This window comes from Gymnodraco acuticeps, unplaced genomic scaffold (assembly GCF_902827175.1).
Source record: "Gymnodraco acuticeps unplaced genomic scaffold, fGymAcu1.1, whole genome shotgun sequence".
Taxonomy (NCBI): domain Eukaryota; kingdom Metazoa; phylum Chordata; class Actinopteri; order Perciformes; family Bathydraconidae; genus Gymnodraco; species Gymnodraco acuticeps.
This window is the reverse complement of record NW_022989755.1, coordinates 126,327-349,017: the sequence shown is the minus strand read 5'-3', so window position 1 is coordinate 349,017 and position 222,691 is coordinate 126,327. Positions and strand designations below refer to the sequence as shown.

Genomic DNA, 222,691 nt, shown 5'->3' with positions numbered 1-222,691 from the left:
CAGACTGGTAGGGAATGGTGGAGTCAAACTGGTTGCAACATAGCCTGAGGAAGAACCCTCTTTTCATTTTTTTTCACCGGGAGACCGCCCATATGTGCGTTTAATCCACATTTACAAGTAACTCCTATCTTCCTCCTATTCCACCATCACTGTCCTGCTCACAAACTGGCTTTTTCCTCCTCACATGCTTTTCTCTGCAGTCGTCCGCCGGCTTCCTCCTGCCTCCCTCTCTCTTTTTCTCTCTCTCTCCCCCCCCTTCTTCTTTTTTTTCCTCCTATTTATGAAAACGTCACTTCAAGTCCCTCCCTGTTTGAATCTCATTAGTTTCTTGTGTGTTTCTCCCTGTCAATAATCCTGAATCCAGACTCTCTCTATTTCCATCCCTCTCTATCTGTCAATCAGAGCCGCCTTTGAACTGAAAACCACTCCGACCAACTTCAACTCACTCAAACCGAGCGGCTCGGCTCCTTCTCCGGCTTCCTTTTTCTGCCAAGACTCCCTTCTTTTTTAGTTTTCTACCAACCGCCAGAGCTTTGGAAAACGCCAATACAGAACCAAAACTTAAACTCGGACTTTCCTGATCACCGAGATCAAGGGTTTAAAACTTCGTGTTTTGCCCTCCAAAATATTTTTGCACGGGAAAAAATGCCGCAACTCAACGGCGGTGGAGGGGACGATCTGGGTGCAAACGATGAAATGATTTCCTTCAAAGACGAAGGAGAACAGGATGAGAAAATCTCGGAGAACCTCTCGGCAGAAAGGGATTTAGCCGATGTCAAATCTTCTCTTGTAAACGAGTCGGAAAACGAATCAAAACAGCTCTTCGGATTCAGAGGTAAGTTGCAGCATTAAACGCGGGGCTCGCTGTTCCCCGGCTCTGTGAAACTGCTGCCTTCATAATTCTCACATTGTCACGCTGAGACACTTAAAAAAGAAAGTTAACTATCACCCTCGTCGGCCGTTGTGTTAACTTTAACGCAATCCCTGTGTTTCATTGCATTTCAAGGCGGAAAGACGGCCTCCGCCTAGATCTGAAACTTTCAGAGACAAAACAAGAGAAAGTTTAGAAGAGGGTGAGTTTCTGCTTTATTGTTCCTCTCTTGGCTGTTTTTGCACCATGACATTATATGTGCCTGACGGAGGACATCTCCTCCGCTTTATTCCTCAAATGCATTTTGTGGGAAAAAAGTTTTCAAGGCCGCTTTTATTAAAAAAAAGTTTTCTTCTTTCCCCCCCCGCCATGTTAGCTGCGAAAAGGCAAGATGGAGGGCTGTTCAAGAGCCCACCGTACCCGGGCTATCCATTTATAATGATCCCCGATCTCTCAAGCCCCTACCTTCCCAATGGATCACTTTCGCCAACAGCACGCACAGTAAGTTCATTTATTTACAACCGTATGTGCACACACAATCCTCACATACTACACACACTCACACGGGGTCTGGGCAGACACTGTCTGCCGGACACAGAGTGTTGTCACCCGCAAGTGCAGCCGATAAAAGCGTAGAGCCAAGTTTTGCAGCTCGTGAAGTGTACAGTACAGTGGCATGCATGTCCGCCTGCAGGCAGCTCGTGCGTGTTTGTCGTGGGCAGCAGCTAGCATGCTAACAGTGCTAAGCGCTAGGACCCAAAACAATGAAAATGGTCATTCTGGTTATATGGCAGGTCCTGTGCACTTGCCTTTTTGTTTTCTTAAATGCTGTCTGAAATTTTACTTGAACAACTTTTTAATTAAATGCATATCAAATGGCGAAAATATTATTCTATTATGTTATTATTGTCCTGTATTCCAGGCTACAAGTGCATGTTTTTAACCCACTGAATAATGCAATTGGCTTGTGTTTGCACAGCCTCATCAAACATGCCCTTTTTTCTATCACAAGCTGCATGAGCATTTGAGACCTTTACACTGGCTTTCTGACACGCTGCAAGCAGTGTAAAGCAATGTAAAAGCACACAAATAAAATCAATATGCAAATGAGCTTTGCAAAGTGATTTGCATGTGTCAAAACCTGTAAAGACATTATTTGAAAGGTGCATACATTAACATTTTAGAGTTGTCTTTCTTCTAAATCGTTTAATAATTACTTATTTTTGATATATATTATTTAAAATTATTTATTGAATGGGAATGATTGTGCAACACTATGCTGTGCTCTGCATGTGCGCCATATGCTTCTAATAAGGAATACACTGCCTTTAAAAAAAGAAAAGAAGCATGTGCTATGTTAACCCATATTTATAAATAAATTCATGTTATTTAGACACAATCAGCTATGCTATAATTATGCACACTTACTCATTTGCTCAGCACCTCGCAGGTCCCACTGGGCAATAGCAATCCTTAAGCGGCATAATTTTCTCAACCATGGGTGTTTTTTAGCCCCCCTATTTTAAACGGTTGCAATTACAAGTCTGCGCTTTAGGACCTGTCATCTCATTTTACAAGGTTAAGGCAAAGACCAGGCATTAGGAAATATGACCCCCCCCCACCCCCCCACCAGCTCAGCCTTTGCCTAACGAAACTGATATTTGTTACCTCCATTTTTTTGTTTTGTGCGCTGTGCACACCTTGAAATATAAATGCACATCTGATACATAATGCCTTCTTTTGTGTTTGACACAATTTCTGTTTTCTTGTTCAACGTGATCGCCCAGGGTTTCAAATAATTTGTGATGCTTACACAATCCTTTCTACGCATGTGTGTGTTTTATGGTTTTTAAAAGATTTTTATTATTCCCAGCATATGAGAACATTGTGCCATTCTTTCCCTCTTAGTCAGCCAGCCTTGTTAACGCTACTGGCTGGTATGTGGAATTAGTCACTCATTATTCTCATCAGTACTGACACAAACACACATTCACAACAACACACATGGTTTAAACTGAGGCACTTCCTTGTGTCAGTGGCAGAGGTTTGTAGTTTTCTTTGTGCGTAGTGCTAGTCCGAGGAGCGCTCATTTCATTGTGCTTATGCAGCAGTAAGAAATGTAGTGAATTGTGCAGCATGGCTGGAAGATGCTGCGGCAAGACAGTGTTGACCTTTGCTCCCTTAATTCCACCCCTGAAATACTATTTTCAGAAAGAGAAGGATCTTTTATTATTATTATTATACTTAAATATATACATCCCTTTATCTGTTACCTGTTGTGTAGTTTCCTCTCTGTGCCACTGTATTTATTTACAATATTACAAAATCTCTAAAAAGCCACTGCTGATTTTTGAGGAGGTGTTTATTGGCATATTAAGAGACAACATTTTCCACAGCTGAATTCCCAGATCTACCTGAACAGTGCAGATGATGAACATGGTTTTTCGGCTTGCGGTGATCTTCCTTCTGTAGAGCCTCGGCCCCCACTGTCTGCAGCGCCCTGTGTGTCCAGCCATTAGAGCTTTGAAGTCGGCGGTCGCTGTAATATAAATGTATTAGACTTAAAGCTGGCATAAATAATTCACCTGGACATTGATTAGCTGTCTTGCTCCCTAACATGTCATGTGAGCCACTGAATATGACTGCTGGTATTATTGCAATGAGACTTTCTCTGTCTTGTCATGAAAGGCTTTGATTCTAGCTGCTTTTCCCTTCATTTTCATTCTTCTGCTCCTCTTGGTTAGGCGATGCTGTACAATTATTTTCAGGATGTAGAAGGCCTTTAAAGCTGCGTTGTTGGATTTAATTATAATGTTTTAAATGTAAATATGATTCCTATATTTGAAAAAATGCAGGTAATTCTCAGTGCAAAATTCTGATACAAATAGATTTTTTTTCTGTCAGTTAACCCTGATCTGTTTTGACATTTCCCCCTATTTCTGTGATTTTTGTTTTTGCATGTCCAAAGTGGGCGAAAAAAAAGTGTGGCGGTTACCATAATTTGTCTGACCTCTGGGAGCCATAATCAGTGCAAATTTGTTTTTCCTACCACCTAAGTCCAAGGAGACTCACAATTTAGTATCATTTAGCAATTTGACATGACGTGGTGCCTGGGCTTTAAAAGCCTTCCTGTCCTCGTCTCCTCCTCTCCTCACCCTGCCGTCTCCCTCCTCCCCAAACCTCACACAAAGGCCTGCTGGATCACTGGGTGCAGGTTGAATTGGACAAGTGGCCTGCCCAGTTCACCCCGGTTCTCTATCTCCTTTTGCTCTCTCTATCTCCCTTCCTCTCTCTGTCTACCTTTTTGTTTCCTGCCGATGCTAACACAGGGCTTGTGAAAAAAGGCGACGGGTTAACTGCGGTTCTGTGGGCTAACATCACACCTCAACAGGTCTGGAGACGCAGAGGCTCAGGGAGGGAGAGCGGGATCTGGACGGCCAGCTCTCCTGCACCAGGGCTGCAGGGCCGTAAATCCACTGGCTTTATTTACTGCCTCTCGGACTTATGAATGTTAAGATATTTGACGCCACCCCTGGCCCCATAATTCTCCAAGCCTGGAGACTTTTGGCGGAGGTTTTGAGTTTCGACCTATAATTACGAGTAGTTTAAAAAAGAACAAGAAAGTGGAGGGGGGATGAAAACGCAACACCAAGCATCCTACGTTGTGTTTAGAGTGAAAAAAGACGCTCCCAGAACCCGTGGCGATTCTACTACAAGACGCTGCAAAGGCTTTGTGTTGAAACAATAGCTTTTCTCCCCTTTTCCCTCTTTGTTTCCGCTGTGTTGTCGAGCCAGGATCGCTCCTGTAGTCGCAGATTCACCTTCTTTAAAAAAAAAAAAATCCGCTCCCATACAGGCTGACTTCTTCCTTTCTCTTCTTATTTTGGGAAGACATAATAATGGAGGATTTTCTGGTCGGATTATTGTAATGAACATGCAGAAGTGAATGCAGCACCACCTCCTTTGTGCTCACGTGCACACATTGCTGTGGCCTTATCTGTTATAATTGACACAGACAGACAGTATCTTTCCTAAATGTGGCAGCAGCATAAGCATAACAATGGTATATCATATGGATTATGTGTGTTCGCCTGCTGTAAATGGGTTTTTGGCAGTGACAAGAGGAAAGATAGTTTAATGCGGATTTAAGGGAGAGGGCCCACACCTTATCAAATTGGCTTTACATGTTAATAGGGCCTAATTGGTGTCCGCGGGGGGTTTGGTGGCACGACGCGGCCGTATTTTGAGCCTCCAGCCGCAAAATGCACTCTGAATTTAGTTGGAAGGTTGCGCTCCTTTTGTCTTGCAAATCACTTTTGTTTACAAAGTATGGCGGAAGCGGCTCCCGCTCTCTCTCTCCCTCCCACTACTCCTTTTTGTGCTCCATCTCTTCCTCTCTCTCTCTGCTGTTTCTCTCATCCTATGCGAGGAGAGGGGAAAGAAAAGGTCCTTATTTTTCTTCGATTCAATAAACAGTCATAAAAAGCACAATCTGCTTTGGATTTGAGGAGTTAAGTTAGTGGAGGGGGGGGGTTGGGTGTGCTGGGAAGCAAAGTTTGGCACCATTAAATTAAAATTGGGGCCTGCTAGACATTAGTGGTGCACAGCACATTCTCTGAGCTTAATTAGTCCGAACTGTAATTGTTCATGGTCTGCCAATAGGAGTAATGCTCAGGAAAAGTGGAGTTGCACTAAATCGGCCCAGGGTTTTTAAAACAATAAATCACTTGCATATTTGTGCCGTGATTCAGATGGAGGCTCGACCTCTCCCATCTCGACATGTGGTAAATTGTAAAGTCAATGAATCGCAGATGTAGGGGTAGGGAGGTGGTGGTGGTGGAGGGGGGGACTCAGAAAGAGAGGTTTTGTTAGTGCCTGGTGAATGAATGTAAAAGATTTGTGCAGTAAATATTTACTGAGAAGATATATATTTTTCTCTCAGCTAGCGGGGCTTAATTGCCTAATGCTGATGATGTTGGCAGGCTGAGCCCCGTGAGAGCTTATGCGCTCGTCGATCTGTCACTCTGCTAAAAACAAAAAACACAGGCAAAAAAAAAAATCAGTTTGAGTGTGTTTCTAATCAGATTGTTAACTAGTGCAAAGGGAGTGGTGGTTCCCTGGTGGCAGTGAGAGCTGGGTTTGGGTGTAGCTAACGTTCAGCTGCAGTCAAGTCTGGTTTGGGGCTGAACCTTTTTTTTAATTAAATCATTGACTTCATTGTTTTTAATGTAATAACAGCTAATCTGATGCCTAATTTTGACTTCAATGTAACAGATTATGCCTGTTACTCATTAAGTCACAGAACAGCCTGGGTATTTTTTTTTCTTTTTCTTTTGGTAAAACAAATTATGCTCAGAATGGATAAATTCATTTTCACCTCCTGTATCCTTCCTTGTTTCTGTCAGTGAGCCACCACACTCTGCTTCTCTGTGCCTGAGCGAAGAAAAAAAGGCATTAGTTTAGCAGCTGTGCACTGGTGCCCCCCCTCCAGCCCCCAGTGTAAACCCCCTCCTCTTCCAGCCGCACCCCCCTCTCGCTCCCTCTTTCTCCCATGCATTTCTATAGAGCTCAACACAAAGATAGTACTGTACATCTGGAATGCAACTTTTGTCATCTGTTAAATATAGGCTAGCTGTGCTCCTGGCCCACAGGGCTTGGGGCTCCCTTAAAACATGGAAATGTAATTATTGTGCGTGCGTGTTGGCCACCAGTTACATTTGTATTTATATACAGACCATGTTGCTTTATTTCTATTTAGGTTTTTTTTCCTTGGCAGACACCACATTTTGTATTCCCTTGAATTCCTTTTTCATTTAAAACCTTTTCTGAATTTTGGAATCCTTAAAACGCAAATTCACACCAAACTTTGAGTCAATACATTTCCCCCTTTTGCATTTTCAAATTCATGATTGATAACGAATATCAGATTCATTCATCCCTGTTAACTGTCCCCCAGTATAAGTACATATGTTGTTTTGTAGAATGTGGAGCTTATTCTCACTTTCCAGCCAATAAAGTGAACTTACATGCAGCTGTTACAAATAAAGGCTTATTGAATACACATAGATTATAAATGATGAGATTTTATTGGCAGTGGTTCTGCGCTGCATTCAGCTGAAAGATAAGGTTAAAATGACTATTGATTGTATCTTTTAGATATGAAGGTTAGGATAAGTTCGTTTCAAGAGATTATTACCTAGAATTGGTGTTTTTCACGAAGTGTCATAATTACAAAACCTTTAGAATAGCCTTTTTCTAGAAAGGCTGATGAGTGTTTAAGATTTTCTCAAAAGTATTTTATTCTGTTGAGCTGTAATTTAAAATGTTGTTGTTGTGGGTATGACATCCAAAGGGTGTTACATGAAGAATAGTTTGAGCTCAGGTATCACTCTAGAAATGCTTCTGGAATGTGCATTTCTTTTTTTCTTCTTCGTCTTTTCCCTGCCTTGAATTTCTCTCAGTTCATTCATAATGGGAGCAGAGTGCTCCAGTAGCCAAATGAGTTCAGCAGTAGCGGAGTGGGAGGGAAAGCATGGGGCAGGAGGAGGGGGCAGAGAAAAGCGGGAAATGTGTGTTTGGGCCCTGAGTGTGTGTGTGAGTGTGTGAGCGGAGGGGGACGTTGGGGCGACGGCAGGGGGGCTGGGGGTCGGACGCACAAAAGCCGTCTGAATAGAGCGCATAATTGCTGTTAATGCCAGGGCAATGAGAGCAGCGACAGTTCCTGGTTAGATGTCCAAACAATAGCGCCCCTAGGCTTCACATTTATCTTCCTGTGGAAGGAAAAAAAGAGAGGAACACAGATTGGAGCATGCACGTTTCAGTTTTCAGCCACGCTTGACGAGCAGGCATGTGTTCATGTGTGCGGTTTCTGCCCCCCCCCTCCACGTTGCTCTCCGTGTTTCCCACACTCATCGTCATCAGAAAATGTTTCCTTAAAAGATCTTGGTAATAGAGCCGCTGTGACGCTGGAGGAATTCTGGTGGTGCCGGCCTTCTGTTTGGATTGCGGAGTGTGTTTGGGAAGGGTCAAAGTGCACCGGCGCTGACATGCTTTTTCGTTGAGAAAGGAGCTTCCCCTCTCACCCCTTTTTACAACAACTGATAGGGACTGCTTGAGTCTCCACTGGAGGTTTTTTTAGTGTGTGTCTGTGTCTGTGTGTGCTTTGAGGGAGGAGGTGCCATCACAGCTCTTAATGATCATGTCGGGCTAGATAATGACTAGCCATGCCAGTGTGCAGAGAACACCTGTGGTACACCAGCCTTTTATAGATGTGGTAGAATGCTCTGGAACGTACCACAGAAGAAGAATCTCATTCATGCTAATGTGTTAAATAGTTTGTATTTATCTCCTTTCATTTATGCTTTTCCTTTTTTCTCTTGTACATGAATAATCAGAGGAAAGTGGTAGAAAATAGAGGAATCTTCCTCATCAGTCAATTATATTTTCAACATAAAATAGAAACACGATCTTTAATAGTTTGAGCTCCTATATTCTGCAATATTTAAATTCGAACTACAACATATACAACGTAAACATATGAAACTATAGGCAATATCTAAATTAGTTTCCACCACATTCAGTATAAAATGCCGATGGTGTCTTGTTTTTGTACCCTGGTTGTATCTCTATTCTTAAAATTGTCAAGGGAATTTGTTTATGCAGATAATCTGCTCAGATGGGAAGGAGGCATTCCTCCATTATGTGCTAAACACATAATGGAGGGATTTTAGGTGATAAATCTCCAGTCAATGTATTTTTGATCTACTAATTAAACTTTTAATTGTAGCAGGATAAGCTCCGAGGAGTGTGTGTTTGTGTGATTATGTGCGTGTGAGGGAAGCGGAGTGAGTCGGCTAATGAGGTGATCGTCTGCTTGTTTGTCGTAAAAAGGTGCTGGATTCATAACTGCCCGCGAAAGGTGAGGGAGGTTTCAGAGTGCAAGCAGAAATAAATGAATCTGCGGATTACTGTAGGATTTGTCAGGAGGAAAGAAATGTTGCCGAGATTACTTTTATAATGCACAATGCTAATACAATGTAACCCCTTTACACTGGCGTGCCGTGTGGAACAGCATTGTTTTGTTTTTTCTAGTTGATGAACCAATTCCAGTGGAAAACAGATTAGGAGTAAATTCCCATGTTAGCTCTTTAACCAGCTGTTAGAAACCTATTTACACAAAATAATAATACGCCTCTTTTAAAGAGACAGCTGTCAACTTGTGTACAGCACTAGATAACATTTCATGTGAACAGCTTGTTACATCAACACATGGCCTAAGCCTTGCACGTGAGCAGTGAATTGCCAACCATTGTGCAGGTAACGTGTACAAAAAATTGGCAGAAAAATGCAGCATGAAGCAATATGATTGGTAGTGTAATCATAAAAACATTACAATGTATTTGCAAATGGTCTAAAAACAGTGCTTTCATTTTTAATAATTACATATAAGATGGACTTTCAAATATGTATTGTTCTCTTAACCCTAAATTGTGTCTACGCAAGTTAAACTGTACTACTAAGATGTGTAGCAGTAAACTGAAAACATATGTATGGAATTGTTTTAGCATGTTTTAAATGCTTTAAATCCTCCCGGTTGCTAATATTCATTCCACACTAGTGAGAGGCCGGTGTGTCAGCCGTGGTTCGGGGTCAATTCCAAAAGTGAACAAATTGACTCACTTCTTTGAGTGAATTGTCAATTGGCTTCCTCCCTGCAGGGGTCAGAGTGAATAGAGTGTCTTGTTTGGACAATGTCCCGAGGTGAGATGAGTGGCCTTGACCAACAGCCAGATGGAGAGCTGACGGACAGACAGAGGAGCTAATGAACTGGCTGACAAACAGATAGGCAAGAGGGAACGTGGCACTCCTGTGGTGAAAAACAATGCAGTGTAGACACCCTGAAATAAATATTTGATTGAAATAATGACCATTGGTGTGTCCACTGCTAAGGCATTGACTAAAGGAGGATGTCATGATTGTATTTCCTTTAGTCAAACCCTGAATGACAGATGCTTCTTTTTTTTTTTAAAGCTCTGTGTTAAGTATTACATTCAGATTAGTGCTGCACATGTTTTACGGTTCTACGAGTTTACATACTTTGGCACAGGAATCATTTAAGGATGATTATTCTGCATTCTGGTTTCTGTAATGATGGGTCTTACCCACAATGGGACAAAAGTCTTTTTCCAGTAGGTTTCCATGTGGCAATTAATTTGTTTTTAAACTGTTACGAGTGAGAGCTCTCTTATTTGGTTTGGAAGTTACTTAAGTGGAACAACCCCTGTTAAGGTCCAGAATTAACACCACACCATTCCAAAGTTTGTCTTTGGTGGATAAATAAAAAAATGTCACTTTTGGGATGTCTTGGTTATATAGTCTTTAATTCTTGTGTCCCTACATTTCTGTAAAAGTGAAAATGTTGAAGTGGACTATACTGTATCCAGTTGTTTTACTTTACTATCCCTCAGAATGGCATAGCAAGGTGAATTTCTGATTTAAGGTGTCCTTCTTAAACCTGTACAGTCATATCGGAAGTTGAGATAAGAGACTGGCATCACTGAGCGGGAATGGCCTTTGTGTCATGTGATGCCACGTCACAGTGCCCTTTAGAACCAGGAGGCTCTTTATCTCCTCTTTATTGCCTTCTGTATCTTTATGGCTGCCACACTTTGCATATTTGAAATATCAATAAAGATAAATGTCCAGCTTCGTCATTACAGGTGGCGTCAAGCGGTTAAGATTTCACGATGGACCCTTTAGCGACGTGATGAATTTACTTCTTTCAATGGCTAATCTCTGTTCTGTGGGAGGTCCGTGAACTCTGGCCGTTAGTATTTAAGAAGCCAGCATAGGGCTCTGGAGCATTTCAACTACACAAGTCCAGTTTTGCATGTCTATAAAAGCCCTTTGTGTGTTGTGGATGACCCTTGCTGTTGTGAGGCCTGTATCTGTCTCTGCTCAGGCAGCCGGGCAGGCCTGCAGTGAGGATGCAGCAGCTGGCCGGGGCCCAGGCACAGGAATGCTGTGTGTGCTGTTTAAACAGTGGCTCGTCTCAGTGCAGGCCTGGAGGAGCTGAGGGAAGGAAGTTGCTGCATGTTTACATAGCTGAATTGTCCTTTGGGCCCCCCCAGTGTCTAATGCACTTCTGTTCAAACATTCACAAGTGTGGAGATGACCCCCACTGATGCTGGTGTTCACAGCTCTGCCTTCACCCTGCCTCTGCTCTCCGTCTGAATGTGTGTTTGTGAACAGTGAAGACTCATGGCCTCTACTTTCTTCCCTACTGTGGGTGTTTGCTGCTTTAACCTGGTGGCTTGGATGATAGATAGAAAGCATTTACAGGGCTCAATTTATCACGCTGAGACATAAGGGAAGGGCAACGTAAGAGATGTACAGACAGATGAAGAGATAGGAGGCAGCTCATTGCTCCAACCAAGGTCCTGTCCAACAAGGAGCTAGACATTGACATACGGCGGGAGTCGTCAAACTAATTGTTGTTTGAATTACCTGTTATGATCCGATGACAAATCTCTCACACTCTTGCCACCAGAGCGGAAAATGTATCCGGGGATTGGCATGATCTTCGCGAGTGTGTAAACCTGGCTTCAACAAGATGGATAAATGCAATTATTGGGCAGACCTGGGGAGAAGAAAATCCATTTAAAGCCCGTAAAGCTAAGCAGGGGCCGTGGTTAATTCATTTGGCCAATTTACGGGTGATGTACGAGTGTCAGGGCACATTAGTCAGACGGGGAAGAGGTGAGTGTGTGTTGGCCGGGTGGATATGGGTGTGTATTTTTTTTTGTCAGGGGGCTATATGTGAAGATGCTCTTTAGTTGCACAGCAGTCTCCTTGAGAACTGGTTTCCAACTTCTCTCCACTCCACCCCCTTTGCCGTCTCAGCGGACAAAACAAATGGACCCTGGACATGGAAATGACAAAAAGATGCACTGAGTGCAGTGAGTGAGAGGGAAGAGGGATTGCTTTGCAAATGAGGTGGGGGAACAGGGATGTGGTCCGCTGGGCGGCAGAGTGAGTACCACAATGCCTTGCCGTACCACAAACTCAATCACATCCTGCAGGTTAAATGACTGCTCTCTCTATATGCAGCAGTTGAAGCAACACTGTGACAGGCCATAGTAATTAAACGCCCCCAAAGAGCAGACCTGTAACCTAATTCCCGGTTCTAGTGTCAAGCTATCAAGTAGTGTGCTAACAAACAGTTTAATTACTATGTAATTGAAAGTTAATACATAGAAGAGAAAGCTTTATGAATTTTTTGTTGACATTCTGTTACACTTCACCCCGAGCCACATTGACTTTTGTAATCTCTCTGAACTCTGGAGTTTCCAATTGAGTTATAATTAGAGTGTGGATGGCGATGTTTACTTTGAGTATGCAAAGCCCTCAGCATGATGACCTAAGCACCTGAGACATATTTCCTTTTGGCTCGCGCATTTTCAGTTTCACTTATGATTGTTTTTATAAAAAGTATTTTCTTTAAGGTGTTTTTGTCCGTTTTCCTTTGAATAGCATGGACAGATTTGTGTTTGTCAACTCTTGCAACACATGGACATTAGATGACTTCGCTCTGCTTAGTCTGCTACACAGCCATTGTCTCGCTAGAGTGAAACCACTCAACGGTTACACAAGCTGAGCGGTATGCAAAAACAGCGGTTAGAGCATAGCCGGGCGGGTAAGAGGTGTTGAGGGAAGCTTTGGTTTACAGCTCCAAGCCACAGCCTGAATCAGGGCAGGGTTTGATATCAGACAGAGAAACATGAGAGGCTAAGACTTCTCTCACTAGGATGCCGATATATTTTAAGTGGTTAAGATCACACTTAAGTGCCTCTTGGTTCAGATTTGGTTTGCTGGTGAGCATACGCGGTCTGTGTCGGAGACGGTGTGTGTTAGCATTTGTCACCTGACTGCCAGGCAGCCGGTTTCAGGAAACCAGAGTCAGTGTGAATGCCGAGGCTTGTCAAAGACAGGTGCCAGTGCTGTCCGCTATGCCTGCCGTACAGCAGCTGGGGTACACAGTCAAGTGTGGGCCATTGGGAGACAGCATCAGCTTGAATTCCCTCCCAGTTGGGGATCAAATGGGCAGTCCTCCCTGCAGTCCTGAGGCTTAAGCCTGAAACATGCTGTATGCGCCTTCTGCAACTACTCTGTATGCCGTACATTCTTCAGTCTTGTCTTTGCACTTCTATAGGGAGAGATGTCAAAATAAGTGCGTTAAATCTTACTTTGATTTAAACAGCTAAAAGATTCTGGTCTTATGCAACAAGTGTTTTAAATATTTTAAAGGTAAGTGGGAAACATTTTGCAAACATGTCACATCCAGCTGATCTGCTGTTTTAGTATGCACTGCACAGGAAATACAATTAACAAGGTGTGTAATTGACAGTATCCACATTGTCTTGAATTGACAGCGATAGTTAACAGACCTGCACACATGCTATGATTACATCATTGGCGACGTGAGACCTGTCATGTGCTAAACAACACGAGGCATGTGATCACCTTCATTGTTGGAAATACTCCACTATGTCACATCTGCTGCCTAATTGTGATTAAGAAATGCCATACAATACTTTCTAAAGATTGTATTCTGGTATGGTTTGATTCTGCATTTTTGCTCTGGGTGTGTGATTATAACATTCAGCCCTGCCTGGTTATAGTTTAAATTACATTCAAAAGTTCCTTTTGATAACCCTACACAGCATTAGAGATGCAGACTAACTAGTAAATCATTATGTAAAAATGCCCCTTTAACTTCTCTCTGGTAAGTTTCAATCTCGCTGATATCCCTGTGAACATTGTGGTATTAAAAAGCCATGCAGCTTCTCTCCCATGCAGAGCAATGTCACAACTGGAAAGTGGAACAGGAAGCCTCCCCCGTCCTCTCAGGATAGTGGGGTTGTAGATGTGCCTGGGAGCCATTACTGTAAGCCCTCTGAGCCTTCGAGGGGAAGTTCCATGGACCCCTCTTCTCATTTTCTACACTCGCCTTTGGGATCACTTTTGAGTCCTGCAATCTGAAAATCCTGTGCAGTAAATATGCAGATCCAGTCATCATCTTCTCCTGATCCGCTCGCTTGCTTCTTCCCAGATGCTTACCCACCCTCATGGGAGAACAACTGCTGGCTGCCGTCTATAGGCCAGTGCAATTCCTCACACTAACTCAGAAAAAGAAAAAAACATGCATGGAAGTTTTCTATATGCTCCCACAGATCATTTTACATCAGTAGACGTGCCTCTCAACACAACTGTTCCCAGTTAGTGGCGAGCAGCCAGCCTTATTACAGTCAGCAGTAGGACAAATGTTTTTCACTGTGTCTGTGTGTAGTTTCATAGGACATGGCTTGGGTGTGAAGTTATTTGAGCCACTCACTTTGGTGCTTTGGTACATTTAGAAGTAACAATTGCCTCAGCTGTACATAACTCAGACAAGTTTTGCTTTACATAGCATACATTTGACTACTTTTAGCATGACAGTAATATGTGGTCTAAAACAATCCATAAGTGTTGGTTCATGGGAAGTAATGTGCCCCAACAAGCAGCCAATCACTTGGACAATTAACAGCCAACACATTTATTTTGGTATGACCAAAATGTTGGTAATTGAGTTCACATTGGTGGTACATTCAGAAATGATATCATTAAAAGCATGTATTTGACATTAATGATGCCAGACAGCTCAGTTAATTTGCTGTTATTCAGCTCTGTGTTAGTGTTAAATCTTAAACAAGCTCAAAGAGGCCTCACTAACAGTTAGTGATTAAATAGCAACATTCAGGTCTGAACTTAAGGAGAATCTGGTTTCTTGGCCGGACAGCTGAACTGTTAGAGCTCCCTGGCCAGAGATTGAGATGCTGTGGTCTGAGACGCTGGGAAAGTCAACCTCTAATTGTTCACAGAAGCCATTGGCAAAAGAAGCTGAGACATTACGAGTGAGGCATCGATAGGGGCGGACGCTGAGATGAGATGAGACCGTTCTGGGGTTGTCGTGCCCATTGGGATGCTCCCGAATGACAAACCGTTTGTCCTGAAGAAAAAACCCCTCCAGAACAACCCAACTCTATTTCTCTTGGCCCACTTTTAAAAAACAGACACGTTCTTTGCGTTTTGAATTGGCCTTGTCATGCGGTTTCCGCAACGCGGCTGCTGGGAGCCGACTGTTTCCACATAGGCTGATGTTCTGCACCAGTTTTGGTTTTGAGAAGAAATAAGGGTCTGTTTTTTCTGGCACTGATCACTGTGGTATTAAACTCCCAGTTTTTTTCCAAAAGCTAACACAGTCATGCGTTTGTATTCTTCACGCCTCTTTGATCGCTGTCACAGTTGCTTGGCAAGAGACACATCAGCTTCTGTATCCTAACACTGCCACGACCCTGTAACACCCCCCCCCCCCTCCCACTTGTCACACAAATCCAGTGTTTTGTGGTGCTTTGCCATGTGCCATGATTTAGCAAATAACATAAGTAATGATTCAATTGGGCATAAAGTAATTGAGAGGCGGCCTGCTTGCCATCTGTCTTGTGAGATTACTACTTTCTGTGTAATTAAACGTGTGACCTTGTGGCCGTGGAGGGAGGTGCCAGTGGGCAGCTACTGCCAAAGAGCCAGGCCGTTATTTGAAGTCAGGAGAGACTGGCTGGGAGGGGGGGCAGAGTTGTTGTGCGGTTTTCACAGTTTAGCCCAGCTGCTAAAGATAGCCCAGGCTGATGTGTGTTGAGCTTAAGTGGCAGTCTCCTTTACATGGATGACTCCTATGTATGTGTGTGCGTGTATACACACACACACTTGAGGTGTGTGTGTTTGTATTAACACACACCAACGAGCCTCTGTCAAAACCCAAGTCACCAACCTTCAGTCAATTTGGCGATATGAGTGGCGCCCAGCCGAAGTCGGAGTGATCCCTGTGTGCACACAGTGTAACCAGGAGAGTGTGTGTGTGTGTCTGTGTGTGTGTTCTAGTGGGGTCACAACGGGCGGAATAGAGGCTGCTGTTTTAACTCTGATTTTATGTGTGGTTTTGTTTTGACTCCTGAGGTTTGGTTTCTCTTGGACAGTGTCCAGAGATTACAAGGCCTGCTTCTCCTCAGCTCTCCTGCGAGGCCGACGCAGGGCCCGTGATTGGATTTCAGTCCTGATCTGGTTGTTTCGCGTTGTAAACAGGACATTAAAGGCAAGGGAGATGGTGCGCTAATGAGTCTGTCTGTCAGTGTGTACATAATAGGGGGGTGGTGTTTTTAGGCTCTATCGCAGTGTCTCACACCCAGTGAAGAAGAGGAACCAAAACCCCCGTAGTACGCTGTCGTTGACATCCAGTTCACACACAAACACAGAATGAGCAGCTGAAAAAGACATCTGTATGGTTTTCTCAGTGTGGGCTGGATGGTGTCTTGCAATACTTCCGCCCAGAGCTTGGAAAAAAAAAAATCCTCTTGTTCCCCAAAACAAAAATAACCATTTAAATTACTATGGTTGTGCTTTGGTGCAGCCACAGCGCGACTGGCAGGGCCCGGCTGAGGTGGCACCGGCCACTGGGGATGGGGACGAGGTCTGGGCTGGCCTCCAGGGAAATTACAGGGTGGAGGAGGAGAGGGGGGGTGGGGGGGAGCTGAAGCCTGCCTCCACTCCCTGCTGTCAGCCCACAGCGCTACTGTTTGCAGCTAACCAGCTCTTCTCTGTTTTATCTTCACCCTCTGGAGATAATTGGAGATGTACTCTGTGTAAACATGTTTTTTCTTTCAAAGTTTCAATTCATTGTTTCAGTCAGAGGATCTGTGTATCTGCCCAGCATGCAGAAAAAGCCTTTTATTCTTTATTTTTTCAATAACAACATTCTCAAGTGCACCCATTTTAGATTTCCTAACATTCGTTTGCTTCTGTTTTTTCTAACCTCTTCAGCCATCTCTTGTCTACTTTTTCTCTTTTTCCACCTCCCTCCCTCAACCCAGCACTTACTCCCCTTGTCCCCCCACCCTCTCTCTCCTCTCTCAGTATGTGCTCTGATTACCTCTCCAAACTGGCAATAAGTTGATTGCTTTACAGAGATGATGTAAGCCTCTGCCCTAGGGTACATCAGGTTGGATTTCTCCCGCTTTATCTTGTAAAGCCTAAATTAACAGCTGGTTTGGTTGGAGTTCTCCTGGATCTGACTAAAGGATTAGGCTTGGTTCTCATGCGAGTCAATCCGGTTTGATTTATTGCAGGTCTATCAAAAAAGATCAATGGGAGTCCTTTTGAAAGTAAATCCTTAATCGCTCTTTGCACTTACGTGTCATCATTGTGATTTTTCCCCCTCCTATCTCTTGCTTTCTCCTTTCTCCATTTCTCACTCCCTAATTCTTATTCTTTCCTTACACCACAGCCTTGTCTGTTTTTCAATTTTTTCTTTTGCCTTCCACACCGCACCCAAGCCAATCTGTGGTAGCGATCTACCTCTGTCGATGGTATCATGGTGAATCGCCAGATAGATGTTTCTCTGCTCTCATTAGGTATCCATCGGGGCAAGGCAGCCCTAAGCACGGTTTTAGCATCCTCTAGTTGGGATCACCGAAATGTTATCCTGCTGCTATTGCTGCTCTCGTTTTGTCTTCACCCAAACTTCCCTTAGCCTAAATCATCCCCTGTCCTTCCTCCATGTTAGGCCTGTCACTCATTTCTGAGGTAAAAAGAAAGTTCAAGAATTCATTTGCTACATATTTCAACTTTCTCTATGTAGACTTTTGAGTTATTATGATATAATCCATGGGATCTTTATGGAACATGGATACATGTATTGGGTTTCAGAACTTAATGTTTGACGCTTTAGATTTCTTGGCTCCTTAAATACATGGAACACTTTGGTTTTATGAGAATGAGTTGTTAAAGACTTGTTGAACTCTGAGATATTATCGGTATCAGTTTTAAATATCTGCTTTCTGTTCCCGTGCTGATCACATCTTTCTGGCATCTTCATTCCCATCGGACAAAGATGCCTTCACAAGTCATCTCAAATATTGGAATACTGAACCTTTATTTTCTTGCACATCCAAGTGCACATACTTCCCTGTCGACAAAATGATATAACACTCAAACGACACCGTGCTGCATATTTTCCTCCAGACATTTCGTAAAGTGACCTGGCAGCTGTTGAGAAGTTAAGAAGGGGGGGGGGGATTCAGATCTCCCTATGTTTATATTCTTCCTTCTACTCCAGTTTTTCTCCACTCATTTGGTCTCAATTTCTGTCATTCCTCTATAACAGGGCTCATTAATTATTATCTTCAGCACCTTATTTTCCCTACTCTTTCCTCCATATCCCTAAGGTCATGAATTTCAAAACAATCTTTAACTTTAAGAACACAACCAGCTGCACAGTCCAAGGAGTTGGATGGATGTACAATGCGCAATAATAGTATACCAATGACGTGTAGCCTACATGTTGGCATATCCTCCCTATCCAGTATCCACCCAACATTGATATTTAACAGGACTTCCTGTCTCTTTAAATACTCTGGGCTCCATTTTTCTTCCATTTTTGATAATGTGCAAGGGGCGTATAGAGGTGAAAAGGGCTCAGGGTCTATCGATGTCAAACTCAGGTGTGTCCTACTGGCATGCTCAGCGAGAGAAACGGCTGGCAGACCTGGGTTGGCGGTATGGGAGGGGTTGTTGAGAGGTTGGTTATATGTGTGAGGGGTGGGGAGGGGTGGTGGGGGGGGGTGAGATCGACGGGATACGTGGGAAGGAAGGGCTTGCTGTCAGCCAGCTGGACCTCTTAATCCTACAGCCTTGGGGAAAGGGTGTGTATGTGTGTGTCTCTGTGTTTGTGTGTGTGTGGATTGTGTTTGTCTCGTTGATTCGTCAAGTTTAGCACACCTCTGCTCCCCTCTTTGGCCCAGCTGAGCCCACAGTGTGTGTGTGTCTGTGTCTGTGTCTGTGTGTTGTGTATGAGAGTTGGCGCTCCGGTGAGACAACCAGGATTTCATGTGTACTCTGTTTACTGTAGTCCTCGCTTTTAACGGCACACTGTATATTTATGTCGGGAGGACACAGCCTCTCACCCCCTTGATGTTGGCGAGGCGCTGGGGGGTTGGCGTGAGGTGGAAGTAGGGGAGAGGCTGTCCCGCGTTGCTTGTTGAGGGTGGGGGAGGAAGGGGGAGGAAGGGGGGGGGAAGGGGGGGGGAAGTTGTGAGGGCAACAAACACTGCCTCTCCACCCTATCCCATCCCCTTCCTTTATGCCCAGCCCTCTAGTATCACACCCTATTCTCTAAAACTCGTGTGTGCACTTTCTCCCGCTCTACGTCACACTGCAAGTAACTGGCTGATTGCATCATGCCCTTGTCATTCATTAGTCACAAAACATAATATTTAGCCACATTCCATGCAAGTTTCCTCTTTTTTCCCCTGCACCCTCTCTCTGTCTCTCTCTCTGCCCCACTCTCTCTCTTTTGGCGTAGACTTTGCATATATCACGGGCTGGCAGGCTAAGAGCTTGGGACTTCCCCACGCCACACTCCAAGCCTTTGATCCTTTGCTTTGGAGGTAACATCAAAAGGAGAGGCATAGAAAGGCAGCTACTACTGTGAAGTTCAATGTTCAACTTGATGGCTTGGCTGAGGGCTTTTTTTTTCCCTCTCTCCTCTTCTCCCCCCTCTCTCTCACCTCCCTCCCTCCCTCCTCCCGCTGCTCCCTCGATCCCTCCGCTGCATCCCTCAGCTGACAAAAACACAGTTTGTAGCCAAGGTTTTTTTTTTTGTGTGCCTCTGACCTCACCTCCATGGCACAGAACAAGACCTCCTCCCCGTAAAAACTCAGATATACAGATGGTGTACACAAAGATTCAATCATGTGGTAAAAGGGGCAATTCCAGCCCCCGGACCCTCCCTTTCTCACTGTGTGGATAACATGCAGCATCCTATATTGCAAACTGGTTGCATCAATACAATGCCAAACCAGGCCCTGTGCTGCAGTGGTAGTGGATAGGTAAGCAGGGGGAATAAGCACGCCCTCTCCCTGTATGGATCCATCCTTACGCTCAACGTCACTTAGAGAAACACAGAAACATTTCAGCGAAGAAAATAGACTCCTCTGTTGTGTTTTTCAGCTGCTTTGGTTGCTGTGTTGACACAGAGCAGAGAAAGTTTGCAATCACTCATTCACAGGAAAACAAATGATTTTCATAATGAAAGCCTTATGCAGACTCTCTAAATGAAGGCAGTCTCAGAGGAAGCCATGCATTCCAGGTCAAAGCCAGGCTTTTCTGTGGTATATTCAACTGTGCTTAAATGACACCGACTTGATAAGACGATCCAGAAAGCTGAGGTGCTCCACTAAATGCTTTTTCGTCTTTTATGAGCTTCTCTGTCTGACTGTGCCAATTAGCAAAGCCGTGTGGCCTGCTTTTCTTCTCTTTTCCCTGCTCCAACTCTCTTTCTAGATAGACGCTCTCTATCATGCTCCCGCACATACACACACACACAGTCGTACACACACCAAGCACACGTTTGGTGTATCATTAGCTTAGTGTGCGGGGAGGCGTGCGAGCCTGGGCTCTCCCCTGCCTTATCTCCATGTCAATCACAGCGTGTGTGTGAACATCAGTTGTAATGATCTCCATCCAGCCTGTCGGTGCGTGTTAGCGCCTGGCTTCCCTCGCCCCCGGAGCAAGCCGTTCCCTAGCTAATAGATGCAAAATTAAGCTGATCAATAGATGGCCTCAGCTCATTATTGACATGTTATCGCGGCGTGGGATTTTTGTGCGGGGGGTTTTTATACAGTGCTAGCAAGAGATGCAAGCATTGAGGGAAAACAAGTTAGCCATCTTCCCCAAATGGCTCAGGCCACTTCGTTACAACCCCTGCAATGATATTACATTAAGCTAATTTATGCAATCATATGCATGTAATACTTTATATGCTAGAGCCGTTTTCTATTTATATTACTTGTCCTATTGGAAGAGTAATCACCGGCTCAGTGGTAGGAAATGAGATGGAGACTTTGTAAAACGCCATATTAAAGATTCATCAATAATTGGCATGTGTGCTGCTGTTTGTGTTGTGGGGGGCTCTTATGGACGGATCACCACGTGATTGAGCTAAGTGGTAATTAACCATGAGAGAGGTGAGTGTGTGTGTCTTTCTGAGCCTGTGCTTGGAGGTGTGTATGCATGAGGATACTGCCGTGTGTCAGAAAAGGTGGGGATGCAGAGGGTAAGATGGGGGCTGCATCACTGGCAGAGTTGATTTGGAGGTGAGCGCTGAGGCCATGTGGTCAGGTTATGGAGGGACGTGGGGGAGAGCCACCCACACTGGCCCGAGCTACACGGCCGCCCCCCCTGACCCTCCTCAGGTCTTATTGTCATGGAAGCATCTCCCATTTTAATGAGCTCCAATATCCAAGCCCTTATTACTTATTTATTCATTAAGCTACCGTGGCAAAGCAGCAGTACCCCCACTGTGTGAGTGTGCATGTAATTGCTTGTGTGGGATTTTATTTCCCTTCGTTCATGAACGTTATCGTAATAAATACCATGTTGCGTAACAACATCGATACGTAAGCTAATTGAACCTAAAATAGATGGCTTAAAGCTGATGAAAAGCCTACATGGCTGGGTTATGAATCCATAACCTGAAATCACATTTGAGATTTGAGTTGAAACCCTTAAAATCCTGGGCTTTAGGTATGCTGAGGGAGAAGCCTCATGAATATGGAGCCTGAACTGCTTCAAGGTGTATGTGCAAGTGTGAAAGAAACACAAAACAGACTGAAGGTTTGTTGGTTTCGTATGATGCGTGTGTGAAGATTAATTGCCTGTTGGTATGTGTGTGTGATGCTTTCAACATGATGCTTTCTGATTGATAAATATGCGTAGGTGGAATTGTGTGATTCTGTGTAGTGTTTTCACAATATCGGAAGTCTTTGTGAAGCCTGAGAGTGTACACATTCTCTCCCTCTGAGGCATGTTTCATAGCTTCCTTATATCCAGTCTACCGTTTAACTAATTCATACTGAACTCTCGCAGAACAAAACCAGACACCCAACATCAAGGGCAGCGTTCAGCTCTCCTCCAGCACAATACCAAATACAGCATTCCCCAGCAGAACGTGGGCGCTGCAATCAGCTTACTTTCCTTCCTTAGCAGAGCTCAGCTGCTGTTCACCTTTTTAACTCTCCCCTCCACGCCCCAAACCCTGCTTCCTGCAAACAAAGGTAAGCATGTAGTGTGTGCATAAGTTGCCCAACCTCTTCTCCTCTTACCCCCTGGCCAGGCCTTGCATAAGGCGCTCAGACACACCTAGGCTTGTGGATGTGCCTGTTCACTTCCATGTAGCGTGTAAGTAGGTCAGTGTGTACAAGATTCCAACCAGGAAGGTCCAGGACCTGACTTTGGCCTATGTCAGCCTACTTCTACTGAGCTTTGGGTCCTCTACTGACAATTTACAATCCCTATTAAATTATACAGAATGTCAGAATGCCCCAAAACCACAATTTATTATGAAAACCCACACTGAAGCAATTGTTCAGCCACATGTTTACATGGATATCAGTAATCTGACAAGATGATGTTTCAAACTCAAGCTGATGCATGTGTGCTAGACTACAATATAATATGAATACAATACAGTAAAACAGATTATCTAGAAATGCCATGTCAAAGGCAACTGATTTTTTTTTTCTTTTAACCTTGAAGATGCTTCACGGCTTATCCAAGATGCTCATTCGTTTTCAGAATTGATAAGTGACTAAATGTCCTCAGGACAAAACCAGTATTCCCGTTGCCTTTTGAATAAGTAATTTCAGATATCTTTATAGAAAGAAATGCAGAGAGAGTTATTTGTCGTCGATGAATTGATGGTTCACCGAAGTACAAACATTTAGTTGTGCTTTTAGCATATTCCTTAGTTTTTATTGACCAGACTGTATGTGATGTGATGACATATCTTATAGCTTATAGCTTATTGCTTGAGCTACTTTTTTTTTTACCGTTGCAATAAGCATACCTTACATATAACTAGGGCTGCTCGATTATGGCAAAAATCATAATCTCGATTATTTCGGTCAATAATTGATATCACGATTATAAAAAACGATTATCCATTTACTTTGAAAACATCAATTTATTGGAGAAATCTTTTTTGAAAAGTATGTTTTTAACAGTTGATTACCCTGAACTTTAAGTATAATTCAACAAAAAAAAAACTTAATAATAATACAAAAAATAAAATCGTTTTATTTCGATTACGTTGTTTTCGTAATCGTTGCAAGCCATAACCGTAATTGCGATTTTAAAATACGATTAATTGAGCAGCCCTACATATAACCCATTCAGTTGGTCACCCGAGTGGTCATGAATGCCACTGAAGGCAAGTTTTATTTGTGTCCGAGTATTGGAAAAGCAAGAAAGAGTCACTCAGATAGAGGAGTAGCTCTCACCTGAAAGCCGAGGCATTCTGCAGCTGAGCCTGATGCTAAAGGTGCCAGAGCGCCTGTTCATTAGCGGGGCTGACGGAAGACCAGCCAGCTCTTGCTGGCCTTCACCCTCCCTGCCACAATATTTATAGAGCAGCCAAGAGATACTCTTAATGACACAGGGAAAGGGACAGTGGGAAACGGGGGGAGGGGGTGCAAATGCCAGAAATGGAACGGTGTTTACTTTCTGAGGCTTGTTGAGAAGTTGGTGGGTTTTACACTGTATTCATGTCACCCTAACACTTCCTTTAAAATCTTTGCAGACTGTGTATGTCGTTTTTGTTATAGTCTATCATCATCCAATCAATCTAATTAAAGGTAGTGAAGTACATTTTGTAAAAGCTTTTGACTAAAAAACTATTTTGTGTCCTCAAGTTGTAGACAGATTTGTTGTCGGTTTCATGTTGCCCAATCCTTTGAAACTTTCCGGTCAATCAGCTGGTGTTTGAACACCACATTTGTCCACACTTGCTAAGTAAACAGTGTCAGAGCAAAGCCATACTTATCTCATGAACTAGTGTTTAAGAGAGCGAAACTAACTTCCAGAAGAGGCCAGATAAAAGTCAAGTGTTCATTGAAAAAAGTATAATAGAATCCCACCAAACTGGTTAAAATGTAGTGATTATTTCCCTTTTTTTGCCAAAGACTGAAGTTATTTCTGAAATATTAACAACAGGAGTTGTTTCTCCTGGCCCATTTCACCGATGGGTTAGTAAAGTCTGAGTTGGGTGGAGAGGAATTAAAGGTCATTTGCGAATGACATGGAAAAAAAGGCTTATATGAAAAGTGTCAGGTTGAGTTTTTATGCAAGAAGGGGAGTTTGAGGTGGAGGTGGAGATTTTTGGCAAAGGGAGTAGGGGAACAGGAGGGGAGGTTTTGGATCAGGTCGGCGGCCCCAGTGCTGTCAGGGCCAGTGGAACCCCCAAGCGGATCTGGCTTTGGAGTAAATATGGGCCCAGCGGACCCCTTCCTGCCCCAGGGCACACAAACCCCAGGCCTTCCCACATTCCACTTTATTTTCCTGGTTGCAAAATGCCTCTGGCTATCGGAGCAGGTGGGGTATTTTTTTCTTTTTCTTTAATATTAACTCATAAAATGTGCATTAGTAGAACCAAAGCAGCCATGATGGGCCGTCTTGTGTCTGCAACTTTCTTCCAGTTTTGTCAAGGTATTCTTGCGTTACTCTATTTGCTCTACAGTCATTACTGAACACAGAAACCAAAACAACAATGTATATAGCTCAGTGGGCTAGTTATTTCTTTTTTAATTAGGTAGATTTCAAAGTGTCTGTGTTGCATTAGGCTTTCCCTCCCCCTATTACAGAAAATGACTGCCCCTTCCTCAACAAATTACGTGTTTGTATAGGCACGCAATTGCTTTTTCTCTGGCACCTGTGAGTGAGGACAAAGACTGCCGGTAATATCCGCAGCAGATCAAGATAATATGCTCAGCTCTTGTTTTTAAAGGGATATAAAATTGTAGTCAAACTGGATGGACTAATCTTTTAAGCTTGGTGCAGTTTACTTGCAGAGCTTTGAATGGGCTCCCTTTTACTAGCCTTGATCATTTCAGACTTAAATAAAGCTCTTTAGAGTAGAGGTCTGATTGGTGTAATCTGCAAGCTGTCAATCCCATCTCTGAGCGCTCTCCCAGAGGAGCTGCCAGGCCTGTCCACCAGAGTATGTTCAAATGTAGGTGAGCATTGTTGTTTAGGTGTGAATGGTTGAGTAAGCATGTCGGGGGGGGGGGGGGGGGGGTGGTGGGGGGGGTCGCTGTGAATGTACATGTGTCATCTGTAAACGTTGTCAATGACGCCTGTGTAGAGCTATGTCATGTCTGTCATGTTATGAGGCCACAGATGGGCCGAAGATCTGCTGGACTCTACAGCAACACCCAGTATCCATATGCTAACTCTAAACCCAAGCTGCTATCTGTCTCTCTGCCTTTGCCTGCCTCCCCCCCATTCTCACATTGCTCACATGGACGGGATGCCTGCTGGAGCCCCAGTGGTCCTCATCATCTGTCCCCTGGTTCCCTGCTGGAAGTGTTTTGGAGCCACATTGGCACATAATGAGCTCTGTTTGTTTGATTGGTCTGAAGCCCTCTGCTCTTAATCCAAAACAAAACGAACACGCCGTGTGATGGCTGCTGCTCCGATAAACACATCAGACTGGGGCTTGATCAGAAAAAAAAAGCTGCCCAGAAACTGGCATAACAATCCTGCACTTTCCTTGTCTCTCATTCTCAATAAAACATTTATGAGTAAGACCCCCCTCCCCCATTATTTGTCAATAGCACATATTGACGTTTGGTTAATGTTTGATAGGATGTGGAAAAAATGGTTTATATTTTGGTAGGATCAGAGTCCAGCACTGGTACCAAGTTTTAAGCCAAATAGCCTCCGTGCCAGCTTGTTGAATTAGTAACAACAGTGGTGAGAGCCGGTGTGTGTGTGAGGATGATGTGTGAGTGCTCAGGATGCCCCTCGAATTGTCTCCAGCCCACTTCCCCTCTGCCACGAGCTGTGACATCGGGACCAAGGCCCCAGCTTGTTTTCACTGCGATGACAGTCAGTGTGGATCTGGGTTAACACTCTGTAGCTCATAACATGTTAGACCTTGGTATAGCAGCAGTAACTCACATATGGGTGAGTAGTCCAGCATGCAAATAGAAAGCACCTGCTCGAACTTAGTATTGTAAAAAGAAGAATAGAGTTTGAGAAAAATACCAAATTGTATTGGTTTGGTCTTCAATGTAACGATAAATCTGCACTTTGGACAAATTGGACCTGAAGGTCTGCAGGAAAAACTATTGGGACCTTTGGCCCTGGGAACAGGCATTTTCTGACAGATTTGTATAGACGAATGGGTAATTGAAAAAAGAAGATACAAAATAATCAATAAGGAAAATAATCATTAGTCATAGGCATGTAAACAACTCCCACCCCCCACCACCAGCCCCCTTCTTTTGCTTGGGAAAGCAGTATAGGAGAGGAACATCGGAACAGTGAGAGTGAGTTCATCCCTCTGTAAGGATTTAGAGGACTCCCTTGTCTTTCACTTCATCAGAGACAATTGAGTCATTCAGCTCCCATTGTGGGTCTGGCCTGGCGTGGAGGGGCGCTGGGTAAGGGAAAAGAAAGGGGGAGGCTGAAAGGGAGAAGGAGAAGCTGTCTGCTGCACAACCCAAAGCCAGCACAGTCACTGGGTGGCTCTTACAGGGTGGGGGTCTGTCAAGGGGGGCGTTTTAGTGTTTGTGTGTGTGTGTGGGAGGAGGGCAGGAAGAGAGACAGAGGAGAAGAGAGAGTTATCCTGGAACTCCGGAGCAATTTGTCACATTGGAATGGCACTTGAGTTACCCGGGGGGCCCCCTCATAGCGGGAGAGTTTTCAGGTTGCAGAGTGGGGAACAGGGAGGGGTTTGGAGCAGCAGAGAGGGGTCAGAGGTCATGGCCTACTCAAGCCCAGGCGGTGCGTCGGTTAGCGGGGCAGGCGGATGGGGCGGAGGAACAGGAAGGAGGCCAAGAAGGGGGTGGTTGGAAAGCCCGGTGCTTGCTGGGACTCCGTTTTCTTTGGCATGCTTGTAAAACCTACAGGAGAGATTAGTGTGTGAGAACATTTGTAATAGCAGGGCTGAAGTGGAGCCACTTGTCGGGGCATGCGCTGCGGCACCCTCCCTGTCCGTAGTCTTTCAGTGTCTCTCTACCACAGTCGGGTGTCACCTTCACGCTCCGTGCCCACCTTCTCAGAGCGTCCTCTCGCCTGACCTCTTCTCCGGCTGCAGCTGTGCAATGGCAGGACTTTCCCATGACTGTATCTACATCTACCCCCCTTCTCTACCCAACTACCTCGTCTTCTAGCCCCCCCCACCCTCCCCGGCACCAGTGGACACTGTCTTGAATTACCTCATGGATGACAACAGCCCAGTCACTCTCTTCCTCGTCTTTTATTGTTACAACACCACCCCCGTCTTCTCCTCCTCCTCTCCCTCCTTCATGGCAATTAATACCCAGTGTGGGGGGTCCATAAAAACCCACAAGACTACAACTCTGGAGTTTTTTTACAACCTTTTCTTTTTCCACTCTAAGGACATACAAACAAGCATAAACAAACTCAGTTTTTTAGCAATAAAAACCATCTTGGAGTCATAAATGAGTGGTAGCTGTGGAGAAAGACCAGGCAGCAAACCGTTTTCCCCCTCGCATAGGCTGTAACCGAGGACATGGAGTCAATAACTCCCTCCAGCGTCTACCACTGGCAGGCACCCCCCACAGTGAACTCTTCACTAATTACCACTGATTTAGACACAGTCTCAGGAAGGGTCGTGACACACTCACTCTCTGACTAGCTCTGAAACACACACAGCACACAGACACACACCCGGCCTCACATGCATACAAACTCGCTGTCACCATTAGTGGATGGCAGTACAAATAAATGTAATCTAATGTACCTGCATTGGTAAACAACTGCCAAACTGGACTATGATTGAACTGTTTTTTTTATTTATTAAACGGCAATGCCTTACATTTTACTCGCCATGTGCCAAAATGTGATCCTGGGTTCTGAGCCAATAATGATGGTGAGATAATTATGCAATGTAACAGGATTTCATCAACCTTTCTTAGGTCTTGTGTCATAACTGCAAAGAGGCACATGATCTCAATCACTCATAAGTGAAAAGGGTTCAGATAGCATCTTCAAGTAATGTGTAAAGGCAGTCCAAAGTTCAGATGAGTTCCTTAGTATCAGTTAATCTTTCGGACTGTCTTTAGGGGAATACTGTGGTGTAATAGCAGCACATATGAATGAACATTTTCATTTCTTTCTTTGTGTTATCAAGTATCTTTGGCACAAAAGTTACAAAACAGGATTTTTGTATTTATTAGCCAGCACAAAATGTTGTTCCTGGTCTTCCATGTGGTTTCTTGAGACATATACAACATTTAAATGTATGCTTGGCGATGGGAGATGGTTTTTAACTACCGGTTTCCTTGGTGGTTGAGTCAAACAGTTAATTTCAGGCCACTGAGGTTAATATTTGAACGTGAAGGATGTCCTGCTGCCTAAGTAGTTTCCCTTCTTCACATGTTTTAGGTCATTCAACTCTCAGTACGGTACCCATTCCTAAGGCCTCAGAGCTGAAACAGCAGCTGTGACCTTTTTACCTCGAACTAGGTGGCCATGACATTGACATGCAGTCTGGACTACATACTTTAGCAAACACCAGGCAGTCCATGGCTGACATGTCTGAAGAGAATTGGCTGTATAGTCACAGAGTAATTTCACTTTCATATAAATATGCGCAAAGTGTTTTTTTAGTATTGGGTATTTTTGAAGGAATATGTGAAGATGAAGACAATAACCTTGTAGTGCTACGTAAACCATTCAAGGTAGAGTCAGCAAAGCACGTCATCAAATTAGAAGGACTCCACCCAGTTTATAACAGCCAGATGTTTCTCATGACCCTCGTTTCTGCTTATCTGTTTTTCCTGTGTGTGTGTGAGAGAGAAAGAGGGAGAGACTTTTGATAGAGCCCAAGTCAATCATTAATGGGAGCCGTCAGGAGGCTTAAACCCAGAGGAGTGGAGTCAGACGCCACACTTTAACCTTTTTATGTGTTCCAATAAAAGTCTGACAACATTTATGACATTAGGTCATCTCAAAGCCACGAGCTTAGTACAGTACTACCTTTGACCTCTGCTCTCCCCCAACTCCAAATGAGTTACTTAATGCAATCCAAAGTCACTAGTAAGCTACTTTACAAAAGAAAAAAGAACCTTTTGTTCTAAAATTCCTGCTCACTGAGTCTGGCTACCAAAGAACTACCTGTTTTATGCTGTTTTTATTTATGATAATACTACTGTGTGTACCCATACTGGACTCTCATATGCATGCTTGAGGCCGTCCTCACCCCATCCACCTTTTAGATCTTCATTTTGTTTTCCATGTTTTTGAGTTTCCACACCGATGTCAAGAAATGTCTTCCTTTTTTTGTCTTATTTTGTATTTGTTCTTTCTGGTTTTTGCTTTCTGCATTGTTAACATGTTTGCTTTCCATTCTGTTTCCTTTCTACCATTCAGTACCTACAGATGAAATGGCCCCTGCTAGATGTTCAACAAGGAGGTCTTCAAAGTAGACAAGCACTTAAAGATGCCAGGTCCCCATCACCGGCACACATCGTTGTAAGTAGAACTCCGCCCGGTACTTTTCTTCTTTCACCAGCTCTTCTTCCCTTATGCATGACAGACAGACAAACAAACCCTGCTTTTCTTCTCTTACCCATACCTCTTCAGTGTTAAAGCCTCCCCTTGTCCCCATAAGTGGATGTTTTGACTAGAAAATGCACATTTGTTTGCATTTCCCCTTAAATCACAGTCACTAACGCACCCAGACAGTTTTATGTAAACTTGTTATTTTATAAGTGCACATTTTGACATTGAGAAGTGTTGTGAATCCCAGAATAAAAGAGCTTATGTCTGTTAGTGAGTGATCAGGAGGCAAATGTCAATGGGGGTTGCCACTGTGGCAGGTGCAGCAGTTGTTCTTTGGACAGCAACACCACCTTTAATCCCAGAGAGAAATGATAACCCAGCCCAGCCTCTTTCTGAGCTGCAAGATTGTGGAAAACTGGTCTTATGTTGACAACTTTTTCAAGAGAATGGGCTAATGCTGGTCTTTTAACATATCGTATTTGAGGAAAGTGTGGGCCTTCCTTCAACATTGATTACCCTATTCATGGAGTTGGAGGAGTAGTCTGGCAGGAGAGTTGGCTGGACAGCCATAGGGGCACACGCAGCACATGCACAACACAGAGCATCCACCACTGGCATGTCAATATCTGAGAGGCAAGCAGCGCTAGAATGAACAATTGAGTATAAACTTAGTCGTTAGCTAAAGGCGGAACGTTTCTCAAGAGGTCAATGGAAAGGTTGAACGTAGGGAGGTGTACGTACTGTATGTGGTCACAGGGTTAGCACGAAAAAATCAATGAGTGGGGATTGAGCAGAATTAGTGAGGTGATCATGAATGCCCTGGGCCATTATTGGCACAGTTGTTACTTTTGTCTTGGAGTCGGGCATCTTCTGCATATTGTTATGAAAATGAAAATTTGAAAAGCACATAACTATTTGAGATTGAGAAACCTTCCAAGTTTGTTTGCTCATGAATAGAATATCTCCTGTAGTAACCGTCGAGCTGGAGCTAATAATACACGGCTGACCCTTTGTGTTTAAGCACTCTACGAAGCAATGCAGTTAGTAGTGGTCACGGCTGTGGAGCTCACACAGAAGGTAGCAAAGATTTTGTATCCCACAAATTACACTGTCGAGACAGAGTGTCCCTCTGAGTCGCATTTGACATTTGATCAGTTGAGTTACTTTTATGGTCTGTAATAAATACCATCTCGAACAGTTACTCAAAAGTTGGCAAGCCGAGGCCTCCTTGGTATTTTGCCCATTTAAGTTAAGCACGTCTTAAAATAGCAGGAGTCGACAAGGCTGTTTATTTGAAACAGAAACCTTGTCAAAAGTTGTGTTTTTAAGACAAAGAGCTAGCGATGACAGCGTTATACTGAACAAAACAAGCCCAGCTAAGGCCCTCCTTATCTTTCTCTGCGATGCTAGTGTTATTTATATTCCAAAGAGTTCAGGGGCCTCTTCGTACTCTGTTATTTTAGGAGAGGCTGAGAAATGAGTTCCAACTCCTATGAAGTCATTAAACTGGTTGTATGCAACAAAAGCTGCAGGTAAATACTTGAGGTTTTATCCTGCTATGACTCATACGGCTGTAAATACTTACTACCTCACATCCACTTAACTCCTGCTGTACGATTCCCTTTTAAATGAGCTTTGAGAATAACACATTAAGTGTAATCATTGCAGCTTTAACTTGCATTAGTTGCATGATTTAATTTTTGCAGTAATATATATCTATCTACTAGGGATGTACCCGAATATCCGAATATTCGTTCGTTGGAGTACTATTCGGGTTTCAATTTCGTTATTCGGATATTCTTTTTTTATTTATTTTATTTATTGAAATCTCCAATATTAACGTAAGAGCTTGTGCCTCTTCGGGGGGTGCTAACACTTAACCATAAACGTTAGTGTTTACTTTCTCCGTCTTTATATGTAGATATGACTTTTTCTCCATTAATCTCCGTTACGTTGTTTCCATAGCTCTTCTAACTCTCCTTCAAAATAAAAGCATGTCCATACAAAATAGGAAGCCAAGCCAAATTACACTTAAGACATATACGACTGCAACGAAAGTAACACACACAATGCAATATCCTTTTCAATTTCAAAGAACACAAATTGGGTTATATACATTAACAAATAAGTATAAAACAACAATACTGTAGAATAACAAAAAGAATGCTGTGAATAAACCGAAATACACGTGTCGAAGCGGTTCGCTGCTGATTACTGCACACCCCCCACTGATCAATATGAGAGAATATATTGTAATATTTGTGGTCATATTGCCCAGCCCTAGTGTGATCTGTTTGATAGAGTACACAGGCTGGTAAGATCAGAGGCATTGCAGCATCGCTGCCTAGGCGCACATCTCGCTGTTAGCCCCGAGTGATAAAATTGAATGTGAAATGCAGCTTGTATAGTTGCCGCTCCTGCCATCCCGCTCCAGCACACACCTCTGACTGAGAAGGAATTGTGATTGAATGTTTCCCTGGTTTGCATCATACTGGCTGTTGTACATATAGAAAAGACAGATTACGGTAGACAGCATCATGAATGCCAATAATAACTCCACATGGACTCCCACTGGTCTCGCTCAATCAGTCAAGCCATTTTATTTATTTTTTAGTGGAAGATGTAGGCATACATGTTCCAGTCCGTGATGCCCTTATCAATAAATAGGGCTGTAAACGGTAGTTGGTTTTTCGTATACCAATGCAAAGGAACACCTTGATCTCTCTAGCGGGAGTGGAAGTTAGATGCTCCAGCAGTGATAAGAAGACCCAGATTGGCCTACTAGATAACAGCAGTCTGAAGCCTGAGTGACCCTGAGTGAGTTGAAACAACAATAAAAACAGACAGTGAGAGATAGAGGGAGGGATAAAGATGTCTGTAGATAAGGCCTGTTAGAAAGTTGTGGCTGAGGAGAAAGATGGAAGAGAGATGGACAGGGACGGAGGTGCAGACAGGCGGTCTCATTTCTGGCTGGAAGGCTCAGTCGAGGTGGAATGCTGGAGGATCAGCTGAGAAAAAGAGGAAGTGACCTCACGCAGGCCGGTCTTTCGGAGGGCACGCTGTATGCCCCTGTTTACCATGCCCTCAAAGGGGGCCACGCAGGACCCTTTGAAGTGCCTGACCACCCCGCAGGCAGTCTCAAAAGCTGCCGCCGCTGAACTTTTATGCCATTGGCTAAAAGTTATTCAATATTTATCCATCTATTGATGTGTATTTTTTGAGGGAGAGACTCCAAGAAATATTTGTATGCTTCACACAGTCCCTGAAGGAAAGATCATAAACAGTACTTGCTTTGTCAACTTGCCTTTCATTGTGATTTAATTTGACACGTATACTTAGCAGGAAGTTGTTTAAAGCTATGGTCAAATGTTATAAGTGGTGTGTATTCTTTTTGTTATTACCCCACTATTTTCAAGAAAGTGATTATTAGATTAACCGAGTAACAACAACAAAAATACCGCACCAGATTGTTTGGTAAATCTATGACTTGAAGTGTGTTTGTGTGTGTGTGTGGGATAGCATCAACATAAGTGCAGTAAAATATGTTAAGTTATGACGTCATTTGGCTGAAAGGCACAATATATACTATATATGTTAGCATTTAAAATATGAAGTATTTATTACTGAATGAGATTTCTGAAGTTATCGTTCTGGGAATTGGGACAGAAACATGCAAATGATAAACACATACACACAGACAAACTACTTTCCTGACATTCACGTGCATACACACGCACGCACACACGCACACACACACAGCCTTAGAGTCTAGAGCCTAGCCCTGGTCGAACAATGTCTCCATTGTTTTGTAAGCTTTCACTGGCAGCAGGGGACGGCTGGAGTGTTAACCATTTCCCAACTGCGCCTCACTGTGTGTGCGTGTGTGTGTCAGAGGTAGTGAAGCATGGGCACAGGGATGAAGAGAGGGAGGGCACTTGCTCCAAGTGTATGGTAATTAGTGTGGAGGAAGTGATGGAATCTGGCCATTTTTATGGCTTGCAAGACCTCCCACCTGAGCCTTTACAACTACAGAACATGCTTATTTTATCCCCATTCATTCTTATTTCTCTAAAGAATGGGTACTGGCTTTGTGAAAAGAGCTGACGTGTTTTTCATATTATAAGAAAAACAGACAAGAACCCCATCTTAGCCGAGCATTCAAGAAAGACATGCCACAATGACTGTGGATCCCAACAATGGGCCGAAGGACTGTATGAGCATGTGACTGGTACTCTAGTTTGGTGTTAGAAAAGACAGGCCAGGATCACATTCACCTTCCTTGACCGCGTCTCTGTCCATGTTAGAGGAATGGGGATAAAGGGGGCTTCCTGTGGTCTGAATGGGCCATGCACCTGGGCTAGGCAGACAATTTCCCAGAACTCTGGGATGCCTGGCCTCTGCAGCTGTTAATGAGCAACCCCATGGTCAGCAGGCACCACCCACACACTGTCCATAGGCTTTACCTAGACGGCTTTCTCTATCCTGACTTATGCCGACCTTAAACTGCTCTTTCCTTCTGCATTTAAAGCCTTTTTTTCCGACTAACCTCTCCCCCGCTTTTGTCTTCTTTCCGTGCATGAATCCCTCCATTCACCCTTAACCTTTGCTGCAATAGAAATCTCTTATCCCACAAATGTATTTATTGTAATGGCCACTTTTGAAGTAGGATTGACGGATCAGGCATTCCTATTTAAAAATGTAAATATTTGATATATATATATATATTGAAATAATAATCCTAAATTACATAGACATTGTAGATTTTGTCCATTTAATCTAGTTCTTTTAGGCACGTAATCCAGACCTCAGACAGAGGCCATTGTGCCTGTCTCTCACTGTCTTCTCTAGACAAGACGTTTGTTCAAGAGGTCACGCTTACATCATCGACTCTGGCCAAAATCTGAGGCCGTCGAGACATGGCGTCAGGCTCGGGCACAGACAAGAAAATGAGAGCACCTCAGTCATTGTCCAGCAGTCTGGACAGCCACTTGTTCCCACAGACAATCCACTCAATGTTGGCTTAGTCAGGGACAAACCACAACAATGACTAAAGACTCTTATCTAAACTTAACAGAACACTTTAACATTTGAATGTTAAAGGTACCCGATTACATGCCATGAGGTTCCTCTAGGTTAAATAGTTATGCTAGTGAGAATCCAAAATAACACATTTAGCCATACTTCTAACATTAAATGTGTAAAGACTATTGTCTCCCTATTGTAACACTGTAGGAAATGTCAACAGTAGTTTTGTATTGTTTCTGTGTGGGTGTGAATGGCTGTTTGTCTATATTCCTTGCTGTGTTATTGACTGTTAAATAACCTCTGTGAACTTAAGCTACCCCAGGGAATGTGTGACTCTGTTAGACATGCACATTATAGAGGACAATACATATTTGTATCCATGAGTGTATTTGTTTGAGTGTTTGTGTGTGTTTCACCAATAACTACAGCATTCATTGTCTAGCTGTTATGAAGCGTTATCTATCTGGCCCCGGGGTCAAGCACAAGTACATATATAACCCAGTGATCTTGCTGCAGAGAAAGCGACCTGAACAGTAGCTCTTAGGTCCTGGAGCCCTTCAGTAAACTAAAGACCCTGTTGCTTTTCTCGAAATGTTCTAAGACTTCCACTAGCATGTGCTTTCTTCCTCAGAAATCAATACCTCGCTTTCCCTATTTTCTTCCTCTTTCTTCCTTCTCTGTCCTCTTATCATCTCCTGACATCTCTCTGTAAGATGTCAGATCCGAATGTTTGCTCTTAGGAGCAGTAGGTACACATCTGCCAGGTTAAACTCTGAATTCCTCCTCCACTTAAGAAATGTGTATTTGAACAGTGAGTAAGACTAGTAAGTTACATTTTAGTGCGCGCAGTGACGTGATAAAAATACCAGACTTGACTTCTCTAGGGACCCGTAGTCGGTGCACTTTCTTAGGTTATTTATATTTGCTCCTAAACAGCTCTAATAACAAGAAACACATATCTCAGACACTCAGGTGATATTATTTACTCCTCTGTGCCAGATCATGTATTCAGAGCTTTTTGACCACAGTGGAACCCCAGACCAGCTGACTGCTCCTAAGCGTCTGTAAAAGTGTGGATGCTGTGTAGTTAAAATGTTCTACCAAAGTGGATTATTGTTTTAACAACCAGCCCGCCAGTAGCACCAGCCATGTAACCAGTGCAGAGCCAGTGTTCTCCAATTCCATCTGTGTAAGATTAATAATAATGAGGCCGTACATGCACCCAGGAGAAAGCTGAGCCAGCAGAGACAAGGTAGTAGTTTAAATAACTAAAAAGCCAAGGGGATGTATTATTCCTAGGGAGAACATGTATCTTTTGCATAAAACCTGGCCGGCTAGGAGTGTGTGCAGATGTGTATGTGTGAGAGAGTGAACAAGAGATGGAGAGCTGATATAATTGTGTGACTTGGGAACGTCCGTCTTTGCCTTTCAGGGGCCCTTCTGCTGGGAATTCCCCGGACAGTCAGATCTGAGCCTTCACCAATTTCATTTGGTGAGAGAACTTTGAATTCCAAAAATATCTTGTTGGATTTTTTGGCTGATTCTACACGCAAATTAACAACTGATAATTGATGATTTCTAAACAAAAATAATGAATGAATAACCCCTAAATTCTGGTGATGATGATAATCCTGCTGTGTTGTGCTTTGTGCTATAATTCAGTGCTGCTGCTTTGTTGCTGGTGTGCTTTCCCAATGTCTGAAATGTCAATCTAGGTGAAGGGATATTTGTGAAGGAGGGATATCATTTAATTCAATATTTTAAGCACTAAACACAAAATGTATAGCTTTGTAATTTCTTGTTTGGCTTCTTACTCATTTCTGTGTGTTAAGGATTCTGTTTGCCTTCTCTATTTGTCTTATGACTAACCGGTGTCAGTTTCTGTGTCGTTCTGGTTAATGACGACATCTTTTCTAGCTCCAGGAGTCGCTGTGTATTTGGTTTGAATTAGCCTACAGTCCAGGAAAAGGCAGTCTCTCTGTTGTGTTTGTGTGTCTTTGAGAAGCTGTTTTTATTAACAGCATCTGGGCCGAAATATAAGACTGAGAGATAGATGAAGCAATAACACACTGTTTATGTCCACTGGTTGAAGGTCTGGACTTAATTGACCTAACCTTAATGTGACGTAACACTGCATGTCGTCTTATTTAAAACAGGTTAGATTCCTCTGTCATTGTCCTGCAACTTTAAACCCTCTTGAATACGAGCTGTAATTTAAACAGACTGGAACCTAAAGGTAAAGTTAGAAGATTTGACTGTTTGGTTTACTTCCTGTGTGAAGTTGGATCGCTGCTTACATAAATAACCAAATGATAACTTATTAACCTCCTCTACCAGAGCTCTCTGGATTGCCTCCTTGAATTGTTTGACTAATCAATTGCTTGTTGATTTTGCACTCCCTGCCACACTTAAATAACACAAATGTATCAAAAAGAAGGAATGTAAATACTGCTACTACTTTATTGTGCAAATATCCATTAATATGATCGCGCAGTTCAGTAGAATTTAAAAGGAAAAGAAAACAAACTCTGTTCCTCTTGCCATGTCATATCATTGCATGCCTCCCCTCCCTCTCAAGTGCCTTTGCTAGAACTTGTTTGACAAGGTCTGGCAGGATCGCTGTTGGGTGTGTCTGTCTTCTCCGTGTGTTTGTGTCTTACAAACACACCTTTATCTGCACTAGCGTATGTGTAGTATAATTTTGTCCTAGGTGTGACTGGAGTTTTAGGTGACAGCTAAGCAGAGCTAGGTCAGGCCAGGTTACAACATGTGTTTTGCATACAACAACACAAACTCAGTCAACCCAGAGAACCAGTAGAGCATAGAGCAAAAACTAAGAAGGCTTTAAGAGAGATGTAAGCACGATTTGGTTCACAGTTCATTTGCACAAAGAACTAGGATCAAGGTTCAGGAGTGATATTGATAAATCATCTAATTTATGATCCACCGCTCCCAATAGACCGGCAGTTGAGTGCACTCATCTTTTACAAATGTCTCCAGATAGCACGATCCCCAGCTCCGTTCAGCGGCCAGTCCTGTGAGTGACAGCAGACTCGGCAGCTCCCTACGCTACTGTATTAACACTGGAGGCCGTTTCACAGGGAAACTTGTTTTGACAGAACTCCAGGTGTCTCATTGTTGGGGCTGGCATGGTTCAACAGATTTACCAATTAGCACTGGGCTGAGGGCACAGGAAGGGTGGGAGTAAAGAAGAGGGAAGGGAAGAAATTAAACGGGGGAGGAGGAGGAGGAGGGAGAATGGATGAGGCGGATTTGGCCAGAGTGATGGAATGAGGGTTTGAGTGAGAGGTGCTGGTAGGGTAAGGTGTGGAGGGAGGGGAGGGGGGTTGTGACCATGCGGAGGAAGCCTGGAGTAAGTCGATCCGCGACCTCGTTTTTGTTTTCAGCAGCAGCAGCAGTATGGAAGGGGCCGAGGATTGAGCTGAGCCACAGAGAGGAGGGGACGACTTGGAAAAGAAGGAGGGGACAGGAGGGCAGCTGAGGAAATGCAACACTAACACATGATAACTTTCTTTCACAATATACACCTGAATCTTTTTCTATCTTTCTCTTAATTTAGGTGCATACTCAATGAGCCATATTGTAGGTAATTTGTTATAGATAAACTCCTGACACTTGATTCCGTTATTATGCGTTGGTAACACACATCTGTCTGCCGGAGCGTTGGTTTGTTTGTACTGCAGTCCCCCTTGGCTCGCTGTTCTCACCATGGTACGAGGCAGAATTGTGTGGGATTAAACACAATGTTATTACTCGCTCTAACCCTCTTTGTTATTCCTCAGAAATGCCGGCTCCTTTTTCCAGGAAGTTTGGAAGTGAACTTTTGAGAGCGGGGTGAAGTGATTTAGTGAATTACACAGAGGTGGCCTGCAGAATTTAGAGTAGTGTTTGCATCTTGAGTGTTATGACACTGATACAATGCATTCAAATGGACATGTACTGTAGGTTAATACAAATGAGAGTACCACTTTACAATAAGACTACCCTTATAAAGGATTCATTAAGGGTTTATAATTAGGTTATGAATTAGGTTGTAAACACTTTATTAATCATTAAGAACCATTTATAAACCAGTTCTAACAGTTTTCATACATCAACACAGGCTCACTATTTGGCAAGATGACTAAGCCTTACATTGGCTACTTAGCGAGAATCAACTCAGTGAGCAACAGATACCAAGGATGCTGGCTGATGAAGAAGATGAAGTAAGCTAAGTAGCCAATATAAGGCTTAGCAGTACAGATAAATGTGGGCTCACTATTTGGCAAGCAACCGGTCACAGTTGCCCTGTTTATCTCATGTCTTATAAAAGCTTATTAATGATTTATAAAGTGTTCACAACCTAATTAATAAATAAATTACAAGCGATTCGTAAACCCTTTATAAGGGTAGTCTTATTTCTAAACCCAAATGAGTTTGTTCAGTTGAAAAATGGACTTGAAATGCTTTAACTAGTTAGGGAGTGACAGCCTGTCTGAAGTGTAGTAGCCGCTTTGTTAGTGGTAGCAGAGGAACATTTCGGAGGTAGCTGTTTGTCTGATGTCTTCGGTCTATAGGCAGTTTATGGGATGTCTTGCTCGAGTCAGTATTTAATATTAGGGACAAAAGTTATTCTTAAAGCAGCCATTCTTTAGGGAAACCTGTGCCCTGGGTTTATAATAAAATCAAATTGACATCAAATGTTTAAGCTCTGACACCTAAATCCTAAATATTTATGCACTTACCTCGTGCCAAGATAAAAATATGACTTTATTATATAACAATTTAAACTTAAGTCTTCCTCAAAGCAATCAATAATCCAAAGATTTTTTTCAACAAAGCACAAAATACATTGTATATACGTCCAGATTACTGCTGTGCCTCATACATCTCTCAGGTTTAGTTATGACTTACTGTTGAGGGACTCCACAATTGCTATAGCATCTCTTTTATACATATGTACAACAGCTTTTGATTGAGAGTGATGGAGACAGCTTTTTGGACAGGCAGAGGAGATGGGGGACTAGGGTGGATAAAGAAGGGGGGGGGGATATGAAGCTTCACCAAATTCCCCAAAGAACAATTTACAGTTATGGATGAATACACTGTCACAGTCAAATTTGAAATCTGTGGCTGTGTGTGTGTTGAAGACGGTGGAATGCTGAGTGATTCCAGAGAGCACTTAAGCCGCCTTGAATTCACTTTTCTGTTCCCACCCGCGTTCTAACAGGAGAGGGGCTTTTCTTTGGAGTTTACAATGGTAAACACCGGGTATCTGCTTTCTGAGTCATTTAGCATCGTCCTCCGTCACCTTCCTCATATATTCTAAACAGTGTTTTCAGGTTTGTCGGGCCAGCCTGAACGAGACTAACCCCCCAATTTATTTGATTTTGTTCCACTTGGCAGTTCCACTGAAGACCCATCTGAACTTCTCTTGGATTTCTTTGGCTCCGGTTTTGATGTGCGTGTTGTTATTTTATTCTTCTCCGTCTTCGAAGTGTGTGTAGTTGACAACGCCTGAGTGCTAGGCCTGCATGTATTTTCCAAACCAGTCAGTTTCTTTGAGCAACCCCCCCCCCCCCACTCCTGTTTTTTTGTTTGTTTTCCCTTTTTTTCTAATAGTCCTAGAAGTTTGGGACACTTCTTTGAGGCAGGGGATGCTGGGATTTGACTGGTCTCGCATACCTGTACAAGTGTGTACACGTATTTTTATAGAGCCCTTTTTCAATAAAGTTTACTCTAATTGAATTGCCTGTTAAAACGTCACTGAAATCAGTCATGTTATAGCTGGAGGAAAGTGTGATGGGGTGAAAAGGAGACCTGGATTCCATGAGATTAAGGAGGATCATCATGCTAGACGTTTTGGATGAAGGGAGAAATGGCTCAATCCTCACAGTATATGGGGTATTTTTCATGGGAGAGAAGTCTAAACTAATGTGTCAGACCTCTTTTTTCTCATCAGCGAGATGTGCTATAGTATTGGCTAGACATCGCCTGCGAAAGATGCAGAGAATTGCATGCTGGGAAAAGAATAAACAAGCCTGTCACTAAAGTTGGGAAGAATCCTTAGTGCAGCGCTACTGTCAAAAAGCAGCTTCCATTTCATACATTATTAACATTACCTAAACGCATTATTTGTGTATTTATTCATTCATTTGTCTTGTTAACAACCTCCTGGAGTAAGATAAACAGCGCGGACAGACTGCCTGTGTGACAGTTGTGTGTGAGATTTGAATAAAAAGCCCAGCAGCGTGATTGGAGCGAGACAGGAGCAGATTCTATGGACCCCAGACTTCCTCTCCAGGCTCATTAAGGGACAGTAAGGCGATGATGTCGAATCGGCGCGCACTTTACCGGCCTGCCTTATTCTTTGAACAGCGTCGCCCTCTTATCTGCAACATGCTCTGTTCCTCCATAACAAGACGCTCCCACTCCCGTGCACACACCCGCTCTGTCTGTCTCCCTTTCTCGCGCACTCACATTCTGCCTACATACACACTCTGCACACTTATTTAGTTTGTGTAGACAGAAAAACTCTTAAGTATGTGGATTGTCCACAGAATTTTGGCAGCTTTTGTTGTATTTTCTCCTACGCTATCGAAAAAGCCTGGTACTTGTTTGTTTTTTTATTTGTCCTATTTTTCTGCACAGACATCACAAATGGATATTTTAATTGGAACTTTTGGCACTGTCTCCATCTTGTGTTGAGATGGCAGACAAGTGAGTGGCTGGCCGGGCTGATTGGTGTGTAGCGAGGCGTGGCTAAATCAACTGGCAGCATGAATAGCTCGCTTGATTCTCACTGGCATTCACGGGAATCCATTGCAGTTTTTTTTAATACAAGATTCTTTCTTCGGATAAGGTCTGGAATAACCAACAAGGGAGAGAGAATACCTCCTCCTTCCTTGAAGCATGACTTCCTTTTTGTTTTGCCGGTGCAGTTTACTTGACTTTATGCCAACTCACTTTTTGGTGCTTAAGCATTGTCAGAAACAAATGGCTAACCCTTGTTGTTGCTGTACTCCAGCTTTAGATTCATTCACTTTACGTGCAGGTTTTGAAATGCTAATGGAATCGTGATAATGGAAATAATCACATTACCGTAATGAATGATCATTGCACTTTTGATGTTTCCATTTTGCAGTCTACTAACTCAAAGCAAGTGTGGTAAGCCTGTTGGGATTAGTGTAGATAACAAAACTGATGGAATCAGCCCTGACGATCATTTTAAATGTCTGCTTTTTGAAGTGACATTCAGTCTCCAGACTACGTGACAGACTTAGTCATGACTCTGTTATGCACGCTTGGGTTTTGTTTCTTAAGTTGTTGCAATGACTTACCAGGATATGTGTGCACCTTAAGGTTTAAGCATTAGCACTAAAGCAAATGGAATTGAACAGCTGATAAAACCTGCTAACTTGTAATGTGATAGAGGTTGAAACCTGAGTAAATGCTCACTAACTTAATTAAGTGGATTCATTCCTGTACATTTTTAGAATAATTTAGTCAAAATCCAGCTCCTTAATTCAAGGAATTAAAAGCAAGTAGATCCCCAACCCCAATTGACATGTTGAGCCTGACTCAATCTGGCTCCACTGCAGCAACTAATGCAAACCACATGCTTGAGCTGCCTATCTGCATAAGTAAACACCTGTTTAAACTGTGGGCAGTCTTTTCCCTCAAACAGTAAATTCAGGCACACTCACGCCAGAGGCAGAGCAGCTGCGCAGCCGGGTCACGTTGGAGTCATTGTAATCCTCCTTGACATAATGTAGTCCTTGTGTTTGGCGGGGCCCTTGAGTGTGTGTATATGTGTGTGTGTGTGTGTGTGTGTGTGTGTGTGAGGAGGAGGAGAGCAAATGGGAGAAAGATATTGTGAGTGCAGGTGGGGTTGTATGATCTGTATGCTCACATACAAATAAGTGTTTTTGTGTATGTGTGGCAGTGGGCCTTTCTCTCCGGGCTGTATTTGTCAGTGCTGTGTAATTACCTGGCTGTCTGCCACCGAGCCCCACTGGAGCAGAGACAAAAGTGGAGCTGTGTCTTACACAACGCCACGCAGCAGCCCATCTGAACCACTGGCCCACAGTGTGTTCGGGGTCGGGACACAACATGGGAGCTCTTGAGACGCAGGTCAGGGGAGATTTCTAGAGACAAGAACAAAATAAAATCTAAATTCACAGATTTTAACTCTCTGGTTGCTGTGGTCGTGATCAAATTAGTATTATTTATGCCAGAACATTCCATAGTTGAAAGTGCTTCCTCAAAAAAAAAATCACATTGGAGATTGAAAAAAAGTTAATATTTGGCATTATAACCTTATACAATTAATGGATAATTAAAGTTGTTGCTTAACTTTATGTGACTACAGTATATGGAGAAATACATACAAAAGTAAGCACAGGGCCACAGGCCAACGCAGGGCTACAGGCCAGAAAATGTTGTGACACCGCTGCCACAGGGTAGAGAGCTCTTAACTGACAGACACAGACGGAAACCCGGGCCAACCAATCAGAAGCCAGGAGACACCACATGACAGATTTACAGCATTGGCATAAAGAACATCTCTCAACTGGTACGTGACTTCTCATTGCCTCACCATTTTCTGGTCAACTGATATCTGCTCTAATACAGATGTGCCCCCCCTACTTGTGAGGGCCAGGGCGAGCACGCGAGCTGCACGAGAGCATAGTGTCAGTCTGCCTCTCCTGCCATTTTAATTGTTATATCTCCTCAGCCTTGATATGAGCAAAAAGGGAGGCCTCTGCAGAACCTGGCACATCAAAGGCTACCTCCCCTAGTCTTACAAGTTGCCTGTCTCTTTGGAGGAGCCCAGGCTTCGGAGAGCCAGAAAAAGGGGATTGGAGAGGCGGTGTGGATTCCCGGCTGGAATGAGTTTGATGGGCTAATTGTAGCCCCCAGTGGACACAAGCACACATCACAGAGGGCCGTCAGAGACTGGAGCAGAAGCTGTGGGGAGGAGCTGCAGTGGCTGGAAGAAACTCCTGCTAGCTTTCCCCTCCATCTCTGGATTTCTGCACATGGCCTTTGATTTCAGTATCCCATCTTGAGCATATGAATTTCAGAAATATACCCAACATATATCACTCTTTTACTCAGGTGTCTTTTTCTAGTTCTGTACATGTATCTCTTTCTTGGCTCTGTAAATCTGTCCTCTCCATTAAGTAGCCCTTTGTTTTTTTCATCCACAAAGCTGCCGGTTACTTTTTTATTATTTTGTGTTTTTCTGAGATGGAGCTTTAGGCCTAATCTGCTCACTTTCACAATCACCGTCGGAATTGACACTTTCTCCGGGCGCTTGTGTGAATTAATGATGCAAGCACTGGGAAGCTTTGACCAGAGTGCGTGTTGGTCATTACATTTAATAAGCTTTTTGACGGCTGAAACATAACAATGGATTACAAAGCAATGTAAGACACTGACAAACACGCACAATTCTTACGCCTTACTACCAACAACATTATCAACTGGCTCGACTGTACTGGTGATCAAAAAGCTTCCCGGCATCTTTGAACAGTTCTCTTTTCATCCCCATCTGCATCAAAAAGAAATCAATAGCCAAAACTTTTGAGCGCTTGTATCAGTTCTTTCTCCCAATAGCCAGTTGTGAATTGTGCCACAAGAGTAAAACACAGTTAAAAGGAGAAAGGCACAAGGAGATGACACCAGCAAGGAAGCGGCTCGTGTTGGGTAGGGCCCTGGCTGGGAGAAAATCAATGGCAGGGAACACTTCCATACACGGAAATGGCACAATGGGAGGGAGAGGATGGAGTAAAGATTCTTTTTTTTTTTTACTGAAAAATGATGCATTTGTTTTACCCAGGGAGAGAAAAAGCAAAGACGAGGAGAGAGAAAAAAAAACACTCTTCTGAACATCTTTTGAAAAAAGCAAGTTCTTTGGTGAGGTTGAGTTGTGTGGTTAAGGTTTGTTTTATCCAACTGTGCGGAAGCGTGTGTAGCTGTCTTTCAGGTCTCTTTTTAGTTGAGGCGCAGAAAGACTACTCATGGCATGTTCAAGGGCACTCAGTGGACACGGATGCCCTGCAGGAGGCGGATTTATGAATACAACATGAGTAAACAGACACCTACATATACTATTAAAATAGTAAAGCCAATACTCTGCTGGAGAGACGCTTATGTAGCCATTTGAGCTGGTCCGTAGCAGTTCAACCTTACTCTTCTGAGGGTCATTGATAAAGACTTGTGAAAAATCAGCTGTAATTTGCCTGATAGAGGAATGATTTGCACATTGGCAGTAATGTATTCCTGTGTGCATTCCTCCAATACAACCATTTTAGTATTCAGTTTAGTGATAAAGGATTTTTTTACACAGCAGCTGTGAACAAAGAATACAATAGCGCACAAACTCGAAACACAATTCCAAGCCTGAGCCTTGAATGGCATTCAGACTTCACTGTGACTGAGCGAACCCATTCAGAGGGAGTACGCGGCGGTTGGAGAGATGGTATCAAGTTGCCTGCAGATGGAGGTCAGTGTGACTGGCACAGTTGGCACCTTGGCACAGCGGCAGTGTGCTGCAGCACTCAGCCCCGCAAAGGATGCGTCTTCTGAAGGGGGGACTGGGGAGCGAAGCCTTTTTTCTCACTTCTCCATTTTTTTTATTGTCTGCGCTTCCTGTTTTGAAAGCCATTAAGGAGCAAATTTCCTCACAGCGAGAGGGGAGATGAAAAGGCCCGGTCTTTTGAAACATGTCCAAGCGCAAATGTGTAAAAGAGGGGGAATGATAGCTATCTGTAAACATCTCTGTTGAGGGGTCGACGGAAAAGGAATTGTGAGGTAATGATACATTCATTTAGGTTCTTTTATTTTTTTTTGATTTGCTGATGAAAGAGATGCTGCCGTTTTTGTTCCAAGCCAGCTGTATTGCTCTATTCACAACCACACTAATATATGAGGGTAGGCTCACATAACTACACAGCCACCACCCCCAATCCCCCTTCCGAAAATGCTTTGTGACATCTGCATCCACACATGTCTGCATTCACTGTAGCCAGTGAGTATTCATAGACGAGTTGGTTTTGTCATCCATTGATCCCTTCGGGTTCTCTGATCACAAAACTGTTCTTTTAAGTAGCTTTTATGTGGCATCATAAAGGTAATCTCTGTGTATTTGAACTGAGAGCACCCAAGGTTACCTGCGGAACATGACCTGGTTATAGAAACTTGAACAGGCCCTTGGCAAATCTTTCCAACCAAGTCCAACACGGGGGACACCATTTAGTCATTTCGTCTGTCACAGCTGTCATTTCTGTTTAGTAGTTGGCATACAGTATATTTACACCAGTTTACCCTCTATGGTGCTTGCCTCATTTCTCAAGAGTAGCGGTAGCTTGATGCTGCAGACTCTCCTCCTCCCTCTCCTCTTCCTCCTCCCTCCTCTACTCCTCACTGCCCCCGAGCCTGGCCAGTCTGTGCCTCTTAATAAAACTGACAGGCTCTAATTGGGCTTAATTGCACCCTTCGGGCGTCGTCAAAAGGAGTGTTGCTAAACAAACTGCAGGGTCTGCAAGCAGGCCAGCCAGTCTGCAGCAGCACGTTGGCCGCTGAGCATGTATGTGTACAAATGGCCAAAGCTCTCGCATTGATGTACAATATGTGTGTGCGTATTATAGCACAATAGGAATGTGCATGAGTAAGCATCACATTTAATTGTGTGGGTGTATAGGTGCACCGAGGTTGGATGGATGTAGCAAACCATTCATTCCTCACAGTGAGCCAACTAAACAAGAGCTCACAAGTCTGAGAATCTTATGCATTCAAGCAGGCAGCGTCGCCCGACTGTGAACCAACATGAGCTCTCTGCCGCTAAATCGACACCGACAGTAAAGCGAAGTACGTCTGTGTCTTTGAGGATGTGTCTACAACTCTAGGTGTCAGAAAAGCCTTTTATTTTTAAATCCCTGCTATTATGGAAAACCTCACACCAAACATATCCCTGTCTGCTTTTTAGCACTATAAGCAACAATAAAGAGTAGTGCTTTGCATCCCAGTAGCACCACCTCCTGGTAAACGGACAGGGGCGAGCATGATGCTGGCTCTCATTCGATCGTGGTCTAATTCAGAGAGGTGGGGCAGGCACTCGCCACATGGGCCTTTGCCGGGTCACTGAGCACAATCGATGGAGAGCTCCAGATGCGATTGAGTCATTGAATGGCAAAGCCTAACCTGTGTGTGTGTGTTGGTGTGTGTGAGATGGAGAGTATAAGGCGGCAGTGACCCCTAAAGCCGCGAACCGCAAGGAAAAAGGAGATAATCACATTGAGCACAGCACTGTGCTATAATTCTTCTGGCCATTTGTTCCCCTTTTCCACCCTCTGAGCTTTTTACTCATTATGGCCTTTCACAGGCTGTTAGTCCTCCCGAAAAGTTTTTGGGGCTTCCAGTTTGTTTTGAAGCCATACAGCTTGATACAGAAAATGCCACGCACAGGACGATTTCTGTTGTGTGAGGCGTTATATGCAAGGAAAGACACGGGGAACGAGGCATCCACAGTGTTCTTTTTCCAGAGCCTAAAAGTCATGTAATGATGCAGTGGCTGAGCTGAAGGCCCCATAAAGACTGGAAGGGCCTCATTTCAGTGGCCTGCTGCTGCTTCAGTGCCCGGCTAGCAGACTCTGTCGCCCCTTCTTTTAGGAAAAGAGGCAGAGCACATAATTAAGATATACAGCCCAGGGTGGACTGAATATATAGACGGAAAATATAGAGAGGCAGACCAGTCGGCCTCAATCACAGCCTGTGGTTTAGTGTTTGGCTGCAGACGGTGCCCAGACCTGTACGGGTGTGTGTGTGTGTCTTACTGTTGGTGTGTGTGCGTTTGTCTGTCAGCAGTCTGAGCAGCATGCTATAAAAGGCTGGTGAGTCGAGCCATAGCCTCTCTGTGTGTCGGGGTCACAGCGAGCCAAACTGTGAATAAGTACACACACTGTGAGTATTCTATGTGTTTATGTGAGAAGGATGCAAACCCCACTCCCTGACCCAAAGTTTCTTCCCTATAGCGTCTCTCCGTATTCATCCCTGTAGTAATATATAATCCTGCTGTCTGGGGCAATAGTGTGTATCTGAGAGGACATATCCTCCTGATCCATGACTTTACGCTCAGCGCTCTCACACACACACAAACACACATGCAGACTTTACTGCTCACGCCTCAGTTGTTTCAGTGCTTTGTCACTCTCTAATGATAACTATCCATCAATGGTAGGGGCGTTGCTCTTGGAAATGAAGATGGATTGAATTAGTGTTGAGCGCACTGACCGCTGTATTGTGGCGGCAACCCGTAATTACACTGTCAGGTCCATTGAACCCCCCTCAACGAGACACTGAACTTAACACATTTGCACCAGTGTTGATTACAAGGTCTCTTAGTCTGGGCAGATTCACATCATGTAGTTCCTAATGTCTAGTGAAAGGCCCAGTCATTTGTGGAGGATTAGTGTGTCGTGGTGTGTGTACGCAGCGGTTCCCCCACATTGACTTAACAGCAGTAGTAATTGCCCACAAATTGACCCCATATTGTTGGAAAAATTAAAACAATAGCAAAGGCTTAAAGCTGTCCCATTATAACCAAATACACAATTGTGTTTAGAACTTGAATATACACTATAGATAATATATCGTACATATCTTGTTCATATGTTATATATCTTACATTGTGACTTTGCAACTCAATAAAAAAAAGGCTTTTAAATTAAATTGTAATAATTTAGGTATGTTGTGACCTTACACATTTGAAAGTGTATGCTTTTAATAATTAGGAATTGTGCAATTTATATTTGAGTGTAAGATATGCTGCCACAGTAACTTCCAGAAATATGCCCAGCTTCATGGAAATGCAGATTTTTTACAAACAAACCTTAAACAAGTGTTTGGCTGGTAATTAGCTTTCAGATATCTTTTAAAAACCCTGCTGTATTTGCAGTTTTAAGCAACAGGACATTCATGTTAGTTCTGAATGGAATCTGACATTACACCATTGGTCTTTGAAGAAACACAAACACAAGATAGCGTTAACTGTGGGGAGGCGAAGGTGAATTAACCAAGCACAAACAACCAAACTCTCCCCCCTCCATCACCCTATCTCCCCCTCTCTGTGGGAAATGGAAATTGGGCTGAAGTGTTTGTTATTAAATACGTCCGGGGAAACTCCAGGAAATGGACTTCATTTCATATAGAGACACATGACTCGGAGGATCTTAGCGAACCAATTAACCTCACCTCAGCTCATTAAAAACTCCCCTTTCATGGCCAGAAGCAGCGACTCATCCGCTAACACGGGACATGAAAGCACAAATTTGTCCATCCAAAACTCTTAAAAGTAATTGGAAAGGTAGATACGAAGGGCCAGTAATCAAGTGACACAGCCTAAGTCGAGTGAAGTGAAAATAGAGTTGATTATTGAGAACGGGGACGAACACATCGCAGAGATGATCTCATGAAAACACTGAATATATTATCAGTTTTAGAAGGGCAACAGTGTGCCGTATAGTTCTTAAAGTTACCCAGGGGGATTAAGACCATTTCACTCAAGGTCACCACATGGTAGAGGGGCATCCTGTGTGCAACAGCAGCTGGAGAGACTCAAACAATAGAAGTCACCTCGCTTAGTGCCTAAATGAAGGCCAGGGGAGTTGTTTTGCAAATGATTTAGGTAGCAGCAACCTGACATCATCAATTTACTGTAAGTAAAATACGGAGAACAAAATATTGTTTTCCTGCTTTGTTTGCGTTTGTAAGCTTAACTCCACATGACTCATTGTTACCTTTTTAGTTTTCTCTTTCAATCTCATTCATAGTCCATTTGTGTCAGCCAACAAGAACATGAATATACGTCATAACTTAAGGATTAAGGCGCAGTAATTGCATGTGCAGCGTGCTCTGATTATTATTTTTTTCCTGCAGATAAAACACTATTCTCAGGCCTTTGTTGAAACCATCTAATGGGTTAATGGCATTGAGAGGAAACCATTCAGCCCTTTCCACGCCAGCGTGTGTGTCTGCGTGTGCACGTCTTGGCTCACACTGTGCACACCCATCAAGCCGCATGCAAACAACCAATCTCTGTCATCTGCATCAAAATAATTACAGTGAGATAAACACACCATTTGACCATTTTCACAGTGATCTAATCTGAAGCCGGGCTGTGAAAGCGCACGGGGGAGATGATCAAATCCCTGCTTAATGGAACTGATCAGTACTGTGTGTTCAACATTCAGCCGAAAGCCGTTTACAAATGCATCTCCTCGTCTTTCTCTGCTTTTAGCATGCCCGCTTTGTCTCTTCAGTCATGTCTATTTACAACTGAAAATTAGGGTAAAAATTACATTTAGTGTTCATTTAGATTTTGACTTGTGTTCTATTTTTCTTCGCTGTAGATTAGAAATGAGAATAGAGGCAAAGGCCTTTTTGTCTTGAGGTCAGGATTGCGATGAACTGGGAGTGTATTGGTTACATCCCCGTTCCTCCATCCGTTTCCATCTCTTAGCTAGAAGGCAAACGGCATCCGAAATCTGATTAGCCCCCATTATAAAGAGTGATATTTTCATCCCGCCGATTCTCGGCACTGCGTCAGAGCATTTGGTCGCTTTAATGCCGGGAAAAGCCTGCTCCTTTGACAGATAGTAGATACTCCCAACATCACTTGTTTGGACATTTCTGTCTTTTGTGACATGGAATAAAAGACGGGCAAGAAAATAAAAAGCAACTAAATAATGTTAAAAGATCAGAAATCAATGGGCCGGAGAAACGTGATCCGCACGGCTCCGTATGCGACCGGCCCCCCCTTCGCATTACGAGTGTCTATCTACAGCCACTAAAGTTGCTTTTGTTCACCCCCTCGGAGATGTAACTCAAGCATGAGGAAGCCGTCTGACAATGTTTTGATATCGGCAAAAAATAGCCTTTTACTTAAAGGTTACTGGCCAAGGTTTATTGAGTTACATATTCATCAGTGATGGGAGGCAGAACAGTTGAGCCATGAGAGAGCTTCATTAATGTGTAGGTTTAGATTTCACATTTTGATGTAACCGTGATGTGGAGTAGCAGGAAATGATCAATGAGGCTGTGGATAAAATGGTAGTTTAGATGGAAGTTGGGTTTAAAGAGTTTTTTTTTCATCAGAGTAACAAAAAATCTATGCAACAAAATCCATATTTAAATATAGGTTAGAACGAATATATATAATGCACTCATTGTATTAGAGAATTCAGGATTTGTTGGTAATAACCAATATATCAAAACATGTCCCTTACATTTGTTATTAAATTATATATGTTACAGTTTACGAAAAACATTTGATTTATGTAGGTGAATTTCATTTAATTAGCAAACGTTTTTTTTCTCAATATCACTGCAATGCAAACGTTTCTAATAATGAATGATGAAGACTGATAAATACCATATTGGAAAAGTAAAGACCTTTTTTTATTTCTTTAATCTGATAATAGCTCCCCTTGTTGGGTAAAAATAGACACTGCATTTATCAACGTCATCGTAGTATTTCCGTTAAGACTGTGGGTCACTGTCAGGCTACTTTATCGCCTTCTTTTCTTCCGAAATAAATAGTTTGACTCTTTTTTTTAATATGAATTTTCACGGGTTATTCTAGAGGTTACAGAATAGGGTTTCAACTTCTGTGGGAGTTGTGATCTGTTCTAATGAAAAAAAGAAAATGCAGCACCACAATGCTTTGTGTCACCCACTGAGGCTGAGAGATAGACACAGGATTAAAAAAAAAAAGAAAGGGGGAAAAAAACAATTTCTGGACATTTCTAGGAGATAAATTTAATTTCTTTGCTATTTGGAGGTCTTCTTTGAAAATGCAATTGTAATGAACACATTCAAAACTGGAGAATAGATTTACCCTCGGCTTCAAATAAGTCGGCGTTATCGGACTCTGTCATTCGCTCCTTCCCATTTTCGAGCTGCTAATTGATGTTTTTGATGTCGGCGAGAAAATTGAAGAAAATGTCATGTGTGAACCGGCGCGGAAGTTAATAAGATTGACTTCGTTGACTGAATTCACAATGAGGGAAAGAGAGGCGTGTAATGGGGACTGCTGCGAATTCGCCCGTCCATCTGCCGAGGGATGAAATCGACACCTAGCACGAATGGGCCCGTAGAGGTCGATGTGGAGGGATGGAGCATTTGGGATGCCCCCTCCACCTCGTAGGAAAAAAAAGAAATCTGGGTTTTGTTTTCAGACTGATTGGAGTGCATAAGCAGCTGTTTTTTCCAGGGTCTGGGTGAAGCTTTTCGGTGGAGTCGTCTCCCAGAGCGGCCTCCTTCGTCGCTCCAAACAATAGTCGTTCTTTATGCTGTTTTGAGTCTGAAAAGCCACAGTGCTTCACAAAGGTTAGATTAAAATGTGGCTAAAAGATGCACCAATATGAGTTAGGGTCATTGCATATGCTTGGCCAATGTGTAACAGAGCCTGAACTTAAATCCCCTTAAATAAAAGGATAGAAGCACCACCGGGGTCGCTCCATATTGAGCCATTTATCGGGAGCTGGCTGAAAGCCAAACGGAGCCGCTTTACTTCGCACGTTCTGTCTCTTAAAGTGGATTTTATCGAGTTATCAAATTATTTGTCAGAATTTGCTTATTTTTAATAAAGGTATATTGTTAATTTAAAATCATTTATTTGTCGATTCTCATTAACGTTAAGTGTTATAGGTTCTACGTTTTTAATTGGGGAATGGATTAGCTGAGTTTGGTTCAGTGCTTCTGATTATTTTTCCTGGCCTAAAGGGGACTGAGCTAAACCCCTAATACGGCCAGTACCCCTAAGCGCTCTTCTTTTTGAAGACACCAAACAAAACAAAAAGTGCCCTCTGCTTGCGTTCGGCCCTCCGAGGATCGTGGATAAGGGACATTATTCTCAGAATAGGCAATTAATTCCGCTGGCAACGATCGGTTAGAGCTTCTTCCCCACCGCCCCTCCAAACGCCCTCCTCTCCACCCTCCACTCGCCATTTGAAATGCTAACACAATGAAATATTTTTCTATTGGTCCGTGTCCCTCGGCTAAGCCACCGGCGCGGGCAAATAATTTAATCGACTGATGAGACCACAGGCGCGCCCGATAAAAAGGTTAACTGTACGTGACACGCACTCCAAGTAGCCCGCGGTACCTTGAACTCTCAAGTTCTGTAACTTTTATTTGACTTTTTATTGTTTGCGAGGCTGGGCTTGTTTGGCCGCCAAGGCCGAAAACGCAGCAGTTTTTTGTTGCCGTATTACTGAAAAATGAGGATAACGTGACGGATTTCTTTTTTATAAAGCAATTTTCTTCGTTTTGATTGTGCTATTCCTGCGATGGCATTTAGCGAGCGGGTTCTATTGTCCGTTGATATTTGACGGCTTTTTGTCAGAACGATAATCAAATGCAATGCCTTTCAGATGATAACTCAGGACAGATTAATCCATGTAATGCAGTGTTTCAGTACGATTGAGGAATTCATTTGTTTGAAAGGTGAACATATTTCCCATGAACAGAATCAAATTGATTAAAACTATTTTTATATTAAACAAACATAACAATTATAAACATTCTAATTCGGAAACCAAAACCGTTTTCTTTCATAACATTTCTTCTCCATTTTGTATCCATTGTTTTGGGTTTTACAATAGCCTGGCTCTGCTGTGTGAGCTTAAAGAACAATCCAGGCTGGCACATTTCTCCACCTTCAGGGATAGGCAAGGTAGACTGCCAGATAGTGGGAGGAGGATCCCAGGCTGTTTTTAAATTGTTAGTAAAAGATATATGGGCACAGAACAGGTATGGCTGCTGCAGTACCCCCAACCCCATCTTTCATGCACACACACACACACACACACAGTGCTGTGTGAGGACTGAGGCAGGTGGCTCCCCATGGCTGCAGCTTCATGACAACATGCCATTAGAAATAGCAGGCCTGTTGATCAATCCTGCCGACATGACAGCTTCGCCGCGAGGCCTGGCTCTTTGAGTGCCGACGCCGCGGCAGCTCCCTCTCCCGTTTCTCCCCACTAATTGGTGAAGGTTTCTCTTATATATGCTCGTGGCACAGGGCTTTTTTCTCTCCTCCACCTCCTCCTCCTTCTTTTCTTCTTTTTCCTTTTCTCCCTCTCCCTCTTTTTTAGCTTCTCTTTCCCCATCTATACCCCCACCGCTGCCACCCATTTTTTATCTCTCCTTCTCCCTATATATAAAATATTTTTTTTGTTTTTCATTTTAACATTGTCACATTGGAAGTGATAACTTTGGATGAGATATTGCAAGTGGGTTGAGCAAAGGGATGTGTGTGCCGCGGGCACTGTTCGTTCTGTATTTTTTGCGGGACTATTGGAGCTGGGATTTGACATTGACTCTAGGCAATGTGCATCAGCACCAGATACACAATGGGGATCATTTTGAAAAAAAACTGTAATCTTTGTCAGGTGGAATGAAGGAGAAACTAGAACTTTGATACATGGCGTTTTTAATTGCGTGGTTTATTTTGATAATTTAGGCAATGCTGCCATAAATACTATATCCATAATTAAGTGACACTGTCATTTACATTGAGACTCATTTATTTATTTGTTGCTTTTCACAAACAGCTGTGTAGTAGAATCCATATTTGTGTTTATTTGATTTATCACATAATCCCTTTCTTTGTCATCAAAGAGAATTAAGTTGCAAAATGTCAAAACAATTGTCAGAAAATGGCTGTGTGTTGCTTGCCGACTTGTCACAGCACATAGGCTGCGTTCTAATTCCACCAGCGTTTCGCCGTGCATCACTCTTAAACGCCACCCACTCTGAATCTCTCCCAACTAAATAAATGAGGGGGGAGATAAGCACACATTAAATGTTTAACTGTCTCGCATTTGTCATCTGTTTTACCCCTCTTAATTAAACAGACGCAGCTTAGCACCGGCACTCCAAGTGCAGACACAAACACACACACACACCCTGCCTGTGAGCGCTGGAGCCTGAGCGCAAACATGGCCCTTCGATGATTAATTTAGCCGTTAATATTTATTTTACTCAGTCCTGCTAAGTTAGCAGCTCAGTGGAGGGCGAACCTGAGATCTACTTTCTCATTTGTACAGACTGTCTTGTTGCAAAATGAGTCTGGAAAATATTATTTGTTTATTTTGTTTTATCTATTTTTATTGTTAGAAATTCTCCCAAAGTAGTTTCAGCTGGTGGAGAAGATGAATTCTGTGGGCCGGTTGTGTCTGCTTCAGTATATTATAGCGATACGCTGCATGTTGAAAACATTAACTACTACCTCCACCCAGTGGCACAAAATGAAAAAAAGGCAGGTGTGATTGGCAGCACACAGTATTTAATGTAGTGGGAAGACTTGCCTTAAGCAAAGAGGGGGATGTATTCACCACACAATAGTACTGCTATCTCCCGCTCTGCATTGTCTCTCTCATCGCCGACCTTATTACATGCCGTATTTGGCATGAAGAATCCCCTTCTTATCGGCACTGAATTTTAATGCGAATACACTTAGATGGCCGGCTTATTCTGGTAGTTGTTTTTGACATCACATTGCATCTTCTGTGTGAGTGTTGGTTTATTTCTCAGCGAATCAGAAAAGAGATCTGTCTGCACCACTGTTTACCACTGTGCTCTCAACTTGCTGACTGTTCTGTAAAAATGTGGTGAGATTGTACATTGTGTGGCACTGATGCCGGTTGTTGGGCCATCAGCAGACGTGGAAAAGGGAAAGGGAGAGCTCAGGCCCGGGGTGAGTGGGAGAAGAGAGGAGAGTAGAATTGGGGGGTTCCTCTGAAGCCCCCTCTCCAGATCCGAGGAGCGGAGCAGGGATCAAAGTGGCTTGTTTTATGTGGCTGGTGTGAGACTTTGAAGTCTCGGAGTCACCTACAGCACTCACTTCATCAAGTTCACTAGTGTCTTAATAGCAGATCAATAAGTTTCAAAGTCAGAGTTAATTTGATACTAGCGCTGATGTGATCACGCTGGGCCACAGAGCTGGCTGCTCGGCTCCCCCTCGTCTCTCTCTTCCCTTCTCTCCTCCTCACCTAGATTGGACCTGTTTTAGGCTCTCAACTTGAATTAAGCCGCGGTGGGATTCTGTGTTCGGTGCCTGTTTTCATCGAGGGCCCCGTGTGAACGCTTAATCAGTGTCTGTGCTTGTGTCACTACAATTAAAAAATCATTTGTTTAATTAGAATGCAATTTACAGCATTCCTTCGCAGCGCTTTTGAATTTCAAGATCTACATTTTAGACCCATATTCTTAATGTTTTTATTATAAAGGCACAATTTATTATTGTGAATTATTACTGTCATAGCTGCAATGCAGATATGTATTTCTTTGATAATTTGTGTAAAACAATTATTTAATTAGTCTGGCATAATATAATTACTCAAATTAATGTAATAATACAAATTTGATTTATTTTTGATTGAATCTAGTTTTGCTCTATAATTTTATTATATTTATCTTTCTTTGGTGCCGAAATTGGATCAAATTGAATTCATTAGATCACCGCAACATCTTGTAAATAACAGATCTAATTTGAAAAATCAAATAATGTCTTTAATAATGCATATTTAGGTTATATTTTAACATTTATGAAATTATCAAAATAAATTGCTAAGCGATTTCTAAAGTTTTAATTGTGAATAGAGCGCTTAAACAAAAATTACGGCAATGCCGACGGCTTTTGGAGATTGTAAGAATCGGGAAAACGAAGCGCTTTCTTATGCGCGCTATTCATTTCACAGAAAAGGCAGCAGCACCATCTGTATTTGGGTCCGTGACACCGGTGAGTCGGTGAGGCTGGATCAGCACCTCGAGAACAAAAGGCCAATTTAGTATGTTCATCTAAGGGTTGCTAATGGTATTAGGGCGCCTGCAGGGTGGTCGGCGGGGGCCCGGCGCTCCAAGGTGAGCCCGCAGCTTGACCCCCGCACTCACACCAATTCACAGGGCTGTTGGCATTAGTGCCCCACATCTGCCATTTTTTTGTGTGACCCCCACTCTTTATTTTATAGTTGTATTCTTCACAACATAAGTTTTAATTTGACCCATATAAGATTTGGCCGCTCCTCTAACGGAAGTCGTAGAACGGAGAAAATTAATCAGATAATTGTGGAAAAGGATGAACGCTGTTCTAGAAGCTTGACTCTGTGTGGCTCATCATTTAAAATATGTGAGAAAAGAGAAAGCGGTCTGCTTTTGAAAAATCCTTTACATTTTGTTTTTGATACGGAGGGAGAAGGATGGCTTGTCATCTGCTCAGATTTACAAATCAGGTAGGAATGTTTCAGCTTTAAATATATTTTATCAGAGAGCTTTATATTTATAACACCAGTGGATAAAATCATTTTCATGAGAAAAATTGGAATGACATCATTCTGAAGAAAAATATTTCACATTGTGCATTGTGACATATTTGATGAAGGGTTGGGAAATTGTTCAGAGAGCCGTGTTTGACTGAGCCGAGGGTTCCCGGTGTGAGGCTGTTTCTGTGGGGAGCGGGTGGCGGAGCAGGGAGAGGGCTCCAGGATGGAGCTCTGCGGCGGGTGGTGCTGATGGAGCTGCCTGTGTGGCTGCCTGTGTGGTCCTCAGCGCCGGGGCTCCGCCGGGCTCTGCCGGGCTCTGCCGACAGTGCTGGGGGTCCAGCGTTTTAATTAATGTTCATGTTAAATTTAGTGCCAGCGTTGCTCACTTGTACATCTTATTTCTAATAATGTTTCCCACAAAGGTGAGAAAGCAAATCCAGATCTTCTTGTAAAAGAAAATCAAGGAGAATAAATCCGATGTATATCATCAAAAGAAAGGGAAAAAAAGGATGTTCTTTGAATTTAAATTGTGTCTGCCGTCATCAAAATTATTTGTAATTTATGATTTAAGTCCTTAAAAAAATTGTTAAAACTACGAGGTGAAAATATTTCTATATTCCTCCTTCCTTTTTTCTTGAAATTCCCGCTGTTCATGCACCATGAAATGTTCATTAAAAGTGTATTAATCTTGTCTCGTCTCATGGGAGGTACCTTAAGATGATGTTGTGTCTTTTCTTTAAATTGTTGGAAGAAAAAAAAATCTCCAGATTTGGTCCCTGTCAGTCAGAAATAATTGTGTGCTTAATCTTGTCCCTGATGGATGACTTGGAGTTCAGCAATGGGCCAGCTCCAATGACAAATACAATATTAATATTCATTAACTGCTTTGACAATGCTAATTTTGATGCAGTAGTAAAGGGCCTTCCAAAGTTAGCGGCCAAAGCATCAGAGCTGAGCAAGGTGGCAAGATAATTTGTGCTGCTTTACTGAGCTGAAGGCTTTTCAAGTCTTAAGCAGGGGGAAAAAAGGCTAGGTAGCACAAACAAAATAAAAGAGAAAGGGAAAAAGTTCAGACGCATTGGAAACCAGGACTGTGGAAGTAATACGATCAAGAGACGGCTACACAAATCTGACACCTCCAATGCTGCATCTTTTGAGCAAATCTTTTTTTTTATTTTAACAAAAACTTGCAACAGAAAAGGAGCACAACATGGTAAGTCAGCACAATCTTGTGTTTTTGTTTAATCGTTTTGATCTTTTCAATTATCGCCATTTGAAGATCAATAGTCTTTTTTTTCTGTTGTGGTTAAAAGGCTCACAGCGGTGGTATAGTGGATGGTCGGATCACGGCTTTAAGAGTGGGCTTCCTCTCTTCAAGCCACCATTTGGCCGGGTTGAATTTGTCTATTGCCAGCTCTCCTGCAAAACCGTACAGGGCTTGTATCCATTTATTGGTATTTGGTTTTGTTTTAACTGCTGTTGTTGGCTTGTTGTAGGGCGAGTTTGACTTTGCAGTTGGGGTTCCTTTTCCCCTCTCAGATTTCTTAAGAGAGTTCAGGCAGGAGAGTTAAAGATGTAAAAGCTGCACTACGATGACAGGCTCTTTCGGTGAGAAATGTTAGTTTTTTATGTCTTTCGTGCGGCGGATTTTTTTCCGGGGCTTCTTACATCAAAAATTGGGGCTAGCGACGGGCATGACTGAGGGGTAACGTGGACGCTACACCACAGACCCTTTTGCCCCGGATCGTAATGCTTTTTCTAGCCCTTTTTCTCCTGACACTTTTTTCTGCCTAGCGTTTTTGATTTTGTATTTAATTTAGTGTGACTTGCGGTGAATGGAGCGTGGCTAGTTTTGGGGATTAATGACATGACGAGAGACACCCCGCTGCTTGAGTTTAGCCAAGTTAGGGCAACTCCTATAGACGGCACTCCACTACCTTTATGTCTGCCAAGCCGCTGAATGAAAGCCTCTCGCTTTCTCTCCCTCTTTTTGTTGTTCTTTCAACTTATCAAAGAAAGAGAGATGGACACAAAAGAGCTTATTAGGGGGGATATGAAGATGGGCGAGGGGGAAAGAGGGAGTCTCGGTCAGACGCGGGGAAGAGCAGCGGAGCCTGAGTGTGCGTTTGAATGCATGAGGGGGCTGAGAGTGAACATCCAGCTCTGGCCACCACGCTTTTTTCTCCGCTCTGGGACCTAAGAGCTGCCGTCCTAAGTTGCTCCAGCGTACCTTGGCTTTAGCCCGGTTCTCCGGACGCTGTCTTATCGGCTTAACCCATCAGGCTTTAGCGAGGGGCTGCCGTAGATGAGGTGCTGCCCCCCAGTGGATTAGTGGCTGACATGGTTGTGGGAGTCTGCTTGGAGTCTGTGCACTACCACGAGTGCCAGCATGCTTGTTTTAACCAGGAACCGAGCAGCATCCCAAATACAGCTCTTTTAAATGGTAAGACTTTTCAACATTTTAATTACAGCTCTGCTTTATTTTATACTGCTTGTTTGGCTTTATATATAATGTTTTGATTGGATTTATTCATGGTTATTTTTCTGGGTTCCGTTTGGCAATTTATAACACTTATGTTGCTAAGTGACAGATTGACAATTTGGATAATGAAAGGCACTGTTTGATTGCTTTGTCTTGACAACCTGACAGCGGTGTATTATTCTAAGACATCAAGATAAATATGATTATTGTTTATTTTATTGTATACCACAATTATACTGAATGTAATTCTTACCTTTATTTATATTGGAGCAATTTATATTTTGTATTGACATTTAGATATGAGGAATTGTTATCATATCTTTTATTTCTGTGCTTTTGTTAACATTAATAATAGGGGTTGATCAGTCTTTAATGGTAAATGTCTAAAATCTGTCATTTCGAATAAAATCTGATTTTTGCACATTACAATAATTAAAACAGTTAATGCTTAGAGAAGAGAACGAGGGGCCACTTTTATATTAGACACGTTTGTTAAACATATGATCTCTTTGCGGTTTTATCTGCATTGTTTAAATGTATCTAAAGAGTAATGCATTTGTAAAGGTCAGAGGCCGTTCCGTTTCCATGTTTTCCAAAAGTTTTTGTTCTTTTTTTTCCTCTTGGATTGCACACTTTATGGTCTCGTGCGAACATCTCAGACAGTGGAGTGGAATAGAGTATTTTTGTGTCCCCCCTGTGCTCTCTTGTGTTGTGGTCGTTGATGCCATTGTGGCTGGGTGATTGGGAGCTGTCCATCACTTGCTGGTGAACTGGCAGTTTACTTAAGAAAGTGCACGTGGGACAAAAGGAGATGGCAGGAGTGTGGCAGGGCGGCTGAATAGAGGGAGGGCAGGCAATTAGCCACCGCCTTGTCGGGGCTCTTTTACTTGTCAAGCTGGAGCCCCGGCGCTATTGTCCAAGCTGTGTAAAGGACATTCCCAGGGCTTTGTTTTGGCTTTAAGGGCCTCAGGACTGCCTGCTGCAGGCCAGGGAAGAGCCCGGTCCCAACAGCGCCAGAGAGGCTGAGCGAGTGCAGGGGGGGGAAAAGAAAAGAAACAGCGCATTAAGATTAAAGTCTTTGTTAGTTTGTAGTTGTTTCTGTAGCTAACTTTTTCAAATGCCCTAATACAGCTTAAAAAAAAACATGATTATTTCATTTTATTTGCCTTGTGTATAAATATATCTAAATAACCTGTTCATATTTTCTTAATTATTTTCTTCTATAACAACCTTAATCAGGTCATATTATACATGTATTAAGTGTTACTGAGCCTAGATGGAAAACATTTTTTCTATAAATATTTAATTTGTCATGGTCATTAGTTAGATTCAGGTTGTTAGATGTTATAAAAGGTAATAAACGGATGACAAGGCTTGTTAATTATAGAATGTAAAAACGAAAATTATCTTTACATTAAGAAACTGATTATTCTGTTGACAGAATTTTGATTTGTAATCATTTAAATGTACTATAAAAGAAAATGCATTTATCTGATTCTAAAATAGAGTTGGATAATATTTCCCTAATTGTAAATGTTTAATGTGGGAACCAACCTTTTCTCTTAGCCTTTTTGCAATATAAATAAATGATAATATTTTTGAGGCACTCATATTACGTAGTTATTACTCATATTATAACATTATTATTTTAGCCAAATAACAAATCCAAAGTCATGTTTTTGATGTAATTCCCTTTGATGCACCGTGTCTGCGTGCTCTGATGGCCAACACATCTCTTGAATTTCTTTGCGCCTGTTGAAAGAAGGTCTCGACCATGCAAAGCTCATCATTTGACTTAAGTAGTGAGACTAATAATGGATTTGAAGGTGAAATAGTTGCTAAGAACAGAGGATGTGAAGAAGAGGGCACTGAAGAGGGGCTCAAGGCCCTGTTCACAAGAACCTTGAATGGAGCCACAGTTGAGGGAGGGAGTTAAGAGAATAACTGTCCTCCACTCTTAGTTATTGTTTAGAAAAGGGGCAGAGGGGGTTGGAATAAAAAGGATTGTGAGGAAAGGTGCCACGTCCGTGTCAGAGTGAAGACCCCTGGATAGTGGGTATGAAGAAAGGACTGTCAGCATCACACAGATAAAGTGACTGTTGACCACACTTTCCTGAGCCTGCCCTCCCTTTGTGGATGTTGTTGTGTCTTGTTTCTTTTCTCCCTTTCTATTTCTCTCCCCTTTGTCTCCATCTCTCGCCTTGCCCATTTTTACCTTCTGCTACCAGTTGTCTCTGGTTCCTCAGATTTTCTGCATTTGTTGAAAGAAAGCCTCCATCATGGGGAGCTCATCATTTCACCTAAGTATGATGGAATATTGGATTTGAAGGTGAAATAGTTGCAAAGAAATGAAAAGAAGAGGGCACTGAGGAGGGACTCAAGGCCTTGTTCACATGAAACCTTGAATGGGGCCATAGTAAAGGGTGGGAGTTAAGTGAAGAACTCTAAGGTATTATTGAGAAAAGGGCAAAAAAGGATTATGACGAAAGGTGCCACGTTCATGTCAGAGTGAAGACTTTCCCTTCCCCTGTTTCCCCCCTGGATAGTGTGTATGAAAAGGGACTGTCAGCATCACACAGATAAAGTGACTGTTGGCCACACTTTGCTGAGCCTGCCCTCCCTTTGTGGATGTTGTTGTGTCTTGTTCCTTTTCTCCTTTTCTATCTCTCTCCCTCTGCTGCTCTCTCCTCTTTGTCTCCATCTCTCGCCTTGCTCGCTTTACCTTGTAGCCAAAGCTTTTCAAGCTGCCAGTTCGTCTCTGGGCATCCTGGAGGCACAGCAGAGCCCACACACATACACACACATACTCCTAAGAAACACACACACAGACCCAACGTACTGCAGGGATTTGGATAATAACTGCATTTTTTTTCTCCGTTTGAGTATTTTTTTTTCTGGAGTATTGCTAGTGGGGAGACTCCTGCGTTGCTGAGAAGCTGCTCACGGTATTCTTTCCTTCTCTGTCCACATTCTGGTTCTCACGTCTTGTACTTCTGTCACCGGCGTCAAAACTTTCACTGAGAGATTGCGGGCCGCTAAGAGCGAGAGCTTCTCTGGGTAGAAAGGGGGGGGCGGAGGGTTTTTGGTGACTGTGTGTTTATGGGGAAGCAAGGCCTAAGAACCTGAACCTGCTCTCAAGAGATACTCACACACTCTACTTTCAAAACCTGAGGGAACATTGGTCAGCCAGCAAAGAGAGGGGGGACGATAAACACACATGCACACATGCCCAGCAACACACTCGCAAACAGTGAAGAAAGGAGCCAAGGCAGAAACAGACAAAGAAGGAGAAGTGGAGGAGAGAAGCGGCCAAGAGAAGCAATAGAGCTTCTCCCCGGCGTAGAGAGGGAAGGAGGAGCTGGGGGGGCCAGGTGGAAGGAGGAGGAGACGAGGGCGGGGGTGGGACCGAGGGGGTCATGTACCCGCGGGATGGAGCTTCAGCCGGGTCGGAGGAGACGGGGGCCAAGGCAGGAGTCCTGGGCCCCGGGCTCTCTCTCCTCCAGCAGGTGGGCTGCTGGCACCTCAATCTGAACAGCTGGGTGAGTAACGCAGTCCTGCTCCCCTGCTTTTCACTCTTTTACCCGCTGTTATTCTGACAGGTTGTTGTTGTTGTTGCTGTTGTTGTTGTTGTTGTGGTGCAGGTTGGCAGTTAGCAAGTGGTATTGAGGCGAGAAGTTGTTGTCCCCCTGATCTTTTATGTGCTTCTTCCTGGAAAACTTTTGTGTGTGCTTACATCGTGATTTAATGAAATGAAATGCTCAAACCATGGATTCATGCTCCATAGACTTACACACCTTAATGTTACTGATGCTTTTAAATTGAGGCCTAAATGCAACAAATAATTGTCAAGAGTGTTAAGTTGATTAAAAAAAGTGCATTTTCAGAAACACGGTTCTCTCAAGAGGAATATTATTTACTTGACAAAACATTTGATCGAGCTCATGTCTTAACCATGAAATGTAAAATAAGATTTCAATAACCTCACAGATTAACATATTCCTTTGTCAATGTTGCCATCCCATTCAAATTCTTAATTGCCTGGCTTTCAACTGAAATTCTGAGGGGCTGATTGCATTTCAAAAGGCAGGATTCAGTGTGGCTCTTACCACTGTGATACAATATCACCTCTTAGGAAGCCCTTTAACTCAGGTATGGGAGCTCAAGAGGCTGTTTACATTGAAAAGAACGCACGTGTGTCTAAGAGGTGATTTGTCTTCACAGAATACAACTGTTCTAGCAAATACCACTTCATATTTAAGCTATTTGTGCGCAGTTTTATTTGTCTGTGACATATCAGAACATGTCCTTTCTGCGATTCTATTTGAAGTGCCGACTATCAAAGATGGGAAGCAAAAATAAATGGTGACGAACGACTTGAGTGCTAGCGAAGAGAGCAGGAGGAAGGGGAGCAAAGGCTCTGGCCCACATCATATTTTTGTTCAGCGCTCTGATCAAGCAGTCGGCATGTCACTGCAGCAAAGTGAATAGATTAACTTTTAAATATACTGTGGTCTCCGGAGCCCCTTGCCCTCAGAGACGCATCTTCTCTGCACGAGAAAACTGATCAACACCTCCACATCTGCTTTTTAAATCCCTTTGCTCCCCTTCTACAATTCCCAGGTTCTTAATATTGGGAAGTTTTTATTTTTCTCAAGTGATTAACCAAGAAATATAATTTCTGAAATGTAGCAGGGTTTTTTAATCAGCATGTTGTGCTGGGGGATCGGGGCTCTGATAAGCCTTTAATTTGTCGGAGCATTTCAGATTCCATTGCCGTTCGTCTCCAAGTATTCCTTTTAGATTGTCTGCTCGAATCTGAGGACTGAGTGCTAGCAGGGATAGTGTGTGAACGTTGCTCGGTATGATATGTGGTTAGCTAGGAGATGAAGATCTGTTGCCTGGAGGGGGCACTCTATACCTCCCAACGGAAATCACAGCAATCATGTGTGTAAACAGATTTCAACAGGACGACATCGAATGATACCAGATGATACAATAGATATGTGGCAGCACAGTTTGTACTTTTTGTTTTACTCAAATCAAATAGTGCGCACACACTTACAAATGACTCTTCTCTGACACTCTCCCCCAGCACCCCTGTGTTGTGTGTTTGTTTTCTGTGTGGTGTCACTCAATGTGCCTTGGACGTAGGCCATTTGCACGCTCTGGGAGAGGCTCAGGCAGCTTTTTCTGCTTGCTTTGGAATTTGGAGGCCTGAGAGGACCCCAATCCATCACAGCTCTGTCATCCCCTGTCTGTCCTCTCCTCTCGTCCCGGCCTCCCTCTCCTGCACCGGCCTCACTACAGCTCATTAGCGCCCCGCAAGCTGTTGTGACAACTCATCATATCATGACAAAAAGCAGAGAGGCAGAGACTAGCGCGCCCCCCCCCCCGTCCGACCACCCCCTGGGCCCACAAGGTCGCCACCTTCACATTTAGGGCTCAAATTGGCCCTGCGAGGTGCCACCAGGCGGAAATGCAAGGCCAACAGCTTTTTCCTGTCTGGCCTCCACCTCGCTGTCTCCCTCCCTTTGTCTCACTCTGTCCCGCTGTCATATTCTCACCCCCTCTGCCTTCTCCTGTACCCCCCCCCTCTCCCCAGAGGTCCGACTTGAAGCAGCTCATTCATTTGACAACTTCCAAAAGGCTCTTTTCACACAGTGGAGCAACAGCATTAGTCACCATTTAGCTTGGGAAATATTAGACACTTGATATAATATTCTGGTCCTATCTGCAATGCAGCTTTGGAAACACTTGCAGAATTAAAGTTTAAAAATCCTGGCGTTTGTTAGCCGTTAATGTGCAGGTATTGTAGAGAATCACCACTGTAAAACGAGGCTGTTGGAATGACACAAAAACCCAAATATATTCAGGCATATAAGCATCGTTCCCTTTGAGCATTTGAGCCTTGCAGCTGGAAAAAGAAGAATAGAATAAATAGAGCCAAGGCGATATCAATAACATAACCAGAGGCGGCAACTACTGCTTCTGTTTGTGTCTGCTGTACTTAAGTGTGCTGCCTGCACTTCACAGCACTGGCCTTCCTCAGCAGCAGGCGCTGTATGTGTCCTGGACGGGGAAAGAGTCAATGTGCTCATTGATGTTCGTGCTCTTAAATTTTACTGCAGGGTCTTTTTGAATGCCAACTCTCTTTTGAGGCTCGAGAACCTGGTCTTTATGACTACAGAGTAGTGCGTTTTTTGTTTTGTCTTCTGCTATATTTGTTTATTGTAATGACGGAGGTGGTGCGAAAGGATGCAAGTCAGCGGGGGTGTAGGAGCAGGAAGCGTTCTTTCTTTTCCCCTGGCTTCTGTTGAGCAGGGAGAGTAAAGCCTCCCACGTTGCCTGCTTTTGTTTCACTGCGCCCTTTGAGCTCTGTGCGGCTGAAGCACCCAACAGCCTGCCAGACGAGTCCCTGGGCTTGTTTTGTCCCACAGTGGCCACAGGGCAGGTGCTGGGCTTCCGTACCTCAGGGACCACCGGGTGCTGCCTTGGCGTCAGCGGGAGACAAAGTGGATGCTACTGCGTGTGCGATGATCACATGGCATGTAGAGAGTGAGCAGATTGAAGACATCGGACCACAGGAAGTCAGCTGACTGCCCATATGTGTGTTTGGTGATCAATCAACAATGTGGGGGCGAGTTTGACTGATGGCACTAGCAGCTTTCACCCAAGATCTCTAAAGGAATGTTATACGATGGAAATGTAATGCAACGTACTCACTAACAAAACTTTATGTTGCCATGTTCTCGCCTTCACGCCAAGCTCTGGAAGCAGTCGGTCCAGCTCGTTGCTATTTGCCTTGCTCTGGGCTTTTCAGGAAAGAAAATAAAAGCACACTCTTCGACCGCAAGTGACTGATGTAAATCGGCTGGCTTCTAGCTCTCTCTGTCTCTCACACACCCTCTTTAACACCCTCTGTCTAAATGTGGACTCAGTGGATGGGCATTTTGAACTGTCTTCTCAATGGCCGGGGCCCCTGGACAAAAGAACTCATTTAAAATGGCCACTAAAGCTTTTCAGCACCAAGAGATGAAGAATTGACAACATTCTTTCACATCATTACCCGAGGGAGGAGCAGGGAGTCGCGAAGGAGGAGGTTAGGAGGTGAGAGATATGGAAGGGGGGGGGGACGAGAGGAAAAAAGAGGGGGCAAGAGAGAGGGAGACACAGGCCATCTTCTAGCAGCTGTCATAACCCCCATCCTGGGTGTTTCTCTACCAGTTTATTCTTTTTCATCCCACTATTCTAGATGATCAGATCAGGAGCCTGTACGCAGCCCTCGGTTTGTGTTCTTTTTAATGAATCCCATTCCGCCTACCGCCCCTCCCCCCCCCCACGACACACAAACACACACACACAGCCCCCCCTCTCTGCTTCTCTCTTCCATAGCCTTTTCAGCTCAGGGCTGTGAATGAGTCCCAGGAGTCTCTCTGCCTCCCTGGAGTTCTGCTGGGGTTCATTAATCTTTCATTGGGACCATGGCAATAGGGAATGCCCCCCCCCCCCCCCCCTCCTCTCTCCCATTCTCCACTCCCCCACCACTGCCACTACAGAATAGAGGTCTATATGGCCCGGCTTGTACGGACAGCTTTTTACTACCCAGAGAAAATGTAGTACGGGCCTCTGAATGGACTGTTGCTGTATTAAGCTCTCGCACGGGCCCAATATTAACTTCCGCCACACAGATGATTACTTTGCAGCATTAAGTTCTGCCCACATTGGTCTCGCCCTGAGCCCACCGCTTTGCATTTGTATAGTCAATGAGCATGGGGCAACTGAGCATCATTTGTATGTATCTGCCAACATCTAGTCCCATTAATGTTTTTCAAAGTCTTCTGGAAATGTGCCACAGTGGAGCGCTTCTTTTTTTCCCTCTTCTTTCTTGCATGGGTTAAAGTCGCTAATGAGGGTGTGTGGCCTGTGAGAGAACACACACACACACACACACACACACACACACACACACACACACACACACACACACACACACACACACACACACACACACACACACACACACACACACACACACACACACACGGCTTGGTGTCTTACTCCTCTCCCCCCCTGAACATATCATCCATGTTATGATAAGCCTGATTAGTGCTGCTTCTTTGACTGCTGAGGGCAGGATAAGGATGTGTGGGTAAAGAGGCGAGAGCAGCCTCTTACACCAGCCTAATCTACAGCAGAGCTCTAATCTGGTTATCTAGTGGTTTGGGGGGACTGTGTGTGTATTAGTGAATGTCTCGGCCTGGCCTGATGAGAGGGGCTGAGCTCCGGTTAGCGCAGGGGCCCACGGCAGCACACCCCTAAAGCTCCACTGTAATCTTTGGGTAATTGAAAAAAAGGGGGCCTGCGCCACTTAGGAGCACAAAGACAAGATTACATAGCTAAAACTAATTTGGCAAAAATGCAGAAATGGATTTTCAGCCCCACCTCCTCTTTCCTAACCCTTTTATTACAATACACCCCTACCCTCCGTGAACTGAGCCCTGGGGGAATATATGTGGGAAGGGGAGACCAGGGAGGAGAGCAGGGAGGAGGAGAGCGCTGACTGGAGCTGCTAATGACTGTGGATTTACACGTGCTGCCTTGATTTTGTGGTTTACAGATGATCGATTACTTGACTGCAACCATGGTTAAAAGTGCCTCATCACACAGCAGACCCAAATGTGAACTGGCAGCCCCCCAAGCCTCTAAGATTGTGTTACTGAATTCCAGGGTGACACCACAGAAGTGTTTTTAATTACAAACCACACTATTTTCACTGTGGCTTGGTGGTTTGGCGAGAGTACCATGAATTGGATCGCTCTTCTTTCAGGGCCTTCAGACCAAGTTGTAATTCTGTGGCAGGAGCACTGCAATCTCTGACCGCTTACCTAAATATTAACGTTCTGCTTTTTTTTCTCTTTCTCCCCTCCTGTCTATCTCTCTGTTCTTTCTCTCAGTCTAATAAGGTTCCAGTGGTACAGCACCCTCACCATGTGCACCCTCTCACACCTCTGATCACCTACAGCAATGAGCACTTCACACCGGGGAACCCCCCACCTCACCTACAGACAGACGTGGATCCCAAAACAGGTACAGTATTTTTCCCCTGCATGCAGGAATATCTGTTAGCAACATGCTACTTGAATCCTGCTAAAACAGCAGAACAGTGTGTTTTAAAGTTGTCAGGATAACGTTAAAAACATTCAAATAAGTTTCACTTAGTTGTTAAAACCCCAGAAACAGGCATTTCAGCTCTGAGAGAGTGTTTGCACTGACGAGTGTGTTAATGTTTTACTATGCCCTGCCACCATGGTTCACATATACAGACTTTAGTTCATGGCGTCTGTCTGTAGGCAAGTTCTTGTAAAAACAATTTGAGAATGAATTACTTACAATATGTATTCTAATAGTAGACTGTGTAGTTTAAACGTATCTCCTTCTTGATATTGACACAGCAATTATTTAACAACCTCAATAACATTTCTAGGACTGTTTATGAGACTGATAGTTGGACAAAGTCACAGTCATCTTAAATACTCCTTGTTGACAACAGCTGCTCTCATCTGTTACCGATTGATTTAGCTATCACGCTCACATTAACGTGGTTTGACCTCAGTGGAAAGTGGCCTTACATTGGAGATCAAGAACCTGAACAGTGGTTCATAAACTCCCTCGTAAAACACGGAATTTAGCAAACAACCACGATTTAGGACCGCAACTCCTTTTGCCAAGACTCAAAACAAGACAGCCAGTGTAGTTGGAGGTCCTCACATATAAATACCAGAAACCTCAACAGTGTCTGCTCGGAATGATGTCATAAGCTAATCCTTAAAATGCTAGATGTGACCTGAGCTCCTGGATTTAAACAGGTTGTCATAGATTGACTCAGTGCCCAAAAGGAGTGTAGTTATGTCTTTACCGCCTGTTGATCCTGCAGATGGAGAGTCAATGTTAAGCAGTCAGATGCTGCCCACTCACATGCCCCTCCCACAACCATTTAGCATACCCTTTTAGAAAATGTCATTTGTTTCCGTGAGCATCTTGACTCAGCACTTCATTTCGTTAACTGTCATACTGCCCATCCTTTCAGGTTAATGCATTTCCAGTGCGAGGAATAATTTCATGCTATTCAGCGGTCTCTGGTGGACTCAGTCAGCGTTTTAGGTAATAATGTTCCATTATTATGATGGTCCTTACAAAGGGGAAATAATGTGCCAGCTGCTGTTTAATGTAGTGCTTAATAGGGCTGCTTAATTGGGCTCAGTGTTTAATTAATTAATGAGCTGTATTAGGTCGTCGGCGCTGGGTGGCGATTGGATAATGTTCCAGGGCTTTCCTGTTTAATATAATTTGCCTTTGCTATAGCAGTAGTATGTTTTTTTCCCCGCTTAGGCTTAAAATGCTGCACAGCACCATCAGTAACAAAATCCCCCCTTAGTTCCTGGATAACCGGGATCAGCTGCAGTTAGGGTGTAACCACCAACAAGAGCCAAGTTCTGCTCTACGAAGATCGATCTGGCCGTTCTTCGGTTGTGTTGGCCCAGGTATCTGCAAAAACAGCTGCATAGGTAAGCCAGCTGTGTGGAAAAAACGCAGATCAGCCAAAATGAAAGTCCCCTAGTTCCTGGTCTGCCGAGTGCACACACCTCCCTGCTGTGCTTTTACACTTGTCTAGTGTTCCCTGTTTCAAGTTTGCCATGAGACGGAAAGTTATTTTTACACGCGACTATGTACGAGACCTTTTCAAGGCATTCATTCAGGGCAGCTTGTCGATGCAGTTTCTTCGCCTGTCAGCTGCCACAGAAAGCAAAGGCAACACTGCGTGGACGCTGTGATTGCTCGGCGAATCCCTCAACGGGAACTGTCCTTAAATTAGACATCTTTGTCACTGCTCCTAACAATCAGTTAATACATTCATTAACATTAACTGGAGTAGTCAACCGTTAATCCAAAGTACTGTCTAACTGAAAATTCACTTTTTAGCTGCTAATTCATAATATTAGTTTATTCATGTATTTATCAGTTGGAATCCATATCCATCCAGCCAGTGTACATCGTACTGACTCAACCTGGAGCCCTGTATAAGCAGCTCTCTGATCACAGAGAAGGCTTTAATTATATTGTGTTTTGTACACTTCTAAACCTGAGTCATTTAATATAATTAATCTCCTGAATCAGTAGACAAATGTGACAAGAATCGTGTTGGTGTTCTCTCCTCACCTCTCTCCCCTCTGCCTCTTCCAACACATCGTGCCGCCTCAAAGGCCTTTGATCAGGAAGTGTGATTTAGCACTGTGTACATGCGAGCAACAAGCCCTCTTCCTCCGCCTCATCCTCCCATCTGCACTCCAGTGATGTCTGCCCCGTTCAGATGTGAAAATCCCAACAAAGAACGAATTCGGGGCTGACAAAGATTTGGTTCTCTCTCTGTCATCATCTTGTTTGTCCACCTCCTCACTGCTCCTGTCATCCTCTTTTTTTCCCACAGGGATTCCAAGGCCTCCACATCCTCCAGACATATCTCCTTATTACCCACTGTCACCTGGCGCTGTCGGCCAGATCCCACACCCGTTAGGATGGCTAGTACCACAGTAAGCAAACCCTTTTTTTATTTTGACACTTTTGACTGTATTCTCTTGTGTGAAAAGGCTTGCAACACCCACACATTGTCATGAGTAATACACGTTATATCAAGCTAAATCATTAAAGAGAAAAACAGCTAACAATAGTCGGCACACAAAGTCAATTATGTAAGCCGTCTCTGTCTCCAAAATGACTTCGCTCTTGTGTTTAAAACCAAAACAAACCTTAAACACACTCACTGCGGGACCACAGAGGACCATTGGCTCTTTCTCACACCCTCACAAACCTCAACTTGCTACTTTGTGGCAAATACTATTTTACATGTCGCTGTATTGTCCAATTAGAGTAATGAACCGCGATTGCCCGTACTTTACCCACAATTCCACACGGGGGCTCTCCCCTGGTAACTCTTGTCAACACTTGTTAATATGACAAAGGCTACAAATTAAGCTCTGTTAATTTAATGTTTTCTCACCGCGATCTAAATACCGAGAGAGGCCCCGAGCGCAGCCATGGCGCCCTTTGATTTGCTGCACTTTATTTTGGTATAAATTTACATTCATTATTGTTTGTCTTTGGATGTGTAGACCTCAATTAGCGTGATGGCTCCATTAAAGAGACCCGCGCTTCGTCTTTAATTATCACAACAAAACACCTAGTTCCAGCTTGGGGAGGAACAGGGCCCCACTCTGTCGACACCGAGCGAAGGGTTATGAAATTTAATTAGCCATTGCTATCAAGATTTGTGGCATTCAAATTGTTCAGAGTTTTCCTCCCTTTGATCTGCGCTCTGCAATCCCCTAGATTTTTGTCCTGATCAAATGAGAATAAAGAGGCCCGCGGTGGGGAGACGAGAGAAACAGAGGGCTTTAGCTTCTCCTCTTCCATCAACCCTGTTCCTTTACCTTTGCTTCTTTCTTCTTTTCTTCCCCCTTCCCAGGCAAGGTCAACCTGTTTATCCAATCACAACAGGGGGTTTCAGACACCCCTACCCAACTGCGCTCCAAGTCAACGCATCCATGTCAAGGTGAGCTGAGACCTAGAAGCGCGCACACACACACATACACACTCATAGTTGTGCGTGTGTTTGACTGAGGGCAATGCCCAAGCAACATTCACACGCAGAGACGGTGAGCAGCAACTTCTCCCTTAGGGAGAGCTCACACTCCCCATATCTCTGTTCAAAAGGCCAATCCTCCAGTGTGGGGCTCCAGCTAGCATGCTCAAATATTAATTATATTTATAATTTTCTAATGAGGCCCCTGAAGAACATTTACCCCCACTGCATGTCAGGCAGATCTGAAATGAGCTGGGGCATGTCCATGCTGTGAGTTTGAGCAGCCAGACAGATAAACAAACACAGCAACACTTTGAAGGGGACTACATGATATAAGCCGGGGCTCTGACACTTGGCTAGTGCTTTGGTCCAGCCCATTAGGGTCCAGCTCAAGTGCTGCTGTGGACATTAATGCACCCAGGGGGGATATGTGTATGTGTTGCCATCTTGTGTACATGTGTATGTGTTTGTCAGTTGGTGTTAAACGACTTACTGTTCCCTGGAGGAACGCGTGTCCTCTATATTGTGTGGAAAGCCAAATGAATTACATTTAGATGACTAAATGCCCTAAAAAGCAACAACACAGAAAAACAAACAGCCTGCTACTCCACCTCCTCCCTCTCCTCCCTCCTCCCCGCTCCGCCCCTGCAGCATGGGACTATGGAAGGGGCTGGTTTGGAGTCTAGGGATGAGGCCAAGCTTCAGTTTAATTACAGCCTGATTGGAAAAGCAGCTCCTCAGGGCAGCGTGTTTAGACCTCTGTGACATTGATGGATCATGTAGATGCAAGGAGGGAGGAGTTGCAAGGGGGGGTGACTTTTTTTTAAAGCAAAGCCCTGAGAATAAGGGAAAGTTTAGTTTGTTAGCTCAGCCTGACATCGCAGTTTTTCAGATTTGTTGCTGTTAAACTGTCATTTTTATTGATTCCAATAGAAATACATCCTGGCATCAAACCTGAACTTTAAACCCAGTCTGGATCAGAGTCGGGTTTTATAGTGCCAGTCTCAGGTGCAAAGGGTCAGACGGCGGCTCTGTCCAGACATTGGCATCTGGCAGCAGTACCCAGCCAACCTGGGCTTTAAGTGACTGCTAATTTGGTCCCTTAATGACAGCCTCTACATTGTGATCATCTTATTTCCAGGGCAGCTAATTGAATATACGTGCTGGGGTTTGGGGGGGGACTGGCCATGGGGAAGAGCTAATGCCCTGTGATGAGGCCCCTAATTGAATTAGTATAACTGAATAGATGGAGGGCTCTGGGAGCTCTCTGGAGAATGGGAGGGTTTAACACATGTCAACAAAAAAACAACTAAACTCTGGCTTTGACAAGGCAGGGGGAAAAATCAATTTGTTGAGCAAATCTAGTAGAAAAATCAGTCTAATTGTGTCAGCAAAATCTCAGAATCTTTTCTTACATAGCCTTCAGCCAGTTGGTTCTGTTCAAATAATTGACCAGACCTTGTACTCTTGTCCGGAGTCAGTTCTTTGCAGGAGTGCGCTGCTTCAGTATCAGTCCCCTGTGCCGTAACATGGGCTGAATTAGGATGCAAGGAAGGAGTCTGGTACCTCATGGTCCTCCAATGAGCACCTTACACCTAGGTCCTGTTAAAAAATGCATTCTTTTTTGGATGGAATGAAAAAAGAGCCAGTAGTGACAGTAAAGGGAGCAAATGAAAGACATTATTTTGATAATAGGGTTGGACCCAGTGCAGGTCCCTGATATAGTGTGTCTGAATGTACGCGTGACAGGTAGGAGGATGTGATGGCCCCTGTGCCCCTCATGCTTAAGCCTGCCCTTTGATATGTTCCCCCATCATCCCGCTCCCTCTCTTCTCCTTGGGAACGGGAGAAGCACACCGGCCAGATCATTAGACATTAAACAGGCACGGGGGCTACTGCTTCGCGTCGGCAATTAAATGGCACTGGCTTACACTGGGCTTGCTGCGCCGGTGACCCCTCCCCCTCAACCCCCACCCCAACCCCGCCAGCCATTCTTACCTTTTTAGATTGAGACGTAGGAGCCCCAGGGTTGGCGTGGTTTGGGGGTTTCTGCCTCGTCTCCTTCTCTGTGTTGGTTAAATTGGTCCAAGGCGCTGCTTGCTACTGATGAGCCCGAATGATGATGATGGTGGTGATGATGATGATGCCCCCACGCTTCAAAGGGATGGTCGTCATGTTTAAACCATAACCTGGGCCATGCAGTGGCAGCGGGGGGAGGGAGGAGGAGAGGAAGTGTGGAGGTGGTGAGGGGACAGGGAGGAGGAGTAGAGAAGAAGAAGAAGAGGAGCAGAAAAAAATTGATCTTGCAACAGAGGACATTTTAACAAGTGCACAGAGAAAGAAGTAAGGAGGGTGAACAGGGAGAGAGGAAACGGGGAAAATGCAGCAGCCCTAATGATGGGCGATATGCAGCCGCTGCTGCAGAGCTCCCCATCAACGGATGACATGGCACAAACACCAATGTGTCAGTGATGAAGGGAGAAGAGGGGAAAGGAGAAAAAGAGGGAAAGAGTTTGAGGGGGGAGCGCACTGGCACTCCCCTGAGATGGCCTCCAACAGAAAGTAGTTGTTCCTGGCGAGTTTATCCTCATCATTATATTCTGGCTCCGAGCCATGCAGCCAGACACAGCCGGATAATGAGCTGCTTTAAAAAAAAAGAGAGAGAGAATTATTCCTCCTTTCTTTCCTGTTATTTCATCCTCCTCTCCTCTTTTAAATGCGTGTGTGGTCACGTGGAGCCGTGCTGTAAACGTACACATGCAGATAAGACGTGTGCAAATAATGTGACACAAATAATTAGTGTCATACATACACTGGCACATACTGTACAGCAGTGTCTTATGGCTGCTCTGGCCACAGAAGCGATTTCATAAATAAGGGTTTCCGGCCTCGATATGGGGAGCGTGGAGCGATGAAGATAAAAATGACTGACAGTGCTGAACCGGCAGAAAAGATGGGAGGAAGGCAAATAGAGACTCAATACCTGAAGTGATACTAGACTTTGATGGAACATCTAGTTTGAAATATTCCTTGATAAGACATAATGGTTCAAGCTTTACCCCTCCAAAACCTGGCATTTCCATATCAGTGCAAATGCTAAAAATGCAGTTTCCTGAAAAATAACAATGGCTTTCAATGGGCATTTATCATCTACAGATGGCATTTAAATCTTATCTGGAAACCATTTCCTCATCTATCAAAGGTGACAATTGTTAAAGGAGGTACAAGTGCTTGATTAGTCTGTGCAAGAATAAAAGCTATGGATGGCACTGCTGTCAGTCTCTGTGAATACATAGATTTCAAGGAGCAAAAACCCTCAATCTTACCTATTTCATTGGATCTATTACATTAATTGTTGCTTGGTTAGGATGAGGTTGTGATTAAATAAAGGTGAAGAGAAGCACTTGGCTCAAGTATTCAGTGTGTCAGGTTTTTTGGGCTGTTCAAAAAAGCCATCAAGAGATTTACCCTTGTGCAATTGCATTTAATTATTTCCACACAATATAGCGTTCATGCTTTGAATTGTATTTAACTGAAGCTTGTATTTGTAATATCCTGCTTTTATACCTTTGAGTTAAGTGTATAACTGCCTAGGCTGAATTCTGTGACATGTTTAAATAGAATATCTAAGCATACTGACTGTATAATAATAATAATAATAAAGAACTCAGCCTTGGGACATTTTCATGTGGATGTTTCTATGTACATTTATTTTATTGAAATAAAAGACGGAATTGGAATTCAGCTATTTATACATGTATTCCATTTCCTCATTTCACCTGTGTCCATTTACACAGTCTTTTGTCCTCTAGATTCCCCCCACACATGTTGCCCCCCCACCACAGTTTGCACGCCACGGGCATCCCACACCCAGCCATCGTCTCTTCCAACGTCAAGCAGGAATCGTCCCACAGCGACATCTCTCTCAACTCGTGAGTAGAATTTTGTTCATTTTGTTTCATTCACTCGTTTATGAGACGTAGGAGGTTAACCTTTCTTAACTCTGGTCCTCAACAGGAAACAGTCAGAAGCTAAAAAGGAAGAGGAGAAGAAGAAACAAGTCCACATAAAGAAGCCTCTGAATGCCTTCATGCTTTACATGAAGGAGATGAGAGCCAAGGTTGTGGCTGAGTGCACACTGAAGGAAAGTGCTGCCATCAACCAGATCCTGGGGAGAAGGGTAAGTCAACAGACACTAAAATGGTCAAAATGAAGGGTTGAGCACAGTGGTTCCCAATCCCGGGGCTCAGGACCCTCTGCCATGCTAATTTTATTCCAAACATGGATTCATATAGACCTGGGATTCAAGGTGAATGCAGTTAACAGCCAGTAGTGTACATTTAGGTCATCCTCATTACCTGTATTTTCCTATTTATGGTTAAAATATTAATTTTTTCATGAATTATTTTCCATTTTACAGTGGCATGCCCTAACGAGGGAGGAGCAGGCCAAGTACTACGAGCTGGCCAGGAAAGAGCGACAGCTCCACATGCAGCTGTACCCAGGCTGGTCAGCACGAGACAACTATGTAAGTTACGAAGTTTACAAGTCGTAACAGGATGCTCTTTTTCCCTTTCACTAGGTGACATGACGGGGATGAGTTCCCTCTTTGGCTCATTTCTAGCCTGAATTCCAACATTCTTGTAATTTTCTTTGACATGTATACCTGAGACTCAACTAATTAGCTTGACCCAAGCCTGCTTTGTTATGACGTGAAGAAATATTTATAACAAAGTGTTCAGACTTCGTTACAAAGTCTTATCAATTTCATCTAGTTTTGGGATCAAGCTGACCAGATTCCTCCACAAGCAGGCTTTGAGAAATCCTCCTGCCAAAACAAAAGCTTGTCAAGATGTCTAGATGTTCACAGAGCTGAGGAAAATAAGACAAAAGATTACAGAAAAAAAACTGAGAGGATGGATAATTCTTGTCTGGCCTGCAGTGGCTGTTACAAACCGGAGGGCAGAGACAGAAAAAAGCAGAGAATGAATGAATGAATAAGTAAACACAGAGAACAGTCCTATTCTCTGTTTCATGTTTTGGGCATTCTGCAATATAATAACTAAGGTTCCTGTCTGTGTCTATTTTTTCTTTCTATTTTTTTGGCGGCTAACCAACAGGGGAAAAGGAAGAAGAGAAAAAGGGAAAAGCAGCAAGCAGAGAGCAATGGTAAGTGAGCTGCAATTATCTCTGATATTAGAAGAGCCCCATCATGTGTCAGGCAGATGGGACATCTTGCAAGATAAAAGTCATGCTAGTTTTTTTTGTTTTATGTTTTTTGTGTGTGTGTTATTGTGCCTGGCTTTCTTTGTATATAGTTATGCTACCCAATGCAATATTTAAATGCTAGAGTTGCTTGTAATACCCCCCTTTTCCCATTTTGCCCTAGCCCTCCCCAGCTAATAACAACTGAATATGCATGACCCCCCCCCCCCCCCCACACACACTGCTTCTTACCTCCCCTTTTGACACCCCCCCCCCCTCCCCTCCCCACTTTGCCCCTTAGCGTTCTGGTATTGTGATATGTATGTTTTGAGAATGTGAAGTTGAAGTATTGTGAGAGCCATTAACTTTGCTAGTGTTGTGTGCGTGGCCCCGTTTTATAATGCCTGTGCCCTGCAGATGTGTGTGTGTTTGCGTGTGTGTGTGTGCACTCGTTCGGCTGCCCCTTGCTTGCTTTCATGCATGCTTTTATACCAACATAAGAACAATCACTTACATCTTAAAATTAAGGAGGTTTGCTTATTTCATGATTTATCTATTTTTTTTTTTATTCTTATGATTCATATTCTTCTCATCTCGGAGACTTGTTATCATGTATTTGGCGCTCGTTTGGTGACGGATTTCTTCTTGAAGGCCTCTCTATCTGTTCTTTTTTTTCAGAACACAGAGAATATTTTCCAAATCCTTGCCTTTCACTCCCTCCGATTACAGGTGCTAATGTCATTTTGAGTATTAAATCACTAACTTGTTTAATTTCTTCTTCTTTTTAAAAAAAATAATGTTTATCTATGAATAATGTGTAATATTAGGCAGGATTAAGGTTAAATTCTATCTAAATATGCTCTTTTTGCATTCTTTGCTGCTTTCTTTTCTTAAAGTGATGCTCTTGTTTATTTGACTTCAAGCTAGATTATATTGCATTTAGTTGACTTCATCTCGCTATTTAGTTTAAAGCATTTGCAGTATTAATCACTATGCAGAATGCTTAAAGATCTGATTATATAAAGTTAGCTTTGTGGAGTATGACCTGAAGGATGTGATCTCAGGGTAAACCTCCTTAATCTATACGCTTCAGTAGCTGCGCTTTCCTATAGGCTAGCATGAGTTTGGCATACTCCCTCCTTTTAAATCTACTCCGCAAAGACTTGGTCTCAAATATTGAACCACAATATTCTTTGGTCAGTGACGGGCAGCTTTAGCCAGTGTTGATAGGAAACAGCCAACTGTTTGATGCCAGGTCTAATGAGTAGACCCCCTCTCCATCTTTTTTAATCCTTCCCCTGGCTAGGGCTAACACACCGTGCTGATTCAGCAGTCTGCTACTAGTTCTTCCCCCTTTGCCTTGTCTTTTTTAGAACCGTAGTTCAATGATAACCTCTAGCGAGTAAATTAATCCAACCTGCATTTCCTCCGTTTATACCCTCTCGACTAAATCTTATCTTCAGCTTCAACTCCAGTCAGAATGTAGATAACTTAAAGCGTTTGTTTCCTTATTAATGTTATATTTTGCATGCCGTTTGATTTGACTAATGTCTGAAACACACTAATGGTGTTCAGTCCTGTCTTTAAAGGCACTCTTGAGAATGGCTTTACGGGGTGTTGTTTGGGGATGAGGGGATTTCTTGCACAATGAGCCACTGCAAAGCTTCATAGATTCACTGTTACCTGTTTTTTCTCCTCATTTCTCTTCTCCTTTTTGATTTCTGGTTTTGGTTATTTTTCCTCCTCTCTGCTGGCTTCCCCTCCCTGTTGCGGCATCAGACCTGAGCGCTCCTAAGAAGTGTCGAGCGCGCTTTGGGCTCGATCAACAGAATAACTGGTGTGGCCCGTGCAGGTGTGTATGGTGTGTGCTTGCACCGGCCGGGGCCAGGTGAAAGCTGGGTAACTGTGCACTGGGACTTCCTCCTTCGCTTTTTCTGCCGCTGCCTTTACTTCCTCTTCTCCTCCTCCCCTCTGTCGCCCGCCAGGCTATCATGAGCTCTCAGCTTCCTCCAGCCACGCCCTGCCGGTCTATCTCTAGGCTCCCACTATTTTATTTTTTTACCTCCTATTTGGGAAGAAGGGTATTAACAGCATATGCTCGAGTGTTTGTATGAATGGTGTCTGTGAGTGAGGATTGGTGGAGAAACATTACAGGGGTTTCATTGCAGGATGTACAGTACAATGAGTCTGAGATTGATACAATATCCTAAACTGGCAGGTCGGGGCTTGGAGGATCTGGAGCCTGATGGCTTGTTCAATATGGAGGACATCCCAGTGTTACTAGCCTGAACCTAAGCCCTGGCTATATTATTTGTCTGTGCAATGACGTGTCCATTTTGTTTTTTCTTTCTTTTCCTTTTGTTATTTGTCTCTGTGTGTATGTTTGTGTCTACCTGTTTGGCTAACAGATGCAAATACCCCAAAGAAGTGTCGTGCCTTGTTCGGGCTTGACCAGCTGAGTTTATGGTGCAAACCATGCAGGTATTACTGCTGTAGTGCCAATGGGAGGAAGACATCCACAATGAGCCGTTTCTTCTTTTTGATTATTTGCTCAGATTTCCCTCTTAAATGTGTTTCCATCAGTGTGGTAACAGATGGCAAACTCCTCTGCTCTTTTTTCCTAACTGAGGAACTACTTCCTGCTCTAAATTCCCTCACAGCAACTTTTCCTCACTGAACTCAGTTCAAGCCCAGTGGCAGAAAATGGATTTCTTGATAAGATTACTGAATATTTTATCTCAACAAAATAATAGGGATAATTATTTCTTAATGTCAATTTTGGGAAAGAAATTACATACAATTTGAGTTATTAATGTTTGAAATCCATGTTCTCTCCATGCAGGGGATGATTCCCCCACCCCATCTTAACTGTCATGTTTGTTCTAATTGGCGTCCTTTTTGAATAACAATGTTATGCTTACAAATTTAGCCCTGCTTTCTCTGAGGGCCTGCTCAGTGACACTCTTTTCTGTGCCCTCTTCCTCCTCCTTCTCTCCTTCCTCCAAACTCCTCTTCAATAACCCTTACTTAGTCCCTACCTGTTGTCTTTCTGTTCTGACACAAGCAGTCTTTGAATTGGGAATATTTTCATGGTAGGTATTTGTTTCTGCTAAGTAATACCCTTCTCTGTGTCTGGCTCTCACCACCACCCGCCCCACCTCTTTCTTCACACCACTCATCGCAACACATTGTTTCCTGCCACACGTTTCATTTGTGTTGTTTTAAACTTTCGGCTCCAAATTTAGTCAAAGGATTTTTCTATTTAGCTCTAATTTGTTACTTCATTTAGAGGTCAGTTTTTAAATGTTTGTCAAAGGATTTTTTATCTTTCAAAAATACTATGTCCAACTAGAGTTGAACACATTACCTAGACTTTCTTGTAATTAAATATTATTTGAATCAGGCAGGACGATTACTCACCAAACCCTTCACACGGTCAGCCATTGTTGGCCTCTCCACTTGGCTCTCTTATTAACCTCCCAGCTGGAACACATTATCAAACATACTGTATTTTTCTTAAAAAAGAATAGCAGATTATAAGATAAGATGCCTAAAAAGGGCAGCGATTCAGCCCTGTAACAGCTGAGAGGTTAAAAGTTCTCTCTGGGCTCCATTTCCTAAAAGATGCATCTGGTGTAATTTCCCCCGAGACGGAGAAATCAATAACATACACAGGCACGTACTATGAATCGATATGTCTGTTAAAAGATGGATATTAGCTCATTTGTTGCAGCTTGACAGACAGTTATTGAGAGCAAGATGTCTATGTAGTGGCAAATGATACCTTTTTACGGCGGGTCGATATCCCGCACCACCCAGCGCTACAGTATCAGTGCAGAATGCACTAAGAGCCTCATTCCCACTCTTTTCTAGTCCTCTATTCTCGGTGTTGTGTGCCTGTACTATTGAGCTCATCTGTAATGCATGCCTGTCTTTCACCCTAGCATGAGATCAAGGTTTCGTGAGCCTTTTTTATGTGATTTGATGTTCCTTTTCATTATCAGTACTCTGCTCTCTTTTATTGTTTGTATAGACTTCCCCTTCAGAACTACAGGGAAAAGGTTGCATCTGAGAACCTCAATTAAACAAAATGAGCTTAATATCTTTCTAAAGACTCAATCTTCTTTTTTAAAAACACCTTTAGTCTTTTTTGTACCTACTCCCTGTGAGTTTTAAATACGAACACTCCATGGCCTTCAGGCATCCTTGTGCTAGCATGGAGAGCTGAGAGAGGGGTCACTGCCAGGGTCAGGGTAAAGATGAGAGGTGGGCAGAGAATTCCCCCTTAACCAAATCTGCACACAGCCTTTCGCAGCAGAGTCACCGCAGACAAATGCAACATCCCCTACTCTCTTAAATCCCCTCCCCTCCCCGTTCATCGGGTTCCACCGAGCGCAACGGGCCTGGCCTCAGGACTCTGCAAGCGGGGGGGAGGGTCCTGACCCCGGGCAGGAATGCAAACATGATGCCTTGACCCCTCACTCACACACACTTGTGTCTGTGGGGCAGATTCGGAGTAGTGTGGATCTTGTTGACTTTTTTCGCCTCGTATCCAAACTCTGTCCCCTCAGGAGAAGAGAGAGTAGGGCCAGATAGAGTCAGAGACAGGTCCAGTAACCTCGTGTTGCTGGAGAGAGCAGGCTGATCCCCAGCTGAAGCTCTGCCTGTAAGAAAAGGCTAAGTTAACATCCAGAGAGCAACCATTACTCCATCTAATCTTCTCTATATGTGCTTTTCATTTCCCTGCTGCTTCACACGTGACCTTTCCTCCATGTCTGTCCTGTCTTATGGTTTAGAATTGGTATATTGACTGTCATTTCTACCACTTTATCGTCTTAGCACGAGCCATTTAAATGCACCTGTAAAATCTGTGATGCAAAACAAGTTTCAAGTTTTTTGAAATTTGAAAAAAGAAGGTGCATTTCAATGAGCTACAGTGCTAAGAGGCGATGCAGTTTGAAGATGCGTTGTCTAAAACATGCTCTCTTTCTCCCTCCTTGTCCCTCAGGAGAAAAAAAAAGTGCATTCGCTACATCCAAGGTGAAGGCAGCTGTGCCAGTCCTCCCTCTACGGACGGAAGCTTACTAGACTCCCCCCCATCCTCCCCTTCCTCAGTGGTCCCCTCCCCCTCCCCAAAAGAGTCCAATCCTCAGACTGAACAAATGCAACCTCTCTCACTGACTATGAAACCGGCCCACCAGCCACTCCACCATCCGCACCGCCTGGTTGGGCCTCCACCACCATCTTTGGTTCTGCTGGGAAACTCTGCTGCAGCTAGGAAAACGCCCGGCGCCCCCTCCCACAACGGAGCCCTGGAGCGCGGCGACGTCTCGTCCTCGCGGCAGCCGGGCTCCTCCATGGCGTCCTCCATGGCCCGGTCCTCGGCATCGCTGTGTCATTCCCTCTCGCTCCTCCCCTCCTCGAACCCCCAGCCTCTGTCGCTAGTGACCAAGTCTATAGAATAGTCTGCCCTATTCTTCTCCTCTTTTTTCTAGCTCTGCACACACACATACACAAACACACACCTTTCTAGGCCCTCTCTCTGCTCTATTTCACTCTGTCGGTTCATTTCTCTATTCGTTTCTGTGCCACAAGGCGTTTTGAACATTTGAGTTTTTCTTTTATTAAAGTTCATTGGTCAATATTTGACCCATCATTATCAAAAAAAAAAATCTAATTATTATAAAGAAATGATACAATGAGCTGTAGTATAGCTTTGTGAATCTGCCAACATTTTTATGGATTTTGTTTGTCTTTTTTTTGTAGTGTTTAACAGTGCAAACAGAAAAACTATCTAGATCAACTTCAAAATGTTTAAAAGACGGATATAAAAAGGTAGGCTAGATTATTCAGTGAGCCCTTTTCTTGAAAGAGTTGGTTCTCCTTCTTTATTTGTATTAAATACGAGCTTGCGAACCAATCATTTTGACATCTGTTCAAACTCTCGGAGGGCGTGAGGCTAGCAGTGACACCTCTCGGAGGAACAACTTTAATTGTGATGTTACTTGTTCTTGTTTAAATGTACAGAATAATGGGGAGGGGGGGGTTACTGTGTTAAATATGCATTCTTCCACTGCGTTGTCTTTTTTCTTTGTTGTTTACCTTTGGGGTGGAGTCAGGCAAGTTGGGTGGGCTTGAGGGGAGGTCGGGGTGGGGGGGTTAAGGGTTATTAAATTCAAAATGTCACAACGCTAGGACCAGTAGTATTTATTGCTTTAGAGATTGCTTGTTGTATCTTGTATGTGTCTCTTTTGACTTTTTTTTCTTAATACATTGTACAAATATTTTTTCTTAAGGTAAGCGACTTATATATGAATGATCCATTTTTACAAGGAGGTTTTAAAAGGCAAATCTTTTGTTATTGATTTCTTTCCTCGCTGAAAAACCTGGATTCCACTCAGTGTACTGTGTAGATCTCATGAACAGAAGTATGCACAACTTCATTTCAAGAAATGCGTCTATAAGCCATTTTACAAAAAGAAGAAAAGAAAACTTGAACAAGACAGTGGGTACCGTGTCTTCAGTAGATGGAAAAGTGTCTGAAGCCCTTCTTTTTTATTGCACAGTCACATCTCTCAGACTGTAGATTCGTGTACAGATTTTCCGTGCCAAATTTTGTGATAATTTTCTCTGCCCCTCTAACCATGCTGTAGGGATCCATTTTTTGTTTCTCGTCGTTTTTTTGTTTTGTTTTAATTTCGATACCATTCTTTGCTGTGACGTTACATAGATTGCTATGTATGTAGTATAAATGTTGCTATAACAAATGTGTTTGGTAGCAAAATTGTCAAATATTAAAATTTAAACTTAATAAAAAAGCGGACATCATACTGTATAAACCCACAAGGGCCAAATTATGTATATTAGGAGGTTCATAAAAAAACTATTAAATACAAAAAAATACACAAACTGCCACTTTTAAGTACACTACTACATATAGGTAGATAGAAAAAATAGGCATGTTGATGTTGCAAGAGGCTGTAAAAAAAGCTACAAGAGAATCATCCACTCGGTGCCATTGTAGTTGACATGACGCGACTGTAACCTGTCGATTTCTTCTCTGGTTTATTAAGATGCTAATGATAAATAGTTTGAATGTTTCCTTAACGGCTGTGATGTTCCTGTTCTATTTTATGCTCTTATCTTTTTGTTTGTTTGTTTTTCCTGTTATTTTAAATGGTTCCAAAACCATGTTTTTTTGTAATGAATAAATGTTTATGCTGTACAGTCTCTGTAGCATGCAGTTCTGTATTAATAAAAGCAACTTAGTATGTGCACATCTGTGTCTTTCCTTTTATTCGTAAATTCCCTGGCAGAACTAACCTTTTACAGAAAGAAAGGGTTATACAGCGTTCTCTGCCAATACAGTAGATCTTTCTGAGCTTTTCAACAGATAGCCACAATAGAATACAACAGTGATTTAGATTCCTTTAAGTAAAAGTATAATATAGAATCATGTCATTGTAATTAAAAATGGAAAATACTGTATCATGTTTAAGGAAATACAATGATTAAATGGCAAACTTTTGTATGCATACACATTTGATTACAAGGGCATCGATAGTCCCAACTCCAATTGACACATTTGTAATACACAAGAGGAGAGAGAGAAACGTTCAGATCGAAACACCCTCTACAAAATCTAGTTTTTACTTCTTTGTGTTTGCACACATGCAAACTTAACAAGATGCTTATTATCAGTAATATTCTGCCGCTTTAAGCCAATCAAACAACTTCAAATGTAACTTCAAATCACTAACTTTTTAATAAGCCACAGACAACAAAGTTCTGTGTCTTCTCGACTCATGCTGAAAGAAGAGATCAGGTCATCATCCATTTCCAATTTACTGGTGATTATCAAGATAACAATCCTTCACCTTAGTGTGGATGTTTCATTCAAATGATCATAGAGAACTCTGAACTGCATTTACGCACTGATATTTTATCGCAAATGATGTGGATTTTTAAATGCCACATTAGACACGACGACGTATAGTATGACAAAGATATTAGTAGAAACATCCTGAAGTATGTCTAAATTGTCTGAAAAAACGTTGTAGTATTATCAGAAGAAAAAAAATGTGTCAAGTATGTGGATAAATATCTGAAAAATAATATAGAATGTCAAAAAATAAGGCATAGTATAGTATGGCAACAATTGTGGAATAACATAGTATATATAGTATGTCGGAAAAAAGTAATTGTTTAGTTTGTCGTAGTATGGGAAATACCAGAAGAAATGTCATCGTATGTCTAATATTTCTGAAGAAATGTCTTAGAATATTATATGTTGAAAAAAAATATATAGTATTTTGAAAAATATCAGGAAAGATGTCATAGTATAGTTGTCAACAAAATTCATAGTATAGTATGACAAAGATATCAGTTAAAACATTGTAAAGTATGTAGAAAAAGAAAGTCAGAATATGTTTTACAAGTACAATTTGTCAAAGACTATATACAATACTTCTATGTACTTTAAGATCAGAACATCTTATTTTACTTCCAAATTCATACATTTATCAATGTAGCCTATACCTTTTCAGATAAATACCTTCTTTTGTGTTTCATGGGCAAGGGTAGCACAACTTATTCTCCCCTCAGTTTGTACTTCAGAGGAATTGGCAACTTCTGCAAAACAGGAAAAACCCCACGAAGGCCAGCGAGACAGAGAGGAGGATCATGGTCAGTATTTGGTATTGGACTAAATCTATTGGAAGGTATGAAGCATGGGCAAATCTGTGTTGTGCTATATGCGCTCTACTAGTGTTATGGAATTGATTTTAGTTCACACTGAGACACATGCACTCAATACAATTCAAATAGCTTTATTAGCATGACCATAATGACATACAGTACAGTATTGCCTCAGTTTTGTACAATTAAAACATCTATACATACAAATACATTTGGAATGTAGGCCTACTGTTCAGTTTGGAAACATAACATGTTTTCACTCAGTTTAGTATCAAAAAGAGGACAAAGACTTTGCGCATACCTCTGTAGGAAAAGGGGAAGGCATTCATATGTAAAGAAAACTTAAGAACATTTAGGAAACTGGAGGGAAATACAAGAACTATGGCACAAAACAACTTCTGTTCTAAAGCTCTGATCCCTTACACTTACATAAGACAGATCTCTTTTAATCTGCACTGTCTGGCTACATTTGGACGTACCTACTGTATGTGTCATGCAAATGGACTCCGAGCACTAAATTAATAATAAAGTGATACTTGTCGAATCCCTGTAGGGAAATTCTCTATTCCCCAGCTGCCGTCTACGCTGAGGCCAGAGTTCAGGATGAGCTCAGAGCAGCGCCTCTGGAGCTGGTAAATTCTGCGACTTGCTGATGAAAACTTAAACAAGGCTGCACAAAAAGGGGGCTTGTACATCGCTAAGGCATTCAGCACTTTGAAAGCGCTTTTAATACATAGGTTGTATTGTATAAAGTAATGATTTAATTTAGCGTCAGGTTAATTAGTTTGCTTTTTTATTGCATCAATTCCATTTTCTCCAGTGGAGTTTTATCAGTATTTATGTCGGGGAATTTTGTCTACAAATATTTTGTATTTGAAGGAGCACAGGCGTTGCATTCCAGTCAAAGCAGGCTGTGTTGTTTTGTTGGTCTCCTCTTACGTGACGTTCTCAATGGATCAACTACAGCTCTGTGTAGATGCTGGTAAGCAAGTGCAACATTTTATAGATTCACTCTCTACGCTGAGGAGAGAATCATTGATTTCTTATTTATTTGAAGTTTTCTTAAATCTACAAAGTATCGGAGAAAACAACGAAGAAGTATTAAAGTGAAGCTGAAATACAGTGTGCAAGTTGTTGTTGAACATGGCCATAGACGGTTCTCCGGTGAATAACAAGCAAAGAAATACTGAAAACAGGAGGATGGGTTCAGTTGTGATCAAGCAAACGCGGGTCTCTTCTTTGTTCCCTTTGAGTGTGTACAGTATACAATATGCACACTTAATGCATTTGTGTGGGCTATACCCTTGAACTATAAACCGTTAGACAAGCAATGTATAACGCGGGAGCGTCCGTGACGATTCTATTACATTCATTTCAAGAAGCAGGAAAGGCATTGAATACCTGGGTAAAGAAATTACGTTTTTTGATGTCAGTGTTGCATGGAGGAACAATGTAGAAGGCCATTGCTTCAGGCAAGCATACAAATCAGAAAACATTGCAAAACATGTCCCCTAGGTTACAACAAACAAAACACAAAAATATATTGTTTTCGGATGTTTTTTTACAAGCAATGCATACCCCTGACCCTGATCACGATGGAAGAATAAATTGAAAGGTTGAAGAAATGGACGGTGTATAGCATAAACATCGACAATATTCTTTGTTGAACATTCCGTCAAACAGCTTCATATTCACAGATGTATGTTGTCCTCCATAATGACATTCCTCTTTTCACCCCAATAAGGTATTGCATGAAGTTAAAAGGAAAGAGAGTTGAAGGGTCACTGTTCGCTTTCTGTGTGTAGGCGTGTTTTCGAAGGTGCTCTTTAGTTTGGATGCTTTTTGCGAAACGAGTTTTGATTACGCTCTCGAAGCATAACATTAAAAATGATGGATTGCACGAACAGTTCAAAAGAACATATTGAAAGCAACTCCAATGCATTGAAGACCTGCCATGACCTTCATCAGGGAAGAGCAAACCTTCATTCACTCCTCATGCAGTTGTATATGTTTGGTCCACAAAGGAGACCACTACTCGGCCAACAACATCCAGTGTTCATAAAAACACTTGTGAAAAATACAGTTTTTGTTTGTGCATTGCTTGACCGTATCTCATGATCTGAAGACTTCAGTAAACGTAAAGTAAATGTTGCACTATTCCACAAAACAAAACACATCGAGTTCAAGGATTGTGAGGTCATGTCAATACTTATTACAAGTTTGCATTATGTAGGATAAGTGGATAAAACCACAGCAAGGTGGTTAGAGTGATGTTTGCTCAGTGGTGTGAAAAAAGCCTTTTGGAAATCTTCGAGAAAGGGCTTTTAAATTCAAATATGGCCTATATTATAAAAACCAACTGACAGAAAGTGCAGGGTCTGCCCAAATTCTACATTTGAGTCTTTTAGACTCTGGTGTTTTATTATTTCAATCAAAGGCCAAAGCGTTCATTTGTATGCCCTCACTTTTGTCTTTTCTGTCTTGCAAAATTGTCCTAAAATCAACAAAGATGGTTCTAAAGATTTGTCAAGTAAAAGTAATGAGATTGTCAGTTAAATTAATTTAGCAAATGTAATCTATTTTTGCTATTGGACGCATCACTTTCCTACCTTTTTTTTTTAAAGGAAAACTAAATTAAATGTAGAATCTGATGTTACATGTTTGCCATATGTTACTATAGGAGCTGCACACATTATTACATTCAAAATCCAAGTTCTCGATAAACAGAGTAAACCCATAAATGAACTACTCAATAGTAAGAGCCTGGAAGGTAATATTATTTTGCTTTTAGAAATGTGCATCCTGAGCTTAGGATGCTCTAAACCCAATCTCTAATATTTAAACCTATTATCTATTTAATACAGTAAACACCAACAACTAACTTGTAGACTACTGTCCTCTTCTTTTCCAAGATACATTTTTGAAAGAATCCTCCCACTCTTTATTTGGTAACAATTGTCCCCTAACCTTGAAGAAGAATATGATGCACATGAAAGGTGGATATTTTGATAGATTTTCTCTTTCCTACGATATGAAAGAGTTTCTTTTATCCAAGAAATAAATAAGGGCTACCACACAAGGGAACTTTTGGTACAATTTGGTGCACAATGCTTTCCCTAAAGGACTGTCCTGTGGCGTGCTAGTAACAAGGCCATCTTTAATCAGAAGGATTTTGGATCCATTAAGGCCATATTGTGTGTATTGCGCTTCAATAGGTCCTTAGAAGAGGGACAATGAAAGCAACGATCAAGTACACAGAGGAGAGGCAACAGGGGATGCTCCATCAGAGGAACTTCAGCAATTCAGACATGGAGAGCATCTTTCCTGTCCTACTTTAAAAATCAGATGCCACAATGTCTGATGTTTAAACCAAAGGTCACACTGTGGCAACAGTTTGGCAACAACACAGAGAGAAGAAACAGATCTGAATATCTATCGTGTTTTTAAAAGGACAGGACAATCAATTGCTTTAGTAGCGCCATCACATGTGTGAGAGGTGTAGCAATGACTGACTAGACAACACTGTGGGAATTAGAAACCACAACTTCAGTCCTCAGTCATTGTATCAGTAAACGTCAGGAGTGTGAAGTTAAAGGTATATAGGCTGTTGAGATCAGTTTTGAAATGACTTGTGGGTTAACGTCAGTAGATACAGTTGCAAGAAAAAGTATGTGAACCCTTTGGAATGACCTGGATTTCTGCATAAATTGGTCATAAAATGTGTTCTGATCTTCATCTAAGTCACAACAATAGACAGACACAGTCTGCTTAAACTAATACCACACAAACAATTATATATCTTCATGTTTTTATTGAACACACCATGTAAACATTCACAGTGCAGGGTGGAAAAAGTATGTGAACCCCTAGGCTAAAGACTTCTTCAAGAGCTAATTGGAGTCAGGAGTCAAGCCAACCTGGAGTCCAATCAATGAGACGAGATTGGAGGTGTTGGTTAAAGCTGCCCTGCCCTATAAAAAATACACACCTGTTTTGAATTTGCTATTCTTAAGAAGCATTGCCAGATGTGAACCATGCCTCGCACAAAAGAGCTCTCAGAAGACCTACGATTAAGAATTGTTGACTTGCATAAAGCTGGAAAGGGTTAGAAAAGTATCTCTAAAAGCCTTGATGGTCATCAGTCCACGGTAAGACAAATTGTCTATAAATGGAGAAAGTTCAGCACTGTTGCTACTCTCCCTAGGAGTGACCGTCCTGTAAAGATGACTGCAAGAGCACAGCGCAGAATGCTCAATGAGGTGAAGAAGAATCCTAGAGTGTCAGCTAGAGACTTAAAGAAATCTCTGGCACATGCTAACATCTCTGTTGACGAATCTACGATACGTAAAACACTGAACAAGAATGGAGTTCATGGGAGGACACCACGGAGGAAGCCACTGCTGTCCAGAAAAAACATTGCTGCACGTTTGAAGTTTGCAAAAGAGCACCTGGATGTTCCACAGCACTACTGGCAAAATATTCTGTGGACAGATGAAACCAAAGTTGAGTTGTTTGGAAGGAACACACAACGCTATGTGTGGAGAATCCAAAGGGTTCACATACTTTTTCTTGCAACTGTATATATATCCACCCCCGCTTATCCGTGGTCGGGTCGCGGGGGTAGCAGTTCTTTCCTTTCCCTGGCCACATCAACCAGCTCTGACTGGGGGATCCCAAGGCGCTCCCAGGCCAGCGAAGAGATATAATCCCTCCACCTGGTCCTAGGTCTACCCCTTGGTCTCTTCCCAGCTGGACGTGCCTGGAACACCTCCCTAGGGAGGCGCTCAGGTGGCATCCTAACTAGGTGCCCGAACCACCTCAACTGGCTCCTTTCGACGTGAAGGAGGAGCGGTTCAACTCCGAGTCCCTCCCGGATGACCGAACTTCTCACCTTATCCCTAAGGGAGACACCAGCCACCCTGCGGAGAAAACCCATCTCGGCTGCTTGTATCCGCAATCTCGTTCTTTCGATCATGACCCATCCTTCATGACCATAGGTGAGGGTAGGAACGAAAATGGCCCGGTAGACAGAGAGCTTTGCCTTCTGGCTCAGCTCCCTTTTCGTCACAACGGTGTGGTAAAGCGACTGCAGTACCGCTCCCGCTGCTCCGATTCTCCGGCCCATCTCACGCTCCATTGTTCCCTCACTCGAGAACAAGACCCCGAGATACTTGAACTCCTTCACTTGGAGTGGACAGTCCATCGGTTTCCTGCTGAGAACCATGGCCTCAGATTTGGAGGTGCTGATCGATCCTCATCCCAGCCGCTTCACACTCGGTTGCGAAACCGATCCAGTGAGTGCTGAAGGCCGCAGACCGATGAAGCCATTAGAACCACATCATCTGCAAAAAGCAGTGGTGCAATCCTTAGTCCACCGAACTGCAGACCCCCTCCCCCACGACTACGCCTCGAAATCCGATCCATGTATATTACAAACAGGATTGGTGACAAAGCGCAGTCCTGGCGGAGGCCAACCCTCACCGGAAATGGGTCCGACTTACTGCCGAGGACCCGGACAAAGCTCTCGCTTTGGGAGTACAGAGATCGGATGGCCCTGAGTAGAGACCCCCTCACCCCATACTCCCGCAGCACCTCCCACAGTAAGTCCCTGGGAACTCGGTCATACGCCTTCTCCAAGTCCACAAAACACATGTAGACCGGATAAGCGTACTCCCAGGCCCCTTCCAGGATCCTTGCGAGAGTAAAAAGCTGATCCATCGTTCCATGACCAGGACGGAATCCGCATTGATATATGTATATTTAAATAATTGTCATTCATTTAACAAAATTGCCCAATATTTGCTGAACATCACTTCTAAAATTAGACAACTTACTGCTTGTCTCTTGTGTTAACCATTGTGAATCTGTTAATTGAACAAAACAAGTAATACATCGACTTGTGGGAAATGATGTTAATGATAATAAAATACATAAATAGAATAAATAATCCAGTAAACTGTCAACTGGTGTAGAGCATACATAGTATAAAGAGTAGATTGACTATTTTACAACATTCATCAGGTGGCCCAACTCCAAATGAATGCAAATGTTGCTCTATCTCCATTCAATGTGTAATTGAGAACTGTTTTAAAGGTGACACTATGTCAAAATTGTGTTGAAGGCTTGTTTCCACTGCCCCCAAGCGGTAACAATATCAGGAACTGCAGGTGTAATCGACTTCTTTAAGCGGCCGATATTGCCAGCTCAGCACAGCTAAGACTAGACATGCAGACAGGCCTGCAAATATATTTGCAAAAACCAGAAACCTCCTTAAGTCACCATTAGGTCACCGGTGCTGATTAACAACCCTATTCACTGCATCTCAGCTAAATAATGATTAATGTGGCAACTGTCTCACTGAGAGCAGGTGTGAGGCCAGAACTAAAGGAGAGGAGAGGTGCAGCATATATACAGGTGTTCTGTGTATGTGCTGCTGTCTGCATGTAGGCTTGTGTGTCACCTTCCCAGCACAAGTGCCCGAGTCCCTAATGATGGCGGTGTGCAGCGAGCTAACTACCCTCACAGTGGAGCGAGCCCCCAGGCTAGTGCCACATCTCTCCATCAAGGCCTGCCTTCATCCCGCTTTACACCGGGCCCTTCCCAAAGACACACGCACACACACACTCACAGAGAGCCAATGACAAATAATTCATAATATGGCCTGCCTGAAAGTTTGCCACACTACCTCATTAAGCAGCCTATTGTAACTGGCTGACATTCTCTCAGCATAATAACGCTTCTTGGTCAGGTTGTTTTTGAAGTGACATCTCACTAGAGGGAAACAGAAATAAATAAATAAATAAAAAAACACCCAGTTGTGCTATGTTGTTTTTCACCTTCGGAACTCTCAAGGTGATGCAACTTCAGCTGCCAGATATCAATAATGGATCCCTGTTGTTGCATTGGTATGAATGATAGATATTAATGAAGACACTAGGGCTCAATCCAAACCTAGATATTGAGTTTGATCTCCCACTTAGGGCTGCATTGATTTTTCCTCTTAGCCACACAGTCCAGTGCACCGCTTCTGACACACCAATGAACATTAGTCTGTTTGATTTCATCTGCAAATTGTACAATGGGCAAAGAGAGAGGCAGGCTGGTATAGGGAGGAGAAGCGCGTGGGGGGGCATTCGGGAAATGGGGTGTATGGCTTGATGAGGTTGGGGGAGGGGGGTAAAGTGAGTTAATCCTTTGATGTGCGCCATGTTTGCACGCACGGCAGCAAATGGCACAACGGCAACCAGTGTGGGAGTTTTTTTTTCTGAGTGCCAATCAGTCAGTTCAGAGGCGCTGAGCTCCTGGCGAGCCTACGAGGCATGTGGCTAGGCGCTCTCTGTCCTGGGGGCGAGACGGGGAGAGCTCTGACTTCGCTCTGACTTTTCCGGGGCATCAGCGAGGCATGGGAGAGGAAGAGGAAACTTTCTTAGCAAAGTGAAAAAGGGGGGAAAAAGGGGGGAAAAAGGAGGGGGAGATCATCCAAGTAAGGCAGACTTGAAGTTAAAGCACTGACGAGCACTTCAATCTTCGCTTCAGTCTCGACAAGTATGCCAAACATGGATTTTGCATAAACACACAGCACTTCAGAGGCAGACGAAGAGATAAAGACAAAGTTAGTGGAATAACAAAAGAGGAAAATGAGAGGGAGATAGAAGGTGAACCCCCCAAAACACGAGGAAAGATGGAAGACAACCCCTCCTAAGTTGGATTCTGCGGCTGTCTTCCATCTCCCTCAGCAGATAGCAGGAATGATAGCGATGCATGTTCCAGTCTCCTATAATGAAGTCCAGATGCATCAAGTCAACTCTGCTCCTCATCATCACGGGCTGTGACCTTGGGAAAACTACCTCAGCTGTGGGCCTTCTCTCATATTTACAGAACACTGCAGACACAGCAAACCACGCTCGCTGCTAAGGGAAGAGGAGTAGAACATTCCACAGTAACACACGTCTTTCACAAATGCCAAACGGCTGCATCTCCGAACCTTTGTTAACAGAGAATTAATGGAGTGGCTTGCGTTGTCTACTCCCTTTACAGCCTTCTTCGTCAACGAATTGAGCTGACCCTGACCCCTCCATGTGATAACACAGAGCACACAGTCAATGTGGGAGATCTTTTCCACTTTGTCTACGCGGCCAAATTAATCAATTGCTATGTGTAAGAGGCTGACACTGAGAGGCCAAGGGGACATAGAGAAAAACATTGAAAAGACAAAATGTCATATTAACTAGGGCCGGGACTCGATTAAAAAAATTAATCTAATTAATTAGAGGCTTTGTAATGAATTAATCGAAATTAATCGCATTTTTAATCACATATAAATATTTGACCTAAGAACAGTGAGAAGCAATTTTTTTCACATGGATTTTAGTATACCATTAGGCGCATTCACACCGCAGTACTTTTCCAACAAAGGTTCATGAGAATTTAGTTCATGAGAACTCTTTGAACCTGGGGGTGGATTAGGCAAATGAAGCCGCTGACGTCACTTCTTCTTCTTCTGCTTTGGGTTTACTGGCAGGCCGCAAACCACTTCACGGCGTATACTGCCGCCCAAAGTCCCCGGAGTTGGGGACTGGCTTCAGTAGAAGCTGCTGGAAGTCCCAGCAGCCTTCCGAGTAAATCACCAGAACGCCGACACCTCCTCATCTCCACCGCTCCCATGTTTTATTTTGTGTTGCCATAAGTTAGTCTAATGCTAATAATGCTAATACGAGGATAATAAAATGGCGGCTTCACAACACTTTTTGGGAGTTTTACGGGGCGTGGTTTGCAATCCGCCCAGCCAATCAGAAATATAGCTCTTTTCTCACAAGAGAGCCGTACGAAAGTCCCTGCTCTCTAGCAGCTCTCTGCTCTCTAGCAGCTCTCTGCTCTCTAGCAGGGACTTTCGTGGGGGTAAAAAGGTTCTCATGAACTAATTTTAGTACCGGCTCTTTTTGGTGTGAACGCGATAAAAGAGGCTAACGTCCACGCTAGCTTCCACGCTAGCTGCTATATGTTTTGCATTGAGGTGATACTTGAGGCTTGATGTGCTGCGGTGATATGCGAATTCCTTTTTGCATAATTTGCACACAACCGTGCTCTTATCGACGCTTCCATCCGTCCGCTTTTTAAAACAACATTTCCCACTGTTGTTCACTGTGGTTTGTTGTTGTCTGAAGTCATGAACGTTAGTTGGTGCTCCAGTATAATCGGTACGCCTGAAACTCATCCAGTGAGAAACGTTCCGTGGTGCAAAAATAAGTGCGATTAAAATGCGTTAATTTTTTTTAACGCGTTAATTTTTGTGTAATTAATTAATCTTAATTAACGCGTTAAAGTCCCGGCCATAATATTAACACATTTCATTTCACCCGTAAACGTAAACGTAATCAAAATCTGATTATAATACAAAATCTAAACATACTGTAGTTCGTCCTCCACCTTATAAATATTAAGCATAGGTTTAAGAATAGCATGTTCACTTGCCATTTAATTTAGGTAACATTGACATGAGTGAAGTACTTGTGCAGACCTGAATGTAAAACTTAACTTTAATCAAATTAAAGTAAAAAAGTCTATAGTTTCAGTTGAAAAAGTAGAACTTGAGTAGTCCTTAAAATAAAACCTCCAATCCCTCTCCAATGTTCCTTCAAGGTGCTGAATATATGCCCTGGAAAATAGTCAGTCGTCAATTAGTATTCCTAAGCCCTCGTGAAATTCGACAGTCGCAATCACTTTACCTGTGTAAATCTGTATTCCAAGGCTGACAGTGGGAGCAGATTGTGTTTTTGTACTGCATATTACTTCTTATTACTTATTTTTGTGATGGGAGGTTAGAAAGCACAAGACATGACTGAGAATAGCAGGTAAAAAGAAAAAACATTTCACTGATTTCCAACTCCTCAGTCAAGTGCAATGTATCATAACTTCAGTGGCGCGCTGTATGAAACAAAAGTGGTGCAAAAGTGGGACGGCAAGTCTCATCGAGTTGACACAATTACAGTGTTGAGGATATGCTGTGAGCATCGGATGTAAGACAAGAGAGCCATTTTAAAGGAGATTAGTGCTGACACTTCCCTGTGTCTCAGCGTGCAGTGATCACACTGCACCAGCTACTGTGTGTGGGAGGCCTTTTGTCACTTGTACCATTCAAAGTGGGAGAGGGAAAACAAGCGATGGGATGACACCCAGCCGCCTCCGATAGATCAAAACCAAACTAATAAGCTAGGATGCTCAAATTAACAATGAGGCCTCTTGTTTAACTCAGCTGCTTGACTTCCTCAGCTGAGGCACATCAACTACACAGGCACATTTAAATCCATACGAGGACGAGACTTTATAACTGCACTCAGCGTCATCGGGGAAAGAATTTGGGTGGAGAGAAGATACATTTCATTTTTTTACATTTCATGTCACTTTTTAGACGCTTTTATCCAAAGCGACTTACATACTCAATACTGTGGGCAATCCCCACAGGAGCAATTTGGGGTGAAGTGTCTTGCCCAGGGACACAACTACATGCTGACTGCAGTGGGGTTTGAACCTGTGACCCCCTGTGACCTGATCCGAACACCAACGGACAACCCACTGCACCACACGCCTCCCTGGTACAAGAGGTATTTTCTGTCAGCATACCTCCGTGTTAAATCTAAAGTGGATGTGCAGGGCTCACAATCACAATGGAAACTGTAGCAGACAAATATTGATAACAAATGCAGTATAGTTCAGCTGAGGTGGAGGCATATTAAGAGACCAGCCATCCACTTAGTGGACCTTGGAGTAAAGCACATGAGGCCCCCCCTTTGCAACAATAATCCATCTCCATTGTGCCCCTGAAGAGGCTTGTTGAAAATTAATTTAGGCTGGTCAACAGTCAATAACATTCTCCCCAGAGACACACAGTTTAACCCCCATACTGCTCAGCGTATTAAATCCACACTCCACTCAGTTGCCTCTCAATAGTGAGAGGAAAACATTATTGACCAATTTCTGAGCTTAATGTACCTACAATTCACCCTCCAGGCAATCCACCCTCACCACCTCCACTCGCTTTCATCGTGTTGTCATGTTATCATGTTGTCTTTTATTCATGTTGCTCCATTAGATGAGTGTGTCAGTGACATGAAACAGGGATGTTGTGTGGAGAGTTATCATAGTAAAGACCAACCTGATGATTTAAAAATAAATATTATATTCTATCTCAAGAGATGTACCTTCATATACTGTAGGAAATGTCTTTATTGGTTCCAAGTAAAAACACATTTAGTTTAAAGACTAAAGTTTGTGGTATTTGTAATTGTATTTTACTATTATGTAATTTACTTTAATTGTCAAACAAAGGCTTTGTGTTTAAAAATCTATATTATTTTTATGATATGGCAAATATATACAAAATCTCACAAAAGAAAAAACAAGTCTCAGATTCATATAAAACTAAATGTAGTTTAGTTTCCAATTTGCAAACATTAGTTTGGACGAGGTTTTACAATTATACATCACATAAAATTTCACTTAAACTATATCAATTATTATATTGACTGCCCTCCGTACTGATGAATATATTAATTTCACACGCCATGTGTATGCCTTATTGAAAATAAAAACATATTTTTAGAACTTGATTAGTATGATTTGATGTAGTTTTTTATAGTACAAATTGTCCTCACATAAATGTAATTATGAAGAATACAAAACAGAAAATACCTGAAGCCCTTATGACCATATGTTTTTACTGCTGTACATTCATTTAAGATTACGAAAAAAAACAAATAACCGACTATTTTGCTGTCAGCTTTGCTTTGGCTATCCACACCACAGACATGTTTGACACTTCAGATTTTATCACATAGTTTGCTAGAAAGTGCACCAGATGTGTTTTAGTGCAGTCAGCTAGTTTCAACGCTCCAGTTCAGTGTTTGCAGACACAGGCATGAGGCAATTCCGCAAAGTAAAAACAGAATAGCTATCACTGTCCAGTGTGTATGTATTACTCCATAAAGTAGACATTGTGATTTAAAAAAAAATCAACTCTGTCTAGTGGCACACTGAGGCAACAGTCGGGAAAAGTGTTGCAATTGCCTTGAACAAATTTAGGACACTTACATCAGGACATTTTCTTCAATTATTATCTTTTCGAGGGCTGAAAACATTCCCAGGTGACCAAACTCCTGACTGTCTTTTTATATACAAGAGCAGATTACAGTAAACTTATATAAACGATGGCACAATTAGAGTAAGACTCAATGGTGATTAAGCGCTTTAGTGGAAAATAAGACATACAAAGACTATTCTATGTTGTGGAGAAGCTTTGTGGACGGCTGTGTTGAAAACATTCCTCCTCATTTTGCTAAGAGTTGGGCCTTGACATGGTGTACTGTTTATCTCAAAATATAAAAAATCAAAAGGATGATTGACAGGGTGCTTCCACACAATAATCTCCTCTCATTTTACCTTATGGAAACAATTAAAACTGAACTGAAACAGGCATCAGTAAATATCTTTTCAAAGTATGAGCACTTGTTTTTCTCCTGAGAACCTCGACATTGAGGAAGAAAATAAAGGCTTTTTCTCTAACTTGCTTGGCGCCAGCTTCTCGTAACCAATCCAGCGCCCTGGATCTATTGATAACAAAACTGTGCTTCTCCAACTCTCACCTCCTCTGAGAGCCCCTGAACGTTTGGTGCTGCTGAGATGTGTACAGAGGAGCATACAGGAGCCATTTTGTCAGAGCAAGTGGAGAGGGTTTGGCGGTGAGTGAAGACACTAGAGGAGAAGCACCTGTATTAAAGTTGAGAAAGAGTGAGAGAGAAAAGAGAGAATGGGGCTCAATCCCCCCACATCAAAGCTTTTCCCTGCAGCGGTGTCTTGTGATATTTATTTATTGAGATGATTTTGCCAGAAACCCAGTGGCCTGGCTGTGCCCCCCCACTCTTTGATATCTTGCTTGGTTCTTAGCTGGCTGTCCTCAGAGAAAGAGGGGTCGGGGGGTCAGCCAAAGAGACCCCCAGAGGAAAAAACCACAGCTCAGAGTACACCTACAAACACCACACACCATAGCATATGTACACACACACAAACAGCACACCAGATGATGCGCGGGGAAAGAAGGGGGGCATTGGTGGATGGGGGATCAGGCATTGATTACCATTAAAGGGCCAATGATTTGTTTCCTCCACCATTTGGAGGAACACGGCTAACATCTAAATGAATGTCAGATTAACACCTTGATGTTATTACAGCTTGATTGTCAGTCCACAACAAGCTAAACACAAAGAAAAACTAGCTGAAGTGTGATGGAGATCTGGAGATTTCTTTTTTCTTCATGCGTGCGTCTGGTGAACAAAGAAAACAGATAAAACCCCCAGGGTAAATGTCTCTCATTAAAATGTCCAAATAGAAAACAAGTTGACACCTTGTAATGAGATATCAACACACATAGACGCTTACTTTGCACACATAACCAAGACAGTCAGAGATCACGTGTACATCTGTAACATTACAGCCGTCTGGCCAGGAATCTTGTTACCAGATGAAGCTTCCTTTATGGTAAACGTGTTGCCCATGCAGCTAAAATTAGCATCAAGAAGGATGATCAGATCCAGTAGGCCCAGGTGGAAACCATTTGTTAGCACCATGTCGTTCTCAGTGTAAAATAACCTGAGGATGGACCTGGGGTGGCATGTTTATAGGCCAAATAATTTCCATGGAACAGTAAAGCACTGATCTGGGAACTCTTTAAAACATCAGCAGGTACTGGCATGCCATCAAGACCTCAGAGACTCTTCTTAGATTTAAATTACACAACCTTTTTTTTAGCTGTCGCATTGGGTTTAATTCGTAACATTTCATGGAGGTACATTTTATGGCCTGCCTTTAAATGCAGGCCACAAGCTCAAGTTTTAAAGTCATGTTTAAAGAGGAGAGAAATGCATGCAAAGTTAGGGCTATGGTCAACAATACAGTACAAATCCGAGGACAGTGGAATCCATGCATATACTGATGTTTTTTATCATTTATTTTGGCAGTCACTAACTCTGAGTAAGTGAGGAGGGCCCCTGTCAATGGGCCCCCGTGTCAAAGTCGTCCACAGAGAATTCCCAAAGTGGGGCGGAAGCGACTCCTCACTGCACCACGGGTTGTAATTTCAGCCACAGGGGAGGGCATGCTCATCTTTTTTGCGTGACAGATCTCCAACATAATGCATTGTCAAATATTTCTTAATATGGCGAGTGTGACACGATGGCCGCATTCTCAATATTCAGATTTGCTCTGGCTCATAAACTCAGCCACCACCCCGTGCTACCGGCCCATCAATCAACACATCTCCACCCCTCCTCCTCCTCCTCTTCCTCCTCCTCCAACTCTTCTTCACCTGTCAGCCCATTTGAATATGAGGTGGCGCTTGAATAGCTTCCACAAAATAAGCCTTTGGGAGAACAAGGCCTGGCAAAGCTGTTTTACACGTGTAGGAATTTTGATTGAGGAATATGCATGGCTCTCCTTTGCCAATGGATGTGAAAACCCCTTTCCCCCCAGTCAGAGGTCGTCTCCAGATTTATTTACACAATATAAGGTTTATCTCACCATCTTGTGGAAAAAAGTCTAAGCTTTTATAAATCAATTTGTATATTTGCCTCTTTGTTGACACTCATCGTTTTGAACAAACGATGAGTTTGTTCAAAATTCCTTGGCAAACATGGTGGCAGTAAATGAAAGGCTTGACAATGTTTGCTCCAGTTTGATGATGAGAACAAACACCGACAGAAAATATCAAGGACCGACAATCACTCTCCATCTTTCCGAGTCTCCCCCTTCAATAAGTCTATATTCAGACACCCCCTATAATTGAACTTGTGTAAACAATCATCCATCTAAAAGCAGAAGGGCCGTTTAACACAGAGTGATTGTCTGTGAATGGGGGTAAACAAACAGAGTGCTACTGGATCTGTCATGGCATGGACCCCTCTAGATAAAGATGGATGGGGAAGTGAACAAGAGGGAGGGGGCCAAGGGACTGGGACAGGCAGTAAAGAGCCGCGTCAACTGCTCTCCCTCCTCATGCATTAAATTCAAAGGAGGCTGGTGTACAAAACTCTCACTGATCAATTGTAAGCGAAAGGGAGTGGAGGAAGGGAGGGGGCAAGACTCTGGTTTGGCATACGTGATCAGCACATTGGGCCAAATGATGTCATCCATCAGGATGGACACTGCAATTTGCCATCTATTTCCTCATCAATCAAACTCGAGCGTCCTTACAAGGGGGTGGGATATGCGTTTATGCATGTGTGTGTCTGCTTCTAGAGACGGAGAGGCATCAGCAATATCCAGACCTTACCTGAAGGGCATTAAGTGCCATCAACAGAGCAGCAATCTGCTCCACTGCTCTTTAATCCATGAATAAGATTAACTATCTGTTTAATAAAAGTCAAACATTATGGATACGCTGCTTAGTGATAGTGATATCAGTAACTTCTCAGCATTCAGCTGTTAGCTGTTTTGAACTCAAAGCACATTTGGCTCTTATACGGTCATATAAGATCCTCTAACTGACCACTTGATATTACCCTGCTAAATTCACCAAATAGCTACTTTATTCACGGAGTCCTGACTTTTTTTCATCTTTAATTAGCCGCTTGCACATTTTCTTTCACTTTTTAACAAAAAGTTATTTGACTGCTTTTGAAAAACACCATTCATGCAGAAATCCTGTTTCAGCAACGACTGGAAACTTCAATCAAAAAATACCAGCAATTTAAGGGAATTAGTTACCATGAAACCGGTAACTTCAGTGAAAACATTTGGGGGAAAAGCACTATTATGTGCCAAATAACCACTTCTTAAACAGTTCTGGATGGTTTGCCATACAAAAGATATATGGTATCAAGTTGACCTGTGTTTATTTTTAAAATAAATATTTGATTTTAACAAGGAGGGGGGCTTCCTATGTGTGAATAAGACCTCAGTCTGAGACCCTTCGGGTCATGAAGGTCAAGTGTGTTTAAGGTCTAAGGACCATTAAGCTCAGGAGCAACGTGCCTGAGGAGGTCAGGTCTTACTCAGCACCAGGATCACCTTTGCCCACTGGCTTAATTGAAACACGCTGATGATAGCAGAAAGACACCTCTGGGAATCACAGCAGACAACAGAAAGAAATAACAGAAAGCTTGGAGCGGACATTGCAGAGGAGCTACTATACATTTCTAAAAAAATCTGAATTAAATGGGCAAAAATAAGGCCTACACTCACTTTACCAGGTGTTGAGAACATTAAACACGTGAACACTTAACTTAACTACATTGTCTTTATTTTGATATTGTATTAAACAAATTGTCTTGTACAGCTGTTTGTGTTTAACATCTGGCAACATTGGCTTGTTTCTTTTTAGTGGCATAACAGGGGGGGAAAAATCATTCATATGAAACTATGACTTTTACTGCTGTCTTCATGACTGCCACGACTAATAATCATTTATCTGCAATCTCACAACCATTATCTGACCCAGCAGTTCAGATAAACCACCACTTTCTCCTTCATCACTTTCCTCTTCTTACATAGTTGAGATAACAGTCTCCTCCCCTCGGTGGGGGGAAAGAGAGACCAGTTTTCTCTGGGACTGGAGAAGATCAAGTTCACTTCATTATTAACCTACACACCCCCAGTGACCTCTGCAGCTCCCACCCACCAGGCTGCAACATGTGCATCTCATTGTGGGAGGACTCATTGGCCCCCTCTTTACCCCCAGCCTGCCTCGGCTGGCTCGTGTGGAGAACCACAGCTGATTTATGGGCCTAACGGATTGGTCCCAAGTGACTCGGATGCTTTGCAAAATGTGATGCATGACTAAAGGATGGGACAAGTGCTTCTTGCATGATTGCTGAGCAGGCAGAGTTAGTTAATCAGTTATTTAAGCTGTATTTACTCAGCAAAATCTTATTGAGATCAAGATTAATTTTGAAACCTGAGAACAACATACATTTACAGAATGCACAATAATCACATTAATTAATTCAAACAGACCATCAAAAAAAAAAAAAATGAAACAAATACAACATTACAACATATAATACTATTTATAACATTAGTAAAATAAAGTCTTCAAGAGGATCCGATGCCAACTGTTTGTAAGTATTAGAATGAAACAATTTCGGTGATGTTCAACATTAGTTTTGAGGAAAGAAAAGTCTTACTAAATCTGTAACTATTTAGTATGAATTAGATGTCCATTTACAGCATGGATAGGATTAAGAACAGAAACGTATGCATCGTGTCCTTAAGGAGTTCAAATTAAACAGAGGTTTTGAGGTCTTGAACAGCAGACTAATCCAGAGTGGGGAAGGTGGCATGACATTTATAGCATTATATCTGGTGGGATGGGATTGTAAAGTAATATTGAACATACTTGTTGTGGATAATAAAGGCCTTCAATTATAGTCAAATGCATTATAAACATGATTCACATTTGGACTCAACTACAACCAAGTTCCCTACATTCACTTTTATATTTTATTTTATTTTAAAACAAGCAACAGAAAATACATTAGTGTGGACTGGACTGGGTGGCCTTTTCGTACACTCAGACACACTCAGTGTTGGAGCACAAGGGAGTCACAAAACAGAAGGACAGAGGGCCGACAGTATCATAACAGAATAAATAAGCAAAAAAAACATAAAGTAGAGGCACTGTACAAAACACACACAGGCACAGGCACAGGCACACACACACACACACACACACACACACACACACACACGCTCTCTTACTCACTCTCTTTGTCATCCAGTCTCAGTGCTAGCGAGAGTGCTGGCATCCACTAGAGCTGGGAGATGTTCTAAGACCTCTTCTTACTTTGTGCCAGCTCTGCTATACCCTAGTGGGAGTGCGTTTAAGTTTCCCCATCTGCTTCTGTTCACATTATCTAGCTCCAGGGCAGGCACCTTGTCTAAAATACACACATGCACACACACGCACTTGCGCACAGACTCACTCACACAAACACACACACTCAGAGTTTTATCTTTGTGCTGATGACGCAGTTTTACAGTTGTGTGAAGCCCACACACACAGCATAGCAGGGGTGTTTTTTTTATCTTTACCTTCCTTTTCTTTTTCGACAGAACAGGCGAAATCAAGAGGAAGTGCTGGCCCCTGGAGAGTGGAGGCCGCTAACTTCCTCTGAGCGTTGTGATCACTGGCTGCTCATCCCTGGAGGTTAAATCAGCGATGGAGCTCAAAAGGACTTGGGGGAGCAAACGTCACTAGTTTTTCTGCTGTGAACGAGGGGCCACATTTGCATCAGAGTTCTCCTGTCTTTTTAAATACCTCCTCAATCAAATCATACTCTTCCGTATCGGGTTAGGACCTCCGAGGTATGGCCAAGCAAAAATAAAAGCAATAGAAGCTTCAGATTCTTAAAAAGCTCTGATGTTGATTTGAACAAATAAAGGCAGTGAGTAATAGAAGGATGAGAATGATTTGCCATGTTATGCTATTAAATCAAATTCTGACTGAGGAAGGGTCACAATGGGAAAGGAAACTCCAAAGAGGCTGCCATTGTCTTTTTTCCCCCAGAGAAATGTGATATGTGTGGCTCTCTTTCACTGCTATGACTGGTGCCATAAAAAAACAGATTGAGCTGTCTGCTCAAGGGGTCAGAGGTCAAACTCATCCTGTCAGAAGCAGGCTGGTGGTGAGCCACAGGGAGGGGTTAGGGGGCTGTGACCTGTTGATTGTCCGAGGTGTGATGGACTGGGAGGTGGGCAGGGGGAGGCTGCAGTGTGTTTCCCATGAACTATGAAGAAAATCAGTGGCGACAAGAGGTGACTAGGGGTGGCTGGGCAATTCTGTCACCACCCGACTCTTTTCTAAAACTGAGGAGGAGAAAGGAGAAATATGTCCAGCAGGGGGCTGGTGTACTAAGAGTATTTTAGCTCAAAGACTCAGACTTCACTCAGAGTTATTTGAAAATACATCAGTGGAAGTTAAAAATAAAAGCACCATGAGGTACCTGGCACAATCACATAGCGGTTATGTAACAAACTAAAATTCATGAAATGCCTCGGATCATTTCTGGAAGCGGCATCTCGACAAATGTATGCAGGCAATCTAGTTCTACCTTGGCAAACAAAACCTCAAGGGCAAGGTCCAACAGGCCTGTGAGTGTATTTGTGTGAAAACCAAGAGACCCTGACAGTGCCATCAAACAAACGATTATTTCCTACTTACAAAGAAGTGCATTCATATGCTTAGTTTTCATGTTTTTTTCAGTTCTTTGGAAAACCTTGTCTGGGCCCCCGTGTTTCATGGCCAGTGTTGTGTGTATGCTCGTCTGAATGCCTCCCCTCTCCCTTATTGCTTCATGTTTGCTTATCTGTTTTCCTTTACTTATTCATATCTGCGTTTTGGGCGCTCCTTTCTTGCCTTTTGATATTTGTCAATATGGGCTTGACCTCAGCGGGCCAAGTCTCTCCTCTGAAGTGGGAGCTGGCGATAGCCTTGAAAAACAGACCTTTAAATTAAACGAGGGAGAACACAGATTGTTGTATAATTCATCCGGACCCCCCGTTGAGGATCCTCTGTGCAGTCGTGTTACTGTCTAGATATAGAATTTCCTTTTGTTGCCGCCTGTTTGTGTAATACACAATGTGGATCCTGCCAGGGCCCCAGTAAATTACCTCTTTAAACATTAATTTGCCTTAACCAAGAAGCAGGCGGAGAGAGAGCGGATGGGAGAAAGGAAGAAACCTCTTGATTTCACATACAATGAATAAGTTAATAAAAATATTTTTTCCCTCTCCTGTGCACGCATTTTTTCCCCTCCACACTTGAAATCAGCCTTACCAAATCAAAAAGTAAGAGAGAGAGAGAAAGGATGGGAGGTAGGAAGAAAGAAAGAGGGAGAACTAGAGTGAGACAGAGAATGTCTGCGTATGCAGAAGTACAACAACAAGAAGAAAGAGGAGAGGAGTGAAGCCTATTGGAGAGGAGAGAGGAAGCAAGAGAGAGACAGAGAGAAAGAGCCCGATGAGCTCTTGGAATGATGTGCCTCATAGTCCCCGCTTGCGTATCCCAAAATACCTGGTGCTGGAAATGTGAAAGCCAGGCGCACGACGGACGCCATTCCCCAGAGAGGCTCCGCTGGTATCATTAGCGAGGGAAACGGCGGGCTCAAGTGGCGTACAAACTTCAGCAAAACGTCAAACGAGAGAAATGTGCACGCATTGCGCCTCTTTTTTCCTCCCCTCTTTCCCCCTTTTTCTCACTCTCCCTTTCGCTTTTTTCTTCCTTTGTATGTTGTGTTTCAGATACGACATCACTCTTCTACCAAATTAATATTTCTCAAAATAAAAGCCAGGACAACTTTAAACTAGCGAGGGGAAGAAAGGGTAGGGAAGAAAAGAGAGCCGGGGTAGAGAGAGAAGGAGAATTTGGCTTTCCTGTGAAGTTGAGTCTCTGTCTTCCCGCTCACCTCATTTTGAGGTCTGTGGTTTTGTCTCGTCTCCGTCTTGGAGTCAGCTCCATCTAACTGATGAGGTCGTCACAACTGCTTATGAATGCCAAATGAGGGAACACAGCAAGCATCCGTGCTTGTAGAGGGACATTTACATACAGTTTGTATCATAAGCAGAAATCCTCCTCGACCTGGACGAAGTATTGTCACATCAACAGACTATCCTGCCATCTTGAAAACCCCAACACTGCATTTATGCAAACCTAGCATACAATTACACTGACTCTTGTAGGCTCAGTTATAGACCTCCACTTTAAGAGGCAAACACTTTTCAGATAGCCATTTAGTAGTGATATAAAAGTATTCTTCTGTCATGTGAAATGTGTACACACACCTACACCTTCAGAACAGTTGAGTCGCTTCCATTTGCTTCTTAAATGAGATCCTGGTGGCTCATTTCTCTCATTGTCGTTGGGATGGCACGGCTACACTGCACAACTGTAATCAGGAGGGACAGCGAGCGCCCTTTGACGACTGGCTGGTGAGCAGAGCCAAATATGTCTTTTCTGCGTGGTGCAGTCTGTCGCAGACGTAATTACAAGTTAGATCTAAATAAACAAACAGCTGCTGCCTGACCGCCCCTTCAGGATCTGTTTGGTGGAGATGTCTGCCCGCTTTGCTGCAGCACAATCGTAGAAAAGCGAACACAGACATGGTCTATATAGAGCGCACAGCACACACAGCACAACAACTAACCCTGTTATCATGCGAGACCTTACATGCACGGCATTCTTCCTAATCACAACTCTAGTAGGAGGATAAACATACATAACACATACATTCAGACGCAGGACGTATAATTTTAGCTGTGACGACCTAAAGACGTAAAAGAGACTCTTTTGTCTGTATGTGAAAGAAGAAGGCACACATAGGGAGAATTGCTGAGCAAACTAACAATTAGAAGCTTTATTTTAATTGGAAGATTTCAAAGTGAATCATTTGGCCACCTAGGCTAACCAAAAGTACCGAATGGTGCTAAACGTGGAGTGTGTAGGGCCATTTTCCACCACTTCTATTTTAGAAAAGAGGGACAGAGAGGGACATATAGAAGTCAGGAGAGGTGGGAAGAGAACTGTACTCTATGATACATAAAGAATCTTACGGATCACTCCTCTGCTCTGCCACCTTTTCAAAATGTGGTCCGGCACTACAAAACCAGACAAGATACATAACATCTGCCTCCCTTTGCAGAAAGTTACAGGTGGTGAACAATTTATATTTGAGTGTTGTGTAAATCAATGCTTTAGCCAGCAGCTGACATGGAGTTCGATGGTCAATAGCAGCTGCCACTGTTCAAATGATCCTTATACTTATACAGCTAGAATCCAGCATAATGTCATCTCCAAATGTAACCTGTAAATGCTGAAGATAATCTGCAAAAATTGAGAGCGTTGTTTTTGGTACCACAATTATATAAGCATTTGTCTTCTTTGACTTATCCTGTTTTAATGTTTCTTTGGTTGTTGTTTGTAATGTGGGTGTGTGGTTAGGGTTAGTAAAATAAAAAAATAGTATATTGATTTCCTGTGAGAACATGCTGTTTTACTATTAAAAACCCAATTTTTCGGATTATGAATGACAGAAATTCCTAAATGGCAACCACATTTTAAGCAAAATAAAGCAATACATTCCTTGCATTTATGTCAAAATCTATTTGAGTTCAAAGGGTTAGAATAGCAAGAAATAGATAGGGATACTAAATATAGTTAAATGCCACATCCCGTTTTAAAAACAACTACACCCTGCTGCCACACATCAATTAGCCATCCTTCAGTTAATCACATTAGGGAATCAACATGAATCAGCATTCTGCTGTGTCATGTTCACTCAATGCATTTCAAAAGCAGAGCAAACAATTAAAGAAATACAATCCCATGAAACAGAATTACCCTAAGCTGTAGGCAAACCATGCTGCTCTGCTTACTGCAGCTATAGGTAAGCTAACATGTAACCAAATAACAGCTGTTGAAGGAGAGGCGAAGTGAATAAAGCTACTGCTGCTCAGTTAATCCAGGTGCCTTCTGGTAGAATATTCTGGAAACTGTCTTAAGGGAAATGCAGACTCAGATGTCAATTCTTGATGCTGCTGTGTTTTTGTGGCACATATAATGAATGTTTGGATAATTGTCTATTGGGCAAGAACTGGCAAAGTGGGCAGTTGGTAGTATGTATGATTATGTTAATATAGCAGGATGTGATTACGATTGTACCACACTGAGAATGTGTAACAGCTTGTAGTGACTATTTCTAACCTCTATTTGTTTTTAAGTTTTTAAGGCTTTATTGTAGTGGCTTTATCATAGAAAAAGATAAGCCAGCTGCTATAGGTCTTCTTAAGGTCTTTTAATGAACTAACAAATATGTGAGAATCTGGAGAGCAACATGTAAGATATGTGTTTATTCACAACAAAATGCTAATTTTCTTCCCTGACATTTTGCACTATTTGGCCTATAATATCCAACTGTATGTATGTGATCAGTATGCTGCAGGTATGGTGAAGATTGTCTTACAGCAAAAACAAAGTGATGGGTAGTGTGTTCCTTAGCAAGCTAAATGTACAACAATAAAGCTATATTAAAGTATGACCCTTAGTAAAACCACTAAGTAATATAGTAAGTGTGAGTTTCCAATCAATAAATAGAAACATGTATTATTTTGGGTATCAAACAAGTTGGACAGATAGCACAGCGAATGGTTTGAATCCAGGGAGTTCAAAGGTCGCTCCCTTTTTTCAAACTGTGTAACATTGTCCCCTGCAGAAAAATGAGCCATTGATAGTGGCTCTAGAGCAGCTAATGTGCTGATAACACATTACATTTGAAGGTTTCAGTGCTTTGAAACAGCGAAAGGGATGAGGTGTGGGAATCCAATCCATTAGATAAAGCCAACAGTAATAGGTATCCCATATCAAACGGGATATAGTTTTAAACTGCAGGGGCTTTGGATGCGCTCATTGCTATTTATTGTTTTAAGTGGAGCTTTATGCACAGGAGGTGATAGCAACACTAACAAAACCCTTTCAACACCATTGGGCTTTGCGTGACATCAAATGTGTCTATTAACCAACCTCTTGACAAGCCAAGGTGATTCATCTCTACTGTGTCTGTGTGTGTCTGTGTGTGTTTTCATTCCAGATAGTGATTTGAATGCAGCCTAACAAACCAAACATAAACTATTTTAACTACTCCTCAGAAGTGATTTTCAAAGTGACTGTTTTCTTTCAAACTGTTCCCAAAATCTCAACTTTTCTTCCCGAGGTGTGCAGGATAAAAAACAATAACAACAATCAAAAAATTGAACACAAAATCCTAAATGACAAAACCTAATTTCTTCCCGTCAGAAGGATGGACATGGTATTGGCTTACTACAATAAACTGTTGGTGGTGAATCTCTTTGTGTGTGGCTTTGAGCCTGCTAAAAAAAAGAAAAAGTGAACCATCATGCGCTGACAGCTCACCAGATTCCTGAAGCCTGGCGGCTAAACCCAATGCCATTCTGAAAAACAACGAGAGGCCCCAGAATCAAAGTCCCCCTTTAGCTCAATCACTTTGGCTGCCTCTCCCAAACACTAATAATCACTTTCCTCCTTTTCCTTTTTTCTCCCTTGTGTGAAACATCGCATTGTCTTTGATTGGGCTGTTTAAATTATTAGCACACCACCTCGGCAGAGACGTCTGGCAGTGGCACCGGGGAGAAGGGGAGCGCGAGCCTCCTGCTGAGAGCGCCTAGATGCACGTTGTAGAGATGAGGCTCGGACCCCCTGTCACATCACAAGAAGATGGCGTCCAATAAACACTCACAATGGCCACATCTCTCCCGCACAGTTTGTCTCGCTTACCTACATGCTTTCACTTAGTATTTGTTCCCTGGAGGGTTGTTTTATGAAGGGGAGATGGGGAGGGGAGGTTGTTCTGATTTGGAAGATGTCACCTAAATGCGGCTTTCTTTTGTTGTGTGGCTACTGGTGTGATGCAAATATGGGTGCAGGTTTACCGTTACATCTCCGAAGTAAGAAAAGTATAACATATAATGGACAGATCAAAAGAAAAGTAGTTTTCAGACATTGCATTGCGTCCGCCCTCCTTCTACATTATCTGACACTAGACCACAGTACAACATAAGGACATTTTTCAAGGAGCTGATCTACCCAGAATCCTTGTGTCAAACACTTACTAGCACACTGAGTGACAATACCTTTATACAATAAAGCCTTTGTAGCAAAAATGAAATGCAGCCTTGATCCTTGTCTACTTGAGGACGTCCTTAAGGGGTGATTTGTGGTGACCGTTGCTATTCAGCGGCTCCAGTTCCTCTGGGCAGTAAACGGAAAAATACAAGCGAGCAAACAATTGGAACAAGCTAAAATATGGAGCTAATGCCAAAGCCAGAATTTTTTTTTTCTTCACTTTGAGCACACAACTTTGGTCTCGATGCCCAGAGTCTTAAATGAATAGCATGGAGGGAGAGACTTTGATGTGACAATCATTCCCAAGTTAATTTGTCTTCAGTCACAAGTGCTCAGGGCATCCAGTGTGCAATCAGTAGAAAGACAAAGAAACACTACAGAAAGAAATGTTTTCTGAATAATGTTCTCGCTTTGATTCCCTGGTTGATCGGTGCCCACCTAAAGGCTAGACTGTAAGTTACGATCCATAAAGACAATGCATCAGAAAGAGCCTGTTATTATTAAATATCTGCACATTCAATCAATTACTTTACTTTGCTCTGAGTCCTGGATACACTCCACATGCACTCAGACAAAATGTTGCTCAGATAAATGATGCGGAATAAAGTCCATACTGTCTGAAAGAGAAATGACTACATTATGTATCAGCTGCTAGAGAGAAGGTAATATCTGACAACTACTGATGTCAATATCACACATTTCTGCTTTTCTTTTTAGTAGGTGAACAAATAGCTTAAATATATTTAAAGGTCAATATTTTAAACCATCGTTAGTTAGGCTGCATCAAAAATAAATAATGTTTTTAAACAGAAAGAATATACACAGTATAAAACAATATGCTTGCATACTGTGCAATAGATCTTGCTTTTGAATACCTAATATTCATAAGATAAGCATCAAAACAATTACCAAAATATAAATAAACAATGCTGCATAATGTTTATTCCTGAAACAGCTGATTCTCCTAAGTCATTTTTTTTTTTTTTATCAACTTCTTATTATCCTTACCTACTTCAGTAAGCTTTGTTTTATTCTCACCTTAATGATAATCATAAAGTTTACAGTATAATCTATTGATGTGAATTTGATTCAATGTTGTAAATGCTTTTAATTATGCCTTTCATTATCACAATCCCAACTTCTTTAGAGCTGTCTGCATGTGAGTTCATTATTGCAATCATTTTTTCCACAAAAGGCCCTTTAAAGTTATATAAAAGCCTTGCATATTAATGCACTTGCATCTGTACAATTGAAGCCATGTGATTATGAAGCATATGTGCATTTTTGACCGTAAGTTTAACAAACATTTCCAGGGCTGTTGGGGTCGTTGTTTTGTAGTTGCAAAAAGCCTCCCCTCGCCTCTGTGGTGTGTGAAGCCGTTTAAAGGAGCGGCCTGTTCCTTGTACTCTTCTGCCACCCGGTGGACGCTGGGGAGAACTGAGACACATCTCCAAAGAGGATCAGCCTTGAGAGGTTGATCAGTCCTCATCTGGCATCAACATATCATGATTGCATCTTAGGAGAGTCTTTGCCATCAGCCTGGAAGGCACAAAATAAATCTCTCTCTACTCTCTCTTCTTCACATCCCTCTGCCTTCCCTTCTCTTTATGTCTTTGTCAGTGGTATGACAGCTGATACCTCTTTAATGACTAAGACAATTAACTTTCTCTCGGGTGCAAAATAAGAAATAAGGGGTTTGTAGGGTGGGGGAGGGGGTCGAGCTTTTAAAGACAGGAAAAGGAAGCTATGTCTGTTTACCCACGTCATCATTAAAGTGACGGCCAACACTAGCCCAACGGGCTCATCTGCATAATTGAATAGAGTTAAGAGTTGCACCAAAGCCTGTGCTTTCTGGCTGTGTGTGGACTCTGGAGACTCAGTTTCTTCCTCTCGGTACAAACGTCATCATTAGACCTCCTTAGCCTGGTGCATAACAAAGAGTTAGCTCATTACTGACAAAAATATCTTTGCTAATGTCCCCCTCGCTTTCCCCGATTCTCTTCTAATGTGTCTTGGCACAAATGACTTCAATTTCATGACGATAACATAGGGAGGAAGGGGGGGACGTGCACATAGGAACGCAAAGAGAAAGGAAACAGCTTTGGTGACATGGCCACACTGTGTACAGAGATAGGCATGCCAAAATACAGAGAGAATACAAATAAATGAAAGAGCTTTCTTCCTGGCAATATTCCTACCAACATCTGTCACAGGCAATGCTCGGTGTGTGAAGGTGTGTCTGTATGCTATACAGTATCCGTGTGCATGGCTGTGTATTCGCTTCTGAGTGTTAAGGAATACATATTCATGTTGTGTGAGAGCGTGTACATCTGTGTACAAATCCGGCGTATGTGTGTGTTTATGTGATTCCAATTGAATGTCTGCAGGAGTATGCTTTCACACACATGGCTGCTCGCATTTTTATATGTACATCTAAAGCCTCCTCCCCTCATTTCCTGCACATTTTGAATGTGTGTGCGCGTGAAAGAGAGCAGATTTATGTGTCTGCAAGCGTGTGCGAGGCCTCACTTGCATACATCCAAAGCTTCCTCATTTACCCCACATTTGTAGGTGTGTGTAGGGTTTGGAAGTGTGTGTGTGCATTTGTGTGTGCGCACTCCAGCATGCCATTAAGATGAGCAATGACAGCTGTAGCCTCTTCACCCTGAAACCCTCCTTCTGCCTCTGGAAATGTGCCTCCTGCTTGTCATAGAGGAGCTTGGCCTCTCACCACTATCGTATATCATACTGCTGAATGGAAGTGCAGAAATATTTTACTCAAGTACAATCACTGCAACTTCAGTAAGTGCCCCTTTCTAAATGTGTCGCAAAGCTGACTTCAGTGGGAGATGAATGACATGAGTGAAAAGGTCTTTTTAAATGAATCATAGAGAGGTAATGGATCAAAAAAAGGTTGTGTTACTCTCGAAAGATCATCTCAAGCACAATAATAAGAGATTAAATAAATGGTTAATTTATACCTCAGGTCTTAAGAGTGTCTCGTAGAAACTGGATAAGAGGGGAAGTGAGGAATGTAAGGCGGATGCTCCAAAGTATGTGCCCCAAAGGAAAGCTAAAGCAACTAGTGGATGAGGAGAGGGGCTAATATTTTTTCTGGCAAACCTCCATGAAACATTTAAGCAAAGGAAAGAGAAGAAAATTACTGTTATCTGGGGAGAGAAAGTAAAATGACAGATAGATAGAAAGAAAACCTGTAAGATATATTACATTCAACATATTTATAAATGGTCTTTTCAAATATTCATAAAAGATCACAACCCTTCTCGCTCCGTTACAAATTCAGTAACCCAAGAATAAAGAAATGGGCCATGGTCAATTAAAATAAATCAGGCATCCGCAAAAGCCATTGCTTGAATATAGAAGATGGAAAATGACAATTACAGCAAGGACGATGGGGAAAACATCGTAAATCAAAAAGTGTTTTCCGTATTTTATCACAAACACAATAACTACCAAGTCTATCCCAAAAAGTATTAAAACAGATCTGTCGGAGATATGATTCATTTCCCAGTCAAATTCTGCAGGTCACATTAGTTGTGGTGCGGATGGTCAAGGTCAAAATGTACTTTACATAATTTAACATAATCATAATTGCATGGGAGGCATATGTCACCTGTGATGTCTTTTCACATTGAGAGATGTGAAAAATAGTAAGAATCAATATTAAATCTTGCCAACTCGCAATTATTATTGATCATGGGGTCGATTACCAGAATTAGTCAATCACCACACAGGGTATTAATCAATCTGCAAAGGAGCTGTGGAGCAGGAGATGGGTGACCAGGAGAGGTTCAAGAACCCAAACTTAATCTGTAAGAAAAAGCTATTTCAACCACAAACTGACCCACATCCAAGGCCCCTCTCCTCCTCCAAAGATCCATCTTCTCCTCTAAAAGTCCATCTGAAAAGAGGAGCAGACCCTGGCATGCTCTGGTCTCCTCTCTCCACACATCTCCCCTGTTCGAGTAAGCCTCAGTGCTTCTGCTGGGCTGATTGGCCAGCTCAGAGCAAGGACCAGATATGATCTTTCTATTTGCCCAGCGGCGGGGCTGCCTCTCTATCAGCGCTACCTCTGGAGGGGGTTTATCTGGCCTGCTGATAACAATGTTTCCCCCCTGCCTCACTCCAGTCCCTAACGGTTTGTTACACTAGTAAATGGGAGTCAAGGCTGGGGCTGAGCAGTCAGCTGGTCCTACGCTACTCCTTGTAAACAAGATTGACTCCATTTGCTTTTATGACTCCTCAATAGTGTGAGAGAAAGAGACAGAGTTGGTAAGAGAAACTTGAAAAAGGGCAACAATGTAGCCTTTCAACAATCCACATTGTGTCTATCAGAAACACCAAACAATTAGTCAGGATAAACCAGTTTACTTGGAGAGTGCTTCAACATTATTTTTTACACTCCTGTGCAGTGTAGACGGCTTTTACTGCTGCCCGTACATCTGTCGCTGGAGACCTGCCAGCCTGACAAATCTGTGCCGAACAATGTGCACTGGAGTCCATGGAAGCAGCACTAAATAGCGTCTGTGTCAGATGAAACCTTGGCCAGTGCAGGAGGTAGTACTTAGCAAAGTGCAGCTGAGTATAAGTTGTAGATCACTCTCCGAGCTTGGCCGGGGCAAAATCTTCAACATGCTTTTTCATTCATGCCGTGGAGGGAAAAGCCTTGCGTTCTCTGCATGGCTGAAACATCTGTAAGCTGTTGCAGAGACAGAGCCCAGAGGAAAACATTTACCTAACAGAATACTAATTCTTTCAGGCCCTTGTGTCAGCACTTCGTAAATAAGCCTGCACATATGGTATTGTTTTCCTAAGGTGGGTCTGGAAGAACCATTCTGGCTGAACTAATCTGCCATAGCCAGCCATGAGCCATTTTCTTGAATGTGATTTTGGTTTGTTTCCTTTTTTTCCTTCCCCATTTCTATGAGTATTTGTACATGTGTGTCTGTTCTCCATCAATTTATCTTGCTAAGACATGAATAGTTGTTGACCTTTGGTTAAGTGCAAATAGTAAAGCTGTAAAAAGAATTTCACAAATTCAAAACATCGCCTGTATAAATCGATTGAGTCCTTATATCCTGCTGCCCTGAATTCTTTACTGACACTCTGAATCTGCACGTCCAGAATAAGTATGCTCAAATCCTCTAAAAACGCCTTTAGTATAAAAACCGGTGCAACAATTTTCAAACAAATGGGGTGTCGTGGCTGCTTCACAGACATATAAGAATGCCATCCAACTAATGGCCTACCATCTCCATCGCCCTTGTAGCACAGCTAAGACTCTGCTTTTATGTCCCTGCAATGAGTGTGTGCATTCCTCTTTGGGATGAGTGTCCTAGATTTAAAGGCTTGTCAGACACCACTAGCCCTTTATTTTTCCATAAACTTGTCTTTATATTTTTTCTAATCTTTTGCATTTTTCACTGGGGAATTCCTGCAGAAGGAATGGTGTTACAGTGGATTATACGAAAAATGTCCACAACTGGGAGTTGAAATGGAAGGCTTCTTCATCTTTGCCTTGCAGCGTCTTTTGTTGTGATGCCTGTGTGTTGCAGCACTGGAGTACAAATGTATTAAAATGCACAAGAATTACAGGATTGCATGGAGTTGATGTTACTGGCATTTAACGACCTCTCAGTAAATGTCATTATAATTGGCATTAGTTGGACATCTGTAGGCATCTGCAGCTAATCAATGCTCCTCGGTAGCAAACAAGGTCACGGTTTGTGAGACAGGGAATGGAGATTTTCAACGCTGACAAGTCATTCTGTGCTTAGATACATAATTCAGTGCTTTTAAACTGGACCCGTCTGGTGGAGCGAGCGGTGCTTGTGTTGTTTCTTTAGTACATCTGTCTCCTCGTCACTCCTGAAGGCTGACATCTCTCTCAGCACCGTGGCACCACGGAGGAAAGAGCACTTCCGTGGCGCAGGTAAACCCGCCAAGAGATAGAAGGCCTCCTCATGAATAAATGATTGTGACACGCAGCAATAATTTGCATCCGTGTAAAAGTGACGCATCAGCGCTTTTGTCTGCCGAGCAAGTCTAGAGGTGTGTTTTTTATTTTTTATTATTTAATGGAAAATGGCTTTCATTAACAGTGGCAAACCAAAAGGTGTTGACAGCGAGGCACCGACTTGTCAAGCCGATCACAGCCTGTTTTATAAGCCGATCACAGCCTCTGCCTTTTTTTCTCTAATTAGGCATATGCTGTGAGCATCATAACAAACGCTGAAACAGGTTTGTCCTTGCCTAATCCGGGGAACTAATTTTTAAGGTTATTATGCAAATCGATACTGTTTACAAACATGAAAGCTGGAGTCCTATTTTTGATCTGCCACATCGGCTTTCGATAGCTTAAAGCCCGGCTCGGCAGGTGTCATGTCAATAACAACCAGCAATCGATCAGTGCCAGTCTGAGGGGGATTGGGACTGCAGCGCCTTGCTGTGTAGAGGGGATTTTCATCGGGCCGAGGCACAGTCACAGCTCACCCTTAAATCTTTTCTGCATGGACACAGCCTCCGAAGACAGACATGCTAAAACAGGACAGATGTGTACAGCTTTTTCTACTTATATTAATGTTGTGAAACAGCAAGATCATTTTTTTTGTAAGATCACACTTCTGGGATTCCGTACAATGCAATATGAAAACCTTTTCATATTGATCATTATACATTAGATACATCTGGTTTTAAAGGTTTCATAGTTGATATGGACTGGTGAAAATAAAAACAAATATACAAAAATGCTCATATATTTAGTTTCACAAAGTGAGTTATTGGATTGAATCTAAAGTACATAAAAGAAATAATGATCACATGATCCTAAAACCATGTACAGGTAGGTACTGGTCTTACAAATGATCTGGTATATTGTTTGAAGTTGCGAGGGAAAAAGCTATATTTTGCACATTGACTCATCCAGTGCTGGAGAGAAATACAATACAAAGCCAGGATCAGGCCTCTCATGATTCCTCTTTTGTGGCATCTACAGAACAAGCTCCATCAAAAACGGATAAGGTTTGCTCACATTTTCTCTGCTGCTGCCTTTTTATAGAGCAAAGCAAACAAAATGTGCTGATATATAAAATGTGGACCAAAAGCTGTCAGAATTAACAGACTTATTTAGGATTTAAACACATTAAACTATGTTTTTATTTCATATTACATATTTCTTTTTAAACATAAAGCAACTGGCATTGATTAGATTATTTTCAGATGTAAATGTACCACAGAAGAAGAGAAATAAGGTAGATTGTAAACTACGTTTTACACTGAACATCCCTCAGAAAAATAAAAACAGTTACATTTAAAGACTGACAGCTGTGAATATTACAAAATGGAATTTGGCATTTATAAAACTGCTGTCCATATGGTAATTGTTGGACCAGCAGAGAGGACCTTGTTGCCCTTGGTAGTTTGCCACCGCGGTTTCATCCTTTCTTAAACATTCATCTTGGCCAATTTATATTACACCAGCTGTTAACAAAAGTATGTTAGGCCGGAGATGAGTTGGCAATATGAGTCCATGTTTGACTTTGACTCATTCTCAGTAGCTGGTGAAAAATAAGCATCTTCGTGACTGCCATGGCACGGTGATACATTTTTCACTGCAGCAAAGTTATTATTTTTGTACATGTTGCACCTGCTGGTCACAGTTGCAGGACACAACAACATACATCCATGATCAACGTCAGCCGAAGGACTGGGTCTGTATCATAGGAAGCAGCCTTTAGATCCAGGGACTTCAAAGCCCTAAAGGTTAAAGAAAATGATGCTGCGTACACTTCCTGATGTTTTCACTCTCTGCCGGTGTACATAAAAACAAAAAGAAGAGAGGTGTCATTAAAAAGTTTGACTGTATTTCAATATGTTGTTATTTTCATAATTTCCATTTGTTTGGCACCCTGAGACATGACCAAATCAGATTAGATGAATGATGATACAGTAAACATGATCCGAGTCTACTACAAGTATTACCCACAGAACCTCCAAAAGAAGGCGTTTAGCAGGCATCCTGATCACACACACACACACACACACACACACACACACACACACACACACACACACACACACACACACACACACACACACACACACACACACACACACACACACACACACACACACACACACACACACACACACACACACACACACACACACACACACACACACACACACACACACACACACACACACACACACACACACACACACACACACACACACACACACACACACACACACACACACACACACACACACACACACACACACACACACACACACACACACACACACACACACACACACACACACACACACACACACACACACTTTTTGACATGAAGGATCACCAGCTCTACTCCTTACCCCATTTTTAAGGGTGTGGTAGAGAGTTGTTGTCTCTTATTGATCAAACATTTCAGCCTTGACTTGATTCTCAGCTAATCAAACTGAAACTAGAAAAAACAATTTTAGGATTTTTGTCTTTTCTGCTCTCGACATTCGACTTCAATGTCAGACTTTCTCTTGTGATTCAGTGGAGCTTTTCATTAATCAAACAAAACTATGCTTTGCTTCTGCTAAGAAACGTGAACGCTTTCCAAACTAAGAAAAGAGCACTTTCAGATTTCTTCTTCTTTTTCTTTACTACTCGGTAAAGTTCAACTCTTTGGTTTTCTCCATTGATTTCAGTCCAGCCGTTCATTTATCAAGTAATTTATTCATACATTTATTTGAAGGATCGCTCAATAGCATCTGACCCTGATGCCCCATCATCCGAATCTCCCTTCCGAGATAGAGCGCAAGCGGTCCCTCCAGAGCGAAGGAATGCAGGTCAGAGGCAGAGTTTACTTGGGGAGGGGGCGGGGGCAATTTCCACAACGCGGTGGTGTTAAGCGGGTAATCATATTGTGATGCTGCTCTAGCTGCTGGGGTCATGTATGCTCATGAATGTTAAGGAGGACTATTTGAAAGGCCTTCAAAATTACCCCTGATATCAAACACTGACCTTTCATAGAAACTGCAACATGCTACGATGGTTAGAATTACAATGTGTGCGTCTTAAGCCAAACTTCACATCTGGAAACATGCTAATCCCCTCAAATGTCCTTTGCACATGTTCGGATAAAATAAGAGAAAACAAGAGAAGAAAAGAAAACATTTGTTTTGAAAAAGTTAGATGTACTAAATTAAAGTTACTACTTGTTTTAGTGATTTGGAATATATGCCCTATAAAACACCATCAGAAAAAACTTCGCTGTCAACATGGATATTTACAAGAAATCAAAAAGTCATCCATCACTTGACACGGAGAATCAATACTGTAGAGAGGTTACCAATTAAGCTCCACGTGTCTTTAAAGTCTGCTCCACAGATCAAAATCTTATGTTCCTATGTTGCACTTTAAATTAAAATACAGAAAAGCTGTGTAGATCTATTTATATTGTTCAGCATCAGCTAGTTTCCTTTCTTCCTTCACAATAACCCTGCCTTCAAATGCTATGGAACTGGGGCTTGGAAGTTTGAATACACAAGACTTTGTCACCAATGAAAACTTTCGGTTAACTCGACGAAGCACGCATTCAAGGAGTTCAGCTCTTATCAGAGAGCAGGATAATTGTTGAAACAGGTGTAACTGTCGAGGTGTCAGCATGCCTCTCTCTGTGTTCTGGTCCCTGAACCAACCTCCGCCTATGACTCCATCTCATAAGTCTTTCAGACAACCTTGGTGTGATTTCTTGACAAAAGCACACTCGCTCTCAAGGTGCACTCGAGCGCGATATAAAAAGGGACAAAGACACCGCCTGAAAGAAGACAGGAGAAGAAATGAATTTCTTCTCTAATTATGCAAGAAACAGAGACTTTGTGAAGATAAAGTTGGGTGACACAAGGGCATATTGAGGGACACATTCACTTTAGGAAGATTTTTCAAAGTGGGAGGCACAAATGGATGTTTGTGCTATGAGCTATGTCTGCTAATTGGTGCAAACTTAATGAATGCGGGGCGCTGTGTGGAGACAGATGCGTTGTGTAATGTGGCAGATTTCAGTGGCTGCGCGTCTCTCTCCATCGCTGGAACATCAAGAAGAGGAGAACATTTGGCAGGTCACAAAATTATGCGAGGAAAAGGGGAAGCCCAAGAAGAGGAAAAAATGTAAACAGTTGTTTATCTTTCCGTTAATTTATGTGCGACTGTGTGTGTGCGCTGAGTGTGAGAGTTCTCAAGCGCTTGTCTATTTGTTTGAGCCATCGCTTTTGTTTTGGCTTTCTTGCCTCGCCAGCTCTGTGGCTCTCAATTAGCGTGCAAGCCTCAGGGACCTAATTAACCAGTTCAATTATTGAATAATTTTCTTAAAAATCCCATACAAGCCATTCTGACATTTATCAGCCACTCAGGAACTGTTGTGTGTGTGTCTATGTGTGTGCGTGTGCGTGTGCGTGTGTGTGTGTGTGTGAGTGTGTGCGTGTGTGTGTGAGTGAGAAAAGGAGAGAGAAAATCGGAGGGAATGATTAGCTTGTTTGCCAGCTCTGCTTATCCCCCAGGTGGCTGATGCAGGGGACAGCGCTGTATGTGTGTGTGCAGAGGGGCTTACTCGCAGCACAGGACCCCACAGCAGAGGAGGGCCCCCATGACCTTTTATCGAGTGTCCAATCAATAATGTGCGAGCGTCCATCCCTTTGAGTTGCAGCCCGAGCTTCTGAAGGCCTGTGGCCAGCAGCAAAGCTGGATGGGAACGGGCTACACAGTGGGGCAAAACAGTCCTTGGGGGACCAGGAGTGGAACAGAACCAACCGCCTCATGTCATTTACTCATAATGATGTCTTCCTTTAGTTGAAAAGGGAGGGTGGGCAGGGGATGGAGGATGGGGTGGGGGGCAGTGTCCCTCCCTCCTCCACTAGCCACCACAGATTCAGCCTCTCTCTTCCTTTGTCTGACGGTGAAAGCATCTTCTTTGGTCTGTCACCGGGCTCTGTGATTAAGGAGTAGAAACAGACCTCGGCTTTATTCACATTAGATTCCCATTTAGTGTTTCTTATCATAGCTATCTATCCGGTCACATGTTGAGATGGAGATGTATTTCATTGTTTCCTGAACTGTAACGTATATTCCCTTGTGGGCACAATGGGACAGACGCACTTGTTTAATTTGTAGCATTATCTCCAAACATCGACATTACAGGATCTGGTTGTCACTGCCAAAGAGCCAGCGCTGATGGATCTGACTGTGTACCAGTGTTCATTAAACACACTCCAAACAGCCTTCAAACCAACTCTATTAGTGGCTTCCTCTAGAACAAGAGGCGCCTGAATGCAATTTTGACCATGAAATGCTCTTTAAGCAGATGAACAGGACTTGAAAGATGAACGGGAATTGAAGTTTCCTTTTTCTTTTCTTGAAAATGCCAGTGAGGAGTCAATCAGTGGATATCAAAGCAGCAGGGACACACAAGAAAACATAGTGATAATACACAGGGCTGCCCACACTCAGTGAAGATGGTTAAGATGGCCATCACTAGTATCAGCGCCGACACAAAGAGCAGATAGCGGCCTTTCAGCGAGCAGCTAACTGTCGCTCTGTATTAGCTGCAGGCGTACGACGACACTTTGCGTTAAATTGAGACCCTGTTTGCTACGTAGCTGTGCAAATGGAGTCCAGAGATTTCTCCAAGACACTTGGCTGACCCACGCTGCCTACAGCGGTCAACATATGGCTCCACGGTCTGCCTTCATTGTATACGTATGCTGTAATTTATTTCTACATTGTTCTACTGAGAATACCCACAAAATGAAGCTGCTTGACTAAGGAAGAAATATATTCTGGCAGGCCGGATAAGAAGAAAAGAGAGTCAAATATACCAGCAGACAAATAACTATTCAAGTCTGCATGTTCATATTAAGCATCATCTGTGGTAGTCGTTCCTCATCACAACTGGGCTGGAGAGATTTCAGCGCATCGATCGGTAAAGTAAGTGTGTGAAAGAGAGTATGAGTCAAAAGGGGATCTGAAGGTGGGCTGACAGATGGAAGACACATGGAGGACCTACAGATGGAGAGGTCACTTTTGTTCCCTGTCAGGTTTGACCGAGGCCTTCCCTGCTCAGAGGTGACTGTTGCACTCTCTGGCGCCCTCTAACTCCCCCCCGAGATCACTCTACTCAACTCCACTGCCTCCGCTTTGATGGGAAAAGGGGGGTTATTGTGTAAATATTTTGCTTGAGCATTTGAGCATCTTAATCTTCCATAAGGTGATCTTTGGAGTGGAGCAACATGGGGTGCTGATGTTCAGAGGAGCTCCCAGTTGTAGAAAGAAAGAGGGAGTGAAAGAGACAGAGGAGGGAGGGAGAGGAAAAAGAAGAAGGTCTGTGTACTTGCTAGAGTGCTGGGAGCTAGAGTTCACTACGGGGGCGTAAGTGTGTCAAGAAGAGCGCTTTTCCCCCATCCGCAAGCCCCGGGCCCTCTCCACAACATTAAAAAGCATAAACAGTCAATACTGAATGTAACTCAGAGAAAGAGCAAGAGAGAGAGCGTGGAGGAAAAAAAAGAAACAAGTACGAGAACGCAAGGGTTTTTCAAGCGTTACACAACATAGCGAGATCAGAGAAATGGAGGCTGGGCTGTAGTGTATAGTTGCAAAGCTTTCCGATGGAGGAAGGGAGCCTCTCCATGTGAATCATTCATTGCGGGCGGCAGGGGTGTAAATACGAAGGGGAGGGTTGAATGAGAGAGGGATCAAGGAAATGCACACCTGGTGCAAGACAGGGGTCAGATTGGCCCTACACAAAAGGAAACGAAAGAGAAAAAGAGAACGAGTTGTTTGGCATTGCTCCGTTTAGACTCCAGCAGCAGCTTTTTATCGGTACGCTTGTGTAAAGCAGGACCGAATGGAGTAGGTAGAAGGTGCATATGGCGGTAGGCTGTCTGTGCCGACACACAGGCGGCAAACACATGGTGATGAGAGGGAGACTCGTCTTATTTTTAAAAAGGAGTTTCAAACGTTCAACATTTTAGACTTCCAGTTGGAGATGTGAGGGCTTGTTTATCTGTGGCACATTGTTCCTGCTCATAATCGCTCAAGAGTCTCAATCAGTCACTCCCTCTTTCCGTCTCTCTCACAAGTTTTTCAAACGCTAACTCCCAAACACTCGACACCTGGCTGGCTGACTTCAGAGCTGAAATCAGTGGAGAAGTCTGTGTGTCTCGCAGTCTTTTTTAATCATCCATTCAGTCACTCCTCACATGTTCAAACCTATGCATTCGGGGAGATCTTCCTCTATAGACGCATCATAAAAGACGCAGATCTTTCTGCTACAGCAGGTGTGGGACGGCTTGGGTGTTGAGGACATGTGTGAGTCATTGTTTGTTGGTATGATTAAATATATCTCAATGTTCTTTCATCTATATTGACATATTGCCCACAATTTCATCATAGCTTTAAAAAAAATATGAACTCTGCTATCGCCGCATTCAATTATGTGCTGCGTTATTATTTGTTAAAAACATCTACAGCATCCTTGAAATGACAACAAACAAAAATGTCAATAAAAATTGATCGTAAAGAAAAATATAAACAAGCATATGGCGTTACTTTACTTCAAGGTTTTTCAGTTCATTCAGAAGTCATGAACTAGTGTTTCCTAAATAAACAATTTCAGCACATTCAGACCACATACTGTTGTTCTCTTTGAGAGAAGGTTCGCTCGGTTTACGGCCAAACAAAAGTTACGTCTGTGCAAAGTGCTGTTTGAGCCACTTTCCTGACAGAGCAAGACTCCATATTTAAAACATTTGGAGGAGGGAACAATATCTATGAAAAGTGTGAAATTTGATTTCTACCCCACGGAATAGGCCGTTTCCTTCTGTTGTCAAACAGAATGACTAAACACGCTCATTCACATGCTCCCATGGTAGGACGTTATTAATTTATCACTTCAGAGTTATCAGTGCTCTTGCACACACGCATGCACGCACGCACGCACGCACACACACACACACACACACACACACACACACGCACGCTTCCTGATGATTGACAATGTGATAAATCTTATTTGAATATGGCTGACATGAATTATGTAACCAGAGAGACTGGTGGCTTTGTTGCTTCCCTCTAGCTCTGCGCTTTTCCTCCAAGATAACATACAGTTGATAATTTACAGTAGAACACGTTCTGAAACTATAAAGAAAGATATGGCGACAATGCCCCAAAGGGAAAAAACAGAGTGCTTCAGTGCAGCCAACTGAGCTAATTCTGAGAAGTGCAGAGAAGTGGAGAGGAGAAGGTTCACGATGTGGCGGAGCTGCAGTGAGGTTAGGTGGTTGGCACTTCAGACACTGGAAAGTGATTTTTCTCGAGTTGAGCTCTGATGGTAGCGTACAGGTCTCAGCAGACTGGGTAAGGCCAAAAAGAGAGAAAAATAAACACCAATGAAAGAAAAAAAACAACCACAACATTTGTGGTATCTGACGTTGATAGCTGCTGCGAAAGACTGCCTTTGAAAGGCTTGAGGAAAGTGACAATCCTCTATGTTTTTCCTTGTTGTTGCTCCTCCAGACGGCCAACATAAAAAAATAAAATAAACTTGTCTGATTGGTCTGAAAAGTCTGTCAAATGTCAAGCAGTTATCAAACAACAGATATGTTTTCTTTTAAAAAGATACCGGCAGAAGGAAAAGCCTAACCTTTCAGCGAGTGAGTACAAGTCACTCATCCCATCATGTGCGGTTCTCCACATAGAGAAACCCTCGCTCTTTACAAGGCTTACACTTTCCCCCCTGATTCGAATCTGTAGTTGTTGACACAAGATGTCTACGCCTGAAATAGATGGATCTGTTCAAAAAAACCTTATTCCAGGGAATTATTTACTCGGCGGGTTGCAACACTGAGACAAGAGAACAAACTCTCAAATATTCCTATAAGAAGATGTATGTAGTGTTAAAATCAAGATATTTCTATGTAAGAAAGCGTTGAGCTTAAACTTTCCCTCAATTCATGGTCAGTTGTTGATCTAAAATGTATTCAAGGTCTTTATGCAGCACCCGTCGCTCCTCTGCATCACGTTTACATCTTAATGCCGTCTTCCCAGATTTCATGTCATAATCCCGGCCTGACAGGAACAGCTTGCTCAACATCGGATGTGCAGTTGTATTTTGCTGTTCCAGTTCCTGTGGCTGATGTTCTTCAACTCCCTTCACACCGAGCACTGCTTGTAGGGAGATGGAACGACAATGTCCTTGATTTTCAAAGCGGAGAGACTTGTTAGTGCCCTCATTTACATGTTCACCACTGAATCAATTCAATTCTGCCTCTATTGCAACGTTCAAACAAACTTCTGCACAACTTTCACATTAACCTATTTTCTATTCTCATCACATTTGATTTTATTCTGAGATCGTCTCTGTGCTTCCTGCTCGCTGCGCAGGGAGGTCACAGATCAGGCTGGAGCTGGCATCGATTCAGTGTCTTGCTCAAAGACACTTTAGTAGACTGTGCGCTCGCTACCGTTGGCCCCCGAGCCCAGCAACACTGCCCCTGCAACCCCTACGCTTACAGTTGATACGGATCTCAAAGACTCTGTGTTGCACTGAATATTTTTATCTTGCACTTTCGCTCTTGGATTGTAAAGAGACTGAGATTAATCAATGGCTTTTATCATCTCCAAATAGGAAATTACAAAATCCCATGCAAAGCTTAAGGTGACTTGTAACTGAGGGAAAATAGCCACAAAAAAAGTAATCCCATTAAAGTGAATAGGCTTATTAGTAAAGAAGTCCAAAAGGATTGCATTTTGAGGAAATGTACTCCACAATAAACAATACTGGCTTTTTCTTTCCTCTCTTCTCCTTCAGAACAAAATGTGTATTGGAGATAGAGGCAAGATAGGGGATGAAGTTTTATGTTGTCACACGCTCCTCCATCTCCGAGTGGTTAAATCACAGCAGGGGGCCTGGAGAGAGTTTTCACAGCCAGATATCTCTGAACCTGGCATTGTCGTCTCTTCACTTTTGATCAGAAACACACCATCCAATTCTCACATATATTGTACATTATTTTAATTTCAGGCAAAAAAAAAGAAATCCTTCCAAATCCACCTTTTAACGCTGACAACTCGAGTCATCTTTTTAAAAGGAGATGGATATTGTTGTATCCTGCAGCCAGTTTCAAAGTGGTCACCAGCTTTTATTTAAAACACAGAGGCTGACAAGGCCACAAACATCACATCTCCGTTTTCAAACGAAGGTGAGGCTGGGACAAACTCCGTACTTTGGAGTTTCTCTGCATTGAAGGGAGGTGATAATGAACATTAATATGTACAGCTGGCTCTTTATACAACTCTTGCTGTGCCGCCTTTGGTGTCCTGTTGAGAGGGTGTCTAAGCAGTGCACCATCAATGGCAGGGGAACAAAGCCAGAGAAAATATCAAGTATTTTTCCACAACTGCCTGCCTGCCTTGCTCTGCGTTAAGATTAATCTAATTTGGTCTTTATTGAGAAATGGGTAAGAGCAGTTTTGTTTTATTTATGTATGTTTTTTCCTCCTCTGCTCCTTCCCTTTGTTGCTTCTCCTCGGCTGCCTCTGACAAAAGACAGCCAGCCTGCCAAGCCCGGTGTTGCTCTGGGACGGACCTGTCAATCACTCCTGACGGCACCCTGACAACATGTACGTTAACATTTCAAACGGGACTCAAAGGCGGCGCGTGACAGCAGAGCCTTTGAAAGTGGCTGTAGCGCTCGGCGACAGCCAGAGGAGTACGGGTGGAAAACAAACTAGAAAACAACAGTGCGAAGGGAAAAGAGAGAGAGTCAGAGACAGAGAGGGAAGAGGAAAAAAAAACAAAAGTTAAAAGCAAAACAGTGAAGAATGTGGGTCTTGATGATGGGAATTGGCTTTAGATTCTCCCTTGGTGTATCATTGTTTTTTAATTTGGTTGAAAGTCCCTTGAGTGGAGCTTTCGGTCTTCCAGGGACTCGGCTAAGGGCCCGTTCCTGCCGCAGTCCAGGGACAGCAGCGCCTCTCTCCTGCTCCTCGGAGGCCTCACACAGATCAAGTCAAGCCTCTTTTGCATCTCACTACCCTATCCTCCAACACAAAACAACTGTGCTCGAATGTTAATAACATTTTAGATTCCATCTCGTATACCTTCGCTTCATGCCTGTGCAATTAATTCCCAGTAGAAATCGAAGCCAGCGCTTGCCACTGAGATAAGCCTTTTCTGTAGAATTCATAAATCTATGATCTGTAGCTTCCAATACCAACAAGAAAATGGACAACTCAATTTAGATTCTGCTGTCCTGAATGCTCAAGGATGAAATCTTTTTTTTAAAATCATTGTGGATCCATAAACGATTGCCTAGAAGCGAACTAGTGGCATATGGCGTAGCATGTGCACACACAGGCTGGAGGATGTACTTTCAAAAGATCAGCCGGCACCACACACGGATGCAGACCACCACCACCTCTTCAACATGGCTAAATGAACCGTGCAAATGGGGTACAACAAAAAGACCCGGGCTGTGCCAGACTCAATGGGAGAACTGCCATCTCTGCAGTCCTGCAGTGTGTGCACTGATCCTTCAGTCAGCATCCACATCTGCAGTTCAAAACACACACTGGCTTGCAACTGCTACAAAGCTAACTGCTCATTGTCTGTCTGAGACTCTGTTTGACCATGCTGTGTGCAAGCGTGTAAATGAATGTGTGTGTTCAGTCTAAGTTTGTTTGAAACTAGATCTTTAAAAAGCAACTCTCAGGCTATAGTGTGTGTGTGTGTGTGTGTGTGTGTGTGTGCGCAGTGAACATGTGTTTTGCTTATATAAGCAAGTGGACAAGCAGCATGTGTGCTGGGACCCAGGTCATGCCAGCCTGTTAGTGACTTTTCTTTCTTCTTTTTTTAGAACTTCTCCCTCGGTAAAACAATGTCGGAGCACTGATAGGCTTCAGAACAGACAGGAGCCGTGGCACTGACACACACACAGACGCACCACATGAATTTGTGCCATTGACGAACACGTGTCTATATACACGTGTGTCCAAGCTGCCTTACAAATGTATACATGTAAGCAAACAAACACACATACAAGCTGCTCAGAGATATGGCTGTACTTTAAAGAACTTAAAACAGCCCTCCTGCAGACAGCCAATGCTTTGGCTTTAGTGCCCTCTAGTGCTGGGAACTACCTGAATGACTTGAGGTATATCTACTGAAACTGTTCAACTGTGAAGATAAACTCAGCGCGATTTAAAATGCTGGAACTGTTAAAAATAACAAGATATTATTATTATGACCAACTCCTCTCATAAATCATCATTATTTTAATTAGTTTTAATTAAACATCAGCTTACAAATCCTGGAAGATATGGAAGAAACTCTTTAGAGAACAATAAATCCTTCTCTTGTGTGACGTTTCAAATAATAAATACATTAAAAATAGTCACATCTACTCTATAAATTCAAATTCTGTTACATTATGTGTATTTATACAGTCTTAAAGAGCCAACACATTTAATTGTAATACTTAACTTTGTTGTGTTTTCCAGGGCTTTAACTTTATAGATTTTAAAATATTTCATTCTACATGTTGGATCCTTAATGTTGACAACTTACATTTGTCAACATTAAGGATTTTACTCATCATACCATATGTACAAATATAAGGGTCAATTCACGTTGTATTTTTCAAATGTAAAAAGTTTCCATTTTAAATTAGAAAGCTGAGTCTGCAAGGAAAATCATATTTCAAATAATATCACAGCCTGTCTTGTTGTCTGTTGAGTTCCATCAAATTGCTTGATAAAAAGGATCAAGCAAACTAATTTACATAAATACAGCTTTTATTTTATATTCAGCCCAATCAAGAAGTGATATTGTTGTAGGCATACGTGTATATCACTGCAACCTTGTCTTAATCATGTTTATTTAGTCTTTTAACTAACTTAGCAGCTGCAAAACCAACAACAAATAAAACGATTCAATTAAATGTTCACATTCTGGTAGGGTAAAGTGTTTTTAGTCTGACATTATTTACTTTATAACACTTGCTCTCTTATGGATATAAATTACTTAAAGCAACGCTGTTGGCATCCAAGTTGTAAAAAGGTAATTTAAAATAGCAAACAAATGTGGTTAATAATTACAAAGGGCTTTTAAATGAGTTATAAGTGAAAGCAATGTGAGACTTATATTATGTGCGTTATAATAAGAGCTCATGAGCAAAGAGGTGCGTCTTGACAAAAAGAAGCATCCCGTTATTATGCTCTCCGTTTTGTATTATTAATGTGGAGCACAGGAGAGGCCTTTGAACAACTGGAAATCCAAGTAATATTATTAAGGTGCCATGCATACAAACAAAATATGTGGCATAAAATGTGACTCTTTCTTTCACATAACTAAGCAACATGATACTTTTTGATGTCTTCAACGTGTAATCATTCATTCTTCAATCGATCATATTTATTGTACATCATTTTACACGGAAACATCTTTTGTTTCTGTCATGTCATGGAACATGTTCACCCTGTGAGATGAATGGAAAATTGTTAGATAAAACAATAGTTTAAAAAATGTTGATGAAATGCTTAAACTTTTCAATTAACATTTGAAGAGATACATTGTATGTGAGAAATATATAACGTACTATATAACCATAACATTACATATATTAATTTAGTAATAATTAATTGTAAAGTAAAAAGAAAGGAAAGCCAAAACTGATTTAACCCAACATATTTAGGGCAGCTCAGGTCAGTGACTGAGCAGCTGGGTGTTCCATGTGAGGACATCAGTGCAGTCGTATCTACTCCTTAATTTAATATAATAAGGAAGGTTTTTGTAAATCATATGCGTGTAATTTTTGCGCATGCATGATAGAGGCAGCAGAGGTGGGATTTGAGAGGTACCTCAAAGCTATGATTATCCTGAGTGTCTCGGCCCAATAATGTTACCTGCTGGGACAGCAGCCCTGCTCCTCTAAATAAATTGCAAGTGGCCTCGGGCAATAAGAGGAACCCTCCTTTGATCTGCCTCACTGCCAACGAGGAAAATGTGCAGGCAGTCAATCAAGCTCTTAAGGCTTTGCAACAATGGAGCCGACCCCGGTTTATTATTTATTTTTTAAATTGATGTATTTCATTATCACAAGGTGTCTACTTGCCGGGGTAGCGGGGGTGGTGAGGGAGGGAGGGGGCAACATAATCAATAATTGATATGCGGTGTGAAAAAGCTGATTTGCTGCCTCTCCTCTGGTGCACTTGTCACTAGCTGTTGTCAGAACACATTTGCTTTGATGACAAATTTGAAGAAGGGTAACAACAGCATCGCATCTGATTACAAATTTAGTGCGTGGTGAAAGGCAGGGGCCCCTTCTCACTGAGGCTCTGTTTGTACAGGGTGCTCAGGAGAAATGACTACCAGGCTCTGAGGTGAGTTACAGTCTTGTAAGCAGAGAGATGAGAGGGGGTTTAACTTTTTTGTCATGTGTCAGTAAACAGCGTGACTTGTTTGAAAGGCACCTGGATTACAGGGTGAAAAGTTGCTCTTTAAACCTTTAAAGCTTTGGGGCATGGGAGACACGCCACGTCAAAACAGAGTTTGGAGATGAGGAGTGAGAGCAACTACAAGACGTCACTCCCCCCGGTGTGTCTGCTGGGAGATGAAGGAGTTGTCCTGCTTTTCACACAGTTTGGGTCATGCTGTGTGGTGGAGCATCTCAAATCAATTTAGTCAAATAAGGGAAGATGCTCGAGTGATTTCATCCGTCCAAAACTCCTGAAAGACAGCTCGTATTGACGTGAAGAAAATCCTAACAATTCTCTCCTCACAGTTGTACTCAAATCATCACCTGCAGGTCATCAGAAGAGAATTACTGTTATGGTGATTTCATTGCCAAGTTAAGAGTTGTTCTTAATTAGCCTAAATGTTTTTTTCTTAATTACAAGTACGGAGTGGAGATTTACCACAAACTTTAAAACTAAATCCTGATGGGGAAACAGTTCGACACAAAATCTCAAAGAGAGAAACACAAACAACATATCAACAACTCGACATAATTGACAGCTGCATCCATTTGCTCGGTCCAAGCCCCCTCCTCCTCCTGCTTTTCCACTCTGTTCTTCCAACACCATTTCCTCTTTTAATTATCCCCCAGCAAAAAGATGGAGAACATCAGACGCATCGCGGTAAATCCTGGCCCTGGCACAGGCTCATAGTGGCTCCTGCGTCTGGCAATCCCGATAGAGCCTGTGCGCTGGCAGTGACAAGAGAGGGAGGATGCCTGGAGATTTTCTGACGGAAAGAATGGAGAGGATCATCTCTCAGCAAAAGAGAGGTCCTCATTCTACTCCCGGCGTGGGAGGCTTTTTTGGCGAGCGCTTTCCGATCATACCACATTTTCAGCACCAGATTAGCCAGTTCTCAGGAGCAAAACTCACATAGACCCCCTTGTTTACCCCTCAGTACCACCGTGCTTTTGTAATGACTGTTCATTTAAAGAGCACATTGGAAGCACTGCAAGCACGCCTGCTCTCCTATCTCTGCCTACAACATTTAAGGGGTGAGACTTATTGCATATAGCAGGGTCACAGAGACCATGGTTTGGATTATGGGGATATGATTTGTTTTGATTTGAAAGAAGTCTCCTCTGACCTGAAATGTGTTTTACTGAGTGAATTTTACATTCTAATTATCAGCCACACAAATGGGGTTTTTATTTTGGAAGCCGGGTAGATGAAATAGGTTGCAAGTTAACTAGTGCCGGGGCTGCTATCCGTCAAAGTTTCTCCCATCTCTGTGGGGTGCACATCAATCACAGAGGTCCCCAACTGACAGTCATTCTGCGGGCTAATAGTGTCGTCATCTCCCACGCGGTTACACAGATTGCACAATGAGATCTTCGGACACAATGGAGCTGCGAATGTAGCCCCCCACTCTGTTCCTTTCTCCTTTCCTTTTCTTCCATCATTCTGAGATGAAGAGTGGAATGCTCCACAGCGGGTAGCTTTCTTCTCCTCCGGGGGGAACTGAGAAAGCAGGCAAGGGCCTCTGTGATGTTACTTTCCCTTCAGGGTGGGGAGGAGATGTCTTGTAGCGCAGCTAAAGATGATCATTTGAGAGCCTGTGAAACAAGGTTCCCCTCTGGAAGCCACAGAGACGCAGAGACAGCCGAGGTCCCAGCTAATGAGTTAGGGTTAGCTGATGTTCCTCGGTGATGAAAACGAGAACATTGGAAATGACGGCAGTGGTCGTTTTTTTTGTCCGGGTTTGAACAACGTATTGCACCTCTGTTACATGAGTCTCTGAATGCAAAGGTCACAGGTCAAACTGAGCCTTTCAAGTAGATAGAGACCTACTCAAAGATGCCTCAGAAAAGTAAAAGCTTGCTACTGTATCACGCAAAGCTTAAACACCAGCAAGAGTATGATTTCCCTGTCACTCTGCTGCCCTCTTGCATCAAGACAGAGTACAAAGACTTTTCATTTAATAGAAATTATTAAATCAATTATGAATCTATGAAGGAACATATGGGGAAATATTTGCTGAGGAAACTCACAAAAACAAAACAACATCCCATCTGATAATCTGCCACAATTACGCTGCACACTGTGATGAAAGGATATCAATGAACTACTTATGTCATAGAAAAAGAGTGCAGCTTCAAACATGAAAGCTATTGAAGCCTATGAGAGTTTCAAGTCAATGAATGATCAAAGAAGCAAAAGCTTATCAACGCTGTTCCTTAACACTGAAACAGTGTCATATGGCTGTGGATACGCTACCACAGTTGCAGTGTTTTTGCCCAGGAACATAATGGCTATTGTGCTTTCTGCAAACATTTTGCCTTTTTACACAGTTGAAACTGCAAAAAGCACACAAAGTGTAGAGGGGACAGGAGCCCTTTATCCCGATGAAAGGCTAAAGGATGAGACTGACCTTTCTGGCATCAGCTGGGCTTTGGGAACACAATACATGGCGGCAACTCTTTCTGGCCTTTTCCCCTTCAGCTCTGGGCTATGCTTACAAGCCAAAGACTCAAGTCCAAACATCTATCATTTTATACAAAGACTCAAACCCACAGATGCCCCAAACCCCCCCCCCCCCCCTTTTATATTAGACAAACACACACACACACACACCGAGTAGTTCCCTCTGTACATCTGTAAACAGACCAGTCTCGTCTGGCATCATAGTACAACTGCAGGCTATGGAAGCAAAAAGAGACAACATATCACTGTAGATTACATCAACGCAACAGCTTGACTCAGTCCACAGTATCAACACCCCTTTCCTTTAACAGGAATTGAATAACAATTACATTGTGACCTGTATCCACTTAGGGAACGCACAAAACCAAACTATGTTACAATTCTCCACGCCAGCAAGATATGAAATGAAAATCCTGACATGGTTAAGTACTACAGTAGTTTAGAGAGTGCCCCCCAAAAATGACCTAACCTAGTATACAGTACACCTTTAAAAGCTTTGTTGTTGGGGGGCCACATACCTAAAGGGCCTTTGTGTGATGTTTCAAAAGGCTGCATCACAAGGTCATGGCGGAACAAGGGTCATACAAACACAGAATAGCACTTGTGTGGTATTCGGATTTTTTTGGATGGGGGGGGGGTTGTCAATTCTATAGGTAAACTCTAGCAGACAGGAGATAAGGTACGTGTGGGCGGACAGACAAAGGGAACACTAGTTGGCATCTGAAAAGGTAAAGAGTAGTAGTTCCTGACGTGTCAGAGGCCTCATAGTCAGTGGGAGAGTATAAAAGGCCCTGTAAGTGTGTCTAGGTTTATGTTACACATCCACAACTGCACAGCCATGGGAAAGGTATGAGCTCACTTGCAATACAGCAACCGTTTTGACAGAGAGAAAAATTGAAGGTTTTGGGTGTCAACTATTTTAACAGTGAAAGAAAATGCAGCAGAGGGTGAGGAGAGGTAGTCAAAAACGACTAATTCGAGTAAAGAAATTGGGTTAAAAAATGTGAACAGACTGCTAAGTTTGGTTATTTCTTAGGGGAAAAACACACTTATAACGGTTTAAAAGAGAAGCTTCTGTGGACATGAGCAATTATATGGTATCTATATAGGATAGATTTGCTGTAATTGTACAACACCACAGTTGACAGTGTTGAGATTGAAGGAGCATACAAAGAGTTCTTCAAATTAAATTCAGTTAACACATTTTTAATTGCCTTGATTTTCATCTGTCAAAGCTCTGAAAATAGACAGGAGAGGCTCTCGTGAAAAAGTAATTTAGTTTGTTTAAAGGAGAGCAGTGTCCCCTACAGTCCATTCATGAGTATTGCAACTGGTGCATTTATATACCTAACATTAACTTGTGAGTGACATATGTTTCTCTCTTTTCTAGATTATCTTCTACGAGGGCCGCAACTTCCAGGGCCGCCACTGGGAGTGCAGCAGTGACTGCATGGACACCTTCAAGCACTTCAACTGCTGCAACTCCATCCGTGTGAGCGGTGGTCACTGGGTGGCCCATGAGAAGCCTCACTACATGGGCTACCAGTACATCATTGGCCCCGGCGAGTACCCCGACTACCACAACTGGATGGGCTTCAACAACTGTGTCCGCTCCTGCCAGATGTATGCCCCTGTAAGTCAATCAAACAGACACATACACCCAACCCCCACCCCTTACCTTGCACATCAAATGCCGCTTTAGAAATGGATGTCAATCATTTGCCTTTTGATGTCATTAACAGATACTCAGGCAGGTCATACGTAGCATGAAAGTCTCTTTTGCAAGGCCCACAAGGAGACCCAGTCAGCCTTTAAAAGGAATATGATACACACCCCATAAGACTTGGAGCCTTCATTTTTAATTCTGTTAGTCACATTGAGTGTTTTGGCAGTTTGGGAAAGGAAAAAAAAATATCCCGTCATGCTCCGAAAGAGTTTTTATAATCTGCTTACTTAAACAAATAATAAAAGTCATAATTTGAAATATATCAGCTCAGGGCTGAAAGCTCTACCAAAAGGCTCTCTAGGGCTGACGCCTCCCAAACTAACGTAATAAATCTGATTTCTCCCACACACAGTATAGAGGATCCTACAAGATGAGGATCTACAACAGGCCCGACATGATGGGACACACTATGGAGTTCATGGATGACTGCCCCAACCTGTACGAGCGCTTCCGTTACCGTGACATTTTCTCCTGCAACATCATGGAGGGATTCTGGATCTTCTATGAGCACCCCAACTACAGGGGACGTCAGTATATCCTGCGCCCTGGAGACTACAGGGCCTGCGGAGACTGGGGATGCCAAAACCCCATGGTCGGCTCCTTCAGGAGGATGAGGACTGTCATGTAAACCTAACCCATGTGCAACTCAATATAAAAAAGTAATGTAAAAAAAACTACGTGCTTTGTGAGTTTTTTTTTTAAACACATGCATGCTACCATGAGTCTGAAAACAACACACTTTGGCCAAGCGGTCTTTTTGGTTTCTAAATATCCCTCTGGATCAATGAAGTATCTTTATATCTGACATCAAAGAAAGTCTGTTGCTGCTTAATTATCAATATCTCTGGTATATACCGATCATAACAAAACAAACCTTTTCTTTTTGCTGTCCGCACATACTTCACAGTCTGCATGTAGGTTTTTGGCATTCATACCAATAAAGGCAGATGTTGCAACTCTTATTGTAGCGCTGTGAGAAAGTGCAGCTGTACAGTGTTTTCCATAGAAAGAGAGCTTTGACAGAGACAAAGCGGCTGCTGCAGCGCACCAGTCCTATAGTGTTATGCACTCCACACAGCCCACTGTGCTGACACGGCAAAGCTTTGTCTCCAATTCCAAAGCCCTGATCTCAGCAGGGTCTATAAAGGCCTGGTACAGCCCACTGAAATGTACACAGCAGTTACAATGGGCAAGGTAAGCGTGCGTTTCAAAATCTATATCAAAAGCAACTTTAGAGTTTGATAGTATGTTGATCATTTGTAAATAAGGGGTTTAAAAGGTGGGAAACAATGCTGCAAAGGCAATGCTATCAGTTGTCAGTAGTTCTAAATGATTGTTTACCACACTATACCTTACTAATGGTCAGACGTAATTAGACTTAGTTAGTTATACTTAATTATACTCTGCTTTGCCTTCTGTTGATGGTAATAAAACATAGCAATTGTGTAACTGCGCTTTGAATCTCAATCGCTGTAGCAAAAAAATATGCCAAGACTTTTCTCTTCATGAAAGTATACCACATGGTACTCTGTATTTTACTAAACTTTGCCTCTGGTGCAACATTTGGGACATGTTTTCATATTCCCTTAAGAGTCAACTCCAAAATTCTTTACTTTCTGTAATTCTGTACAAGAACTTTGTTGGATAAAGCTAACTTTCAAACACCTGGGACAGAATACCAAATGATATAGATATAAAACTAAATTACACTAAAAGTCAAGTTATTATTGATTAACAGTCTGAAGAGCTGGAGGACAGATAGCTTGTCATCTATCAGATAATAATAGCAGTAGTTTGTCTTTGTTATAGCCCTATGGTGATAATGTCTACCTATATACCGCTTGCAGGTTATCTTCTACGAGGAAAAGAACTTCCAGGGTCGTCACTATGAGTGCAGTAGTGACTGTTCCGAGATGCAAAACCACTTCACCCGCTGTAACTCGATAAAAGTGGACAGCGGTTGTTGGGTGGCCTACGAGAAGCCCAACTATGGCGGCTACCAGTACATGCTGAACAAGGGCGAGTACCCCGACTACCAACGCTGGGCCGGCTTCAATGACTGCATCCGCTCCTGCCGCATGGTGCCAACTGTGAGTGATGCCTAACACTGTTTACAGCAATGTTCTCACTTAAGGTTTAGACATTTCGTTTCTATTTTTTCACTACTCTGTGCCCAGACCTGTGGCCATTTAAAAAGCCTCTCTTTTTAGCTTGACCTATAACTGCAGCAAAAAGATTTATGTCGAGAGAGAAATAACATTTAGACTGGGTCATTGGATCAGAACAACTTTAGTACAGGAACTTTATAAATGTATTTGAAATTGCCAAGTTAATCTACTGTGGTGAGTTAAAGTTTAATAAATGGTTACAGTAAATGACAGTATGATTATCTCTGTCTTAGTATAACGGCAACTACAAGATGAAGATCTTCGAGCGTTCCGACTTTGGAGGACAGAATATGGAGCTGAGCGATGACTGCCCCGATCTGAACGAGCGTTTCCACACCCGTGACATCTCCTCCGTCAACGTCATGGAGGGCTACTGGATTCTGCATGAACACCCCCACTACAGGGGACGCCAGTTCTTCCTGCGCCCTGGAGAGTACAGGAGGCACAGCGAGTGGGGAAGCAACAGCCCAACCATCGGCTCTCTGAGACGTATCACTGAGCTCAACTGATTCCCAGCTTTTTTCACCCTTACTGTGCCCCACTGTTACCATCCCACCCTCTTGTTCCCCTAATGCCAGCACTGTTTCAGTGTGGTCTCAACACTGTGCTGTCCAAACCTGAAGTCATACATTTTTATGATGGAGGGATTTGGTGCGTCTGATGTTGGGTTCTGGTTTTTCTCGGGCTGCGCTGCATTGTCGGGTGAAGTTCCTTCCCTATTCAGTGCTCAAGCAACGCTCAATAAATAGTAATGATCTTTTTTGCTTTGGTCGTCCCAGAGCAAAATGGTTTGCCTCACCAGTCCCCAACCTCCTGTCCTACTGGAATCACAATAAAAGAAAACTTGATGAAAGTCAACTAACGGGAGCCTTTGTTAATTTTCTATTGACTACTACAGCTGTCACTATAAAAAGATCAGGGGGATATGGCTTTTCATAAATCTGAGGAATATTCTTCTCTTTAGTGTAGTGATTGAACTTAGTTTCATCGGACCACAGAGTGACAAAGAAGAGTAACCACCGAGGTCCTAGACCAAGACCGAGAGTTTCTACAGTTTGCCGTGATATCGACATTCCACACACAAAGAGAAATTATCAAGGAAACAGAAGCTTATTCTTTGAAGCTCAATATTAAAGACAAAAAAAGGGTATCTGAGGATGAGCATGTAGGAGTCTTTATGAGATCACATGGTGCAGAGTAAGCGCGTTGGGTCCATGAAAGATGCCCATATTAGATCCACATCACAGGGCCAGTGCCAACTCAAAGAGTTGGAGTCAAAGTGGTCTGGTATTAGCCCCGAGCATCAAGCTCTCTCAGAACAAAAAACAAAACCCAGTCCACATCCATGCTCATGCATTTTTCATCAGCCCAAGATACTCAACCCTTTCAGAAATAAATATCAATTATTGAAATTGTTAATTAGACACTGCGTAATTGGCAAAGATACACATGAATAAATAACTTTGACCATTAATTATTGATTTAAAAAAAATTGAAGCCCAGTGGGGAGTGCATTTGAGAGTCTCTTAAGATCAAGCACAACAAGAAATATGAGTTTTGGCCTTGAGTAATGTCCAATTAAAGGATTGTCGGCTTTGCTGTACAAGTCCAATGATTTGCCCTCATCATCCTTTTTATATCTGTTGACAACAATACCCAGCAGACAACATAACATCAACAGAGTGCAACATGGGATCTGATCAGCTGGGGTCCGGGGGCAATGTCAGATAAGAGATGAGAGGAAACGTACAGGCTGCCAGTTCTCAGCCACAAATGGAAGCTAATCTAAGGTCATGAAGGGGCAGGGTCTTCAAATATTAATCACATTTAGAAAGTAAGCACTGTGCCTTGCATAGAAACTACAGAAAACAAGTCTATGGTCATTTATGTTTAAAGTTTATGGTTATAACCCTGCAAACTTTACATAAAAAGAACAGTGTGGCAAATAACCTGAAACTCTCCAAACAGCCTTGCTTAAATATTCAGTACAGTAACGTTGCAAAATGTACTATCCTGTTTTAGGGGCCATAAAGTTGGCACATCAGCAGAGAACAGAACTGGGGTGATGTAAATGAAAAATAAGTTGTTTCCTTGGATTCAAAGGTCAAATGTAGACCCTTTGGGAACCACTTAGATGGGGATTTGACATAGGGTTGCGGTTTATTGTAAATATATGATGATTTAAACGCAAAATACAATACTTGACTGCAAAATGATACAGAGGAATATACTTAGTAACCCAACAAAGGAAGCTTTTCGTATCACAACACTCCATGTCGTATTGTTTCGCTAAAAACTGGTGTTCACAAAAGCATCTGAGTATACCACACATGCACCGAAATAGCTACCGTTACTATAGCAAACAACTTTAATGCAATATTTTAAAATACAGTTCTATAAAACATGTGCATCGAAGAGGCTATACTCAATGTCCCTGGATTGTTCCTTCTCTACCTCAAGTCATTTAGATGATATTTTCAAGGGCTTCACATAAAAAGGACAAAAGAGTGAGATCTGAGTTTTGTCTCCCTCTTCATCTCTGAACCCTTTGGACTTGGTGATGGGATGCTGATTGAAGGGTAAGTAGTGCGATTTAGAGAATGAATTCTTTAGATGCTGGAAAAGAGAGAGAAAACGAAAGAAACAGAGAAACCAAGAACATAAGACCGTGATTCCATTATTAGTCTCAGTTCTCCCTCTTTTCATTCTGATGGGTGGATAATTAAACCTCTATAGTATTGTCTTCCATCTTCTTTGCCCCACTTCCAGCAATGCGAATTCCCCTATGGGCAACTTTTAAAAAGGCCCTTTTTAGACATCTGTTTTTCAAATCAGCACGACTTTTTTCCCCCCATTAATTTGTGTTCTTTGTGAAAGTAGAAAGACTAGTGCCAGGACAGAGATGATCATACGTGTAAAAATCCTCAACATTTCAAGTGCTAAAATCAAAGAAAGTAAGAAAAAAATATCCAAATATTCTTTTTCGACACTTTTCTTTTTAATTCTACAATACTGCTATTATACAACCCTTAAGTGTGCATTGCAAGACATCAGATGGGAGCTCAGAGGCTGGAATGTAACAAAGCTTGATTTAAAAGCAGTCGCGGTTTCCCCCTCCAGCTTGAAGGAGGCAGCTTGTCAATTACTGTTCCCGCTCTGACAGAGGCTCTGGGCGCACAATGAACACGCAGGCAAGCAGCAAAGTATGGAAAAATGAGCACAACTTGTAACAATGATCAAATAAAAAAAACATAAAATGGATGCATACAAGAATTCAAACTCATTGCTATGAAACACAACTAGGGTTTCCTTTATATCAATGTTCTTTATACAATAATTATCTTATGGAATTAACATCTAATACTAAATCATAATCTGTAAACACACCAGTAAAACTGAGATAATTCATCTTATAATAAATGCCAACATGTAGTGTTATTAGTTTCACTTATGAAATCACTTAAACCAGCACCACATCTAATCAAAATACCCGTGTATTCAGAAGCAAACAACCTGACATTACGGTAAGAGAAAGAAAAACTGATGATATACTGTATGAACAAAGAAAGCACTTACAGTGTAATCTGTATGATCCTTGTTGGTAGCACTGAAAGCAGTCAGCTAAATACAATTTGGTCTCACATTTATAGATTATGCACAATTATAGCATGAAATTGACCTCGATAAACAATATTAAATAAATTAAAGATATTTAAGATACAACAAGCCCCTCATCATAATACCCTTTTTTATTTGCTGGAGAGAATTGCTAAGTGTGCTGATCATTGACCAGATATATGATTTTGGATGCTTTATGGAAGTTGGAAAACTAAGTACCTGTAATGTATGCGTACATGTATTTTGTTTCTTTAAACATAATTAGCATTGTTTGAAGGAACCTGAGATCTAAGGTTTTTTCTTTGCAAATGATCTGTAATTAATTAATTGTGCATATGACAATAACTAAGTTGTATTTGGTACAAATTACACATAGTATTACAATATTTTTTTATACACATTTAATGAATAAAAGTAATGCCATTCAGTATCAGTTTTAAAAACACGGCCTGAGATTTCCATATTGAAAAAAATAGTAATTTCAAGCACTTCAGTATAAGTAGTGTGCATTTATGCTGTCTTTAAAACAGTTAATTCCCTTGTTTACTGTATGTGCTATTCTGAAGGTATTGTGTCGTTATATCCACATTACACCTCCTGCAGCAGCCTATGACGGTGATTTACTTCACTCGTATAATATAATCATACGCTGAGGTAGACTTTAAAACATTTGTTAACTCTCAGTAACAGTCTGAACAACGTTCTGCTTGTGCTGATGAAATGGACTATTGGTGTGGTAAGTTTCTCTCCATGCTGTGTGCTTCAAAAATGTAAAACAGTGACATCAGCCATCACCTGCAACTCATTCCCAGACAGAGCTGCTGCTGGGCAATGCAAACCATTTGGAATAATGTTAAGGCCAAGTGAGTGTTGTGAGTGTTCTGTGGTCTAGTTGCTGTCCCGCTGCCCAGCAAGAGGCTGCCCAACAGGCAGCTTTTCATGGAGGTACTTCATGGTACCCTGCTCAGAGAAGTCTGCTGCTGTGTGCCCGTCCCCTCTCAGGACCCACTTTGTGGTGAGCAGCCCCTCCAGGCCGACAGGGCCCCGGGCGTGGATACGAGCGGTGCTAATTCCAACCTCCGCTCCTAAAGACCAAAAAAGGAAAAAAGAGAGCAAGGGAGAAATGTAAAACATCATTTATGTATTGAAAGAGAGTCTGCAGTAGTTTGAGAGAGAACAAACAACAATATAAGGCTGTTGAAAAGATTTCACAGGAATACAGACAACAGATAGATGATATGGGGACATCATCACTACATAGTACATACCCAGTCCAAAGCGGTAGCCATCTGCGAAACGTGAGCTTGCGTTCCAGAAAACACAGGCGCTGTCCAGCAGCTGCAGGAACCGCTCTGCTGTGTCCTCTGAAAGAGAAAGATAGCTTGTTAGCTCACAAACTCATAACACCTTTTCAGGCATGAACATGAGGTTCGGACAACAACAACTTTTCATTGTGATTATGCCATAGAAATAGAGATTAAAATAATGAATTTATGCAATAAACAACACTACATTTAAGAGAAAACCTTAATCTGCGGTTCTGAGGATTACATACATTACAGGTATTCATTGCAATCACAAATACTAATGTTATCTTAGTACACACCCAGTGCCCTAACCTCAAATCAAGTGAGCACACAATCTACACATCCTTTATATCAGGGGGATGTAGACAACTATAGGTCCAAATGTATTTAGTTGAAATGCTAGCATTGTTTTAAAATTAAATACTCCGCAAATGTGTGTTAATAAAATCAGATCACATTTAGCTAAAACAGGTATTACCTTTGTTGAAAGAGTATCTACATATCTACCTATCTATCAAGCAAGCTACATATCTATCTACATGTGGTATATGTATAACTATTGTATCATTGGTATAAAATCTGGCTTTACTTTACCAATATTTGATTGACAGGAAATAACTAGTACAAATGCGTACATTTTAATGTATTGAAGTACCTTCTGTGGTCACCAGATGGCAGCACATCCTTCACTGCAGTTGAGTAATCCTCAATGTAGAAATGCTCACTTTTATTCTGATCACCAAAAAGAGTCAGGTGAAATATTTTGCATATTTCAACATTTGATCGAGGAATTTGCACTTCATGATGTTCCATGCATTCAAAAAGATATTTCGCAGAATGGTTCCTTGTCTTGCAGATCTAGCGTCTTACAAACGCTGCGTTTTTAATACAATTATTTAGTTCCCATCAATATTTTATGATACTCTCTAAAATTGCCTGACAAATGAAGGAGTCACAAAAAGGGCAATATGTTAGTCTTCAACACTGTCTGCATGCAATATGGCAACAGCCTTTAAAATCAGGAAATACTCTGAACCTGGCACAGAGTGGTTCAATCAACATGAGTTACAAGAATGTGGTGTGATGGCTCACTTGAAAGACAAAACTGGCCCAAAGTTATGACAGGGACGACTCTTTTAAACTGTGTTTTAGCATCTGCTCTACATTTTAAAAAGGGCTCTGTCCCCTACGTTAGAGTCACACAGGGAGGCTGTGCACTCATCCTGACAACAAAGTGTCACTGCTCATTAGTCCCTGTGGCAGGAAGTGAGATGAATGGGGAAGGTGAATCAAGGGAGTGAGAAACTTGACGAATATCAGACACCTACAGGTAGAAGCAAGGAGCAAGACAAGACTGACCTAGACTCAGTACTGCTGTTTGGCCAGGGTGAGGTATGACGTAAATAATGCAAGACTGCATCTTTTTGCCATTTTTAAAAGCAATTTGATGGATAAACACAACAAAGACAATACTAGCACAAACAGGAAGGGCCACCTACCGTTCTCTGTGATGATGACGTCTGTGTGGGAGCTGCCATACTTGTGAATATGGTCCACGGCCTCCTGCATGCTGTCCACCACCTCCATGCAGCACTCCAGGTCACCGTACTCCGCCCGCAGGGACTTTGCCTCTGATGGGCTGAATGTCAGGTAGGAAGCAAGGCGGGGGCCTGCATGAATCTTCACCTAGTGACACATTACAGAACAAAGATAAATAAGAGACAAGTAGACTTGTACTGAAGACTATATTTAGTATGATACAGGAAAATGAAATAATATTTATTCTGATTGGACTTAAGTTTAGAATCTGGTACGGCCATACTTTGAACAAGTATCTTCAATTACACCAATGACTTTTGTTTGACATTGAACTTTTAATGAGTTTTCCTTGTGGTTTTTGAGATAAAGCCATTTTCTTATATTTAGCCTTTGGGCTTAGAGGACGACTGTTTTTCTAAAATATGTATGCAGGCATGCAAGTTTATTAAGGAAATGTAAAAGCAGCCCCATGCCCATAGACAAATACAGTATGATAATAAAGACTCATTTTGCAGCTAACTGGTTTGACCGTTTAAATATTTATTCATATGCTGGCTTTGGCAAGACCAGAGTAAACTTACAAAAGAAAATGCAATTGTTTTATAAGTATTGCTAATGTTATATCGATGAATAGGAATATATTTCAAGATCAGTGTTTTACCCGTTCAGTGCGAAACATGTCAATGATCTGGTCAAACAGTGGAGTCCTGAGGATGTCCCTGTGAATCAGCAGACTCTCCATCGCATTACAGGCAGCCGGGTAGTCGCACTTGGAGTCTCGGACTGGAACGAGAAAATAACAGTCAATAACTGCTATATTCCTAGTCAGTTAATAATTGAGCAAAGTACAAGCTAACAAACACGTCTGGCCTTAATGGCCTACCAATACTACACATATTAACATTTGGTAAATGTATAAGTATTGTTAATAAAGTACAATCGTGTACACATGAACCTCCGCACACGTCAGACAAGCTTCTTATATATGCTGACCAATTTTGATGACTTTGTCAACGCTGGCTTCTGAATCGACGTACACATGGCAGATTCCCTCGCTGTGACCCAGCACCGGGATCCCCTTTGCCGCCCGCTGAATGTTTTTCACCAGCTGAGATGAACCTCGAGGGATGATCAAGTCGATCATCTTGTCCAGTCGGCAGAGATCCTCAACCTCCTCACGAGTGCTCACCTGGAAGCAAATACAAATGTGTCAATCACAGCAGCTACAGGCTGTACAGGCTTGATTGGGATGATGTATTTTCATGCAGACTTGGGTCCTCCCAGTCCATAAAATGCTGTATATAAAGTTTGTATTGCCTTGTAATACATGTATAGGAAGCATATTTTACCAGCTGTACTGCCTCTTTAACTCTGTGCATGGAAAGGGCTTCCTGGGTGAGCTGGTGGAGGACTCGGTTGCTGTTGGCAGCCTCCTTGCCTCCCTTCAGCAGGAGGGCATTGCCAGAAGCTATTGACAATGCTGACACCTACAGAAAACAATGTTTTGTAATATTACATTTTTTTTGTCCATACATTTTCAGATTATATTCATTTCTTTATCTTGTTAGCATTTGCCAATACATTACCAAATTGCCAGATCTGTGTGTGTAACGACTGCTCTGTCTGTATACCTGTGGCAGACAGTCGGGTCGGGCCTCAAAGATAACGAGAAGAACTCCAATAGGCACAGTGATCTGCTCCAGCTCCAGGTTGTGAGCCACCCTGGTTCTGCGCAGCACTCGACCCACACTGTCCTGGGCAGCCACAGCGATCTGATGCAGGCCGAGGGCCAGGCTGTTCAGTTTGGCAGAAGATAAACTCAGTCGCTTCAGCATGGCTGCTGGCAAAAGGCCTGTAGGAAAAAAAAACACACACAAAGTTACACTTTGGCATAGGGAGAAAATGGGTCGGTTGCCCTCTGGTGGAGAGGCACAGAAGGAAGTCAACTGTCCACAGAAAAAGTTAACAAAATCAGATTTTTATTTTATTCGTAACATTTGAAAACAATATACACAATGAAAGGGGTATCATGTTAATAACATACATATATGAGAACATTGTGTACATAAACCAGCCCCGAAATAATGTATGTTATGGTTAAAGACTCTTTCGTCACCTCACTACACTTATTTTGAGTGCAATTCATTTTCTAAAATAAAAAAAGACACAATGCAAAATAAACAAAGCCAAATATGAAATGGACTGACAGAATGATAATTATTGATTTTTCAAATGTCTTATAGATATCGCAATAATATTCTTATCGTGCCAGCCCTAACATTAATAGGAAAATGGGAGTCTGCTGAAAACGTATCTATAGGTACTATGAAGCTTCATCATCTGCAAACTTGACTAAATGACTTATTGTGGGCTTCTGTTACCTGTATTTACAGCCAGGTCCATGTCCATTTTATTGGCAGCCAGAATCTCTTCCTGTCTTTCAGTCAACAGCTCTGCTAGATGGCAGATGATCTCACTCCTCTGACAACAGGCAACAAAACACAGGCAGGAGGATGAGCACATCTATCCACAAGAGGTCAGTGTTTCTCTGCATCTGATAAAAGGTAAGATTAGGCCTATTCTTTTAGGTGTGTATAATATATATAGTAAGATGTTATTTAAACTATCACCCATAAACACAACTGACAAGAACACAACAATGGGCATTATTAAAGACATTGTGGCACCTTGTCTGGGTGCAGAGATGCCAGCGTTCTTCCAGAGTTACGTGCCACTTGTGTCTGATGCTCCAGAGTTGGGCCTGGTGAAGGGTCAGGGACAGACTTCAAGTTTATCAACTCTAACGCCAGGTTATAACTTTTAGTTTTTAGTTTACAACTTGTTTCATTTCATACAAATGTAATGCACATGTGATAAGTTGTTGGTAGAGAAAGCATGCAGCCCTTGTGAAATCACCTGCAGGTTTTATCTCGGAGAAGAAGGTTCCCACCTTCTTGCCCTCCACAATGTCAGTGATCACATGACCCGTTACTTTAGGGTGGGTGCCGTTGGCGATAACCACTGAGGTGCCACCTTGCAGAGCCCACAGGGCAGCCTTGACCTGCAGGAAGAAAGACACAATCTGAAAAAAGGTCTCTCTAAAAAAAAAAAGGTATCATTGATATCATATGAGGGGACTAGATTCAAATGGTACTATTAAGTGTAGTCCAGTGATTCCAAAACCAAGGGTTGGCCCCTCAAAAGTTACACAAGACAAATCTGAAAGGTTGTGAGATGATGGATGGAGAGGAAAGTAGAAAGGAGTTCACCTACACAAATCTGTTTTTCATGCTACGGAAATATAACAACATTTGCTTATGTTGGGGAATATTTTATCATTTGAACAGCTATGTAAATTAAACTGGGGAAAAGTTTAGAGGGGGAATGTGTCTTTGGTGGAACTGCCAGCATCTCAACATCTGAATGTGATATAGTGCCCAAACTACAAATATTTTTTGTTAAAAAGATCACAAGCCAGAAAGAAAAAGAGTGTGACATCACTGGCTTATAGCTTGCCCATCTGATGAATTTCCACTGAGACTTTTTACTGAGTCTTTAAAGTTGAATGAAAATAATAGAGTTTTCAACACAGTCTTTACCTTGGCCTCCATGCCTCCAATCCCAACTCTGGACTTTGTGCCATATGTGATGGTGTGCTGGTCCCCAGGGTAGAAGATATCAAGGAGCTTGGCGTCATCTGTCCCAGGGGGGCTGTCGTACAGTCCTAAGACATTTACAATTGTTACACAAACTATCAGCCCACAACTTGGTATCAAAATGCACAACAAAGCACGTACAATCCTAAAAACAAACAAACTGATTATAAATAGTTGGCTAAAATGATTCTCAGTATTTTTTTTTTGTATCTTCTCAATTGATACTGAACGGATCATCAGCCATGTCACACTCACATGCACACACACCTCGTGGCAACCCCATCAGCATCAATTTCAAACATGTAGGCAGAAGGTGTGTGTTTGTCTCTCAGTTGACCCCCTTAGGAGTGGGGGGGGGGGGGGGGTTCCCAGTGAAGAGTGCAGACAGATGGTGTTGTTACCTAACAGCTGACCCATACTGTTGTTGTGGTAACACACATACCTTCCACGTCAGACAGCGCGATGAGGAGGTCAGCCTTCATCTCCACAGCTAGCCGTGCCGCCAGACTGTCGTTGTCCTTAATGCTGATCACCTACAGAGCCAGAAAAGTGCTGAAGTAAGCTCCTGAAGACAGAAAGACATCTGCAAACGGCCTTTTCTTAAAGGTTATAGGCTGGCTGATAAACAAATACATGTATAAAGACCTTCTAAACAGTGCAAAACAGTCCTTGTGACAGAACACAACACTTTGCTAGGGAGTGCAACACTGAAAGGGAGAAATTAACTTTTTCAACAAGAGGTCCATTCATTGAGCATGGGTTCAAACCTTTTTTTGCATTATGAACTAAATACTTCAGAGAAACAGCCAAATTAAGTCCATGCAAGTTTAAATATACATGCAAGGGATAAGTTCAGTAAAAATTAAATGCAAACCTATTATAGATTTTCATAAAATAGTCTCTTTTATGTCAATAAATCCTGTTTAAAGAGAGAGAGCAAGGCAGAATTATCCCCAAGGAAAAGACGTGTTAGTGATTTCTGCAGGTAAAGGAGGGTCGTAGGGCTGCTCGATTATGGCAAAAATCATAATCTCGATTATTTGGGTCAATAATTGTAATTGCGATTATGAAATGCGATTATTCATTGACTTTGAAAACATCCATTTATTGGAGAAACATTTTTTAACAGTATGTTTTTAACAGTTGTTTACCCTGAATTTTAAGTATAATAAAAAAAAAAAATTTAAAAAAAAGTTTTATTTCGATTACGTTGTTTTCGTAATCGTTGCAAGCCATAATCGTAATCGCGATTAAAATACGATTAATTGAGCAGCCCTTGAGGGTCTACCTACAGAAGTTAGCCCCGGCCCCCCTCTGACAGCACTACCTCTCCAGTGACAGCATGCACTGCCATCCGGACCCCTCCCATCATGCTTGTGCCTTCATGGTTGAGGGCAGAGCTGCTTAGGTGAGGCCGGCTGGCAGAGGTGTTTCATCGTGTGAGGATGAAAGAAAACACTGCTGCTAATGAACAGTGACGGTCTACACTTTATCATCACCGTCTCCTACGATCACTTCGGCTCCCCTGCTGCCACCATCACCGCTGCGTACCCCCCCCCCCCCCCTCCCCATGCTGTCTGTAACCACATTTACCCCCTGCAGGTCGCTGTTGGGCTCCGGCGGGGGCACCACAGCGTCGTTGGTGTTGATGATGGGCACGATGTTCATACGCAGCAGCTCCTGCAGCGTGCTGTTCAGATTCTGCCTCTTTTGGTCATCATGGAAATCCAGATTTGTAACCAGGACCTGACAGTACAGTTAACAGAGAGCAGTGAGTGAGAGAGATCAAATATGACACTGTAATATGTTTCTTGATCATTATTTCAAGTCATTATTTTACCTGTGCAGTGCAGGTGCTGTATTGGGTGAACATGGCCTCATACAGCGCCATCAGCCCACTCTGTCCAGCAGCAGCACAGGCCCGGGCCTCCAGTACCGGCACCGACTGCCGCACAAGGCAGTAAATTGTTACATAGATTTTCTGAGTAAACAGATTAAGCCTTCAACTAGAGTTGCAAAGATGTTTTAATTAGTTGTCAAGTATTAAATAATAAAAAAATGCCAACTCAAAAAATCTGATTCTAGCCTCGTATTTGAATATTTTCTGTTGTTTTTTTGTGGACAAAACAAGACATTTAACAAAGTCACCTTGATCAATATTTTTGACAATTTTCTGACATTTAATAAAACAAACAACTGAATATATAATGAACATTCTTGTTAGTTGCAAACATGTAAAACCGTAAGGGAAATACTTTATCATTACTTGAAGCCTAAACACATTCCTCTACCTTTTCTTACCATGTCATTGAGCTGATTGTGTCCCGAGTGCAGCGCCTGCCGGACGCTCTGGGACAGCAGGATCTCATGTCTTAATCTTTGCTTGCCAAAGGCCACTGCTCCACTGGTGACAATCATCATCTCCCTGCCTTGATTCTGCAGCATGGCCACCTGCAGGCCGATTCACCCAATTAGGAAATAGACAACAGCTGGGCTCACTTGTTTTCACATTCATGCTCAAAGGAGGCAGCCTTAAAATGTTGGTTCAACAAAATGACCTACCACTTGTGATAACTAGCCTTGATATTATGTTGTATTAGTTTTAAATGTCAGACTTGTCTTATTTTACCCAAGCCAAATACCATGGGATTATACTTGCAGAAATCAAGAACAGTTACTTCAAAGCATGTGTGGTAGAGTAACATGGCCTTTTTATTCAATTACACCTAAATTCAATTGACCCATTATACTGTTGTGGTAAAATATTCCAATACCTAGGAAAATAAATCTGCATGACTTGACATAAGGAGGTTGGCAAGACACATTTTTATTTAAGTAGGAGAATTGTCTTGGAAGTTATTCAGAACTTTAAACGTATTTTTTTACTATACTGGTTTATTTGTCCTCCCACCTGCTCCACAATGGAGGCCAGCCTCCCCAGAGCCAAGCCACATTCATCCCCACGGGTGACCACAGCACTGCCCAGCTTCACCACGATCCTCTTGGCCTGGCGCAGTTCCCCGCGGTGTGCAAAGGAGCTCCCATGAGCCCTCCCCTTGGGAACTGTATAAAAGGACAAGAAGTTATTTTTACTTGACTGTTAAAAAGGAAGTGTTTTAGCTCCATTTTCAATGTGATTCATTGCAAAACGGAAGCAGGAGAAGTACGCATCAGAAGAAATAATACCTAAATAGACTAATCATTCAGGAGAGTCCGGATAGGACTGTTATTAATTAATTGGATTTAACAGTGTATTACTATAGCTTTATATTTGATTTCATCACTATACAATTCCATGACTGAGACAAACACAGTAAAGCCCTCCCCTTCATTCATCTGTAACGTGGGAAACGGATAATCACAGCCTTCAAACTGCCACATCAGCAGGGCAGGCAGAATAGCCTGTGCTGTGCTGACATTACACATCTCTCTTTACCAATGAAGCGCGAGAGAGACAGAGAGAGAGGGGGACAGAGAGATCCTGACATCTTGTTCAGACTAAAGTAGATCTGAAATCTCTCTGCAAACACAATATCCCAGTCAACGTTTGCACAGTGTGTTACATCATGTTTACAAGGAGCACTTTAAAATTCGCCACATCTGCCAACAGACACTTTTGACTATGTTGACATAACACAATGCACATTAATATTGTGTACTTTCAGAAAAACGAGAGACTGACACACACAATAATTATTCACATTATTGATTAGTCTGATTATGTGAAAGAATACATAAATAAAAATGGCCATCCCTGAGGCTCAGAAGACCTCTACAAATTGCTTGTTTTGTGAAAGCAAGTCTAAACCCCCCTTTTTTTTTCTTACAGTATATAAAACAGAAAAAAGCTTGATACATAATCAAAACTGTTTTAGTTGAATGCCTGCAACTAACGTTTTTTTTATTTGTATTGAATAATCTGTTGATTATATTTCAATACATCAACAAATTGTTGGGTCTGAATAATGTAAGAAAACTGTGAAATAATTCAATCATAGGTGACTAAACCAAAAGATAATTAATAAAAAGTGTTGTTTGCAGCACTCAGAATTCAGTTAACTTTCACATGAATTAAAGTAATGCATAAATCCCCAGACCTAATGCTAGAACTAGAACATGTTTACTATTTTTGCTTTAAAAAGTACTTATGATTAATCACATATCAGAATACTTTAATAATCTGACAATAATCCAGATTTGTTTTGCAGCGAAAGAGCATTTATATGAGCATACATAATCTACTTGTATTAAAAGATCTGGGGTTGCAAATTTGTTGTTTTACTTTTCTGTAATCCAGGATGCTGGATGACTAAAAACAGACATCAAATACAGTGTTTACATGGGATTAAGTGTGTCACAGAGTGGCTGTGCAGCATGGCTTGCCTTGTGTCAATGGTCTGGTGAGAAACCCACATACTCTTCTCCGGTAATCCAAATGGTTCCTTGAACACAGGGTCAGCCTTCGTAGCAGCATGGTCAGTGTAGTGTCTTTACTGTGACAGGTGCATACAGAGAGTGATGTAAAACATATCAGTATAAAACACATTCAACCGTGGTGGTATTAAAGAGAGTAAATAGAAGTTAGTAGTATATCTAAATTGCAACATAAAAGTGATGCATTGTATTGAAATTTACAGTCAAAACTTTATTATCCATAGGCCTACTTGTTCCCTAGATGCTAAAGTGGTGGAAAAGCGTTGGTTCTTACCTGAATTCCAGAAATCCCTGTTTGGCTTGTCCTGTTTGTGCTAACCCTGTTTAACGTCTTCTATTGAGTTTTGATCATCTTATTTAACCCGTTATTCCTGCGTTTATCACACAAATACTTGAGCAGAGGTGGGCTCTGCATGTGCACGCTCCTCCCCTGATGGAAGAGCTGCCTGCTGATGAAACGGTCACTGCTGTTTGCAAGTTAAAAAGGGCGGTGTTTCCACATTGTCGGTAAACACATTTGCAACTTGAGGACTCACAGCAAATGTTGTCAGTATTTTTCGTGTTGACATTCAAAACACATTTTCTTTTACCACCGAAAAGTCTCGTAAATTGGAGAGGTAGTGGCAGGAAATGGCGTAGGAGAGAGAGGGGTAAATTGAGCCAGTGGGTAAATTGAACCACCCCCTGTAACCAGGCAACGCCTTATAGTTGTAATCATGTGACCAGAAATTATGCAAGCTCCTCCCATTTCTCCTTGCCTGTGAAAGAGAGATCCTCATTGTGGTCTAGTAAGTAAACATTTGTACAAAAAAACGTTTTTTGCTTGTCAAAGTACATTTTCTAGATGTCAGCTGTCATGTCAAAAAAAAAGTATCCAGGTATATTGTATATGTTGATGTGTTGGCAGCGTATTAAACCATGTGAATCATTAAGCTAAAGATGACTCTGAATTTGAATGCTAGGCTATTTTTTCTAAAATGGTGGCTGTGGGGTAAAGTGAACCATGGGCCTTGGGGTAAATTGAGCCAGTTTTTCAATGGAGAAATGAATGAAAGTAGGCCAAGTTGATAATAAGAGCTCATTGTAGGCTACATTTAAAGTTGAATTTACCCTGTGTTTGATTGGTAAGATGTATGAAATTGTATCACCATTTGTGTGATTACTTTTCCTTTTAACATGTTAAAAAAAAATCAATCAATTCAATCGAAATGTATATTAAAAATATTTGAAAAACTAAGCTTGTATTTGGTTTGTTATTTATTGTTTATAGTTACCTTTAAGATTTGTTGTAGGTATGCCCAGGTTTGAACAGGTATGCCCAGGTTTGAACAGTGGTTCAATTTACCCCCTGACCTAGATCAACTTACCCTACACTGGGGCAAGTTGAGCCACAAGACTTTTTTTTTTTAAGAAGTAATATTTTCACTGCCCTTGATCAAATATTAATTCTTATCATTGCCATTGATAGGAGACATCCTGAATTATAGGTGTGTGTTTTCATTTTTACTATGTGTCATTTGTCCTTGCTTAGAGGACAGCATAACTAAAAAATGGCTCAACTTTCCCCACTCTTCCCTAATGGCCGGCCGGGAAAATGCGGGAAACGAACGGAAAAGACACTTTCAACATAAAGGCATCATCATTTATTTTTAAAAACACAGATAACTTGATATTTTTTATAGCCTATTAATTAAATAAATTATTTTTTCTTTTTATTCAAGTCCATATAACTGTCCGATAAAGAATAGAATAAGCCACAATCTAATATTTAACAGTAGAGTATGTATCCATTTGCGTTGCCATTGACCCTGTAACCCTCCATGTTTTATTTAGACTATGCCTAACATAGGCCTACAGAGCCATCACAGTTTAAACCAAATGTTTTCCGTAACGTTTTTTAATCTTCATCTGTAATTATTCTCAGTTCATCAATCTGAAACTAATTTTTTTTAAAACACTGTTTTAGGAGGAACCAGCTTTTATAACTAGTTGACATTACCTTGTGCACCTTTCATTTGCACCATGTGATGGAGAGATCACATGATCACAGTAGAGATGAAAGTTTCTTTACCTGCACTATCCTGCTGTGAATAAAAAAGTAACCCAAAGCAGACTTGACTGACACTGGGACTTCCACTGCCCCTAGGATGATAGATAACTAAATTGGCTCCTGTAGCTCTGGCTAAATGTGTATTATTCCATTATATCTGTCCTGTTCTTTTCTCTGTTGTCTGCTGCTGCCCTTTATCTGTTCTTTTGTGTTCCTCCTCCTCCTCATCGCTCTATTATCTGTCCATCTAACTTAGGGGAAGGAACTGACCCTTACCTTACTCCTGGCTTCACTAATCTAGTGTGTGTGTGTGTGTGTGTGTGTGTGTGTGTGTGTGTGTGTGTGTGTGTGTGTGTGTGTGTGTGTGTGTGTGTGTGTGTGTGTGTGTGTGTGTGTGTGTGTGTGTGTGTGTGTGTGTGTGTGTGTGTGTGTGTGTGTGTGTGTGTGTGTGTGTGTGTGTGTGTGTGTGTTTTCATCGTGCCTCTGCTAATCATCTCCATGGACCAAGTGCCATTATGTTTATTGAAGCTAATATCAGCATGACTCGTTTGTAGCAGAGCCGGTCTAAAATAGCAGCAGCAACACAACTATAAAACCCCTCTTAATACTCACCCCACACACCCAGCTGACCAGTTGGCAGTTCAGACGAGCTGTACTCTTTCCATGAGGGATTAGAATCTAACAAAGGAAAAGTTCTGAACAAGTCAAACGTCAAAGGGAAGATTTTCCAGAGGTTAACAGAAAAGTAGCAATAACAAGTGAGTAAAAGAAAGGTTTGTTGCTGTTGAACTATTCAAACATTTGGATTCCTTTATTCCTCACAATAATGTGTTTAATACTTTGTATTCACCCTAAACCATTGAAATGCAACAAAATGCACTTTGTATGATTTGACAAAAAACACGAGTATTAAATTGAGAACAAGATGATTTTTAGCCCCAAGGTAGATTTTCTTTCAGCACAAAACACTAGAAAACAAGAGAAAAACTATTTAAAAGTTGACAATCATACCAAATAAGGATGTAAGCAAATGCATGGGGTCATTTATTAATAAGCACTAACTTTGCAAAAACTAATGTTGCAACATTATACCCAGCTAAACTGAACAGTGATATGTTATTCATACATAACCTTTGAGCTAGAGTTCCATATGTTTCTGTTCTCAGTTATTTTTATATTAATTTGTGTGTCAAATAAAAGTATGGATGTCTGGATGTGAAAAGAACTTCAAATGTTGCTATATCCTTTATTTAGAAGCAATACACATGGTGCAAATTTCTGCATATACATTTAATCTGATCTCTTTTATCCAGACAGTAATCCAGAAAGGATTGGAGGTGGGTTTTGTTGGAGGCAGCAGGGATGTGCAGTGCGGCTGGTGCAGGTAGAGCGGAGCTGGAGTGCAGCGTCCTGGAAGAGGACTGGCAGAGAGGACAGAGATACATGGCTCACTGGCACAGCTTCACCATCGTGCCACAGCATCAGCAGAGGTTACTGACAATCTTCTCCACATCAACAGTTTCGCACAGTTTAACTGGCATGTTTGTGACTATAATAAACTAACATGCTGTGAAAGAAATATAGATTTTAAAAACAAAATCTCTTCCAGGCCAATCGTGATGGAGGCAGAACGCTCAGAAAAACACGGGGAGGCCAAGAGGCTCCTCCAGCGGATCCTTTCTGGTGCCATGGGGCCGAAGTTGCAACAAGCTCATGTCATGTGCAAGCAAAGGAGCAAAGAGCTCTGCTTGAGAGGCAAATGAGAGGAAGACTGTTGGAAAGATGAAAACATGTTCAATATTTTAACAAAGTATTATAGTATACTACTGTATTATTGTTTTCAGTTTGAAGAATTACTATGTATGCAATACAAGATTCTTGTTGTAGTATAATTTGTTTTGTTGGCTGAATTCTGTCATTTAAAAATAATCAACATGTTACATTTTTTGGTGATGTGAAAGGAAATTAGTTTTTACTGTTACACAGAGATTTCACTTTATAGTGACAGTAGAATTTCCTTATATTTATGTCAAGATTAGCATAAGCATAGATTGTGTTATAGCAATGTGTACAGTTGAAGAAATTACGAGATTAAAAATAAATCTTCCATGTATTTAATATGGACTCGAATGGACTTTTCTGTTAATCTCAACATTAATGAATACATTTGAGGATTTCAACAGCTAAGTACTCTTCATATATTAGTTAGACGGAAATATATCATATGCGTACGTTTTTAAATGTAGGCTGCTTCATTATTTCTATATGCAAATAGAAATTATCCCAGCTTTTATAATCAAATTCCTGTCCAAAAACATAAACACTGACTGTTTGCAGACACAGAGGTGTGGCCAAAGGGATTTTAGCATTCTTTGCATTTGCATTCCCCTGGAAAGGAAAACTCTCGACCCCCTTTACCCAGTCTGACTCTAGTTGTAATCTCCAAATATTCTAATTAAAAATAGATCCCTGTGCACAAATCCACATCCAAAATATCTCATCTCCCTTGGACATTGTAATATTTTGGTTGTCTGAGGAGGCTCAGGGTGTGTGTGTCTTTGTTTATGTGTGTGTGTGCATTCTTGATTATGGTTCAGCTGCCAGGGATGAGCAAGGTGTTAAGAGACTCCTGGGCAGAATATGTTTTATTTCTACATGGCTCCATTCCACATTGGTTCAGCTGCTGCTGCGGGATATGCTAGGAATAGACGGAAAATTAATTCAATCAGGGGATGAAGCTCACTGTTGAGTCAGCTGGCCACTGTGGCTAGTGGTTTAAAAATGCACCAAGTAATTTGAATTGAGTGATACAAAAAAATTGTCCCATTCCCTGTTACAGAAAAAAACATAATACTGAACATCTACTGTGAAGTAAGAAGATTTTCTATAAACCTAAACTTTAAATGTGTCTCCATAATATACATATGTACTTACAAAATAAATAAATGCTGACCAATTAAATACATGTTAAATCCCCAAAAAGTTCTGCAACTCTGTTTGTCAAGGTTTTCTATAACAAATATATGTTTAAGTTTGCATGTTACTCAAACATGTATTTTGTGTCCTTCCTCTAACACATTGCTACTTGTTGATGAATTTAGTGAAACCTTTTTTTATTTTGAAATATATTGACACAAAATAATAACAGCTTCCACAACAACCTCTCATTTTGAAATCATCTACTTTCGCCTGTCAACATGAGACTGTTCCTCTCCTTTGCTCCTACTATACTCACCATTCCCCATCTCTCTGCCACTCTGTAATGAACATCATCAAAGTGAAATGGCAAAAAGGATATGGAGACAGATCTGTTTGTGTCTTTCAAACAGGGTTGCCTGAGATGAAACTGGTCTATCTTTTGCACGTTAAAGGCCCTTTAGAGTGATTGTGGAGATATGGCGGGCCTCTGAAAGGTGGGTGGAAGACCTGGAAGCCATGTGAGGAGTCCATTAGTGGCTCTAGTGTTGGAGGAAGCCCCCCTGATCTGATGGTATCAGCGCCTCAGGGCGGGGAACTTGAACAAAACAAATGCTATCAGGCAGCAACACGGGCCCAAAAACAGGATCTCTATCTCTGCCCATGATACTCAGAGTAGCCCAAAGCATTGACACACATCAAATGACACAGAGAACACCCACAAACACAGAATATATAAGGAGGCTGAATGTGGTAGAGGTGCACCTAAAGGCTGATCGCTAAACGGACGTGATAGAGTCACAAAGGAAACACAAGGATGGAAGGAAAGGGAAAAGTGAATGGAGTAGCAGCCATGGCAGCCTGCTACCAGGGATTTGATCCTGCTGCGTATCTGCAGTATAACTACACTCCACCACGGGCTGATTTTGAGAGAAAGGATAGCATTGTGCCGTGGAAACTGGCATGCCTGCACAGAGCCTTCACTGAAGGTAAGGAGACAGGGTGATAAATGTAAGCTACTGGTGTATTTTAAAAGAGGTGTACTAATAAAACAATACAAATAAAATATGTTAAGTTTCACAACAATACCTTCATATAAATACATATTTTATAGGTTACCTAACACAGAGATGCTGACCTTTTTTGAGTACAAACAATTTCTTTCAACTGAAATCTAAAAACACAGTATTCTGTCAGTGAAAATGCTGATTAGGTCCTTTATTCCCAAAGATTTAATTAACTTTATATTCTGAATGTATTGTCATAAAATAACTTTTCCAGATAAAACCTGGCACATTGTCACGATTCTCATGTTATGTCACGTTTGTAGTTTTGTATGTTTGGGTGTTTGCTGTCATGTTTTCCTCCTGGGTTATTGTCTGGTCCTTTTCCCTGTGTTTTTCCGCCTGTCGTTAGTTTCCCTGGTGTGTCTAGTTGTCTGATTGTGTTCACCTGTTGTCCTTGTGTTTCTCCTCCCCTGCCCGGCTGTTTCTCGTCTCGTGATTACCCCTCCCTGTATTTAGTCTCGTCTCTTCCTGTGTTCAGTGTTGGTTCGTCTTTTGTTGGTGACTGAGTTCACCGGTGAGTGTTCTGTTTTGTCTGTGTTAGTTTCATTATCCTTGAAATAAAGGTTTATCAGAGTTATCTGCATTTGGGTCCTGCTTCCTTCACTCAACCGTGACAGACATAATTGTTGATTTGAGTGATTTCTAAATAAGAGACTGTAATCAAGTATTTTTTTAGTAAAGAAATCACGATCAGTTTACCTCTTTTAAATATCTAGGTGATGTGAAAGGTGAGCTGCTGGTGGACATAGGTTCAGGTCCCACTCTGTACCAGGTGCTGAGCGGCTGTGAGGTTTTCAACAAGGTGCTCCTCACAGACTTCCTGGAGGTCAACAGGCAGGAGCTGAGGGGCTGGCTGGAGGACGAGGGAGGCTGCAACCTGGACTGGACGCCCTACCTGCAGCACGTCTGTAAGCTGGAGGGACGACGGTACAACCAAACACCTTTTCACCCTGTTCGAAGGCTCAAGGTTTCTAGTAATATCTCTCACCAAGAAATATAGTTTTTGGACTAGTTTGATCATCAGGCAAGGACTTAAGTGTACAGTCCTTGGGAGAGAGGAAAAGTTATCTTTACAGTGAAAAATTAATAATGAGAATCAATTGATTTTTTTATAAAGATTAATAGCATTATTATTTTCTTCAATTTGTCTTTCCTTGTGCCAAAGATGAATCAGTCTGCTTCCTCAGGGTCACAAGATTTGTTTTCAATAAGCAATAATTAATCTGTGTACTGTTACAATAATACAAGTACAACGTACATCTGAGAGTGAGGAGAATATCCTTTGTGTAGGATATATCAATGGGATTTTACCTGGTTAAATAAAGGCTACAAACAAACCTGATGATGATGCTTGATGAAAGGTCAGGGGATTACCAAACAGATTATAATTCATCCTGATGGAGACATGAATGTGTGCACCAGATTCAATGGCCATCCATCAAACAATTCTATTTCACCACACGGTGGCACTGCAGAAAAAATATGTTGTCCCCTCAATGTCAGTAGGATTTCTGATTTAGGAACTATGAACATTTTGTACACAATCATGTAGATATTTAACCGGAAAAGTAAATGGTTTGAATTGTAGTTGCCTTTCGATGAAAAGTCAAGAGAAAATGGTTAGGGTTCATCCTCCAGGGACCATGAATGTCCAATGGACAAAATTACCTGTCAAATGTTCAGTTCTGCAGAATAAATTGTATTAATGATGCTACATAACTAATGCTGTATTGCACATCTGCATTTACAATAGCTGTTTGTATCTAATCATTGATATTGTCTCTAGGCCCTCAGCCTGGACGGAGAAGGCTGCTAAGCTACGTCAGGTCATTACCGACATCGTCCCAGTTGACGTGCACCGCCCTCAGCCTCTGGCCCTCGACGCCCTCCCTTCAGAAGGGGCCGACTGTCTGGTGTCCTGCTTCTGTCTGGAGAGCGTCAGCCCCGACCTGGCTGCCTTCACCCGGGCCCTGGGCCACATCGGGAGGCTCCTCCGCACCGGGGGTCATCTCCTGCTCATCGGTGCCCTGGGAGAGAGTTACTATTTTGGGGGGCCTGGGGTTAGGATCCCTGTGGTCCCACTGAACGAGGCCCAGGTCTGTGCCAGTTTGAAGGAGAGCGGCTACACCCTGATCAGGCTGGAGGTCTACACACTGCCTCAGGACATGAGGGTGGGAGTGGATGACGTGTCTGGGGTGTTTTTTGTAAAGGCAATCAAGGAGTAAGAGAAAGGAAAATGGATAAACAGTAGTAAAAGTGAGAGGAAGAATCCAGATAAAATATTATAGATTAAACCTGTAAATGTATAATTTAGCATAGCAGATTATTTAAATAAAAATGGGGATATCAGTGATGCTATTAATAATACAAACGCATCTTTTAACTTTGGTATGGGGTGAAGGAAACAAATTCAAAGACAACAACATGTGAATTAATCATTTTGATTCCTTCTATTTTATTTCATTGGTCCATAAAATGTATTTTCTGAAGGTGAATAAGCAGGAGACATTCCCTTTGGTTGCTCCCAGTTAGAAATGTAATTACACATTGCCTCCTGCAGTTCAAACACAGCAACTACAGCATTGAGAATAATATGCGTAAATCTTGTTTTAAACAAATCACCTGTTGACATAACATAGCATTTTCCATGCTGTTTATAAACTGTATATTTTGATATACTTCTATTAATGAATTGCCTGTCGTGTTTGTAATTTGTGGTGTGTGAATAAAGACTCTAAAGCAGTTCTTATTTCATGATGTTTTCTTATCTCAGACTGACAGCATTATATTAATGTAAACTCTAAGTCAGCAGCCCAATGTTTTAATCTTAATATTTGCTATGGTATCAACTTTAATTGTTAAATCATGTGATCAAAATGATCAAATTTAGAACTTCATCCCAGAATATATTTTTGAAATTATAAGAAGTTAACATGAGTTGTTTCTGATATATCAGCAATACACCAACAATGTGTTATGTTACACAGATGTTTCTAATAAAAAAGGAAAATAAATGTGTGAATAATGATAATAAACTGCTATTTCCCTCCAAAGGGAAAACGGTAACCTTGTTTAAGAATTTAGTCTAAATTGTCTCATTGACTCTATTTGGTTCCTGAAAAGCCAAAAAAGGCCTTTTGTCTTTTCTTAGAAAATAAATATTATACACTCATACAGAATCCTTTTAAACACCCATTGTAATTTATTGATTAGCAACAAAAACAAACACAATTTATTTACAAGCTCAGAATCATACTAAAGAGTTTCTGAAAAAATAGGTTTAATTTTGGTTCCCACCAATCATCCCTGACATCCCAAATGCCTCCTAATCTCTGTTACAAAAAGCCTGTTCATAACACCAAAGCAGAAAAACTGCGCTGCATTATGATGATTAGTTGGATTAGTTGGATATTATTTAGTCTGGTCTGTTGTGAGTGGCTGCGCTCAGATCCTCTGTAATCCAACCGCCTTGACCTTGCACGTAAATGTCTACAAGGTTGAGGAAAGCAAACTGAAAGAATGGTTTGGTTTTCTTTAACAATTTCTTGGTTGAATTACAAAAAAGGGTTTGCCTTTCCAATATTACTGTGCACTATATACTTATCACACTGTAGTATACCATGTCATTTAGTGTATAGTATATGTGTATTATGTTATGCAATAGCCTGAGGACCTCACATTCATTTGTTGAACTGTGTGACACATACTTTAAAATACCTCCCTCACCATGGCCATAAAACAGTTATGAACTGACTACATATTAAATACAACATTTCATGTTTGTCAAATAATCAAAATATGTTGTTTATACATCTTATCTTGGGCTGTGTACATCATTTGACTTTCTAATTGCTTTTGAGGTGAGTGTTTTTAGCACCAGAATCCCGTCGTACACCTGTATGATATGAATAAGGTTAATAAAAGTCTTGTACTTCACATATTTTCTGGGAATACAACCCCTCAAGACTTCTGTTGAACCTAAAAGAAAGAAAATGCTTGAGGAAATGGCCACAGTTCTTTGCAGTTCTCATATTTCCTGTGCAGTGTCCTTGGATGAATGGAATTTTCCCCTTGCTTTCTCTGTTGCCCAAGGCCTACATTTGCCTCAAAAGTCTCAGATTTCACTTTTCTTCATACCTGCTCATTAATATTCTGACCTTCCTCAATGCGATCTGATATACTTTCTCTCTCACAGACTCAAACAACACACACGGCCCACATGCACGTGTGTTATCCAAGTCCGCTCCAAACTAACAGTCATTCTCCTTTTTCCTCCTCTGCATCACTGCGGTGAAGGCTGAGATCAGCAGTTTCTGTCAAACTGTCCAGCTGAGCACACTGATCCCTGAGTGATTGGCTTTCTTCCCTTGGATCTGACAAGAAAGGGAATTTAAAAGTATAAGGAATGACTGACTGAGTGAAATGCCAATAATAGATATACATGGCATACTGTCCCCTACCTGTAGCTGAGGGTGACTGCTGGCTCTTCTTCTCACGTTCCTCCTCTTCCTCCCCAGAAGAGGAATCCTCTTTGTCCACTGAAGTCATGTCTAGGGAGGCCAGGTGAGCCAGGGCCATCCTCTGCACAGCTGAAAATACAAAACTGGATGTAGAATAAAAGAGCACACAGATTGTATACTGATGATGATCAGTTAAACCCTTGATTTGACAGATGATTATGGATGGAAGGATGGATGGATGAATTGATGGCTAGGTGGATGGAAGAGATTGTTCATGTTGATACTCTTTTTTGCTATTTAAATCTACCATTTTTACTGTTGCCACTAGGGGGCGACAAAACAAACTGAAAATATCATTGACATATCATCACCTTTTAAGCTAATGTGACAAACCTAACAGAAAACAGTAAATGTTTAGTTGTGTTTCTGGTCATCTGGTAAATGTAGGTCAAGATGTTTTGTTTTTACTCTATCTTGTTCTCTACCAACTTCAGAAAAAAACAATATACTTGTAAGTTGCCTTATGCACAATGTTCACCAGTTACAGTAGTTTCTAACTGTGCCTGTCTACCTTTTCGCTACCTGTTGCAGGTCGGAAATATGTAACATTTGTAGAAAGGGGATATGCAGATTCAGGTAATATTTCACAATGGTTTCATATTAAGAATTCCAATTTAGATCTGGTGTTCATGTTCACATTGACATGTTTTAAAATGCCTCATTTTCAGTAAAACCATGTAAACATTTCATTCAGCAGTAATAATGGCTAAGATCAAAGTAAAACGGAAGCTAAATCGTGACACTCAGACATTCAAACTGAATAGCAAAGCTTTTGTGTTTTATATTTGTTTTATGTGTGAGACGATGTTACAACTGTGTGCCCATCCTATAATCCAGGATGATCCAGAGCAAACTCACAGCTGTCTCTGCTCCTAATCTCACATAGCACGCACGCACGCACGCACGCACACACACACGCACACGCACACGCACACGCACACACACACACACACACACACACAGAGAACAGCTCTACCACACACACACACACACACACACACACACACACACACACACACACACACACACACACACACACACACACACACACACACACACACACACACACACACACACACACACACACACACACACACACACACACACACACACACACACACACACACACACACACACACACACACACACACACACACACACACACACACACACACACACACACACACACACACACACACACACACACACACACACACACACACACACCTCTTACTGTCTTTTTGGATACTCACATATTCCAAACAAACAGAGACCACATGACATTTGGACTAACTTGAGGTCTCCAAATTATGTATCTGTCATTTCTTATGTAAATTGAACTACATATTTGAAACACACAAATGTATTCAAAACAGTGTATTTACCTTTTAGTGAGGGTGGCTGGTAAATTGTCGTGTGAACCAGTTTGGCTTTCAAAGCTCCATTTTCACCCAGAACCCACTGTGGAAGCATCCAAATCATGGTTTACAGATTAATGGACATACAGTTTACACAATTGATGTTTTAGCGTAATCCCAGTGGAATATATCCTAAACAACCCCAGTTTTGTAGCCTCAGATAAATTCTGTAATATAGCAAAGTGATATTATGGTGAATTTTTAGCATTACAAAAAAAGGGGCAGTGAGATGACACTGCCAGTTTTTCATGTTGTCAGTGATGCTAATGGTCTTTTCAAACAGCATTTGTGCCCTACTGACATGTTGTTATGTCTTGGATTTATTTGACTGTTTACACTGCCAATCAACTTGAAAGCCTGTTTCTGACTATTTCTTTAATGACATGTTTCCTTCATGTTACCGTCTTGCTTTGTATGTACAGTATATTTGGGTCCTCAATTGTACTGCCTCACACAAACAAGTGACCGATACAAAATTGGCTGTGAGGTGAATTTACTTTTGTTGTTCACCCACTCGCTGTCATCCCACCTAATGCCTCCAATGCAAATATGCAACTTTTGCCAGAATGCTTTTCTACAACCCCCACAGAACCAACCTGAAGGAGCTGCATTCTCTTTGTGTACGTACTGTACAAAGAGCTTGATTAAAAAAACATTTTTACAGTAAAGAAGAAACTCAAAACACAAACATGTGCTAATATTGTCTTCTGCACACAGTCTATGGGTCTGGTCAGATTGCTTACTCCTCTAAAATTACTGAAATGTTTTGCAAACTGGTGAGTGACTCCAGCCCTTTTTCTTTGATCTGAACTTTTTTCTGTGATCTACCGGGTCGATGTCTTCCTCTGGTGATGGTGGATCGGTCAATCTGAAGAGTGTGGCTGGTGTTGGCCTCCGACGTCGAATCTTAGCAAGGAGAGAAAGAGAGAGTCCATCCATCATGCTGTCAGTGTGAATCTTTTCATATTTGCATGTGTGAAAACTCCTAACACAGTCATTCCCATTCAAAGGAACAAGGTGTGACTGATAGCAACAGGCTTTTATTCAGCCTTGGCTTAATAACTGATTACATTTGCGTATTATTTCGCTGCATTTTCATTTGATTTGTTGTTTCTTACAATGGATGTGTTATTTGATAATCTCGCCAAATAAAAACCTTATTTGCCTTTACTGATTATTGTTTTATGATGTTTAGCATAACTGCAGAATGTACTTTTTGTCCAACTTATCTTGTAATCATTCTGTTACTCTTCAGTAAAATTCACATGAAGCAGAGGCATAATCAAATCAAATGAACTCCACCTGTTGCAGTTATTGTTACTACTGCATCAAGATGAAAGCTGATGTTTCTTCTCAGGTCATAAACAGTAGGCAGATATTAAATATAAAATACTATTTAGCATTAATACAGATTCAATATAGAACACTACAGAAATATCCTGCAAACTCACTTTTTTTTTCCTTATAACATTTGAAGTTCCTTTTGTGGCCACATTTCTTCCTGAAAATGTCATTTTTGACTATTTTATGATTTAATTCCAAGCTACGCCCACCTTTGATTATTCATAGTAACATAATAAACAACAATAAAACACCTCTCTCTGGCTAACAATAACTAAGAGTTGTGAAGTATACAATAGATTCATCACCCTTTCTATTTGTTACGTGTTATGGTAATAAGATTGTTGTGAGATACAAGTGGCTGCCAAGCCAATCGCAGCTGAGAGTGTAGGCATGAAATGTGTGGGCAGCTTTCACTCTGGAGTAACTTACTTACTGCTCCACTCTGTGTGAGGACTCATACATATTCATCACTCAGACACCAAAACTAAATATTCTGCCCGTTGAGGGGAGACATTTCAATCTGGATTACAAGTCATCCAATTAGATGTTAAAAATGTGTCAACAGGAAAATGAAATTTACAAACATGGGCGCTTTCACACACAAAGGAAAAACGTGTGTAGTAAAAGTACCAAACCACACGTGAAGCACCTGTCTGAGAGCCTTTTCAGACACTGTGACCTTTGCTAGGGCTTTTGTTAACATGGTTGCCAGAAGGTCAAGCACCTACAGGGAACATAGTATTTTCATCAGGTTGTTTTTGTGCATGTTTGAAATGCCTTTTAATACCTATAGTGCGGTGAAGCTGTACTACATGACTCAATTTATTCATAACTGAGTTGTTTCACATTTCTCAGCTTGTGGGGATTCAATTCTGAAGTTCCGTGAGTAAAAGTGGGTTATTTTTGCACACTAGATGTATTAGTCTTCTGCTTGAATGGGCTAAAAGTGATGATATAATTATAACCTATAGCTTAATGTTTGTGAACCTATTGTAGAAATTGTAGCTGGAAATGTGCTTTGTACAACGCTTATTCCGTTTAATTTTTAAACATGAACTCAACCAGTCATCCTGTTTTTTACACACGCAAGGCATTTTAGTTTCTCGATAACAACTGGCCTCTATAAATATCAATGAATATGTCTGTCTCAAATACCTCAATGTCTAATAATCGAGTCATTTTAACATAATGACCTATAAACTGACTAAGCCTTTAAACACAGAACTTTGAAAACATCTAGTGTTTAAATTGTAAGGTGCACAATGCATGCAGATATCAATGAAGGTTTTACACAGCATCGTTGTGTTGTGACAGGCTGCATGAAAATGAAAATCTAGTAAATAAACCTCAGATGTGAAATTAGGCATATTAAGTTATTCATTTTGGTGCACCCAGTCACACAACACCAATATGAGGACAGCTGGATGACACACCACACCAACTGTGCATGTCTGTTGTGTTTATTGAATGTTCTGCTCACATTTTAAAGTTTTTGGGAACTATCCAGGAAAAATAGAAATGTATCAACATCTTCACTGTTAAAGAAACCATTAGAAAGATATTTCAAGCATCAGAGACCTTGCATTTAGTGCTTGTATTGTAAATCATTAATCCCCCACCTCATTTTGGAAGGGAGGATGACCTTCACCTAACATTCAAAATGAATGCTTTAATCTTGACGTTGTTAATGCACAATAACTGTATGTACAACGTCATCATAGTAAAACCCTATCCACTCAACAATTAAGACCATGCAGTGAAAGCATAAATCCCTTGCTGTGTTCGTACAATGCTTTCAAGTTATTCTGTAATTAATCCGGTGTAGAGCTTGATTTGATGTGCAAGAAAAGATAAATGAAAACCACTGTTGCCTTTTGACCTTTTGTTTTATGAGTGGGGAATTTCTAAAAAAAGATTAGAGTTGATTAAACAACATCACATCGGATTTTCAACCCATATCAACCAGGCGGGTTACTGGAAATACAGTTTTGTTAAGGAAATTGCTTCAATAGTTGTTGTAGGTTTGGCAGGAACATTCACAAAACACATGCTTAAACTGGACATTTCCCATAGCAAACATCTATATTTATGTGAAGTTACTTTGGTTTCCTCCATTGCAAGTGGATATTTTTTGCAGCTATTCCAAAATTATCATCTGATTACTGTATCCATTGTTAAAGATGGAAGAACATATACTGTACAAGCCACTTTGTATATAATATAAGAATAGTGTGTTTATGCAGGGTTTGTTGTTAAGATTGTGGAGTTTAGAGCTTCTAGCTGTGCTTCAGTTGAATGTATTATTAGCATTAGCTGTCCTTGCTCTTGGTTTGGCATCCACTGCTAATCTCTTTGGTTTTAATCAGTCATCTCCTTGGCTGATTATTGTTCACTCTTTCCTTTTCCTACATGCCTTCTGTCCTTTATCTTTATATTTTTCCTCTCTTGTACTTCTTGTCACTTTGTTTTATTCATACATCCCCACTTGTTCTACTTATCTCACCACATGTCAGATTTTCCATGCTACTGCTTGCCATTTCAATGCTAATTTTATGGCTGTGTTCTGGAAATGCTGCACACAAGATCTTTGCTGATCCTCACATAACACATATAGCCTTCTGTTGGCCCCTTGAAACTCACACAGGTTTTACTGTCAGTGTGCAGCAGTGTCAGCCTTTCACAAGGGCAAAAAAAGAAAAAATACCCTTGACCAAAACTCACAGGGCTGCAAAAAAAAAATTATGATGAAAAAAACAACCTTCTTGCCCCTTAAAGTGGATCTGAAGCTCATCAACTTTATATTCTTGATCCGTAGAGCTTGGGTTGATAGCAAATAAATGAAATACTATTACTGGTTTATTACAAGACAGGTGACAAGTGCATTTGTTAAAGGTCCCCTATTATCCTCTTAGACCCCACCCTTCTGCGGGTCCGAAACCACAACATCTGCTATCAACAGTGTCTGAGGGCTTCTTAAGATTTAATAAACTGTGAATGTTTCATATCCATGTATCGGGAAGAAACTCAGCTAACTGATGATTTTTTTTTTTTTTTTTGCAAAAAAAACACAAGGCTAACGCTGAGTCTCTGAATTAGCCCTGTGCGAAAAAATCTTAACGCCGTTAGCACAGAACTCTAGCTATACCGATCGATATACTTATTGGATCTGCACAAACAAGCTTAGCTAACATCCTGAGAGTCCACAGATTATAGAAATATAAGGATCATCACTGAAACTCGTGACAGGGGAAGCAAATACAGACAACACATGACGTAGCTTTAGGTAGCAAAACACGGAGATATGCTCAATTTAGCTGTTATTCTGATCAAAAGTTGTGTTCAATGGCATTAAAACGAGAAAAAACGCAGCTGAAGGTTAATCCATAAAATTAATCCAATGTGTCTGTCACTTTGAAAAAATTATTGATAATCCATAATTCAATTTTTATGCAAAAATCGGAGAATACAAATTAGCTGCTAATGGTAGCCACCAGAGTGTGTTGCAGCTCCGGTTTTGGCTACAAGTCACTCTCACTCCTTATTTGGTAACCTGTGTATGTATGTGGAACTTTCCCTCGATTCCATTGGCTATAGCAGTTAAAAAGATATGTCAATCATCAAAATCGATCAATGGGTTCCAGAGAAACGGCAAAACGCCCATTTCCACCCAAATGGCCCCAGAGGTAGAGTTTTTTTTGCTAAACCTCTCTAAAAAGGTCAAATGTCACTTGTTTTGCATCAATCTTGATACAGGGTACTTATTATATGTTGTACTTTGGATTCCTAAAGCTTTTAGTCTACTAACCCATCTTACTTATAGTTTTCACTATAAGTAAAACATATTTTTTGGACGGACACTATAATTTACAGTTTTTTGTTCAATCTGAATTTTCTTTAAAATAAAAAAAACATCTATATTGATTCTGACTTTTCTACATCCAACTCACAGGTTTATCATTACTTTGAGAAAAAAGATTATATTATATATAATTTTCCCCTTTTAGAAGTTTATGCAGTCATTTGTTCTGGAAATGTCATTTTCGAGCCTGAGACCTGAAAAACAGGCTTGGGGCCTAACAGTTATACTGTTTTTTCATCAATATATTATAGATCTCAGATATATGCAAAACATGTCTCAAGTGTTTGGCTCAAAATACCTAACAGATCATACATTGTAGCATCCCATAATCCCCTCTGTTTCAGCCCTGTTTCCAAAGTGCTGATTCTCTGTCTGTTACTTTAGATGAAAATAAGTAGCCACTCCCCACGCCATGAATCTCCTCCTAGAGCACCATTGTGTTCTTTTTATTGGCTAATGGTTACACAACCCAAAAAATCGTTATGACATCATAAAGTGGCCAACATTTGATCAGCTCATTTTCAGACAGGTTTTTATATAAATGGATCAGAACAAAAAGAGAGGGGATCTTTTTTCCTGAAACTTTCAGAATCTCTTTACACAGAGGGGACACATGTTTATGTAGAAGAGACATGAAAAAGTGGATTTTGCATAATAGGTCCCCTTTAAGTAAAAATATAAAAAATTGTTTGAGAACAGGGGAAAATAAATGCTCCTAATCAGCTTTTGAGTAAGAACCATTTCCCAAAAGCAATCACAACATGCTTACAGTTATAAAAGAGAACAGTAGTTTTATACAGATGATGTATGATGTACCTTTACAAGAGGATGCTGCTGTGTTTATTCCCATTATATCAACGCTGGAGTTTTGCAGTAATCTTATGAAGGTCCTAAAAGGTGAAATTGCCAGAGCTTCTTATAGGAAAGCTGACTCAGCTCACAAAATGCTGTCAAGGATCATTTACGGGTTGAAATGTGAAAAATTGGATAGTTGAGGACTATGGGATGAATAGGCAACAATGTAAAAGGTTCCCACATCCCAGTTACAAACAACCATAAGAAACTAATTAAATATAAAGTAGAGTTGGTTTAATACTGTTCAGAAGTAACATGCGGTTGCTGAAAAAAAGCCAATGAAAGTAGTTAAGAAAGTAGTCCAAAGCCTGAGAGACCGCAAGTTGGTCTGTAAACAACAGATGTGTGACATACAGTATATTTGAGTGCCTAATAACTGATTTATTAGTTTATTTTTGCATTCCAGCCTGCAAGAAGATTTCCAAGCAGATGCACCATGAAATCTCTAAATCTTGAGGAAGTGAGTGAATTGCAACTGGTCTCCAATATGTCCATCCAAAGAGTAGTCTTCCATTAAAACATGAATGTGTTGTCTACAAATCTTAAGAAGAAACATATAACCCTAAAGCATGCTTGGCCATCATTTGCATGGGGGAGACTAGTGATGACCTTTATGGTCTCTCAATGCCAGATGATGCTGTCTGCAACCATATAGTGCACAGGCCAACATTATTCCGTTAACACTGCACTCCCAACATAGTTTCTGACTGACTATGTCAGCATGTTTCATCTGCATTTTCTGGAATGGTGACAAATAACTTTATTGATATAGGCCTACTATACAAAAACACTCACCACCTTCTGTGACATGACTGACAATGTGACCTTCTATTTTGTTTTATTTGTTTTATTACTAAGGCACATAATCACATTTTTAACACAACTAAAGGATGCTTTATTCATCACGTATTCATCCTCCTCCTCTGATTCTTTTTAAGGGCAGAGATGCCTCATCACTTTTAAGGGCTCCAAAAACGGAACCTGCTCAGCTCAGCCTAATCCCAGTGCTGCCCACAGAGTATTACCCGTAAATCAAAATACAGAGTTCTGCAAAATCATGCTAGACTGGTTATGTAACTTTCTGTCAGTGGCAGGGCTATGAGGACGTTATTTACTTTTGTTTACTCAAGACAGGATGAAAGTTAAAGCCAGCATGTTTCAGATTAAATCCCTTATCGTATCCATTTTGCCAGAAATAGCCGTACAGACCAAAACAGATGTTTTAGGCTGCACAAAACGCAGTGGTAATCCTGACAGGTGAAGCCATTTCACCCACATTTGACCTCGTTTTTTTTCGCACACACACCACAATCCATGTTGGCACACCCGCACGCTCTCACCATCTCCACCTGTCGCGGGTCCAGCTGTGTGGGCACGGATGAAGGCACGGAGAACTGGATCTTCCTCCTCGCATCTTTATCCGCCTCTGGCTCCATCAGGTCCGTGTCTGCGGGCAGCAGCGGCTCCATCCAACCTGTCACCTCCGCAGCCAAACGCACAGATGTTCAACAAAGTCCGATTTAACTGCCGGTCTAAATTGTATCACTTCCCAAATGACAAAAGTACTACACAAGTCCAACCAGGAGTTGCTTCCTCCCTCCCTCCCTCTCTTTCACACTCACTGTCCGTTTATGTCTCTCACTCCCACCGTGTGTTGTGTTGCTGTGTGTAATGTGGAGCAGAGGAGTGAGGGTGCGTGCAGCAGAGCATGCCGAGGCTTTATGACGCTTTCAGTTGCAGTGGGAAAAAAGTGGAACAAGTGCAACATCAAAAGTGGCTCAGAAATCAATTTTCCTTGAGATGGGCTGAAAATAAGAGGTTTCTAAAAACTGCCAGGGTGCCTTCAATCAATCACAAGTTCAACCCCTTTCTTTATGAAGATATATGACACATCAGTTTCGTGAATGTATTTCAAACAAATTACTTTTTTTAATTCAAAGTAAACTGACAGCTGTGGTTGCTAAAATATCACTGTTATTTATATAGGTTTACTTCCCTGTCACTACTGTTTTCCTAAGTGTGCTATACATGAATGGTTTCCCACTGTATTTGTTTCAGTACACTATACACTTCATATTTAATGTAAATGACAATATATCTTATAATCTAACAATGATCAGCTCAGTTATACATTTAGAAATGCCTAAAAAACACCAACACCACAAAAGAGGATTATACTAAAAAAGAACCTTCTTTAAAAGGTAGCATGATTAAATGTTAAGTAATATTTTAACTTAAAAACTATCTAACAAACAAACAGTTAAAGTTCAGTGTTGGTTTTGGCTAAATGTTTTTGAATCGTGTATTCTTATTTAGCAAGAATTGAAAACAATTGGAAGAATAGACTGTATTTTTAAAGCAATATATTGCAGTAATAGCCATGGGTCTGCCATATAAAATAATCTAAATAACAACATACTTGAAATAAATGTGAACAATACCAACAACACCTACTTTATTTATTATGAAATCTTCTATTAAAAAAATATGTTTACATATTGCCAATGTAGACTCAAAAATGTATCTGATCTTTCTCCAGGGCTTTATCATCTGTACTGTAAATATGGAGCAGTCTGATGGGAAATGCATTGCCATGGCAACAGTCTCCCTTCAGTGTTGGCAGTCAGTAAGCGTAGAGTGCGTGCATGTGTGAGAGTGTGAGTACTTAAGAGAAAGTTGAGGCATATACAAATTCATATGATAATGTATAAGAAAAGAGGGAAACATTTAGTTTGGTGCATGTAGAAAGCTATATAGTGACAACAATGTATTACTCTGACAGATCAATTATTATCAGACAATAATGATGTAAACAAAAATAATTGCTTCGTAATGTGGTAAATGTAACGTGCATTTAACGATGAGACGGAATAAAGGTGAGAGAGGAGGAAAGATGTATAGAATAAAAGGCAAGAAAAAGATAATTAGTTGTCACCTTTCATGCAGATGGATTAGAGAAGGTTCACCCTGTCCTCCTGAAGTGAACTTGAGAAAAGCTCTGGATCTCTGCCAGCTCTGGAGAGTTGCTGCTTTTGTGAGTAAAACTTCCACCTTTGGAAATAAAAAATAAAAAGCCCATCTGTTGTTCAGTTTATTTTGAGTACTGTTGTTCTTGAAAAAGAAAAATGCCACAGTGTCTTCTCTCATTCCACCGCTAGGGGGCAGCAACTTACTTAGAGTGGAAGAAGTATTCCATATTTTCTGAAGCAGCCAACAAGTAGTAACACCACAGTGTACGATACTCTATCACAAGTCAAATATATTTAAAGTACCAAAAGTGCTCATTATGAAAGAAATAGGATTTTTCAGAGAGAAACTGATGAGTTTAAATAACAATATTTATATAAAACAGAAAAAGTGGGTGTAGTTTTGGAATTCTGGATCGACTTGGAGTCAAAAGATCCCCAATACGGAAGCTGTTAAAAAAACAAAACCCTGCTGAATTATCATTACAATAACCACAATAGGAGGAAAACAAAGTAAATCCTCATAAAAAGGTATGTGCCTTTTTTCCAGTGCTGTTGATTGCAATGATTTGGAGTCATTGGGTGAGGGTCACATAATAGGGAACCTAAAAGGAAGAATAACACTTATCAATAGGAATGCATAACGAATGATATCACTATCAGTCATTATTCTCCAGGCTTGCACTAACCTTTTATGACCAGTAGATGTCACCCATGCGTAATTTGAGAAAGCAAACAAACTAAATGTCTCTGTTCGTGTGCGAGCTCTTTACAATTGACTGATCATGTTTAGAGCACATTATTTCAAGGTTACATTTGAAACCAAAACCATGATACCAATTTCATGATTCAGACTGAATGTTAACCTCAACTCTTCTCAACAATTGTCTTTTTAATTCAAACGAAATAAGCCAAACAACACCTCTTATAGGTTGTTGTCAGTTATGGTTGGACAAAACATTTGAATTATGTTGGTCCCTTAGTAGGCTACTATAGATTCAGACTTAGTTTTGGAAGGAATTGCATAATGGTATTTGACATTCAACTTGAAAACCTCTAAATTATATAGAAACCATCAAAATCATATGATTATTTTATTGGGAGACAAACCCTCATTATTTAAGTTGATGTGTCCAATTTTAGCAATGACATATTGTTATATGCTTCATTTTTGTAAGTGGTGTCGTTATATTGTTTTTTACTTATTACAAAAGAAATACATGTAAAAAGACAAAAGATGAGCCTTTACGTAATCAGAATTTGTAAAATATTCTGAATGTAATGATAATTATTGTCCCTCAGATTGATAACACAGGGGCACCATGTTGGGGTGTGACCCTGTCCACAGCACTTCATCTGGACAACCATGACCAGAAATACATTGATCTAATAATATCATTCAAACGTTTTTTTTTGTTCCACTGAAAATGTGTCAGGAGCCAATAAACTGTACTCCACCACCATAGTGTTGGTTCTTTTCATTCTTATTTTCTCCCTCTCTCTTGTCCTGCCCCATCTTCTGGCCCCTCTGCGCAATCTGTGCCTCTGCCACCTTTGGCACCAGCCCGCCCACCGGCACCTGTGCCAAGCCTGGCACCCCAAACCAAGACGCTGTGATTGGCTCACTTCAATTGACTCGTTTAGACAATTGCACCCTGACTCTGATCTTTATGGCGGGTCCCATATTTATCCTTTGTGTGAAGGCAGTTTTTCTGTGTTGTAAATGTCCTGTTGTTGTTTGTTTCCTCATAACATTTCTATAGGGATCCAATTATTCCTATTGGCCTATTTGGGGTAATTCTTCTAATTGTATCATTAAAATATTCAATAATAATTTTCCCCTTAGGGCTCATGTGGATTATTTGTAGGTTTTCCTGTTCCAACCGAAATCATTATCCTCTAAGTAATCCTTTAACAACCCAATATTACTAGAATGATATCATCCTAAAATATGACCATGATTGCTGTAATTATTTCTCTAAGGGGATTGTTTTCATAAACCTTCTATATGAGATTAACCCCGTTTTTCCCAAAGATGGAGGCTAACAGAAGCTGTTTGAATCCAGTGCGTTTTTTTGTGCCATTCACTCCTTATTCCATTTTCTCTTTCAGCTCAGTGACAGATGGCGAGTCCCTCTCCCCCAGGGGAAGCCAGTCTCTGTGAATGCGGCCGCATGTCAATCACCGACTCTCATGTGATGGCTCTTGCCAATGACGTGCCAGCCATATGGGCCTGGCATCATAGCTGGTATGTAACCCACCCAGTCCTGCCTCTGAGGTGCCACACGGATCCCTCCACGCGTTAGGGCTGGGGATAGCAGCAGCAGCAGCAGCAGACAGAGAGGAGAGAGGTGTGAGAGCAGAACACAGCGCCTCTTCTGCACAAGCATCCGTGCAGGGCGTGTGGATGTGATGCCCACCCGGAGAGACATGGTGTAAACAAACCCGCTTTGCCCCGTCACTGAGCTCCACCACGGAGGTAGGTTACACGTTTTCTATCAATATAAGGCTATCATAAACGGATCAAGATTTGTTTTGTCTTTGTGCCTGCAGTGGGAATTAGAGTGGCACAGTAGGCTATTAATCAAAATAGAGGACTATTTTTCAAATCGTTCGCATCTTTTTTTCGCATGCAATGTGATCTCGTAGCTTTTAATCTTTACTCCAGGCTGTTTTTGGATGATTTTATCGAATATATTGATCTCTATGTGTTTAATTGGATATATCTGATTAAATAAATCTTTAAATATACAAAGATCCCTATAAGAGCTATGGTTCTCTGGCACATTTTATCCATAATTTGTGTCGTAATACGTTAGAAGATGGGCACTGGAGACTGTATTTTATTTACATTATCGGTAAATTGTGTTGGGGTGTGGGTGTGTGGGTGTGTGTGTGTGTGTGTGTGTGTGTGTGTGTGTGTGTGTGTGTGTGTGTGTGTGTGTGTGTGTGTGTGTGTGTGTGTGTGTTCCTGCACGACGCGCGTCAGAGCACTGTGGGGGTAGAATTCTCTATAGAGATACACAGGCTAATTGACAAGGTATTGGTTGGCATTAATTACATTGTGCTTACAAGATTAGAAAAAAAACGTCCTTGGACTCCACAAGCAGCTGAGCTCAGATTACTGGAAAAATCCTTTAAGATTTTTGAAATGTCACAGCTTTTATCAATGGTACTTTAATAAATGACGTGTCTGAATTATTCCGCGTCAACATTAAACAGTGAACAGAGGGAAACAAATCCATAGATGTAGTTTTTGAACGAATTATGATTATAAAATATCCCAATAAAACCTCCCCTTGTGACCTTTTAAAAACAGCTTTGATTAACATGGGAATTGCTTTTAAATAAAGGAAAAGAAGAGGCTAGATCAAAAACAATGCACACTCGGAGGGAATAAAGAATACAATCAATTAAAACGTTTTTTTCTGTGGCCTGCGTTTCCTGAGGGTCCACAAAAGCCTTTATGAACCTGCAAAACTACAACCATAGGTATATTTCAACAGCATACTCATTACTTTCTTCCTGAAATATCTGCGATAATATTGCACACTTTCTTTTTTATTCCAGAAATGTTCTCAAAGGGGGCTCTTATAAATTAAATTCCAAAGCGGATTGAATACAAACCTGTTAATTCAAAGTTAAAAAAAAAAGGTTTGGGACCCTCTGGTCCTGACTGTGCTGGAATTCCTCCAGGTTCACAACTTATAGGAGTGAGGAGGGACCCACACCCTTAATGCGTCCCAGGGGGGTCTGCTGCGGGCCTGTACCGCTCCCTGAGCCGGACTGCTGGAGGGCACAGACCGAGGCACAGGTGGAGGCAGAGGGGTGGTCCAGACTGTTTCTTTTATTATATTAAAACAAACGGATTGTATTTTTTAAAAGCGAAAAAGAAAAAACCTACCTTCTCTGGAATCGGTCCTATAAAAAACGTGAACATTAAAAAACTTGGGACAAAATGTATTAGATTAGTGTCCAGATAAAACAGAAAACGATATAGGCCTATCACATTTTTTGTATTTACGGAAAAGCTATTGCAGCTCAACAACAAACAGCCCACCATGGGTGCGTAAACAGCAGCAGGGTGCAAACAGCCAGGTAAAGTTTATTCTGTGTCTCTTGCAGGTTGCTTGCCACGATGTTGAGCCGTCTGTTCAGTGAGGTCCTGCCGGATGTCCAGAGGCTCGCGGCGGACTGGGCGGAGGGCACTGAAAACGAGGACAGCAAGGACAAGGTCGGAAAGCACGAGGCCTGTGACCTCGATGATGACGACCTGGACGACCCGCTGGAGGGGAGCAGCCGAGCCGAGTCTGAGATGGCCGGCGACGACGAAGATGATGATGATGATGAGGATGAAGAGGCCGAGGAAGAGGGCGACGATGAGAACAGTGAAGGCAAACCCAAGAAGCGCGGCCCAAAGAAACGTAAGATGACGCCGGCGCGCGCGGAGCGCTCCAAGGTGCGCCGAATGAAGGCAAATACGCGGGAGCGTACGCGCATGCACGATTTGAATTCTGCGCTGGACAGTCTGCGCAAAGTGGTGCCATGCTACTCCAAAACACAAAAACTGTCCAAGATAGAGACTCTGAGGCTGGCCAAGAATTATATTTTAGCCCTGGGGGAGATTTTACGCAACGGGAAACGGCCAGATGTGGTGGCCTACGTGCAGATGTTGTGCAAAGGCCTGTCCCAGCCCACTACCAACCTGGTGGCAGGCTGTCTGCAGCTCAACACCAGAAACTTCCTGACTGAGCCGTGTGCAGAGGGAGCCCGCTTCCACGTGCCCAGCTCTCCTTTCTCCGTGAATCCCTACTCCTACCGGTGTTCCCGCATCTCCAGCCCGCATTACCAGGCCGGGGGTGCAGCGCTTAACGTGCGGGGCCATTCCTACGGCTCCGGGTACGAGGCCGTGTACCCCCCAGGTGGGACGTCCCCTGAGTACAACAGCCCGGACTACGAGGCCCCGCACAGCCCGCCCGTCTGCATAAACGGTGGCCTGAGACAGCAGGAGGCTCCAGAGGCAGACAGGAACTATCATTACTCTATGCATTACTCCGGAATGACCACGTCTCGGCCCAGCCACAGCATACCATATGGGCCCTCGGGAGCGCGGAGTGGCGGTGCGCACTCAGAAAACATTCCACCTTTTCACGACGTGCACCTGCACCATGACAGGGCGCCCCCGTATGAGGATCTCAATGCTTTTTTCCATAACTGAGTCCTCCTCACAATCAGACATTGAAATGACAATCCTAACGTGTAATATTGTTTGGGAAGCAGGAGAAGAGAGATTGAAGTGGCAAAAAAGATTCCTCCGATTACCTTCTGTATTCTACTGATGTCATCCATACTGTTGTACATCCCATCAGTGTGTCCAGTAATATCCTGTATGCAGAATGAGTGCAATTGACATAAAAGATGTATAGGCCTAAACATGTTATGACAAACAACAGAAATAAAAAAAAATGTTTTATAACTGTCTGACATGATCGAACAACTCTTATTCTGTACATCGAGGGAAATCACCCATCAACTGTGTGGATAATAATATATTAAATAATATTAATTCCAAACTTCAACGTACATAGAAATGTGTCTGAAATAATTTTGTTGAATTTGAGTTATCTTTTTTAGTTTTTTTTCTTTTTTAAAATCAGATACATTTAAATTTCATTTCAAAAGGTTTAACTGTTGAGATTGTTCAGGCTCTTCTTAATAAATAATATATTTTGAATTCAATCAAATAATATCACTTTTGTATACAAAAAGGTACAATTCAGATATTTTTCAAAATTTGAAATTCACAAAATGAGAATTCATAAGTTTATTTGAAAACAAAATACGTTATATTACATTTTATATTTGTTCTGATTGATGTGGGTATAATTAAGTGGCCTGTAGCTTCTAAAATATCTGAGAAGGGAAAAAGAACACCGATAGCAAAACATCTAAAATGTTGTAGTCTTATTAGAGTAACAACTAACTGATTTGTTGCATTTGACAAAATGCCTTTACTATCATAGTGAACATGTATATTAGGCATGCAGTTCAAATACAAAAATCAAAGAAATGTCTTAAGGAAATTGCTAAATTAGCAGAAGACACAATGAGTTTGAATTTTGGAAAACCTGAGACTTCTGATTCACACAGTATTTGTTATATTACATTGTGTTTTATTCTCACACCTCAGCATGGACATTTGTAGGTTTTAAGTGGCCTCAATTAGATTTAATTCTAAAGGAATTTATGCAAAAAATGTGCAAAACTTTGTTTCCTCAAAATCACCTTGGGGTAAAACTCTTGAAATGGTGAGATTGAGATTATGTGCATATCAATAAGACCAAAAAGATCTGTTTAACTGTTAAACAGGGTATATTGGAGTAAATATATCTGCATTACAACAACATATAAACTATTTTAATGTAAAGTTATTAGAAATTCCAGACCCAGTAAAAGAGTGTGACACACAGCAGATTGGATATAACAGAAACATGTCTAGGCATTACACTCAACAAAATAACTCATGTAGCATGATGTGACCAGCACACCAGATGATTTTAAACTACAATAAGTATTTTGAATGACGTTAAACCCTGCAAAGGCAGTACATTTACCGTCTGTTTTGTCGGTTATTTATCTGTAAGCCAATTCAGTACATTAAAAAATGTAATGTTACAAATTAGAGAGTGAGCAAAAGGCCTCGGCCACACACACACACACACACACACACACACACACACACACACACACACACACACACACACACACACACACACACACACACACACACACACACACACACACACACACACACACACACACACACACACACACACACACACACACACACACACACACACACACACACACACACACACACACACACACACACACACACACACACACACACACACACACACACACACACACACACACACACACACACACACACAAATAGTGTTTTAAGATGAAAGTGCTCAGCTCAATGAATGTGGATGAGGGCCTTGTCACATCAGCATTAATTTAAACCAAACACCTGTCAGACTTCCCAGGTGATTTTAAAATATACAATCATCTTGATAACAAGTCACATATTGCCAAAGTAATTTATCAAAAATATTGTCTTTAACCATGAATGACTAAATGAGACTACCTTTTCAACGTTTAATTTTTCTCCTGAAAAACAAATATTTATTTAAATAAGGCCTGGTTGCAAAGGCTGATATTTGTAATGGCAGTTCTGAAAATAAGATATGCTGTTCTCAATTACAATAGATTCCTGGTATTTTTTAACAATGTTCAATTGAATGTATTTGGGCTAGGTCACATCATTGGAGGTTTCTTACATGAATAGATGGAGCCGTCTTTGGAATGCTGCCCGGGTCCCATATGTTGTTGCGGACGTCCAGGGGAAATCAGCACCGGGCACCGCAGGGTGGAAACCGTCCCATCCAGCACTGACCTCGGCAGAAAAGGAACAGAAGAGATGTAAGCACTTTCTACATTGCAAGCCGCTGTGAATGCATATCCATTTATAACATTGATGACATTTTTTGAAAAAACATTCCTAATTTGATTTCATTGTTGCCTAAAAGACCCAGCTGAGTTGGGCAGGTGCAAAATCAGGTGACTCAATGACCTGTTGGTTTGAAATGAAGAAGCCCAGGGATAATGGACACATTAAAACAAACAAACACACTCACACAAACCTTGAAAAACAGATTTAATACACAGTCCAAATGGTTGCTACCACAACCAATACAAGTTAACTGTACAAATAAACACACTTGAAGCCTGGTCAAATAAAGCAAACGTTAACATTATTGTTTGAATTTGTTTTAAAAGATTATATATTTTTTCATGTTACATTTTTATTCTGTCTTTTTTTTTTTAATAATTAGCAAAGTCTATATGTGGGTGAACACAATAACCAAATTAAATGAGGGGATTTCCCCTTCAATAAAATGGTATCTGGAATATACTGTTACTGTTAATATAATTTAGAGTCAATTAAGGATTTATATATAGACATGTTATGTTAACCTTTCATTTATTTCTTTAAAGTTCAGTGACATTTAGCATTTTGATTATATGTATGCTGTGTGATGCAAATTTGGTTTAGCAAAAGTAACCTCGGGAAGATTGCTGATGCTTTTTCTCAAAGGAAGAGGATGTTTTATGACATCCCTCGAACAAAAACATTTTGAGAAAACGAAAAATTCGCAGACACTTGTATGATTGGTATGTTGAATATTGAAAAATGTTTGTGTTTTTGGGTATAGAATTAGGTCACCAAATAATATTTGTATTTATTTCTAAAACGAGCCTTTTTTCTCAGCAGCCTTCCTGTTTCACTGCAAGTCCACTTTAGTTTCCAGTCCCGTGGAAGGGTAAAGGCCTCGACGGACGAGGTGAGGGACACCTTTCCGATTTTACTTTCTGCCCTAACCTCTCAGTTAGTTAGGGGCGGCGGCTGGCCGAGGATTTTATGGCGTTGTTCGGTGCCAAGGCGCTAAATGTCTAAGCACCAGTAAAGCCAGAGACCAGTAAACCCACCATCACCAACCCCGGTGCCAGCTGCGCCACGTGGCAGCCAGGCGGCCCCTGCCAAAGTGGCCCTTGTGGGAGGGACCCAGTATTTCTTTCCTAATTCACTCAGCATCTGTTCATTATTCTTCTCCGCTGAGTGTCCACGCGCGGCCCGGGACTAAAAGAGACCTTTTCCTTTCCGGTCACGCACTTTCGCACGAGACTGCACAGAGCGATGATGAAACAGATCGGATGTTTTACTGTGTTAAAAATGCGTTTTTGTCTTTAAATCGTGCAAGTCAATACTGCAGCAGACTTCTAAACCACGCGTGACTTTTAACCCGTTAAACTCATGGGTCGAGGCTTATTTAAAAATCTAAATCGGATAAATTGAATTAAATAAAACACCTAGGCCTATAATCAATTTCACGTTTGTTACTTTTGTCCTTATTAATGCATGAAATAGACGACTTTAATATATAAAATGAATTAACCCGTGTTAACCCCAGCAGACCTGTTTGGAACTCGGGTTTAACGAATTATCATATTATTTCCTTATTATGATATATGATATTTTTCGGAGTTTAATGCACACCTGCCACGTGGGCGGACATCACCCTAATGTGACGGTTAATTTAAATATCTCGGACAAATTTGGCTTAACTGACGAAACTAAAGTCCATGAAATCAATTAATTGGGATCCTATTCAAGCATAATTGTTGGAATGAATGTTTATAAAATACCATGCAATTACTGTAATTATATAATCCCACACAGATCTCCAGTTAACTGCTTTTAATATGATCAACTCATCCGCTAAAATCGCAGCAGGAAACCATGCAGCACAAAGTATAGGCCCAGGCCCCACTGCACATAAATCTCCATCTGGATAGTTTTACTCAATTTATCAGATTAGGTCAACATTTATCGGATTAATTATTTTGGGATTAATCTAGAAAAAATATTTCATGGGACTAATCAGTGATACAATCATTACATAGAGCGTTCTGTTGTGTGGTTAGAGGACAGTGACATGAGGTGGGAACAAGAAATAAACCAAGCTAAAACAACAACAATTTGAATATTAAAATACAAGTGACAAATTCCCAGCAGTGTGTGTGTGACAGGAGAAAGCTACATGTGTTATATGTCACACACTCCTCTTTTCCTCCCCATAACACCAGTTGAAAAGAGGGCACCAAAAACAAAAACCACCACTTTGAAGAGCTTGTCTGGGTGCAGATGAGGCTAAATTTGGGAGTCACCTCAACCATGGGAATTGGGTGCCACTGCATCATGCTTACCCACCCTGCCCTGCACTCTCCCACCATCATCACCCCCCTGCCAGCCTGAGCGCCACGCCCCAGCTCTGTGAAGAGAAATGAGGCGAAATTCCCCTGCATCTGTGAAACAATGGTTGTGTGTGTGATGGTAAACTCCCTGAACTGTCTTTGTGTGTTAAAGGAGGAGAAAAACATACAGAAGGTGTGAAAATATCCGACCTCTCCGTGTTGTTTTTGGACACACACTCTCAAACACAATAAAACCACTTGCTCACAAGTATAAAAGCACACATGAGTTAGGATTTGCTGTGTTTGAAGTGTGTGTGTTTGCCCCAAGTGTGTGTGCAGTGTACAGTCTGTGTTGTGCATGGTATGGGTATAGAGGTTGTTGTCACTCTGCACAGATGGTGAGTGTTTTTTATTTATTTTTTGGTGGGGGGAGGGGGGGGGGGAGTGTGAGGAAATGAAGAGGGGTGAGGCAGAGGAAAAGGGAGAGGAGAGGAGGAGGGTTTGCGTCTCTGATGCTGCCATGCCACGGTCACGCGGGCAGCAGTAATTGGCCTCCATATTGAGGGGTTTTGCGGTGCTGCGGGGTGGGCAAACTCCCAGCTGGACCTGTCAGATGGTATTCAATCCAGCTCATTGCCCTCGCTCCTCTCTCCTCTCCTTCCCTCTGTCTCCTTTCCTTCATGGCATGTTGGCTTCCTTTTGTTCCCCCTTGCCCCCTTTCCTGTCTCTGCTTCATCCCACACAAAAACTTCTCTTCACACACCCATCACTTATTTCTTTCCTCACACAGCACTTTTACAGCCCCGGCATATCACTTTTTTTCCTCACCTTTTCTACTTTCTTCTCTCCAGTTTTTCTCACTCATGGCACATGGTCACTTGTATCCAACACTTTCAACTTCTTAAAGTACATCACACCCTCGCCTGCTTGGCTCCTTCATCGCTGGTCACAAACACAAAGAAACACACACACACAAACACACAATTTCTTCACATAACACACTCCATGCAATGTGATTCTCCCAAATTGCAGAATAGTGCTCACCCCTGCAAGTGTGTCTCACTGAGTGTCTGCCATTTTGAGTACGTGTTGACTGAAATCACACGGCAGTCCAAGAGTTTTATTTATTATGATTTTTTAAATATGTATAGCCTCATTCAGTGGAGACTTTTGGCCAGATGCTGTGGAAGGTCATGATAGAGGTCAGTAATAACAGCTGGATGGCGGTCAAATGTATTTAATTGAGATATTCTTAACATGTTAAACAGGGACTTATGTTATAGTAACTGAAAGGACATAAGGTACAAAAACAATTGGGGTTGCACAAATAAATTGGATATTTGACATCATAGCTCAGAGATGCTTCCATCATGCTTTTTCTGATGAAACTGTCGACATAAGTGGAGGTTTATTTTGTGTAGTACATTTCCAGGCTCAGTGCAAATTGTTTTTTAGGACATATGGATGGTATGGACGGGGTTAATTCTCAAAAGTGAAGCACAGAGGTTATAGCTGTGAGATTAGAGAGGCGATCTGCTGTTTTTGGGTTTAAATCTCCGCCCATCAGAGAAAATCTGGGAAAGTGAAGAGTAACATTTCCTCTGAATCCATAAAATATGTCCGCAACCTTCTACATGTTTACCGTAGCTGCTCAAAAAACAGTCTGATGTCCAATAGGCTAGTGTAAATGATAAGATGTATAGCAGAAATGCTTGGTAACATTAGCGTGGAGCCATTCAAAGCATTTGGTTAAACATTTTACTGCTATTTTGTTATTATACTCCAACCCCTGATGAAGTTTAGGGAATATGATGGAGGGGGAAAGTAAAGAAAAAAGAAGACAGTTTAAAAGCTGTCTCTCTAAATTGTGTTTATTTTAAATAATATCTTGGTCACATCAACTTTAATATTATCTCTTACTTCACACTTCAGCTCTTGAGCAGCAAATGGAATAAATCGTGATATAGAATAACTGCCAAAAATGTATTTCAACGTTCTTCCCTGAATGAAGTTAAAGTAAAACAGTTCTTTGTATGAAAACATTTAAATGCAACTAAAAGGTTTCTAATGTAAGTACAGTAAGACTGCCAGGTGTGAAGATTTCATTTAAAGTTCAGTGAAATAAGACTCATGCTAGTGTCCATATGTTTCCATAATGTCCCACTTATACACAACAGACAGCCCCCATATGTACACACAGCACAGGAAATACAACATATAACAGTAAATAGAATGAATAATGAGAAAAAGGAGAATGTTAGTAAGAGCTTGCAACTCTGTTAATTGCCACTAAATCGCATATCTGAATAAACATTTCAATCTGTAAAATTAAGACGAATTAAAATAAATGAACTGTTTTTCTGCAGCTATGTGTTTTGTCCTTCCTGCAGAGTTCGTGCGATCATCATCTCTTTCTGCTGGTGTCTGCCACTTTGAGGAATCAGCAGTGTGGGGTTGTAATGGACTAATGAACAGCTGTCACTGAATTTAAACAGTCTCTCACACATACACAGACTACCACAGTGTCCCTCACACATACAGATGCTCACCACACACACACACACACACACACACACACACACACACACACACACACACACACACACACACACACACACACACACACACACACACACACACACACACACACCACACACACACACACACACACACACACACACACACACACACACACACACACACACACACACACACACACACCACACACACACACACACACACACACACACACACACACACACACACACACACACACACACACACACACACACACACACACACACACACACACACACACACACACACACACACACACAGAGAGACACATACACACACATCTCTTTAGTCGCTGGCCTTGCCTTAGCAGCCACCCACAGGTTTCGACTTTGTGTGGCTCTGACCTCTAAGTGTGCATTTGACCATGTGTGTATTTTGTGCATATGTAACACCTGTTTAGTCGGAAAGGTGGCAGAGAAAAGCAATAATTTAAAAAAAAGTGTGTTTGTGTGGCTTTAGATCTGTTTCTGTATTAATTTACAGTACATAAAATCATGTAGACAGATCTGTTTTCTACGCTAACATGTTTTAAAAAATGATGCAGTAAATATATTGGCCATCAATTTTTCCCTTCCCATTCATTTTTAGTTTTTTTGCAAACAAACATGTTACAAATTAAGCAGTTTAGCAGATTTCTAAGAGTAGTGAACTGTATGGTCTGATCAGTGCGAGAGGACTACATAGCGTCATTAAAGAGGTTTGTAAAAGAGAAACAACTCTAAAGAGCACATCTTGAAATTTCAACAGGAAATATTTTATTCTGCACTGGCATCCAACCATTATATGTTATTGCATCAAGGGATGAATCACATTGGATTTTGCCAATAACCAATATGGCAATATATTCTAATCTCATTTTGGCCAATTGCCGAAACGGGTACATGCACATCTCTTTTTCCACTTAATAGCAGAGAACATTAAATATCCACAGTAGTGGAATTAACATATTGGTATGCCTACTGTTATCGTGATGGCCCACACTGGCAGATGCTGACATAAAATACAATGCTTTTCAAAATCTTGACATACGGGGAAAAATACGATTTAATAAATGTAAATGTATTGAGGAGCTGGTGGTGTCTTTTCTAAACTTCTCTAATACCTTTAGACAGATATGTGAACAGTAATGTAGAATATCTTTAATTATTATAATTATAATTCAAATCTCATTCTATGTGGTTTTACTGTAAGTACTGTAACCATGTTGCTTTGGTTACATAATCCTGTGTATATATAGGATATTCTGAGGTGATAATTCAAGTAATACTGTGCTATGTAAAGCAGCGACTGACTAACAACTGGCAATCATGTTCTGGTAATGAATTGGTATTGCTATTAACATAACTCTCTCATGCTGATTATCAGAAGTCAAAGAAACCTATATGTCACTGCCTTTCCCCTGGGTTAGTGCCCACTTTCTCCCCTCTTCTCCACATTATGCTCTATTTTTGTCTCGCTTTGATCCATCTCCCTCGACCCCTCTTTGAATGCTATGAAGAAGTAAACATAATGGATTGTTTGTCCCGATGGCAGCCCTGAGACGAGGTATTGACATATGAGGCCACGCCTGCTTTCTCAGACTAAGAAGAGGAATGTGAAGAGGAGCTCTCACTTCCCACCACCACATGGAGGGAATGGGGGAGGAGGGGGTGCTTCCATTGCATTTAAGAGAGTCTTGAGGGTCACAGAGAGATAGAACACATGCTCATGCATATGCACACATAAATGCAAAGATGTATATGTGAACATAAATACTAGCACATGCAGGACTGGAACCACTTGACTTACGAGTGATGTATCATCTTCCCTTGATCCAAAAAAATATGTGTTGATCTATGTTGTGTTATAAAATGGTGAAGTAGGGTGAGTGAATATGTTATATATTATTTGTTATTTCTTGTAATTGTAAAAGTAATTTCTTTCTGATTGTTTTGTAAAAAACAAACAAATTAACAAGACAAACATGTCGCTGATGACGATGACCTAATATTTTATTTATAAGGAAAATGTATGCTAGAGGGGGTAGGAGCTTCTTCTTGCCCCTGTTGAACATGACAAAGACTATTTGAGAATTCTTATTATTTCTTTTTTGTATTATTTTTTTGTACTTTGTTATAATTATTATTATGAGTGCGAAAAAAGAAAGAAAAATAATATATATATATATTATTATTATTATTGTTGTATGTTTTGTTTCTGACATGTTCAATAAATTGACTTAAAAATAAATAAATAAAATAAAGTATATGTTAGGAGCTACCCTTAACTCAAATATCATCTCTAAAAAAAAACACATTGTCCCATTGAGGACATACATCTTTTCAAATGGACACAAATATATACTTCCTATTTTTCTCAGAACTTGCTTTGAACATCTGAGTTTATTGTGTATTTCAGCTGACTATTTTCAGATGTGGATTTATGCAGTTTTTAACTATTTCCGCAAACCCTTTACTTTAATTAAACCATTACTGTAATCTGACAGATACAGGATTTTTGAAGAAGCAGTGAAACGATAGGGTGAATCAAAGTTGAAGATTAAATTAAATTCACTTTTTAAACTCAAAGAAAAACAACGAAAGAGCTTACGTTTTGAGACATAAACAAGAACACCCAAACACAACAACTTCATGGTAGCATCCTATCTACAAAGGAGCCACACCCTAAACAACCTTTTACACTTAAAGGGACACAAATTGAAGGAGAATATAAACTAGCAATTGAGACAAAAAAGTAATGTTTACAATGTGGACTGAGCAACAAATGAAGCAAGAATTCTCTTGTAGGCTTCTATACAATTTGACTTCTTTATGCAACCAGTGGTGTCCCCTCCCTGATGGTTAAGAAAGAATGCTTATTTAAGGCACTTCCACATTGTCTTCCCTTTTCAGATCCGGAGGCTGCCATTTCAATTTTACAAAGTACTTAATTAACTCAACCACAATTCCTCTCAATATTGCGTCTGGCCCCAACCTAATGTTAACCACAGCATTGTCACATCAACAGATGGATTTCTAATTGATCGGTAACAGTTTAGGAATGCAGCGTCAAATGTCCTGCCGATAGAAGTTGGATCAGAAAACATTCACATTTATAATTCTGAAAGGAAAGCTAAACAACAAAGGAAAAATAATGTCTATTGGTGTTTAAATGGGAGGACTTGTTGTTATGGCATTAGGATGGTTATTGTAGAAATGACAACAGTTCCCATTTTCTTTGTAATGAGGATTCCTGTCATCGAGTTGTGTCTCTAACTGATTTGTAAATAATAATATTTGGACTTAAATTAAACCATGTCAGGCATTGGATACATGGAAAGTGGTTTGTTGTTGTCTTTGCAAGGAATTGATTAACTATACAAGGAAAACAGAAAATAATCACTGGTCCTATCCTTAACTTATCCTGTGATGAAGATAGACAAGCATAGCGGCAGTCCGGCAGCAATATTTGAACAGTGACACGGTTTGAAAAAATGAAAACTAGTCAGCGAATGGGCAGCCATCGCAGTAAAACATCAGAGCGAATGAGGAAGTGCATCAGCAACCACCAGGATGAATAAATCAACACTTTCCTCTGAATTAATCTCTCTCAAGTTGAAATTGTATTACAGATGAGCTTGGACATCTCTATGGTAACAGAAATTCCGCCGCCATTCCCAAAGGGATTCACAACCACCATGTACAGACTGACAGTATGACACACCTGCGCAGACTACACAACTACAGAGACACAGTCCTATCTTCTGCCCAACAATACTGGACAAGTCGTTTTTCACGCTGGACAATTAAAATATCTGATTCTCTTCTCTACTGTTTGATATACAACTCAGTGACAAAGAATGACAGTTCAAGTTTTTGTGTTTCTTAAGGTTAACACACACTTTCAGACACACAAAGAAACAGTCCACTTTGAGTCTGCTGTTTTCTTGGTCTTTCCAATTGGCGGCGGCCAGACGCAGCAGAGTTGGCACAGCCAGAGTGGAAGTGCCAGGGGGAATGGAGCGCCACATGGCACGTTCATGGCAGGGCCAGCTGGGGGGGAGGGAGACAGTGAGGGTTTGTGTGTGTGTATTATATACATATATGTGCGTGTGTGTGTTGGGTATAGGGGTGGTGGTGGAGGGGTGCTTTTGCATCTTAAATTCCACAACATCTGTTCAATAGGCAGCACCATACAGTATATACACACCACTGAAGCTGGTGTGTTTTGCAGGCAGCCACTGTAATTGGGGGTTTATGTGCATGTGTGTGAGCATGTGTGCCGTCTGTGCATGTATGTGTTGTAGATAGAGAGGAGACAAGGAGGGGCAGGGGTGGGGGGGATAGTTCACCACGACAACTGGGTTACGAGTAATTTCAGCATGGTCCTCATACAGTCTCGATGCCTGTGAACTAGCTGTGTACTGGTGCGTGGGGGAGTCATCACTCTGTCTGTTCTGCGCAGTATGGGGGTCCGTGGACAGACCCTGAGTGGGCACGAGGCAAAGGCTTCTCACCTCAGTCGATGAGGAACTCGAGTCTGAATATGGCTCTCCTTTTGACACATGGAGACGCTCGTGCAAACGCGATCACACACTCGTGCAGCCAGTACCCCTCCTCGTCATCCCTGCTGGCACTTTGGGGAAAAAGTACCCCCTCCCACCCCCCATTTATCTGCCCCCACTCCACCTCCCCCCCACCCGTGGCAGCCGACGTCCCTCGCAGCGTGGCGTACCATCTGTTGCCCCCCCCACACCCCCTCCTTCACCATTCTCCCCCCCCCCACAACCTCCTCCGCCTTCCTGCACCATCCTTCCATCCTGCACCTCTCAAGGCCTGCTCACCAAAAAAGGAGGATTTTTAACATTCACATACTTTTAAGAAATGTATGCATACTTACACAACACTTCAGAATACTTTGCCTCGAGAAGAATTCAATATGTCATCAGTGCAGGAGAGTGGCAGTAAAAATAATGTGTGCAAGCTACATTACTCCGCTATTCAGCAACATAAACCTACACGAACGTGACGCTACATGCAAACTACAGATGAAGTTGTACAGCAGGAGAGGACACATAGGGTCTGCTGATTGCTCTCATGAATGTTTAATCTGCGAGGCTCTAAAAGGGATAAAGCCTGTAAAACCTCCTCCAACACCTCCAGGCTAAAATGAAGCCATGCCAAAAGCCTAATTAAATGTTTTTTAAACCTTCCCCCTTGGAGAGGACACAGAGTAGTTTCACCCCAAAGTGTGTCTGTGCCTTGTTAGTTTACATGGACTGTATGCATCTAACCAGCTTCATAAGGACAGTGTGATGCCAAGTGTGCCTTTCAAATGCTTATTTTGCTTTTTAACATTTCCTATTTTTAAATAAGGAGCAATCCAGAGTGAGTATTTTCATGTTCTCTTTTCTGCCAAACATTGACACTCATAATCATTCATTATACAATTGTTATTGAGTTATTTTTGTTGTTTTACCTAGAGAGTTATAGTGAACAGAATATGGTAAATGCACTGACTTCAGAAAAACACAACATTATCCACACAAGAAATCAGATTGAAGGAGTACTTTTCCAGGATTTTAAAAGCTCATTTGACCTTGTAGAACTTAAACTTTGCTTGAATATTGAGTGCTGCCACTTCCATAGAGTCATGGCCTGAACAATATGCCAACAAAACTGAAGTCTGCAGAAAGACGCTGGCAATCAGGCACAGGGTCATTCCAGTTGATTCAACTGATTAAAGCAACAAATTATAATTTATACGCTGCATTTGCCAAATGAAAAAGTGGAGTGCCTCCTGACATCAGTGAACAATCTTCAGTTTTTCTGACACACGGTTTGTAAATACATTAGGGAGCTGAAAATATGGACCGCAAGCACTGACATACAAACTGTTCATGTTTGGATATAAAATGTAGACAGACATATTGATTTGGCAAGATTATATCAGCCTTTTATCAGACATTTTTGAGTAAAGGCTAATTCAGATTTTTCTATCTCCACAGCTCGATCATTTTGACAATTTGTAGAAATCATTTCGACTTTTGAAGACATTTTGTGTGGGTTTTTTGTCTTTTATTGTTGAACAAGTTAAGTCGGTTATCCCACTGCCAACCTATCTCATTGGTTTCCCATGTTTTAAATTTTAGAGCTGTTTTTTTTTAATCATTCCAGCAACAATACAAATCCTGGGAACCACTCAATCCTTGCCAGGTTGTTTGGCATTAAATGGTCAAATCAAAAATAAAGCTACTGCCTGCACAAAATATTGGCCGCTGGCAATTCGTGGCTGAAAATAACGGCATTAGTCTTCAAAAACTCTGATGAGCCCCTTGTGTGTGTGTGTGTGGGCGGGGGACGAGCGTGGACAGCAGAAAGTATCTAAACAGAGGAAGATGGATAGACAGCGAAAGGGCTACTGCTGTTTGTCCATTCATCTCAGGTGTACATGGAAGAGCTCAACAATGACAGCTCATCCATCAGCCACAGGGGTACTACTGAGCCTCCTGGAACAGAACCAAAATCCATCTTTATCCATCATGCATCACTTCTCTTCCCTCCTCTTCGGCCTCCTATTTTAGTACACGTTTTGCAGAATGTGTTTTTTTGTGTAGTTTTTGTTTCTTGTTTATCTCATTGCTCATCAGCTGAGAAGTGGCCAACTCTTTGCTTTAATGTTAAGTGGAGGACAAAAAAGACTGGATATAAAGATAATAGAGGACCAGCCACAAAATAGTTATAGTACACAGGGGGGGGGAATGATGGGAACAATACAATTAAACAAGAGTGAAGGGTCAAGGAGTGAAACAGAAAGGAGAATGATAATAAGAGTGTGTGAAGAGCATGTGTGTGTATGCGAACGGGGAGAGAGCGAGAGCAAGGTAAGCAGCAACACAGCAGCTGTCGACCTAATTCCTTCTTAACGCAGTGCTTGTGCTCTGATTAAGAAAGCGATCTGGCCTTTAATTTTCTCCCGACACCGGCTAATGTTCTGTATCTCAATCGCCTTTCCTAGCCCTTACTCTCACGACAGCCTGCATCCGCCTGAGTTCAGCCAATCAACATGCTCTAACCTGACCCAAGAAGTGTAAGAGGCGCTTCACAAAACAAGAACTTCGTAAATTGACCAAAAAACATGCGTCAAAGCTGAAGGGAAACAAATTGTGGATAAATCGCACAAATGAAAGGGCAAATAATAAAAAACGTCCATGTCACAGCAGTGTTTTAGCATGACAGATAATATATTAACCATCTTATAAATAGGACATATCTGCATCATTTAAAACACAACCAGTGTGTGTAAAGTGTGTACCAATTTGTTTTCATTTTGACATGAATAAAACTAAGCCAAACCTAGAAGGACCTTTGACTTTCAAACTCATCACATGGTTATCAGTGTCAAACCATAAGTTGGTAACCTCTGAAAGTTATTTTCACCAATCCAGTAACACAGTCACACTTAATCATAGTGTGGGTGGGCACAGAGAAAATAATTAAGACTCATCCAGGACCTTAAGACCAGCAAATGCTTGCAAAAAGTGAGCCACTTTACAACATGCTTGCACCACAGTTTCCTAGATAATCACTTGTTGACCCTTTTATGGTTTCAATAATTGTGATTGAGTTGGCCTGTTTTATGATTGGTTTGTCATCCCAAACAATGACCCACCCACAGCAGTGTGTATGTATTCAGGACATGATACTCAAATAGCAAATGTATAGTATCAAACAGCACGGTAAAAAACATATTGTGTTGAAAGTAAAAAGCTCTAACAAGACTTGTAAAGAGGCCATGTGACGTCAAAGTCAATCAGCTCGGTTAGTAGAAATCCTAAAAGGTGTTTAACTTGATTTTTCTTACCATTAGAACGGAACAACACTGGTTTAAATGTAAGAAAATATAGGGCTGGAAATGTGTTGGTTTGTATAGGCAACCCTTAAAGACAAATATGTTAAAACAATAACAAAAAAAAGGAGAGGAAAAGGAAAATATTGCTCAAGGAAGCATGAGATCATGACTTGGACATCTTGTGCAAATCTACAGCAGGGCTTGTTGTATTGAATGTTTTTTGCCGTCTACATAAAAAAAGAGGTTACAATATTAAGTGACATCAACGATTAATATCTGATTGGTCTTAACAACAAATTGGAATCAAAACCTGGAGTGTCAGTCCTCCCAGTGAATGTACATCATTGTTTTACCTTGGTACTAAAAGGAACAATTTGAACACCTTGCCAAGATGTAGCTATACTTCACAGTGCATAAAGCTGGGACCATAAATATAATGTTAGAAATGCACCTGTGTAAATTATCAAGCAATATTCCTAAAAAAAAATTATGTATTTCACAATGAAAGGGGTACAAATGCTCTGATAATGAAGTAATAAAGGAAATAAAGTGTTACATAATGGTCTCACTCAGCTTAGTTATTATTTGGTTCTTCTTAAAATAAAGTGTATTGAGACTCAACTCTTCCAAACAGGAACAGACAGAAGTATTGACAGCTTACACGGTTATTGAATTTGACAATTTTCTTTTGTTTTCTATCAAAGTGGCAGAACAAACATTTGGCTTATATGCTGTTGACACAAGATTTATCTCTGTACATACACAGAGTGGCGATGGATCTACTGTAAACACACACACACACACACACACACACACACACCACACACACACACACACACACACACACACACACACGACACTCGGACCGCCATGTGGAGTGTGTGCGAGAGACGTGGCGTTGCTAGGAGCACCAGGTTGTGTGCAGACAGTGGTAACAGAGTAGAGACGGCAGCAGCAGCCTGGCAGTGGAGAAGAAAGGAAAGGAGTGGAGCAATGCCAAGAAGATTCCCCCTGAGAGACTGTAGGAAGGGGAGACAGAGAGACAGGCAGAGAGGGAGAGAAACACGGAGACGCCACACCGATATGATTCTCCACTGAGTTGTAGAAGAACAATTCACCAAGACAAACAACATCTGATGGGTGATAATGCTGTCCTCTAACTTGGATATTACTCTAAAATGGTCATTAAAAGAGCCCCCTTATTTCAGATTATAGGGAAGAATATTATGGATGCACGGAAATGGTGATGGAGAAACAGCAGGAGGGGGAAGACGGCTTGCAAGGTTGACTGGAGGGAAGAGAAAGAGAAAGGGAGAGATGGAGTCAATCTGTTGGGGCTCATGTTTGCCGTCCCTCCTCATGTCACCCATCCGTCAGATAAACTGTTAGCCTATTTCCAACCATCACACGTCACTTCCTCACCTCTGCGCGTTACCCCGCTGCGCCTCTCCCTTGTTTTCTATTTGTTGTCTCCCTTTCCAATTTCTCTCTTCCTTCTTCCTCCTGTGCTCTTCCTTCCCTTATTTTGTCTTTAAATGGGGAGTCGTGTGAACAGGCTATGCAAATGAGATGGTTATTACCCCACTGCTCATCAAGCCGCGCAGAGGAGACATTAATAGGCTGATGAATATGCATGTGAATTTGTTAATTAAGTTAATTATTCTGCTGAAAATGCATTCGTCTTCCAAGGACATCTTCCCCAGGATTTCAACCTGCTCCACTCATTAGTCATGCGATATTTCATACACAGAGTGAGAAAGAGAGAGGGAGGAAGACAGTGGGAGGGAGAAGGAAGGGGAGAGGAGACAATGCTGTTTTTGGAAAGTGGGGGCAATGAACAGTTGGGTTTGTAAAAGTGTGGGGTAAAAATAATGTATCGTAATGTCATCAGTGCTCACAATGGGATGTGAAGTAACTACCCATAATAGCAAACCACATCCTGATTTCCAGATATGGCACATTATTCCCAAAGAGCTACGGTTTTTACTTTCACAGTTCTCCACATTTTTTGTGCCTGCTTCTACCTCACTGGTTACTTCACCCTAATTGCTTATTAAAACCCTCTTAAATGAACTTTTTGTGCCAACTTTCCAACACATTAATTAATTGTTGTAGCCAATTAAGTGCCGTTGTGCAAATGAGCCTCATCACAAATGGTCCTATAGGGCCGACCCCTCCTTTCTCTCTCACTTTCCCTCCATCTCTTGCACTTCCCTCCCTCTACCTCCCTCGCAGCTAGTCTTCCCAGCTGCCCTTGCACTTCAAGGCACTCGGTGCCAAAGAAGCAGAAAGTGTGTCCTGGTAATGCTTCACTGTTTTCTGGACCGTTTCCAGCCTTCAGGCTCACTGATCTCAAACTTGTATGATACGTGAGAAGCAAATGGCACAGTGTATTCCTTTTGTTTGGCACATTTATACAAGAGTCAGCTCAATAAAGCTGCTTGTAAACCAAGCACAAAACCTTATAGCAAATCTGTTATTTGGATTGTCTGGTTAATTTGTCTGGTGGTCGGTTTTTATTTATTCACATCAGGTAAAATGTGAGCTCACCTAGAGAGATGGTGAAAAAAGGAGGGTAGTCAACTTCAAAGCACTCAATAAGGTTGCCAAGCTGTTCACACGTCTCCATCCCCTGAGTTAAAACAGGAAACATGCAGAGGAAATCAAATACATGCGTTTATAGAGATGTTTCACAGGCATCCCCTTCAGCACCATATGATTTTTGACAATATAAAAATTGAGTCTGTCATACAATTGAGTTTGTATGCAGCGCTGCAACAATTGGTTGACTTATAGTGAGTAGTCTACAACAGAAAAACAATCACCAACTATTTTGATAATTTAATAACTATAGTCATTTTTCATGCAAGCATTTGCAGAGAATTAGCCTCTGAAATAGATGGTGACAAAGATGCTCTTCTCTTTTTTATGTCACATTAAACTGAATATCTTTGGATTTGGTCTGGCAAAACAAACTCTTTAAAGATATCACCTTGGATTTTAAGTCACTGTGAATTACATGTTTCACTATTTTCTGACATTTTATAGACCAAGTGTTTTATCAATAATAAACAGTTGCAGCCCTAATGTATATGCCCATTAATTCACTATCTTACATTCTACAATGGCTTCCTGTGTTGCCGCACTCAGTAGTTTGCCATTTTTAATTAGAACACATTCATAGTACATTACAATTCAAAGAAAATATTCTGTACGAAGAGAAGAAGAAAAACTATCATTAAGGCTCAAAGCTACAGTCAGTGCATTTCATGCAACATATTGCATAAAACTGAAAAGACAGATTGGCCATATGATTTAGAACTATCGTTTTTGAGAGGACAAGACGCCCTGTTTAAGCTCCTTTTTGTAGAAGTAGTGGCCTTCTTCAGTATAATACATTTCTACATCCTGATGTTAACAACATGAAGTGAGACCTCTCTCAGAATAGGGGCTGAACTTTCTTTTCTTTTCCCCTCATGTCTGGCTCTGCCTACTCTGCTGCCATTCGGACGTGGCACCGATGCACCCACCAGGAGGATTAGGGAAGGTTTAGCAACTCTGCCAGGCTTGCTCCCTGTGCCACCCCTTCCCTCTGCGCAGAGGGGGGTCCCGCTTGGCATGGCAAGGTGAACTAGCCTCTGATTGATGGGCATGGTTTCAGCTCCCCAAGGCCCCAAGGCCCGTGCCTCACTTTTCTTTCTCCTACTGCTGTCTTGGCAGCGGTGCCCACCTCCTCTCCATGCCAGGCAGCCAGCTAAAGCTCCTGGTGGGCACATCAATTACATAGCGGCACCTCCCCTCTTTTCTCATGTCTATCTGTGGGTCTGTCTACTGACTCAGACGATGCCAATATGGTCCCTCTCCATCTCCACTGCTGTCTAAAACTATCTTCTCTGTGTGTGGTTTAACACAAATATAGTTTTGCATATGCTCTAATGCACACATGTTCATGCACACACTCATTCTCCATCTCTCAGGCAGGTCATAATGGTTGGTGGGGAAATCCTCCCCAGAGAGCCCTCATTGCCACAGGCTCAGCTGTACAATAGGCTCAGGTGTGTGCTTGTACGTGGTGGCCTGTGCATGGCTGCTTTTGCTTAAATGTATGTATTTGTCTAATGCTTAATAGTCTATTGCTTCGTGTGGCTGCCTTATAAATGAGGGTATTGAAAGTTCATGTTGTAAGAAAAAAACAAGCATCATGTTGAATTTCTGCATTTGACTGTTTCTGATGTCGATTGTGAATATTTCAACCTTCCTTTGGATTTTTTGGGCGGATAGTTGCTCTTGGCAAATCATGAATCATTTACTCGCGGCAATCGTACGCCATCTGGAGTATTCATCAGATCATTGTCTTTTATTTTAAGCAGTCAAAGTAAAAAGGGATTTCAATTCGTTTTGAAGGAATAAAGAAAAAAGCATGTCTCGCTTGAAAAATAAATTGATAAATAAACAGAAATCTAGCAACACAGCAAACTGGCAATTATACCCTCTCTTTAAAAATGGGTCCGGACAAATGAGTCACACAATTAAATAAGAAAATTAATTGTTCTGAAGTAAATTACAAAGTCACAAATAAACTGGATTACATTTATGAAACAAACAAATCAACAACAGCGTGGTTCACTCACCAACTAGTATGGTGCACAGCATGGGGCTGTACGGAAGCCTGGAGGGGGACGCTGGGAAGTCGAAGCTGAAACGGGTAGCGTCTGTTATACTTCCATGTAGCGGCACCATGGCGGCGGGGCCCGGTGTTTCTATGGTGAGCGCTAGCCCTGCGAGAGAGCTTTCTCTCTCGGTCCAGCAAGCAGGGAATCAGACTCATGGAGAACGGATCAAATCTGAAGAGGCAACAGGTAAATTACGTGAATTGAATGCATGTTGGCTTTCTAACTGTTATTATGATGATCTGGTTTGCTGGGCAAGGCGACTCATGCTAACGGAGGCTAGCAGCTAACTTAGTCGACTCTGCAATAACGCTCATATTAAGTATGTTTTGGACGTATACATTGGGTCGAGTTTAGCTTCAATTTGAATTTAATAAGGTACATTCGTGTAAAAATAAGTTAATGCCACTGGTCATGTTTTGTAACGTAGTTAGCAGCTTGCTTTTTGTAGTTGTCCTCAAATGGCTAACGTTAGCAACTTGCTAACATCAACTTTGTGGAAACATTAACTTTAAGTACTCCATTCAGATCTAAAAAAGTAATCTAATGTCACCACACAAGTTTGCCTTATTTTGGGGTGTTGTGACGTACGTTACAATGCAATTTATCCCTGCTAAGCTACTCTAACATAACTAACAACCTGCAGCACAGTTGTAGCCCATTATGACAGATAAACAAAACATTAGCAACCGCTCAGTTGACACCATTCTCGTTGACCTGCCCGACACAGGCGCAAGTGGTGCTGATTAAATAGTTGTTTTTGGTATGTCATGTGACTTGATTGATTAACGTCTTTATGTGGTGTTTTGTTTCTAGTTTGCACAATTGATTACCCAACTAATCACAATATCAACTAACAAGATACATATATTGTTTGTGTTATTTATGTGGAGTTTACAAACGATGCTGTAGTAGTTTTCGTTGTGTGGAATAAACTGTCATTCAGTGCTGATCATAGCTACTTCATTTACATGAATACTACCTATAAATCACAAGTCACAATTATGTTGTGATAGTCCAATTACATCTTCTATGTAGATGTTTGTCAAATGTAAGAACCTGCAATACATTGATTAATAGTTTTCATGGCATGTTGTCCGGGTTGCATTTTAGTTTAAATGTTTTGAAAAACAAAATGAATTGAACATAATATTGGATAAAACTTCAATTATCCTTGCAAACTGATCATACGTAGTACAATTAGTTTGGGGTTTTTCAAAACGCTGAGATTAATTCAGTGTGGTGCCTTTGAATGTCTACGAAAATTGTTCATTCCGTTTTTTTAATGTGTTTTCTTGAACGTTGTATATTTTTTCAGAGGCGGAGAAGCAGAATCGCATGGCTGCTTTGCTGGAGAAGCTTCATGCCAAACACAATGCTGCAAGGCCATGGCAGGAGACCTGCAAGATTGTGCGTCTGGCCATGGTAAGACAGACACAACTTTCTCCTTCTTTTTTTATACCTAATATGTTTTGATAATGTCTGCATTTTCACAGTAAGTACTTATGTCAGCTGCTAATTCATGCAAAAATGAAAAAGCAACAATCAGTACATCTTCAATTATACATTAGTTTTAATGAGGATCTTGGAGGTAATTACTAAAGAGAAAGGTCACAAAACTTTAGGAACGTTTTCTGTTGGGTATGCATACAATATGAATTACTTGCTGTACCCTTTTAGGTGAGTAATTACATTTTAACTTGCAATTTTAAAAAGGTTCAGTAGTAGTATTCGTTTATTAGTCCCCAAGGGGAAAATGGGTTGCAGCACATCACAGAGGCATTTCAAAAAGTTAAGACAATACATCACTGACAACAACATAGACACAGATAAAAACAAACAGACATAAGAAAACCAGATATCGGCAGACATGACAAGGGGCCTATAGGCCCTCATTTGCGAAATAGGGGGGACAGGGCCAGACCAGCTGGGTAAACAGTGTGTCCTAGCCATCATTTGTTCAGGAGTTTGATGGCTTGTGGGACGAAAGACAGCCTAGATCTGTTCTTTTTGAAATAAGGGGCACGATATCTCCGCCCGGATGGCAACAATTCAAAGTAAGAGGCAAGAGGGTGCCTCAGGTCACTCACAATATTGTGTGCCAGTTTTAAAACTCTGTCCTTATATAAGCATTCTATATTAGCCAATGAGATTCCTGTCAATTTACTGGACAATGTTATGGCCCTCCTGACTGACTTTTTCTGTGCCTCAGTTGCGTTGCCGAACCAGCATATAATGCCGAATGAGAGCACACTTTCGATAAAAGCATGATAAAACATCTTCACCATTCTGTTGCCGACATTAAAAGACAATAATTTACGTAAAAAAAACATTCTTTGTTGAGACTTAGCATTTATTTTCTCAGCCCAAACATCCCATCTGAGCTTGTGGTCAAGCACGACACCAAGATACTTGTACTCAGTGACACATTGAATGGGCTCACTATTTAATAAAAGAGTAGGGTTGGGCGATTGTGCTATTCTAAAATCAATTTCCATCTCCTTTGTTTTTGAGGTGTTTAGAAGCAGGTTTGACTTCTCACACCAGTTAATAAAGAAGTCAAGGACAGGCCCATGCTCCTCTTCCTCATCAAAGAGGAGGCTGACCAGGGCCGTATCATCTGCATACTTAATAAAGTGCCTATTGGGAAAAGTGCTGATGCAGGAGTTGGTGTATAAAATAAACAAAAGAGAGGATAAGACACATCCCTGGGGTGAGCCTATCCAGGTAGTTATTGTGTCAGAAAGTGCCATGCCTATTTTGACCTGCTGAGTTCTACAGCTGAGGAAGTCAACGATCCAGGAGATCAGACCAGGTTCAAGTGAGAATTCTTCAGTTAAAATATTTGCTAAAATACTTGGCTTAATGGTGTTAAAAGCTGATGAGATAGTTTTAATGAGGATCTTGGAGGTAATTACTAAAGAGAAAGGTCACAAAACTTTAGGAACGTTTTCTGTTGGGTATGCATACAATATGAATTACTTGCTGTACCCTTTTAGGTGAGTAATTACATTTTAACTTGCAATTTTAAAAAGGTTCAGAACACACATACTATACACATATTGTAGAAAAGTGTTTTTGACAATCCCTAATCAGTACCCACCAGAGAGACTACCAACCTGTTCAAAATAAATGTACAGCAATTAATCACATAATTGCACAACAATGTTTTTTACTTTAATAATGTACCTGCTGGGCCTGTGAAACTATAGTGGTGACATTTAAATCCCTGATTTATTGCGCTGACTAAGCCAGTGCAAGATACACTTGAACATTACATATTGATGAAGAAGCATTTTTATATTTTCTCTGCAATCATCTAATTCCTCTGTTTTACCTTATACTGTGTTCCAGGAGAAACGCTTACTGATAACTGCTGCAGGTCACCCGCTCATGCTCACCTGCCTGGAGACCCTGCAGAGAGCGCTGAAAGGTGAGGCTGTCACCTCCAAGGACAGAAACACATGGAGAGCAGGGCAGCGTTTTTCATTAGAATGTGTTACTTTACTATGTGGACTCAAACAAATGAGAAACTGTTTTAGGGCTAGCTATAATGTTAAGGTTATTTCTTACAACCAATCACCATTACCTGAATGCAGCAAACTTCAATTGACCTTTGCTTTAGGTGACATGCAAATGTATGGTAGGAAGATTGGGCAACATTGTATAACACATGATAGTCTCATTATATGATTTTAAAATGTCCCCTTTTCTCTGCCTTCTTTTTCAGTCTCGTCTCTACCCTCCATGACAGATCGTCTAGAATCCATCGCTCGGCAAAACCTGTGAGTTATTTTCCTTTTCCAAGTACAGGACATGCAGGCAGATTGCAGATTATTGTGGTTATTTGGTTTCCTTGTATTTATCTATTGTAGACTCAGTCAAAACATAAATAAGGACATGGGCAGTTTTATTTCCTGTGCCATCCACAGATTTCTTAAACATCTAAGTAATCGTTATATATGACTTTAGTGCTGAAATAATCCCCAGAAAGGTCTTATCACTAGACGGCCCCATATAATATGGCTGTGATTAACATCCCAAAACCTTCCCTAAAATTGTCATTGTCATTGTCAAAGTCAAACGAGTCACCCTCTCAGTCATTCCCTGCTTTTTGTGTGTGAACAGACTTGGCTCTCACCTCAGCCCATCAGGGACAGAGTGTTACATCACGTCAGACATGTTTTATGTGGAGGTGCAGCTGGACACAAATGGCCAGCTAGTGGACGTCAAGGTGGCTCATCAGGGAGAAAACCCTACGGTCAGTTTACTGCAATCTCTATTAGGGCTGCTCGATTATGGCAAAAATCATAATCTCGATTATTTGGGTCAATAATTGATATCACGATTATTAAAAACGATTATCCATTTACTTTGAAAATGTATTCAATTTATTGGAGAATATTTTTTTGAACAGTATGTTTTTAACAGTTGATTACTTTGAACTTTAAGTATAATTCAACTGAAAAATAAATAAAAATAATTTGAAAAAGTTTTATTTCGATTACGTTGTTTTCGTAATCGTTGCAAGCCATAATCGTAATTGCGAATAAAATACGATTAATTGAGCAGCCCTAATCTCTATATAAGCCCATAAAGTGGATTAAAATAACAGTCAAGTAAGTTGTTGTTTATCATACATTTTTATACATGTTCTTAATGTGTTGATCACAGAGTTGTCCTGAGCTGATTCAGCATCTAAGGGAGAAGAACTTTGAAGAGTTTTCCAAACATCTGAAGGGACTGGTCGAACTCTATAAGCTCCCTGGGGACAAGTAAGTAGACCTTTTAATTAAAGGCACTTGTTTTATAAGAGAAACACATCTTGTCTTTATCATTATTATTGTTTTTAATGTCATGTCATCTCTGTGTTCCAGTAAGCTGAAAACCAAGATGTATATAGCCTTGCAGTCTTTGGAGCTTGACCTCACCAAGATGATGCACATGTTTAGGTAAGTTCACAAAATCCCTTTTTGTTACAATGTACATCATCCATGTATGTCGGCTACTAGTATTTCAAATATTTGATATAGATATTCAATATTATTTTAATATAATTTAGAGAGTCATGCAGAAAAGGGAAACCTAAAAGCAGTACCTGCGTATTTTTAAGGGTGTAATATTACATTTTCTACCTCTAATTCTGTGTAATTTATCAGTTTACTTGGTAAAATAATATATATCTTGCAGTATTATAAATAACTACCTGTAGTGTTATACATTGACTTAAAAGCCTGATGGAGCTTACATGTTTTGTAATGCAATAACCTTTGATTGATATGCGTTTTATAGGTTGGCAACCAGTGCTAATGCAGTGGAGACTATTCTCCATGGCGGTGTGGGCCTGTTGACTGCAAGAAGTGGTGGCCATCTTGTTTCTCTTCAGTGTTACTTGTCCCCTTTTGACATATTTGAAGAGGGACCAGACTCACAGCTAAACTCACCCGACGGCATTGGTAAGTGCACAGAGAGAGTTGATCACTTCATATATTTAGAAAGGATAAGAATGGGAACTAACATTGCAATGACTAGCCATTTGATTGTCTAAAGACCCCTTGTGTGACCTGTCATTTGTCTCCTTGTCTGGACTTTTGGGTCATCTTTGCAGTTCCACGCTCTCTGGGTGTCAGTGTTTCTGTGACAATCGAGGGAACCACCGCTACCTATAAGCTCCCAATTGCCCCACTCATCTCTGGATCACACCCCGTAGATAACAAGGGGTAAGAAAGTCCAACCCTTTATTAGAGAACTTGCACATGTTCCCTTGTAAATTAGGCAATACAAGTTATTGTTGTGTCCCAATGCAGAAGTAGTAGAAGAGAGGGACAGCTGATTAATTTATTGTTGGTGTATTTCAGGACACCTTCCTTTTCCACTGTGACCAACACAAACTGTGTGGACCTGCCAGCTTGTTTTTTCCTCAAGATGAACCGCCCAATGCCTTTCTCCCTCTCCTTTATTCAGAGGCTGGGCAATGCTACTTGTGAGTTTACCTCTTGAACACCATATTCGATGTACCTACAGGACAACTTTCATTTTATTTTTTAATTTAAACTTGAAGCTCTTTCCGTGTTTTCCCAGCGATCCCAGTGTTTGAGAGCCCCCCCGCCCTCTCACCTCTCTGCCAGTTAATTGTGCAGAGCCAGCGCCAGCTTCGTGAGGAGGGCAGCTCCACGCCGCCACCTTCACGGAACATGCACTTCTATTTTGTAAGCAAACTTATGCAATACCACCACAACCATAACCATACCTTTTTTTAAATCTTAGTTTCTTACAACATCCAGCCTGTTCTTTATGGTTTCATGATTATTCCATGTTTAAAGAAATGTAAGACCTCTTTGTTGGAATTTAAGCCTGCTTTATATATATATATATATGGGCTTAACAAAATCAACATGACTATATTACTATGGAGCTATCTTCTGGTGAACAGAAATGTAGTCAAATTACATTTTTTCTATTCTTTAGATTAATTGAGGTTCTAGAGGTGATTAACTGCTCATTAACAAATACATGTATGGTCTGTAGGTAACCTTACCTTAACCCTGTCAAGGAAAACATGGATATATACAAATAAAGACACACAGCCAATACACCCAGTATTAGATTTGTAATTCACATAAATCACGCTGTTTTTATGCTTTTCTCAGGCGTTGCCAGATCAGCAGCACTGTTATTTCCTGAATAGTGATGCCCCGGTGCAAGATGGTCACTCTCTACAAGGAGTTCTGGTGACCAAGATCCCCTTCCGCCACCCGGCACAAGTGCCCCTCTTGTTGGATATCATCCGGCACCAGGCAGCCTATAACAACTTGATTGGCAGCTGTGTGAAACGCACTTCCATCAAAAATGGTAAATATCTGGCCCTCATTGACTTCACTGTATTTAGACAATCAACAACATGTACTGGTTTTTTTTGTGTGTTATGTATTAAATCACATTTGATAAGTAATTCACATTTGCTGTTATTCCCTCAGATAGCGCAGGCCTGCTGCAGTTTGAAGTATGTCCTCTCACCGACTCCAGTTTCAGCGTCTCGTTCCAGCATCCAGTCAATGAGTCGTTAGTCTGTGGTAAGCATTACCTAATTAACTATTTAATTAAAAAAATCTAAGCATATTGAGATGAAACTTTAACAATGTCCTCAGATGAAAGTGATTCTAAAATGTTCTCTGTCTTATCTGACCTTCTTTCTCCAGTGGTAATGGAGGTGATTGACTCCAGACAGGTGTCATGCAAGCTATATAAAGGACTGTCAGATGCTCTGATCTGCACTGATGAATTCATCACCAAAGTAGTCCAGCGGTGAGTTTCCTTCCTTGTAGTAATTCGTTAATATGCTGATTTCTCTGAGTCCAACATAATGTCTTTACATGTATATTTTTTCAGTTAAAAACCCCAATATATTCAGTTTAAAATTTCAAAAGATAAAAGCAGTCAATCTTCATATTTGAGAGGATTGTTACAACAATATATATATATATATATATTATCCAAATAGTTCGCAATTATTTTTAAACTGAAAGACTAGTCAACTAATTGTTGCAGCTCTAGTATGTTTTTCATGGTAATTGCTTCCTTCCCCCTATAGATGCATGTCCATCCCAGTTACCATGCGGGCAATTCGAAGGAAAGCAGAGACCATCCAGGCAGACACTCCAGCTCTCTCCCTAATCGCACAGACAGTGGAGATCATGGTGAAGAATAACTTGCCACCCTCCGGTAGTCCCACCTACAACATGGACGGCGATGGAACTAACCCTATGGGACTGCATGGGCTCGCAGAGGGCAACACACCAACCGGAGGACCCCCTGGGGGACATAATTTTGGAGGTCAGATTGCTCCTCTGTTTGGGGCTTCCCGCGGAGAAAGGCAAGCCCAGGGAGGAGAGTGCCTAACCCAGGGTGGGCTGGCTGGCCAGCAACAACAGCAGGCTGGTCAAGGCCATATAGATGACTTCAACAAAGTCACTCAGAATCCAATACTGACAAGTCTGTTACAGATAACTGGAAGTGTGGGTTCTAGTCCCAGCTCCCAGAATGCAACACAACCCCACCAAACTCCACCTGAAACATCCTCCCCTGCCAGCAACACCAAGAATCATCCTATGTTGATGAACTTGTTGAAAGACAACCCCACACAAGATTTTGCTGCGCTCTATGCTTCTAGTCCATTGGAGAGGCAGAATTCTTCTGGCTCCCCAAGGACCGAGAATGCGGGTGCAGCATGCCCTGGAAGTAATTCAAAAGGAAAGAAAAAGCGCCCACGGGGGACAGAAAAGGGTGGTGTTATGTCTGGGACTGTCCCAGGTGGTGGAGGTGCCGGTTTAGGCATGAAACTACAACAGGGATCCCAGCTCCACCATCAAGTCTCGCATGAGGATGACTTCCACCGTGAGCTGCTCTCTATGGATGTGGATGCATCTCAAAATTCTATCTTTGATGTTAATCTGACTGGTGATGGCCTAGACACGCCCCATAGCATCACTCCAGCACCTAGCCAATGTGGAACACCGCCCTCTGGCCCCAACATGCCTTATTCACAGTCTCATGTCCAGTCTCAACAACCACCAGGATCTGTCCCACCTCGTATGGTCCGCCTCTCTAGCTCCGACAGCATCGGACCTGATATCACAGAAATCTTGTCAGATCTGCCCGAGCAGACGGGCAAAGGCAGTTGTGGGAGCCATGGGCAGCACCCCATGGGAAGTGGTGGGGAGGATGGAGGCCCCCTAGGTACCCCCATCCGTGACTCCTCCAGCTCCGGTCAGGGCAGCGCAGTGTTTGACTCGGCAGACATTTTTAACACCAACAGCAATGAGAATCCTTTCACTGATGCTGCTGACCTGATTGCTGAGGCAACTGCAACTGCTGCCACTCCCAACAGCGATTCTTCTTCCACCAACTTCTTCCATGCTGCTGACTTCAACCCTGACCTCCTCACCTCAGGCCATGGCTTTCCCCAGAACTACTTTGACGACAGCTCGCCAAGTGCAGATGGAGACATGGACCTTGTCAAGGGTTTCGGGGGAAGTAGCCAGCAGAATACTCCAGCAGGAACACCACAGAATCCCACTCCTCATGGGCAGAGCACCCCCGAGCCATCGCTGAAGGACCCTTTTGATATGGGGATAGTTTTCGGAGGCAACAGTGGTAGTGGTAAACCACTTCTTGTGCAAGCTCCTGATCTGGGAGACACACATGGCGGAGGGTCACAGAGCCCCCTCCCAATAGGCCTTGCTGCAGCATGTGCTGATTTTAAAAGTGCAGAACCCAAAATTAAACAGCAACAGGGACTTGTGCGACCGAAAGATGAAAATGGGGGTAGCGGAGGGAGCAGTTCTGGGATGGGGATGGGGATGGGGAGCACTTCAACAGAGGGCAAACAGGTAAAACGTAGCAGGACCCCATCCAGTGAGGGAAAGTCTAAAGAGAAACCTCCCAAACGCAAAAAGCTGGACCCTGATGGTAAGTCCCCCTCTCACAGCTCAGGGGGGCGGCCCTACACCCCTCCTAGTGGGGGCTCAGGCTCTGGGGGAAGCATAAGTGGAGGAGGCTCAAAGTCTCCTGGTAGTTCAGGGCACTCACAAACTCCTCCCGGTGGTGCCACTCCTCCAATCCCCAAAATCACCATTCAGATTCCAAAAGGGACCATAACTGGGGGCAAAACATCATCCCATAGTGGATACACCTCCAGCAGCTCAGCCTCTAGCAACACAGGTGGAGCAGGAGGAACCAGCAGCAGCAAAAGCCATCATTCTCACTCGTCTTCCTCTGTGAAAATCAAGTCCAAAGAAGGCTCCACGACACAAGGCAGCAGCAGCAGCAGCAGCAGCTCCAAGCCAGGAAGTGCAGGGATGGGGAGTGGAGGTGGGCCATCCCAATCTAAAGGCTCCTCCCAAGGAATTAGTGTTGGTAAACCAGGAACCTCCCCAATCACCAAACATGGGCTCTCTGGGCCTGGAGGTGTTAGTGGTAGTGGGATTGGAAGTAGTAATAAAATTAAGCCTCAGGGGGGGAAGCCTCCTGGGTCACTTATGAATCCCAACATAAAGCCCAACATCTCCCCTTCTCACTCCCGCAGCTCTGACAAATTGTCCTCCCCTATGAAGATGCAGCAGTCCCAGGTTCCAGGAACACCTCCTTCTTCCAAGGCCAAATCACCAATGGGCTCCGGAGGCGGCAGCTCTGGAGGTTCCAAGTCTTCTTCTGGTGGAGGCATGAGCTCCCAGAAGCCCATTGGTGGGGGCTCCTCTGGTCCAGCATCTTCCTCATCCTCGTCCAGCTCTTCCTCGTCCTCTGGTTTGATGACCTACCCAGGCGCCTCCCAGTCTCAGTATGGGGGTGGTGGAGGGGGAGGAGGGTCAGGAGGATGTGGAAGTGGAAGCAGTGGTGGAGGAAGTGGAGGCGGAAGTAGTGGTGGGGCTAGTCAGAACAATGCAAACAATCCCAACGCCAAAGGGAAGTCGCCCAGTCGAAACAAGAAACCCTCTCTTACGGCAGTCATCGACAAACTGAAGAGTGTAGGTGGAGGAGGTGTAGGGGAGGATGGTTGTGAGATAGGGCCACCAGTAACTGGTCCAGGATCTGCTCCTGGTGGTGGTCCTGGGAATGTTCCCGGCAGTGGCCCTTCCAACGTGGGTCCTTCCAAGCATAGCTCATCATCTCAAAGTGGCGAGTATAAGCGGGAAAAGTCCGATAAGGAGACAAAACCTAAAGTGTCTGTTTCCGGTGGCAACAGTGGGGATAAAAAGCTGATGGACCCAAAAGCAGGAGGGGGGAGTGCAACCGGTCTGGCCAAAATTATCATTAGCAAACCTGATGGGGGCTCACCAAGCATCAAGGCCAAAGTGACCCTTCAGAAAACAGGGGACGGATCTGGTGATGCCTCTATGCGTCCTCAAATTTCTAGCCTCAAAGCATCGCCCCTCTTCAGCGGCTCCACTCCCAAGCATGACCGCTCCTCCCCGAGCCACAGCCGCTCGCCAGGATTCACCCCGCTCAACCACGACAGCGAGAGCGAGTCGGGCAGCAGCTCAGTGGCCGAGAAGTCCCACCAGAACAGCCCGAGCTCAGACGACGACCAGAGCGTTCGCCCGCTTCCCCCCCAGGACTACATGAGCTCCATCCCTCACAGCTCAGGGGAGAAGCACAAGAAACACAAGAAGGAGAAGAAGAAGCAGAAAGAGAAGGAACGGGAGAGGGACAGAGACCGAGATCGGGACCGGGACAAAGAGAAGAAGAAGTCCTCGATGTCCATGGGGCCGTCATCACATCCCATAAAAGCAGACAGTTGGTCCCGGTCACCCATCTCTGCTTCAGATTCCTCTTTGTCCATGTTGGGGTCAGAGCGTCCATCTCGGCCTAGTCCAATGTATATGAGAAATGAAGACGACGACCTCATGGACTCAGCCCTCACTGGCAACCTTTAATTTCATTAGGTTTTTCTCACGTTTTTAACACATGCCTTTAACATACAAATGCAACTTCTATTTATTTAACTCAAACCACAATTGGGAACTTGATACAAGGATATTGTGGTTCTCTGAGTGATCATTGTCCTGTTTTAAGCTGTGTTTTAATGTCAGATTGTACTGTTTCAGTATCAGTGTATAGTATCAGGGGCTTGTGATAACAGTGGTTTTTGAAATCCCAAAACATCAACTGCATAAAGCTTCATTAAGGAACTGGTTTTAAACAGTATATATAACAAAAATGGACAGTACATTTCTCTTCACAGTTAATGCATTTGCCGCAGTTCATTATTTGTTGTTGCTACAAACAAACATACCAGAATGCCACTAAATAAGTATGACATCTAAAAAAAAAAGAAGTATTTTAAAGAAAGAAGTGTACAGTGTTCAGTTGCCTTTTCTTTCTTTTTTTAGATACAACTTGGAATTTTTAGATTTTGATACATTTAAACTGTTGATGTGTAAGTTAGTGTAAGTAAAAGAAGACTGCAGATGATGATGATAAACAAAGAGACATGACGGTCATTTTTTAACTGTAGAAGTTTTGGAATCTTGAAATAAACATTTCGCTTCTGGAAAAACCTCACTGCCACGTTTATTTTGTAGGTATTTGCCCATATTCATTTACAGTAATAGTCTGTAATACTACGTTGATTAAAAATGACTGTGATCATTACACTTTTAATTTTAAACGAGTGTGTCGAGATAGGTTATGTATTTCTTTTCCACAGCTCTTCCACAAATCTACACTAGATGGCAGCACTGCATCAGGTTGCTCAATCTGGGTTTGCAAAATCACATGATACTTGGTAATGAGTAACACACTCCCAGAGGTAATTTGCAGAGGTTAAATGACATTTCACGCCTTTATTCACAGGTGTTGGAGGAGAAGATTGGTGAAAAGATGCAATATGGACTGAAAAGCCAAAACAAATTACATAAAATGCTTTAGGGAATGTCATCCTTGGATAAAATAAAATATACAAAACTTCTTCTTTGCATCATCCAAGAGACCTCTTTGTTACAGATACAAGAGGCTAAATAAGATATCTCAATGAAAGGGCTTAAACATTAACACAAATGTAGATATACTCCAAGACATGTGTGACTTTAAAGCAACATTACATCTAACCTAAGATGCTAAATTTATAATCAAAATGATTAATGAGACTCAACAATGAGGCTAGTGTTGTTGTTGAAGTGGCAACCTAATGTCACAGCTTTGTGTTACAGTGTAAAAGATGTGTGAAATACTCACCAAAATATACTGTCCTCATCTTGAAAAAAATGTGAATTAAGTTACCAAAATTAGAGTTTTATTTTCGAGTTGGACCCCTTTTTTTCTTGCATTAAATTGATTATTTATACCAGTAAAGATCTTCCCAAGAAAATAAGCAAATATCAGAGCAGAGGTTTGACAAAATAAACCCTAGCACATGTCTACCTTCTTTTCCTCTTGAGACCCTTCATATTTCTCCACCCCCAGGTTTAGAATAACCTGTTTTAGAAGGTAATAATAATAATACATGGGACTTTTATAGCGCTTTTCATGAAGAATCTCTGATGGATTGGGGTAGTGAGTTCCAGAGGGTGGGTGCAGCAACGGAGAAGGTAACGGCTGTTCCGTTTCAATGCATTGTAGATTTTAAAATAAAATACCAGAATGCAGTATTGAAGTAAATCAATAGAATATATGAATGCATAAAGGCAAAAAAAACAACCTTCGTGTCCCAAGTGATGCTACAGGGAACCAGACCAAGTCAGCTGATCTTCTGAACCATCGTCTCACTTTCCTCCAGGTCTGCTGACTGGGCTGTTTTTTCCCCATGAGGCCCTGCAAAACTGCTTAGCTGACACAAATGAATGGAGTCTTTTTATGTTGAAAAATAATATTCCATTATGTATTCTCGGACAACATGACAATTGGCTCAAATTACAAAAGGACATCTTGAACCGTGCACTTTAATAGGCAGCAGCAAGCTTTGGGCGACTGCATAGTAGTTGGTTGGCTTTCCATTTGTATGAGTCCCAATGCGCCCAGCTGAAGGGTCCAGAGGGAGGTCCTCTAACCCCATTGTACTGTATTATGTGCTAACTCGCACCAGGGATGGATACTATTCAGCTAAATACTGCAGCATCACTGCAGGAGGTTGCTTGAATGTCGTCACTTCCATTATGGTTTTATCTGTACAAATATATCACGCTTCTTCCTGCTATGACATGCAGCACATTGTTAGGGGTCTATAGGAAATCTCTTTCTTACAATATATTAAAAAATGTTTTATAGGAAATATGCAATCAAATAAGGAAAGATGCTTTATTTGTTATATTGGCAATTCATGAACAATATTTTTATTCGTCTCATTTACTGACTGAATCCACCATGGTGATGTTAATTTATGCTTGGGGTCAATTACACTGCAAAGGAACTCCCCACTTTGATAAGGACCTGTCAACATCAATTCATGATAGAATTACCCATGGTTTCTGGAAGCCTTAAACCGAATGAAACCAAACACTAATGTGTTCTCGTACTCATGCTTAAGACCAGTCCAAATGTTTGCTATTGAGTGTTAACTGCGCTTAAGATAAACCAAGCTCTTCACTACAATCAATGAACTCATTTCTGCCAGGTCTTCCCAAACCAATTTGTCAAATGCCAGGAGAATAAAAGAAAGCCTGAGACTGCAAGCTCCTCCCTCCTGCAGCTCCTTGACTCTCTGTTCCCTGTCAACCTTTTCAAACTGCTGAGCTGCGCTTGTTCTTCGGCACGGCTAATTTCCCTATTGTTGACTCTGCCACTCAAACTCTCTGCTTGGCTTTACGTTCAATCGCACTGCTTGGAATATATCCACATTATTCCTCTTTTTCCTCATCCTTTCATCCTGTGTGTACTCTTTCATCGTTTCACCCACACAAGCAATGAGGCCTACTGCACGTCTCTGTGATGTTGCTGAGCAAAGTCAGCCGTTTGCTTGACTGACACAATCATTTCCTAATTTAGTATTTTTATAGAAAGTCACTTTCTTACATGTGCTCCAGGCAAAAAGTATTGAAAAATGGCTGGATGGCAAGGTCCTTATGTCCTTCACTTTGTTGCACAGAAAACATCTAAACAACAATTTATTCCATTTTAATTAAACTTGGTATGACGTGCTTAGTCCATAAATCCTTTTTTGTGATTTCATAACTTTCCTTCTAGCTTCACCAGAAGGTTGACATAATTGCCTCTGAATTATATAACTCTACAACTTTTGAATGGATTGCAATGACGTTCGCAACGGTTGTTCAAGGTCCAATACTAACCCATCAAACCTCAGCTGCAGATTGTGTTTGGTGCTATTTATTAAATGTTAGGACATCAGAAAGCAAGCATTGACATTGTGATACTGTTGGCCTTAAACCCAGCTTCAACCTGTCAAGGGATGCCATTGCAATATGTAGTCTAAACATGTTTGTTATTATATGTGTCTTATAATCTTCAATAGCTATCTTCTATCTTGCAGTACCCATTCTCATCCCATCATTGCTTTACATTTTCAATTTACTTTCATTCGGTCATTGCTCTGCTTTATCTAACAATTCCCTTTTTCTCCTCTCATGGGCCGTCTTCTTTTTTCTTCTTCTTCTGCTATCTCATAGATATGCTTAGCTGTTCTCTTTCAATTGGCAGCCCCACCCATACAGGTGACTTGTGTTGGTCTTCATGAGTTGAAAAGAAGGCAATGACAAGATGAAGGTGCGCTCATCTGTTTCACAAGATAGTGTGTGTAACAATCTCATCACTTACCACCGATTTTGAAACATTTCATGCAAGTGAGACACAAAAGATGCAGACAGTGAATTTTTATGTTTCCTATTCCGCACATCAGGAAGGGCTGCAGTTTGTGGCTGTTCATGAGCCATATAGCATGGAAATAACCTCACAGCTTATCCTGTAGATAAGCGGGGAGAAGGAGCAGTCATTTGCCAGTAGTTAAGCTTTATAGCTGCACACATTTATCTTTAGGATTCAAAAGGGGGGTTAGGGGGGTGAAAAGAGGGGAATAGAATAAATGCAAAGGAAGAAGGGAGGAGAAGATACATTAAATGTATTTTCAGTCTGAGAGTGCTATACCCTTAGGTAAGGCTATTATTACAGCAAGAAACGACAGGATGGAGGCAGGGCAACAATTTACCTTTGAATCTTAAATTGAATAAAAATGTCTTGATTTTACTCAACAATGATAGAAATATAATGGTGTCGCTGTGCCACTAATGTGTATTCGTGCGTTCATGTAGATCAGCATCAAGCACAGACTAATAATTGTCCTTACAAGTTTGTGCAACTGAGCCACAAAACATGTAGATTCATTTCTTGATGTTGTTCCTCAGAAGGTAATAATTGCTTTAGTAAGTTGATCAGCAGTTTGCATCACATTTCACAAAATGCTGTGCTGAGGCAAGTTTCCATAGCTGTATCAAGCATTTGAGTTATGCTGAGGCAAACTGATGTAAGTGGCTCTAAAACTGTGTTGCTTGTGAACCATCAGCAAAACTGAAGGAAGCGAAGGTACACCTAAGTTCATGGCTGTGGTGTGTCAATAGAAATAATTTCACTGAAGTTCCCTCTTCATTTTGGAATCAAAACCACTGCTGAGTTGTTTAAAATGAAGCCATTAAAATGTAATGTGACAGTGAGATGCACAATGCTATTGTTTTGCTAATGTAATTAGTAAGTTATTTATATCAGTTTTTTTCTGCTTTGCAGGACTATGGTACATGTTCAGCACCATGGAGGGTTCTACACCATTTGATAACTGTAAGCTACATTTTACATATTGCATAAACTGTTACAAATCTTTGCTGATTTGTCGCTTATACAGAAATACATTTTAAAAAACAGGCTTGAAACGACATTACTGGACTTGGAAATAGCACTTCTAAACATAAAGTCCACTTAATTTGAGGTTTTTTTACGGTTAAAAAAGCCACATCTCATGGCCTTCATCAATGAATTAGTTTACCTACATCTGCTGCATCTTAGGGGAAAAAACAGGCACGTTGATCTTGTTAAAGACATTTTTAATATACAGATAAAATAGGGTTGTAGTCGTGTTGGTGATTTTATTCACCTCTTTTCATTTCCTAGATCTGCCCCCTCAGTTCATTTGCTTGGAAATCCTTGGCATAAAGGCACAAGGCCATAAGAAAATTCCATCACCGAAATTACATTTTCAACTCTTCAGGGTCAAGTCAGAGAGCAGAAACTAATTTGCAATAACTTACAGTCCGAAGTGACATGTCAAATCACAAGACATGTATTCCCTCAGCTGTAGAAATAGCTTGTTCTGCTGCACCTTCATCTAAACGGAAAGTAACTGTGGGCAGTGATTTAACCGCCTATAGCATCTGTGTGGGTCTTTTGGCCAGCGTCCTCCACTCCCGTCAGACGCTGATTTTCTGAACAATGATGTGTCTGTAAGGCTATCTGTAGCACTCATTAAAAATAAATGAAAGTCTATTGTCCCTGTTATCCCTCTACGGGCTGGGGCGTGAGTCAGCAAATGGCAGTGCCAACCCCTTTTGGCATGTCTAACACAAACCCCAATGTCATTCTGGCCCCCCGCCCGCCCACCCTCTCTGCCGTCCCCTCTCCCTCTGCAGCTTATAATTCATTTATTTCCAATGTCTCTCTCTGTATTACTCTTACAGAGACTGTGAGTGTGCTGCTCCACCCTGAGTTTAAAGACTTTATTGTTCTTTATAGCACAATGTCTCCTCAGAATCTATTACTCCTAAGAGGATTGTACTTGTGTAACATATTAAAATGTAATACTTTAGTGCTCAAATTTATTTAATGTCACTAATCTTTCGTGCACTTAAATATTTTTACGAGGCAAAACCTCTGTGTGAATGTGACAATATTTTATAACACATTTTTATACTGAATATTAATAACACTATGGCTATATTAATATATTCATGATTAATTTCAAATATGACAATATATTCATAATCTAACATAAACTTGACCCTTAAATAAAACGCTGATTCTACATCCTATAGCAGTCAGGACCAAACACTTAAACACAGTAATGCTGTGTGTACACTGGCATGATGCAGTTTTAGTTTTAGCTTATGGCATTTACCAAAACTATGACAAGCGGCAACACGCAACGTCGGTTACCAACAGTCTGTGAACAGCAGATCTGCCTCTGGAGCTAAACATAGCCGTCATGTTTGCCAAGCGAATCATCTGACTTTCTGTCTTAATTGCATCAAAGCGTTGAGTGGATATGGTAAAAAGCCCTTACAGTATTTCCCCTTTCCTAGATGTAGAAAGGTATACAAAATGGAAACACAAAAGTACCTCAGGACAATGCTCAACTATGTACAGTGAACATTGGTAGTAACTTTTCACTTCTTCATAATATTCACAACGGCACTGTCTGCTTTAACTTAGTTTGTTAGCTTAGCTGATCCTTTGTTTTAGCCATGCTAGCAGCCACTTTGTTTTATTTTCCTTTTGTACAGGTGGTTCCAAAAAGATTAGCTACCAACTACTTTGGTTACCCTTGACCTCTCTTCTAGTTCACTCATGAGGTTTGTTTTCAGTGGCAATCATGTTGGCTTTGCTACCATCAGGTCAAATCTCAAAATATTCCAAATACTTGCCTACAAAAAGATGCTTATTATTAATGTCAATAATGCTAACAGGCTAATATATTGAACATAGAATAGAAAGCCTTAATTGTCACTATACACAAATATACAATGAGATTTTGTAGATCAAAATCGCAGCCTCAACAATAAACATGGTTACAATCAGCACGTTAGCTTTGTCATTGTGAGCATGTTAGCATGCAACACACTATGATACTAGTGGTGTTACTTGCAATGCTAATTTGACATTAAACGCTTATGGAACCTTTTAACTTATTTGTCACATATTTAGTTGATGTACATTATAAATACTTTACCATACCCGGTAGATATAGTGTATGTTTAATACAGAGAGCACATGTTAACCACATTATATTGACCTCTGACTGCTCACTGAGCGTGTGCATGATGCATGTTATTTAGTGTGAGAGGCAGCACGTAATGCTTTCTTACTATAATCAGGTCAGAATCGTTTTTATATAATCAGGTTAGGAAATTGAATTTATCATTTTATTTTTATTATAATCAGGTGACTGTTTTACCTGCCACCACGTCTCACTGTTTGCTTTTGCCTCATAACACAAACACACATAAGATTTAATCGTTTGATTTATGTCACTATCAGATACCAGCATCAGTTGTTCAAATGTAACATTCACACCTTGTCTCTCATTCCCGTGCATTGACAGCATGTTGTACCTGTGTGCTGCTACAGGAACATGTGCTGCAATGCCTGTTATGGTTTACAAATACAAGCCTACATAACATACTGTACGTTCTGATGTTGGTTCCTATATATGGATGCTTAGCCATAATCTGTCATACATTTGAATGGAATTATTCCTCATGGGCTTTTTCTGTTTGGTCTGTCTTTCTTTTTTTTCACCATTGTTTCTCTTGAACTAAACACTCTTCTCACTTCTTCACGCCCCAAAAGCATTAGTCACGCTGTTTCTGAGATAGCTCACACATTTCTATATTTCATTATTCACAGCTAACCTGGTGGAAACCGTCTAACATCAGCTGTACCATAAGGACTCGGTTTTCACATTGTCATCAGATTCTGACATGGTGGAAAAATGGTCTTTCCTTTAAAAAAACAACATGAATGCCTACGTTCAAAAAGAGCAACATAGATCCATCACATCACCTAATTGATGCAGAAAATAAGTGGGACATGTATTCCACAAGGAGTGAAAAACTCTTCAAAGTAATACATAAAAAACAAGGCTGCTTCGCACATGAGCATGCGTTTGCTTGTTACATCATGAAAGAGATTTGTCTCCCATCAGGAATTAGCAGGTTAACGTTTGACCCAGATACAGTGTGCATGTTCATTACATCAAAGAATTGTAAATGAAGCTTTCTCATTTAAATAAAAAGGATTTAAAAATAACTACGTTTTTCTAAAGTGTGCTTACAGCCAGGCTACATGACATAAAGGTATTTTAGTCAACATAAAACAAAAAGGATAATTAGATACAAGTATGTTCTTCTTCTCCACTCGAATTGTATATCACCCATAAAGCCTGCTGAACCACAATGTCCAACAAAGTTATTTCCATCAGTAAACATTGTGCTATGGCAAAAAAAGGAACATTTCCATAGGATCGCTAACAGCCAACCTTCCAGTCATAGAGTTCAAAAACCGGTGGCTCTGCTAGCTCCGAGGCCGGGACGAGAGACAAGAGATTTGGTTCTTAAACCCTGCTGCTCACCACAAGATAAGATGTGGCCACTGCAGTGACGTACATGATCATGAACAGTCCAGCGCACTCTCCAAGAATAAAACATCTGTTGTTTTGGCCAATTAAGGATTATGATCACAATCTGACTCAAGCAGAGTGATTCAGTATTTGGTGACATTAGCAAAAATGTACCAAGAGTGGTAGCATTGTATTGAAATGTAATAGCTTAGTTTGATTTGTGAAAGAGTTTGTATCGATTCAGCATTGTACTATAGCAATGTACAGTTAGACTCACGATGGGTAGTATAAAGCAGCAGAACCAGAGATATGTCATTTCACTCCTCTTCCTTGTCAAAACCAGCCGCCTACTTTACCCACAATGCAGTTTGGTTGGAGATTCAATTATATGTTAGCAGCAGCTGATGTAGCCTTGTGACATCGCTTGAATCAGATTGCAGCAGCCCCTATTGGAGCTAAATAGGGTGTAGTTCAACTTCACTCAGATATGCAGTGGTCCTCCCCAAGCCTTGTAAACAGACTCTGGTGTGAAACATGTATGAATTCTTCCTATAACCACCAAAGCCAGAAACAAATCAATCATCAATCAATCCGATCATCCTCGATGCCACTTGCAGCCAAAGATACCACAATAACCCTCCTCCTTTGTCCCTTGTTGGTTCCTGTGTTCCATTCCTTGGCTGCCTCTCCCTCCTTTGCATATCTACACACCTGCTCTGAATAAGCCTCATTAGTTCTTCCCTGCTTCCAAAGTTTTTCGCAGCCAATCATCTCACTGCCTTTTCTGCTTCCTAATCACCTCATTCCCCGCACCTGAGCTCATCCGCCCATCTCCCCCCCTGCACTGCGTCCCCTGTCAGATACTTTTGTGTTGAAGCCTTTACAGTTCAGTTTTGGTTAGGTCTTTGATTTTGTTCTGATCAGTTTTACCTTGCCTGAACCAATCTATGAAAACATGTGTATCTTTAAGTTCCTGTTTCTGCAGTTTCGATCCATCTGCTCCACACTTCATGACTTTACTGTAGTTTTTCCATGTTAGTATGTATAAATATGCACATAATTGATGACCATTACTTTACTATTCACTATTACAACCTGATTGCGTTTAGATTAAATCGCATTCTCATGAATGTGCTGTTTTTCCTTCTGAGGCTAATAACATATTGACCAGGTCAGCAGCTGACTTATGCATTAAATACAAAGTGTAATGTCACCCAGATGAGTTCTGTGGTGTAGTTCTGTTTAATAGAATATGTTCTCACCCAGCATGGAAGCTCCCCGAGCTGCGGGTTGGATGTGTGCAACCTTCATTTACTTTCCCTCACTTTCTTTTGAAGTTGTGGATAAGATAACGGAGAGATAATGTGTGCATTAGCAAGGTCATCTCCCAGTATAGTGTTCTAATTATGGGCCCGATGTCCCTTTCAGAGGAGTGTCTGTGCATATAATGAAGTAGGAAAACTTCAGCATGAGAATAACCCACCAAAGTTACTCGAGGGATGCTATGGTTTGTTTTTTATAGTACTTTAATCATTATCAAAATGATTAAACATGTACGCATCATACATTTGTATGCAGTTACAGCATGGATTTAGCCACCATCCCAAATCTAAAACAGTCAGCATCACCAGAAATGACTCTCATATTACTACAGAGAAGGAGCTACTGAATTGTGGCCAAGCAGCACAACATGGGACCCTGTCAGACTCCAGATAAACCACAAACCAAGCAGAGCTGAGCCAAAAACTCCCAAAGCAAAAATCCCTGGCCACCCTGCCTGAGAAACAGCTGACGTCAGCTGTCTCAGCAGACCGCCCACTGCAATATGGCTCCATTTCCACTGGATACAGATGAGGAACAAAGTCGGCATTAAAGAAGAGGGATAACTAGCAAACTAGATGGCTACTGTAGAGTGACTGATTAACAAAACGAGACAGGAGAAGAAGAGAGGATAAGTGTATACGGGAAGAACGGAGAGAATGCTAATTTGAGTGGAGTGGGAGATGAAATGGAGTCATATCAGGTCATGTGCCTTCCAGAGACAAGACCCTAATCTACACACACACACACACACCACACACACACAACACACACACACACACACACACACACCACACACACACCACACACACACACACACACACACACACCACACGCACGCACGCACGCACGCACGCACTCACTCACGCACTCACTCACCCACACACACACACACACACACACACACACCACACACACACACACACACACACACACACACACACACACACACACACACACACACACACACACACACACACACACACTTTAGCAGAAGTGAATGCCCTGATGTAAGTGCATATGTTTAAATGCACTGCAATGTGTTCAAAATAAAAACATTTATGTGAACCACCCTTCAAATGTATATCAAAGAGGTGGTGTGTGCGTGTGTGTGTGTGTGTGTGTGGTCTAGCATTACTATACTTGTGGGGACCTACATCTGTTTACACAGTCACGTGTGGGGACTCGCCTCCCTTATGGGGACAAAATGGAGGTCCCCATAAGGGGAATCATTAATTTTAGGGTGAAGACTTGGTTAGGTTTAGGGTAAGGGTAAGGTTAAGGGTTAGGGTTAGGCATGTGTTGGTTATGGTTAAGGGATAAGTCTCCAGGAAATGCATGTAAGTCAATGTAATGTCCTCTGAAGTGATGTATACATGGTATGTGTGTGTGTGTGTGGGGGAGGTGGGGGGTGGGTATGTGTGGTCTAGCATTACTATACTTGTGGGGACCTACATCTGTTTACACAGTCACGTGTGGGGACTCGCCTCCCTTATGGGGACAAAATGGAGGTCCCCATAAGGGGAATCATTAATTTTAGGGTGAAGACTTGGTTAGGTTTAGGGTAAGGGTACGGTTAAGGGTTAGGGTTAGGCATGTGTTGGTTATGGTTAAGGTTAGGATAAGTCTCCAGGGAAATGCATGTAAGTCAATGTAATGTCCCCTGAAGTGATGTATACATGGTATGTGTGTGTGTGTGTGTGTGTGTGTGTGTGTGGTGTGTGTGTGTGTGTGTGTGTGTGTGTGTGTGTGTGTGTGTGTGTGTGTGTGTGTGTGTGTGTGGTAAAAGAGACAGAGAAAGAGTGAGTGGATGGAGGGTAGTGTAGCGTAACTAGAGCGAAAAAAGTTCCCCCAGAGCCATTAATAAAAGATGATGCTGCAAAATGGATACCGGCTAGAGCTCCAAGATGACATGACAGAAAAGTCATGCCCCCCCCCCCCCTAATTTTGGCCAAGATGATCATAATCTCACCGAAATCACACTGGTGTTAGTTATTCTCTTTTACTTTAAGCAAATAAAAAAGCATGTTATTCTGGATGTTTTAAAATGTACCGTATTAACTGAGTCTTAAATAGTTTTTTGATAAGTCCTGTATACTTGAAAATAAACGAATTAAGTGTTTCAAAATGTACATCTCTGTGAGTGCTGGTCAACCCCCTCAGCAGTTCTATGTGTAATGTAATGTTGGTGGTTCTGGTGTTAATGCATTAGAAAAGATCTATACTTTGTACTGTGTATAAATTAAGGACACAGGATCATCAGTTCAGTTTCACAGTTAAGTTTGTATGCAACTGTGATACTAACTCTGTCTCTACACATAATTCATATGAGAAGCCCTTGAAAAGTCCTTGTCAGGGTTTTTATGCATTTATATAAAAATAATATGGTTTTTCATTTGCATAATTACCTGCTGCACCACAACACAGTGTTACCTAAATGAAGGAGAATGGCAGGGGCTTGTCAACCTGCTTAAGACCAATAGATAGATAGATAGATAGATAGATAGATAGATAGATAGATAGATAGATAGATAGATAGATAGATAGATAGATAGATAGATAGATAGATAGATAGATAGATAGATAGATAGATAGATAGATAGATAGATGTGTTTTCTCCATGCTTAAGGGTGAACTGGTTTGTTTGAGAATATATCTAAATATTAATGACATTCAGCGCCTAAGGCAGAATTGTAATGGCTGTTCACTTACTTATCCAGCTTCTAGCTTGCTACAGTAATTATCATGCCACACTTGTCCTGTTGAATTCACATATGCTTGCTTTGGAAATAAGCAGAAAAATAGTAGTCAGTGCCATTTCTTTGTTCTGAGTAGTTTCTATAATTAGCTCAGAGTGGTAATATACAGTGTCATACTGTGCGCAGGCTGTTAAAGAATTAAAAATGAGCTTGTTTGATACGAGATATTGTCAGTGTCTAAAAATAGGCATGTTGGCGAGTAGAAAACGGTGCAGTTCTACATACAGGGAAGGCTGATACATTGTCTCTCACATACAGAGGCAGGGAGGAGCTGTCCTTGGTGCTGAATCAGCCACCCGCACTTGGCTTCTGGTGCTCTCTGCAGACTGCTGTGTCTGTCTGGTCGCCTGTGGCTCTAAACACAAGTGTTACACACCATCATTGTTAACGTGTTGTGTTTTTTTTTCAACTACTTTAAGATTCATTTCAGCACTAGCAGGAAAGCTACAAAAAGCAGTAGGAGCGATTTCCTTTTTGTTTGGAGCTTTTGGTGTACTGCTCTACTCATAATAGATTAAGATGTTATTTTGCTAGTTGCTTGTTTAGTACAACTTAAGCAGAATGGAAACCTTGGGTTAATGCAGGTAGGTACAGGACAAGCATGCACCTGCAAGGGTATTTTGTTTCATAGGCGCAAGAGCAAGAGCAGGATTCATTGTTATGTGTTTGCCAAGGATGAATACATCTAATTAAAACCAGATTTATGTGAAGACACGGAGAGCAGAAGAGGGAGTTTTCAGATTCTTTATTTTAGTGAAAGTACTTATTACTTAATGCTAAAAATGTTTGCTTAAAGTAAAAGTCTTGCCTTCAAAATCTCACAAGTACAAACAT

The 222,691-nt window shown here is 41.7% G+C and overlaps 8 protein-coding genes across 12 annotated transcripts; 6 read left to right on the top strand and 2 right to left on the bottom strand.

The window, feature by feature from the left end:
* The first annotated feature begins 645 nt into the window (after positions 1 to 645).
* On the top strand, positions 646 to 82,693 carry tcf7l2 (transcription factor 7 like 2). Its single transcript, XM_034211269.1, is given in 16 exon segments — positions 646 to 804; positions 806 to 835; positions 1,007 to 1,073; positions 1,248 to 1,372; positions 29,420 to 29,521; positions 36,009 to 36,068; positions 68,341 to 68,473; positions 70,872 to 70,974; positions 71,907 to 71,993; positions 75,836 to 75,955; positions 76,041 to 76,203; positions 76,444 to 76,551; positions 77,144 to 77,192; positions 77,907 to 77,957; positions 79,008 to 79,080; positions 82,237 to 82,693. Coding segments are annotated over 16 exon segments (1,887 nt in total).
* Positions 82,694 to 85,730: 3,037 nt separating this feature from the next.
* aldh18a1 (aldehyde dehydrogenase 18 family, member A1) lies at positions 85,731 to 152,711 on the bottom strand. 3 transcript variants are annotated; one of them, XM_034211221.1, is made up of 18 exons: positions 152,334 to 152,711; positions 152,009 to 152,118; positions 150,537 to 150,688; positions 149,927 to 150,076; positions 149,466 to 149,570; positions 149,219 to 149,371; positions 148,068 to 148,158; positions 147,569 to 147,693; positions 146,886 to 147,030; positions 146,657 to 146,730; positions 146,351 to 146,450; positions 145,601 to 145,821; positions 145,319 to 145,456; positions 144,963 to 145,158; positions 144,631 to 144,752; positions 143,930 to 144,116; positions 142,392 to 142,487; positions 140,491 to 142,208 (listed from the first exon to the last, which is right to left on the bottom strand). In XM_034211221.1, the coding sequence occupies exons 2-18, from the start codon at positions 152,097 to 152,099 to the stop codon at positions 142,012 to 142,014; spliced, it is 2,343 nt and encodes a 780-aa protein (XP_034067112.1). In that variant the 5' UTR covers positions 152,100 to 152,118; positions 152,334 to 152,711; the 3' UTR covers positions 140,491 to 142,011. The 3 variants fall into 3 exon arrangements, with proteins under 3 accessions (XP_034067121.1, XP_034067112.1, XP_034067126.1); XM_034211230.1 differs by lacking the exons at positions 140,491 to 142,208; positions 142,392 to 142,487 and adding an exon at positions 85,731 to 85,859; XM_034211235.1 differs by lacking the exons at positions 140,491 to 142,208; positions 142,392 to 142,487 and adding an exon at positions 143,143 to 143,162.
* Positions 134,437 to 136,011, top strand: crygmxl2 (crystallin, gamma MX, like 2). Its single transcript, XM_034211245.1, has 3 exons — positions 134,437 to 134,458; positions 135,002 to 135,244; positions 135,690 to 136,011. Exons 1-3 carry the CDS (start codon positions 134,450 to 134,452, stop codon positions 135,963 to 135,965), a joined length of 528 nt encoding a protein of 175 aa, XP_034067136.1. The 5' UTR covers positions 134,437 to 134,449; the 3' UTR covers positions 135,966 to 136,011.
* Positions 136,523 to 138,372, top strand: crygmx (crystallin, gamma MX). Its single transcript, XM_034211256.1, has 3 exons — positions 136,523 to 136,531; positions 137,185 to 137,427; positions 137,739 to 138,372. Exons 1-3 carry the CDS (start codon positions 136,523 to 136,525, stop codon positions 138,012 to 138,014), a joined length of 528 nt encoding a protein of 175 aa, XP_034067147.1. The 3' UTR covers positions 138,015 to 138,372.
* A 5,023-nt stretch (positions 152,712 to 157,734) lies between the features above and the next one.
* On the top strand, positions 157,735 to 160,837 carry LOC117543104 (phenylethanolamine N-methyltransferase). Its single transcript, XM_034211179.1, has 3 exons — positions 157,735 to 158,014; positions 158,809 to 159,019; positions 159,879 to 160,837. Exons 1-3 carry the CDS (start codon positions 157,843 to 157,845, stop codon positions 160,315 to 160,317), a joined length of 822 nt encoding a protein of 273 aa, XP_034067070.1. The 5' UTR covers positions 157,735 to 157,842; the 3' UTR covers positions 160,318 to 160,837.
* Positions 160,838 to 161,271: 434 nt separating this feature from the next.
* Positions 161,272 to 173,041, bottom strand: LOC117543112 (protein phosphatase 1 regulatory subunit 1B-like). 3 transcript variants are annotated; one of them, XM_034211209.1, is made up of 6 exons: positions 173,024 to 173,041; positions 171,429 to 171,569; positions 164,859 to 164,936; positions 163,998 to 164,073; positions 162,553 to 162,681; positions 161,272 to 162,465 (listed from the first exon to the last, which is right to left on the bottom strand). In XM_034211209.1, the coding sequence occupies exons 2-6, from the start codon at positions 171,555 to 171,557 to the stop codon at positions 162,350 to 162,352; spliced, it is 528 nt and encodes a 175-aa protein (XP_034067100.1). In that variant the 5' UTR covers positions 171,558 to 171,569; positions 173,024 to 173,041; the 3' UTR covers positions 161,272 to 162,349. The 3 variants fall into 3 exon arrangements, with proteins under 3 accessions (XP_034067100.1, XP_034067092.1, XP_034067082.1); XM_034211201.1 differs by lacking the exon at positions 173,024 to 173,041 and adding an exon at positions 171,711 to 171,749; XM_034211191.1 differs by lacking the exon at positions 173,024 to 173,041 and having other exon boundaries at positions 171,429 to 171,681.
* Positions 173,042 to 175,187: 2,146 nt separating this feature from the next.
* neurod2 (neuronal differentiation 2) lies at positions 175,188 to 178,639 on the top strand. The gene is made up of 2 exons (XM_034214040.1): positions 175,188 to 175,533; positions 177,180 to 178,639. The coding sequence occupies exon 2, from the start codon at positions 177,193 to 177,195 to the stop codon at positions 178,270 to 178,272; it is 1,080 nt and encodes a 359-aa protein (XP_034069931.1). The 5' UTR covers positions 175,188 to 175,533; positions 177,180 to 177,192; the 3' UTR covers positions 178,273 to 178,639.
* Positions 178,640 to 197,974: 19,335 nt separating this feature from the next.
* med1 (mediator complex subunit 1) lies at positions 197,975 to 210,013 on the top strand. The gene is made up of 15 exons (XM_034211166.1): positions 197,975 to 198,142; positions 199,272 to 199,378; positions 201,308 to 201,386; positions 201,684 to 201,738; positions 202,082 to 202,214; positions 202,628 to 202,728; positions 202,831 to 202,905; positions 203,246 to 203,409; positions 203,562 to 203,673; positions 203,812 to 203,936; positions 204,035 to 204,162; positions 204,604 to 204,805; positions 204,931 to 205,026; positions 205,153 to 205,258; positions 205,545 to 210,013. Exons 1-15 carry the CDS (start codon positions 198,022 to 198,024, stop codon positions 209,383 to 209,385), a joined length of 5,445 nt encoding a protein of 1,814 aa, XP_034067057.1. The 5' UTR covers positions 197,975 to 198,021; the 3' UTR covers positions 209,386 to 210,013.
* The last annotated feature ends 12,678 nt before the right edge of the window (positions 210,014 to 222,691 follow it).

Excerpts from the sequence above, each read along its gene's own strand:
- crygmxl2 (XM_034211245.1), top strand. Across the intron at positions 135,245-135,689 it reads CCTGCCAGATGTATGCCCCT|TATAGAGGATCCTACAAGAT; the intron begins GTAAGTCAATCA and ends TCCCACACACAG.
- crygmx (XM_034211256.1), top strand. Across the intron at positions 137,428-137,738 it reads CCTGCCGCATGGTGCCAACT|TATAACGGCAACTACAAGAT; the intron begins GTGAGTGATGCC and ends TCTCTGTCTTAG.
- aldh18a1 (XM_034211221.1), bottom strand. The coding sequence starts at position 152,099 with ATGCTGCTACGAAGGCTGACCCTGTGTTCAAGGAACCATTTGGATTAC. Across the intron at positions 148,159-149,218 it reads CCAACAGCGACCTGCAGGGG|GTGATCAGCATTAAGGACAA; the intron begins GTAAATGTGGTT and ends CTGGCTCTGTAG. Across the intron at positions 145,822-146,350 it reads GGACCTGGCTGTAAATACAG|GCCTTTTGCCAGCAGCCATG; the intron begins GTAACAGAAGCC and ends TTTTTCCTACAG.
- LOC117543104 (XM_034211179.1), top strand. The coding sequence starts at position 157,843 with ATGGAAGGAAAGGGAAAAGTGAATGGAGTAGCAGCCATGGCAGCCTGC. Across the intron at positions 158,015-158,808 it reads GCACAGAGCCTTCACTGAAG|GTGATGTGAAAGGTGAGCTG; the intron begins GTAAGGAGACAG and ends TTAAATATCTAG. Across the intron at positions 159,020-159,878 it reads TGTAAGCTGGAGGGACGACG|GCCCTCAGCCTGGACGGAGA; the intron begins GTACAACCAAAC and ends TATTGTCTCTAG.
- LOC117543112 (XM_034211209.1), bottom strand. The coding sequence starts at position 171,557 with ATGGAGCCGCTGCTGCCCGCAGACACGGACCTGATGGAGCCAGAGGCG. Across the intron at positions 164,937-171,428 it reads ACCCGCGACAGGTGGAGATG|ATTCGACGTCGGAGGCCAAC; the intron begins GTGAGAGCGTGC and ends CTCCTTGCTAAG. Across the intron at positions 162,466-162,552 it reads GCAGTCACCCTCAGCTACAG|ATCCAAGGGAAGAAAGCCAA; the intron begins GTAGGGGACAGT and ends CTTTCTTGTCAG.
- neurod2 (XM_034214040.1), top strand. The coding sequence starts at position 177,193 with ATGTTGAGCCGTCTGTTCAGTGAGGTCCTGCCGGATGTCCAGAGGCTC.
- med1 (XM_034211166.1), top strand. The coding sequence starts at position 198,022 with ATGGCGGCGGGGCCCGGTGTTTCTATGGTGAGCGCTAGCCCTGCGAGA. Across the intron at positions 198,143-199,271 it reads CAAATCTGAAGAGGCAACAG|AGGCGGAGAAGCAGAATCGC; the intron begins GTAAATTACGTG and ends ATATTTTTTCAG. Across the intron at positions 204,163-204,603 it reads GGAACATGCACTTCTATTTT|GCGTTGCCAGATCAGCAGCA; the intron begins GTAAGCAAACTT and ends TGCTTTTCTCAG.